The sequence below is a fragment of the Peromyscus eremicus genome, chromosome 5, assembly GCF_949786415.1.
Source record: "Peromyscus eremicus chromosome 5, PerEre_H2_v1, whole genome shotgun sequence".
NCBI lineage: Eukaryota > Metazoa > Chordata > Mammalia > Rodentia > Cricetidae > Peromyscus > Peromyscus eremicus.
In genome coordinates, this window is record NC_081420.1 from 78,279,360 (window position 1) to 78,567,717 (window position 288,358).

At 44.4% G+C, this 288,358-nt stretch overlaps 1 pseudogene; it reads left to right on the top strand.

The window, feature by feature from the left end:
• The first annotated feature begins 38,070 nt into the window (after positions 1-38,070).
• On the top strand, positions 38,071-38,545 carry LOC131910578 (large ribosomal subunit protein eL27-like; annotated as a pseudogene).
• The last annotated feature ends 249,813 nt before the right edge of the window (positions 38,546-288,358 follow it).

A 288,358-nucleotide genomic window follows, 5' to 3' on the forward strand; every position in this document is an offset into this window, starting at 1 on the left:
AGACAACCTGAGATCAATCCAATTGTCTTATCTTTCTATATTATCAATCTTCTCAAGCCTTATGAGGACAAGTGATCGATATAGCTGTCCCACCTATGGATGATCGCTAACAGTCACTCATTCTCACCTGTGAGTCTCTGCATTAGCCACTAGCCACAGCAATAAGAAGCTTCTGTGACCAAAGCCGAGAGAAGCATGGATCTATTGGTATAAACATAAATATCGAGAAGGCAGTTTGACAAAATGATCATTTAGTAAACCAACGACAGAAGGTGCCCCACATGTACACCTAGAGCTTATGACCTTCTAGTGTGTTTATTTATTTATTTATAACCCATTGTCTTCTGGGAATAGCATTGATCACCCATCCCAATACCTCTTTTCAAACTCCTCTTTGGTTGTGATTACATTTCTAATGACCTCATGAACTAATGGGGTTTCATCAGGTGTTTTCACATATCTTTAGTTTCCACTAACCTGCACCCTGCCCCTTCTTTTCCCATCTTGCTGAAGCCTTTAGCTCCAGCAAGAGTAAGGATGTTATTTAAATATAGTGGGTGGTTTTCATGGTCACCTAAGTTAGTCTCATTTTCATATCGACAAAGTATGAAAGTAGAGTGTTCTCTGTCAGAAGACTGGACTTGAACTCAAGCCTTGGAAGACAAGTTGTGGTTCAATCAGCAAATTCAAGTTACTTCTTTGCTACTTTGCATCACAATATTTATAAATGGAAAACAGGGGACTTAGGTGTGCAGACCAGCAGTATGCTAGCTGCTATTTTTGTTTACAGTGTCCTTTGCAGGAGTAAAGGCAGAGTGCATTACCTGGTGACACCTTGCCACCCAGCCTGTCACATGGGGGCATCCCACCACCCAGTATGTCACATAGTGACATCCTGACACCCAGAGCACTGGGATTTGTGGCTCTTACAATGAGCTTTTTTTTTTTCTTTTTCTTTTTTCTTTTTTTGCAGGCTATTTGCTTTCAGAGGTTTGTCTTCAAAGCCCATGTGGGTCTCCGCCCAAAATGAGAGCGCTTGCTTTGTGCTGCCCGCCCAAACAAAGCAGGAGGCTTCACCAGAGCACACGGTTCCCCACTCAGCTCAGCCTTGACTTTCTCCACAGCATGACTACAGAAGCCCGTATGCGCTGAAACAGTAACAGCAATCATTGGATAAAAAAGCCGTACGCCGTTTTAAGTGTTCTTTCACCGTCAGCATCTGTGAATGTCCTGAAGAATTTCCGTCAGTCAGTTTGGCAGTGCAGCGTTAGGAAAATGAACACAAAAACACTAAACATGTGAGTGTTTAATACAGGAAAAAAATCATAAATCTGAACTTCTGCTGCTTAGTTAAATTTAAAATTGAATGAAATGATTGCTTGACTAGGGAGATTACTTAGAGGGTAAGGGTATCGACTGCCAAATCTCAGCCCGAGTTTAATCCATGGGACCCACACAACACAAGGAGAGAGCCAACTGCCACATGTTACCCTTTGGCTCCCACATTTTCACTGTGGTAAGTGAATGCCTCACCCCACCTCCATACAATAAATAAATAAAAGTAATTTTTTTTCTTATTCTATATGCAAAACTTGATGATATTCTTTTATCATCTTGACTATTAACACCAATAGTAAGAAATTCTATGTCATCTTTATCAGAAATATATTTAGATTATTTGTTTATTTATTTATTAACTTATCTATTGAGGTATTAGGGGGTGAACCCAGGGCTTTGCACATGCTAGGCAATTCTCTACCACTGAGCTGCATACATCCCTAGCCTTCTTTTTTCTTTTTATTTTGAGGCAGAGTCTCAGTCGATTGCCCAAGTTGGCTTTGCACTCATTCTGTAGCCCAGGTTGGCCTTGAACTTGTGTTTCTCCCTCCTCAGATGCTCCAGCACTGGGATGACAGGTATACACCAGCAGTTTTTGCTCCAGAAATATAGTTTAAAATATCTAAATTATAGGAGCTGGAGAGACGGCTCAGTGGTTAAGAGCACTGGCTTCTCTTCTAGAGGACGCGGGTTCAATTCTCAGCACCCACATGGCGGGTCATTGTCATCTGTAGCTCTAGTCCAATGGGATCCGACATCCTCACACAGACATATATGCAGGCAAAATGCCAATGCACATAAAATAAAAATAAATTGTTTTAAAAATATCTAAATTGTAAGCAATTATAAGAGAAACAGAGAAAGTGCAAAATGAAAGATGTCCCATCAAAATGTTAGCATACAGCTGTTCACATGCTTTCCTTACACAGCATCACATTTAGACTATTACTAACAACACCTTCCTGACATGCTGTCATGCTGGAGGCCAGGCTGATTCACAAGACAAAAATCTCAGTTACCATCCCTGCAGGATTTACCCAGTGCAATGAGCATTATTTGTTTCATAAATGTAGCTATAACAGTTGGTTAGATAGGTGCCTGGGCAATAAATAGCCCTGTGTGCTGAGCCGGGGCATCTGCTGGCTGAGCCAGCCTTGAGTGAGAGTTAGGCAAGGCACCTCCTTTTTGCTCTCTGGGTTTCACATGCAAACGTGCAAGAGCCTCCTGCTCTAGCCCCACTTTTAACACAACCTCTTTCAGGAAAGCAGTAGGCATCTGCCATGCGTGTATATCCTTGTCTGGTTTGGGGGTGATGCCTGTAGGACTTTCTGGCTGTACTTCAGAGTGGGCTCTATGCAACCCCCCTAATGAAGCCTCTCACTTTATTTTTCAGTGCTCCCCCCTTGATAATGGTGCTCCCCACTTGGTAATGGTGCTCCCTGCTTAATAATGGTGCTCCTTAAGGGTGCTCCTATCACCCACCACCAGTGAGCAGGATCCTGCCACCAGCGCTTCATACTTCTTGAGTATCTTCCCTGAATATCTGCTACTCCCACCCATTCACTGACGTCAGGTTGTATACCAGGATCTTTATTTCCCTGGAGCCTCTCTTGAGATAGACAGGTAAAAATCAGAGCCCTGTTCAGCCATCAGGATAGCTGACTTTTGTGCTTTTAATCTTTTGCAAATTCTGGACCAGCCAGATGACTGGGCAGGTAGAGGTGCACACCACCAAGCCTCATGACTTGAGTCTAATCTCTGGATTTGTCATTGGTATATAAAGGAGCTACTGCCTTTTGGGTATTAATTTTGTGTTTTGCCACTTTGCTAAATGTGTTTGTTGTGGGGCGTGAAGGAAGCACTGAGTGAATGTGTGCTTTTGACAGGAGTGCCCTCATGTCAAGGACCCTCTAATGCCTTAGACACATGAAAAATGGCAAGTCCTTCCCTCCTGGTCCAACTGCAAATGTTGGTAGTGTGTGTGCAGGAAATATCCACTCAGCTTTCTTGCTCTGGATGTTATGGCCCAAAGACTGTCTCCCTACAGATATTTCTCCTATGAAGACTAGCTATACCTGCCTTCCTGATTCAGCTGCATCATAAACACTGCCTCCTGGTACAGCTGTATACAATAGCACCACCTCCTTGTTCAACTGTATATAATAAACAGCCTGAGCTAAGATGTTAAGCTTCTCTAACAAGAATCTAGTCCACTCCCCTCCGTGTGTGTGTGTGTGTGTGTGTTTATTTCCTTGCTGACTACTTCATCCTTTACCAGATTTTCTGTGTGTCTTTTCTTCATTCTCTCTCTGCACCAGTCAGCTCACTCCCTGAGGTCTTGAAAGGATGCTGCAAAGTGGCACCCAAACAGGGACTTGAATGTGAACACTGACTATGAGGAACTAACATCAGTCAGAAGAGGGAAAGCTCCTGAGAAAAGTGAACATATGCAGGTAAAGGAAAAAAAAAAAGTGGAAAGGAAGAGCCAAAAGCAAAGAAAGAAGAATAAAGGGGAGGAGGAAAAGGGAGTGAACACATTTCAATTAGTCAGGTATAAAACATTGGGACAAGTGAAAACTAGAGACAGGAAACTATATGTTAACAAGTAGGATCTAGGGACAGACAGTCATATTGGGAGAGATTCTGGGAATAAGTAAGTGGGTAGTTATGGGTTGGTACTTCAGAGGAGATTTGGGAAAACCTCAGAAGTGGGATAAGAGGCACAATAGCTTTGTTGGTTCTTGACCTGTGTTTGGGAAGTATGCCCTTGGTTTGAGGGAAGGGGTCAATGCATTTGGCTTAAAAATAGGAAAAAAAATTGAGGGATGGATACAGTGCTGAAGGACCAAAAATGTTCAAGATTTGGCTTTCGATTTAACTACTCCCATATTATATTATAAGCAAAGTGCAGTTGGCAGATGTGGGGTATTGGAGCTCTGGGTAGGTGGCAGGCCTCCCTGACTGGTCAGCTGAGTGATCAGAGAGAGAGATGCTCATCTTGTCAGAGCCTAGGCCCTCAGAGCATGGCTTGTACTACCTCAGTGCCACAGGACCTGCAGGGCCCTCGGGTTGAGCAGCAGAGCAAGAGCATGCAGATGGAGAAGGTGTGTAGCCAAGGGGGAAATCTTGATGTTTCTAAATACTACTTGGTTTTGGGAAAATCTGACTGACATAATAACCCAGTGGCTAAATTTCCAACATGTCTGGTAATTGTATCCATGTAGCTAAGAATGGTGGGGGAGATACCCACTGGGCCTATGCTTTTAATGTAGTCACTTGGTTGCACCCCACCACACTTGTTTATAATAATAAGACCCTCCTTTGGGGGGGTCATTTCTCTAACTACCTGGAGCTCTGTTCAACTATTCAGGGTGGGCTACAACCCAGAGACTTAGACAGGATAATTAAAAATTAACTGGAACCTACATCCTGGGTGTTTGAATCCACAATAATAATAGCACGGATGTGCCCAAATTACAACAGTACAACCCAAACCTAGAAAAGCAAGACTTATAATCAGATTTCTTTCTCTTGATAACATTGTAAAAATGATCCTTTATTAACTTTGAGGTTTCAATTCCTTAAACTTGTTAAGTACTCCTTCTGTGTTGGGCAAGGCACTGCAATGATCTTTCTTCTTGGCATTCTTATAGTCTGCTGTTAAGCACCACAGTGAACTGACCACAGACAAAACATGATGATCCATCCTGAACATCTAAGAAATAAGAAAGAGGAAGATTTGGGGAGCAGGGGAAGGCCTGAGTGAATGAAGTCCTGAGTGTACATGTGTTATTGACATGGGAAAGGCCATGTCAAGGACCCTGTGGTAGTTTGAATGTAATTGGCCCCATAAGCTCAGAGGGAGTGGTACTATTAGGAGGTGTGGCCTTGTTAGAGTAGGTGTGGCCTTAGTTGAGAAAATGTGTCACTGTGGGGGCAGGCTTTGAGGTTTCCTATGCGCAAGATATCTCCCAGTGTCTCATTTCTGTTGCCTTCTAATGAAGAGATAGCCAGCACTATGCCTGTCTGCACACCACATGCCCCCTACCATGATGATAATGGACTGAATCTCTGAACTATAAGCAAGCCACCCCAATTAAATGTCTTCCTTTATAAGAGCTGCCATGGTCATGGTTTCTTAAGAGTTATTTAAACTGTCAGGGGCTGGCTCAAGAGGTATCAGAAGAAAATATTAATATCTGGCCTAGAGACAGTTTTTATGTAGCTGAAGTTTTCCTGTGCCCTGCTGGTCCTCAGTCGCTCAGACCCGAGTAAACACACAGAGGCTTATATTAATTAAAACTGCTTGGCCATTAGCTCAGGTTTTCCACTGACTAGCTCTTACACTTAAACTCAGCCCATTTCTGTTAATCTATATGTTGCCATGTCTTCCATGGCTTTACCTGTGTGGCATTACATGCTGCTCACTGAACAGCAGGCTGGCATCTCTTGACTTCTCCTTGTCTGCTTATCCTGCTTATACTTCCTGCCTGGTTACTGGCCAATCAGCGTTTTATTTGTCAACCAATCAGAGCAACGCGTATTCATACAGAAAGACATCCACAGCATTCTTATCATATTTTGGTGAAAAATGTGGTTGCCTTTTGTCTTTGACTCAAGAGTCTGCCTGAGGCTAAAGTGAAGAGATTTAGATTAATTCCATTGGCAGAGGAAATCTCAAAACAATTTAGTATAGACTCTGTCATGTGGTTATTAGTATTAATTCTGATGAGGATTTCTAATGAAAAGGAGCAATCTGAGAAAAGAAAAATACAAAATGAACAATTTGAAGAGAAAAGGGGTACCAGGAAGTAGAATAGAGCTAAATCCTATGTTCAAGGAAATAAACAAATCAAGGAATGGAATAGAGGGAGTGATGATCTCAGGGCAAGACCCTGCCCAGCTAAGTTTCCAATGTGTGAAAAGTAACTAAAGAGAGGCTTAGAGCCAGATGTGGTGGTGCACAATTTTAATCCTAGCACTGGGAAGGCAGAAGCTGGTGGATCTCTGAATTTGAGGCCAGCCTGGTCTAGAGATGTAGTTTCAGGACAGCCAAGCTTAGGCAATGAAGGACAGAAAGCTGGTGAGAGGGCCTTCACCCCTAGTAAGCAGCAGAACTTGGCATCTATGGCCACATAGTTCTAGAGTTAAGGATAAAAGAAAGGAGCTATGGAATTTCCCCCCAAGACTAAGGAAAGCTGCTAAGGCTAGGTATGTGTTAAGAGTATCTCTGGATGGAGGCCTAGAAAGGCTTGAAGCTGTAAGTTGAAACCTAGATTGCCTTGGAACCCAAGATGTTAGAGATGCCAGAGTCATGGGATAACTGCTGAGGAGAGTGGCTAAAAGGGAGTGGAACCAGCCCAAGAGAAAGAAGTGTGTTGCAGTCAACAAAGCTAAAAAGAGTTGGAGTTTGCTGAACTGGTTTTCGGTTTTGTTTGGTCCAATATTTCCTCACTATGCTCCCTTCCCTATGTTTTGGAATGGTAATATATATCCTGTGCCATTATATATTGGAAGTATGTGATTTTTTTTATTTTGATTTTATAGAGGATTACAGTTAAGAGATTGCATGAATCTCAGAAGAGACTTTGAACTTTGGACTTTTAAATGTTGTTAAGACTGTGACAGAGTATGGGGGCTTTTAAATTTGGATTAAATGCATTTTTCATCTTGATGTTGTTAAAAGCTTATGGGGGCCAGGGAATAGAATGTGGTAGTTTGAATGTAATTGGCCCCCATATTCTCACAGGGAGTGGCACTATGAGGAAGTGTGGCTTTGTTGGAGTAAGTATGGTCTTGGAGGAAGTGTGTCACTGTGGGAGTGGGCTTTGAGGTTTCCTATGCTCAAGATACTGCCCAGTGTCTCAAGTCTATTTTCTGTTGCCTTCTAATCAAGATGTGGCCAGCACCACGTCTGTCTGCATGCTGCCATCCTCCCTGCCATGATGATAATGGACTGCACCCCTGAACTGTAAGAGCCACCTCAATTAAAATTTTTCTTTTGTAAGAGTTGTCATGGTCATGGTGTCTTTTCATAGCAATAGAAACCCTGACTAAGAGAGACCCTCAAAGTCTTAGACCCATGGGAAATGGCAAAGCCTTTATTCCCTCATCATAGAGTAAAGCAAGTTCCAGGAGCCATACAAGGACACAGCAGCTTATCAGCTCTAACAGTTCTTTATGGTGTCTTAAGGGTCTCTTTTGTATAGAATTATACCATCTGCTAATTGGGATACTTTGTAGTTACATTTTTAATCAGTTCTAGGATTTGTTTTCTTTCCTTATTGATTTCTTCAGTAACCCAACTCTCATGCCGTTGTGTGTTGTTTAGCCTTCATGATTTTGTGCACCCTCTTAGTATTTATTGGTGTTGTTATTCAGCCTTATTAATTGTTCTCCAATAAAATGTGGAGTGCTAATTCAGTTTTCTTCTATTTTGTTGAGACTTGTTTTATATCATAATATGTGATCAACTTTGGAGAAAGTCTCATAGGCAAAGTCGCTTTTCATATGGTGGCTTGCACACTAAAAGCTCTTCAAAAGGCTCAACTGAGACTCAGAAGAGGCTTCTTTAGATGGTATTCAAATGTCCATGATGCATAGCCCCAGCCACACTGCTGCACTCATCTGAAAGAAAGAGGTTACAAGTTTCATGTAAGTACTTCCTACCTGCACACCCCATCTTGGATAACTGATAAAAGAAATATTATAGAAACATCACATAAATATTTTAAGTATCTTAAAATTATGGTGGATTAACTTACATTGAAATGGATGTGAGTGATGTGTTCGGTCACAGGGAAATACAGCATTTCCTTGTGTGAATATTTTTAAAAAATACTTCGTTTGGGCTGAATAAGTAGCTCAGTCAGCAAAGTGCTTGCCTTGCAAGCAAAAGGACCTGAATTTGATCCCCAGAATCCACATTTTAAAAGCTGTCTATGGTAGATACAGGAAGATCCTGGGGCAGGAGAAGCCTGGCTAGATTAATAGAGTGGATGGGCCCCTGCTTAGTGAAAGACTCTGTCTCAAAATACACGGTCAATAACTTCTTAAAAGGGGGGGTGTTAACATCTGACTTCTATATGCTTATGCACAAAAATACAGCAGTGTACCCTCAACACTGATACACACACACATACACACACACACACACACACACACACACACACACACACACACACATACCAGCTATACTCACAACAGGCACACAGGGTCTAAATTGGAAGAACACATCTATGACTGCTTTTAGACAATTATTGTAGATCCCAGGTCCATCTGCATCTCCTTATGATTTTGGAGAAGTGCTGTACTCCCTGGACAGCATTCAGCATGCCTCCATCTGTTTATTCCAGTAGTCATTTTGTCTGTAGGACATAGGGTTTCTAGCCACCTAAGTATGTGATACAGTAACAGCAATCTAAAGTTTGTATGGAAAGCAGTGGAGCTGCTCACCACTCTGAGGAAATAAAAAGCCATAAAATACATGAGGCATGTGGTTTCAAGTACAGTGACTTTGAATCCATGAATCTGTATATACGAAGAAAAATGTACCATATGTTTTAATAATAAAGGTAAGTATAATGATTAATTTTCTGTATTTTCATTTTTCACTTACAAGACAATGTATTTTTATTGTTGTTGTTTTGAGTTTTTTTGAGAAAGAGTTTCTCTGTGTAGCCCGAGCTGTCCTGAAACTCGTTCTGTAGACCAGGCTGGATTTGAACTCACAGAGGTCTGCCTGCCTCAGCCTCCCAAGTGCTGGGATCAAGGGTATATGCCATCACTGCCCAGAATATTTTTTTTCTTTGAAAGATACAACAAATATCTGAGTAACCTTCTACAAGCAATCAACACACCCAGGAATTTATAATTTTTGTTTAATGATCTAGTATTTATACTTATTTCCCAAACAAAATAAGCTTATGCAAGCAGTGTTCAGCTCAAAAACTGGGTTCTCTAAATTAACCTCATCTGAAAAATCAGTTGTTTGGGACTGGGATATGCCTCAGTTGGTAGAAAGCTTGCCTAGCATACATTATGCCCGGGTTGTAAACCACAGAAAAAACTAGACATGCACAGTGCACACTAGCAATCCTGGCATTTGAAAGCAAGGTGGAGGCAGTTCAAGGTCATCCCTGGCTAAGAATGAGTTCTAGGCCAGAGTAGGCTACGCTAGGCTCTGTCTTTGACAGAGAATGGGAAAAATGGGAAGGGGAGAAAGAGGGGAGGGAAGGATCATTTGTTTGGATGGTAACCACTCTTCATACACATGGTCACCGGCCAGAAGACTTTCAGGGCCATCAATACAGGCCTTTTCTCTAATAAAGAAGTTAAAGTTCTCCACTTATGAAAAGTGGGATTAATCAGGAAGTTAACAGTGTGTCCCTTACTTTCTTGGGTGCACAGTCAGGAATGGCATGTTGCTGTCATCAGTAAATCCCGGAACTGGTCCAACACATCAGAGGTGTGCATCAGAGACCATGGTGGGTTCATAAGTAAATATCCACAGACAACCCACTCCGTATTTCTTACACTAATATATAGTATAAGGGCAAGAAAACAGATGATAGCCTTGACTAATTAAGTGACCTCCTCCAGCTCCTGCTTCATCCAGAGACGTCTGACTGCAACTGTGTCCAAGCTCTAACAGCTTGTTACCACCGTTACCTCTCACACTCTGCACCTTTGACCCTTCTACCCCAGCCTCATTGATCTGAGAAATGGCGGGTAAAATTAACCACAAGCATGGGTTTATAATGGGTGTTCCAATTGTTTGTTGCTTAACGAGAAATACCAGAAATAAACACCACCTGACATTATTCTAAGAACTATGAACCTAGTCCATTGTGTAAACAGGGAATCAGACTAGTACGTAATAATTGATATCAGTAGGACAGCCTAAAGGCATATCCAGAGAAGATGAAAATATGTTCATAGTCTCAAGAAAATAAGCAATACGTTGAAAAACTGAAAACAAAGGCAACTCTTGGCTTCATAACCACTTACTTATACTGATCCTCTGTCTCTCAGGACTGGAAGTGGGACGGCAGGGTGACACACTGCCAGCAAACAACACAGGAAGCAAGAGAAGAACTCTGAGAAGACAGGCTCAGAACAGAATCCTGGGATGCTTTTTGTTTCAGTGTGACATGATCTGGAGCCACCTAGGAGCAAGCCCCTGGAAACCCTTAAGAGATTATCAGAAGGTCATCCTCTGAGTCTGTTTCTGAAGGATTGCTTCCGGGTTAGCTGAGGTGGGAAGACCCACTTTGAATGCAGGCAGCACTAATCCATTGGTCTGGTTGGAGCCTAGACTGAAGAAAAAGAAAAAGAGAGGTGGGACTAGCATCCATCTTTCTCTGCTTCTTGGCTGTCCTTGCAATGGGACCAGACGCCTCCAGCTGGTGACAGTCTAACTTCCTCACCTCAGTGGTCTGTAACTCCTTTTACCACAAGCGGGAATAAACCCTCAAGTTGCTTCTCGTCAGGTATGTTGTCATTGCAAGGAGAACAATAACTAATAACTAATACTCACACAGCATGAAATGAGGATAAAAGCCTTCAGTGCAGCCCAACCACAAGAACTCAGGAGTGCACGGTGGGAAGCTCACACCATATTTCACAAGTGGTCAAACCCACTGTGGTGTGTGTGCTTCTGGAATCTTCTTAAAGGTACATGCTTCCTTTCAACACAGCTGATGTGTCTACTTTTATAATAAAAATTAAAGTGTTTCATGTTTTATCAAAAGAAAAAATTAAGATAAATTTATATGTAATAGCATCTTTTTGTCTGTCTTGTTGGTTTTTGTTTGTTTGTTTTTTTGTTTTAGTTTGGTTTGATTTGGGTTTGGGTTTTTGAGACCTGTCACTCTGTATAACTGGCTATTCTGGGACTCACTGTGTAGACCAGGTTAGCCATGAGCCCATAGAGATCTGACTGCCTTTGTCTCTGCCTCCTGAATACTAGAATTAAAGGTGTGGGCCACCACACCTGCCATTTAAAATATTTTATGTAGACTCTAATTTATTAGGAAAAACACCTATTTCAGAATATAGAAGTTAGAAAAGCAAGACAAATATCAGAGAAGCAATGTTCAAATTATATGCTCTTAATAGAACAAATCTGTACATAAAATTCCTTGACTTTAAAGAATCTTACATAATCTTAGTATCACCTTAGTCATGTTGTATAGAAAACTACACCTCAGACACATCTACCCACAAGCACACAGTGTCTTAGTTAGGGCTGCTATTGCTGTGAAGAAACACCATGACCACAGCAACTCCTATAAAGAAAAAACACTTAATTAGGGTGCCTTACGTTCTCAGAAGTTTAGTCCTTTATCATCATGGTGTGATATGGTGGCATGTAGGCAGACATGGTGCTAAAGAAGGAGCTGAGAGTCCCACATCTTGACTTGCAGACAGCAAGAAGTGATCTGTCTTGCTGGGTATGGCTTGAGCATATATGAGACCTTAATGGCCACCTCCACAGTGTACACTTCTTCCAACAAGACCATACCTACTCCAACAAGGCCACACCTCATAATAGTGCCACTCCCTCTGGGGGCCATTTCCTTTCAAACCACCACACACAGTAAGAGGGAAAGTTAATTTGGTCACCTGCCAGTATGGATATCCTTTTTTCAAGGGCTCTGCCTCCCCCTCCTCAGGGACTCTCCTGTGGATATTTTAGTGAGGAACAGGTCTCACCCAACCTCTCATGAACAATAGCCTCATTTCCTTTTCCTTGGGCTGACACTCTGCACCTGCTTGGGTGCGACAGGTGACCGGCTCATTGCTAAATCTCCCTGCCCTGATGATAAAGGTCCTCAATACACATGTAGCTGCTTCTTCCAGAAACCCATGGCATTTAGCCTTGGGCTGTCATTCTTACAAAGCCACATAGCTGAAAGACCTGATGGTTCTGCTGTCTGCCCTTCATTAAGAGAGCATCTCTGGTGAAAGGCCAAGAACATCCAGTGTGCTCTAACTGAATGTCACTCATCCCCCATCCCTGGCTATTTGCACCTCGTCAGAATGCAGATCCCCTAACCCAGAGTCTATGAGTTTGATGGGACAGAGGAGACGGCCTTCCTTCTCAAATCTGGTCATTACTTTCTCTTCCCGCACCCCACAGTCCCTTCTCATGTCATCTCAGAGGACTGGTCAAAAAAGCAAAGAGAGAAAGGTCCAGACACTGCATGCCCAGGATGAACTGGAGGCATGAGCTACTTCCCTGCTCACCTGTCCATAGCAATACAGCGTCTGCTTGTTGTGATGAGCAGCACTAACAATGGCTCAGGAGGCCGGAGACTTCACCTGCTACCCAGGGTCCATCTTCACAGCCCTCTTCCTGGCAGGATCTTCTGACATTTCCTCTAGAAAACACTTTTGAAAAGAAAAAGAAGGGATGTGATTGAGTTCAAAGCTTCGGCTGAAGTCAACACGGTGGCCCTTTGGGCAGGGCACCCGTTTTCTTTGCTGATTTTTTACTCCAGTTCTTCAAAATAGCTAACACTGAGGTTTGAGAAGGCAGCCTCAGCACCAGAAGTCAGACTGTGTCAAACTGCCCGTTAGGCTCCCTTCCCCAAGCCTGAGCTGACCATGGCGGGGGATGGGTGCCACAGAGCAGTCACTCACTTCCAAATTACAGTCGCCAGCTACTCTAGACTTGTGGAAGAGTCTAGTAGTCCGTGAAGAAGGCAGCTACAAACATTACACCACGGCCTGGCTGTTCAGGGTCCCTCCAAAACTCCTGTGTGGAATCTTGGTCCCCTAAGCACTAGTGTTCATGCTACTGAAGTTGTTAGGGTCCCTCAGTAGCTTGGAAAGACACAACAAACAACGCTAGTCTGCGGCACATGGAAGAGTGCTGGTCAAACAGTACAGGATGGGCTGATAGGAACAGAGATGCCTTGACTGGCCCTTTCTCCTTTCCTGCTGAAGCTGGAGAATCCCTAGCTGACATCGGAAGTAAGAGTTACACTGCTCCAAGCCGCAGGGCTAAGCAAACGTCCTTCATTAGGATAAACCATCATACTTCTGACCAGGTCTTCCCTAAGGAAAAGAGAAATTCACCATAGAGTGTGGTGGTATTGTGTTCCCCAAAATATTGTGTACTCTAATAAATTTATCTGGGGTCAGAGAACAGACAGCCACTAGATACAAAGGCTAGAAAATGGTGGCACTCACACCTTTAATCCTAGCACTCCAGAGGTAGAAATCCCTCTGGATCTCTGTGAGTTCAAGGCCACATTGGAAATGGCCAGGCATGGTGACACACGCCTTTAATCCCAGAAAGCAAGCCTTTAATCCCAGGAAGTGATGGCAGAAAGGAAAGATATATAAGGCGTGAAGACCAGAAACAAGAAGCATTTGGTTGGTTAAGCTTTTGGCTGGTTAAGCGTTCAGGATTTGGAGCACAGTTCAGCTGAGAGCCATTCGGATATGAGGACACAGAGGCTTCCAGTCTGAGGAAACAAGACCAGCTGAGAAGTTAGCCAGGTGAGGTGTTCTGTCTCTCTGACCATCCAGCATTTCACCTCAATAACTGGCCCAGGTTTGATTTTATTAATAAGACTTTCTAAGATTCATGCTACAATAGAGTCATCTACTACACCCTACAGAAAGAAAGACATTTCACACCTTAATCCAGCGCACACAGAGACACACAGGCATGCATTTACACACAGCCAAAAGATACGTTTCATGGAGAGAAGGTTGGTGGCTGGGAGGAGTTGGTGAGAAGATGTGGGTGTGGCTCTAAGGGCACAGCACAAGGACCTTGGCTGTGGTGGTGATTGTTACGAGGCTACACCCGTAATAGAATTGCTTAGATCTTTTAAGGCACGTTTAGACCAATGAGAGTGCACGTGCCCAGTAAGGTCTGAATAAGCCTACACCGTGTCAAATTTCTGGTTGGAAATGTACTCAAGCTGCCTGTGGTGGTAGCATTGTAGAAAACTGAGGGAGGGCTGGGTGTACGGGCCTCCATGCGTATTTCTTTTCAACATTTTCTAAATCTTACAGGGTGGGGATTCAAGTTCAGGTTCTCACACTGGTGTGGCAAGCACATTTTACCCTGGGCATGTCTCCTCAGACCCACTGTTCTTTGACTTGAGCATTTTCCACATCATTGGGTACTCTGGAACGTGCCTCGCAACTCCGCCGTCAGATACAGCACAGCTGTTCCAACTGAACATCTTGCTTCTTTCCCATTTCCACCACTTTAGATGCTGTCCTGTGACTGTCCTCAAAGATGCACTGTCACTTAAGGAAGAAAGGAAAGTCCTCCGCATGGTGGGATAACGACGTGTCATTTTGGTTAATGTCACAGGCAACTGTACAGTGCAGATATTAGTTGGTGTCAGCTGTCTGGGAATTGGTGTCTGGGTCTGCAGGCGCCAGAACGCTAGACTACTGACACAACTGACCCAGTCAGACCTCAGAGCAGCATGGAGAGGAGAGCGGAGTGACATATGGATCGACAGTGAAACACTGGAAAGTTAGCTCTCTCAACACGGTTAGTGAGAAAGTTCTCAAAATGACAACTATTAAGATAGGAAACGCCTCATTCTGAGTCATTCCAGTGCACACCCACGTAGTGAGGACACCTGAGTTTACTTCCGTTGTTTACTCTGTCCCCCTGCAGGTGGGTTCAGGCCAGTGAGTTTTAGTTGCAGGCTAACCACACTCCTATAAGTGTGGTCTAGAGCCTTGGGGACAACCAGGCAGGGACGGGACACGGGAGTATCCCTGTGCTTGGCCCCACCTGGCCTCTGTGGATGCCAGTGCTATCCTAGTGGTTGTACCTGCTGAAGGAGCCCAGGAGGCATCCCACCCCCTACCTTCCCACTGTCTTCATGGCCTTCTTCCTCCTCCTTCCAAGGTGTGCATGCATAGATACCCCTCCTTTCGGACACCCATCATTGAAACTGGAGGCCAGAATTCTAGTTCTGAGCTGCCGCTCTCCAATTACATGCGAACAAAGATGCCAGACTATCATTTCACAGTGACTTCCTGTGCCCCCAAATGATGATGTTCCGCCCGTGCGGACAGTGTGAGGCCTTCGAGGTGAGCCCAGTGTGGACCTTTCCTTTTGCAGCCATGGCATTGTCACAGAGGGAAACCCAGAACAATGTCCTGAAACACAGCTGCACACCCTGAGGCCTAAGCACCTCCCCTGAGCAGAACGCACATGTGAAGCAAGGCTGGGCACGGGAACAGATGTGAGCACTCACATCCCTCTTGTCCTGTGGACGGGCGCAGAGAGAGAAGCACACACTCACATCCCTCATGATCTGCGCTGCCCTGCACACGCCTTCTCTATGTGGTGCTGACTGTCATTGTGCTCAAAAGTAAAAATAGCTCCACTTTCAAGCTTCACCTCCATAAATTAGGACAAGGGTTAGAGGCCAAGGTTCTGGCAGAGGCATCCTTACTTGCAACAATGAGATGGCCCCTGGGACCATGGGGAGGTCAGTCCCAGGGGACAAGTGGCTCATTTGCCTGCACTCAGCTCGTCTGGTTGAGGGCACCACCCACCTGCAGGCTAGAGTAGTTCCTGCATAGTCAGTGAACTTTGAGAAATAAGCACGTTCTGCAGAATCTATTACTCTTTGTGGGGAAATGAATATAATTGCTGTCAGTGTTAAAAGACAGAATTTTTTTTTTAAACTTAGTAGCATGTGGTTAAGGCAAGGTGACATGGGGAGACACAGTCTTTTGTGGGTCCGGGGTAGAGCTCTTGCCAATGACATCAGGTAATTATGAAGAGACAGTAACCCTTCTTCAAGTCTGGTAGGAGCTCAAGGCCTCCTGTCCTCCTGGTCATGCCCACATGGAAGGACAGAATTGTTTGATAGACATGGGCAGAGTATGCATTATTCAAAGAGATCTCTTCAAAGGAATCCCATAAATTACAGGTTTCCCAAGATCACAAGTCTCAAAGTCTACAGTGGAGGCCAGGGGTGAGGAGCGGTCACCAGCAGAGGCATGGCTCCTGGCTCATTTGTTGCTTACAGTAGGTAGCATTTGATCTCCTGGGGAGAGGGCACTCTGTGCCTCCTCAGTACAGCCACTGCCCCTTCCCAGAGCCTAGGGGAGTCGCTGGCCCTTGACCTTGAGCCAAGGTCACAAGCCAGCACATCTGCCTTGATCTGAGGGAGCCTAGCCCGAGCGCTACTTTCATCTCCCCAGCATCTAAAATCAGTAACTACTCACTCCGATTCCTCAAGAGATTTTCATTTTATTTTATTTTATTTTTTTTAGACAGAGTCCTATGTAGCCCAGGCTGGCCTTGAACTCGTTATGTAGCTGAGGATGACCTTAAACTCCGGATTCTCCTGCCTCCACCTCCTAAGTGCTGTGATTACAGATGTTCACCACCACCATGCTAGGGTTGTGCAGTGTTTGGTACAAAGTTCAGGGTTCCGTGCACAGTGCAAGCACTCTGCAAACTGAGATAAGCCCCCAGGTTTTTCTGAAGCTGGCTGATGTTTTAAAGAGGAACCACAGTGATTGGCACATGTCTGACTCTCCAGAATTAAACTTATTTCATTCAGATTCCCAGGTCCTTGTGACCAACTTCATTCCCGGAAGACTTGTGATTATTAAGGGCACCTTTTAAAACTGAGATATGAGAATAAGTGTGGAGATGTATAGAGGTTAAAGAATCTTAAAAATTCACAAACTTGATCCCAATAATATTAGGATGGTTGAATTATATATGCTTTTTCTATTTCATTAATTTATATAAAGTGTTTTGTATCTTTTTTTCATAAGAGGAGTCATTAATCACTGTTGGTGGGAGTATAAACTGGTGTGGCCACTATGGAAATCAGTGTAGTGGTTTCTCAAAAAAAGCTAGAAATAGATCTATCATATGACTCAGCTATACCACCCCTGGGAATATTTGCAAAGGGCTGTATATTCCATTACTCCATATTTGCACATCCATGTTTATTGCTTCTGCATTAGTTATTTTTTGTTACTGTGACTAAAAGCAACTCATGGAAGAAAGAGTTTATTCCGGCTTGCTCTTCCCGAGGGAGAGTCCATAAGTGGTGGGGAGGCAGGGCAGCAGGTGGCTGTAGCAGGAAGCTGTGAGATGGACTGACAGTATGAAGCAAAGAGAACAATTGGAAGTAGAGTGAGGCAGTGAACTCTCAAAGCCCACCCCCAGTGACGTACTTCCACTGGTAGGGCTGCGCCACCTCCCCAAACAGCACCACCACCTGGGGACCAAGTGTTCAAAAGCCTGAGCCTATGGGGGACATTTTAACTTAGCCACCACACTGCCCTTTTAGAACAGCTAGGAAATGCAATCATCCTCTATGTCCACTGACAGTTGAGTGGATAAGGAACTTATGAGTGTATGTACGTGCATATGACTTTTACTCAGCTTTAAAAAAATGAAATTTGCAGGTAAATGGATGAAACCAGAAAATACTATGGTAAGCAGAAAAACCCAGGGCCATACAGACATGCTGTGTGTTGGCTCTTATATGGAGATCCTAGCCTCTAAACTGTTAATCTGACATCTGGGTGGAAATTGTTCCCTATGGAAATGACCTACAGCATCAGCCTCAGTGAGTTTATTAAGTTTATAGCAAGCAAAAACAAAATAATATCAAGAAGCAGATGGAAGACCCGGATAGATAGTGGAACATCCTAAGGCCCTGGCCACACCCTATGGAGACTAGAGGAGCCCTGCTGAGGCTATGCTAGAGTCTCTGAATGAGAGATTTCCAAGTGGGTAGGGTTCTCTCCTTGCGTGAACTTCGTCCAACTCATTCCCACTGCAGGCATTTTTACAAACGTGATAAACAATCATTTCTTTGTTAGAAATTATTCAGCATCTCCCTCCTCTCAAGGTGTAGCATTTCTAATACCCTTACCTTAGTTAGGGTTACTATTGCTATGACAAAACACCATAACCAAAGCAGCTTGGGGACGAAAGGTTTTGTTCCTCTTACACTTCTACATAACAGTTCATCACCGAATGAAGTTGGGACAGGAACTCAAACAGGACCGGAACCTGGAGGCAGCAGCTGATACAGAGGCCATGATGGGGTGCTGCTTACTGTGCTTACTGGCTTGCTCCTCATGGCTTGCTCAGCCTGCTTTCTTGTAGAACCCAGGACTGAGGGATGGCACCACCCACAGTGGGCTGGGATCTCCCTCACCAGTCACTAATTAAGAAAATGCCTCACAACTGGATCATATGGGGGCATTTTCTTAATTGAAATTCCTTCCTTTCAGATAACTCCAGCTGTGTCAGGTTGATGTAAGAACAGCCAGAACAATCCTTAAGCTGCTTGGTGTTTCTGTTTACAGTGAAGAAGGACCTGCCTGCCCAAGACAGGGAGCTTTGGAGAGAACTTGAAATCAATATGTCAGAGTCTGGGATGAGATGGCCATTTCCACTCCTAGAATCTACTTTCAACAAACACCAATAGCACTTGACAATTTACTAATACAGTTTACATTAGAGGGGCAGAAGACAGGGAAAAGGAGGTAAAGGTGCTTGTCACCAAGCCTGAGGTCTTGAGTTCAATACCTGGAACCACATGTGTGGTTCTGCCTGTGGCCTCCATACATGTGTGGTAGTGCATGCATTCCTACACCCATACATTCATAAATGAATAAAGAAAACATATTAATGTACACTGTAGGAGTGTATTGGTATAGAGGAAAAGAAACTTGAAAGGGTCTCATGGGAAGGGGGTGGAGTTATAAGGGAGGAAGAAAGAGAGGAGAATAGAATACATGCAGTATAAAAATTCTGGCAAAGGGGTGCAGTAGGGAAAGGGGGGCAGGGGATGGAAGGAATGAGGTGGTGAGAATCAGCCAAAATGGAGTATGTGTGAAAGCTGTTACTTTTTAGAATCTCTCTCTCTCTCTCTCTCTCTCTCTCTCTCTCTCTCTCTCTCTCTGTCTCTCTGGTATGTTGAGACAGAATTTCTCAGTGTAATAGTCCTAGTCCTAGCTGTCCTGGAACATGTTCTATAGACCAGGCTAGCCTGGAACTCACAGAGATCTGCCTGCCCCTGCCTCCCAATGCTGGAATTAAAGGTGTGTGCCACTACCACCCAGCTCCCATCATTCATTTCTTAACAGGGACATGGAACACACACACACACACACACACACACACACACACACACACACACACACCCCAGAACTCCTGATGAGTTAGAAAACACTCATGGCTTAATGTGTCAGGAATGCTTAATGTTTGAACGTCAGCTTGACTGGATCTCAGGGTGTTCAGATATTTAGCTATAAACACCTGGGGGTGTCTGACTGGATGTTTATAATTTTGTTGTGTGACTTTCTTGGGGAAAAATTAAAAACCTCTCTTCATCACTACAAGTAGAGAAGGACCAACAAATATCCCCATATCAAAATTATATATATTCTAAGTCCAGTTTTGTGAGTCACTGAGTTAATTTGGATTTCTTACAGAAGCATGCACAATTCTCAGGTAGCTAAGACACTCACAGGTCGCACCTCTTCAGGTTTTTGTTTTTGTTTTTGTTTTTCATAGCTTCTATAGCAGCTACTGGAATCTAAGGGCCTCTGCTGATGGGACCTCATGAGTCTTCTGGACCTCGGAACTTCATGAGGCTCTCTACCTCTCTAAATGTGTTAATTACTTGGCTAGTTAATGTAACAGAACACCTAAAAGGAAAGGCTTACTTAGGCTCCCAGTCCAAGGGTACAGCCCATCATGGCACCAAAGACATGGCGGCAGGAGGATGAAGCAGCTGGCCACATTGTCTCTGAAATCATGAAGTAACGAGATGAATGCTGGCCCTCGGGTAGCTGTTTCCTTCCCATTCAGTCTGAGCTCCAGATCATGGGATACTGCCACCTGCTTTTGGCATGGATTTCCCCATCTGATTAACCTAAAACTAGAAACACCCTCACAGACAAGACCAGAGATGTTTTCATGGTCAAGCTGACAATAAAGATTGACCGTCACACCTCCACAAGGAAACATAAGGGCTGGATCTCATGAGGATGTCCTCACAGTCGATCTACTGCTTCCACAGGATACAGCTCCATCACAGGGTATCTATCAATGCAAAGGTAGCCTACTACCCAAGGAGCATGCGCATCGCTTGACTCACACAAGAGAACAGCATAGACAGCCTTTTCTCTCTCACCCTCTTGGAACTAGACCATCAGGTTTCTATTCCCAGAGTCACAGTCTTGTGGCACTTCCCAGTCTCTGTAGTCAATTGGGTCAGTTCCTTATGATCAATACGTGTGTGTGTGTGTGTGTGTGTGTGTGTGTGTGTGTGTGTGTGTGTTCATGCACACACCCAGGATCCAGATTGTCTGCAAAGTCCCCACTCATACAATGTAGCTACAGTCCTGGAGTTCGAAGGTGCCTGACACAGACACCAATGAGCAGAAGGAGATGAAATCTTTAAAATGTGCTCAAAGCTGGCGTGAGAAAACAGCCATGTTACACCTTAACACTCTGCCTTCCATTTCATCTTTAGCCAGGAATTACACAGGGAGAAAGGGGCGGGGACAAAGGTGTCCAGTCGTTCTGGGGTTCAGCCTCGCCCCTCTAGTTAGGTGGTCAGCCATGTTTTTGTTGTTGCTGCTGCTTTTCATCCCTTTCTCCTCTCACTCTGGGTATATCTGCACTCAGGCATTTGTTGAAATGCAGTTTACTTAGCTTCTGCTGGTATCAGCCCTTGTAATCCTCCAGGGGTGTGTGGGCTGGGGAAAGGGATTACGACAGAATAAACAAACCGTAACAGTGTGGAGATGCTAAGCTGGTAATAACATGCACATGCTGGTTCCTCTCTGCGAGGTGGAGTACATGTTTGTCCTTATGATACAGAATATGAAAGTGTCCCTGTATGTTCCGACTGTCTCCTATTTTTATCAGATCATAGGAGTTCACAAAACCTTCTTTGAAGTCTGGAGAAGACTCTAAGTACACTGGTAAAGACAGAGGGAGATGGTAGTCCAGAACCCCTCCCAGTTTGCCCCCAAGAAGCCTGGCATGGCTCCCCATGTTGGTACACCCTCTTCTGTATTCTCGACACTTCAGGGAATCCACAGATTGCCTCACAGTAGCCTAAGTCACTGGTTACTGAGGGTGGGGTGAGGGTGGAGAAGCAGTACAGCACAAGGAGAGAAGTTATGTGTCTTGTTGTCTTGTTTCTATTGGGACCTGGCTTATCTATTATCAAACCAAAAGGCCCAAACTCAATAAATGTCCACTACGACATCCCCCGGTATATACACACAGGTATACCACCCCAACATACAGAGACGAGAATAGTGACAATTACATCTCTAAAAAAACACAGCACTGACCATAGGCAACCCACTGCAGCATCTTAAATGAATGAGAAGAAAACTGTGTTATGTTTCCAGAAAGTCAGTTGAGTAGGCTGAGCTCACCCCAGCCATACCTAGGGTGGCTGTCATAAGTAGTCATGCCATAACCTCACTGTTGCTCCAGGTCAATCTTAAATTCTTTTCTGCTAAAACAATTACTTATCCATTGATAGAGCGTGGGTACTCACAAGCATAAGATGAGAAGAACAGTGCTGGGGACATGTCTCAAAGGTAAAGTACTCACTCTGCAAGTTCCCTAACTCAGGACTCACAAAAATCCAGATGTGGCAGTACCATACTATAACACCAGTGCTGGGAGGCAGTAACAAGAGCATCCTGGGGGCATGCTAGCCTCACAATATAATGTGGAGCATGAGTGAAGCAGACACCAATATTGACCCCTGGCCACATGCATATGAGCAGGCCGGCAAGCCCCGCCCCCCATTTTATATACGCACATGTATACCACCCCAACATACAGAGATGAGAACAGTGCTGATTATATCTTTAAAAAAAATCCAGGGGGCAGGTCATATGGCTCAGCTGATAGACTGATTGCCAAGTATGCACAAAGCCTTGAGTTTGATCCTCAGAACCACATAAACCAGGTATGGTTTCTACAGTCCTATAATCCTAGCATTTCTGTGGGGGGAGAGTAGAGGTTGGAGGATCAGGAGTACAGGTCATCCTTGGTTACAGAAAGTTTGAGCCGAGCCTCAGATACATAAGAATCTGTGGGAAAGAGAGAAGGTGGGGGAAGGAAAGAAGGAAGGATGGGAAGGTAGGGAGGAGTCAACCACTCTCTGCCTACCTATAAACTTAACTTGGGTACTATACTCCTCCGCAGAGAAATAGAATCTAGTCATCTCTCTTCTTAATGCTCTAACTTGAAATCCCTGTCAAGTGCTAATTGCAGTGCTTGCCTCTCAGGCCTGTTGAGGGTTAGGTGAGACGGTGTGCTCAAGGTAATTAGCAAAGGCCTTATTCACATGCTCCTCTTACAGAATAACTATGGTGATTATCCATTGCGACCCGAACTTGATTCCCGACTGGCACACTGTTCGTCCCTTTAATACTCCTGGTTTCAGCCAGAGTAACAGGCAGCAGAAATGAGACCAGATTGCCATTTAAATAGATATTAAGTCTTGGAGGATTTTAGAGGATGAAATTTGCTATTAGGTGACTTGACAGTAGAAATATGGAGTTGGAATGTGACCTTACTTTTTTTTTTTTTTTTAATTTTCATTGATGTGTGAAATGATTCACAAACAATCCAATTCCCTTCAATGGAAAAATCACTCTCACTGCAGAGCTAAAACATAAGGGTAAAAGTCTGATCCCTTCCTTAGAAAATTATACTCAAGCAAGAAGAAAATCTTCCAGCTCTAGCTTAGAGCAAGGAGTGGGGAACATGGCTGCCAGCTCAGGAGGGATGTGAAAACTAATTGTATTAACAATGTGCTAAGGTTCTGGATGCTTCCAGAGTCTTCTGAGCTGATATTTGCTGCTAAAAAGGGAAATCTGAGTTGATGTGGTATTTTCTAAGCTGTTTGTTACTGCATTAGCTGGGGAAGGAGCTGAGTAGCCTTCAGTCTACCCCCAATTCAAGGTCAGAGTCTCGTCACTAGCTCTCTTACAGAAGGCTGAAATGTCTGTTAAGAACAGTTAAGAAGAGAGAAAGGCAGAACTTGTCACTCCCTGCTTGAGTCCAGCAAGGCTTGTGTTTCCAGGGGGAGCATCTGAAGCGGAATTCACATCAATCTGGAGCCAGAAGACTTGCCTTGGATGCTGCCCCAATCAATCAATCCCCCGGATGGAGGAACCAGCTAGTGTTCTTCATGAAACTGAAAATCCCTGACTTGAACTTGGACAACTATCAGGGCTAAAGAAATTAATCAGGCTCCAACTGAGGACCAGCTTCAAGATGTAATCTGCACAGAGGGTTGTAACTCTATAGCTCTCTGGCTAATGGAAAAAACAGACCCATAAGCGGTGTAGCTGAGCCTTACCAAGGGCCAGAGGTAATGTAGCTGCCCCGTAAACAGTGTAGCGGTGCTGGTACTCAAAGGGATGAAGATCCATCTCTCCCTCGAGAACAGGGAGAGTAAAATGTATCTTGTGAGACTGGTAGACAGAAGGAAGGATTTACTGGGGCTAAGAGGTGTTCAAAGTTAAGAGTCAGTGACCTCAGACTGAGCTATGTTCCGCTCTTAATTCCTCCTCTTTGAGATTTGGGGAAAAAAAATCAGACTGTGAGGGTGGGGTTGTAGCTCAGTTGGTAGTGTACATGAAATCCATGGGTTTCATCCCTACACTACACAAAGCTGCCCATGGTGGTTGCCTTAGGGTTTTATTGCTCTGAAGAAACACCATGACCAAGAAAACTCTTATCCAGGAAAAACATTTCATTGGAGTTGGCTTAAAGCTAAGAGGTTTATCCCATTATTGTCATGGTGTGCGGGTCAACATCGTCCAGGAGAGGTAGCTGAGAGTTCTACATCCGGATCGACAGGCAGCAGGAAAAGAGAGCAACACTGGGCCCCAGCTTGGACTTCTGAAACTCCAAAGCCCAGCCCTAGTGACACACTTCCTCCAAGGCCACACCTACTCCAACAAGGCCACGCCTCCCAGTAGTGCCACTCCCTATAACTCTATGGGGGCTATCTTCATTCAAACCACCACAGGGGTGCATACCTACCCTAGCAGCGCTTAGGAAAGAGAGACAGGAGGGTCAGAAGTTCAAGGTTATCCTCATCTATAGCTAACATTTGTAGTATTGGGCTAAGGTGGGAAGGCTGACCTGATAGATGCCTTCCCACAGCTTAAATAGGCAAACAGGCCTGGGAAAGCTACGCTGAGTAAGGCTAGTCATAGGAGGAACAAGAGAACTCTGCAGGGTGGATGGAAGTGACACTTTGAGGCTCACATAGGCCCCCACACACTGCCACCCCCCACCTCCCCACTCCCACTATCAGCTTACAATAGTTGCCGGAGGAAATGGCCCAAGGGTTGGATCACAGTCACTGCCACCTTCCTGTCCTGACTCCCCACGCGACCCTCCTTGTGGTGCCCTTTGTCAGTACCTCTGCGTCTGTCTCCAGGGTTGCAAAGCTCAGACTGCAGGAGGTGCCAGAAGCCACGTGCTCCCCTAGCCAGAGCTGTGTGGAGAAGTGCTCTCTTCAGACAGTCGAGGTTCACAGAGCAGTGGATTTGCCTCCTCAAGGTCTTTGTAAAAATAACTCACGTAGATTTGTACTGCTGTTGCGAACCAAGGCATATGAAAATTTCTAATTAGCATATCATGGGGGCTTCCACCTTGCTTCTTTTCCTCCCTCTGATCTCCTCCTAGCTGTAATTAAACCAACTGTGGCTATTTATACCTTTTCATGTTCCTTCCCCTCTTTCTGTCAGAACTATTCAAAAAATAAAAAAATAAAATAAAGTCTTAACATTACTTGGATGAATCACACCAGGGTCTTATTTGAGCCTATAATTAAAATCCAGTTTAATCCACAGTACATAATTAATCTAATCTAACAAGCCTGAGTCAGAAGCTACCATAGTAAATGTTCTTCCCCTACCTGACACAAAGGCCAAAATGCCGATCTTCCGCCAGCCACTGCCACCCCCAGCTTCAAATGACCCATCAAACATCAGAGCCAGAAAGAACCTTAGCAACCTCCATCTGATGATTAAAGTCAGAAGTAACCGGATACCCTGATAGAGAATGGCTCACATGCAGCCAGCCTGCACCAAACAAAGGCGCAACTTTGTCCCCTCCTACAGGAAGAGGGGTGTTTGGACTTAGGTGGAGGCAGGATTTGAACCCAAGTCTCCTGGGCTATCTGCTTCCTGTCCTATGCTGGTTATCTCAGGTCGCACCAGGTTAATGGCATTTATCTGTTATGCAGCCTCATGGCCTGGGATTTCCCAGCCTTTTTACAACAGTCCAGTCTGTTCTCCAGATCTGCGCTCAAGGAAGGGCAGGCTCTGAAGAATCGCCAAGGTGAAAAGAAGCCTGCCCACCCTGCTACCTCATTGGAATGATTCTTACAGACGACTTCGTTTCAAATCGTGCCAGTCAGAGTGACTCTGGTGCAACACCCCTTTAGAAGACAGCATCACTGCATGCAGTGACCTGCAGTGCGTCCCCTGTGCACACGCACACCTTATCTGCAATGCATCCCCTGTGCACATGCACGCCTTAGAGCCCGAAAATAAGCCATTCAGGTTGGAGTTTTCTGGGGGCCTTCTGTTTGTTTTGAGACATGGTCTTTTGATGTAGCCCTGACTGCCTGGAACTCACTGTGTAGACCAGACTAGCCTTGAACTCACAGAGATCTGCCTGCCTCTGCCTTAGGAGTACTGGGATTAAAGGTGTGCCCCACCATGCGCGGTTAGCCGTTGAGTTTTAGTCTTTGATTCGCTTTCAACATTTATCAGACCTACCTTGGAGCTCTTCCTGAACCTTTCACACAGCTCTACCTTCTCATCTGAACTCATGGGAGAATCCTGTCCTGTGAATGCACAGATGTACCAAGTTTTTCCCATTGCAAACAGCAATGCATCACAAGCAAACTACAGGAGGACTTTTAAGTCCTAATAAAAGCAAAGCTTGTCTTCCACAACATATCATTTTAAAATACAGTACTGATAGCATGACAACATCGAAATTACATTCTAAATTTCTCAAAATATAGAACAAATCCAAAAACAGGAAGTGTTTTCCATATAGGTAGCAGAGGAGAGATAGAACTGTGTTCCAAGATATATAAAGTGCTCCCAGAAATCAACATGAAAGGGAAGTGCTGTGTCTGAAGAGAAAAAAAACTAAGCCTTTTATGGTTGAATGTGATGTTTTCTTTAATTTATTTAATACAATTAGTCACCATAATATGGTTTCTAATGTTGATCCACTCTTGTATTTATAAGCTAAATACATCATGATCAAGTAAGATTGTACTTTTAATAAAACAAGATTTAATATCTTACTATGTGTTTACGACTGGTGCTTATAGATCAGTGCACAAGACTATCAGGCCTGGGGGTCTAGCCCAGTGGTTACAGTATACTTGTCTAGCATAAACAAGACTGTTGAGTTCTAACTTAGTGCTGCTGCTGCTACTACTACTACTACTACTACTACTACTACTACTACACACACACATACACACACACACACACACACACCAACAGAGGAATGTCATTTGCTTGACAGGAATACTATAATATTAGAGGTTTGTGGTGTTTCGATTGTTCTCTGGGAGCCCTATTTCCACTAGCAGAGTTGAACTCATTTACTTTATTTAAGATTAATGTTACATTTTAACTTCTGCATTGTAATGTTTTCTATTTATCCTTGACAGTTCTGTTTATTTCTACTTTTCAATATTTTTACTTTGTTTTATGTATATGAGTGTTTTGCCTACATGTATGTCTATACGCCATACGTGTTCCTACATGTATGTCTGTGCACCATGTGTGTTCCCGGTGCTGATGGGGACCAGAAGAAGGCATCAGAGCCCCTGGAATTGGCGTAATGGATGGTTATGAGCCACTATGTAGGTGCTGGGAATTGAACCTGGGACCTCTGGAAGAGCAGCCAGTGCTCTTAACCACTGAGCCACCTCTCCAGACCCTCTTCTTTTTTGTTTTTATATTCTTATGTTTAACTGCTTTGGGTCTCTTTCTTTTTTCCCCCATTTTTCTTTCTCTTTGGTCTTTGTTTTATTTTGAGGTAGGGTTTCACTCTGTAGGCTGACGTTGAACTCATACAATTCTTCTGCCTTAGCATTCCAAGTACAGGGTCCCCATTACAATTTTTTTTAATTCCTTAAATTTGTTAAAATTTAAAAAAAAACCTTGAATTTCTTAAGATTTAAAAATTAATTTTTCAAAAATCTTTAATGTTCATTTTACGATTGATACATGGAAACATAAACATTATACACACTGAAGGGTTACAGTAAAATGCTTGAGCACATATATGCATTGTATAATGTTTACATTGGGTTTAGCATGTCTATAGTCAAACAATCTTTACAGAGAAGACCTTCAAAATCCTTTTTAAAGTATGCAGCACACAGTTGTTATCTACAGTACATTGAAATATCTTTTCCTTAAAGATTTATTTATTTCTATTGTATATGTGTGAGTGTCTCATCTACCTGTATGTGTACCACATGGTCCCTGGAGGGACCAGAAGAGGCTGTGGATACCCTGAAACTGGAGTTACACACTTGTGAACCAACATGCTGGATACTGGGAACTGAACCCAGGTTCTCTATAGGAACAGTAAATATTCTTAACCACTGAGTCATCGCTCCAGCCCCGATAATGGGAATTCTTAGTCTTCCTTCACAGTAACTCAGTAACCCACTGACCTACTTCCTTTGTTCTTCTGGCCTCTCGCAGCCATGATTCTACTCTCAACTTCTGAGTAGCAACTGTGCATAGTGTCCACCAGTCCGTCTATGTTACCACAATGACAGGCCCCACCCTTCCCTATGGCTCAGCAGTATCCCATGGTCTAAAAGTATCATGGGTTTTCCATTCATTCTTCCACTAATGACTATTTTACACTTCCATTTCTTGTTTATTGTGCTAATTCTTCAACAAGCATGGGAAGGTAGATGTCTCCTCAGTATACTAATTCCATAGCCTTTCTAGATGAATCCCAGGAACGAGACATCACAAAGTAATTCTGTCTACAATTGTACTTGCGCACACATGAGCGTGTGTGTGTGTGTGTGTGTGTGTGTGTGTGTGTGTGTGTGAGAGAGAGAGAGAGAGAGAGAGAGAGAGAGAGAGAGAGAGAGAGAGAGAGAGAGCACATGTATGTGAACATGTTTGGAAGCCAGAGGACAAACTCTGGTCTTGTTCCTCAGGAACAATGTCCATCTCTTTTTGAGACAAGATCTCTCACTGATCTGGAAATCATCAAGTTAGCTAAACTGGTTGGCCAGAGAACCCCAGGATGATGCCGCCGCTGCCACCTCCTCAGCACTGTGATTATAAGGGTGGGCTACCACACCTGGCTTTTTTAATGTAGGTCCTGGGGATTGAGATCAGGCCTTCAGGTTTTCAAGGCAAGTTCATAAATTAAAACTTTATCTCCCCAGTCCCCGCTTTTCATCTTTGAGCAGCCTCCACACTGTCTCCATCGTGGTTGCCCTGCTGATACACCCACCTGTGCATGCAAGACACCCCTTGTCTCCTCAGCGGCACTTAGCTTTATCTTTGGTAGCAGGCTTTCTCACTAGGGTGGGGTGCTACTTTGGTGTAGTTTTTTTTTGTTCATACTGTTTTTGTAACGGTTGCTCTTAAAACACACACACACACACACACACACACACACACACAAGCTAAGTTTGTTGACATCCATATTCTCTCCAGAAACAAGAAGGAAGCTTTGTGTGTTACTGGGTTTGTCCACCCCACTGTACAGCTTGGGTCACCGGTGCCTACTTCCTTTATGTTCTGCATCAAAGATGGCCCGTTAAAGTAGGTAATCTAATAATGCTTTCAAATGGGGTCTGTTTCTTCCCAATAAATCAGATGCTATTTAACTGAATAAAGCTTGAGAATAATGCCCCATCTTTGGATGGGGGTGGGGTGGGATGATGTTGCTGAATCTGGATGCTCAGAAAACCAGTGTAAACATCTCTGAGCTGGACTTTGAGATCCTCGGTAATGGAGAGGGCCCTACCTTGCAGCCTCTCATTCTTTACCATATGAGCTTTCTCCCTGTGATTTCAGTTCATGTGAGCCTTGGTCTTCTGGGCTTGCAATATCCTTTCCTTCTTTTTATCTTTTAAGAGAGGGTCTCATGTATCTAGCCCAGCCTCTTACTCCCTATGTTGTCAACAATAACTTTGAACTTCTGAGCCTCCTGCCTCTACCTCCCAAGTGCAGGATTATAGGTGTGAACTGCCACACCCCATTTATACCTGGCTGGAGATAGAACCCAGGGTTTTGTGCATGCTGAGCAAGCCACACCTCCAGCCCCTGGCCCCCTTATTCTCCAGTGTAGTTAGGTGTTACATATTCCAGGGGAAGGTGTGGGATGCAAACACCTACTTTTTACCTTGTTCTCTACAGAACACCTCACACTTACAGAACTTTTAATTGCAGTGAAAGTATTCCTCAAACACTGAGTAAGAAATTAGCATGTCAGCACAGCAGTTGGAGACGGGATTATTACTAAGAATAGTAGCCCAGCTCCCCAGTTAACACCTCTCTCCGTTTAGAGCCGGGATAAAGAAATGGTTTCTGACAGAGCCTGGCACATTTTCATCAATTAACAGAAGAAACTCAAATCCTGACCTTGAATCGGAACACTTTTAATAGACTTTAACACTTTTTCCTCTAGACCCCGGGGGCAATGTGTGTGAGCATATGCAGTCCTGCTGATAACAAGTTGCCCTCTTGTAGCCTCCCGTAGGAGAATGGTAGTCAACCTTGGATTCTACACACGTGGCTGTTCCTTCCCATGGGAACAGACCAGAGGAATTTTCCTCCTTCCCTCCTTCCTTCCTTCCTTCCTTCCTTCCTTCCTTCCTTCCTTCCTTCCTTCTTTCCTTCCTCCCTTCCTCCCTTCCTTCCTTCCCTCCATCCTTTGTTCTTTCCTTCATTCCTTCCTTCTTTACTCTCTGTTTTTACAGAGCCTCATGTAGCCCAGGCTAGCTTCAGACTTTCTCTGTAGCTGGGGATAACCTTGGATGTCTTATCTTCCTTTCTGTATTTCCTGAACACGCAGATTACAGACATGCACCAATGCTTTTGGGGCTTTTGGACATGCTAAGCAAGTACTCCGCAACAAAGCCACTGTGTTGTTTTGAATAAGAAATGTCTCCTCCCATAGGCTTGTGCAATTGATCACCTGGTCACCAGTTAGAGTCACAGTTTGGGGAGGTAACGGAACCTTTAGGAGGTGGAGCCATGTTGGAGGAAGTATTTTACCAGGTGGGTGGAGAGAATGTATAGTCTTGCTCTCCTCCACTTGGCTTTCTCGGCTTCCTTGTCCGGCCCCGTCACCATGGCTCCTGTGCCATGATAGACTCGCCCTCTGGAACCATAAACTGAAATAAACTCTTTCTTCCTAAAGTCACTTTTGACCGTGGTGTTTCATCACAACAACAGAAAATAACTGACATAGCTACGTCTCCTCAGGATGTGACCTGGAGTCTTCTTGGATTCTGCCTGTCCCCTTGGTAGCTTCGTTAGTTTGTGGTGTTTCTCGTTCTCTCTTGCCCAGCCCTGGAAGCTTGCTTCCTGGACACTGAATCCCACCGTAATCCCTACGCCGCCAAAAGGGATCCTTTCAGTATACGCTGCTACTGTGGCTACAGAGGGAGATCTCAGAAGGACATCCCATGCAGCCTGGAAAGGCTGTCCCTGGAGTCCAGCTGGCAGTGGAAGTTTCACATTGCTGGGAACACTGTCCTCATTGTTCACACTGGTGAACAATCTTGGTTCTCACTAATCTGAAATTCCACCCAGTGCATATCCTGGAAAGCAATCTCAAACTCCACGAATTCAATATGGGTTTATGGACTACTCTTAGGCTCGGGAAAGGGACTCAGTCCGTTGACCTTTTTATTCCCAGAAACAAGAGACTAACATTTGTGATCTACACTGGGACAGGTCTGCAAATGAACGACTCCTATAAACAACTACATTGAGCCAACAGACACACAGTAGCATCTCAGGCAGAATGTGTCTGATATCAGGGCTACATGAATTACATGCAAAATCAAGTCCCGTGGAAATCATTTGGTGCCCTGCAAGTCCTGATCCAGAGGATTAATCAGTCCTATTTGCTTCTAAAAACATATGCTCTCCACCTCTCATGTTTCTCTGAAAGCCACTTGCAGGGGACACAGTGTCCTTCCATTCTTCTCTGTCCCCTGCCTCATTTAGCAACAGGGAACAGATACTGCTGGAACTTGGAACCGACTGTCCATCAAAGGCCCTTGTGTCAAAGGCTTGGTCCCCAGCTTGGTACTGGCCGGAATGTGGGAACTTTTAATGGCCAGCATGATGGACAGAATTGAGGAGCCATTGAAAATGGTCAGTAGGAGCCACGAAACTGAAGCCTCTTCCCATTTCTCTCATTTACCAGCCATGAGATGAGCAGACAGGTTCCACCACATGTTCACCTTAGGATGTGCTGCCATAGGCCCAGAGAAACAGGCCTCATCATAGAGCAAAACTCTGAAACTAATCCAAACTAAACTTTTTCTCTTCCCAAGCTGATTTCCTCGGGTAATTTGTCATAGTGATGGAAAGCTCTCACAGTGACCTTTTTAAGGAATGAGTTAGTAAAGGAAACTAATGTCCTTGAAGCTATTACCAAGCTGGTGTACTCCATTTCTTCTTGACCTACATTTAGGACCACTCCCACGGAGGCAGCATGTAGGGCATGAGAGATGTTGCTGAGGGATTACCTGCTTTGAACTCTGGTGAGGTGTGTGAGAAACCTTATCCTACCAATGACTGCGATCCTTCCTTGCATCATCAGGCGGGAAGCTGCTATTGGGTCTATTTGTTTTATCTTGTGACTCCTAAAATCAGTTGGCTCTGAACTTGAACAGGGAAGTAGTTGGTTACATGCTGACCTTTACGAGTCTCACCCTTATTTCCACTGCTGCCTGGAGACAGAGAGACAGAGTCCTCAGGGAAGCTGAAGGAAGAAAGTAAGCAAGGCAGGAGATGAACAAGCACCTCTCAGCTTTGGTAGTTTAGAAAAACGGTCATGCTTTACTTCAAAAGAATCTAAACATCTTTTAAAAGGTTCAACATCCTAATAACCTTTATACAGACACAAATCCTGCATAGATCCGGCCATTGACACTTTTCTTTCTTCCTCTCTAAGGATGGAAAATCTGGCAGAAGCATTGGAGAGATTTTTTAAGTGATCCTAAAGGTAGAAGATACCAGAAACACCAATACCATAAATGCTAACCTTCACAGACAGACTGGAAACTTCTCTCCTGTACTTACACTGTATACACACACAACACAGACACACACACACACACACACACACACACACACACACACACACAGCCTTCACACCGTGCAGAATGCACAAGCAGACAAGCTATAGCTCCCTTAGCCCCACCCCTTCACTGCCCCTACCCCTCAATCCCCTCAATGGCCTCTTCTGCTGTGGACTCGCCTCTGGATCAGTCATTGATGAGGTTAGTGCCTTTGTGGCCCAGACACTCTACAAACTGCCTCATTGGGGAACAGATCTTCAGTGCATGAGTCTTTGGGGGACTCTGAGCCCAGATTTCCCAGTGAGCTGCTGCCAGGAAAGATGGTAATCTCACATGATCAGACGGGCCATTTACTCACATTCGAGATCAGAACCCGCTTTGACCAGGATGCAGTCATTTCAAACAGTGGACCTAAATGTTGGCTTTCTTTCTAATGCATCTAAAAATTATTTTTCAATTGTTGTAGCCAGCCCAACCACCTTCTTCTAAAACTACTAATGACTGTTATGTCTTTCCATAATTTCATATTATCAATTTTAGTGTAAGATTATGTCAAAGGATACAAATGAAATATAAACAATTTTCGTTTCATTCCCCTCGATTCATCCTAATTCTTTGCTTTATAGTTTCTCAGGATTGGCAAGGGCAGATCTATCAGCAGCTGAGTGAAAGGGGCTCCTATTTCCTGATAAGCCCTGGCAGCTTGAGAACTAATATTGCAGCCCACCGTCTGTCCTACCAGTCTGACTAGGACAGCTTGAGTTAGCACTAAATACCAACATGCCCTCACTCGGACTTGCTCAAAGAAATTTGGTGTTTTAAGAAGTGCAAGTGTTAAGAGAACCACCAGCATTTCCTAGGTGGAAGGCTAACTGACTGTAGAATGAATGTGTGCAATCGCAGGGTACACAGCTTCTAGAATCTTCACATTCGTCCTAAAATAGTCACCCTTGTTGGTCTAATTATAGCCCCAGAGGAGAACAGATTATGGACAGCCAGTGGGAACTCAATGCATAAAAGTCACCCACATGGAGAGAAACAGGCAACTCTGACTCTTTGCCAGCTTCAGTCCTGAGCAGAAACACGCACCTAGCAAGCTTCATGGACCTAGTGAAGGCTTGAAAATTTTGCCATAAGTAGAACACATTTTTATCACATCTTGAGTAATTCCCCATGATAGAGAGATATTCTCACCCCGATTTAAAGTTTATAGCTCATAAAATACTAGAACTTTGTCAAAGGGTAAGATACCTAGCCCTGAATATGGGTCAGGAGGAAACTGCTGGATCCACAGAACTCTTCTGGAAATAAGAAGGCAGGATATACGGAAACCCCCAGCCTGACCTGAGCGCTCTCTGCCTGGCCTTGGGGATTTTCCATAACTTAGCAAAATGCAACATCTGCATGGAGGAACCAAACAACAACTGCCCTCTGGGTTCCCAAAGGTCATTTCGCAAGTTCATAGGCAATCACTCCGCTTACTGAGGCATCTCCCCACCCCTAAGAAATGAGCATTAAAAAACTAAATGAAGGACTGAACGCCACCTTCTCGGGATATTTGCCCTTGAGTGGCTGGACTCAGCAAATGACTCCAGGTAATTTATCTAAGGAAATTTCAGACTACAGGTAACACCCCTGGTCTGATGGCTTCAATGGACACTATTGACAATAACAGAAAATCCTTGTCTGGGTATAACTTTTGAGGCACTTTTTTGACAGTGATCAGTGCCTGGGCGGTACTGATCATAGGAACCCACAGCACTTAACTTACAACACCCCTCAAGAAGCCAAAAGAACACGCCTGCTGCCAAGGCAACTAATCGTGAGAGAAAATGAGCCCTGACACACCTTCGGGAAGTTTCCATACAATTGCAGTACCTATTTCTGCACGTGTAGAGGGGAGGACATAGTCCTGTAGCATAGTAGGAATTCTGTAGAGGGCAGGGCATAGTCCCATAGCATAGTTTGTTAGCACAAACCAGAGACACTTCAAGGTCGCCCTTGGAACAAAATGTCATGTCCCTAGAAATGTCAGAGAGAAGAACAGGCAGAGGCAACAGAAACTTGCATTTTCCTCTGTTGGAACAACTGCTTATTTAGGAGGAAAAGGAAGGACCAGATCCTCTGGGGCTATGCATCTTGGACAGGGGAAGGTCTTACTCTAAGGCAGAGGTAGGAGGGAGGGCTTCCTCCTGCCCTGCTTCCTAAGGAAGAAAGCACTACCAGAAAGCTAACAAAGACTGGTACTTCCTACAGTTAAAGGTGCCTTCAAACTCCCAAGGATGGAGCTTTAGTTGGCAAAGTGTTTGCCTACCCTTCACGAAGGACTACTGTATAAGGAGGATCCAAAGATCAAAGGAACAGGGTTTGAGGCCAGCCTGAAATATATAAAACCTTGTCTCAAAAAAAAAAAAAAAATCCTGAGGAAATATTCATGGGAGAGGTCACAACACAATTAGACCTGCTTTCAATAACACCATCAACACATAAGACACAGATGTCTTTTTTCTCCTTCTTTTAGAAATGTATGCATCAATTTGGTTTTGAAATTTCTAAAAATATCAACAAGGAAGGACCATTGCAACATTGGTATCTGGCATCTTTTAAAAGGTCCCTCATGTGTTCCTTGAATGTATGAGCTAACCAACAATGACTAAGAGTGATGGTGTGTTGAGAGCTGTATTTGAGGTGGTGAGTTACAGGAGCTCGGTGCAAACTGCAGGCTCATGTTTATTCCATGTAGACCCAGGAAAGGTCAATCAACAACACAGTTTACTGAAGATTCAATGTGGTATAGCCCTGCTCTAATGATTCTTAGGTATAAAGTCAGCAGCCCTCAAAATAACACTAGAACTAAATGTTACTGTTGGACATCTTTTGTAGCTCCTGAAGCTAACACATGGTGAACAACTTGCAGCAGGCTGGTGAGCAGAGAGCCGCAGCTGTGGGGTTTGAACTAAGAGTCTAACTGCAGAGACCTACTGGTCTTTGTTTGTTTGTTTGTTTGTTTTGTTTTTTCAAAACAGGGTTTCTCTATGTAGCTTTGTGCTTTTCCTGGAACTCGCTTTGGAGACCAGGAGACATCCACCTGCCTCTGCCTCCCGAGTGCTAGGATTAAAGGTGTGTGCCACCACCGTCCGGCCATGGTCTTTTTAAAATTTTAATATTCAAGCATGACCTCTGCTACTGATAAGACTTACCACTGCTTCTTGTTGTTTTTAATGTGAGTGCCTATGTGTGTCCATGCATGTAGAACCCAGAGGCCAACCATGGGTATCATTCTCAGGATGCTGTCCATTTCCTTTGAGACATGGTCTCTCATTGACCTGGAGCTCATCACTTATGCTAGGTTGGCTCACCAGCAAGCTCCAGGAATCATCTTGTCCATGTCTCTCCAGAGCTGTGACTATAAGCTATAAGCATGCACCGCCACATTCAACCATTATTTGTGGGTTCTGGGCACTCTAACTCAGATCCTAATGCATGATGGGGGGGGTGCTTTGCAACTGAACCATCTCCCCCAGGCCCAAAGTCTCCAGAATTACTATCCCCACTCTACTGCCTCTTAATCCAAGTTCGTTCACTCTCAATCTCTTCCAGTGAATGTGAGAATAATTTCTTAATCCAAGATAAAGAGCAACAATGGAAGATCAGAAATATGCCAGATGCCATGCTTGTTATTGGTACCTCAATGTGCAGAAATCCCTAGTCAAATCTACATTTTTCAGTGTAGAAGAGCATCGTTATCAGGAAGGAAGGACAGAAAGGATGAAAGAAGGAAGAGATTAAATGGATGGACAGGAAGCTCCCATGAATTCCACAGAGTCCAAGCAGGCAGAGCCAGAAAAACAATCGGGCACAAGACCCTGCGATGGGTAATAACATGGAGAATGTGCAAGATAAACCACTCAGATATGGGGAAGGAGCACATGGTACGCCCTGTCATGCTCACATGGGAGTGCTGGAAGGCAAGAGGACCACTTTGCTCCAGGCCATGAAAGACTAACAGGACCAAACTTACTCTCCTGCCTTAACCAATTAGAAAATCCAGCAGAAATGTATCAAACAAATTTTCAAACATCACGTAGCATAACACTCACATAACAGTAAGTGATCACTGAGAGGAGCAACACCTCACTGCCTAGAGAACTGTCAGGTATCAGGGAGAGAGGGAGGCACCATGCAGAAGAGAAACTTTCCTAATGGGAGAAAACAGTGCTTAGGATTTGGAGGGGACAGCAGGCAGAAATCATGGGGCCTAGTAACAAGGAAGGGGCTACCTAACACGAATGTGCAGTTCTGAAGGACTCGTCTCCTTGAGACTTTGGCCCAACCTTGATGCATATGTGCAAGTAGGGAAATGAAAGTTTAGGGAATAACTTCCTCGGTCTAAGGCAGAAAAACTCTGCAGCACACACGGCCAGGGAGTTGATCATTTGTGTCACTGGGAGCAGGGCATTATCACATTTTCAGGACATTGTGAAAGAGGTAAAGTTGCTCTGTGCCCACCTTTACAGGATGAAATGTATAATTCATGAGAGAATTCAGTTGATTCCTAGCAGTAAAGTCAGGTCCCAGAACAAAGCTCCCAAAATATGTAAAGAAAAAAAAATCAATTACCCAACAACATCAGCCCTAAACTAGCATATATACAAAAGAGTAGAAAAATAATCCACAAAAGACCAACACATACAGAAAGACCCAGAAAGGATACTTGTAGTAGTGTTGGCAGGCAAAGGTGTTAGCACAGCTGTTAAAAAATACCCTCCATGGGGATCATAAATTGGTGCAGCCACCGTGGACAGTGTTCAGCTTTCTAAAGAACTTTAAAACAGAATGTCTACAGGCTCAAGAGATGGCTTAGCGGTTAAGAGCACTTGCTGCTGTTGCAGAAGACCCAAGTTCAATTCCCAGCACCCACACGGTGGTAGTACACACTATCTATAACTCCAGTTTCAGGGAATCCAGCATGCTCTACTGGCCTCTGTGGGCACCAGGCATTCACATGTCACAAATATATACATGAAGGCAAACCACTCACACATTATTAAATAAATAACTAATAAATAGAATCTTTAAAAACAGTAGAGCTACCATATAGGAGGCTACAGAGATGGCTCAGCAGTTAATATTTCAGTTCTTTCAAAGGACCTTGAATTCTGTTCCAGCACCTACATCTGGTGGTTTACAATGGCCTGTAACTCCACTTTCAGGGAATCCAGCATCCTTTTCTGGATACCACAGGTCTGTGCAAGCGCACACTTATACATACATGCACACACAAATAAATAAATAAATAAACAAACAAACAAATAAATAAATAAAAGATAAAAGTAAAAAAATCTTGGCTCCGCAGGGTGAAAGGTTAGCGGAAGTGCCCTCCTTTCCTTTCTGCTGGGTACCGGCTCCTTGCTGTCGAAATGGGCAAGTTCATGAAACCCGGGAAAGTGGTGCTGGTCCTGGCTGGATGCTACTCCGGACACAAAGCCGTCATCGTGAAGCACATTGATGATGGCACCTCAGACCACCCTTACAGCCATGCCCTGGTGGCTGGAATTGACCTGAAAAGTGACAGCTGCCATGGGCAAGAAGAAAATCGCCAAGAGGTCAAAGATCAAGTCCTTTCTGAAAGTTTATAACTACAATCACCTCATGCCCACAAGGTACTCTGTGGACATCCCCTTGGACAAAACAGTTGTCAACAAGGATGTCTTTAGAGACCCAGGCCCGAAACGCAAGGCCAGGTGGGAGGCCAAGGTCAAGTTTGAGGAAAGATACAAGACAGGGAAGAACAAATGGTTTTTCCAGAAGCTTCGCTTTTAGGTATATTTTTGTTCCCATCATTAAAAAAAAAAAAATCTTTAATATAGATACAGCTTTTTAAAAGAAAGAATTTGGAGTAACCAATCACTTTTTGATTGAATTTAAGGCCTCCTCCATTAGACAGATCTCATGCCTGGCATTGCTAAAGTGGCCAAGACCCTGAGACTATATAGGTCATGAGCCTGAGGGAAAAACCTACTATGATCGTTCTGTTCAAGGAAAAGAGCAAAAAAATGAGTTCTAATGACATACTGCTATACCCAAAGAGTAATGCATGGCTCAGTTCTCACCATAGAAGGTTCTTCTTGTAGTAGATGGGAACTAACACAGAGACCCACAACTGGACAATGTGCAGAGTGAGAGACTTTGGAGCGCTCATCATTAAATGGGATGTTCATCAAACACCTCCTCTCAGGACTCAGGGATCTATAGACAAGAGGAGGTAGAAAGACTGTAAGAGCCATCGGCGGTGGATGACTCCCCCCGGAGACAGTGTATTGTTTCAGATACAATAGAGCCAATATACATATGAGCTTACAGAGACTGTAACAGCATGTACAGGACCTGCACAGGTTCAAACCGGACAAATTCTCTGCACGAGGAAGTGAACATAGGGTCCCACTTCTAACCAAGAAGCTCTTTGAAATTAATACTGGCTAAAAGAGGGAAAAACAGAATTTTTCCAGTGGAATACATCTTAGGCTCAAGAGCAGTTAGTCAACACAAAATGGACTTCATGATGTGTGTGTGTGTGTGTGTGTGTGTGTGTGTGTGTGTGTGTGTTTATTTTAGTATGATTTTTTTCTCTTTTTGTTTTTGTTTGTTGTTTGTAGCAGAAATTTTAAAAGGTCTTATTAATGAAAACAAACCCGGAGCCAGGTATTGGGGTGAACGCTGAAAGATCAGAGAAACAGAACAAGCCACAGCTAACCTCACCTTGCCAAATGCCTCAGCTGATCTTGTTTCCTCAGACTGGAAGCCTCTGTGTCCTTATCCGAATGGATCTCAGCTGAACTGCTGCTAAAAGCCTAAAAACTTAACCAGCTCTAGTTCCTGGCCTTCACACCTTATATACCTTCCTGCTTCCTGCCTTCATTTCCTGGGATTAAAGGCGTGTGTCACCATGCCTGGTTGTTTCCAGTGTGCCTTTGAACTCACAGAGATCCAGATGGATCTCTGCCTCCAGAATGCTAGGATTAAAGGTGTGTGTGCCACCATTTTCTGGCCTCTATATGTATGTAGTGGCTGTTCTGTTCTCTGACCCCAGATAAGTTTAGTAGTGTTCACAATATTTTGGGAAGCACAGTATCACCACAGTTGTTTGTTTTATTTGGGGTTTTATTTTTTTTTTATTTTTTTTTTTTTTTTGGTTTTTTCGAGACAGGGTTTCTCTGTGTAGCTTTGTGCCTTTCCTGGGACTCACTTGGTAGTCCAGGCTGGCCTTGAACTCACAGAGATCCGCCTGGCTCTGCCTCCCGAGTGCTGGGATTAAAGGCGTGCGCCACCACCGCCCGGCTTTGGGGTTTTATTTTTGAAAGAAAGAGAAGCAATAAGAAGGTGGATGGGTAGGGAGGTAGTGAGGGTTTAGGAGAACTTGTAGTGGGTAGCCATTCCTGCTTTGACCTGGAAGTACCATCCCCATTGAGGCTTCGGTAACTGTCATGCCTACAAGGCAGAGCTGAGACAGGACCCCTGAAGACCCGAGATCCAGATGGGCACTCTTGGTTCCTGAATCCTGGACGCTGGAGGTAGACCAAGCAGAGTTCTCCAGAGAACACCGGTGGACTGCGCTTCACCTTTCCCAGACCTTGTAAAGTATGCCTTCACTTGTAAGTTACCCCACAAAATAAACTTTCCTTTTAACTGCCTGGAGTTGCCTTAATATTTAAACCAATAAGAACTTGTTTGAAGGAGAAGAATATGACCAAAACATGTTGATGAAAAAAATTTAAAGCCATTAAATATCAAAACAGGGTTGGGGCAGAATTTATGGGGCTGGAGAGATGGTTCAGCAGTTAAGGGCACTGTGTTGAATTACCATGGTGACTCACAACTGCCTATAGCTCCAGTTCCAGGGGATTTATTGCCCTCTTCTGGCCTCCATTGGCACTAGCACACACGTGGTGCACATATATACATGTAGGCAAAACACCCACACACATAAAATATTTTTTTTTAATTAAAGGAGTTTGGGTGAAAGCATCCTGAATGTGTAGACCATGCTTCCCCCAGAATATGTGGGTTATTAAATAAAAATCTCATTGCTAGACATGGGTACATCCCTATGAGTTATTGGTCAGGGATGCTCCAGGAACACCCAAAACAACATAAGCTATTGCTATGCCTCTTGGTTGCCCACCATAACTAGATGATAAGATGCTATTGCTGAAAACATAATATACTTTTGCTGTAGGACATTGACAAATGAAGTTCGAGCTTATCTGGAAAGTTCCCTGTTGGCTAGTTTCCATCATGCCAAAAGGCACTATGCAGGCTGTTGGGGAAGGCACTTCATCAGTGGGGTTACCCAGGTTGGAATCTTATGAACTATAATACCACCCTGCCAGCCAAGAAGCGATCACAGGTTTAATTGAGTGTGTGGCTGCTAGAAGGTTGTTTGTACTCCATTGGATGTCTCCACAACTGTGTACCTGCAGGCAGCACTAATCATATACTTACAGCAAAAAATACATAAATAAAGGACATGAAGTGGGAGAAGCTGCATGTTCAGAAGTTTGGGGGAAGTGGGAGGGGAGAGCTGAGGGTGGATATGACCAAAATAAATTAAATGTGTTCATGAAATTCTCTCTTCCTTTTATTTCTAAAAGGATTTGTATTTACCATTTAAAAAGGAAAGATAGGAAGGAAGGAAGGAAGGAAGGAAGGAAGGAAGGAAGGAAGGAAGGAAGGAAGGAAGGAAGGAAGGGAGAGAGACATTGATTTGTACTTGGAAAGAAATAACTGAGTCAGAGAATAAATAGAGTATGAAGTTTTCATTGGCTACTTTGTCTCTAAGGCATTAGAGTCTAGGTCTAAACAACCATGACTTATCAGAAAATAAGAAACAGTACTTGGATTTCTAAAAATATGAGGCCAGGTCAGGATTTTTATTTTCTAATAGTCAGGAAACACAGAAGATACTTCCTTTAGAAGGGTGTAGTAAACAAAAGCCATCATATATTAACGAGAGTTTCAATTCACCAAAAAATGGGTTGTCAAAACTGCTATACACATAATCACACAACATACAAAGCGAAATATGCCAAAACCTCTAAGTAAAACAAGTAAAATCATCAACACAGTGAGAAATTTCAATTTTCAGTTAGATTGTCTTTGTCAGGGTTTCTATTGCTGTTATGAAACACCGTGATGAAAAGCAACTTTGGGAGGAAAGAGCTTATTTGCACTTTCAGCTCTCAGGTCACACTTCATCACTGAGGGAAGCAAGAATGAAAACTCAAGTTGGGAACCGCGAGGCAGGAACCTGGAGGCAGGAACGGAAGTAGAGGCCATGGAGGAGTGCTGCATACTGGCTTGCTCAGTTCACTTTCTTTCTTTTTTTTTTTTTTTTTTTTTTTTTGTTTTTTGTTTTGTTTTGTTTTGTTTTGTTTTTTGTTTTTTTTGAGACAGGGTTTCTCCGTGTAGCTTTGCACCTTTCCTGGAACTCACTTGGTAGCCCAGGCCGGCCTCAAACTCACAGAGATCTGCCTGGCTCTGCCTCCCGAGTGCTGGGATTAAAGGCGTGCACCACCACCGCCCAGCAGTTCACTTTCTTATAGCACCCAAAACTATCTGCCCAGGGATGGCATCACCCACAGTAGGCTGAATCCTTTCACATCAACCATCTATCAAAGAAATGCTTGCCTACAGGCCAATCTGATGGGGGCATTTTCTCAGCTGAGGTTCCCTCTTCTCAGATTACTCTATTTTGTATAGTTTGGCCAAACAAACAAACAAAAACTAAGTAGCACAAATTGAATTTCAAATTTCAAATTTTCTGCCAGAACTTAAGAAATTATGCAAAATAAACACATACATAAATAAAAAGAAAAGACATGGAACACGACTAATAAAATTATCATGCTTGTTTCCATGTGAATCTAAAAGAAAATTATCCTCAATAGGTAGAGTATGCATTCTTTCCATGTATCCATGGAAGACTTACAAAAGCTGGCTAGTACACCTAGAAAGGTCCCAAAATATTTCTAAGCAATAGCATCATATGAACATTCTCTGCTCCACAAAACGCTTAGGACAGAACTCATCATCTTTAAATAAATTAAAATAAAGTAAGATATTAATATGTGTATATATACACATTTAAGCAGTTCAAATTTTATAAACAACAAAATAATTTGAGTCAATAAAGCAAAATAATATAAATACTTAACACTGATCAATGATTAGATGGACTACTTAGCAACTCTAGAATGAATTTCAATTATATACAAATGCTATAGTCTTACATGCATATGCTTGCATAGAAGATAAACTAAATGTATCCAATATAAATTTAGAGGGGAAAAGACTGTTATAAGTAACACAAAGAGCGAAGCCTAGTGGTGCTGGCCCGGAATCCCAGCTACAAAGGGGACTGAGACAGAAGTGTCCCACGGTCTACCTGGGCTGCAGAGCAAGTCCAAAGCCTGGGACAGAAGTGTCCCACGGTCTACCTGGGCTGCAGAGCAAGTCCAAAGCATGGTTAAGCAACTTAGTGAGATCCTGTTTCAGAGAGGGTGTGGGTGAGGGAGTTTGGGAGACAGTGCAGAGGTTAAGAGCATGTGTTGCTCTTGCAGAAGACATGAGATTGTCTCCCAGCACCAATGTAGGGCTGTTCAGGACTGCCTTGTTACCCCAGGTGCAGAGGCATCTGATGCCTTGGGTGCCAGTACACTCCTGTGTATACCTGCACACAGATTCATACACAAGTCTTTTAAAAAAATTAAAAAAAGACTGTGGACACAGCTCAGTGGTTGATCCTTACCATAATCAAGGTCTTGGATTCAATCTCCATTAATACTAAATGAATGAATGAATAAATTCAAAGAAAGCAGAGAAAAAAAGAAGAAATACATGTAAAGGAATTTTTGGATAAATTTTGGCTCGTTGAATATAATAAGTGTGTATAGTTGTCAGCTCTGACAGATAAGTCAGGGACACATATGGGGAGATGGGAATAGACAAAGCTGGGAAGAGAGAAGGATTCCTTCTGGAGAAACAAAATAATTTGCCTACGAAGAGGCAGATCGTGGCTTTAAAATATTCTGAAGGTCGTTGGATGCCTGTTTGCTGCAAACAGTACTTAAACGCAATGTTCTCTTCGGAATGTGAGATTGCCTCTCCTGTGTGTAGGTGGGATCTTACTAAGTTAATACTCACACCTCATCTCCTGTAGTATGAGCAGAATGCACAGATGTAGACAGCCCTAGAGTGCTAGAGAGACCTGAGAAAGAAAGAGTCCAGAAGGAACGGAAAGAAAATCCAGAAGAAAGTGAAGGCGGGCAAGCAAGATGACCACACCTCTGATCTTAGCACTTCAGAGGGGAGCAGCATGACTGGTGTATGTGTGTGTGAGTGTGTGTGTGTGTGTGAGTGTGTATGTATGTATGAGTGTGTGTATGTCTATGTATATGTGTATGTGAGTGTGTGTATGTGTGTGTATATGAATATGAGTATATGTGTACATGTGTATGTGCATGAGTGTGTATGTGTGTGAGTGTGTTTGTGTGAGTGTGCATGTCTGTGTGCATGTGTGTATGTGCATGAGTGTGTACATGAATGTGAGTGTATGTATGCATGTGTATATGTGCATGAATGTGTGAGTGTGTGTGTGTGTGTGTGTGTGTGTGTGTGTGTGTGTGTGTGTAGTGCCTTAGCATGGCAGCTGAGTTTGAAGAGCTGAGTTCAGCCCCTGGAAGAGACCCATAGGAGGAAGGCGAGAACTGTCTCCTAAGCTGGCCACCTGGCTTCTACGGCTCATGAACTCTCCAAAATTAATTAATTAAATAAAAGTGAAAAGTTTTAATGTAAAAAAATTAATAAAAAGAGTGACTCATTTGCAAAAGGATCTCATGGTCTCTGTGGAGAGCTTTCCTTCCTGCTGTTTGGGGCCTGAGACCTGCTGTGGAGTGTACCTGCGGTAAAATTCCAGCACGGTGAAAGGACAGACTTTCTCTCTTACCAGGGGGACTTATCAGGGCAGAATCTTTTGCCTGAAGCCAGCAAAACTTCCAGCCTAGGCAGCAACAGTGTAATGAGCCTCGTTCATGAATGAAGGCATTTTTACCTGCTGAGGTCGTTCTCATTGTGTAGGCTCTCACTGTGCTAATCACGGTAGAGAAGCCAGACCACAGAAAACAAGATAAATTGGGAGGCCTGCATTTGCAGGGCATGAGTCTCTGTCAGACCCTTATCTTCCTGCATCTTTAGGCTGTGGGAACAGGTGTCATCACAGCCAGTTATGTGTTCATGCGCTTGTAAATTCTATGGCCCTCGCTGGGACAAGTCACAGGGATGGGAGAGAATAGGAGCGCTTAGCTTGGCTGGCTGTTAGGGGTTCAGAGTGTCACCATGATCATCCTCCGTGACTGTCTGCTTAGGCGACACAGACGCAAACAGGACACAATCCCCAGCCCTTACAGGTTTGCCCCCACACCCTGTCTGCAAGAGTGTCAGAAAGATCAGGGTAGGAAAAGTAAAGCACAGACCTAGCACCCCGAATCTCCACTGCAGAATCAGCCTGTGACCAGGACAGCAAAGAAGACATGTCAAAAGGACACCTGTGTTCCATCCCTTGGATATTAAACTATTGAGAAAACGAACCCCAGAAAATTGGTGTTGTTTCTCCCAAATGACTCATGCTGGGAGAAGAAAAAGCTGAAGCCTGGTGGCAGCCAGAGAGGGAAGTTTGTCTCGAGGAAGAGATTTCACTCACTTCTGACAAATTATCAGACCACCTTGCTGAGGGATTGATTGTAGCCCAGATAATGATGGGCTGGACCACATCTTTACCAGGACCACTTCACTATGGATACCTTTTCCAGTCCACTTAAGCTTAAACAAGTCTGGACCTGGAAGGTGGACTTGGGTGTCAGGGTCACTGGACCTCTTTATTCCTCTTCATAATTGTATAAATCTTTCTCTGCTTTTCACCATCATCTGTCTCTTTAATTGGTCTCTTGCAGATGGTTGGCAGGGCTGAGCCTCTGACCCTAGCAGCCACAGTAACAGACCTAGCTGTTAGGTTAGCAGAGATAAGACAACAACCAGTCAGATGGAGCAGAGTCACTTTCTCTCAGTAAAGTGCCTGGAGCATCAGCTTGCCGGACACACTCAAGTGTTGAGAGACTAAGAAAGGAAGGGTCAAGTGCTCCTGGGAAAGAAGACAGGACAGGTCATGGAGAGGACAAGACCCATGAGTGTCATGCTCTGAGGCACAGAGAGAATGCATTGTGGCTCTGCAGGTCCCCACTCTGAGAGCAGCTTAGGGAGCGAAGAAGGGATGCTCGTCTTCCCCTTGTACTTCACGCACTCTCCTGGCTTGACCTTTACACCACCATGCAGCTCCACATGCACTCATATCAACAAGCAAGAAAATTGAGAGACTGGTTTGCTGGTGGCTAAGAACACCCAAAGCAGAACCCAGAGCCATTGCGGGATCTGGGCTCATGTTTATTTCACTGTTTTTCTACAACTGGAGTAATCTTACGGGATAAATGAACATAGAGTGAGGAGCTTTATACAACCAATTTATTACCTCATTGTCCTAACAGCCAGAAATTCAAATTTAAAGTACTGATTGTGCCACACATCAATCAAAAGTTCTCAGGAAGGACCATGCCTTGCCTGGAAGACTCTACCTTCTCTGTGCTGTGTGTGTGTCCTCGTCCCTTACAAGGACAGGGGTCATTGAGTGTAACACACCCTCTCATCTGATTCAGTATGACTGTGTTTGTCACATGAACTTCACTGGGAAGAAGTGAATAAACACCTTCTCACTCTAGACAGGTACCAGTGATAGATCAGAGTGCAACTCTACCCACATCCACAACTTCGTGAACCAATGTGTCTATTGGTCTTACCTGCAGGTTCATGGGCAGGGTTACAGGAGTATGGGGGACCCCAAACAGAAACATCACAAATTCCTACCCTATAATGGATGGTGACCTCATGGAGCTGCATTATAGAATCTGCCTTTAATTGCTCTTTCCCTTCCTATATACTCTAGCATATCCCAAGATTCCTTGCAGATGGGAAAAGTTGGAATCCCAAGTGAGTTGTCCAGGGACCCTCCTATCACTCATCCTACTGGAGGTATTAGCAGCTTATTACTGTTACCACAGACCTAGTTGTCACTGTGGTATTCTGCTCACCCAGTTGTCATGAGAACCAGGCCAAGGACTCTCTACTCCAAGATGGCAATAGGAGAATCAATGCCTCAAAGACAAAGGCATCCTACAACAACATCTTTTTTTTTTTTTTTTTTTTTTTTTTTTTTTTTTTTTTTTTGGTTTTTCGAGACAGGGTTTCTCTGTGTAGCTTTGCGCCTTTCCTGGGACTCACTTGGTAGCCCAGGCTGGCCTCGAACTCACAGAGATCCGCCTGGCTCTGCCTCCCGAGTGCTGGGATTAAAGGCGTGCGCCACCACCGCCCGGCTTACAACAACATCTTAACTAGTCATATCGACAAAGAGTTTCTCCAAATTAGGACGCATTCTGTGGCTCTGGGACAATCCCATTGGAATGACATTCACAGTAATAGGGCGGCGTACATACCAACACTTACTGTGCTCTGGATCTGAGGTGCAGCTTGTGTGGGATATCATAAGCATGGAGTCCTGAGCCTACAATATTTCTTGGGAAGTAGAGTCTTAAACCAGTTTTGTGAAAGGAGTTGAGAGACAGAGAGGGGGAGACAGAGTGAGCATGTCACATGCTCCTGTTGAAATTGCTGCCAAAGGTAATTGAGACACATTCTGGGTCACTTGTCTCTCAGCACTGTACTTGGAACCAACGTAGCAAGGATCACTCTGGCTTCTATTTTCAGAAGAACATGGAAGGCATGAATAGCTCCATGTAAAATCAGCCTATTCTGCTCACTTCTGCTGGGAAAATCAGTGGGTATTTGGCAAGAGGAAGTATGAGGTCAAAGGCAAGGACAGGAAGAGCCAAAGGGGAATTCAAGTCTGAAAGACAGAGAGTGCTTTGGTGAGTGACAAGGGGAGATTTCTAGCAATTAGGTGCTGATGGGACAAGATTTAAAATGTAGTAAACCAAATCTCACATGGGGGCGAAGACCACAGAAGGCCAGAACCTGTGTATCTGCAGAGCATCTCACAGGAGGCCAGCAGGAGCAGCTACCGTTCCCTGCAGGGCCTCAGTCTTTGGTCTATTAGCCAGCAGGACCTGACTGCACCCCTCCAGGCCTGGGGAACATTCCATACTGATCGTGGTTCAACCTGGAAAGCTTAAAAAAAAATAACCACAACATGACATCAGCTCCATTATTGTTGTTATGTTTATCTCTTCTAAAACATTTTTTTTTTGTCATCTAAAACATTGACCCTCCTCAATTTAGGCCTGTGACAAAGGAAACATTTATGATTGTTCCCATACAAGTCTGTGTTCCATTAGAATGTTTTCCACAGAGGCTGGGGTGTAAATTGAGTGGTGGACTGCTTGTCTAATATGCAGGAGGCCCAAGGGCCCATGCTCAGTGCTGCGTAAAGCCTTGGCGATAGATTACAGGTGTCAATACAAATCCATAATCTCAACACTTGGGAGGTGGAACTGTGAGGATCAGAAATTCAAGGCCATCCTTGGATACATGGAAAGCTGAGCTTCAGGTAAGCCTGGGCTACCTAAGACCCTGTCTCAAAAACAGGAAAAAAAGAGTATCTCCCATAGAGAAGTGGCATCAGACTTACCTTTTTCAAATATCCAGACTTTGGTATTTGGGAGACACTTTACATTCTTATGAAGGTATTGAGAAAATGCAGAGTGGCCTGCCTTCTACCCACCTGCCCCTTACCAATACACCCTGCCAGAACCGATGACTCCCTACTGACACACGGTTCTCACTGAAAGTTCACAGTGAGCTGGGGGTTGACCCCTAGTGCTACACATCTTGGGTGCAGCACTAGAGCATCAGGTGACGGTTTCATTGCCCTCAAAAATTCGTGCTCTGCCATTCATGTGCCAACCAAATCCTGTCTACCTTTCCTAAAGTGCCATGTTCTTGAAATGAGACAGCCTTCAGGGTTTTCAGACTGGTTTTCTTCTACTTCATGATATGATTTTAAGTTCCCTCCCAGGATTTCTGTGGCAACTATATTCAGGGTGATGAATAATATTTTTGTCTGGCTGTTTCAGTTTATCCCTCTGTGAAGGTCATTTTTTATTCCTCCTAATTTGGGGCAATTATGGAAAAAGCTGTGATAAGTATCCGTGCACAAATTTTTGTATAGACAATAGTTTTGGCTCATTTGAGTAAATACCAAGGGCACTAATGAATCCTATTACAAGGAAGTTTGGGGGCTGGGAGATGGCTCACTCAGTAATGCACTTGACTCCCAAGCATGAGGACCTGAGTTCAATACCCTGAAACTTTGTGTTATATATATATATATGGAGAAAGAGAGAGAGAGAGAGAGAGAGAGAGAGAGAGAGAGAGAGAGAGAGAGAGAGAGAGAGAGAAAGAGAGAGACTTGTCATCCAGCACTGGGGCAGTGAAGACAGGACACCCTCTGGGCAGCCAGCCTGGCCTAATCAGTGAGTCCCAAGCAAATGAGAGACCCTGTCTCAAAAATCAATGTGAGCACATGAAGAATGATATTTGAGGTTGACCCCTGACCTTGACTTACACATACATATGATCACATGTGCACAAGTGCATGCACACTCATACACACACACACACACACACACACACACACACACACACACACAGATTTACTTTTGTGAGAAGCTTCCAACTGTCTTTCAAGTAGGCTGTGTCATCTTGCATACCCAGCAGCAACAAAGGAGAGCCCTGCTCTTCCACAGCCTCAGCAATGCTAGCCTTGTCCATGTTCTGGATCTTGGTAATTCTAAAAGGTAAGCAGGACTATCCTCAGTACTGAAACCTGTACCTTCTTAATGGCACAGCATGCCAAGTGCATCTCACATGCTCACTTGCCACCGGTGAACCTTATTTGGTGAGAAGTCTGTTTTGACTTTTTTGCCTTGTTTTTTTTCCTTTCTTCTTCTTCTTCTTCTTCTTCTTCTTCTTCTTCTTCTTCTTCTTCTTCTTCTTCTTCTTCTTCTTCTTCTTCTTTTTTGGTAGGATCTCACTATGTAGTCCTGGCTAGCTTGAAACTCATTATGTAGCCCCCAGTCTGGCCTGGAACTCCTCCCTCAGCCTCTGAGTACTTAGATATAGGGCTGAACATTACACTTGGCTCATTGTCCATCTTTTCTTAGTTTTCCTGTTATGAAGTTTCAAGGGCTAGGGACAAGCACGTTTTTGGCAAACATGCTCTCCATATCCTTGGCTTGCCTTCTCATTCTATTCACAGTGGTATCTAACAGTAGAAGTTTTCCTACGAACCCAGTTTGTCAATTCTTTTTTTCCATGGACCCTGCCTTGGGTGTCACAGCTAATAAATTGTCATTTCTATAACCTAGAGTTTCCCTGTTTGAACATTTATTGCTAGGTCCACTCTGAGTGACTGTGAAGAGAGAAAAGTACTTGTCTAGATCACCGTTGTTATTATTGCCACACAGATGTCCAGCTACTACAGGTTGTTTGCTGATGACATGGTCCTTAACAGAGGATTATTGCATGCCATATGCATGGCATGGCCGTCTCTGCATCTTGAATCTGTTCCATTGATCTGTTTGTGCATTGGCTTGATCTTGTGCAAGTCTTATGCAGGCAGCCTCAACTGCTGTAGTGTTTCACAGATGTAAAATGTAAGCAGAAACAAGCTTTTTGTCACTTGAGGTCAAATCGCCTATATCATAATTTCTATAGGAATAAATAATAATAATAATAGTAATACCAACTTTTATCAAAGTTCACATTGCTTTGGTGAGAACATGCTGTGTATGCCTTCTATCTTTGACACTCTTCTCTTACAACATCAAGAAAAGACCCATAGGCTTCGATAAAACCCAAAATTCTTGATACCATCTTATAAAAATATAGTTATTTCCAAAGCAGCATTTTTGATATGTGCTTAAAAGTAATACAGTTCTATTATTCTGTGCAAGAAAGGTACAAGAAAGTGAATCAAATATAGAAAATTTGGACAGTGTCTATCAATTTTATTTTTAAAAAGGTGGTGCTTGCAAAGCATTCTGGGAAATGCAAGTGCCAATACTATAAAGGGTTTGATCTAGTTGGGACATGAAAGGCGCTTCTGTAAATGTCACAGCTCAATTCCCCAGAACACAGGGACTTCATCAGAAAACAAGCACTTTTGTCAACTGTCAACATTTGCCAATACATGTTAAAAAGATTAACTCCGCGGAAAGGTCATTTCAGAAACCTATTCAGTGAGAGATGTGCATCACACAATCCCTATGCCTCACCTTCATCCGCAAGGTTCACACATCAGTGAAAATTGCAGGCATTTTGTCCATCCTCCCTCAGATCTGAGCAGTGTCCTCTTTAAATGTGCTCCAGGGAAAGCTTCAGAGCCAGTAAGATTTCTCCACTCCAAGGATTTTTTTTTTAAGGTTTTTCTCCCTGTTAGTGTTGGCTATTGAGCTCTTTCTAATACAAAAGTGTACATGTTCTAATTTTTTCCTAACAAATAGTGAATTATGATAACACTCCATGAGGAATCCACAAACAAGGGCATTAAAAATCAAACCTCATCTAGACTCATCCGTCCATCTATCTTTCTTTCTTTGCATATGTCTTTTGTATTTTTTAAATTAATTTTTAGGTTAGCATATCACCATGGCATCTTCATACAAAGTACACAGATTTATCATTGTCCTTTATGATCACTTGTTCCCTTCCCTCAGCCCTCCCTGGGCCCCTCCCCCTGCAGCTCAGCTGGCTCCTCTTCTCTCCCAGTTAGTCTCTGATTCTCTTCCCCCACCTCTCTCTGTTGAGTGTGTGTGTGTGTGTGTGTGTGTGTGTGTGTGTGTGTGTGTGTGCCTCATGTATGCAAAATAAGCACTCTACCAACAGAGCTATATCCCAAACCCACTTCTGCATTCTTACTAAATATATTCCCTTTATTCCATTGTTCTACTTCCTATCTCCCTTAAGAACTCTTCCTCCACTGTCCTTGTTTCCTTTCTAGTTTTGTGACATACAAATATATAGAAATGCATGCATGCACATATAAATACATCTATATACACATCTATACATAAAAGCACGTATACACATACAATATCATTTTAGTTCTGCATATGAGAAAAAAAGTATGTTAATTTTTTTGAGGCTAAATTGTTTGTGCTTAATGTATAATCTCCTCCAGTTGCATTCATTTTGCTGCAAATACCATGGCTTCCTTACAGCCTCATACTCTCCTGTGTGTCTGCACCACGTTGTCTTCATCCATCTTTCTGATGACGGACATCTACGCTGGTTCCGCTTCCTGGCTACTGTGCATAGTACCATCGTGCCGCTGTAAACACAGTGGTGCCGGTACATCTGTGGAATGAGGACTTAGGTTCCTCCAGGGACATCCCAGTAGAGCTGAGTCCTCTCAGGCCACTTCTCCTTATATTCTTTTCATTGTTGATCCTCCTCAAGGAGCCCTCTTAGACATCTTTTTCCTAATACATTCCTACCCACTCCATACCTGATTCAGACAGGAGAGATCTCTGCGAGAACTAGGCCCCCCGGAGGACTCTATTCGAAGGAATGCTTCGTTTTTCTGCCCACCCTTAGGGACCTTTCTCCCATTTGACATGTCAGCCTTGCTGAAATGCCTGCTCAGAGCACGAAGACTGCTTCACACCGTGCATGGTGGAACATGTTTAGAACAGGGCCTGTCTCTAGATTCTCTCCCCTTCAAGGACAAGCTCAGGCATCAGTACCACAGGGCAGTGAGCATGGCAGAGAGCCTGTCAGCATGCCCTTGTCCCTACCTTTGTAGTTAACTATCTGGGGAAATTGGGGAATAAGCCATCCTGTGAGAATTAAGCAAAGACTAGAGCAGCAGCAGAGAAAAGAGATCAGCTCTGAAACCGCATTCTGTGACCAGGTGGAACCAACCTCCTGTTGGAAGGTGTTGAGGCAGGACCTCAAGCCCAGACCCCAAGCTCACAAATACAAGCCTGAGATGACAAAGTACAGTGTACACACATGCAGCAAACATTTCATGTCAGGTGGCAGTTGATCTGGCACACTATTAAAATGGAAATGCCAAGGAAGAAAATGTACTGTTTTTCACACCCGACACCAACTCATTCATCTCGCCATACCACAAAGGCACTTCATGTATGCCTTGTTTGCAAAATTCTAATAACCTCAATGGTTTTACTATCACGCCCTCCATCATGCTGGCTCCAGTCAGAAAATGAGACCATGGCAGATTCTGCTACATCAAGAGCCCTGGGGTCAACTCTGACCTCACATAGTGAAGAGTCATTTGTCCCCAAGATATCTGGCTCCTTCCCCAAAGATCTGACGACTGCCATACCCCAAGCTGCGCTGCAGTGCAGAAATGTCACACTTGCTCTGAACTCCAAACAGGATGAGGAGATGGGTATAAAGGAGCAGCCTCTGCATTCCTAGGATCCCCAGTCAAAGAAAGAAATAGATTTTACCTGTTAAAGTGGGACACAGATGCAATGGGCCAGGTAAAAGTTATTAAGGAAATGAAATCAGTAAGATGCACTCACGACACAGAACAAAGAAGACACCTGCTAACCTGGTTGTCATTGTCCTGCCGTTCTGCCCAAGGGCGATGGGAATGAACTGTAAGCCATGCTTCTCCACCACTTGTTCCTGCTCCTACCACTCAAGAGAGAGCACGACGCGGTCCCTCTCCTCCATTCTTACTCTGTTGTGTACTCAGAGAAGACCACGCTGCACAGGGCTGGTCACCCCAAGTACCATTGGCTGAACGGATCGAGTCAGTGGCTCAAAAAAGCCACATTTAATATTTCACCACCCCTTTGCCCCTACCCCTGAATTCATTACTGTCCCATTGCTGTGACAAATACCTAACAATAGGAAGGAGGGTTTGTTTTGACTCATGTTCGAGGACACAATCCATCATGGTGGAGAAGTCACCATGGCAGGAATCTGAGGCACTGGTCACAGTGTAGTCATGATGGTAGGGACCTGGAGTGGCTGGTCACAGTGAAGTCACCATGGCAGGGACCTGAGGCACTGGTCACAGTGTAGTCACCATGACAGGGACCTGAGGTGGCTGGTAACAGTGTAGTCACCATGGCAGTAACCTGAGGTGGCTGGTCACAGTGTAGTCACCATGGCAGGGACTTGAGGTGGCTGGTCACAGTGTAGTCACCATGGCAGTAACCTGAGGTGGCTGGTCACAGTGTAGTCACCATGGCAGGGACCTGAGGTGGCTGGTCACAGTGCTTCCGCAGTTGAGAAACACAGAGTGACCAAAGGCTGGTGCTCAGCACCATTTCTCTTTTTTATGCAGTCAGGTCTCCAAAGATCATATTGTCCACATTTAGAATAGGTCACCCACTCTAGAAAAATTTTCACTGATGTATCCGAAAATGTTTTCTTGATGATTCTAGATCATGTCGAGTTAACAATAGAGAACAGCCGCACACTCCTGGTTACACCATAACTAGACGTCTAAGTTGTAACATTTAATCCAACTTTCATAGTGGCCTATTACAAAGCTACCCCAAGAATGGCTTCCGCTTCCTAGGGGTGAGTGTGTACCCCCATACTCCTTCTTGCTCCACCATGCCACTTTTAAAGTTCTAAAATCAAAGCAGCACAGCCACGTGCCCTGACCATCCAGTCCTGTCCTCAGCTGTTCCCTTCAGCCTCTCCCACTCTCTCAGAAGCTTCACCCATCTCTTAATCAGATGTTTTTATGATAATTAACTCGGCATCCAGAAAAACAGGAGAGTGGGAGAGTCCTGAGCAACTCACTTCTTAGGAAAACTAGGTGGGCTTCTCATCAAGGCAGAACATAGTCCTTAGACAGCAAAACTCTTACAGGCCCAGAATGAAAAGGCTGAATAAGTGATGTGGCAATTATAACGTGAACACTCCAAACTACATCTCAAGAGTTACTATACAGAGCTAGCACGGTCAAATAATATCATTGAGCTCTAATTGTAGTGTGTTTGGAACAGGGCCACGTATTTGTTCGACATAAATTTCCACATATGGGCAAATCACTTCTGTAATAGGATCCTGCCTCCTCTCTCTTCCAGCCTCCTGTGACCTTCTGTTGCAGGGATTCCCAATTAAACTGGGAAAGCGACGAAAATGAGCCAAAGGGTCAGAGGAAATGAGGGAGAGGTGAGACAGAAAAGGAAATCAGAATGAAAGAGCGAGCAGGCAGGAGAACGCTTGGAAACTTTACCCAGAGGGAATCTTTTGCCAGATGCGGACTTTTCTTCCAAGTAGCGTTCTCGGACTGGAGTCCTTGTCACACTCATACCCAGAGGGTTTCTTTTGGAACTCTGAGACACTTTGCTAGTGAAAAGGTTCATAGCTTTGCTGCAAACAGGAATGTGATATTTAGGATAAACACTTTAACAGATGCTCCAGGCTCTCAGTGATCCCCAGCAATAGAAAATGGTAGAGCTGGAGCTGTGATGAGCCTGTGATGAGCTGTGATGCCCTTGAGCCCTGCTTCCGGTCTGGGCTGATCAGCCAGTAGCAAAGGACCCTGTGTCTGCCAGTGACATAAACAGTCTTAGTGCAAATATCTTTTTACTTGGGCTTTGCTACTCTTCCTTGAACTAGAAGCTTCTTGAGGGCAGGAACTACATTTTATTCACTTACATATTCTCTGAAGACTCACGTAACTAATATTTCTAAATGGATAACTAGCACATCAATGTTGCCCAGAGTTCATCTCTAGCAAAGCGTGTCTGTCTATCTGTCTGTCTGTCTGTCTGTTTCTCTCTCTCTCTCTTCTCTCTCTCTCTCTCTCTCTCTCTCTCTCTCTCTCTCTCTCTCTCTCTCTCTGTGATATATGTATATGTGTGCATATGTGCATGTGTGTAGAGGCCAGAGGTCAGTGTCAGGGGTATTCTTCTATTGCTCTCCACTTTACTCTTGGAGACAGACTCCCTCCCTGAACCTGGAGCTTGTCTATGAGGCTAGACTGGCAGGCCAGTGAGTACCAGAGATCGTCTTGTCTCTTCCTTCCAGTGATGGACTTAGAGGAGCACAGTGCTGCCCGTGACATTTTAGTAAGTGCTGCTGAGCTGAACTGAGGTCCTTACACTTGCGGAGCAAGTGCTTTGCACTAAGTCATCCCTTAGCCTCAGAGCTAGGTACTACTCCTTGGTTAGCACACTGACATGCTGTGTTGATACAAGAGTGTATCAAATAATGACTACGGCCTCCCTGCCCCAAGCCTGAATAATAAGATGATTTGGGGAGAACATGAAGTGGGGAGATATTAATTTAAGGCCATTGTCAACCTCAGCACTGGCTTTTAAACACTGGGTCCTAACCATGCAGCAAGAAGATGAAGAAGATCTCCCTCTGGGCATTTAATCTCAGATTCATTGACTTCTGACTCTATTTACAAGTTAAGGAACTAAGGAACTTCTGCCCCAGCCATGAGCTCGTGTACAGCTGCCGGGAAGTCTCCTTTGCATCTTATTTTGGTACACCCCTTTTATACAGGTCAGAGAATAAGCATGCACATCTGAAAGTAGTTGGCCTTTTCTGTACTGCTCATGAAGGCCTTGTAGGAAATAACCCCAGTGGGCTCGGGTTCTGCTTAAAGATAGCACATTTGCCTCAAAATCTGGTAGCTTTTGTTTGTTTCTACTTCTTTGCAGGTTTGAATACCTGGGAGAGTATCCTTTTAGTTTCATGTTGCAAACCCGGCAGCCGCTGATTGAAGACTTAAAAGAGGCAGATCCTAGCAGTGCGTATACGGAGCTAGCTGGGGCCTATCTCCTGGGGCTTCCCGTGATGTTCACTCAGGGTTCCGAGAAGGTTTAGGCCACTGCTGGAGGCAGATTAGCACAATGATGTCTAAGAATTGAAACAACTGCCAGTATGGCTGTGTTTCCCCGTGTCTTTAAAGGCGTGGACGTTTATTCTCTTTTAAAGGCCCATCTACAAGCTCAGAGGCTATGGAAAGAGGTGATTCTTCTTTTCTTGTTTTAAATATGTCAACCAAAAAATATATATGTGTATCTTTTGATAATGCACATGGAGAGTTTTTTTTTTTTCCTTTCCTTTGCAAAGCAGGGGAAAGATAAAACAAAGGAAAATATCTGACATTTCATGTTTCTGTCCAGACATGGCCAGTGCTGCTCACATAACGACTTCTGGGGCCTGGGGAAGCCACCTTGAGTCTTGCTGAGGGACATCCCACAGCAGAGCCACACACCTCAAAGCCAGAGTCTCACAAATGGCATGCACTCAGGGCACAGAACCTCAGAGATGCCGCTGATCCCTACTCTATTGGACGGGTTCTTCTGCAGCATAAACTGAGCCTTAGGAAGGTTTGTGGAGATCTACCCTCAGAGGAGAGAGACACAAGCAAGAATTCCCCGGGTTTCCCAGCTTCCATGTTAGCAAGGCAAAGGGAGATAGAGGGGAAAAAGAATGTCCTCTAATCCCAACACTTAGGAGATGGAGGTAGGAGAAGCAGACGTTCAAGGTCATCCTCAACTACATAGTGAGTATAGGGCCAGCCTGAGCTACATGAGACCCTACCTCAAAAATACAAAATCAAACAAACAAAATCATGAAGCTCAGAACCTGGGCCATAGAGAAGGCTTGTATTTATTTCAGAAATCCTGAGCAGTTTGTCCCCAAGTGGTTCAGGAGATTATACTACAAATATCTCGATGGAGACCTGAACTGAGAAATCCTCCGAGGCATCAACTCATTTCCTAGGACACAATCACCTCATCAACTCCAGCACACCACACGTATTTGCAGACACTAGTTAGATGCCAGCAGCCAAAACTCTAATGATGGGGAATTGTCCAATCCAGAGGAAGAGGAAAACTAGTCAAATCTCTGAGCTAAAGAAGACCAACCATGCCTACAATGCAAAAGGGGTAAAGTTTATATGGATGCATACAACAGGGCCTCTGAAAAAATATAGTGAGAAATTTAATGGGCACATAGGTAATGAAGAATGAATTTTCTGATGAGATGGAGGAGCTGTCTCAATCAGAAGAGTACTTGCCTTACATTGTGAGGATCTGAGTTCATCTCCAGAACCCCCACAAAAAGCCAGGCGTAGTGGTACACTCTCGTAGCCCCTGCAAGGGGGAGGGAGAATCCCCAGGACTCGCTGGCCAACCAGTCCACCAATCCTTGGTGATTTCAAAGCTGATGAGAGACCCTGTGTCAAACAAGGTGATGGCTCCTGAGGATAGCACCTGAGGTTGAACTCTCATCTCCACAATTGTGTGTGTGTGGACCTGAACACACACACACACACACACACACACACACACACACACACACACTAAAAGAGGAAATGGTAAACTTTTGAAACTTCTGATAAAAGAGGCATTGGCATTTCTGTGTATTACTCAACTCTTCCCAAATTCTTCAACATTAGATCTCATGGCACATTAAAATAGATTCAGCCTATTAGACTGACCCCATAAATCTAGCTAATGACTACTACTTTAATAAAAGTCTTCTGCCAGAACCTCTCAGGATCATGTCTATGGTACCTTGAGTTAATTAACAATTTAGCTTGAATGGACAACATACTCACTTGGGATATTTATCTTGGAAAGGATAAGCACCAAGTCCTTTAGGATACCGTAGCTCATTCTCCAAAGAGAAGTGTCCTGAAGCAAACTTAACACCAGGAACGATTTTATAGAAGCAGAATTCAAATTTCACATTTTGTAGCTTGAAAATGCTTGATGGATTCTGACGGAGATCAGTCAAATATGCAGTGTGAACATGGACTACCCACAGAAGAGCCTTGAAAATGAGCATTCCCCAGTTTAGTTGCTCAGTGATCACTGATTGTCTTTTTATTAGCTCTTGAGAAAGTCATATCAAGCATTTTAAAAGAAAAGAGATCTAAGTGATTTTCCACGGATTTTGTGTCATCCGTACCAAGTGTTTACTCTCTTGGTGATTTCAGAACACAGCGACAATCACGGTTAACTACTGTTGTAGCCTGCAAAACAACAGCATGCATCACCTCCCCCGTGCCTGCACTGTGCATGTGGCTGTTCCTCACTCCTGTTTGGATTCCACCATTTGGCAAGGATAGGTGATGCCAGATGGCAGCCACCACCTCAGACATGTGAACAACCTCACAAGGCAATGACAGAAGGGCAGAAATACTGATGCATGGTTGTGGAGCTTGGCTCACCGACCCACCCCGTGTGTGTGTGTGTGTGTGTGTGTGTGTGTGTGTGTGTGTGTGTGTGTGTGTGTTTGTGTGTGTGTGTGTGTGTGTGTGTGTGTGTGTGATACTAGCTGTTTGTGTAAATGTGTACACTCCGAATGTATGGAGGCCGGGGTGTGACTTCAAATGTCTTTATGAATAATTTGCCTCCTTTCCCCGCTTTGGACAGGGTCTCCCATTAAGCCTGGAGTTCATCAATTGGCTACTGTGGCTATCCAAGGAATGGCGGAAATACACATTTCTCCACTTTCCCAATGCTGGGATTACAAATGAGTACCACAGCTGTGCCTGGCTTTCCATACAGGTCCTGGCTACCCTTTTATACGGGTGTTTCATGCTTGGGCATCAGGCACTTTAGTGAGTGAGCTATATCCCTGTCCCTTGATCCAGCTTTCTGTTTGCCCTGCTTCTATACCTGTGAAGTTAAGTAATCCCGGGGGGAAAAAAACTTCACACTACCATTCATGTCTGGACTACAAAAACCTAGGACATCACACCTCAATCCTTGGAGCACTTCCCGAATGGCCCCATCCCTTTTCCTGTGACAAACATTCACTGTCTCTGATAACCACTTCAATTTCTTCTGGTGTCCCTTAGGCCACCCTCAACCCCACTCCCAGACCCTTCATCTAGAGGTCCCTCTGGTTATTTTCTCCTAATGAGCGTGGAGATGCATCCGTCCCTGATCCAGCGTGGGAGAAACGTCTCAGTAACACACAGTCATCCCCCTGAGAAACTGAAACAACTCCAGGCCCTCACCTGCAGTCCTCTCGGGGTGTGAACGGGGAGTCCAAATCTGTAACCGATCCCTGCAGTTATTATGTTTTTCTGTCTTCCTGACTCCAAATGTCACGAAGAGGCTATGCTGGCAGTGTGGCTAACAAGGCATGTGAGTGTGGAAAGCCGTGTATGGTCACATACAGCAATCCCTAGGGAAGCTGTCTGTGTCTACTCCCAGCCCCACATGCTGACTTAATTGCAGTGAGGCAAGGCCCAAACATCTGTATGTGTAAGGGTTCCCCAGATGACTCTAACATGAAGCCAAGTTTAAGATCCGGTGATTTGGTGTAATGTCATATACATGCTGCCCCGGGGAGAAACACTGCAGGAAAGCTGGGGGTGCCATTAGAAGAAGCCAAACCACTCCTACATGCACCCCTCCCCCCAGGGCACACCTGTGTACAAGTACAATGAAGCCAATTTCCTTTCGAAAATGAGGACCAAATGGAGATTATGGGATTGCTCCTTCTATCCAAAGTCCTTCCAAGAATTTGTAGCATTGGCAGAAGGAAGGGGAAAGGAAAGGAAAGGAAAGGAAAGGAAAGGAAAGGAAAGGAAAGGAAAGGAAAGGAAAGGAAAGGAAAGGAAAGGAAAGGAAAGGAAAGGAGAGACAGGATATGGAGATCTATTGCAAGTGACTTATCAGACATGCCTTGGAGACACCCGAGATCATCATTTTATCATGACCCAAAACAAAAGCTGCTTCTCCTCAGAAAGTTTATCAAGAAAATAGGCTGTAGGAGCCTGGGAAGATGGCTCAGTGGTAATGCGCTTGCCTCACAAGCATGAGGACCTGAGACTGGATTTTCAGCACCCTGTAAAAAGCCAGGTGTGGTAGGTAGTGTGTGTGCCTGTAACCCAGTGCTGGGAGGCAGAGGCAGGTAGATCTGTCTGAATGGGGAAAGCCACACTATCTAAAATGGGAAGCCCCAGAATCAGTGAGAGACCCTGTCTTACAAAAAAAAATTAAAAAATGGGATAAAAAGTGATCAAGGACAACATCCTCACATCAACCTCTGACCTCCACATGTACCCTCCACAACACACGTGTGTACATACACATATACATTCCCACACAAAAGAAAACATGAAAAAGGAAAACATGGTTCACTGATATATTTATCTTCTGCAGCAGATCTAATTTTGCTACCAGCCTCTGTGCTAAAGACGGGGGTGGGAACAACAGATAGGAAGGATTTAGACAAAACACATGCATCCAAATGGATTCAGTATGGAGAATGGCCTTCCAGGAAAGCATCTTTTCTTCATGGTTATTTTTTTTTAATTTTTTTTTTGAGACTGGGTTTCTCTGTGTAATAGCCCCAACTGTCCTGGAACTTAGTCTGTAGACAAGGCTGGCCTCGAACTCACAGAGATCCACCTGCCTCTGCCTCCCAAGTGCTGAGATTAAAGGTAGGTATCACCATTGCCCAACTTCCTATGGTCATTTTTATTTTCAGTGTTCTCCAGATTGGAACAGTCCCTTGGGAGGGAGAAGGAAAGTTCCAGGCTCCTGAACCTTACAAGCTTCACCAGGATCTTCACTGGGGTTACGTAACCAGTGACAATTGCTGGAGAAGGTGCTGGGGGATGTCTTTCTGTACGCTGTGAATATGTGTGGCTCCCATTGGCTAATAAATAAAGCTGTTTTGGCCTATGGCAAGGCAGCTTAGAGGGAGGAGGGAAATCCAAGGAGAGACATGGAAAGAAAGGAGAGTGGGGAGAGACACCCAAGGAGCAGCAAGATGCCAGCAGACTGGTAATGCCATGGCCACGTGGCAAAACATAGATGAGTAGAAATGGATTAATTTAAGATGAAAGCGCTAGCTAGCAAGAATTCTTAGCCACAGACCATATAGTTTTTAATTAATATTAAGCCTCTGAGTGATTATTTTAAGAGTGGCTGCAGGACCGTGGGGCCGGGTGGGACTGGAGAAATTTACCGCTACAGGAAGGAGACCCTTCCGTGGAGCTGCCTGCAAGTGATGCAGAGACCTTCAGGGATTCAATGTTCATGAGTTGTTAGTTACTCGTGCTGGGATAGACATTCTAATGATGCAGCTGCCTTTGAGTAACCCAGGCTCCTCTAAGTGACCCCTCCCCCATACTCCTGTAATTGACCTATCACTTACACTCCTCTAAGTGACCCCTCCCCCATATTCCTATAATTGATCTATCACTTACACTCCTCTAAGTGACCCCTCCTTCATATTCCTGTAATTGACCTATCACTTACACTCCTCTAAGTGACCCCTCCTCCATATTCCTATAATTGATCTATCACTTACACTCCTCTAAGTGACCCCTCCTCTATATTCCTATAATTGATCTATCACTTACACTCCTCTAAGTGACCCCTCCTCTATATTCCTATAATTGATCTATCACTTACACTCCTCTAAGTGACCCCTCACCCATGCTCTGTAAGGGGCTCCTCACCCATGTGAGTGACCTCTCACCCGTGCTCTGTGAGTGGTTGCTCACTCATCCTCTGTGAGTGACCTCTCACTCATGCTCTGTAAGGGGCTCCTCACCCATTAGTGACACCTTACCCGTGCTCTGTGAGTGACCCCTCACCCCTTAGTGACCTCTCACCCATGCTCTGTGAGTGGTTGCTCACTCATACTCTGACAGTCAGCCCAATATACACAGAGCTTTGCCCATCTAGACACGGGTGGAATTCTTTGGTCTGTTGCTGCCTCTCTATCTGGTATGAATAGAAATGGATGCCCCAGGAAAAGCCACACATGTGTGCCACTCTGGGCTCACAAGGGTCTCAGGGTGGTAGGGAACGGGTGTTGCATAGACTATGTCTGTCCACTGGAGTCACGGTGGTCTCCTGACTTGTTTGGATACCAAACCTAATATTGCGAGTATTGATGTGACTCAGTACCCTCTGCCCTTGCAAACTGGCACTGTGAGTCTGGTCCATCTCCCAGCCCTCAGCCTCAATTCTATGTCACTCATATACATCATATACCCCAGAATGACGTCACCTCATATGACAACCCCTCTGAAGCTCAGCACCCTTCATGGTCCCATAGAGGTCTCTGAGTTCTCTGTACATTATGTGAATGCCAAGGGAAGCCAAGAGTACTGTGACACCCACACTTGAGTTGCAAGCTAGGTTGCTAGGTTCAACTCAAAAGCTGCAATGCTCCTGGGTGGCCCTCCACCTTCTCCATGCCACTCCCCAAATGTGGAACTCCAGAGCTCTTTCATACCTCTGTAAATACTTCTAAAGACACATCCCAATTTACTGTCCCCATGGCCCAGCACTCTCTGAAGTGATGGGGCTTCTCAGAGCTTCCTCTTCCTTGTTCCATCTCTCTATCTAATCCCTAGCTCATGGCTCATCCTTCATGGTAAATTTGGCACATGGAGAGAGGTTAGTTTAAGCCTCATGGAACATAAGTCATCAGACATCTTAAGATAATACTTCTGCCTGCTAGGAATTGATTTTGGGCCAGGAGATGGCTCAGACAGTAAAGTGCCTGCCACAAAAGAATGAAGACCTGTGTTCAATCCTGAGTTCATTTATGTACAACCTATTAGTTTGGAGCTATGTGCTTGTGATCCTGGAACAAGGGAAGCAGAGACAGGAGGATCCCTGGAGTTTGCTGGTCAGGCATTCTCACCAAATCAATGGAGCTGGAGGTTCAGTGAGAGACTTTCAAAATTAAGGCAGAAAGACATAAAGGAAGACACCTCATTGTCAACCTCTGGCTTACACATGTAGCCACACACATGCACATACATACTAACATGTTTGTGTATACACACACACACACACACACACACACACACACACACACACAAACCAATCATCTGAATTTTCATAGGAAAAAAAAAATGTGTGCACTACAGACATTGGCCAAATGTTGATTGCAACTCATTCTGGCTAAATGACCAGCGAGCCCCAGTCCAGGATGAATACGGGACCCTTCGTTCAGAGCACTGAAAAGTTTAAGACAATGAAGGAACTGAACAGAATGGCTCGTGCCTATAGTTCCAGCATGTATGAGACTGAGGCAGGAGGATGGCTTTGAGTTTATGGCCAGGGTGGGCTGCAGAAAGAATTTCCTGCCAGCCTGCGCTACAGAATGAGACAGCAAAGGAGAACATCCACCGAACTTCACTTCTCAGCCTTCGCAGGCGGCACATTCAGGAGGCTATCCCAGCGGCAGTCACGCAGGAGACAGGCAACCCTGCTCCAGGACAGCTGCTGACTTTAACCAGCAGAGTGAGCAAGCCGTGAAATTGCTCATGTGGTTCGTTTCCAGACACTAGGAAGCCAATCTCCAGACTGCAGCAGGCGCTTTCAGAAGGCAAGTCTTCAAAAGACAGTCTCTTGTGCCCTTGTGTTTACATGTGTGTTCATGTACATACACGCTCACGTGTGCTGGTCATCTGCCCATGTACACTCATGGGTGTGAAGGACAGAGTCATTCCTCGGGAGCCATCCAGGGGGCTAGGCTGGCTGGCTAGAGAGCTGCGGGGATCCTCCTGTCTCTGTCTCCCCAGCACTGGCTTTACAAGGGTGTGCCCCCACACCCAGTTTGTTGTTTGTTTGTTTTCTAACTTGAGTTCTGGGCTCACCTTCACATTCTTATACTTATTACCTAAGCTATCTCTCCAGCCTAGGGACAGTCATTTACAGTTCCTCCTGCCATGCGTGTTCTCCAGAGAAAGGTCCCTGGGCTGATCAAAACAAGGAGGAGCCCTTCCTCTCCCTCCCTTCTGCCCTCTCTTTGCAGCAGGATTTTGGGCTCAGCACATCTTTACTTATCGTCTGGTTAATTACTGGGCTGTGAGAGCTTCCTCATTCTGCAGAGTGCTATCTGGGCTAAGAAAACCCTCCAGTTAGAGAGCAAATAGCAGCCTGGTTGCAAATGGAAATCTTTTTTGTTTTATTTATTTTTATTTTTATTTTTTTGAACCATAATTTATAGCAGCTTCTTGGGATCTGTCTGTTCTTGTCTTATTTAGGATTCCTATTGCTGCAAACAGACACCATGACCTCGGCAACTCTTATAAAGGAAAACATTTAATTGGGTGGCTTACAGTTCAAAGGTTCAGTCCATTATCATCATGGTGGGACATGGTGGTGGGTCAGGCAGACAAGGTGCTGGAGAAGGAGCTGAGAGTTCTGTGTCTTGATCCTCAGGCCACAGGAAGTGAACTGGGACACTGGGCATGGCTTGAGCATATATGAGACTTCAAAGCCCACCCCAACAAGGCCATACCTATTGCAACAAAGTCACACCTCTTAATAGTGCCACTCCTTGTGAGCTTATGGAGGCCAACTACATTCAAACTACCACAGTTCACGTACCACCTCCTATACCCTGGGCATGGCAGTGCAGAGGGCTGAGTCCCCATTCATGCATTCCTACTGGTCTAAAACACCACTTCCACCCTTCCAACCAGGCTTCTTTTTGTGACCAGGTTGTTATAGTGACTGTTTGTTCTGAGAGTGTCTTCCAAGGCTATGGATGACTTGGCAGGTAAATGCACTTGTTGCCAAGCCTGATGAGACCCATATGGTGGAAGGAAAGAACTGACTCCCACAAATTGTCCTCTGACTGTCACTCGTACACCATGGTACATGTCCCCCAACAACAGCTATATATATATACATATATATGTATATATGTATAACAAAAACTATATATATATATATATATATATATATATATATATATATATATATTACAGGAAAACAGTATCTCCCAATCACAAGACCCAGAAGAAAAACTCAGTGGTGAGGATGTAACAACATTGGCCTTCCACTTGAAGGCCCCAGGTTCTAGTCTCACAACTGCAAAAAGAGGAGGTAGGTGAGGAGGGGGGAGCTATTCACTTCAATGACACAGAACACTAGTCGCTGTTTAGTTATATCAGGGGCAATTTGCGGACACTATCTGGCTGGAAGTGTATGTCTTCGTGTGCAGAGAGGCCAACAGGAACTTCATCAGAGGGCAGGCCTCAGTAAGTCCAGACTTACAATGGGTAATATTCAGATGGGGTAAAGCTGATGTGTTGACAATCTCAGCATGTATGAGGTAGTGGTAGAGACAGCGTGGTTATGTCTGAAATTCACCTTGTTTAACATCTGTATTTTGCTCAAAACAAATATTGTGGCCTCAAAAAATACTATTTAAATGTATAAACAGTGATAGACCAGAGGACTGACTTGAATTTGAACCGGAAGAGAATGCAACCATTAATATTATCTTTTACTCTTAAACAGTGCTGAGATTATAAATGTTTACGAAGTGTTTTCCAAATGTGACTCCTTCAAAACAACTTGGGCAATTAAAAAAAAAAAAAAGAAAGATCTGACTAGACGTTTTCTCCCTCTTATGGTTTTCTCATCTTAGGGTTTTTCCTACCGCAGCTACTTGCCAGCCTGCACACTGTCAAGTAGACACGAAGTCACATAAGCAAACTCAGGCAGCCCTCATTTTCTCAGTTAGAGGTGAAGCAAATCACCCTTAGAATTGGGGTCAGCTGCTCCACTGGGGACTTAAAGCGTGCCCAAGAACCATCCAACACAAAGCAATTAAACCTGACCAGTGATGATGGCCATTTAATGAGCTTCCAGGTGGCAGAAGGGAGTTCACTCCACCTGTCTCAAATAGGTTGTGATGTGCTGCAAAGCTAACGTGATAAATAATTTACGTGTTGGAATCCTGCAGCACAGACGGTTCTTGGTTACGCGGGAGTACCTGCCTGGTCTGTCACAAGGAGGACCTGGCTAGGAACCAGGCAGCCAATTGGGTAGCTAAGGGACAGGCACTGGTCTAGCAGCTATGTGTGTAAGAGAGTTAGAACACTGGCCAGGCGCTGAGGATGTGAATGCTAGCACTTAACATCATTTAACCAGCACAATGCACAGCCTGTCTCCTCTGTCAGGTGTGGGGACAGACCGGCCCCAAAACTGTGTTAATGTAAAGAAAGGGGATTGTTCTATAATCACATGTGATACCATATCTCTGCTATTTAGCCAGCAAAGCTGAGAATGTCTGTAGATGGTAAATTAACCCAGTGGGACTGGGAGAATATTTCCGTGCAGATTTCTTTATTCATGAGAATAATTGGCTATTGAGAAGCCATCGCGGATTGTATCTTGATTTGAAACTGTCAGCGGATCTGAGAGGCCTGGATCTGAAAGCCCCCTCCCTTGGTCCTGGGTGTCTTTGCTCAGCCAATTAGAGAACTGCCTCCTTGAAGTGATACTGGGAGCCTGGGGCCCAAGACAAGTCCCAAAGCACAGAGGTTGGGGCACACACCCTCGGGCTTGAGAAGCTGTCCTCACAATGTTGTCCACTGAGGTCATTAAGGTGACCTCAGGAAAAAAGGGCAGAATTTAGAGGGGAACAAAACACCAGGAAATAGCCCAGTTCATCTTGACGGTGGAAAGTGGGACCTGGCTGTGAAGTAGTCTACCAGGAAGGAGGAAGAATAGTGAACATCTCTGGCTTCTGCATGTTCCACACCTTCCCTTTCTACATCCGCAGTCCAAATACATCATTTAGAGAGAAAGCCCCAGAGCGGCACGTTGGAAGTTCTCGAGTTATGAGGTCATTGCATTAGCACATAGAGAAAGGGGAGTGTGCACGAAATCCTGATTGGCGTCCCTCCGTTTGAAAGGCATTATTTTCCGTACCTGAGCATGCCCAGAGGAGCTGTCTGCCAGCAGCTGCGGAACAGAGCCTTTTCACTTCGGGGTTAGCGCGGGAGCTCATTAGCACGGCTCTCCCCTCAGCTAAACGGCCTTGTTTGCATATTGAGGCAATAGAATGTGAAGGTGTTAAAAGGAAGAATTGCTGCCGCTACCCCTGACTGACAAGTCTATCTGGGCTCTTGTGTTTACAAGAGAATAAGGAAGCTGCCCCAAAGCCCCTACTGGGCCTGATTACCATGCCGAGGCTTCTTAGATTATGTATAATTGATATCCTTTTTCCCTCCAGCTAACCAGTAGCAGCTCTCAAGAGTGATGCTAATCCGTCCGCGTCTCACCACCCAAGCAAACACTGGCAATTGCTGTCTTTCTTTCGACTTAATAATTTTTAAAGACCCCCCCCCAAAAAAAAAGTGACATTTACATTTTTTAGAAGCACAAAAACTGCAGGGTTGGTGTAGATTTTACTGCTTAATAACAATCACGGAATCAAACAGTTGAGACATGGTTAGGACTTCCCCATCTCTCTCTCTCTCTCTCTCTCTCTCTCTCTCTCTCTCTCTCTCTCTCTCTCTCTCTCGTGTGTGTGTGTGTGTGTGTGTGTGTGTGTGTGTGTGTGTGTGTGTGTGTGTGTGTTAGGAAGACACTGAAGGAACCACAGGCACTCTTTAAGGCTGAGCATTACTTGTAAAAATTCCCTTCACTTGGGGGAGGGGGAGGGGCAAGTTCGGGCTGCTGAGGCCCCTGCACTGGAATCCCAGTTAACTTTTGAGACCCTTGAAATGGAGCCAGCGGCACTCCCCTCTCCCTGCCGTCCCTGTTACCTTCCGTGGGGGTGGTTTTTTGGATGCTTTGTATCCTGGCAGTTCCTTTCTGAAAGGAAACATGCCGATAGGGTCACAGCATTAGGAAAAGGGGAAACAGTTCAGAGAGAGTGTCTGATGTCTGTCTGCAGGCTGCTGGGGAAACAGAAAGGAGAAAGACAGATGGTTCCCTGAAGCTCTGGAGCTCCAGCCTCCAGAGAGCTCTCCCACCACTACAATCAAGCTTCCTAGCTTTTGCCAACTTGAGGATTCTGGTGCTACTGGAAGACTGGAGTATACACACACACTGGGGCATGCCCACCTGGAGATAGCAGGATAGCTACTGTCCCTGAAGAGCAGCCCCACAGGACCCGGGGGGCTGGACAAGCATCCTGGCAATGTCATACTTACAGGCTGATCACAACATTTAGGCACAGCCCTGGAAGCAGCTTCCTGCAGCATTCAAGAAAAGAAAAGTTTAGGTTCAAGTTGGAGTCATTCATTTACAAGTTTGCTATAACATACTAGTCATCCAGTTCTTCTGTTTGTTTTTTGAGGCAGGATCACTAGGAACTCAGATGGGTCTTGAACTTACTTTGTAGGCAAGGGTGACTTTGAACTTCTCCCCCCTACCCCCCACTGGTTTAGAAAAAGTTTTAATTGTTTTTTTAGGACTTTAGCCTGGCTGATATGTTCAGTATTACTGATCATATTAAAAATCAAAGAAGGCATTAATTTTCCTTTAAACAAATGGTATGGGATACTGTGTTAGATAATGAATTGGAAGTTAAAATACTTGCCTTCTGTTTTAAATTCATTCATTAGCTTCTTTAGGTCATTAGCTAAGATGTTTATTTCTCATTTGTCAGTCAAAGCCTTTAACTTCTGAATCTTCATGATAATATTTCAGGGGACATTATGTGGAAGGTAAGTGAATCATTCTATATATTTTCAATTATATTTTGGGGAAAATCAATGCTTATGTTTTAATATCAAGAATAGCATTGCACATGAGTCCAGGGGTGTTCCAATTTTCTCCTCTCTCTGATCTTCCTGCTTCTACCTCCCAAGTGCTAGGATTCTAGGCATGTGCCACCATGTTTAGTTAATTGGTGCTGGTAATCCAAGCCAGAGCTTTATGTATGTTGGACAAGTGCTACTCCTGCTGAGCTTTAGCCCAGCCCCCTGAAGTAAGTTATTAATAACGAAGACCAGGTTTCAGGGCTGGGAAGGTGATGACTCAGCAGTCAAGAGCAAGTACTACTCCAGCAGAGGTCCTGAGTTGAGTTCCTAGCACTCATGTAAGGTAGCTCACAAGTACCTATAACTCCAGCCCCAGTGGATTCAACACCATCCAGCCAAAAACAGTGACAGTGTGCCTGCTGAGAAATCCTGTGTGTGTGTGTGTGTGTGTGTGTGTGTGTGTGTGTGTGTGTATTCATGCGCACATGTACATGTGTGTTCACATGAGTACATGTGTATGGAGACTAGAGGACAACCTTGGGTGTCATTTCTCAGGACCACCCACCTTGTCTTCTGCTGTCCTGGAACTCCCCAAGTAATTTAGGCTGGCCTGCCTGTTTTGTTTTGTTCTGTTTTGAGATACGGTCTCCTGTAGCCCAGGCTGGTCTCCAATACTTGGTGTAGCAGAGTATGATCTTGAACTTCTGATCCTCCTGTTCTCACTTTCCAAATGCTAGGATTATAGCTATGGACCACCACACCTGCTCTACGTGTTTCTGAGGATAGAACCCGGGGTGTGGTACATGCTAGGCAATCCGTCTACCAACTAACCCATATCCCCAGCCTGAGAAGTCCTCATTTCAACTGGGGAAAATAGGCTAGCATCTGAACAGTTCTATATGTATGACATCAAATTCATTCTTCCTGGAGGACTTTCAATAGTCAAAAGGATCTAAAGTTACACATCATCTCATTCAAATTTCAACTTCCCTATAAAACAAGAAATTGTTTACCAATAATGAAAAAAAAATCTAGATATCACTAAGTAATCATCCAGGGAAAGCCACATATTGACAAAGCCAGAATAAAGAATAATCTGTGGTCTAGATCACACCCATGGTGATGAACCAGCCACAGCTGAGAAGGCTGTGCATGCATTTTTGGTCACCCCAAGTAACAGCCTCTTGCCTCCAAGGAACAGACTGACCCTAGCAACTGAAAGTCCCCCCAACACATCCTTATCTCTAGACAGTAAAACAATTGAATTCCTAGTTGATCAAACTCCAGTGAGTTGTGGAAATCTGTGCAAACGGAAGGACTGCTGTGGCTTGCAGTACTTCTATGCTATCTGTGGCTGGGTGACAAGCAGATGCTGTCCACTGTGAACTTACCATAGGTTCATGTGAACTCATCCATACTGGCATTCGACACTAGCTTGGAAGCATTCTCAAGAAAAAGAACTCAGTTCTGAGAACTGATATTCAAATTCAAGAATTTTGAAATCTATTGACTTAGATTTTTTTTTTTTATATAAAACTAAAGTTTCTAAAAATGTGGAGACAGTCACTCATCTGTTTTTCTGGAAATCATTCATCAGCCTGCAGTAACGACAAAGAACTAGAAGTCTTATTTACTCCATTTCTCCACTGATCTTATTTTACAAGAAACCCAAAGACACTCTAATATGAAATAATGTGTCCTTGGCATTGTTCAGTGTGAGCCCCCAAAATGAAAGATGAGGTAACTGTCTTGTTAAATAAGAAACACAGAGCCAATGCAGAGATGAAAGCCCAAGAGGTCAGAGCAATAGCTAAGAGCTAAAAAACCTTACCCTTCACTGCCGCTGCTGTCCTCCTCAGCAAGTGTGCTACTTCCTGTGTGTTTGTCCTTTTTATTGACTTTCTATTCTGCTTTCTCATTGGTTGTAAACCCAGTCACATGACTTCCTCGTCACTGACCATCTATACAGACCTCCAGGTCTTCTATGGTTGGTATTGAGATTAAAGGCATGTGTCTCCATGTTGGATGTATCCTTGAACACACAGAGATCCCCCAGCTCTGCCTCCCAAGTGCTGGGATTAAAGGCGTGCACCACCACTGCCTAGCTTCTGCTATGGCTTGCTATTAACTCTGACCCCCCAGGCAACTTTATTTATTAACATACAAATAAAATCACATTTCAGTACAAATAAAATATCACCATAGAGGGGGTCACAGAATAAGTGGATCATTTCATGATCCTGGGAAGCATCTGGGACTGTGTAGGATAAAGAGTCTTTGGAAGGAGTAAGGGGTGTTTCATGACTTTCTAGATAATTCTGTGTTTCCCAAACAGGAGTAAAGGAGCTAGGAGACAACTGCAATCACTGGGTGTGCCATCAGGACTTGAGGGAAGTTAGGAGGGCCTGGCAGTGGAATGACATCAGAGCCTTCTTCAGGAGGATGGAAGGGCATCTGATGCCAGCACTGGTGGACACCAATAACCTAAGGGATCAGTGGGCTGGAAAACACGATCTCACCCATGTACTGACATATCCAAGTCCTGTGACTTCTGTCACCTAGATTGACATAGGAGCCCAGAAAAGCCTTCAAAACAGACTACTAGAACATCAATTTGTATGAGGATTTAGACTTTGAACACTCCTCTAATGATTACTGTGAAAGCATATCTCCCTTTCATTCCTAAAGTGGGGTGCTGTGGGATGGTCTGTATGTCAAATTGCTCTGATTGGTCAATAAATAAAACACTGATTGGCCAGTGGCTAGGCAGGAAGTATAGGCGGGACTAACAGAGAGGAGAAAAGAAAGAACAGGAAGGCAGAAGGAGTCACTGCCAGCCGCCACCAGGACAAGCCGCATGTGAAGATGCTGGTAAGCCACCAGCCATGTGGCAAGGTATAGATTTATGGAAATGGATTAATTTAAGCTATAAGAACAGTTAGCAAGAAGCCTGCCACGACCATACAGTTTGTAAGCAATATAAGTCTCTGTGTTTACTTGGTTGGGTCTGAGCGGCTGTGGGACTGGCGGGTGACAAAGATTTGTCCTGACTGTGGGCAAGGCAGGAAAACTCTGGTTACAGTGGGGCATGAAATAAAACATTAAACAACAGGTTATCAATCATTAGCATCAATTCCCCTCTCCAAATCAAGATCTTTAATAACACACAGCTGGAAAGGTAGCTCAGTGACTGATTTGGACCTCCCCATGTCTTTATGATTGGTGGAGAATTGATAGACACGCTGAATTTTTATGATATATTTCTGTAGTGGGTCTCTCCTAAGATAGGACAATGACCAAAATAAAATTTGAATTTATTCTTTTCATATTAATCAAAGAACATGGGTCCCCCCCCCTGTTTCTTGATACCCAGTTCCCAGAAGAACAATTTCAGTGTTTTCTAAGTATGCTCAGTACCTCCCTTCTTTCTTGGAGATGGCATCTTGATATATTGCCAAAGCTGACTTGGAATTCCTGGACCCAAGAAATCCTCCTTCCTCAGCTTTCCTGGTGGCTGAGATGGCAGGTTCAGGACACCACACCTGCCTCTCAGTTAATTTACCCTTCTGCTTGGCGACTTCTAGAAGACCTCTTTATTACCAATTAAGGCAGGCTCCAGGAGCTGAAGTAACTTGTTCAGTGTCCCGAGTTACTGGGCAGTTGACCTTTGCTTTAAGCCCAGGGCTGTTGGCTAAACCACTGGGGACTTTTAATGCTACATAAAGTATTTTTAGCCTTTGTTTCCTCCCAGTCTTCAAGAAGCAGCAACAAGAGTTTATTAACGTAAGAAAAATCATTGATCTGTGAACTCTTGCTCCCCAAAGTCAAGCGGAAGATTTTCTCAGTTGTCTAGAGGCGGCTGTGGAGCCAGGCGCAATCATCAAGTGTCTGGAAGAATCCTTTTAATGACTCCCCACAGCTGTTCCTTCTTTCTTTTTTCTTTTCTGGTCTTTTTCTTTTTCCTCTCCTCCTGCTCCTCCTTCTCCTTCTTCTTTGGGCATTGGCTGCTTGTACTGAAACATGGAAAATGTAATACAATCTTGCAATGAGAAGAGAGAGAAGTCCTAACAGAAGCTGAATCCTTAACACACTGAGACATAATGATAGATAAAGGACATTGCCAGAGCTAAGCACTGGGACACGAGGACATGTGCCTGCTGAAGGGCCAAGCCTTGGAGACCAATGGGAGCATCACTGTGAGGCCCCCGTAGCCTTCCACGTCCTGCCCCTCCACTACTGTGAGGCCCCGTAGCCTTCCACGTCCTGGCCCTCCACTACTGTGAGGCCCCCGTAGCCTTCCACGTCCTGCCCCTCCACTACTGTGAGGCCCCGTAGCCTTCCACGTCCTGGCCCTCCACTACTGTGAGGCCCCCGTAGCCTTCCACGTCCTGGCCCTCCACTTCAGCACATGTACCAGGCCACCGTGTCAGCCGAGGATCAGGACCTAACATTTCAGAAGCACACTGCTTTAGAAATGAGTTGGAGATGAGGGAGGATCAGAGACCCAGCGTTCACTAGGCTTTCGGGGCCACTGAAATAATAGCACAAGCCAGGTGTGGGGGCATACACCTGTAATCCCAGCATTCAGAGGGCTAGGCAGAAGGATAAAGAGCTGAAAGCCAGGCTCTTCTACATAAGGAGTTTGAGGCCCTCCTGAGTTATATGAGCCCCATCTCAAAACTAATAATAAAAATATAACAGCATAGAGAGGCTAACAATACAGAGCAGGGCTTGGAAAGCATATCTGAACTATCCCAGCTCTGGAGAGTCTGTTACAGCCCCAGCTAGGTTTTTGTGAATCTGATTGTTACAACTCTGCATCTACAAAGCAAGTGTCCAGGCCCACGGGAGCAGCTGAAACATGGCTGTAAAATAAGCAGTGCTTCCTGTCTGTCCTTTCCTGCCAGTCCCTGTTTAGACAGGGTTTCCTGCCTACCAAAGATGTGCTGTGGCCAGTTTCAGGCTCCTCTCCACTCAGCCTCACTGATCTTTCCAGGATATGCAGAGAGTGGCACCTGTCCCATGGTGTAAAGCTCTAAGAACATAGTCTCTATTATTCCAAAATGCCATTGCTGTCTATCAACCATACACCAGTTATCCATTTCCATGTGACAATTCTCTGCAGAACTCACCATGTAAGAGGGCTAAGGAAGTGTCTGCCGAGCAAGCCTGAGGACCTGTGTGTGACACACACACCCGCCAGAACCCACATAAAAGCCCACAGTTGGTGGCACATGGTTGTAATTCCAGCACTGAGGAGGTGGAGGCAGGTAGATCTCCAGCCAGGCTAGCCTATATGGTGAGCCAGTAAGAGGCTAAGGTCTTTTTTTTTTTTTTTTTTTTTAAATTTTTTAATTTTTATTTTGCAATACAGTTCAGTTCTACACATCAGCCACGGATTCCCTTGTTCTCCCCCCTCCCGCCCCCCTCACCTTCCCCCCAGCCCACCCCCCATTCCCACCTCCTCCAGGGCAAAGCCTCCCCCGAGGACTGAGATCAACCTGGTAGACTCAGTCCAGGTAGGTCCAGTCCCCTCCTCCCAGGCCAAGCCAAGTGATCTTGCACAGGCCCCAGGTTTCAAACAGCCGACTCATGCAATGAGCACAGGACCCGGTCCCACTGCCTGGATGCCTCCCAAACAGATCAAGCCAATCAACTGTCTCACCCATTCAGAGGGCCTGATCCAGTTGGTGACCCCTGGGCTGGAGAGATGGCTCAGCCGTTAAAGGCTAGGCTCACAACCAAAAATATAAAATATGAGAGGCTAAGGTCTTAAAATAGAAGTAGAAAAGCCAACAAGGGGGATGACACCTGAGGAGCAATACCCACTTCTAGAGGGTGACTAGAAGTTAGATGCTAACTTCTAACTTCTACATATATGTGCACACATGTGCACATACATCCTTCACATACATGCATACACACTCTTACACATTGGTGGACTTTTTTATTTTTGCATTGGAGAGGATTGAACCCAGGGCCATGCATATGCCAGGCCAAGGGCTTTATCTTGAATTTCACCCTGGTGTGATTTATAGACATTTCAAATCCATCTCAGTGTGCTTACAACACCAGGTAATATCCCTTGCCGCATTAACCTTTCAATTTGTGATGCTGGATCTATTTGCTGATGGATGTAAATGACTGATAAGTCTACAGTCCAGTCCTGATTGAGGGCCATCTGTCCCATGTCCCTTGGTACTCCTCAGTCCTAGCCAGAATAGTACTCCAAACAGAAAAATATTCCTGCCATGGCAAAGAGCCCCCATAGCTCCTTCCTGGTTCCTAAGAGAAGTGAACCCAGACATTGAATGATCATCCATGCAGCAAGCATGGGCAAAGTTCTTGCTGTGTGTCCCCAGATACGTGAGAGTCTCCTGTCTTTTAGAAACACAGACATGCCCAGAGATAAACTATCCTGCAATATAATAATTATTGTGTTACAGAGATATAATCAAAGAGCTGGAGGCCACCAGGATCTGGGAGGAACTTTACTAAAGGGAGTGAATGGACTGTTGGAGATGAATACGGCTTTGCCTCTTGGTGGAGGCACAGAGTGGTTTGTGGTGAAAGAAACCAAAGCTACAGTAAGAGGACCTGAGCAGACTGTGAAGGAAGGGATGGAGATGAGGCTAGGAGGTGAGGTGGGCTGTGTTGTGTGAGAAACGATTAAGCTTTACTAGACTACTACTAAGTCCTCTGCATTTATCCTAAAGGCTGGAAGAAGCTGGCAGGTGTTTCTGACTTGGCTGCTCCTTGGAAGAGCCGGGACGTCAGCCCAAGAAGATGAGTCAGGAGAGCTTGGAGCCTGGGAGTCTGAGTTGAAGACTCCCCTGGTTCCTTTGATAACCAGCCATATTGGCAAGCAATGTCCTCACTAACATTAGAGTTTCCCAAACGGTTTAAATTAGGTGCCATGGTGAATTTCATTAGATGTTGGCAAAGCGGCCCCGGTAGCAGCACCAAGTTGGGTGACGAGATGTAGAAAAGAGAGCATGGCTGGGTGGTTGTGACTGAGGAAGAGAACTTTAAAGAGGGCCTCAAATAAACCAGTAGTGTGGTTCTGTGGGAGAAAGGTCAGAGTGCAGGGACATTGCAGTGGAAGAACTACCTCAGTTTTATGTGGGCCAAATGTTCCTGCAGGAAGAAGAGATTTGGACCCAGATAACATATGAGACAAGTCAACTACACAGAGATGCCAGAAGAAGACAGCCACCTCCAAGCCAAGGACAGAGGCCTCAGTAGAGACCAGTTTGCTTATGCAGTCAGTCATTATGGACCTCCAGCCTTCAGAAGTCTGAGGAAACATGTTTCTGTTGTTTATCCTCAAAGTCCACATACCTTGTTATGAAAGCACTAACAAACAATGACAGAAGCTAAACAGGAAGGCCAGAAACACAAATGAGAGGGTGACAATGGAGGCCAAAGTTCACTCGGTGCTAAAGCTTATGCTTAGCATGCACAAGGCCTTGGGTTTCATTCACAACATTAAAAACCAAAAAGCTCTGCTCAGCTGGTGCTTGCCCAGCATATATGAAGCCCTGGGTTCCATCCCTAGCATTATCTAAACTCAGTGTGGTGGTGCATGCCTGTAATTCCAGTATTAGGGAGGTAGAGATAAAAGGGCCAGAAGTTCAAGGTCATACTCAGTTATAATAATGAATTCCATGCCAGCTTTGGATAAGGAGAACCTGTTTAAGTAAGTAAATAAATTGATTGACTGAGGCATAAACACACTCCTGTGATCTCAACACACTGAAGAGATTAAGGCAAGAGGATCAGGAGTCCAAGATCATTCTGAGCTACATAGTTAGTTCCAGGCTAGCCTGAGATACATGAGAATGGGTCTCAAATAATAAGCCAACAAGCAAAATTTGTACAAATATTCGTAAAATAATGTATACAAAAAAGTTGAGGTGCAGGGGAGACCAAGTGTGATGGCATTCAAAAAGACTGCAATTGCTAAGTGACCTTGGCAAGGCCAGTGTCAGTGGAATGATAGTCAAGCAGCCCGTAGGTCAAAGGTTACCTTGAACACAGGATGTGTGAAGCACAGACTTCCCTTCCCTGACATGTGGTAGTTATGAAGGGAGCTTTGGAATAACGCTTTAAGGACAAGGCACATTTGAGGGGAACTGTGTTTAGAATGGAAAAGCTAAGTACATCTGAGGCCGAGAAAAAGAAACAGCAGATAATGTGGTGATATATTGTGTCCCCCAATATATTGTGCATCCTAATAATCTTATCTAGGGTCAGCAGACAGAACAGTCACTAGATAGACATAGAGGCCAGAAAATGGTGGCACATACCCTTAATCCTAGCATTCTGGAGGCAGAGATCCATCCAGCTATCCGTGAGTTCAAAGCCACCTTGGAAACAGCCAGACATGGTGACACACGCCTTTAATCCCAGGAAGTGATGGCAGAAAGCAGAAAGGTATATAAGGTGTGAGGACCAGGAACTAGAGCTGGTTAAGCTTTTAGGCTTCTAGCAGCGGTTCAGCTGAGATCCATTCGGATGAGGACTAAGAGTCTGAGGAAACAGGATCAGCTGAGGAATTGGCGAGGTGAGGTTAGCTGTGGCTGGTTCTGTTTCTCCGATCTTTCAGCGTTCACCCCAATACCTGGCTCCAGGTTTGTTTTTATTAATAAGACCTTCTAACAATTCGTGCTACAAGATAAGGTTATACTAAAGACGTAAGGAAAAGTATAATAATGTAAAGAACAATAGAGAGACGTGAAAGCAGCCAGAATGTGAGATCAGATAGAAAGGACAGAAGGGAGGGGGCAGGAAAAAATGGGGGAGGAGTAAGGAGGGGAAAGTGGGTGAGTGGAGCAGAGGGTGCACATTTTTTTCCTAACACCAGAGAAGAAATGTGGATGACACAATAAACCAGTTTTAGGTTAAGCAGGATAAGAGTTAACATTGTATGTGTGAAAATGGCTAGAAATAAGTGGACTTTTGTTTAGATCAGTGGTTTTCAGCCAGAATACTTCGGTACTTAAAGTCTGAGGATCTGAGACCTGAGATGGGAAGCTGAGACCCACCATGAGCTGTGGAGCCACTCGTGCTGCTGAGGACAGGTGTCCTATGTTCAGCTTAAAAACCCTCGCTGGGATTCCTGCACTGTCCCTACAGTCACTAGCAGTACCAGAGCAACCAGAAGTAAATGCAGTCCTTCCCTTGGCTTTATTCAGATCATAACTGAGTAAGAAAATGAAGCTTGTGTTTGTGCTGCGTGCTGCTCGGGAGGGAAAGAAGCGAGGCATGACTGTCAGGTAAGGCTAACAAGGTGTCCCAAGGTGAGTCGGGAAGACTCGACGGGAGCAATGTGTGACAGAAGGAAGCATCAGCACAGAGCAACAACACACATGACCTGCCCAAAGGACAGCAGGGGAGTGAAAGCCGAGGATGTAGGGACAGAGCTGAATGGGGAAAGGTACCCTGAAAGGCTGGACGGCATGAGGTAATCCAGGGCCTTTCTTTGCTGTGTAGAGGGCTCCAGCCTGATGGAGAAAGTAGGAGTGGCCACAGCCACAGTCACAGAAAAGGTAGCCTAGAACAATAGAGAGACCAGGGACAAAAGGGTTTGCGATCACAGTCCCAGAGATACCAACATCCAGACTCTGAGGAGAGATCAGACTGAAAGGGACGGAGCCTGGACGGGAGGCAATGGAGACCAGCCCCGAATTGAAGGTCGCAGCTGACAAGTGGGGAGAAGGTATTATAGAAAGGAAATGAGGAATTCAAGGAGTCCAGTGTCACTTAAAGGACAACGTAATCATTTTTTTGTTGTTGTTGTTATTATGATCAAATACCTGCCACGAAGCAACTCAATGTGAGTTTTGGCTCACAGTTTAAGAAAGAATACAGTCCACCATGGAGAGGAAGCCATCACCGCAGGATGGTGAGGTGGCTGGTCACACTCCATTTGCCGTCCAAAAGCAGAAAGCAGGAATTGGGGCTGGACTATAAATCCTCAAGGACCTCCTGCAGTGGCCCACTCCGTTCAGTAAGGCGACACCTCTTATAGATTCCACAACCTTCCAAAACAGTGTCACAAGCCAGGGATCAAGTGACCAGACACAGGAGCTTGTGGGCAACCCCTCTCATTCAAATCACAATAAAGATGACCACTGAAATTCTTCCACTAGATTTAGCAAATATAGCCAGCAGACCAAAGACCACCGAGGTCAGTTCCTGCAGAGCCTTTGAAGCCTTCTGTGGCATCGAGCTGTTTGCTGATATCAAAGGTACCATGTGTCCACGCACACTCTTTAACACAAAATAGTTGTGTTCTTAGCAGAGAACAGGCTGCCGCCGTTACCTTAGCATAAAACTGTATGCTCCATTCATCTCATGAAAGGGTGCTGCTTACTGTCTTGGTTCTCTTGCTTAGCTTGCTTTTTTATGTACATCCAGGACCACCTATCCTGGGGTGGGGGGTAGCATCACCCACTGTGAGCTTGACCCTCCTACATCATCAATCAAGGAAATGTATCACAGGCTTGCCCATAGGCCAATCTGGCTGACATTTTCTCAACTTAAGTTTCCTCTTCTTAATGACTCTATCGTGTCAAATTGACATAAAAGTAGCCAGCACAAGGGTCCTGTCTGAAGTATAGACACAGTTGGCTTCTGAATGAAGCTGAGGTTCTCTCCTAACGGCCAAACCCTTAGTGGATTTTTTTCTGTCTGGTCACACCATCTCCCAGCACCAGGGATAAGAGCTTCCCTGTGGGTTAGTCAGCTGTTTGCATTGGGGCCTCCTGAAAGGCTTACCAAAGCCTTCAAGACCCACCTACTGAATTCCTGAAAATGGAATTTCAGATCCTATGACAACTGGGTGCAATTTGGAAGAAACAGGTGTTGCCTTTTGCCTGTCAATCAATTTCTACCCATGACAGATCCGTCATGTGGCCAAAGAGAGCCAATGTTGGTTGCAATCGGACCACCCTGGTGTACTCAAGGATACACTGCTGTTTTCCCCTATCAGGGTGGCCGCATTTCCTTAATGCAAAAGGCACCCAGCCCTCACCCCAGCCCCCACCTGTAGTCAGCCCATCTACTTTTTGGCACTCAAAAGAACAAGCTGTTGAGTCGGCCAGCCTCACCCACCTGTTGTATGTCTCGCTCCCCAAACAGCTGGTGAAAACCAATATCAAGCTGAACGTCAGGCTTGGCCAGGGAATTAAACACACACATGTTCATGCAAGCTCCTCTCAAATTCATAAACACATCGTGACAAGTACCAGGGTTCTGAGCAGAACCCCAAAGCCTTTGGTTTTGATTACACGAAATGCCTCTGGTAAAAAGGAATTATTTCTTTCTTTCTTTCTTTCTTTTTTAGGAACATGCTTGATCTGATTCCAGATTTGGGGTGGAGCCCAACAGACCATGCCTTGTAGAATCTACGTGCCTCTGTCTCACACACTCTGAGCTGGATTCTGTCTGGGGTAGGCCAACCCTCCCATCGGTAGGGAGCTAGCATGGGAAGCTTTCCCAGACACATCCTAGTGCGGTAAGATTTTTTCCCAAGTACAAGAGAAAAAAAAAAAAGATGGCTCTCTCTTGCTATAAGCTCCCTTGTGAACACAACATGTGGAATAGCTGCATTCCTCCAATGTGAACAAATGCAGCCACTTGAACCTTCTAGATTGCATCTTTACTGTCTAGTATCAGGTATCACCTTCCATATCTCAGTACAACCCAGAGGACCTGTCTGTCAAACTGGCAGGCTGTCCCAGACGAAGAGCCTGGCAGAGCTAGAGCTACAGGCCTAGAGACACAAGTGTGGAAAGCAGTAAGAGCCTTTGTTTAGCCACCAAGATCTATGGGGCAACTCCAAAAGAGACAAGGAAATGTCAAAGGGCAGATATAGGGAAGGGTTTCGTCATCTCCAAGCCTGCCTTCCCCATTCTCCGGTATTATAGTCTCTTGTGTTGGACTGACTCACACACACACTCACTCTTTCTACACCCACATCACTCCTCCTGTTTTTGAGATTTACCTGGTGAACCTTAAGGAAGGGGATGGAAGGTGATCCTTGTTTCCACTACATTTTAAACCTAGTCTATGCTATTGACAGCAGTAAGGAAATGGATCCAGCCTGGCTGTCCATCAGCAGATACAGATAACGAAAAATGTGTTACACAGACACAGTGGAATTATATTCAGCTGTAAAGAAAAATTAAATAAAGAAGTTTGTGGTAGGAGAAACGTGTGGATCTGTAAAGTATTACTCTAAGTAACCCATATGGGAGGTGACCCATAACCGAGAAAGATAAGAATCAGTTGTTTTTTCCTCAATGTGGATTTTAATGTTTATATGTAAGTGTAGCTATAGGCTATGAAATTAGAAGGGATACCACCAGAGAGGGAAAAGAGGTCCTGAGGAAATGAAGAGGGGCAATAGAACACACAATGTGACGGCTAAAAGGTTATGGGGTTGCCAGGGTAGACAGAGACAGAGATGGAAAAGGAGAAACAACAAAATCAAATTTTGTTTGAAAATTCTGTCATGATACTTAGTACTTTTGTAGTCAAACTGAAATTAATTAACAAAAGATGGTCTCTACCAGGAGAGGGAGAGGAGAAGTTAGACCTTGTCTAGCTTCCCAGTGATGGCACTATTTTCCCTGAGGACCAACTCTGAGCTCTGGAGCATTCAGTTAAAAAGGATCAGAGCTTCTTAAATATTTTTTTTAATTTTTAAAGATTTATTTTTATTAGTTTCAATTATACGGATGTGTGGAATATACTCTGAGCTAGAGTTACAAGTGATTGTGAACCACCCGATGTGGGTGCTAGGAACTGAACTTGGGTTCTCTGCAAGAGTAGTATGCACCCTTAACTCCTGAGCCAACTCTCCAGTCCCATGCCTCTGAAATTTTTATAGTATAATTCTAATACATATCATATACCCTAATACCTAAAGGCATTTGTCAGCAGAGAAGATGGAAGACAAATTATATGTATTTGCTGAAGAGAAGGGCACAAACCAAGGAGATGCACGGGAGCAGGGGTGTGGCTCCTTGGTAGAGAGCTTGCCCAGCATGCATTAGGCTCCTTGGTAGAGAGCTTGTCCAGCATGCATTAGGCTCCTTGGTAGAGAGCTTGTCCAGCATGCATTAGGCTCTGAATTCAGCCCTAGTACTGCATGAACTGGACATGGTGGTGGACACTTTAATCCCACTACTTGAGAAGTAGAGGCAGGAGGATCAGAAACTCAAGTTTTTTCCTGGCTACATAGTGAATTAAAGACCAGCCTGAGCTGCATAGAGACCCTGCCTTAATAAATAAAGGACAGTGTCATTCCTCTGTGTGCCTATGGCTTCACTACAGAGGCAAATCAAACAGCTCAGCTCTAGGACTACATGACACCATAGTTGGAGGATATCCACATCCTGTGTACAATGGTACAGTGTTTGCATGTAACCCATGTGTGTACCCCCAGCCTTTAAACTAGCCCTACATTTCTTAGATAACTCCCCAAATTAAATAGCTACACATCACATTGCCAAGGGAATAATGGGAAGCCAACAGCAGGGTGGATCTAGACCTTGGCTGTGGAAGCTTCTTCCCTCCTCGTTTCTAGACTTATGATGCCCCAGCTACATCACTTGTTCCCCATCATTTGCTCCTATAGTCCCCACGTTGCACTCTCTGTATCTGATCATCCTGGTCTGGCTGGCTAGCTGCCCTAACTGCTCTCATTGCCTCCATGGCAAATGGCAGTCAACTTCTCTTTTTTCTCTTGTGCCTTGAGCAGTGCTTGGTTTGGCCATTAGTAAGCACTCAAAGAAATGATATTCTTCAATGAGTGAATGAATGAGCAAATGAAAAGGGCCAAAAGTAAGCTGTAGGGGCTGTGAGGGTGGATTTTAGTCCAGCAATGTCTAATGATAGCTAGTTTGTACTTTAAAATTAATATAACTTATTAAAGGGACTAACTCAAAATTCTACTTATGTAAGGTTTAAGTTTAGTTTACAATTCCTAAAGATTTTAAAAGATACATTATCTTCTGTATCTTAATTATTTAAATTATTTATAATCCAATAGGTTTAGTAATCATTTATAAGGGGCCTTGAACAAACTCAATACCCTAAGTTGCCACAGGCTGTATGCATAGAGTTATTATATTTAGTTTGTTTTACACACCTCACTCAGTCCTAAGAAGTAGGAGCCATTAAAAATATGTTCTTGTAGGTCACACATATTATCTGTACAAATTTGAGAAATCTGAGATTTTGTTAACATTTTAGCACTGTTGTGTGGTAAATGTCTCAAAACTTTTGGCTAGAAGCATACTACTGTAAGTCCCTTCTGAACTTGAATCTTGAGGCCTGTTTTTGGACATCCTGGGTTTGTAATTACTGAAAAGAGCAGTGGGAGTATGGGTAGACCTCAGTAGCAGGAAGGCTAGCAGGAGGCCCTGTGTTTAATGCCTGGGACTGCAAAGATGAATTAGTTAACTAAACTGCTCAAATGTGCACACAGGACTCTTAAATAGGATCCATGCTCACTTTGCTTCTTTGTTTCTATTCCTTCTCTCCTCATTCCTCCAGTTAAAAGATGTTTGTATTATCCAAAGCAAGTGGGACTTTCCAACTTCCTGTGACAAGGTTAAATATTAATGTGGAAAAATTGGGACCTAAGATGGAGGATTCAGTATTCTGGGATATTTGCATACTATGTGAAGATAAATTGCTGTGATTGGTCTAATAAAGAGCTGAATGGCCAACAGCTAGGCAAGAGGTGTGGGTGGGATTTCCAGGCAGAGAGAAGAAACAGGAGGAGATAATCTAATCGAGGCACAGAGGAGCCGCCAACAAGATGCAGAGGGATTCAGACATACGGAATGAAAGAAAGGTAAAGAGCTACATGGTAAAATGCAGATTAATAGAAATAAGTTAATTAAAGTTGTAAGAGCTAGTGCAACAAGCCTAAGCTAAGGCTGAGCTTTCATAATTAATAATAATTCTCCATGTTGTTGTTATTTATGAACTGGTGTCCCAAAGAAAAATCCGTCTACATACTGTGCCAAGGTTAAATATTAATGAAAAAAAATGGGATCTGAGGTGTAGGATTCAGTTCTTGCCCAAGAAAACTGATGGAACAAGTGGGCTCTCACCCAGCCATTGCCTCAGGCATCCATGATATCAGGGGAGCCTCTCAGCCACACCCTTAGATGGAGTTTCTGTATTTCTCAGGCCTCCCCTTAGACTGGAGCCCATCCTTGTATGTAACAGTTAATGTCCTTCTCTGGTTGCTGGGATTTTGTAGGATTTGTTTTGTTTTGTTGCCTTACCATGACCCTTTTTTATTTTTTGAGGCAAAGTCTCATATAACCTAGGATTGGCTTTAGCTTACTAAGTGTCAAGCATGTATCCAAAGATGCCCTTGAACTTCCAATCTTTCTTCCACCTCCTGGGAGGCAAAAGCTAGGTGTATACAGTGCTGGGTTGGAAGACAGGGCTTCCTATGTGTTAGAAGAGTACTCTACCAACTGAGCCACATGCCCAGCATCTCTCATGGCATTGGAATGCCTTTCTGTTCAACTTGTGGGTCATTTGGTATACTAGACTCCACCCTATTTCCTTTATACCCTGGTCATCCGATTTTGACAGACTGGATCCCAGCATAATTTTTCCCCAAAGCAGTAATTCTTAAAGGTAATAGCAGGACAGGCAGCTGAGTTCTGTGCATAAAACTGTTTTGGCTTTATGGAACTCTTTACTGACAATACTAAGCTCAGGTCAATGTCTACAGATCCATTGAAATACCATTCCACATGGTAACTCCTGTATACTTAAACTGGTCTTCTTCTAAGACTCCTGATTGGTCTTAACACCTGTTATAAGCTGCTGACTATGTCTTTTCCTCCAAACTAGAATATAAGGGCATGGATGATTTTTATGGGTAATACAGTTTTGCACCTAGAACAGTTTTTGGCAGACACTAATATCCCAGGGGAAAAAAGATGGGCCAATGCAGTGGATTGCTGGTAAAGTGTTTACTGCATAGCTGTGAGGACCAGAGATCAATCCAAGCACCTTTGTAAAATGTCACGTGGATGCACACTTGTAATCCCAGTACTGGGGAGGCAGAGGTAGGAGGATCCCTGGCCAGTCGATCTAGACAGATTGAAGAGCTTCGGTTTCAATGGTAGACCCTGCCTAAAAAAAATAAGGGACTATGATTGAGGAAGACATTTAGCATCAACTTCTGGCCTCCACATGCATACAAATATGCAACACACACACACACACACACACACACACACACACACACACACACACACACACACTTTAAAAAAACCACTGATTGAATGAGTAAATGAATATAAATGGGATTGGCTATTTAAGTTGTAAATAAATGCCCTTGTTCACAAATGTTAAGAACTCCAAAATGGTACAGGCCAGATATTAAACTAAGTGTGGGTCCTGTCTCAGTCCAGGACCCCATGCAAAGGTATTGGTCATGTACTCGTAAGACCAGTAAGCATACGTGTACATATGCTAAACCAGAGTGTGGTACATAGAGCTGTCTGAAAGAATGAGTGGACAGTGGACAGTCCCCATTTTAGCATTCCTGTAGTCTGTGATCCTCTGAAGGTCGGCAGAGTCAGTGAAGGTGTAGATGCCTGGGTTTCACACCTGAGTCAGGAATCTTTGGTCTGGCTCTGTTCTCAGAGCTCCCTGTTGTCATCAGTGTCTACTCACTCTTCTGGCCTCTCTATTCTGGAACAAGGACTGTGAGGTACTAGCTTCCAGCTGTGAAAAACAGACAATTCTGCACATCACATCCTGGGAACTTGGCATACTGACCACCCAGAGAAGGACAGAACCTCATCAGCTACCAAAGGACTTGTAGGAGTCCGCATGGTGCATTCATTCCCAGGAAATAAATTAGCAACTTAGGAAAACATGTTTTCATCAAAGAAGCTTTTTCTCTCTTTTTGAGATAGACCCCCATTCATACAGCCTAGGCTGGCCTCGAACTCACTATGCCACTGAGGGTGCCCTTGAATTTTCTGGTCCTCCTGCCTCTATTTCCCAAGTGCTGGTATTACAAGTGGGCACTACCACAACACACTTTATGTAGTGTTGGGGGTTGAACTATAGGCTGAGTGAATGCCAAGGAAGCACTGTACCACTTGAGCTACAGCCATAGTTCTTGAGTAAACATTTGTAAAAGGAAATGGGCATATGACACACAGTTAGGTTAAAAGATACTTTAGAACAATGGTTTTCATTGTAGGTCGTGACCCCCAAAGACCATCAGAAAACACAGATGTTCACATTATGATTCATAATAGTAGCAAAATTATAGTTAATGAAGTAGCAGTGAAAATAATTTTATGGACAGGGGTCACCACAACATGAGGAATTGTATTTAAAGGGTCGAAACTTTAGGAAGATTGAGAACCACTGCTTTAGAACAAGTCAGAGGGACAAAGTAATTATTAGTACTTAGTTTTGTTTTTTAAATGTTGACTGAGAAAGAAGTCTTTGAATTAAAACCCTCCCCTTTATATCTTGAAAGCAAACTGACTCATTGGTTTTGACAAGAAGTCATAAGGACAAACAGCACTATGGATGGAACCAGAAACACTGAGCACCACCATTTCCCCTGGTGGTAGAGAAGGGTCTTGCATCAAGGGTGTGCCTGGGTGACTGTGAGATCACCAGTTGGGGAGAGGAGATCACCTCCAGACAAAAACAGTAAGGAGGGGAGGCCTTCACAGACCGTGAGGCATAACTCACATCTTGGAAAATCCCAGCCTTCTGGGAGTCAGGCAGGGTGTAAATCAGACATGGAGGTGCCACTCAACCATTCACCTGGGGGCAACATTTCAGGAAATAGCGTGTCCGCACAGACCTTCCTCGTATATTCTAGAATATTCATTCTTCTATTCCTTACAAGCACATCTGCCTACTATCTGAGCAGGCAATGTGGGGGCTGCACCATTGGTCCAGTCACTAGAATGTCCCCAAGTTATAATAGAGCACAGTGGATGACAATCAGTCCTAATTCATATCTGTGGGATAGAAGTCTCCACCACGCCGGGCGGTGGTGGCGCACGCCTTTAATCCCAGCACTCGGGAGGCAGAGCCAGGCGGATCTCTGTGAGTTCGAGGCCAGCCTGGGCTACCAAGTGAGTTCCAGGAAAGGCGCAAAGCTACACAGAGAAACCCTGTCTCGAAAAACCAAAAAAAAAAAAAAAAAAAAAAAAAAAAAAAAAAGAAGTCTCCACCAGGAGCCTGGGAATGTTCCAGGACCCCCCCTCCTGCAGCAACCAGGGAGGATCACAGACCCAGAACTGCTGCAGAAGTTCTGCTGAGAAGGCCGGAAGGCACTTGCAGAAGTCAGGCTAAGGCAAAGACTGCCATCCCAGGAGCATCACCTAACAGGGATGTGCTGGGAGAAGAGCATCCATTCAGGCTAGCCACCTCTAAGAGCAAGCCAGCAGATGCCCCAGAGCCCGAGATTCCTCCCAGGTGGACTGGTAGTACTCTTTATGTCCTTTCCTACTTACTGGATGCAGTGGTTTGAATGTTGTGTTGTCTTCCTTTAAAAATAAAGTATTTTCCTGAAGAAAAGGTTGAAGCCAGAGGTGGAGTCTTAGTACCTCACGGATCAGCGTCCTCACTGAGTCTCTGCGGTTCATGTTCTTGTTTCTTCTTTGCTCCTTTTGTCCTTCATCAGATGCTTAATTTACCTTCACTGTGGGAACACACTGTTTTCATATCTATTACGTACATGGCAGGGAGGGCTTAGCATGTGAGTCAGTTGGTAGAGTGCTCGCCTGCTACACGCAAAGCCCGGCACTCAGGTGATTAAACAGCACATTCAATAAAATCCTGAAAAAACAAAACTTCTATATTCTTTCTAAAAATGACTTCTGAAGGAAAATAGAAATAAATACACAAAAGGAGTTCAGCTCATAGATGAAGGTAAGCAAGATTTGGGGAGAAAAATATCCAAAGACTCAATATAAGTCAGAGAAATATTATTGGCAAGCTGGGGGAAATGTTGAAGCATTTTGTCTCTCTGATAAACCAGGCCTCAGGCTAGATGTGAAATCCAGGAGTGACAAATGGGGGTAGCCCAGCATGTACTGTGTGTACACCCAGCATATGGATCAATTCCATATACAGTAGGCACAAATTACCCAGAAGGCAGTCCTTCAAAGACCAGTCAGAAAAAAAGACCCAAGTCCACTGGAAGCAGAAGAAGTACTATTTTAAAATTAAAGGAAAGGACAACAGATTAGATTGAGTAGTTCCTGTGCCCCACTCTGCATAACACCCCCCAATACACACACACACACACACACACACACACACACACACACACACACACACCCTGAAAATCTTCATTACTCTTTCTTCTAAATCCGTCAACCAAGACAGTGAAGGAGAAGGTAAGGGGCGCTCGCTCTTCACAGCCTGGGAAGAGAAACCTTGTCTGGATTCTCCAGCCCTATAAGTGTGCAGATCCCTAAACACTCCACCCACGGTATTTTGTCATGCCTACCACCTCCTCACAAAATGACGCCTCTCTCGTGCACTGGGTAAACAATTTCATGATCAAGAAAAAATAAGAGAACTTAAGTTAAAGCCAGCCTGCAGGTCTTAGGACCTGTAAAAGTTCTTTGGGGAATCATCACAATCACTCAGCTGCCAAAGTGTTTTCTATGAAGCCTGATAGTCTAAGTTTGATCCACAGAAAACAAGTAAAGGTAGAAGGAGAAAACCAACTCCACAAATTTGTTCTCCTACCTTGACACACATTCAGTGGCACATGTATGCACACCCACGCAAATTACACACAAATAATAGTAATTAATGAAATAAAAAATAAGTTCTTTTATCCACTTTAATATACTTTAGTTTTTTAATTTAAAAAATGTAGGAAAAGGCTTCATGTACCCCAGGCTGTCAATTGACTCTGTAGCTGAGGGTAGCCTTCTGATCCTCCTGCCTCCACCTCAAGATCACAGGGCCTTACAGGCCTGTGTCACCTCGGTTATGTGGTGCCGGGGATGGAACCAAGGACTTTATGTATAGTAAACAAACACTTCACCATTGTCACCACATGCCTAGCCAGCCCTCACTGTAATGTGCTTAATAGAAATAAAAGCAGTGTGTTCCCATGGTGAAGGTAAATTAATCATCTGATGAGGGACCAAACGAACCAAGAAGAAACAAGAATGTGGACCACAGAGACTCGGGAATGATGCTGACTCTGAGGTACTAAGACCCACCTCTGGCTTCAGGTGATCAGTTTTTCCCACTTCCCACAGCTCCAGCTATCAAGAATTTCTGGGCTCTGATGTCTACTTATCATAGAGAGATTGCCAAAAGATGCCCAAACCTATTGACTGTACTATCCTTAGGAAAACATGTCAAAATGAAAGAAAACCTGTGTTTAATCTGAGGCCATGTTGGGAATGGAGACCCTTGTGCCTGTCTTTTTTTTCTCAGGAAGAAGGAGGATATGGCTGAGGCACTGTGAACAGCTCTGTGTGCCTGCACCCTGTCTGACTCTCTGGCGAGGGCATTATAGGGAGCTGATTTACCATACTTCCTCAATTACTTCCTTCTTATTATCTCCCCTCTTTGTCCTGACCTGAGGAAGTCGTAAGCTTTCTGTCCTTTGCCTTAGGGAGGCTCTTTGGGGAGTACCTGTGACTTAGCGGCTCCTCGCACAGTCATTTTCTGACCTTCCAAGGCATTGGCAGTGCGGGACAACCCTTACATACACCTGCTGCTCTTTCTTGTGCTCCTCTGATTGCTTCCTGAGCCTTGCTTGCAGTGCAGAATTCATATCCATATGTCGGTCTGCTGAAGTGATATAGATTCATCCGTTTCCAACAGGAATATTCTGGGCTCTGGTCCATCATGTAGTATGTTGTTTCTCCCTAGCACAAAACCTGCAAGAAGTCCTAGTTTTCTAAGTTTCTGTGTCTCCAAAGCTCTGTGACAAAGCGCTTCCACATTTAATGATGAGTTGTAGCTCTAACTACATCAGACTTCTCTCCGACACAAAGTGGAGACATCCTTACATCAGATGGCCCATCAGCCTCGTCATTTCTCATTCATTCATTCATACACTCAAAATGTAAGAAGCACCTGTGCGGAAGGCACCTCCTTTTCTTTTGTTTATGTATGCGTAGTGTGTGCATATGTAAATATGTGTGTGTGTGCATGTTTATGTTGATGTAGGTACCTATGTATATGGATGTGGAGGCAGGGGAGAATACCGAGTATCTTCCTCTGTGCTGGTTAGTTTCTGTCAACTTGACACACACTAGAGTTGCCTGGGACACTCAGCTGAGGAATTACTTCCTTCAGATTGGCTTGTGGGTGTGTCTGAATGGCAGTTTCTTAATTGATGATTGATGTAGGAGGGCCAGCCCACTGTGAATGGTGAGACCCCTGGGCAAGTGAAAGAGCTCTGGGAGGAAGCTAATTATCAGCTTTCCTCCATGACTCTTGCCTCTGCTTCTGTTCAAGTTCCTTCCTGCATTTCCTTCAAATGGCCTGTGATCTGGAAAGATAAGTCAAATAAGCCTTTCCTTCCCGAGCTGCTTTGGTCATTACCAGCAACAAGAAGGAAGACTAAGACCTAAGATGTCCTCTGTCCAACTCCTCTGAACTTAGGTCCGTCCACTCCCCTTCAAGGATGAGACTTCAGGAGACTTGACAGCAGGGGGATGTCGGGAGCCTGAAGTCCCTTTTTCATTGCTCATTATGCTAATTGACCAGCTTCTTGATTTTCAGTTTTAATTTTCCCCCTTCTCCCTCATCCTCCCTAGCCAGTGAGTGCCTGGTTAGGAGTGGAGCTGCAGACTTTAAACCTTGAAACCCAGGGCTGGGGGACATGGCTCAGCTGAAACAACGCTTGACTGGCCTGCATGGCATCCTGAGCTCCATCCCCAGCTTCACACTAAAGCGGGCATTCGGGTGAATGACTATGATCCTGGGATGTGGGAGGCTGAACCAGGAGAATCAGAAGCTGTGGGCATTCAATTTTTTTCTCCTCTAAAGGAGACATGGAGACGAAACTAAGCAAAGGGGTTGTAGTCATTTCCAGGAGTACAAACACACAACACACTAAGAAATATTATGGATTTTGGATTGTAGAAATCATATCTGTATGGATGACAAGAAAGGAGACACAAAACTGAGGAAAGGGGGTTCTAATAGGAGAGGGTGGAAAGAAGAGGGCGGGGTATAGGGGAATATGTTTATAATGCATTACATACTTGAATAAGGCTTAAATCAAAATAATGATAATGTGAATGCATAAAGTATAGACAAGAAAAGATGGCCAAGGTGAGTACACAGCTGCATGTAACAGAGTAGGGAGAGGGATGGGCTCAACTAGGCTGAGTTCCACCACAGTCATAGCACCACTACTGGGGTTTCATTCTTCCAACTCGGATCTGTAAAATGGGTGCCCGAACACTCTATAATGACAGTCGTGGATCTAAATATTTCTCTTCTGTTGTCCAACACCAACCACTCTAAACCCCGTTAAACACTGATCCTCGTACTTCTTCAGTATCCACTATTGCAAGACCACTCTAACAGTTACAGCGTCGAGATGCTAGTGTGCTGACCAGCATGGGAGGGCTCCCATGTGCTGAAGATGGCTTATTGTCGCCAGGGACCATGTCTTAGTTAGGGTTTTCATTGCTGTGAAGAGACATCATGACCATAGCAACTCCTATAAAGAAAACATTTATTTGGGGTGGCTCACTTACAGTTTCAGAGGTTCAGTCTATTATCATCATGATGGGAAGCATGGTGGCATACAGGCAGATACAGATGTGGTGTGGGAGTGGAGAGTGCTACATCTTGCAGGCAACAGGAAGTCAACTCAGATCCTAGGCAGTATGAGATTACGGGGGCCAGTTATATTCAAACTACCACAGACTTCATCATCAACGGTGGCTAACAAGAAACTCCCAATGTGATTTCTATTTCTTCTATTTCTATTTTCTATTTTTCTGGGAAGAACTTATAATTAAAAAAAATGTTTTTATTGGCTTGAGCTGTGTGTAGCTCAGTTGATACAGTGCTTGTCTAGCATGCAGGAAGGCCCAGGTTCAATCTCCAGTACTTCAGTTTAAGTGGAGCACACCTATAATTCTAGCATTTAGTAGGGAAAAGCAGGAGAATCCTAAGTTCAAGGTCATCCTCAACTATAGGACAAGTTGTATGCCAACCTGGGATGTATGAAATACTGTTTCAATTCTTTTCACTGTTTCTATAAATGTAGCCCAAATTTATTCTAGTGGTCATTATTTCGCAGAAGTGTTTTTGCTATGTGGCTTCAGTATCCCTGTATTTCCTATCTTGTGTTTTATAAGGGTTAGGATATGCTCTGTTTTGATAGTTCATAATTTATCTGTTAGTTACCTAGTGCTTCCACACACAAAAACACAGGCACACCCTACACATGCCTCTTATGTGCCCATACATATAAGCACATAATGCACATGCCTCTTATGTGCCCGTACATACAGGAACATAGAGTTTATACAAAGGTATGGCTATGGAAGATGACTGAAGTTCGAGAATGAAGTGTTACAGGTTAGAAGCTAGGTGAGGAGATGTGTGCCTATCATCTCAAGACTGGGAGAAGGGGCAAGAAAGCAAGAAGATCATTCAAGTTAAAGACCACATGGGTGTACACAGTGAGTGCCAGACCAGCCAGGGCTGCATAGTGAAACCCTGTCTTAGAAAGACCTAGAAACAAAAAAGAACGACAGGTTGAAATTGCTGAGTTCATCTACCATGCCTGAGACCCCTGCACACAAATTAGCTTTCCAGTACTTTCCAGTTGGCCCTGGTTCAGTCTAGACATTATAAACACCAGCTTTGTTACTGCCCCAGTTTTTCCCACATGCTGAGATAGACAGGCAAGCATGCCCTGCTAGGTCATTGATGCTTGGATAAGAAACTTCCACTGTAGACACTACGGTCCTTCTGCTGCATCATGTCATTTTTCACAGTTTGAAAGAGACACAATTTCAGGAAAGTCTGAAAAGGGTGGATTGTTGTCCCTAGACGTGTACGCGGCTGTGAGCGCAGGGGCTGTCGCTTTCGAGTACTGCTTCTTTCAGCATGTCTCTGAGTGTCTGGAATATGCTTTAGGGATGTGTTTCTGCACTGTGTGTCTCTCAACTGGCTAAAGGCTGTGTGACTCAGGCTAACAAGCATGAGAGCCCAACAATCACAGAAGATTATTCTTCTGTAACTGGAGATTCCTGGAAGAAAAGCAGCACACAGTAGCTTGCATTTGCCTTAAATGCTTGAAGTTCTTTCAGAGCGTTGGTGTGAGAGGAGGCATTTCTCACGCTCCCTCTGGAAAGCCAGACACAGGAGTTGATTTCAGGGCCAGCCAGCGTGGGTTCAAACTCTGGGACCCACACTTGTTAGTGGTGAGTCTTTGGGCAAACTGTATCAAACCTAACTTTCCTCAGTTTAAAAATAAGGACGACACTCTGCAGGGCCCATTTAATAGTAATTGGTTCATGATAAACTCCGAAGGTAGGAGTTTATGAGTTTCAACTTTCATTTTACTCCTCACAGAATTTAAACAAGTAACTCAGGAAAAACAACAACTCATATAGACAAAGACTTTTTATGCACACACACACACACACACACACACACACACACACACACACACACCTGGTACGCATGCTTGTGTGCATGCGTATGTGTGTGTGTGTGTGTGTGTGTGTGTGTGTGTGTGTGCATGCACATGCATACAAATGAACATGTGTGTTTGCAGATACAGATGCATGCATGCACATGTGTCTTGGGGATCATTTGTCCAGCACTGTCCTTCCTCTGTCTTTTTTGAGACAGGGTCACTCTCTGTCTGTTGTGTTTCCCTCAAATCCGCTTGAAATTCCAGCCTTCCATGACAGGCTTTTATCAACCCAAGTGCTATCCATGCATACATGTGTGATTTCCAGAGTCACTCAGCCTCTGCGGCTGTAAACCTGAGCAAACACAACTTCCGTTCACTTGTGGATTCATCACAACAGATCAACTGGGGAAGGTGAATTTGGAAAGCTGAAGCCATTTGCAAAGATGAGCCAGAAAAAGTGGGTCTGGAAGAAGCATCTAGGCAGCAGCTGGTCACCCGCAATGCGCTGGTCCAAAGGAGCCACATCTATGAGTTTATTATCAGCCGTATCATTTAAACAAGAAGGAAGACCCAGGGCAGACCTGGAAACAATGATAGAACCAAGGAGCCTGGCAGATGGTGGGCCCTCCAAAGGCCAAACCAGACTCCGTGAGTAGACTCCAGGCCCCTGCTCCACCCTCAAGAAGCCCTATTTAAGACAAAATGGAAAGGCTTGGTAGTGATGCCCATCACCTGAAAGCTTAACTCCAGTGTGGAGTTCTCAACACTTTCGGAAAGACAAAGGCACAAACGTTGTTTACCCACTGAAGTTTTTGCTAACTTTTTCTTATTGCAGGAGCCCAGTTCACTCTGTGTTGAGTGAATCCATGAAGAGGAGGTGCTGAAATAAGGAAGCACTGAAGGATGAAACCCAAGTCCGAGTTTCCCCCTTAGGTCAGTAGAGTTGCCATGGAACCCATCATCCCTGCATCGCTGAGGGACCTCCAATCACAACTCTAGCAGTGTCTGCAGAAAGAATAAACATATGTTCTATGACTGTGGTATTATACCAATAGGAAAAATTGCATCATAGGCTCAGCTGGCCTATGCTGGGGGCATTTAGGGGGCAGGGTGTGGTGTGCTGGTGTAACGAGAAGTATGCATTTGATCTCTTCCCATGGTTTCTGGTACACCAGAGCTCTGGAAACTATTGTAGAGAACGGGGCTAGGAAAGTGTCTAGTTCTACTCCTTGTCTCTAACTTGTGTGTGTTTCCTGTCACAGAGTGATGAGACCCTTGGAATCTCTAGAGTGATCAGGGTCTACTCTACATATCCTAATTTTCTTTCTGTTGCTGTGATGAACACCATGACCAAAAAAAAAAAAAAAAAAAAAAAAAAGCAGTTTGGGGAGGAGAAAATGGTTTATATGGTTTATTTGAGCTTGCAAGTTACAGTCTGTTATCCAAGATGGCTAGTGTAGGATCCTGGAGACAGGAACTGAAGCAGAGGCCATGGAGTAAGGCCACTGCTTACTGACTTACTTTTCTTGACTTGCTCAGCCTGCTTTCTTATACAATCTAGGACCACCCACCTGCCCAGAGGTAGCATAGCCCACCATAGGGTGCTCCCTCTGACATTAACCATTCACCAAGAAAATACCTGACTGACATGTCTACAAGCCAATCTGATGAGGGCAGTTCTTCGGTTAAGCGTTCTAGGTAACTGTAGTTTGCCTCAACTTGACAAAAACAAGCTAACCAGGACAGTGCAGCCAGATGCTGATTGGTGCCGGTCAACGTCATTCCCTAGCCAGTTTTTTCCTAACTGGGGCTGCTCACCAGAGACATGGAAGCACTGGACTTTAGCTCCACACATTCTGACTTTCAAAGAGAAGGGAGAGGCTGAAGGTGAACCGGAATAGCAATGGCCAGTGCAAATACGAGGACTGAAGTTCAGATCGCCAGCCCTGACTACAAAGCTGGCTGGGAGGTCAGGGAGAGGACTAGGCAGGGCAAAGCTCGTGCTGTGCAAGTGTGAAGACCTATATTTGGATCTCAGCACCCATTTAAAGAGCCAGGCATGGTCACATGCACCTCCTCCCCCAGTGTTTTGGAAGTGGGACAGAAGGATTGTTGGTTCTTGCTAGACCCCAGCCTAGCTGGAAAATGACAAACTCTAGGTTCAGTGAGAAACCCTGTCTCATGGAAATAAGACAGAAAGTGAGAAAAGAGGACACACTCATTTCCCCCTTACATTTGCACACATGCACCTGCACACACGTTCATAAAACACACACACACACACACACACACACACACATACACACACACACACATCACATATCACATCACATAACATAAAAACTTTAAAAACTGTAACAGGACTGAATTAGAAGAGAATCTGGACTGCAAGCTCAGTTATAAGTTGGTAGAGTGGCATTCCCCAGCTCCACAGAAGACAGGTATGTCTCGGCTGAAGACCCTCCTGACTTTGGCTCATGCATTTCTTTCTGGATTCTCACTGACACCCTTTAGTTATCAAACTAGCAAACATGTGTAAAGCATTTTGCTGAGTTCTGTGAGATTTGGCAAATTAATCAAGGTTGAGATGGAGTCATGAGTACCTCCAGTTACAGCTCACTATCAGAAGTTCTGGATGCCCCGTCCCATGACTGATATTTGAGGTAGCCCAGTTGCATGGAACCATGCCCTTAACCCACAGGGGTTGACACTGGGTTTAGTAGATAGGCTCAGTACTGAAGGAAAACAGAGGATACCCACTGCAGTTCCTCAAGGACTGCTGAGGTGGTGAGTGGGGAACCAGGCCCAGAACACTGGTGCCAGCAGAATGCTGTATCTTAGTGTGGGACGTTGACTATGGTTTTGACTATCTAGATATAGGTGAAGAATGCATTTGTTGGCTTCAATCACCACCTAGGAAAGTTTCACAATAGCTCCTAAAACTTATGTTATAGTGTGTGTACGAATGTAAACACAAACACAAGTGAATGTGGAGTTCCAAGGTGAACCTCAGGTAGTCTTCTTCAGGTGCTCTTTACCTTGTTTGTTGAGTCATGGTCTCTCACTGGGACCTAGAATGAATCAGTTAGTCTAGACTGGCTGCCTGGTGGGCCTCAGGGATCACCTGTATCTCCCCTCTCAGCATTCAGATTACAAGCATGTGCTACCACGTACAAAACTTTACATGGTTCTGAGAATCAAACTCAGGTCCTCATGCTTACAAAGGCAGGCATGTTACCAACGAAGTCCTCACCCTAGTACATCACGCGATCTTCAGTGTGATGCCATCTCACCTCCTTCTTTTTTTATGATAAGGGCAGGAGCTGTTATGTCAATTTATTAGGTTTGATTAAAAGATTGATACACAAAAGAACAGTACACAAAGTCATGTTAAGAATGGAATTTAAAGTGTATCTGGAGCCTGGGAGACTTTCCAGCCCCTCAGTCCATTTCACTGGATGATTATCCACTCAGCCCATGGTGCAGTTGGCCCTGGTAAGTGCATGCATGAGTGTGTGTGTGTGTGTGGGGGTGTGTTCTTGACCCTCATCTAAAACTGATCTGAAAGAGAATCCTCTGGGACATTTGCTCATGTTTCAACATCGCTCATGTTTCCAAAGGAACTTTCTGTGACTGCTGTGCTCCGTCTTCCCCTCTGACTGTAAATCACAAACAGGATGAAATTAGCTGTAGTTTGATTTGTCAAAATTCTGTTATGTGAATAATCAAATTGGCTCAGCCCACTTTGGAGCAACAGCTAAGTCATGACATCGATTGACTCTGTAGCTTTGATAAATGCAATTCACAGTTTTTCAAAAAATAAAAACTAAATATTTCAATCATGTGGAAATTGGACAAATGCCTCTGAGTTACCTGGACTATGCCATCACTTGTTAACCTGCCCACACTTTGCCAACACAGTGGGACAAAGAAGATAAGATGTATTTTTAGCAGAATAATTTTTATATATGATAAGCAATGCAAAAAGAGTAGATTTTAAAAAACTCTAGACTGTAGATGCACTTCCCCAATACTAGCAAAAAAGAGACCATTTCTAAGTATTCCATCATTGCTGGGTGATACTTTACAGATCCCTCAGCCAGGTGGCCACATGCTGACGGGACATGTCTTGGTTTGTGGATGTGAAACATGAGGTTAAACACTAAATGCTAATTAAAGCCTGTGGTCCCTGAAAGAGCAAGCAGATGTCCTAGAAAGATTCTCAGGTACCTCAACGTTGCCCAGGGCCCTATGGGGTTCCATAGGAATGGTATGGCAGGAGGAGGATCTTTCTTCTCCCTTTTTCCCTGGGTTCTCTCAAACTGGAACTCACCCCAAACACTCAACGTTGAACATTCAAAGTGCCTTCAGTGACATGGTATTGTGTAAGACTTTATCTGAAGAGACAAGACACTGGCCATACCATGGTTGTGCTCAGTGGTTTTAGTATAAAGAATATCTGAGGAACTCAAAATGTTTCACAATACCTTCAGTCAAGAATAAAATTTATGCATCTAAGTAATTTCCCAATAAGATGTTAAATGTATTATCTTTATATACCTCTCACTCTGATCTCCCCAGTCTTTTTTTTCTAATGTATGTATATGTGCATATCTTGTGTGTGGACACATGTGCATGTGTGTGTGGAGGCTGTCAGGGACAACTTCAGATGTCATCCTCACCAACCATGTCCACTTCCTTAAGACAAAGTCTTTCATTGGCCTGGATCTCACTAATAGACTACATTGGCTGGCCACTGAGCCCCGGGAATCGTCCATGTCTGCACCTCCAGCCGCTGCTATTACAACCATACCCCACCAGGCCTAGCTTTTCACATGTGCTACTGGAGCTCACACTCAGGTCCTTGTACTCACAAAACAAACACCTTAGCCGTCCTCCCAGCACTTCCCTAGATCCTAGACCTGAAGGCAGCACAGTTGGGCTCAGTAATAGACGAAGATGGATCTTGGCTCCTGATTTTCTAGCTCCCCCTCTCTCATCCATTCCCCAGACCACTGCACATCACTACTCCATCATCTGCATCTCAATGTCTACGGTAGGCAGCACACTTGAAAACTTAATGAGTTTTATATTCACCAGCCTGTTCACTCTACCATAGTGAGGAGGATTCTGAAGCTCCCTTGTAAAAATCAGCGCTGGCCCTGTCTCTTGCACATCTGACTCCCCAAACCCCCAGCTACTATCTTCATTCCCTGAGTACAGAAGCATGGATGAGGGCCCCCCCTTTCCTGCCCAGCCAAGAGAAGCTGCATGTTACCTCCCTGAGCAGTCTGTTGCTTTGTCGGGAATACTTTCTCCGATTGTCAATCTGCTGGGTAGTGTCATGATTCTTTGTGCCTTTTGAATGAGGCCACAATCTCACGAGGAAACCACATTCCTGTATACAGACTGTAACCCCATTGTTGTCAATGGGATGTCCCATAAATATTAATGGGATGAACATGAACTTTGTATTACGAAGATGAATTTGCTGAACTTTTGATATTTTCACAGTCATTTGTAGGTCGCTGTTGTGACTCCATCATCTCAGGGAAATTCTTACTCAGCACACATAATACATTAAGCAGTGCTCTAACCTCTGGGGTTACAGTAATAACTATGTAGTGTATTTCAAGCCTCAGGGTCCAGAATAAGTTGGTTGTTGGATTTGATTATATAAATTCTGTTAGTCATACAGCTGGATTGAAAGAATCCACCACTAACCAACTTGGATGAACTTCCCAGACTTGCAGCTCTGGGTTCCTCATATTTAACATGAGCAGATTGGATGAGATGATCTCCAAGTTCTCTATTGTAACTCCATTCTCTCTTAGTAGTGTCGAAATAGTAAGCTTCTACAGTGTCTGAATGAGATACCTTCTTAAGTGGCTGCCATCCCACTGTATTTCACTAGAGCTTGATATACATGTACTTACCAGTTGCTGTTCTTGAGTCTTCAGAGGCCAGGGTATGGCCCTTGAGCCAAAAGTCTTTAAAACCCACTTCCCTAAAAACTAAGAAAGAGAAAGCTGCTTCTTTGTCCTAATAAATGACTTTTGGACTTCAAACGTTCAAGTCCATAATAATAAGTACAGATTTCTCCCTTCAACCAAATGTTAACACATATTATTGGGTAAGGAAAGAATTAATCATGAAAAATATTTAATCACTATGTTAGGAAACAGATAAAAATGTATAATAAAAGTGTAAAAAAAATGCAATGAAAGTAAAAAATGATATCCAACTGGTGTTACAGTATGGAAACAAGAGTTCAAGGTAGCGGGGGTTGGAGGTATTGTTCAAGGTCAAATGGCCTCAGGGACAGTGTCCTGGGTTTATTTCTCTTCTTGCGGGAGGGCACTGGACATGCAGGATTTCTAACTAGAGTGTGAACTTCCTTCATGTATTCTGCCAGAGACTCACTAATTCATTTGGCAAATTCTTTCGAGAAGGTGAAATTATACTAAGAACATTAAGTTTCCAGTAGAGTCCCGTGGGGTTGCTGAAGAGCAGCGTAAGAGACAAGGCTGTGAGAAGGGCTAGCTCACTGCAGCCAGCAGGAGAGCTGGATGAGGCATCTGACAAGTGCCGACTACTACGGACATCAACCGGTCTCCCTCACAGAGGTTTTGCTGAGTCCTCCACATGGATTCTCAAGTTCCGAGCGAACAGCTCCAGCCTTGGCCTAGCAGCTTGTTGAACAGGAGTGTTGTGGCTTTACCAAAGCAGAGCACCGGGTCTCAGCAACAATCTCAGAATTCCAGCACAGAGCCATCAATGGGGCAAGGAAGTCAGAGAAAGACCGAGTGAGGTAGATCACGTTGCATGTGTAGTCAGGGAGCAGAGACGCCAATGCTGGCTGGAGTTCGTCCTGCTTTCTATTTTCCATTTGGTCTGAGGTGTCAGTCCACAGAATGGCGCTGCCCTCATTCAAGGTGGGCCTTCCCTTCTCGTTAACCTAAACTGGAGATTTCCTCACAGGCATGCCTAGCAGTTTGTTTCTTTGGTGACTCTAAATTCCACCAATCTGACTGTATTAGCCATCATAAAGAGGTACCCATAAACAAGAATCAGATGACAGCCAGTGCCCACAGTTGATATCATATCTTATTGAAAGATAGGCTGTGAGGAAAATGTCTCTGTGGCCCCATGACTGTCCTCCAAGTTCCTGATCCCCAACTAATTATTAGAAAAATATCAGCAAATAGCAAGGGGCTTTTTACAATATACAATATCATCACTTTATTCTCTCCCAAAACAAGGCAGATCTGAGTAATGTCACAGCTATGAGGAAGGGATGATTGCAAAACAGAGTGGTCACTGAGTCCGAGTTCTGACACTCTTAATATTCAGCTCAGCTAATAAGGATATTTCAGTATTTGTTCATTGATTGCAACCAATCATATTAATATAAAATATAAGTAACAATGAAGTGTGTATGGGAAGCATATGGCAATTCCCTGTGCTATGTGTTCAATTTTCTTTAAATCTTAAATTGTTCTGGAGAGAGAGAGAGAGAGAGAGAATGACTCATAATAGCCCTGGATGGCCCCGAACTTCTGTGCTCAGCTGACTTTTCTGCCTCAGTCTCCCTCCAGAGTGTCTGGAACTACAGATGAATGCTACTGCATCTAACTACTGTCATATTCACTTTTTAATTAACAAAAATATCCTGCCAAAGAACTGAGGAGATGGTTCAGTCAGGAAAGTGTCTGCCAGGCAAGCATGAGGTTCGGATCCTCAATGCCAACATAAAAAGCCTATAATCCCAGTGCTGGGGAGGCAAGGACCGGTGAATCCCTGGAGCTTGCTGGTCAGCCAGCCTGTCTGAATTGCTGAATTGGTGAGTGCCCGAGAGAGATGCTGTCTCAAAACATACGACAGAGAGTGGCTGAGGAAGACACCACATATTGACCTCTGGTCTCCAATGCATGAAGATACATATGTATACACACACACACACACACACACACACACACACACACACACACATGGCAGCGAGAGGGGCTGTCCAACTTGGTGCATGTCTCAAACCTGTATCCCCTAAGCTTTTTGTATCTTCAGGAGTTGTCCAGGTACCAGCGGTTCTCAATTTTGGCTATATAGCTATTTATATCACTTAGTTCATCTTGCTAACAACTACTTATATCACCTAGTGCACTCTAATCAGCACAATCAAGCTTTCTGCTGATGAGCGCTGGTGTCAGCAACAGCCTGTCAACACTGCCATGAGTCCAGCGTTGCCAGCAGAAATTTCATGGGCATGAGTCACACAGCTGTGTCTTTTGCTGTTTGTATTGAATGCCTCTCTGTCCTGATAGAAAGCCAAGTTGCGACCATTCTCTCGCTCAAGCCCTTGTGATACTTTGAGAGCTCTAGCAACAGGAAGATGAGTAGTATAGTGACTATAATTGATTTACCAAATTTAAATCATTGTATTACTTAAAGCAGCAAAGTGAAGAATCTCATGTGTTACTTCAATTCATTTCCTTGGGAACCCATTTTTTAGGATACTGAAAATTATTACAATTGAAAAAGAAAAATGAGCTTAAATTATGGGCGATAAAAATGAAACCTTCTAATTTTAAAAAGAAAACTAAATGCACACTATCTGTTAAGACAGGCCCCCTGTTAAGTCTGGAGAAGTGATATCAAACCCTTCCCGGGGCATCAGGAGGCCAGTTCCAGGCCCAGTATAGAGGCTGCAAGGTGCTGGGCCTTCAGCTCATCATGCATCCCTGCTTAACAAGAAAGGTCTTGCTAAACTTGCCAGGATCAGAGGTCACCTCCATCTGCCTTTAAAAGATGCTATTTTAAGAAAAACTGCCCATTCCGGCTGTTCAACTAAAAAAAAGAAAAAAAAAATGTGTCAATGATGTGCTGACTAACTGAAGAGCCATGTGCTGTGAAAGCAGGAAGCTGCAAAGCACAGGGGTGCCGATCAGAGGGTGGAAGCAGGGTGGCATCTCCCCATCTACTCACTCAGCCTCATGACCAGCCTATCTGGAGAGCTCAGACAGGAAAGCCCCAGGGAGAGCAAGATCACTCAAAACCAGGCATCAACTGGGTGCTTTCAACATCAAGGGTGGGTAATTCTTCCTTAATGAAGGTGTTTCTGTGAACACACCATTGCCAAGCTAGACAAAGAAACCCACAGGACTTAACACAGTGAGTTAGTTCTTGGTCCCCAAGGACAGACACAGCCACGGGCCCTTTTGGCAACTTATCAAATTGACACTCTGGTCTGTGTGTCTGGAGTGGCCCGGTGGAAATCACGGGTCTTTTGTAATCAAATGACATAAATGGAGCAGCCAGCCTTCCCAAGTCAGTGGTCAGGCTGTTGGGACTTCTGTGCCTCCATTTTCTTGTGTGCAGAATAAAGCTAAGAACACGTTGTATGTACAAGGAAGGGATGCCTAAGACCATATAAAGAATATAGGGCTTCACAGGAGACATGGCTCCGTGGTCATGACATGAGAACTCTTACTACACAGGAGACATGGCTCCTTCCATAAGGACTAAAATGTTACATGTCTGTCTCAGTTACCAATGGGGCAATGGGGCAGAAGGGAGAGTATAAAGCCAGATGGACATTCATGTCAAAGTGGGATGTAGCAGAAGTGGTATTGTATATGAGCAGAGAAATAAAGTCCTCGTTGATCAATGTTGGGAAATTAGCTCATTCTAATGAAAAAAAAAAAAACACTCACACATCCTAACCTCACTCCATAAGCAAAAAAAATAAAAATAAAAATAAAAAAAAATAAAATCCAATGGATTGACAGCTCCAGTGGAGAAGAAGCTCTGTGAGTGGGGGTGGGAGAAAGGCTTGATCACCTTGGGTCAGGGAGGATGTCTTAAACAAGTCAGAAGAAGCAAAGAGAAAAGGAAGGAGCTGATAAAAATCCCTGCTCCAACATGCACAGCAGACAAGGTTAAAAGCCAGTGACGGACACAGGAGAGGCAAAATACCATCTCACTGCGTGCAGCCAAGGAAGGATTAGTGCCAGAAGATTGACGAAATGCCTGCAAATCAATACAAACAGGGAAAGGAACCCAGCTGGAAGATGCACAGAGGCTGTGATGGCTCAAATCACCAAAGGGAATGCTGGATGAGCGAGGGATGAAGAGGGGTTCTCACCGATGGGTAGTCAGAAAATCACAAACCACAGGCACCAACTTACAGATACATTGGAAATGAATAAATGTTCAGATGTTAGCCATTGTTAGTAATTATCTGGGGTGGGGAATAGGAACCGCCACAGTGGTGACTTTGGAAATGCTTGTATAGTCATTTTGGTGAGCCATCTAACACTGTGTGTAGAATTTGATGAGGACATACCCCACAGCACAGGAGTCTCGGGCAAAGCACAACAGAGGCCAGAATACGCACAGACGTGTATAAAAATGCTGGAATTGGGATGGAGAGATGGTTCAGCTGCTAGGCGCATGGACTGCTTGCTCTTCCAGAGGACCTGAGTTTGGTTCCCAGGACCCATGTCTGGTGCTCACAACTGCCTGTAATTCCAGCTCTGACTCCTCTGGCCTCTGCAGGCAGGTTCATGCATATACTTACACTCAGACACACATTCAGAAAATATAATTAAAAATAGTGAATAGAAATGCTAGAGCAGGGCCTGGGGAGCTGCCTCAGCTGGTAACCTTCTTCTCTCACAGGCATGAATACCTGGGTTTGGTCCCCCAAACTTACAGTTTAAAAATAAAAGCCATAGTGGTTTTTGTAGTTCCAGGCCAGAGGGGAGAGGGAGAGATAGGAGGATCCCCAGGGTTTACTGGGCAGCCAGCCTCGCCTATTTGATAGGTTTCAGGTTGAGAGAAAGAAGGCTCAGAGGGCAAAAGCACTTGCTGTCAATCCTAATGACCTGGGTTCACTTCCTTGGAACCAGCACAGTAGAAAAAGAGAATCAACTCCCACAAGCTATCCTCCAACACACATGCACACAGGATGACCTGTGTGTAAACTTTTGATCCCCAGAATCCAAATGATGGAAGGAGAGAAGTGACTCCCACAAGTTGTCATATGACCTCACATGTACATTGTGACATTTCATTTAAACCTGCACACACCCAAACACATACTAAATGGGGTGGAGGTAGGGGGTGCAGGGCCCGAAGAACACCACTCAAAATTGTCCTCTTGTCTCCACACACCTGTGCACAAGTACTCCACACCCCCATGAATACTTGTGCACATACCTGAATATATTTACACACATACATATGCATAAATGCCAGATACTAAGTGTTGTTTTAAAAATGGTAAGTAGTGCTGGTTACCGTGTGGAAAGGTCATGAGGCACAAGCCATAAAAAAAACCCAGTATCAGAGCTTTATTGGGGGGGAGGCACAAAAGAACCAGGCCTGGGAAGAAGCACATGCAGAGAGCAGAGAGAGGGAAAGGGAGGTAGTAGGGGCAGGAGAGAACTGAGCAGAGGGGAGGTAGAGTCTGTGTCAGGCTCTTTAAGGATTCCCACGCACATGCGCAGGTGGGCTTATGGAGCTACACCATGTATGTGCTGATTGCATGACCACGCCAAGTGCACGCAATCACCAGTGCACACTGATGACATAAGATGCAAGACCCCTTGCTTAGCTCCTGAACTGCACGTGTGAGGTGGTGCAGCTGGAGTGGGGGCAGAATTCTAAGAGCAAAGAGAAAACAGTTTAATGTTTTGGTGATGTGGAATGTTTTGGTGATGTGGAGCTCAAAGAAGATGAATTAATTACCATGGACAGATGATGAAACACAATGACAAAACAAATCATTAAGAAAAAAAATCTGTTCGATGCTTGGCCCTGTGTACTATACGGTGATATTTACATCTGAGAACATACAGGAAGCACTGTGGGTTTCTCACAGGTGCCGTGGGTAGAAGGTGGATGTCCACCAAGTGCTAAAGAAGTGCCTGTGTGCAGTCAGGAAGTTGGTGAGGCTGATAAACAAAGAGAAGGAAACGTGGGTTCCAGGGCCGGGATTGTTCTCTTTAACGTAGCACAAACCAGACGTCAGAACTAGTCACATCCATATGATTTTCTGCACTTAAAGACCCAAACAGTTACAAATAATAAAGAGAACATTCTAGAACTGAGATGAGGGGGGTAAAAGTCAATTACCTATCTTTAATTTGTAGGGAGAGAAAGAGGCTAAGATAAACCTCGCTGACGTCAGCCATTTCTTCAGATAAGTGGCTGGCCCCTTGGACGGCCCTTTCACAGTCAAGGGGTAATTGAATGTTAATTCCACTGACCTTATTTGCCACAGCTCCTCCATCCCCCAGCACCCCTGGCTGTCAGGCAGCATGCCTTACATAGCTGTCGACTTAATGTTTTCCTTTTGACTGAATTTTTTACCTGAGGCATTTCAGTCCTGTAACTTCAGCAATCAATTTCGGCCCAAAGCAGCTCAGGCCTCAGTTCCCTGGAAGCAAGTATTTGCATGCAAGCTAACAGCTTAAGCACCAGGGAAATGAGCTCCGTCCAAACAGATGGAAGGGAGGCTTTATGCTAAATCACTCCACAGATAATTTGCCCATCCTAGAGTTGGGCTTTGTGTGTGTGTGTGTATGTGTTAGTGTGTTTGTGTATGTCTGTGTGTGTCTATGTATGTGTGTTCACGTGTGTCTGAATATCTGAGTGTATGGTATGTGTGTGTGTGTGTGTGTGTGTGTCTTAGTGTGTTTGTGTATGTCTGTGTGTTCATGTGTGTCTGAATGTCTGAGTGTATGGTGTGTGTGTGTGTGTGTGTGTGTGTGTGTGTTGTCTGCATGGTGCAGCTAATATTAGCTATATTTTTGTACCATCTTTTACAAGTAGTAAGCTATTTCTAAAGCTGTTTGCATTAGTAATCTTAAGCTAATGCTTTAAGAATTAATCATGAATTTCCAATAGCTAGAGATGTCGTAAAAGGAGAGATGGTTTGAAATGTAATTTAAATTGAACTAGACTGAGATTGTTAGTATTTTGTGTTTTAATTTTTAGACAACCCAATTTCTTCCTAAGAGAGACATGTATTATGAAGAATCAGCATTGCTATTTGCCCTGGGAACTTGTCATTACATTTTTTTTTTTTAATTCCTAACTTCTAACAATGACATAGCAGCCATTTCTCTTTGCAAGGACACAGGGTGAAACATTTGCTGGGATCTCCAGCACGGGCCATCAAATTCATTTACCAATTCTGGATTTTTAACTGAGAGAAAAATGGACACATCTGTTGCCCTGGCTGTGTAAGAAATATCCAGGGTTCCTCTTGGACTTTTTCTGTATCCTCCTACAGAATAAAGCTAATCGAGCCTAAATGTGACTGGCATATAAAACATCTCCTCTCCAGATATCCGCGGGTGTTTGGAGGAAGAACAAACAGTTCACCTCTCAGCTGTGCCAGGGAGGAGAGGGGAATTTAGGCAGCTGGCCCCAGGGAATGGTATTCAATATTCTAACTCCACCTGACATAGGCCAGGAAGCCATCCCCACTGCCTAATGGTGAAAATAAAAGCATTTCACCTCCCCCACAGGCCTGCAGGTCGATGAAAAGGACAGATCCCTTAGTAAATGACAACATACCCACTTACGTAAAGCAAGAAGCATCTAGAAGACTCTTGGGGGAAAATGCACAAAGAATATTGCCAAGGAACTATACCCTGGCAGGTCTCAGCCCCACCACTGGCAGGAGTTACAGAAGACACTGAGAAGCAAGGGTACCAAGCCTGGGTACCTTTATGGGCATTTTCCTGAAACAGAATCCTCTGACTCCATAGTCAAGGTTAGCCTGGAACTCAGGCCCTTCCTGTCTTGGTCTTCCGGGTGCAGCAGTTTTAGGTCTGGGCTGCTGTGCTTTGCTGGAGTGACGCTCTCAGCAGGGAAGAACGTGACACCCACTGCAGTAGGACTGCTTTGCTCAAGATGCTGAGCACTGACCTGAGCAGCCACAGCTCACCTGCCGGCCTAGGTATGCCTAGATTTGCTCTCTCTAGCTCCCCAAAGCCACGAGTGTCCGCCTCATCTCTACCTGCACGCTCTACCTCCACCCAGACACCAAACCATTTCTTCCTCCCTGTTCTCACTGCTGCATATCAGGTTCCCTCTCTTCTCTCTGAATGACACCACTCCATCTCCCCCCACTTTCAGAGTTGTCCCGTCTCCCCCCACTCCCACTGCAGTTCAAATCCTCAATCTTAGAGTTGGTCTATGTCATTTCCATGTTAAAATTCCTCCCACTGGACATGGCTTCCTACTCTTCAAGGAGGAGAATAAAACCTTTTGGGGTGTTACTTACTTTTTTTTTGTCATGAGATACCCAACAGAAAGCAACCAGAGAGGGTTTATCTGATATCAAGAGGAAAGACACCTATTCCGCCCCTTTGGCTATCAGACAGCAGACACCAAGGAACTGGAATTTCCCCCCAGGAATCTCTTCCTGGGAGAACAGAAAGGACTGAGGCGTGAACGTGATGCCAGCTAGAGGGGGAGCTTGTCTCCCAAGAAGAGATTTCTCACAGACTGACAGTTCGCTAGGCCACCTTGTAGGAGCTGAGACGATGATTTTTTAGTGATGGGCAAGATCCCTTGACTAGGCCTGGGTAGATATGCACACCTCTTGCCCTCTGTTTAAACCTAAACCTCGTGTCGGTACCAAAAAGATAGGAGTGTGAGTCACTGGGGCCCCTGATTTGTTCTTCTTCCCAAAGCGGCCATACTGAATAAATCTTCCTCTTCTTTCTGCTGTGGCTTGTCTAATTGTCCCATTGAGACTGAGGGGCCAACCCTCGCTTGTTAGAGCTGCCAGGGCCCAGACCCTGACCCTAACAATTCCAGTAACAGGGCAGAAGTTCAATTTGGCTTAGGTTCAGAAAGTGCAATCCATCACGGCTGGGAATGTGTGGTGATTGGAAAGGTTTGGACTGTGGTGACAGGAGGCAGCATCTTACATGTTTGGTGAATCAAACAGCAGAGAGGGAAAGGAAGCAGGACCAAGTGAAAACCCTCAGTGGCTCACCCCAGAGACTCAGTGACTCAACTCTAAGATAAGCCATCCCTCCAGAAGACTTTACAACCTCCCGTAACAGCACCACCCCGGGGGTCCAGGTGTTCACATGAGCAGGCCACGTGTGTTTCAGTGGGCCACAAGAATTTACCTAAGTAAAAGTTGTTGGATATCATTGATTTGTGTGGATGACTGGTCCTGTGGCTGGTGAAGGCTTTTTAGCCTGAGTGTGATGGAACTGCAAGAGCAGCTTGGGGAGAGAGTTCCACAGAATGAGTCAGTGTGAGAAGGAAAAGTCAAAATCAAGAAGAGGTAAAGGACCTTCAAGATCATAGTAAAAGTTTAAGAAAACTAGGCAAGAGGTGGGCACAGAAGGCTGAGAAGCTGTGGGCTCGTCATGAAGAAACAGCCAATCAGCTTGACATTGGGGGACAGATTGATATGTAGCAACACTATCAGGGACATGGAAGCCAACCAGAAAGCCCTTGAAATGACTGTCCAAGAAAACCATTTGCTTGACATTCTCTTCTCCCATAGCATGCCCTGTGTCTCAGTTCTTCTAAAATGTCCTTCCTTGCCTCTCCCATCTGGGATGGCACTCTGCAGTCTGGAGCTCTCTTGACCTGGGTCCCCTTGGGTTGGAGACCACATCCTAGGAAGCAGCACTTCCTGGCGGTTCCCAGCTGGATGGGTGGGCTCATCTCATCACCCTGACAGCTGCTTCCTGATGTTCCTGGGAGTCCTTAGTGTGAGCTGTTTATTTTTGCTCTTTGGCTCACTACATGGTATCATTAGTTCACTGGTGCTTGACAAGTTTTATCCTAAAGTGAGTGGTACAAGTGAAGACACGCTGAAACTCCCTGAAGTAGAAGCATTCCTGGTCTCTGGAAGAGATGAGATGTAATACCAATTATACGGTGCTTTCATCTTCAAAGCCCCGTGCAAACATTGTCTAATTAACCCTCCTCGCTATATACCCAGAAGGCAGGGAAGCATCATTAAGCCCGGGCTTCATGAGGAAGATACTGGAAACTACAAGGCAAATGACAAGTCCTCCACCAGAATGGCTTTAGCGCCGGTGCCAAAACCAGCAAAGAAGAACTCCTGACCCTCACTCCTAAGCCGGGGCCATGGAGGGAATCAACACTGAAACTTAGATTTATTGCAAAGGTCATGCCCAATATCTCGTCTTAAAGCTTATCAGAGAATAGGGAAATAAATCGTGCTGCTGCAGGGAGGCAGCCTTTGGGGTCCTGGGGCTGAGTTTGTACTGCCTAGTCCCATGACCTCACCATACTTTGAATTCCTCATCTGCCAAAGGGGCCCTGTGAGCCTGCGATTGCCAGCTCACCCCAGTGCCGAAACAGCTGCTGAGGTCTCAGAATATGAACTTGAATGACGTCCTACGACACGGATCACGTTATCCTCTGGGACAACTGTAAGAGAGATGAGCCTCCAGCCTCCCCCTCCTTACCTCTCCTCTTGTATCCTCAGGGTCCCTCCTCCAGCGGAGTCATCTCAGAAACAGCCTCCAAGTCCCTGATTCGAGACAGACAAAGCAGGTTAAAAGCTGCACTCGCACCAAGAGGCTTTGCAGTTTTGCAGTGACTAGAAGCCATGGTAAGCCAGGAGGAGATCCTGAATGGGATTCTGCCCTCATTGCAGAAAAGCCACATAGGTTGTCAGAACCCCAGCATCCCGCCTCCCCACACCACCAACTCCCATAGTGACAGGTGGTGAGTTTGGACTATTTACTCAGAGCCAAGCTCTATTCTGAAAGGAAGTTAGGTGTTACAGGAAAAAGGATGAACGCTGCTTTTTCTACTGCTGTGACATAATTTCACCTGTCTGGGCCTCGCTTTATTCACTGCTAAAGGTAACTAGGTATACCCGCTAGGGTGACCACGATGATTAAATGAACCAATGCCCATTGGGGAACAGCACAGCGTCAGCTACGTGTCACAATGAACCGACTACTGTCACAGGTACTGGCTTGTACAAGGGACACCTGTGGGACCAGGTTGGTGGCTTTCGTCCCAGCTAAAGTGAAGAGGCTGAGACCCATGAATAAATGCCCCTTTTTCCAGTAAAACAGCTAAGTAGTGGTAGATTTGGGTCTCCTATGGGGCAGCCCTTGCTACCAGATTACACTTTAGAGGATTCACTGCTTCCCATTCCTTCCAGGGAGGATCACTGGGCTGCCAGCTCCCAGCCTGGGCTCAGGTCTCAACTTGTGTTAACTAAACACAAAATTCTCTGTTTATCTTGGTTTGTTCATATTTATTTATTCATCTGTCTAATTAAAGACAGGGTTTCATATATCTTAGGTTGGACTCAAACTCATTATGTAGCTGAGAATGGCCTCTCTCCACTTCCTGAATGCTGGAATTACAGGCATGCTCCACTGACACCCAGTTTAACCAGTGCTGGGGATTGAGCCAGGAAGGTTTTTTTGTTTGTTTGTTTGTTTTTTTCATGCTAAGCAAGCAATCTACTAACTGAGCTATATCCCCAGCCATATTTGTTTATCTTTAATATATACACAAAAACATCCACCACAAAAGTTTGGCCACAAACCCCCAAAAGAATGTGAAAGGTTTAGAAAATTCTAGAAGGCTCTCTCTTCAAATGTGCAGGGTTTTCAGTGCCTGCCACAGGCTGAGCTGAACTCTGGTTCTATAAACAAGTGGATGGGGGGGACCAGGCTTTGAGGGTTTTAGGTTATCTGCACTTCATGGCTCCTCCCCTCGTGGGGATGATTGACAATAAGACATTGGACTGGAGATAGTTTCACAGGGTTCAGAGTCAGAAGCCTGGCAGAGCAGGGAACCTGGAAGAGATCTCATGTGGTCATGAGGTAACAAAACTCCACTCATTTCCTAAACCAGAAAGCCCATCCTCTTTGGGATACCATGTGTTCTTGCTGCTTGCTACCTCCTAAAGTCCCTCCAAGGAAGGCCACTTATTAGAGGGAGGGGTCCGTGGGACTGCAGAGTCCTTTTAGGAGTACAGAAGGAATGGGGTCTTGGCACAGTCTTTAGAATACTGTGGTTCTTTCTTTACCACAGGAATTTCGCCAGCCATAGCTGATCCTGATTGCCAGCTTGACTGGATCAGAAGCCAACTAAGAACACACCTCTGGATGAGTCTGTTAGCACATTTCCAGGAAACATTAACTGAAGTGGGTGGCTCCTCCCCCAGAGTGGGTGGCGCCTTCCTTTGGAGGCCCCCACACAAAGAAGTCTAAAAGAAAAGCCTGCCTGCCTGCCTGCCTGCCTGCCTGCATCCCCTGCAGGTCAGTGCATCGGCCTTGTTGCTGCTGCTGCTGTCCTTCACAGACATCACAGTCTACATTCTCCAGCTTCCAGTGTGGGTCAACGGCTCTGGAGGAATCCTCCAGGCCTTCAGTGCCAGAGTGTGGCTGCAGAGACATCCAGCCTCATGGACTGAACAGATGCAGGGTTCTCAGCCTTTCCAATGTGAAGACAGACATTGTCGGACCACCTCGACCATACCCAGTTGAGTATCTTCCCTTTGTGACATATATCATTCTATCAATTTTGTTCCTCTAGAGAAGACACCAGCCCTCCTGGTGTGATCTTGTTGGTTGTTTGTCTTTCCTGTCTAGTGGCAAACTATCCTGAAGTCACCAAAGACAGTGGGCTATTTCTGGTCAGGACCTGCTTAGGCCTGGGAATAACACACAGTGGACCTTGGGGATATCCACTCTCAGTGGCTGTGGATTTGTCCCGCTGTACTGCCTCCTCTGTTCCCCAGGACACACGCCCCTATGCCTTAGGCAGAGGATGCAGATGTGCATCCTTCCTTCTCCACAGCAGCACGGCAGCAGAGCTGCTCTCAGAACTGATCTCTCAAACCACAGCACCATCCCATCCTGCCTTGTGGTTTGGCTAGCAGGAGCCAACCCCACCTGCACCCCGGAATGAGAACAAGCAGACATCACAGTGCAGCTTCGAAAGGCACAATCCAGCTGGTTATCCCCTTGCACCGTCCACCTGCAGCAGCAGCCCCCATGCCACTCTGGCCCAGGGGATGAAGTCCAAGGACAATAATTACGCTGGCAGCACCCAGCTGCCTGTGGAACGTGTCGCGCGCTGTAAGGCTGGGCTGAGCATTGTTCCCTGTTCTCCCAGCAGGATTGTGCTACGATTTGTACATACATACTTCACCCTCATGAATAATGTTCCCGTTCAAATCTGTCATGGCAGACAGTGTATTCTGGAAGCCACTTCATGGCAAAGGTGAGTGGTTTGCCAAGCGCACATGTGTTTTCAGATGCCTGCTTCCCACTGGTTGTGCAAATGGCACCCGTGGTGCCCAGTCTCTGCCTCATTGTCACCGCGTTATCCCTTTAACAGGCATGGCGGGTGCTCCCTGCGCCCAGCATGCCAGAGAATGAATAGAAACAGAATGTTTCTGCCAAGTTGGGTTTTCATTTGAGCAGAGTGAGCAGGAGAAGAAACAAACGGTAGGGAAGATGTACAACTCACACTGAGGTGAGACCGTGGCGAAACTGGGCCAGATGTCTTTGTTGTGAGGCCTTCTGATACCTCCCACAGACAGCGGCCGCACGGAGGGAGGCCATTGTGGGGTGAACTTGAAGGACTTTCCCCCCCTGTAATAAGGCTAGCACTCTATTTGGGACATGCCTCCTAAAACAGGACACTGGTCCTGCTCCACGCCGCCTGGCTCGTCTATCACGACCCTAACCTCCAACCTCGGCTCCCTCCAGTCTGCTGCACAAGTCCTATCATTAAACCAGAAGAGCTCTTTATGCCCCTGCGGGGAATATTTATCACACCTTTTTTGTGAGAGCAGACTTTTGTATGTCTGGGTCCCTACCTCCAAAAGTGAGCTGGTGCTGCCTTCTGGCATTTTCCTCCTTAATTGGCAATTAGGCACACTGGCGTGCTCAGCTGTACTGATTTTTATTTTAAAGCGAGTATTGATTACAATTCTCTAATAAGTGTAATAAAGCAGTGGGTGGGGAAGCGTCTCTAACAGGTATGATCTCACAAGAATAAGGGGTTGACCCAGCAGTTTTAAGAATGGTGTAGAGGGCAATGCTGTGTGCAATGGCTTGGAATCCCAAGGCACAAGAAGGCTGCCTGAGCTTTCCCCCCACAAGGTCAGAACCAGACTCAACGTCAGAACACCAGCTTCAGAGCTTTCTGGAATTTTAACCTGAGCCCAGTTGTCCTACCTGAGTCGCTGACTCGGGGTTTTCAAGTTGCTCTCTGATATGACTCAGTGGTGTTTCTTGTGTGGTCAAGCATCTTACCTGAACACGAGAAATGAGTATTCACAAGGCAGGCATGCTGGGCCCAGGGGTCTGCACGAAATAAGCAGATTCCCACTGGTGTATCACCGCTGATGATCTTAATGGAACAACCCCCACCCACGGGATGGGCAGCTGGGCCCTGGGAGAGCCGTCTTTGTGTGGTTAACTTCCTCTCTGTACTCCGCAGGGCTGAGTGGATACCCTGTAAGGAGAAGCAAGTACTTCCTAAGCTTGATGAGTGTGCTTGCTACCCTGCAGCTCTTCCTTGGACCCTTGGCCTTAATGCTAATGGCCAGGTATTTAGGCCTGATTCCCCTTGAAGCTGTGCTCACCTCTCCCCAGAACTCAAACCCCAGCGAGTCATCAAGAACTGAGTGTGTATAGCTATGATAGTCAGCCTTAGAGTTTGTAAACACAACAACCCAGGAAAGACAGGCTTGCTTTTTTAGCTGCATTTAAGAGATGAGAGAGAGAGAGAGAGAGAGAGAGAGAGAGAGAGAGAGAGAGAGAGAGAGAGAACAAGGCTTTAAAAGTATAGAAATGTTTCCAGAACTTGTCCAGCTAGCAACACGTGAAGACCAGAGCAGGGCCCAGTCCACCCGACTCTCAGATCCCAGATTGGACCATCTGACAGCTGCAGTGACTAGGAGACACAGGCTTCCTCTGCCAGAGAGGGACCAGTCTGTTTAAGATGAAAACCACCAGGACTAGAGACACTGTTCTGCTGGTAGAGTGCTGGCCTAGCTGGTGTAAAGCACTGCTTTGTAACTGAGCTATCTCCCGAGCCTCGAGCAGGGGGCCATAGCCTCCTTTGGGGATGGGATGCAGCCAGCCTCGCCCTCCAGCAGAGTCCCAGCTGTTCATCAGTTCCACTGCTGGGTCCATCCGCAATTTGACTGTGCAGTTACTTCTCACCTTACATTTCGATTTTTAAAGAAAAGACAATGAGGCCTGGGCAGACGGTGCAGTTAGGAAAAGTGCTCGTTGTGTGAGCGTGAGGCCTCTGGTCGGATGGCCTGCAGTCCGGCTTGCAATTCCAGTGCTGGGAAGATGCAGAGAGGACAATTCCTATGCTCATGGTCCAGCCAGACCAGACTAATCAATGAGTCCTGGATCCCAGTGGAGGTTATGTCAGAAAACAAAGGGCCCTGTGCCTGGGGAATCACACATAAGGTTGACCTCTGCCTGCCATATGTACACCACAATGGAGCACAGGAAGACATATATACTCACACACACACACACACACACACACACACACACACACACACACACACCACATAAAGATGTTCCAGCTCATCTTCAGCTACATAGTGAGACAGCCTGGTTAAGAGGACCTTGTCTCAGACAAAACAACAACAACCACAAAAAGGAGATGGCGGGGGATGGTGAAGGTAATTCCCATTCAGGCGACTTCCTCGGTTCCGTCTGAGCCAATACTGACATTACTGCAATGCTCCTCAGTCATCAAGGCTGCTTCCTTTCCCTGCTGTGTATTTGCCTGATCTCCTGTTTTTCTCTCGAACACTAATACAAATCATGTCCTTCCATTACTAAATTATTTGATTAACAAAACCAAGAACCTTTACTGACCACGCAGAACATGCTCTGCCAATCACACGACTATATTCATTTTGTTCCTCACTGCGACTAAAACACCCATCACAGACAGTTTAACAGAATAGGGGTTTTTTTGGTAGCTCAGGGTTTCAAAGAGTTCAGTCCATCACAGTGGGGTATGAATAGCGCATTTCAGAGCAAGGTAGCTCACATCATGGTGTGGCCAGGGAGCAGAGAGGCAGAAAAGCCAGCACTGAGCTGGCTTTCTCTTCTTCTCTCTTCATTCCATCCAGGCCCCCAACCGATGGGACGATACCACTCACACTCAGGGTGGATCCTCCCTCCTCAGTTAATGCTCCCTAAAATCACTCTCAGAGACACTAAGAGATGCCCCTCCATCTTCTAAATTCTAAATCCAGTCAAATTGGCAATGGAGATTGACCATGACAGAGCCTAAGGAAGACCCCAAACCCACCATTTTCAGCACCAGTGCCCTATGAACGCTGCTCACAAGTGTGTTGTTCATATATCATCACATTTCCTCTGGCTAAAGCTCCATGATAGTCTGGGTCACGATCATTCTGAACACTCTCACAGTCATATTCATGTTTGGATCAACCAAGTCCACTTTTCTTTGCCGTATTGAGGGCAACTTAGATTTGCCATGTGTTTAATCAATCACACAGCCTGAGGAAAAAGCAGATGTGCTGATAGAACACTATGGTAGACTGTAATGTGCTTTATGTAACATATATGCACTAAAAGAAATCAACAACCTCATGAAGGATCGGTTAAAAGCCTCATCATCCCTTAATTCACCCCCCCCCAAAAAAAAACCATTTTATGGTGATTATTTGGGTCTCTAATTACTTCTTAGAAATATAAATTCTTCCAAGATGCCCTTTTGTAATGGTGGTAAGTTTTATTTGTTTGTTTGATCAATTGAATTTCGACTGTGTTTGGAGTTTGTTTGGTTTTTGAGAGTCTCACTATGTATTACTATCATCCTTCCTCAGACCCTAGAGGGCTGGGATTGTACATGTCCACCAACACAGTCAGTTTAACATACTGTCTAAACTGAGAAAAGAGGACACACAATACTATCCAGAAAAAGAGTAAGAATTCTAAAGGTAAAGTAAATATGTATGTAAAACTTTAAGATCTTTATCCAAATTTGAAGTACTTCTTGCTCACCTTTCTTGTCCAGAGCCCACAAATGCCTGTTCAGTTGATCAAGAGGTCATTCCCCTTTGCGCCGCACATGAGCCCAGCACATCTGCACTCATTACTTCTCTCCTTGCTGAGACCAAATACCTGACATGCAGAAACTTGAGGAAGAATTCATGCTGGCTCAGCATTTGAAGTGACACTGTTTATAATGACAGGAAAGGTATGGCAGTGTCGGCATGGTAGCCGCAGTCCCACCACATCCAAGAAGTGCAGCCTGGATAAAACCTCAAGGCCAGCCCCTGTGACTCGGCCCTCCAGCAAGCATCACCTCCAAAAGGTTCGCAACCTTCCCAAATAGCACCGCTATCTAGCTAGGGACTGAGTGCTCCAACATGTGAGCCTACGGGAACATTTCATATTCAAGCAGCATTGTACCATGAGAACCAGGAAAATATCCAGAGTGATCATGAGTTCCTAGCCACCTTCTCCAAGGAGTTGGTTCAAAAACCTACCTATCACCTGAACCACAAGAGAGGAAGATGACCCTGGCTAGGTCCATAGCTATCCCTAACAGCAGGTCAACACTCCAGTAGAGGTAGCTGTGTAAATACCTGTCTTCCAGAGAGTAAAAGACCATGATCATCGTGGCAGGAGGTATGGCAGCAGGCAGACAGGCATGGCATGGGCATAGTTGCTGAGGTCTCCATCACAAGTACAAAGTAGAAAGAAAGAAAGCTAACAATGATGTAGGCTTCTGAAACCACAAAGTCCACCCCCAGTGACATACCTCCTCCAACAAGACCACACCTCCTCATCCTTCCCAAACAGTTCCACCAACTGGAGAACAAGCATTTAAATATATGAGCTTATGGGGACTATTCCCATTAAAACCACCACAACACGTTCCTTGGGAATCACCATAGTAATACTTAATTTTTCTTGCATGAATGGAAAATTTTCTCATATGTTCTTACTTATTTGAAACAAAAAGAATTGACAGGGCATAAATTTAAAAAGTAATTATTGTGGGGTTGCAATGTGGCTCATTTGGTAGAATGTTTGCCTAGCATAAAGAAGTCCTGGCATGATGGCACAGGCATGTATCCCTAGTACTTGGTGTGGAACATCAGTATCAGAAGTTCAAGCTAATCCTTGGCAATATATAGGGAGTTTGAGGCCAGCCTGCGGGACACAGTGCCCTGTTTAAAGACAATGTCATTGGTCTTTGATGTCAGAGCCTGATTTTGACTAACTAAAAACTCTTATGATTACACATAACTTTTACCCCCCACCCTTTTATTTTCCTGGCTATCTGCCTAACTGCCCAGAATCCTTTACTAACTGAATCCTTTACTTCAAGGTGGCCTTACTCTCCAGGAGCCAAGCAACAACGTTCCTCTTTCCTCCACTTATCCTGAAGTGGAAAGGGAACAAGCCTAACATGAGCACCCTGACCACTTGTTACCTGTGATTGGTTCTCCTCTAGAACAGACCAGAAGTCGAAACAATGCTGCTTCTAGCACACTTCTGGAATCTTCTAGAAATAGCTCCTTACCTCTTTGGCAGAGTCTGTTTAATGAGTCAGCTTAGAAATTTTGAGTGTAACTTTTTATGTCAGATTTGACACCTAAGCTCAGATAATCATCTTTCGTTTCTAAAAGCAGTCAAGAGGAAGACTACGTGGCGTCCACTTATATATTGTCTCACTTTTCTTATGTGACCTATATTTGAAAGGGAGGGAAAAAGTAGTGCTTCTCCAGGGTGGCTGTAATGCTCATTATCTCTGTCATCAGAAAGCACTCATTAACTCCTATTTGGGCAGGTGCTCAGTTAGATGGTCCCTGGAATTTCAAGCTATAGTGAGCTGAGAGCGGAACCCATGATGGAAGACACTGGAGTTTGCAGAGGGTTTCACTTCACACCTTTGAAAGTATGTTCAGTCCCAAGGGATTTGTTCTGTGTGAGTCTCCAGATAGCAAGACATAAGATGAGTGGGAAAGGGAGGGATGGTGCGCATGCCTGCTGCAAACAGAGTCTAGAGTCTCTCCCTGAAATATAGATATGCACATATCTACATTCCCCAAAATAAGCCCCTGTAATGAAGGCATCTCCCCCTAGAGACCTGTATATTTAATTAGAATGGATTTCTGTACCGCTTGGCTCACCAGGATAGCCTCAAGAGATGAACGTCTTGTTATGGGAAAACCCAAGAGATTTAGCAGCCAATCTTCCTCCAGCATACTTGGTACAGAGAGTGTGGGAAGCCCAGGATACTCTGCTTGTGATAAAGACACAGAATGGAGTCCCTGCCTTCTGACCGTTTTCAAGAACCCAAGTGTCCCATTGTTTGCTGCCGCGGACACCTCTGCATCTGTGGGTCAGAGCTGAAACCTTCAGAACTTAGCCTTGACCCTCAACCATGACAGTTGAGCAAGAATCTCCTGGCCACCCATGTTCATGCCATGATGGTTCTCATACACAGTGCACTTATGGCATAAAAAATGTAATGCTTTTAAGTAGATGATATTTTGAATAATTTCACTTTTTGAAGCTAAAACACAAATAATAGGTACTGAAATTTTTTATACAGCCCAAAATACAAATTAATGCATATTAGGATATCTTATGTTTACACTGGTCCTTTCAGTTGACAAAATATGAATGAATCTTTAAAACAATTCTTTAAGGGAGGCCAAGACCAACACTTACATCCAAATAGCAAAGTTTGCTGTCCTCTACTAAATTCAAAGCTGTGAAAAACTTGTAAGTTTATCTCTGAAAACCTTCAACTTACATTGGAGGGTGTGTTAAAATATGCCTGAAAGTGCCACCGATGCACACACACACGCCAGTGTAACCACGCTGATCATTTCTGTCGGGTAACTAGAAATTTCTTCTCAAAAACGTATCTATTTGGGTCTGATTAAAAATGACCAGGTGTCCCATGGAAGCTGTATCAACCTGGGTTCCTGAGTCAGAGCTTTGGTCCAGCACGTAGAAGCTGCATGGTAGAACATTTTCTGTCACTGTGTGGAACAACTTGAAATGATCGACAGTGAAAAGTTTCACTTTGTCTCTTGTTGCAGGTTACACTCCACAGTCACTTGTCCCTATGTCCTTGTTTCTTTGAGGGTGTGGTTACACAGCACATCATGGTAAGAACATGTAGCAAAAGGGAAACTATTCATTTCATGGACAACACAGATAGAAAGGATGGGCACATACACACAGAAACACACACACACACACACACACACACACACACACACACGAGAGAGAGAGAGAGAGAGAGAGAGAGAGAGAGAGAGAGAGAGAGAGAGAGAGAGAGAGAGATCTGAGGATCAGGTCTATCCAATGACCTAACTTCCTCCCAGTAGACTGCACCTCCCAAAGGTTCCAATGCCTTCCAATAGCACCGCAGGCGAGGATACTGAAGGTCCAAACTATACCTGTGATTGGTGACACTTTCAAGTATTTCTATTAAGGAAAGTGTGTCAGAAGTACTTCTGCCTCAGTGTGCATATACCCCAGACTACCCAGGTGGTCACTAGTTCTTACAGTAAGCCTTTAGAAAAGTGCTGTGTCAGGATGCTTACCAAACAAACAACACATTCTCAAAAACAAATCCAAAAGGCATTTCCCAGGACCTAGCAAATGAACAAAGAATAAAGTAAAGACCAGGCCCACTCTAGAGCAGGAAGTCGTCAATGCTGAGCTGCTGGGAGTCAAGTTAATTTTTAAATGCTTTGAGGTGATTAGGAAACCAGCGTCACTCTAAATGTAAATAACTCCCCCATTCATTTCCTCCAAGCTGGCTCTGATCCGGGCAGTCTCCCTCTACTGAACCCACTGATGGACTGAAGCTCTGCAGCCTAGTCCATAATTAACCCCGCCTCCCTCTGAAACCTAGGCTTAGCAACCACACTTGCAAACACAAGAACACCCAGGACCTCTCTCCTGACAGGTTCACTGGGGAGAAAGTTGGTTTGTCACCAGAAGCCTTATTAAGATCTCAGAGCCACTCTGTGTTGCTGATGGATTGCTGACCAAATATTTGGCTGAAGGTGGTGTCATTTCCTTCGACCAACAAATCGGAGAAGTAATTTAAAAGAACATCCCAGCAATTGAATTTTTGGTCCTTTTTCCGATAACAGTATTTCTGTCCCTTCAACTCCTGGCTTCTGGAAAGAGCCGGATGAATTATTTATTTCCCACTAGCTCGCTCCAGCTCTCTCCCTGGGCAGGCGCTGTTCATTCCTCTATCTTATCGTAAGGGGCCAGGTCAGCCCAGAGCCGAACTAAATCACGACGGCTCGGTGTTGCTGGCTTTATGGGTCTGGATGGCCTACTTTATGATGTTTGTACTTCCCTGCAGTTGGTGTGCTAGTCTAAGATTGTGTAACTGCTTTACCCCAGGAACCCTCATAAAAATGAGAGAGCCAGCTCATAAAACTACCCCACTGTGCAAAACTGTAAATAGCCTCCCCAGGAGCAAGATGGACCCAAGTCTTCTTCGAAAAGTGCCAGGGATGCTCCCACAGGCTGGGGGGATCCTGTTTGTCCTGGGAATGGCAAAGCCGATTGTTCTATCCGTGTTTTGCAACCAACACCATTTCCTCTCTCCTGTTTCCCTCTGTTTCCACCCTGCCACTGTTTGCAGGCACAGGAAGAGCCCGGAGGGCTCAGATGAGGACAAGGTCTCTGCAGGAGCAGTCATGTTGACAGGCCTGGTGACTATCCAGCCTTCTCCTAGCTGTGTGTACATGAGTGATTAAATAAATAAACATTCCCTGTACAGCTGCTGTTTTTGCTATCTGTTTTCAAGATTGAGGGATGTGTTCTAGAACAACCTACTGGGAGCCTAATATATTGAGACGACGTGGGCTGGGGGATTATTTAGAGCTCCAAATTGCTTATAACACTCCTATTGCTAACGCGCTAAAACATGCCATTTATCTTCCTCCACCGGCCACTAAAAGCAGTGTGCCTTAGTCCAAAACAGAGCAAAACGGTTAGGAAAAAAGAGCTCAGCCAGTCAAGTGTTTGCTGTGCAAACACAAGGACCTGAGTTTACGCCCCAGAAACCCACACATAAATCTGTGTGTGGTGTGCGTGCTTGCAATCTCAATGCTGGAAAGGCAGAGACAAGCAGATCCCTGCGGCCCCCTGGCCAACTCACCCAGCCTACTTGGTCAGTTCCAAACCAGAGGAAGATGCTGTCTCAAGACAAAAGGTGGATGCGTTCTGAGGAACCATACTTGAGCTTTATCCCTTGTCTCCACACAAATGTGCACCTATGCAAGTGGCCCACCACAGCCCAACACACAAGCAGCCTTTCAGGTGGTGGTGGTGGTGGTGGTGGTGGTGGTGGTGGTGGTGGTGGGTTAGGGCCTAGAGAAACTGCAGATGACATCACAGCTGTGCATTCAGTAGGGGAAAGCCTAGCCTGTGAAGCCCTGGCTGGAGAGGCAGCTCTTCCACCTGTTGGCAGTATGAAGTTGAGCCGGAATTAGCTGCAAGGTAATGTATGTGTGACCATTCCGTAAGTAAAGAGACTGGAAGGAGACTGCGCAAGGGATGGCAGCCTACAGCTGTGGTTCTCGAAGGTGGCGTCATATCAACATCACCAGGAAATCTGACAAAACTCAAGTTCTCAAGCTTGTGATGCAGAAAATTTGAGAGTGAGGCATGGGAACCCTCCCCAGGAAAGTGTGATGCCACTGAAGTTAGAGGACCACTCCTAGGAAGAATGAACACAGAGCCAGGCAGGAATCTATCACATACAAATTTTTAGGAAAGGATGGGAGCCGACATCAGCTGCTTTGACAGAGGCCATGAGCACCCATTTCTCCAAGAACTCTAGAGCTGTGCCATCCTTTGACTTTGAGGGGCTTACGCTTTTGTCTCCTCCCTTCTCTCTTCAGTTTAAGGCAACTTTTTTCTGATGGTTTCCCTTACTGCTGAAGTTTTCTGGTAAGGAGAGCTTGAATTAGAAAGCAAAAGTGTTCTGTACCACCACGTGCAGAACAAAGAATGGTGAGGCCAGGACTGTTAGTGGGAAGCTCAGATAGAATCAGCTCATGGGACCATAGATTATGTCAGAAATCGTGAGGAACCAGAGGGCTCATCTCATTGGGAGGCCACAAAGGACTAGCAGGGACATCCCATTGTGAGACCATGGGCTCCAGAAGGGCATCCCACGATGGATCAATAGATGGCTAAGAAGGGACATCCCATCACAGTATGATAGGAGACATCCCATAATGGGACCATAGGAGACCAGAAAGCATATCATTCCATCATTAGGTCATAGGCATCAAAAGAGGCTTCCATTATGGGTCTGTAAGGAACAGAAAGGTTATCCTGTTGTGGAAACATAGGAACCACAGGGAACATCCATCCTGAGGTCATCAGAAGTGTCTGCTCATGGGAATACAAAAGGTATTCACTCAAACACTCATAAAATAAGGTAGCCACCCTTGGTTAGAAATTAGATCAGATGAGGACTGTCTGAAAGTCTCTATATAACACCGAAGCTTTCTCTGGGAAGAATCTTCAGAGACAATTAAATTGAGAACGGGTTTTGTTTTGTTTTGTTTCATTGACAAGAGGCATAAAGCATCTATCAAACCCAAACCCTGATCAAGGGAGAACATAGCTCTTAACTTCTAAGTCTGTGGGTGTTTTCTATAGTTCAAAAGCAAGAGGCAGCTACTGAAGGTGGGCAGGATCACTGCAGTGAGTGCACTGGGCACAGGGCACTGGGCACTGGGCACTCCCTGAATCAAGCTCACCCAACAGAGGAAATCAGTTGCAATTCAATAATTTACCCCTAGTTGTAATACATAAATCCTTCTTGGAAGCCAGAAGCCTTGCACTCTGAAGGAAAATAGATAGGCTTGACCCAAGTTTGGAGGCAACAGTTAAATTCGCAGTTGTGTCTTGTGGGGTCACACCTGCACCCCACCATCTTGAACATGCCCTACCCTGACTGGAATTCTTCTTCCAGTGATGCTCCATACCAGACATGATCAGAGTTGGTCGGATTCCTCCCTGCAAGTCTGGAACTCAATGCTCATGTTATAGACTTGGGGTTCTCACTGATTCTACCTGCTCACCACTGTCATTTTCTAGGGTCAGAAACTATCTGATTGAACAGCACCTCTTGGTACGAGGGATTTCTGCTGTTCTGAGAGTCATTTTTGCTCATCTGGCCCCAAGGAGCAATTTATATCCCTTCACTCACCCTGCCCTCCACTCAAAACTATTTCCCCACTGAGGTTGAAACTCTAAGTGAGAACATTCTTAACTCAAAGAATGCTATAGTGTTTAATCAGTCATTGATTACTGGTTGGCAGATTGGTTGACTGGCACCCAGAGCATAAATCACTTCGACTGAACGAATTATTCATACCATCAACCATCCTGTGTGCGGTCTTCGGTCTTCTCAGTGCAGAATCTAGTTAAGAAGAAAATCAGATTGATTATCCACAGAAGCTATCAGTCCCAGGGCAAGCATAATGGGAGAAGCAACCAGTTTCTCTTTAATAGTTACTAATAGCAAGAGACCAGAACACTAAAGCCCCCCCCCAAAAAAAAAAAACAAGTGAATAAACACATAGTAATAACATCAATGTAGATGGGTAGCTAGCTATGACAGAAACTTTCCCCAGGTTTGCCCATGTAACACATGTTGATTGTTTCATTTGGTTTTGAGATATAGTTTAACAGATACATTCTAGCATGTATGTATCTATACACTTATTTATTTTTTGAGACAAAGTCTCAGACTGTAGCCCAGCCTGGTCTGGAATTTATTGTGTAGCCCAAGCTGGTTTGAAATTCTCTGTCACCTTGAACTCTTAAATTCTCTGTCTTGAGCTCCTGAGTGTTGTGGAGCACCATGTCCAATTTCCTACACTTTATTTGCCCTTCTCTCCTCCTTTCAGAAGACCAAAGAGAGCAGAAAGTACACATCACCCTCTGCCCTAAAGTGGGAGTCCTGTAAGTGATCAATTCATTCACCACAGACGTTGATTTATGGTGAGAATCCTATCCACACTACTGGCGGGAGCTGGTAGTTATACCCAAGCCTTGTGGTGGTTCCCAAGGAGGCGGGGCTGAGCTTGCTGACCTGTCTCTCCTGCTCAGGCCTTTTGAGAAGCTACTGTTCAGTGTCTGTTGCAAGTACAGTCAAGCCTAAGGTTCCCACCTCTGAGAAATGCCTCCCTCTGCCCTTGCTGTTGTTACTAAAACAAGCTGCCGCGACTTGCAGTAACCACCTTGAGAAAGACAAAGATCATGCTTACCCTCCACTGCGCTTTCTAGGTTTCCTAGACACATAAAATCATAAGGGTGCAGACGGAACAAAGCAAACTGGGCAGCAAATGGGACTAACTGGGGAGAAGTGTAAAGTTGGAGGGACAGTGATCTCCGTGTGTGGGGGGGTACACTCAGAGTACATTGTACACTTGCATGAAAATGGCCTTATGTAACCCTATGTACTAAGATTAAACTAAATAAATAGATAAATAAAAAACAAAACAGAGCAGGGTGGGGGAGACCAACCTAGTAAGTATCCTACTGATTTACCGCTTTCTCAGTTTTGAATGTAAGGTGGGATGTATTTACAAAAACGACCTGAACAGAGCCAACTTATTCAAATCCATGTTCCTGACTAAACTACATTCTCTTCTTACCATACTATTTTCTACATTTATGCAAATATGAAGTTCTTTCTGATGTCAAAACTAATTTTAGGTTGTTTAGGCTCATTATCTTGCTGTGTTTTGAGACAGGGTCTCACTCTATAGCTCAGGCTTGCTTAGAACTCACTATGTAGCTCAGGCTGGCCTTGAGCTTACAACAATACCCCTGCCTCAGCCTCTCAAGTGTTGAGATTATAGGTGTAAGCTACCATGCCCAGCTTTTAATGTTTGTTTGTATGTATGTATGTATGTATGTATGTATGTGTGTGTGTGTATTTATTTATTTGCATTAATATTTGCGTGTGTGTGTGTGTGTGTACATGCAAGTGCACACATTGCCACAATACATGTGAGGAGTTCAGAGGATAGCTTTGTGGATTTGGTCCTCTCTTTCCATCACGTGAGTTCCCAGGATCAAACTCAGGTCATTAGGCTTGGCAGCAAACGCCTTTATCTACTGAGTCATCGCAATTCCTAAAGTTATTTTTATTGCTAACATGGAGTTAGCCCCCTGGAGCATCAGCATACTATATTCATAATGCCCGTGGACCAGGCATTATAGTTTTAGGTTTGCCAAGTGAGAAAACCAGTTAGTCACCAAGGGCCGATGAGAGGTCAGGGCTGGTCAGTGGCAAGAAATCAATGAAAACTAAGTCTGAGCTCTTGGTCTAGCTGCCTTGGCTAACCCAGGTAACACTTCAGAAAGTAGAGTAGACTAGATGGAGTCAACTCTCTTGTCTAGTCAGCCTGCTGGAGTAACTTTCCAAAATGAACGGATTCCAAGCTGCTGGAGTGCTCACAGCAAGCCATTTCAAGAGCATCTCTTCTTCCCATGCCCTTGCTTTCTGTTTGTTGGCTTGGTTTGTTTTCAGTGATAAAGAGCACACCCAGGACCTGCCAATGAGTGAGCTTTAAAGGACATTTTATGGTCACAGGGAGGAGAAGCTTAGCTGCTGCGTAACAAACAGGGTAGCTTAAGAATTGTCTTAACCTAAGAGTTAAGGGAGGCTGCGGTGAGTCCCACCAGGAGCGAGGGTAGCCCAGCTCACTTGGAGCCACTTGAAATGGAGAAGCTGCTGGGACAGCAGGACTAGCTATTGGCCTCCCATCCTCTCAGCTGAACCCCTGACACCCTACCTGAAAACATTTCCAGACAGTAGCAGGCCAATTCTTCACTGCCCAGGGCCCAGGGACAGGAGATCTTCCACGCTGCGGGAGTGCTCATAATTATGTAACTAGCAAATGCAAGTGTGGAGGAAAATCACCAGGAAAGCTTTCATTTCGAGGTATCTCTAATTTGTGCAATTATGTAAATGCACTGTGCAGCTCTCTGCAGATTTATTACTGCACTGGGACCACAGATACTAAAACTGCCCATCATTGCACACTTGGAATATTTATGTATATGCACGGAGGGAGAGTGGAGGAGCAGGGGAATGGCCTCGTTTAAATATGTCAGAGTTGGAACCACTTGCTCTTGACCCATGTTCTCAACCTTACTCTGAAATGGGACAGGACTTCTGAACTAACTAACCAGTTTCACCCTGAATGGGATGACTGGCGAACCCTAAACAGAATGCAGTCTTTATTTGTCCCATCACCATGACAGGGTACCAGACAAAAGCAATTAAAGAAGCCAGGGTTAATTTGGGCCTAGAGTTCCAGGGCATTCCACGGCGGCAGAGAAAGCACCGTGGCGAGAGTGTGAGGCAGCTGGACCACTGTGTTCAGAGAGAGCTCAGTCTCTCTCTCTCTCTCTCTCTCTCTCTCTCTCTCTCTCTCTCTCTCTCTCTCTCTCTCTCCTTTTTATTCAGTTTGGTACCCCAGCCCATGGGATGACGCTGTCAACCTTCAGGATGGATCTGCCCACCTCAATGAACCCATTCTAGAAACTTCTCCATAAATGTGCTCAGAGGTTTGTTTCCATGGTGATTATAATCACATCAAGTTAGCAATCAAAATTAATCATCAGAGAATTATCTCGATGCACAAAGCAAGAACAAAGACGGCACGTGAGTGATTGGAGTCAGGAAAGGAGAACACACAAGCACTGTGGGAAAGATGGCGGAGAGGAAGACTGGTGACGCAACCACGTGGAAGCCTGGTTGGCTCCTCTGAGCCACTGTGAAGGGCAGAACTGATTCAGTCTTTGCTGTGCTTTGACTAACCATCCTCGAAGGCCTCAGGCACTATCGGGAGCCAGGGAAACACCCAGAGAGTAGAGACTAGTAGTTGTTCACTGGGATGTGGCCCAGGAGAGGATGATGGGACCCAACGACCTTTCTCTTTCTTTGCTTCCCCACTGCCCAGGAGGTGAGTAGTTCTACCCCAGTAGAGCCAACCAACCACAGACTGAAACTGAATTTTAAAACAGGCCTTTCCATGTTATACAATATTTATGTCAAGGGTTTGGTTGAAATGGAAGTGGCCAACTCCCCTTTTCACTTCTCAGGGGAGGGCAGCAGGCGTCAAGTTGAAGTTAACACCAAGGCTAACCGTGTTCTCCGCCACCACTCTGTAGCAGCAGTGGCTGGTGTCTTCACTTGCATCTCGTTTGTCTTTGCTATTCAAAAGTGTCATGACTAGATTCTGATGTCCAAGTAAAATTACATCTCACCTTTTGTTTTGTATACTACTACTCAACACTCTTTTAGGATTTATTTCCTGGAAGTGTGAGCTTGCATACAGTTCAGCACCACTGTCCCCAGCATGTGGTAAGCCTCAGATTCTGCGTTGGAGGGCTTCCCACAGTACTGGGAGGTAGCTTTACCTTCTCTCTCTCTCTCTCTCTCTCTCTCTCTCTCTCTCTCTCTCTCTCTCTCTCTCTCTGTCTCTCTCTCTCTCTCTCTCTCTCTCTCTCTCTCTCCCTCTCTCTCTCTCTCTCTCTCTCACACACACACACACACACACACACACACACACACACACGACTCGGTTAATTTGCCTGTCCCACAGTCATTTGTCCCTTTATCTAATTCATCTGGAACTGAGATGCCATCTGGTTCTTGTAGAAACTCTGTCCTGCCCCCTCCCAGTTCCAAAGGGCACTCCAGATTAGCCCAAGCCAATAAACATTCTTTTGACAAGGCCCTTCATTCTGGGACTGATGAAAGCTTAATTGGAGCAATGAGCCTGGACTAAAGGGTGCACATTCTGTGCTCTCTGTCCTCTCCTCTCTCTTCCTCCCTTTCTTTTTCTGAGATGTAGATCCGCTGCCGCGGCTCTCCGAGGAAGGTAGTCTTTAGAAGAGCAGAAGGAAGGACTAGGCATGCCCGGGTTCTTCATGTCAACCCTTAGCTACTCATCTCCTTGCAGGATTTCTACCTTCAGACTGTTATTTGACAGTCTCAGCATCCAATGCTTGTTTCAAAAGTAGCACAGGAAGCAATCTCTTCATCCTGCTATCTTCATACACACATCATGTGCTTTGCTCATATTCACTCTGTTACCACCTCTTGCTCCCTCCTCCCCATCCTCTACCATCTCCGCTCCTTATCCACAATTCACCTTTAATAATACACACACACACACACACACACACACACACACACACATATGTAAAACATGTAATGTCTGTCTTTCTGAATCCAGCTTGTTCCATTTATCATGATGATCTCTAGCTCATCCACTTTCTTGAAATGGACACAATTTCAGTCTTCATTAGAATAGAATTCTATTGTGTACACGTGCCATATTTTCTTTATACATTCATCTGTTGATGGACATCTAGGCTGGTTCTGTATCTTAGCTGTTGTGACTAGTGTTGCATTAAGATCTCTGTGGTATGTCCACTCATGTTTCTTTGGGTAAGTAACGGGAATATAAAAGTTTGGTCATATGGCAGTTCAGCCTCAGTTTTCAGAGAAACCTCAACCTTGTTTTCCATAGGGTTGCAACTAATTTATGTTTTCACCACCAATATATAAGTGTTTCTCTTCCCCTGTATCCTCACCAACATTTGTTGTTAGCTGTTTTCTGCTAGTATATTCATTCTAAGAACTCAAAAAAGTATCATAAAAAATTATTGCCCCCAAACCCATCCAATCAAAACTATGGGAAATGAATTGAGTGTACAGCTTTCAGAAGAAGCACAGATCGTCAACAAATGCATGAAACAGTGCTCAATATCCTCAACCATCAGGAAATACTGTGTTCTTTTTTATTTTAATTTTTTAAAAAATTCTTTGAGAATACCAGACATGCCTGTAATGTATTTTGCTTATATTCACTGATATTCACTACCTTATATTCACTACCACTTATATCCACTACTATCCCTCCCCCAACCCACCTCAGAACTACCCCCACATCACCTCTGTTTCATAACTTCAAGTCCAATTTGTATTGCCCACATACTCATGGGTGTGCATGTGCACTCATGGGTATACAGGGGCACTCATGGGATGCAGCCACCCATTGGAACGTGGTCAACCTGTCAGAAACCACATGTTTAAACAAAGCTGACTCCCACTCATTCAGAAGCCATGAGCTGTCAATAGCCCCTCAGTTAGGGGTGGAAGCTCATGAGGTTCTCCCCATTCCATGTTGGAATGTTGATTGGCTTGACCATGTGTATGTCTTGTGCAAACAACCATAGCTGTTGTGAGTGCATCCCTGTCACGCTCAGAAGACATTGTTTTCCCCCTACTCCTCTGCAATCTCTGGATGTCACACTGACCTCCTCATTCCTCAATGGTCCCTGAGCCTTGGAGAGACGTGGGATGCTGTAGCTGGCCTATCTGTGACTCAGCATTCTACTGGCACTTGGACTATCTGTGAATTTCTGTTTAGTGGCTGTCCACTGAACAAAGAAGTGGCTGTCCTCTTATAAGGTCTGAGAGCTTCACTAGCTTGGGCATATGGGACAGTTGAATACTATGTCAGTTTAGCAAAATAACAGGATCAGGTTCACTCCCAGGGCCTGTGGGCTCCCAAACCGTAGGTTCTTGGCCAGATTTACAGTATCAGGCATGTGTTTCCTTCTGCAGAGTACAACTAAAATCCAATCAGAAGCAGTTAGTCACCCCCGTAACCTTCAACTCCATCCACTACTGCCGCATCAGTCAGTATCATAGCTCACAGTGTTTCCAGTTGGGTAAGACTGTTGATGACCACCATACCTCTGCAGCCTGCACAGCACCGTCTAAAGTCTGAAAGTAGGGAGGAAACTTCCTAGTCACTACCAACCTGATTCCTCCATTTTCTGTGACCCAAGTATGTGGTGTCTTCAGCAATCGGATCGTATCATTAAATTCTGATGGGCAGCCAAAAGCAATGGCAAGAGGCTGTATGGTTTGAGGGGATCTCCTGGACACTCCTTACCAACAACTCAAGCGGCAGTATCCCTCACTCAGCAATGGCCTTTTTAACTGACAACCTATGGCTTTTGGGAAGAGCATTATCCCTGGGTAGGATAACTTCAACTTAACTCTTTTTATAAAATAGTAGGTTTCCATATAGCTTTTCCAAACATCCTTGGTGTTAGTGATTCCCCTCTACTCTAACCTCTCATCTGTCTCTCCATGTAGATTTCCCTCCCCATAGGTCTCCTTTCCCCTTCGTACCACCTGGGTCCCTTTGGGAGGAAAAACCGCATCTGTGTGCGTGTGAGCATATGTGTGGGTGTCTATGTGCATGCAAGTGCACATTATGTGTGGGAAGGTGCTTGTGGAGGCTGGAAGTCAACCTCAGGTGTTATCCCTCAGGTTCCATAAACCTTGTTTTATTTTCTCAAACAAAATCTTTCATTGGACCCAGTCGTCTCTGACTTTGTAGACTGCTGGCTGGCAGGGCCCAGGAACCCACCTGTTTCTACCTCCTCACTGCTGGGATTACAAGTACACACCACCACACCTGGCTTCTTCACATGGGTTCTGGGGTTTGAACTCAGGTCCTCACACTTACAAAGCCAGCACTTTGGTAAGGGAACACTGTCCTCTGCCCCTGGGAATGCTCTGTGTTTTAAATCAGCTTGGGAAAGCCTTCTTGTCACTCATGGCCAAAACCGTTCCCTGACTAAGAAGGGGGAAGGGAGCAGCAGATACATTCATCCAAGCCGTAGAAGGAAACAACAAAGGAGAAGGCGAGAGGAGGACCTGACCCAGGGCAAGAGTTAGTGACGACGAGAAAGGAAAAAAGACAGGACGCACTGTTGTGGGGATTTATCACGGCAACTCCACGGAGTTCAAAAGGAGGTTTATTTGGGGGTAACTTACAGCCAGTAAAGGGGTTGGTTACAGGATCCAGGAGAGGTGAGGTGCAGTCCAGTAGGGTCCTCTGAAGAACTCTGACTAGGTCTGCCATCCAGCATCCAAGATCACCAGGAACCAAAAAGGGCAGGTGTGTCCGGATCTCTGGTCTTAAGGGCTCCTGTCCTGGCCATGCCCCAGGGGCAGTTACCAGAAGCTTCACTATTGGTAGTACTTCTGGGTCAAAGCTGGAACAGCTACCCACTACAACGCACAGCACACATTTTTCCATGGTTCATGAAAGGCAAGAGCAGATGCTACACTAAGAGTTCAGGTGTAGACTGAAGCCGTATGTAGAAATCATGGTGTCCTGATGCCCTGGGGACACTGCTGTAGACGTCTTTGGAGGTCAGATGAGAACACGCTGCACACAGTAGAACTAGCCATTTCCGGGGGCTTATCATGCCAGGTCATTCTCAAACACTCTTTTGGTTTATGTGAAGAGACCAAGTTTAGCTGGTTTGGAAACCCTGCCCTTGTCCAATTTGTGAGGGAGGCTGCCCTCATCATCACAGGCACTTACTGGTTCTGTCCGCCTCTGTGTCTGCCTCCCAGACCCACAGAGCCCCCAGGAGGGTCCCCTGTTCTCCCCTGTTTTGATCTCTATGTCTCCTTCTCCTTCGTCCCCCTGTGCTATGATTTTTACTTGGATGGAACATTGGCAAAGAGTGAAGCTGTGGATATGTTTGCCTGATTTTAGAAGAACTAAATCTTGGAAGAGTATTTGGTACTACAGAACACAAAGAATCTTCAAAATTTCTCAGGGTTGATCAATATTTTGATTTTAAAACCATTAATGCTTGGAACTTCAACTGTACATAAATGTGTACAGCAAAATAGATGCATATTTAGGGCTGCTTCAGAAATTGTAGGAAATTTTATTTTAAAACCAAGCCAAGATTCATTGAACGATTAAATAAGTAAATAAAAACTAATTTAAAAATCATTCTAACATACTAAAATCCAAAGGTATATTAAGTTGATACTTAAATGCTGAGGAATGGTTGTAGGAAAATATTAAAAGTCTTTGTTTCTGTAATTAAACTATCTTGTTTCTGTAACAGTAGAAAATTGTGTATCTAATACAAAGACTCCCACACGCGGTATCACCAATCACGGGCACTATGTGAAGTGACTGTGTGAAGTGTGTGACGCTCATACTGTAAGTTCAGAACCAAGGCTGAAGTGACGTCACAAGGGAAGACATAGGTGAGCCCTGTCAGAGACAATTTGGATTTCTTACACATTGGATCTTGAGTTAATGTTTGGTCATTCTGCTGGGTAGAAGCCCTTTACTGTCGTCGAATTTGTACAGCTTCCATATTCAGCTACACTACTTCATGTGAAGTCACACTTCATAGCCAAGGGAGCTACGGGCTAGACAACACTGCGGCCTGACCACAAAGACACAGAGGAGGTAGTGATGTGTCTCTGTGTCTCTTTGAACTTGAGTGTTCATTTCTTGATACTAAACTGTTTGCTCAGATTTCATGTAAAGAAAAATTGGAACTGCTGTCACTCATCCAATACTCCCAAATGTAGCTTATCTAAGTCTGTCTAAAACATGAGATCCATCAGCGAGACACTGGGGAGCAGAGGGGACACACATACACAACTGACACACATACTCACATTCATACACACTACTCTCACACACACTCACACACTCACACACACTCATACACACACACTCTTATACATACTCATATTCACTCTCACACATAACACACATTCACACACACTCACACACCTATACACACACTCACACACATACACATTCACACACATATACACTAGTTCTGTGACTCTGCATCCTTCACTAAGCCATATAGTCTCAAGTTCTTAGAAACGAAATGTCGGCACGTGCCCTTGCTTCCTTCTGAGGGTCCTCTGGCAATTCCAGGCAACAGCACATAAAAAGACTTGGTAAATAGATACTGCTACTTGACTAAGTGTTACCTAGTCTATTTAAATCTGGTAAAAGTTTGGGACATCATAATAAGTTAGGCTATACACTATAATTCCAATTTTCTCCAAAACTTTTTTCCTGAACTTAATTCATCCTCTGGGGATCTATAGGCGGGTGAGGATAGTCTGGGTCCAATGCTCAGGTTAATCCTACTCCAGAACACCTATCTCCTCATTGTTCTGCTCCCAACATGAATCAGTTGCATTTGCTTTGAAGTCCCTGAGTTGAGATGGAGTTCTTACCCCGTACACTCCTTGACTGGAATATTTGGAGAGGAAGTCATGTTTTGGATTAAAAGAGGAAGATATCATCATCCATTACAGACATCCCAAAGGAGACCCTCTGGCTCCAGTAAGCATAAGGTTTTTAAAAGGAGCCCAGGAAGTTTCTGTTCTCCGCCTTTTAGTTACCCCGACTTCCATCAGCAGCTGAGAAGGTCATTTGGCTTCAGACAGCAAAGAAGTGGGGGGGGGCTGGGAGAGAAGACTTTCTAAGCCCCTGTGACATTAGGAGATTGGACACAGTTGCTCCAGAGACCCTCCCCACAATGACCTTGTCCAATATGATATTGTCCGGATGAGCTCCTATACACACACCTAGGGCTCCAATGGCATCGGACAGCTGCTGATAGGAATATTAGCAAAGAGGAAGAATGGAGGAGGGATATTTAGAGTTAATGAGTGAAGAGCTAGGGCTAAGGCTCAGAGTGTTTGCCTAGTGCACATAAAGCCCTAACTTTGATCTCCGCCATGCCATAACCGAGCCATATGTTGTACACCTCTGATGCCAAAAATTAGGAAATAGAATTGGTAGGATCAGAAGTTCAAGATCATCTTCAGATACCTAGTGATTCCAAGGCCAGCATGAACTACACGAGACCTTGTCTCAACAAACAAAGAGGAAATCCTGCAAGAAGCCAAGTAATATGAGCACATGAAAAGTAGAACACCCAGGACAGTGGTGGTGTGGTAGGAGTGTGTCAAGCCAGTGTGTGGAAGATAGACCCCACCTCATTCTCACATGACAGACCCCCAACATTCCTAGAAGCAACATACAAGTTGTGTCAGCAAGCTGTTGTGATTTGCACCAGCTTTAATTGCAGGTAAAAAACCACTGAACCAATAACTAATGACCTGCTCCAAAGAGGAATGTCTGGGTTAGACAAAGAGAAAGCCTTTTACACACATACTCTTATCACTATCCCTCCCTGATGGAGATTAGCTAGTGGTGGTCTTAGGTTTTTATTGATGCAGTAAAACACCATGACCAAACCCTTCTGGGAAGAAAGGGTTTTTTACCTTATACTTTGAGGTCACAATCCACTATGAAAGAAGTCAGAGCAGGAACCAAATGAAACAGAAGCCATGGCGGAATGCTGCTTACTGCCTTGCTCCCTATGGCTTGCTCAGCTTGCTTTCTTACATAACCCTGCCCAGGGGTGGCTACACTCCCAGTGGGCTGGGCCCTCCCACATCAGTCATTATTCAAAAAAGAAAGGACTCCATGGACTTGCCTACAGACAGTCTCATTTTCTGAGGAGGTATTTCCTCAACTGTGGTTCTTCTTCCTAAATAACTGGGGCTCGGGTTAAGTTGACAGGAAGTCTAACAGTGGCCACACCATCTCCAGTCCGAATAGAGAGCAAAGCCAGATAAAGCAGACAAAACACCAAAGGCATAATGAGGTTCGAACCCCTCCACAAGCCAGAAGTGGAATGTACACCTAGCCGATGGCCCTGCCGGAGCTGGGGGCCTCCCGGGTGCGGGTCCTGGAAGAGTGCTGTGGCTGGCTATAGCTTGAGTACCATGAGGCAAAGCAGAGAATAAAAACTACTGCTGCTTCGATCTAGGGAGCTAGATCAGCTGATAAGGTGCTTGTCGTGCAAACACGAAGACATGAGTTCAATCCCCAGGACCCAGCCAAAAATAGACAGGTATGGTGCAGTGAATTTATAATCTCCTAACAGAGGAGGTGGAGACAGGAGGATTGATGAGCTTCTCACTGGCAAGCTGGTCTAACATGATTACTTAGCTCCAGGCCAGGGAGGGACCCTGTCTCAGAAAACAAGGCTGATAGGAGTCCTGAGGAACAATAAAGTTGTTCTCTGCCTTTTATGTGTACACACACATACACACACACACACACACACACACACACACACACACACACACCTACCTACCCTCACTTCAACACTGTAGCTGGGGCCAGATCCACTGCCCGTCTCTGGTCCCCAATTCTAATACTCAACTATACATGAAAATTCAAATCATAGCTAACCATCCTCAGGGACGGGGCTTCAGCAAGCTACAGGACCAGAAGGGAGACAGAAGAAAGGTGGTCTCCTGTCAAGGGAGGACGGAGCTAGTATGTCCCTGTGAAACCTGAGTCTGCTGGCCAGCAAGTTAAAGGCGGGGAGGTGTCCTGAGGAGCTGGACAGAGGTGACCAGAAACCACGGGCCTAGAGTAGCTGAACATAGGAGGAAACAGAGAGCAAAAAAACAAGAACAAAAGGAGCCCCCTCAAAGTAAACCTGCGAAGCAAAAGAAATCTAACAGCAAAGAAGGCAGCCAACAAAATTCAATATCTGAATACACCCTGAGGAAATGGAGCTGCGGAGTTGTCTCGAAAGACCTTTTTGAAAGGCTGTGTCTGGTTGCCCAAGAGATATAAGAACAACTTCCACTTTAAGGTGTGAGAGATTCTTAAATAACAACAGCTATAAATGAAAATATACAAAGATACTGAGTTTAAAAGCAGAAGAGAGCTGGGGATGGCCCAGTCTCTAAAACACCTGCTTTGCAAGCAAGAAGACTCAAGTTTGAGCCCAGAACCCATGGTAAAATGCTCGATGTGGCAGTGACCAGACTAGCCTTACTGGTGAATGCCAGGCCAATGAAAACTCCTACCTTAAAGTGGTCCAGATGGATGGCCTTCCTGAGGAATCACACATGAGGTTGGCCTCTGTGCACACACATGCACACAAGCACACTCAACAGTCAAATCCCCTTATAATTGATGTCATCCACCCAGACATGACACAGCAGGGTGAGGGCTATGCAGAAGCTGGCTGGGTAGTCTGCCTTCCTTCATGTTAAATAGATTTTGTTTTGGACCCAAGTTCAGTTCCAAGACACACACACACACACACACACACACACACACACACACACACACACTTCATTAAAACTAAATAATAGTTTTTCTTTAAGAAAGAAAGAAAGAAAGAAAAAAGAAAGACAGAGAGAGAGAAAGGAAGAAAGAAAGAAAGAAAGAAAGAAAGAAAGAAAGAAAGAAAGAAAGAAAGAAAGAAAGAAGGAAGGAAGGAAGGAAGGAAGGAAGGAAAGAAAGAAAGAAAGAAAGAAAGAAAGAAAGAAAGAAAGAAAGAAAGAAAGAACCGACCAAAGAGCTAGTGAGATGGCTCATGGTGCTTGCTATACAAACCTGACAATTTCAGTTTCATTCCTGGAACCTACATAAAGGTGGAAAGATGGAATCAACTCCACAAAGTTGTCCTCTGACCTCTACATGCACGTGCACACATGCGTGCACACACACAGACATAAACACACACACACACACACACACACACACACACACATACACACAAGCATGCACATATGCGTGCAAATACTCCATAAAATAAAGTTTAAGACTAAGTGATGGGATCAAATGGAAGGAAATACAGTGTGAAGCTTCTGTGTCATGAATGAGGAAAGTCCCTCACAGGCTCATGTGTTTAAACACTTGGTCTCCAGCTGGTGGCGCTGTTGTGGAAGACTGTGGACCCTTTAGTAAGTGGAACTTTGTTGGGGTAAATTAGACACTGAAGTGGACCTTGAGGTTTTATCTTCATGCTCCACTTCCTGTCTGCTCTCTGTTTCCTGACTAGTCTCCCACTCACGTGCCTTCCCCACTAAGGCAGACTAGGTCTCCTGAGGGGTGTCCTGGAATAAGTCCTTTCACCATTAAGTTGTTGCCGCTTGTCAAGTATTTGGTTACAACAGAAAAGTAACTAATACTGCTTCCCGATCACTAAAGACCAGAAAGACTGTCCACAGAGCTGTTGCAATTCAACCTAGAACAGAAGAAACTCAGGTAAAGTGGGTAGTATATAGAAAAATTCAAATTATCTGTAGATAATTATAAATGGATTTACCCTTTTATTAAAATAAGAAGTTATTTTGTAAGTAAAAGTTCCCCATTGGGGTTAGGGAGATGGCTCATTTGGTAAAGGGCTTGCCTTGCCAGCACACGCACCTGTGTTCCATCCTTAGTACCGTGTCAGAAGCCAGTGTGGTGAGCTGCATTTGTGATTTCAGCGCTGAGGAGGCAGAGACAAGAGAACCCTTGAAGCTCAACACCCAGCCAACTTGGCCTGATCAGATGAACCCAGGTCCCAATCAAAGAGCCTGTCTCAAAAATCAAAGTGGATAGTTTGTCAGGACTAACACCTAAGGTTGTCCTCTGGCTTCCTCCTGTACACCTGTGTATGTGTACACAGACAGACACACACATATGTGCACATACACACACCTCAACCTCTTTAAAATCACTCCTATATACTACTGATAGGAGAAAAATCAAGAGTAGTACAAGATTGGGAATTTTAATTGAAAGAATATGCATTTATATATAATATACTGTTTATATAAATATATATCACATACTGTTTTATATATAAAATATACAGTGTGTATATATATATATATATATATAAACTTACTACAGAAAGTTTAATATGAGGCAAAACAATATAAGAAAATGGATAAGAAAGAATGAAACGACATGCACAAAAATAAATTCTAGCCCAAAGACCTAAACATGAAGTCAGACTTTTAAAATTTTAGAAATCAATATGGGAAAATATTCTAAAACTTTTTCACAGGTAATGAATACTTAAGTTTGACAGTACACTATAATTGGAATATATAGAATATCTTAACTCAATTAATATTTAAAATTACTCTTGATCAAAAACATGAAAATAAAACAACTCAACATCATAAATAGGTGTGAACCCAGTGACCATGGTTGGTCTAGAGAAGTTATTGTTCCTATGTGTACAGATGATAAAGTGAGCATGTGCAGAAAACCATACCTTAGTAAGTGGACATGAGACAAAGAGCAGGAAAAATCAAATCTTTGTCAAGCCAATCTTTTAATTCCTGTGGAAGACTACTTTAAAAAGCAAACCATAGAATTATTAAAAATTATCACTGAGTTATGGTGCTTGTTGTATATTAATGAGATTAACAAATGGATAGAGGAAGGCAATTTGCTAGAAACTGTGCATCTCATTGAACCTTGCAATTTTCCTTCATGGAATATTGCCTAGAATGCTCCTGCTGATTGGTACAAGAAAATTCCTACAGGGCCAGGGTATAGTGCCATGGTAGAGTGTGTGCTCATCATATGGGCAGCCCTATGTTTAATCCTTAGTACCAGAAAGTTTCAAAACAGAATTTTCATAGGAGCATTGTCTAGATCAGAAAAAATCTTTGGGTCTATTAGTGGGAACTGTCTAAATAACCTAGTGTATTTGTGCTATATTCATACAGATAAATATTATAAAAGTTTGGGCTAACGACGTAGAGTTGCATAGCTGTATAGCATGTATGGAGCTTAGATTCACTTTCTAGACACACAGTATGTGTGTGTGTGTGTGTGTGTGTGTGTGTGTGTGTGTGTGTACAAATTCAATGTATGTGTCAAAAACAAATAGCCTGACTCAGATATCAGATATGGTGGTCCACGTATCTACTTGAGAGGCTAAGGCAGGAGGTTCACTAGGCTACATAGTGAGAGCTTGTCTAAAACCATTATACATACTTTATCTACCTACCTACCTGTCAAGTTATGTATGTATACAAATAATCTGATATATCAAAATTTATAAAATCTCAAAAACAAAGTTTTGTTAGAAAAGCAAGTTGCAAAGTCACAGAGTATGCAATAATTATATAAAGTTTTAAACTTTGCAAAACAGTATTGTATGTGGCTTATGGCTTCATAAAGTTGGGTGGGAATTTCAGAGAGAGCCTAAATGTAGAGGTGGGTATCAGTCTTTTGGATAGCTGTCGAAGATGTGGACAGAGCTCCAAGGGAAGCTGTACTGTGGTGTTGACTTTAAGAAAGCAACCAATGCAGTGTCCAAATAATTCAAATTCCATCAAACCATGTGGAGCTGAGAAAGAAAGAAGTCCCTACCTTGGCCACCATCAGCTCCTCTCGCCACTTTCTGTGACCTGGTCCCTTCACTTGTCTCCTCAGGGCTTTTCTGTAATCTATGTTTTCTTTGATAATAAGCCCCTCCACCCCATTACCCAACTGCCCCCTCTTCCACTCCAAGCTCAAACATCAAACTGAAGGTGCCATTTTTCTTTCTAAGCCATCAGAAAAAAAAGGAAAAAAAAGTCTAGATTCCCTGATACCAACTCTCATAGCCAATAAACTTCTCCTTCATTGACCTTATAAATATTAACATCAGTTACCTGGTAGTTTTTAAAATTTTGCTCAGGAAATCTCATGAAAGCAAAGAAAATGTTCTATTCACAACTTAATCTAAAGCGAGACTGGACACACAATGTGTGCCCAATTGTTGGACTAACAGAAGGAGAAAGACAAGGGAGGAGCTGGGGGTTGGGGGGAGATGGAGGGATCCACCTAACCCTTAGGAATTGCTAGGTAGGGCTAATGAGGTTGGAGCGCCAGGCCTAGAGAAGAGAAGGAGAAAAAGCAAAGCACATTTCCACCTCAGGTAACACTGGTCCCTTCAAACTCAAAGTGAAAGGACCTGGCCACTGGCTCCCACTGCCCTGTGCTCCATCTCCACCATTTTGTCATCTGTAATGATGGGTCTGTGGCATATACTTTCAACAGGAGCTCAGTTTCAGGAAGTGATGGAGAGCTCCTGATAATCTGGCCTCTTGGGGGTATGTGTGATTTTCATGTTACTGTAACACCACGTTGAACAGTGTGTCCGTGTAGTAAAAGGGGAGAAGGAGCTCTATGATGCTAACTCCAGGCACTACTTCAGCAAGGGGAACGAAGTGGGTCAAGCAGAGTTTCCTCAACATGGATCAAGAAAACACCCACCAGATCTACTGGACAGTGCACCTCCAGCCCTAACATCCATGCCATGTGTCTATGAGTGCCATCGCCTCATACTAACTCTGTAAATACCTATCAGAAGGACGATATTCCTGAAGGACTACAATCTGTTGTAGAACCCTGGGTGGGTGACTTACATCTATAATGGCAATACTCAGGAGACTCCTCAGAGTTCAAAGCCAGTCAGGAAGTTTAGCTGCATAGAAAGCTCCAGGGCAGTTTGAGCTACAGAGTGAGACCCTGTTTCAAGCCCAGAAAAGAAAAAAAAAGGAAACTCTATTTTATGTTTTGAAATTAAGAAACGTAACAGTGGATGTCAAGAGTAACATTTAGTGGCCTCAGCTACAAGGCAAGCATAAGGCCAAATACTTCACATGCAGTAATTCACTCCCTGAATCCTTACAAGACCTGTGAGGTAGGAGAAGATTATCAGTCCATTTCACAGGTTAGAAAAGTGAGGCACTCCTCACAATAGTTATGGAATCTAAAAGCTTATGTGCCCCGTCATTTCCCTGACCACATCATTCAGTTACCCGCTCCCTTCCAAACTATGTCACACGTGTGCCATCTGCAGCCCCACAGATTCACCTGAAAATCCATTTTCACAACTCTATTGTGGAAGCTGGGTATGAAACACTTGTATTCAGATGCTTGAAAAATCAAGGCCACCCCGAGAGAGTAGACCTGCCTGCTGAGGCCTCAGAGGAGTTCTCAGACTGTAGGTCTCCTCAGGGTAGGTGTCCTCTAATTTCCCCTCCAGATTTTAATTCTGAACAGAGGGCCACACAAAATTTTAGCAGTTTGGTTAGTATCCACTATCCACAGGATTCAAGTCAGACAGTTGTCGGAGTGTAAACACTGCCAGTCCACAGCACAACCCAGACAGAGCTCTATGAAACTAGGAGCAAATCACGCCCCGTGCAGTCGATTTGTTCATTTTAACACAAGCAGAGTCTAGTTTTCACGGCAATAACACGCTCAATGACATCTTTTCAGTCGCAGTCACCACGTGATCGTTAAACATAAATGGAGGGCTTTGGGTGCAGCTTGGGTTAGCAGAGTGATTGCCAAGCACGCAAGAAGCCCTTGGCTGAGAGCCCCAACACTGAATGAAAAAACTGTGGTGGCACATGGCTGTAACCTCAGCCTTCAGGACGTGCATGCAGGAAGTTCAAGGTCGTTCCTAGCTGCAGAGTGAGTCAGAGGACAGCCTGAGGTATGTAAGACTGTGTTAAAAAAGAAGTAAGAAAATAGAGATAGGTCATTCAGAAGGAAGATGAATCTTAGACATTGTTTTCTGAGCATGGAGGTGTCATAGAGAAGGAAACATCTCATTTTCTAGCACTGGAGAAAAGAGTTCAGTGACCCTCACAGAGGGTTTCATCTTCATGTCCAAGATTTTCAGTCTTCACAGCTGAAAGCAAGAAATAAATGAAAGAGGGGTGGGGGGAAAGAATAATCCAAAGAAAGTCATCATGGGCTCAGACTTTAAAAACAAGGCAGGTATCTATGCTTCCATACCAAAACAGAATTTTGTGAGTGAAAGTCAATCCTCTTTTCTTCTGAAGTAGAATTGTAGGCACCACCCCACGATGATATGAACTTACAAAGAAAAAAAACTCAATTAAATGAAAATGAGATTAAACTATCCCATGAGTTTTCAAGCACAGCTTTCCTCCCATTAGCAGAAAAAGCTACTTACTCCAAAAGGATGCCAAGGAGGAGCTACAGTCATCATTGTAAGTTCTCAACTACCTTGACAAGACTTCTAGGCCAGAGTGCAATGGCCCCACAAGATTCTCACCTCTTCTGAAAGCTCTTATGCTCCAGCTGACACTGCAATAGAGTCTGCTGTAATAAGACAGGAAACCTTATGGGCAGACTTAGATTTGTCTGATTTATTTTCTCTCTTGTTAACTGCATGATCTTGGACAAGCTATTTGGTCAGGATCTTAGCTTCTTTGGGTACACAACAAGGGGGTACAGCTCACTCATGACTTAGGCTGACTCTAAGAAGCACATGGCCCATTGTCATGTGCAGAGTAGCTCACAAGACTTCATTACAGCCAAGAAAACTACCATCAGAGAATCTTAGGATAAGGAGGAAAGTTGTGACAGCTCCTCTGTTTTATCATAGAGGAAATAAAAATCCCAGTACAAATCTCTTAGGAACCTTTCATACTTCGCCAGTGTCTTAGTTTGGGACTTTATTGCTGTGAAGAGACACCATGACCACAACAACTCTTATAAAGAAAACATTTCATTGGGGTAGCTTGCTTACTATTTCAGAGGTCCGGCCCATTTTCATCATGATGGGGAGCATGGCAGCATGCAGGCAGATGTAGTACTGGACCTGAGAGTGCTACGTCTTGACCAGAAGGTAGCAGGAAGTCAACTGACTGTCACACTGAGTGAAGCTTGAGAAGAGACCTCAAAGCCCGCCCCCCACAACAACACACTTCCTCCAACAAGGCCACACCTACTCCAACAAGGCCACACCTCCTAACAGTGCCACTCCCTTTGGGGGCTATTTTCTTTTAAATTAACCATACCAGGTGCTAAGAAGACTTAAACTGATGAACCTAAGTAGACTAGTCCTAAAAGATGGTCCCAAGACACAGGGAAAGAAGGTACCAGTGGAGAAGGCCAAGCAAGAGTTTGGTACTTAGAGGAATGATGTCATACAAAGACTCTGCCAATACAAACTCTGCAGCTCCCAGTTTCTCAAGAGAATTTAAGGTCAGCCCATTGTTTTTTAACTTAGGCATGTGGCCACTTGGCCCTAAGAGAGGGGTTATTTTGTGGTGGCTTGGGTCCAAATCTTTCTTGTCAGGGTCCCAGTTTATTATAACTCTGCACGAATAAGAAAGTTACTTATTCCCAGTACCTAATTTTATTCTTTTTAAGTTCCTCCTTCTAAGAAGTTAAGAGAATGATGAAAGACAACTGCCCTTCATTTTTCTTCCTACACAAGGCGCACCATTAGTCATGGATGTTCATAATCTACACATTGGGCCTTATCCCAGCCTCGCAGTAATTAAAGCATGAAATATATGGTTCTCCCAGCACAAAACTACTCTAGGGTCAGACAAAGACATCCAGTCTACTTTCAAGATAGCACTATTTTCTTCCTTTTGTTTTTGTTTTTGATTTTGAAACAAGGTCTCATGGTGCTCAGGCTTGCTCAAAGCTTGCCACAGAGCTGAGAATGACCTTGAACTTCTCACCCACCATACACCTCCTTCTGATCATCTCCCGAGTGTTGGGATTGGCTGTGCTACCACACTCGGTGTTATGTAGTTCTGGACATTGAACCCAAGGACCTACGTATTCTAGGTCATCATTCCATTAGCTGAGCCACATTCCCAGCCTCTGATAGCTCCATTTTCATTGAATGATTTATTCTTCCTCCTAACATTGCCCTTCCTTAAGCTTCTCCCTTTGGATCCTAGTTTTTCTCCTGGAACTACAGATTGTGTCCTGATATCTTACTCACACACACACACATACACACACACACACACACACACACACACACACACACACACACAGAGAAGGGGGTGGGGGTGGGGCGAGAACCAGATCTATTACCATACTCACTACTATGATGATAGTAACAGCATCGTGCCTGAAACATGAAGTGCTTCTGTGTTGAGCACTTCTGCACATTGTTCCAGTAAGGCCCATTGTAGGTGTGCTACTTACACAGTCCCACCTCCTAGGTAGGGAGGTGGAGGTCCCTGCAGATGATTGTCACTCACTAATACAAATTTAAATTAAAGCGGGCTGGATTCAGGGAATATCCTTTCATTGCACCTTAGTTTGCCTCTACATATCTCTCCCAGCTAAACTGTGCGAACCCGTGATCTGTTTATGTTCTCAGCCCAGCCTCTGAACTGTGAGTGTGCAGACATTTGTTTTTATTGGACTCCGTGTGGAATCCTGATAGTAGCATCAATTGTATTGTCTGTCTTCCTGGACCTGTGCAGGTACCTTCTTTCTCTTCAAACAACCATTGACAAATACATTGAAATGCAAGAGGCTCTGTGGCTTTCTCCCAAGATGTTCTCTTCTTTGTGGCGACACACACACTCCTGGGATGTACGGCTGTGCATGCGCTGTACAAGTCTCCAACCACATCCCTCTCAGCATCCCTTCCTACAGACAGCAAGGGCTTCCCAAGTATCTACCAGAAAAGGATATTTTAAGTGGCTTTTAGAATTATGATTACATCAAGTTTATAGTCCTCTACTACTCTAACAGGAATCACATTCAAAAGCAAATAAATTTTAAAAAGAATAGAGTTTGTTTCCTTTTCTTAATCCATTAATTCAGGCTCATGGAGATAAGCTATTCTCTTTTCTCTGGTGCATTTAATAATAATAGCTTCAGTTTAATATCAGTTATTATGGATCTCATAAAACAGCACATTATTCTAGCGCTTTATATTCCAATGATGTTTTACAATTTAAAAACCTTTCAGAAATCTGAGGAACCCCAAACTTCATGCTTGAGGGGGTCAGCTTTAAATGTCATAGTGAATGTAGTTGCTGAACTTGAACGCTTCATTTCTGTATCTAGAGCCCATTACATATACACACCGTGGCAGGAGGAGCCAGAGTCCCGTTCATTGGGTGGCATCTTAGAGGCTCATAGATGCTGTTGTCAGTAGTCAGAAGTGATGTGCAGAGGCCAAGCAGCTGTCAACTCACCTTTCTATATTCTCATTTGTTCTGTCCTTCCAAAGGCAAAGGTCAACTCTCCTTGGCACAAAAGATAAAAGCAGTCAAATGCATATATTTGTGTGTGTAAGACTTTCATGTGCCTTCAAAACCTCTTTTTCTTTTTTGACATGTAACTTTTAAACTAGAAAAATCTTTTCCAGAAGATGACTTTTAACTGTAGCATGTAATAACATGGGAATATTGCAGAAAGCCTCCCAAGAGCTCTCCAAAGCAGGATCTGGACCACTCGGTGTATGGAGAAGACAGTGTCTGCAAGCCTTACCAGGGAGCTAGGCACAGCAGCCCCTGGCCTTTTCTCACAGGCACAGTTCAAAGCCCTTCTTCCTTCCTGTGTGCCCCAAACCTGTTTACAAGTATCATTCTCTTCCATAGTACTTGCCACAGGTACTTAAGTGTGAATAATGACAACCAAAACCAGAAATGAAACTAAATTCCCACTACTAAAGAAAGACTGGAGTTAGCCCTCTGGGGTGAGAGGCACAGAGGATTAATTATATTGTAGGAGTTGATATCTTTCTTCATTTCCCTTTCCAGGCTTTTGGCAAATACATTTTTTTCCACAGTTTTAAAGAAATGTAAGAACTCCCAAGTTCCACGGCCAGAAAACCCTGACAAGCCCCTGATAGCTGAATAATGGATGAAGCTCTGCTGTTTACTTAGCAAGGGTAGAAAAAAAAAGAAGAGCGATAGAGAGTTCCAGATACAGAGCAGAGATCTGACATCCTTCAAGCTGAACAATAGTGAGGAGAATAGACTGCCTCCTTGCATTTTTTTTTTTTGGTCCGTGCACAAAATGTGTCTGGAAATAACAGCTCAATGTGTCATCATCCCAAGCTGAATCCAGCCATTCTCCTGTGTCCCCTCAGAACAGGATAAGACCTGACCCCCAAGTATCAAGTATTTCCAACCCCACAGCCTCTGTCACATAGTCACTCAGAAGATAGGGCAAAATTTTCCCAGCATGGAAACACTACCAATATTCCCACATAGCCATTGACAGTGGGTAAAGCTATAAAAATGTGAAGTTGGAATCGGCAGAGGTTAGGATTTTCCCTGTTTCAATGCTGATTAATTCACACTCCTAAGCTGAGGATGAGCCTCCCATACCAAGGCAGCGGAGCTGAAGGCTGTCCTGGTGCTTGTCTTCTGAGAGAACCCTCCTCATAAAGTCCCCCACAATACCTGTCACTGGTACCTAGACTTTCACCATTAGAGATTCATTCTTTTGGTTCTGGGGCATTTTAATCCCTGGGGGTCCTATTAAAATGCAAAAAGCCTGAGAATAACTGCATTGAAAGGTATTATTAACTGACAGCAATGAGGCCCTGGGGAATTGGACACAGGCTAGAGCCTGAGGAACTGAACAGGAAATCAGGACGGGCAGAGAGAGGAGGCAGGTGGCAGCAAAAAGAAACTTCCTTCCAATTGTTCAGGGGCAAGGTGACCCACTTCTGGTGTTCCCTGTAGAAGGGAACTGCCTTTCCAAGCAGCTGGATGGGCACAGGGCACACAAATTGCTTCAGTTCCGCTAAAGGAGAAAGTCAGTGCTAGAATACAGTTCACAGACACTAGGAGTGTTTCTGTTGAAAACCTAGAAGGAACATAAACTAACCAGGCAATATGGATAGGAAAGAAGTGGGGACCTGTATGGGCTTCAGCAGGGTGGTCTGTCTCAACCAGAAGATGCTGGCCCACATCTTCAGGAAGCAGCCCCAAAGCCTGGTCTATGCCCCATGGTGACATTCCTCCCTTGACAGGATGATGATGGACACCACCAATTTCCTGCTGCTGGAGAAGATGAAACCTCCATGTTATTGTTATGTGATAGCTGGCAGGTGTAGGGGTGTGTGTGTGTGTGTGTGTGTGTGTGTGTGTGTGTGTGTGTGTATACATGTGTGTCTGTGAATGTGCCTTTGTGTCTACATATACTTTATGTGAATTTATTTGCATGCATATGTTTGCATGCATTTCTCTGTACACACGTGGCTTATGTGTATGTGCATGTGTATTTATTCACATGTGTGTTTATGTATACGGTAAGTGTATGATGCTATGTGTTTGTGTGGGGAGATGTCTGTGTTTATACAGGTGTATTTGTGTGTGTGTGTGTGTGTGTGTGTGTGTGTGTGTGTGTGGTTTTGTGGATGTGTGTTTCTATGTGGCAATGTTTATTTGTGTGCGTGATTGTGTATTTTATGGGGGAGGAATGTATGTTCGTGTAAATGTGTTAAAAGATGTACATATATAGTGAGCAAAATGATAGCAGATTTGACTTTCCCCAGAAGCTGCTATGCTTGTAGAGGACAGGACAGGTGGAGATGGCTGTCTATGCACCTTCCATATACCTGGAGCGAAGTTATACGAGTACTGTTTTGTTTTCTCCCTGTCCCTGTTGTTGCAGCCACTTCATGGTGGGCAGGTATCTGTTTTCGGCCTGAGCTGGGCTCCTACAGAGAACTATAATGCACAGTCTGGGCCACTCTGTAAATCATGTCAGACTCAGCTCTAGCACCCAGATGACAAGGATCTTATGATTTCATAAAAGGAGAATGACTTAACCAAGAAATTCCCGAGAAACTTGGAGATTTGAGAATAAGTTTACTTATTTACTCTGTGTGTGTGTGTGTGTGTGCGCGCGCGTGTGCGCGCGCGTGCACGCGCAGGCACATGTGTGTGCATGTGCAAGAGAGAGAATCAGTATGTATTCCTAGGAGGCCAGAACTGGCTATGTAGATCAGGCTGGCCTAGAACTCAGAGATCCACATGTCTCTGCCCCAATTCTTTGAGTTTCTGGCAAGGAGGGCACACGCATGTGTGAAGAGAAGAGCCTGTGGCAGAGCAAAGCTACTCATGAGGAGGGAACAAGAGAACAAGAGCCACCTCCCCTTTGAGGCACATCTACAGCCTCTAAGGTTCTCAACAAGGCTCCAACTCTTAGGGACTCCACTGCCTCTGGTAGTACCACCCTAGGAGGCAAGCCTTCCCATGTAGTCATTGGGGAGACCAATGTCCAGGTACAACAGAAGGTTCAGAGGTGCCAGGGATGGACCCTGGAGACACTGGCCACAGCTATGAAGCTCCAGTTACACAGAGGGAACGCCCTGTTGAGACCAACTGCACCGATCATGATACAGCTCAACAAGAAATGTTGTGTCTACTAGGAATTTGCTTTAGAGTGATGTCACACTCCCTCACCAACGTAAAATGACAAGTATGTGAGGTGATGGATGCTTTTGCTGGCTCCATTTAACCTCTGCATAAAATTCAGATGGGCCACAACATCACACTGCACCTTCTAAGTGCACACAACTAGCATTTGTTAATTAATGGCAAGTTAAACCTAACATTCACAAACGGTTAGAGCTGAGGTGTAAACCCACCTCAGCCCAGTTGTGGCCAGGCTCTCATTCATTCTCCATGAGTTCCAGTTCCTTGATGCAATCTGTCTTCTTTATCTTGGGAAAGGCTGTAATTCATTGCCCCCAAGTCTTCGGGAACCTGTCTTTGAAAATTATACTTGCTGTCTGTAGGGCATATTTTTTAACCTATTTAAAATGGATACCGTAAATCCCCAAAGAGGTGTTTCTTTCTGGTCCCTCAAAAATGAAACCATCTCAAGCAACTAAAATAAAAGGCAAACTTCAGCAAATTATCTCAGTGGGGAGATGTGGAGGGAAATGTTTTGAGGTCAGCTAGGAGGTCGTTGTCTTTGTCAGGGGCCAAAGCACACTTCCCTCGGGAGGCTTTAGGACAAGCATAAATAATGCAGCCCGTAGAAAGGTCATCTCTGAGGCTGGAGTCAGGCTTCAGAGCGACAGCCCCCAAATCCGGGGCTCTGAAGAAATCCAGCTAGTCAGTCTAAGCACTGTGTGGAGAGGGGCAATGAAGCCCTCTGTGAGAAGCGCCAACCTTGAACCTAACCGTGGCTCTGGAAGTCTTAGCAGGCACCTCACTGTAGTCCCTGCAGCAAGGGTAACAGAGGTGCAGGCCAACACATCCTGAGGGACAGGAAGCACAGGCCACGGGGCACTCAGAGAGGTCACACGACCATGGAGCAGCAGGCAGGAATCAATAGCACTCTGCAGAGTGGGGAAGGATCAGTGACCTCTAGACTTTGTGGCAGTTTAGCCAAGTTGATTAACAGCACACCAGGGACTGTCCCTGAGCTGTGCAGGCAGCCACAGACAGCTACTTCCAGAGAAGGGGAATGCACTGAGCTAACCCAGGCAAGAGGAGCAGAAGGCAGAGCTCCTAAGCAGAACACTGGACAGGTGGGCACTTGCCTCGTCTGTAAAGGCTTTTAGGGGGCTTAGGAATCATTCTTCCCTGGCACCTCAAAAATCTGAACTTGTTTCCCCCTCTCTCTGAACCTCTTTTCAACTGTTTTATCATGAAAAAAAAAAAACTATGAAAAAATCAGTGAGGTTGGTTAAATAAATTCCCATAGATTTGTCACCCTAATTCATCTACTAGCTCATGGCCAAATGTATTTATGTGTGACTGTCCCTGCCCCAGCTACACTAGGTTAACACGGGGCAAGTGCTAGACATAATAATATGATTTCATTTGTAAATCCTCCTGTTTGAATCTCTAAACAACTCCTTTGTGGAACACCCTGCACTAATATCACATGAAAACTTAACTAAACAAGACACTTATTCGTGCACTAGACTTGGCTGAGGACAGTCTCTAAACTTGAGGTTCTGACAATTGAAATTCCTAAAACCTAAAAACAAAGAGAAGATACTGAAAAGGACAGACAGAATACACAAGGATCATGTAAGAGGGTCAAAAGGCGCACGGTAAGAAAAGGGCAGGAAGAGAAAAGGGAGAGAAGTCGGCAAAACCATACTGAGCAAGAATCTAGAATCTCTCTTGATTGATCTCACACACTCAATGCAGATCCAGGAAGCTCAGAGAATAGCAATTAATAGAATATTGGGGGGCAGGTACTATGGAGGCATATGAAATTCAAACTTCAGAAAACCATAGAAAATTAATAGCAAATTTTGAAAAAAATTAGAAGGAGGCAATAAGATCTTTCTGTAGAAGCCCAGAGCTAAGAACTGTAGCCAGTTCATGAAAAAAAACAAACCTCATGGAGAGAGGAGAATGGAGCAAAGTGTTCAGAGAGATTAAGAACAACAAACACCTACTCAGAACTCTGTTCCTCCTGAAACTCACCTTTCAAAGTGAAAAAGAAATGAGGGTCTTTTTCATACAAACAAAAAAAATTAAGGAACTTGGTGGCCCGTAGCCTTGCCTTGTAAAAACTGGCAAATTCCTCACATTTTTATCCCTTGTTACTCCCAAGTCACAAGACAACTGTGGTGGTATTGTGTTCCCCAAAATATTGTACACCCTAATAAACTTATCTGGGGTCAGAGAACAGAACAGCCACTAGATACAGAGGCTAGAAAATGGTGGCACTCACACCTTTAATCCTAGCATAACAGAGGCAGAAATCTCTCTGAATCTCTGTGAGTTCAAGGCCACATTGGAAACAGCCAGGCATGGTGACACACACCTTTAATCCCAAGAAGTGAGCCTTTAATCCCAGGGAGTGATGGCAGATAGCAGAAAGATATATAAGGTGTGAAGACCAGAAACTAGAAGCTTTTGGCTGGTTAAGCATTCAGGCCTTTGAGCAGCAGTTCAGATGAGAGCCATTGGGATGAGGACACAGAAGCTTCCAGTCTGAGGAATCAGGATCAGCTGAGGAATTGGCGAGCTGAGGAAGCTGTGGCTTCTTCTGTTTCTCTGATCTTCCAGCGTTCACCCCAATACCTGGCTCAGGTTGTTCTTATTAATAAGACCATTTAAGATTCCTGCTACAGATAATTATGGATCTTTTTATTTTAAAGTTTAGTTTGTCATCAATAGTAAGCATTTACTGTAAGTTGAACACACACAAAAAAAACAAAGAGAAAATTAAGTTCAAACTAAAAGAAGAAACAATTTAAAAATGGATCACAAATCAAGGAAGTCCAAAGTAACAGACCAATGGGAAAAATCCACAAAAACTAAAGCTGGTCATTGAAAAAGACTAATAAAATCAACAATTCTCTGTCCAGATTAAACAAGAAAAACAGAGAAAATCCAAATTAACAGTGCTATGAAGGGAAGAAGTGGTAGAAATACAGACCACACAGACATGAAATGTTTAGAAGAGTAGACACTGAAACGCTCTATGCTCCCAGGTTTGATAACCAAGGCAAAAATGGATCGATTCCTTCAAAGATAAATCTATCAAAATCTACACAAGGGGAAATAGACAATTTAAACAGGAGCATGTCTACTAACTAAATCGAGTCAGTAAATGAATGCCACTATAAAACCGAAAGTACCAGGTCCAGATAGGCTCACTGGTGAACTCTACCAAATATTGAAGAAATAAATTATACTATTCCTCCACAGCCTCTTCCAGAAGCAGAGAAAATAATTTCTAACTTATTTTACAAGATCAGAATTACTCTGGAAGTGTCCCAAATCAAACAAATACATTGTAAGATAAGAGAGTAAGAAACGTTTTTGTTTTTGTTTGTTTGTTTTTACATCCCAAACAAAGTTTCTCCTCCCTCCTCTCCTCCCAGTTTCCCCCCACCCCACCCCATCCCCTCTTCCTCTGTTTCTCTTCAGATACAGGGACAGACTTCCCACCTATATCAGCCATCTATCCAATGTCAGGTTGCATTGAGACTAGCTACCTCCTCTTCTATTAAGGCTGGATGAGGCAATCCAGAAGGAGGAAAGGGTCCCAAAAGCAGGTAACAGAGTCAGAGACAACCCCTGCTGTCACTGTTAGGAGTCTTATAAGAAGATCAAGCTACACAATTATAACATATATGCAGAGTGCCAAGGTCAGTCTGAGGAAGACTCCCTGGTTGTTGGTTCAGTCTCTGTGGGTCCCAGTGAACCCAGGTTAGTTGGTTCTGTGGGTTTTCTTGTGGTGCCCTTGATCCCACTGGCTCCTACAATTCTTCCTCCCCGCTTCCACAGGATTCCTCGACCCCACCTAATGTTTGGCTGTGTTTCTCCGCTTTTGTTTCTATTGGTTGCTGGGTGAAGCCTCTTTGATGACAGCTGGGCTAGTCACCTATCTGTGAGTATAGCCGAATATCATTAGGAATCATTTCACTGCCTGGTTTTTGTTCTTGTTTTTGTTTTTGCCAGTCATGTTTGGTTCTATCCCAGGTCTCTGGGGTATCCCACCTCTGAGTCCTGGCCTTCAGGGATGAGCTCCTTTTCAAAGAGATCCATGAGTCTCCAACTGGGACAGTCATCAGTTGATCACACTCACAAGTTCTGTATCATCTTTACCCCAGCACATCTTGTAGGCAGGACAAATTGTAGGTTGAAGGGTTTGTGGCTGGGTTGGTGTCCCAGTCCATCCAATGGAAATCTGGCCTGGTTACAGGAGATGGCTGGTCAGGCTCCATATCCCCTATTGCTAGGAGTCTTAGCTAGGGTTACCCACATTTGGAAATCAATATGTCAGTTTCTTAGAAGGTTGGGAATCAACCTACCTCAAGACCCAGCTATATCACTGCTGAGCATATATCCAAAGGATGGTCCACCATATCACAAGAACACCTGCTCAACTATGTTCACAACAGTATTATTCACAATAGTCAGAAGCTAGAAACCACCTAGATGTCCCTCAACTGAAGAATGGATAAAGAAAATGTGGTACGTTTACACAATGGAGCATTACTCAGCTGTTAAAAGCAATAACATCATGAAATTTGCTGACAAATGGATGGGACCAGAAAAGGTCATCCTGAGTGAGGTAACCAAAACTCAGAAAGACAAGCATGGGTATGTACTCACTCATAAGTGAATATTAGCCATAAAAAGGGAGAACCATGCTACAATCCACAGACCCAGAGAAGCTAAGTAACAAGAAAGGTTCCAGGAGGTGTGTGTGTGTGTGTGTGTGTGTGTGTGTGTGTGTGTGTGTGTGTGTGTATGTGTGTGTGTGTTGGGGGGATGCATGAATCTCACTGTGAGGGGAAGTAGAGTTGACATTGCCAGTGGACAGGGTGGAGGGGTGTGGAAGTGAGTGGGTATGGGAACAGGAGGGGTCAGATGAGGGGAGGATGGAGGGAGAGAGTACTGGGAGAGACAACTAGAATCTGGGGACACCTCTGGGATGAGCTAGAAACCTAGAGCAGTGGAAACTCCCAGCTAAATAACATTTTTTTTATAAGCTTAGATGTGAAAACTACTACCAGATATTAGCAAATTAAATCCAGCAAGTATAAAAGAACTACATATCACAAATGTAGTATTTATTCTCAGTATTTAAGATTATTCAATATTTTAAAATAGATTAACATAATCTACCACAATGAGCTAAATAAGGAATGATCATATCACAAATTCAGAGCATTTTACAAAAGTCAACATCCATTCATAAAAATGATCCTCAAGAAATTAGCAACAGAGGGGAACTTCCACTTTATAGAAAAGAATGTCTACCAAAAAAAAACGCTACAGCTAATATGAAACTTAACAGTAAATAACTAAAAGCTTTCCTGTTATGATCAGAAATGAGGAATGGTGGTCTCCTTCACTACTGACATCTAACTGGAAGTCCTAGAAAATGCAATAAGGCAAGAAAAAGAAATGAAAACTATAGCTTATAAATAAAGAAATAAAACTAGCCTGGTATGGTGGAAATGCCTATAACCCTTGTACCCAGGAGGCTGAGGTACAAGGATTGCCATGAGTTCAAGACCAGCTTGATCTATATAGCAAGTACTAGACTAGCTAAAGCCACATAGCAGTACTGTGTCTCAAAAAGCCAAAATAGAAAGAAAGAAGGAAGGGAGGGAAGAAAAGAGAAAGGGAGGGAGGGAGAGAAGGAAGGAAGGAAGGAAGGAAGGAAGGAAGGAAGGAAGGAAGGAAGGAAGGAAAGACGGTCTCTGTAGAGTATCTTAAAGAATTGACAAAGGAATTTTGGAACTCACAAGTGATTATAGACAGGTTGCTAGATACAAGGGTAAAATACAAAAGTCAGTAATTTTTCTATATATCAGCAATGAACAAATAGAATCAGAAATTTAAAATACAATACTATTTCTATCAACATCCTGTGAATCTAAATATTCCAATATAAATCCAACAGCAATGTTTTTTATCGAAGATATAAAGAACTACACAGAAGAATACACAGATAGGAAGGCTCTGTGAATGCCAGCTCTTCTGGGCTGAGGATTCCACACAAGCACCACGAAAATGCCACGGTTAGTTTACAGAAAACAACAGATTGATTCTAAGGTTCACATGAGAATCAGAAGACATAAAATAATCAAGTCAGTATTATCAAAGAACAAAGTTAGAGAGCTGACGCTATTTAGCTTCAAGAACTATTATAAAATGTCAGTAATCAATATAGTTTGTAATAGTCAAATTGGTAAATTAAACAGAATAGAGAGACTTGAAATAGCTCCATGTAAGTGCAGTCAACTGGTTCTTGACAAAAGAATAGAAGAAATAGCCTAGAGCAAAAATAGTCTTTTCAACAAATGGTACTGAGACAGCTAGGCAACTGTATGCAAATACACACACACACACACACACACACACACACACACACACACACACACAGGTCTTACATCCTCCACAAGAACTAAGTCAAAATGAATCAGCCTTAAAATACAAAACTCAAAACTCCTAAACACCAGGAAAAATTTATATAAGTGCAAATGCAGAGAAATGTTTTGGGTACAAAACCAAGGTCATGATCCATAAAAGAAATAATTGATAAACTGCATGTCATTAAAATTATAAATTTCCCTGCAAAAGATGAGGTCAAAGAGTGACAAGACATGCCCTAGACTAGAGAAAATGCTAACAGAGGCACACCTGAGGAAGGGCTGTTATTCATAATGTAAAAAGAACTCCAACTCAACAAGAGAAAAAAATCCAATTAAAAAAACAGACAAAATAGCCAACGGATCACATCACTAAAGCTATCAGAATTAACAAAATCCAAACCACTGAGAACACCAAATCCAGACACAGCTGGAGAAGTAAGGAATGGAAATCTAATTCATAGTTGGTGGGAATACAGAATGGCATAGCCACTTCAAGAAAGAGCTTGGCAGGGTCTAGCGAAGGTGGTGGTATTCTCACTGTGCAAACCAGAAACCCTCCTCCTTTGTATATACTTAAAGAGCACACAAGGTGTTTCTAACAGCTTCATCCACAGTTGCCAAGACTTAGAAGCAACCAAGATGTAGATGAACAGGTAAACTGTGGCAGGTCAAGATAATGAAATATCATTTAATTTTATAAAAATGATGTATCAAACTATTCAAAGACATGGAAGAAATTTAAATGTATATAGTTAAGTGAAAGAAGCTAACCTGGAAAGGCTATATGTTATAAAAATCTCCCACTAAATGACATTATGGATTAGGCAAGCTAATGGGTACAATAAAAATAAAAATATTTGACACGTGTCAAGGGAGAAAGAATGATAAGAAGAAACAGAGGGATTCTATGATAATGCTATTCTGTAGGATATGCCAATGAAAAACATCTACCATTAAATGCTTGTCAAGCCCCAAACACAGAACAACACAGACAGTGAAATAATGTGACCCATAGACTCTGGTGGTGATGGGGCATCACCACAGGTTCATAACTGCAACAAAGGTACCTGGGTACCTGGGTTTAGTACTAGGGGGATAGTTTACATGTGTTGGGTGTGGAAATCCTGTGTGCTTCCTGCTATTTTTTTAACTTTACAATTTTATTTCATTTTTTAACATTTTATTTTTCTTATGTATGTGTATGCCAAGGTATTGCATGTGGTAGTCAGAAGCCAACTTGCTTCTGAGCTGGTTCTCTCCCTCTACCATGTGGGTTCCAGGGATCAAACACAAATCGCTGGGCTGGGTAGCAAGTGTTTTTATTAGAGAGCCAACCTTTGAACCCTTCAGCCTGTTTCATTGTTAATCTAATACTTCTAAGCAGTGAAGTTTATTACTATAAAATTTGTACAATTCCTTGGCGTTACCAAAGATACTGTGTTCAAACTTCTCCTGTTACCAAATTACATTTTTTTGGTGATTCTTAGGAATCACAATTTAAACAAGGAACATCCTTGACATGTTTGATGTGTCCCTGCCTTAATTTTTAAATCTATATATTTGACACTCCCTTTTTAATTTTTATTTGCAATGCTTTCATTGAAAAGCAACCTTGTGTTCTATAAAATGTCTCAAATTCCAGATTTCACTGATTTCACCTTTACGGTGCTGTTGTATTTCATAAAACAGGCAATAAGTCTTAGATACTTGACAAAGCTCAGGTTCTATTTCCGGGCCTCTCTCTCCACAAGTATCCTCCCTTCCAGGGGTAGAGTGGGGGAGGGGTGCAGGTATCCATTTCCTTTCCGTCTGCTTCACATTGGCTTCCTGTTGTTGTGTGAATCTAGATGCTGTGTTCTCTCACTTGATTGCCTACCGTCTCATAAATTTAGTTCAGTATCCGAAGAGTTGTCCTCTGTGGTGTGTCTGTGGGGAGACCACAGCTGGCAGACCAAGTTCAGCCACCATCTTACTCCACCCCGCCTCTCTTTTGAAATTATCTCTCACACCTTCTCAGGAAATGAACAGAGCCCACCTCTGCTCTAGCTGATGTCACTGCAGCCCTGGACCAGCAGCACAGGAACTACCAACACCGTGGAGACTCCAGGCAGTACAGGAAGCACTTTCCAGAGTCTGGGGAAACGTCACACCTTTTCATGATGCATGAACAGATGACCCTGTCTAGAGACTTGAAACACCTCTCTTCTATGGTTAAACACTGGTCTCGTCTATGGTTAAACTCACTTGTTTACTCTGCTTGTCTTTCTTCTTTTCTATTCAGCAACGGCTTCATTTAAGTGTGTTACATTATTTGGCAAAAGATAATTTCTAATTGCAATTACAAAGCAAAGTCATTAGGGAAGTTGAGCTTTGTTGTCTATCTCCTTCATTCCACCCGTCCCCCCGTGCTGTGGAAGAATTTTGTTAGGTCTTGGTTTATTATATATAGTTGTGCATATTTATTACATGTGTAAATATGCATTGTATGCATTTTATGTAATGCATGCATATCTATATTCTTACATAAATAGCACATGTAAGTTATACTACATATACATGCATACTTTTGTAGTATTCTCTCAAGATCAAAAGGTAGTTTCTTTATTGATTACTTTTGTTGTTTTAATATATTTTTATTTATTCTTTAAGAATTACGTATATACACACATATGTATATAAAATGTATTTCTATTATATTCTCCCTCCATTCTCTCTCTCTCAACTTCTCCCAGTATTTCCTGCCAAATGCTGCTTAAGGTAGATTTCTTTTTTAATCTTACTATTTTTACTAAACATCCTCAGAGTTAATTCCTGATAGTGTGTAAAGATACTTCTTGTTCCTTTTTCATGACTGTAATATTATTTGTTAGATGGAGATATTACATATCATGTCAGATGGTCCCACCTCTGCTGTTGGACACTTGAAATGTTAACGTTTTACTATTGCTAACATACCAATGATCAGAACAAATTTGTTCTCTCTTTCTCTCTCTCTCTCTCTCTCCCTCCCTCCCTCCCTCCCTCCCTCCCTCCCTCATTTTCTCCCTGCTCCCTCTCATCCCTCTTCTTTTTTCTTTCTTGTATATGTGCATGTATTTGTTCCTCTGTGAGTACACATGTAAAGATATACTGTTCACGCTGCTCTTGTGGACAGTCCCTAGGATCCTCCTAACTTTTGTTTGAGACAAGATTTCTCATTGGCTTGAGATTTTGCCATGTAGGCCAGGCTAGCTGACCCATGAATTTATCTCCACCTCCCTTTCTGCCATTGCTGGAATTACAGACCTGCGCCATACGCTCAGCTTTTTTACCTGGGTTCTCGGGAACTGAACTCAGTACTCATACCTATGTGGCAAGAGCTTCAGCAACTGAGCCATCTTCCCAACTCCCGTTTCCTTGTTTGTTATTATCATTGCTACACTCTTTGTAGAGTACAACCAATGCTCTGGCAGATCAACTCACTGCTGGATGAGTTGGTTGGTCACATGACTCAGAACACAAATTCAACAACTTATTGAAATCATCCATGAATCCTCATTCTCTGTATAGACAGATTTAGGCAGGATTGGAACACGGGACACAGACGACATTGAAATTGGAGGTGGAGGGGGCAGAGCTCACAGAGGAGGTGAAAGGGGTATGCAACCTGCCTCTTTTGGAATTCTGTCTTGCTGGAGATTAAGGAACTAAAATGCCTGGTATGTGATTAGGTCATTCTGGAGTGCAGTGGAGTTCACCGAGTTCACTCTCCTTGTGAGTAGGCAGCAATCAAATCCCTGATCCTTCTGGTGCTCACTGCTGTAGGGAGTGGCTCTGATCCTCACAGGGGCCAGGCACTGAGTCTGATGCTGAGATGCTGGACATGATCTACTCCTCAGTAGCTGCTGGGAGTCTCAGCATCCGTTGGTGCCACATCTTCCTCTCCACCAGAGTGGCAGGTAACAACAGTTGCACAGGGAACACAGCAGATAGGAGAATACGGGTGTGTCCCTCCCCACTTCTTTAAAGAACTCACCCCACAGCCCCACATTCCTAAATAGAACCACTCAGGCAAAAAATACTTGAAAAGCAAGCCACTGGCTTTTATGAATGAATGACAGAGAAAATAAACAGGATTTTCAGTGATTAGAAAGGGATAATTATAGTTAATTATTTTTTCTTTAGTCTATGTTTCACCTTCAAGGTTCAAATACACCTTTCCTAAGAGAAGCACAGATAAGGACAAAGACTCAGGAGGTCCAGTTACCCCTCTCTGTCTCCGCTGGAGATTAGAGGAGACTTGGAAATTCATCAGGACTGGATTTCATCCAGGAAGAATTGTGTGGTGATCAGCCAATAGAAAGAAAGGAATATGCACACTGTATATAAGGCAGTGCACATAAGGTAGTGTATATAAAGAGAACAGAGTCAAGGCTGCAAGCCAGATGTGGTGGGGGACACCTGCAATCTTGGTACTTAGGAAGCAGAAACAGTTTGAGGCCAGCCTTGGCTACATAGAACGTTCCAGGTCCACCTAGGCTATACAAGAGGCTGCCTTACAAAACAGATACAACACAGGGGAAAGACTTCAAGTGAGAGACAGAACAGAGCAAGGCTTACCTTTCAGTGAGAGCATCCACCAAGTCAGATGTCAGGTCTCTGTCCTCCGAGAAAGCTGGCCTTTGGTTCCCTGCTCTCTGTATTATCTGATTGGGACTTCTCTCTGCTCCTGATTCTGCAAGTGTATGGGCATTCTGAACCACAGCCCTTTCTGGAACAGCTAGCTTTAAATTCTATGGGTTATTTCTCTTATGCAGTTGTCATGGCGACCTTTGCATTATAAACCTGGACTCAAAGGAAGGATTAGTTACATTTGAAAGGTGAAGCACAGTCAAGTAGAGAAGTTCAGTATTCCAGACAGAGCAGATTGCTGGCCGAGGGATGAGAGAGGTGAAGGGATTAGAGAAAGTGAGCACAACTACTCAGTTCCTCTAAGAGACACGTGTTTGCATTTCTTCTTTCCAGGAAACCCTCCTCCAGGCACTGACACACTTCTGCACTGGCCATCTCCCTGCCTCCAAGCAGACACACTTCTGCACTGGCCATCTCCCTGTCTCCAAGCACTGATGCATCTCTACACTGGCCATCTCCCCGTCTCCAAGCACTGATGCATCTCTACACTGGCCATCTCCCTGTCTCCAAGCAGACACACTTCTGCACTGGCCATCTCCCCATCTCCAAGCACTGATGCATCTCTGCATTGGCCATCTCATGGAACCCAAGCTCCTCAGTGCACTTTCAGATGCCCTGCCCTCTGCGTTCCATATCACCCATTTTACCGGAGCCATTGATTTTCAGTGTCACAGAATCACTCTGCTGTAGTGAGGACAAATGCAGAGGCCCCCAAACAGATATTATGCAGCACCTTGAAACACACAGCTCTAAATGAGGTGTCTCCATCAAATGCCTCCCCTCAGAGCTCAGGGAATCCTGAAGAAGAGAAGACAGAGGAACGGGGGAGGTAGGGATGAAGGACACCAGGAGAACAGGCCCTCTAAAACAACTGGGGCTCGTATGAACTCATGGAGATGGAAGCAGCAAGCACAGAGCCTACACAGATCTGCACCAGGTCCTCGGCATCTATACTGTGGCTTTCAGTTTAGTACTTTTATGGGTCTTCTGAATGTGAAAATGAGTGAGTCTCTGATTCTTGGGCCTTCTCTTGGGACTCTTATTTTTCTGTTGGCTTATCTTGTCCAGCCTCAAAGTGATGTTTTTTGTTTTATCTTACTACATTTTATTTTGTTATGTTTTATTGTTACCTCTTAGAAGCCTGTTCTTTTCAAATGAAAGACAGAAAGGGAGTGGATCTGGATTGGAGAGGAGGTGGGGAGGAACTGGGAAGAGTAGAGAGACGGGAAACTGTAATCAGGATATACTATATCGGGAAAGAATCTATGTTTAATAAAAGGGATAAAAACAAAAACAAACAAATCCCCCTGCCTCAGCTGCATTCATCAGGCTTTGTTTGATGGATTTTTCCAGCCAGATTCCACCTAAGTTACTTCTTCAGTTCCTCCCTGTCCTTTGCTTTTGCTACTAAAATTCCTTCTCTTGGAGAGATAAACAACCTATTCACTCTTCCTAGGGTCCCAATGACAAACTGAGGTACATTCCACAAAGGTTTACCCAAGGAACCACTGCACTTACTGGGCTTCCTCACAGAGCAATTCCTGAGAGATTATGATCAAGAACCTAGGTGACTTTACAACAGCCTCGGTGGAAGGCCTGCACCCAGCAGGGATGCTGGTTCCCTGTGATTGCCCAAATGGAAGACCTCCCATCATCTTCCTCCATCTGTATTCTCCAGCACCACCCAGAGACCCAGAGACTGTGTGCAATTAGGGAAGACCTGCACACAATTAGTTGGAAGTGATGGTTGGATTCTCAGGTGAGGGTCCATGACCCTCTCTAACTGCTCCTTCTCTGAGGAAACAACAGACCCACATGTGCCGACGTTTTGTGAGCAGGCCTCAGCAGAACTCCTGAAGATGGCGACGGTTTGGCTCCAAGGGTAGTCCTGTACAAGAGCTTTCTAAACGAGCAGTCCTGTCAGGAAGCAAACACAGGCGGTTGTGGTACAAGAGTCTCCACATAACAGGGTGGGGACTGTGGATGAACCTGTTACTCAACAGATCCCCTTCCATTCCTTCTTCACTTTCCCAGGCAGGACGGGAGCTACAGTCTGGATCTGAGCTCCTAAGATGTGAGAGCCGCTGCTCAGAGAGGACTAGACTACCTCAGGTGTATCTTCACGAACAGATTTAAGGAAAGCTTGTCTCAGTTAATAAAACATTCACCTCCGAGGTCTCTCTCTCCACTGACACAGATCACCCACATGCCTGCTGACCCCTGCTGCTGCTGCACCATCCAGGCCAGGTCCAGAGTATGGCTTCATGACTTCTTCATTGTCTCTCTGCTGGAGGGGAGATCTCAAGCAGGAGCATCTGCCCCATGTTTAACTTGCGGGGGATCCTTTCCAATCAGAAAGTACCTGTTGGTGAATCAGTGAACTCACACTCAGGCAAAGCAGTTGTGGCTTTTTTTAAATCATCCACTGCCACCTCGGCAGTCAGAACTGATACAGTGGGAAGTCTGTGTCTCCTTTGCACAGTATCGCTCTAGTACCACTATGACGGTGAGGACCAAGGCAGAATGTTCTCTGAGCTCCTGTCCTCCCTCCACCCTTCCACAGCACCACCTCATACAGAGTACCCAAGGAATAAACATCAAAAGCAAATTACAGCCAGGTTCAGAATGGATTTTGTTCATTTATTTGTTTCTCATGACGTAGCCCAGCATGGCTTTGAACTCAATATGTAACCAGGACTGCTTCTGAATCCCTGATCCTCCTGTTTCGAACTCCCAAGTGCTAAGATTACAAGAGTATGCCACCACATCCTACTGGGTTCCAAATATTGAGTGGCTGTTTTGGGTCACTGAAGGGTACAGAGTTCTTTGTGAGGCATCATCATGTAGTTTTAACTCAATGCCCCTGGCTTTCCTATGAAGAAGCAGTAGTCTCTTTCATGTGCAAAATGGAATGCAGGTAAGAGGGTTTATATGCACATGCCAAACCAGTAGGAAGAAGTGAGATCCATATTCTAACCTGAGCCTGTTGTTTCCATAGGAATCATAAATGTATCCATATCTGCTGACATTCATTTCCAACAGCAAGCCACATGTCCAGTCCAGACTGAGAGCTGGAAGATCTTTCTTCCTGCAATGCGCAGCCTGTGACCTCCACAGTAGTCTTCCAGCTGTACAGTGATGACAGAAAAGGGCTGGGGACTGGGGCTGTTGTAGGGAGATGGCTCAGGCAGTAGAGGGCTTGCTTTGTTGGCATGAGGGCCAAATCCAATACTCAGAATGCACACTAAAAGACCTTGGAACAACAGCCTGCACCTATAGTGGCAGCACTAGAGAGATAGGAACATAGAAAGGAGTGGATCCCCGGGGCATGCTGATCAGCTAGCCTAGCCTAATCAGTGAACCCCAAGTTTCCTGAGACACTAACTCAAAAACAAGACAGATAACTCCTGAAGAAAGATACCCAAGGTTGATCTCTGGCCCCCACGCACATGTGTAAACACATTAATGTGCTCCTGTCCACACATACACATGAATGCACACATGGTTGGGAATGCATCTCAGTGGGAAAGGGCTTGACTGGCATGATTGGAGCCCTGGGTTCCGTCCATCCCTGGAAGAAACTGTCAGAATAATGAAAACACTCACTGCCCCTGTGACATGCTGTGGTGGCTACAATGAGCATGGCAGTGCACAGTACTGCACAAATCATGACATTCCAGAGCTGTGCACAGTACTGCACACATCATGACATTCCAGAGCTGTGCACAGTACTGCACAAATCATGACATTCCAGAGCTGTGCACAATACTGCACAAATCATGACACCCAGAGCAGTGCACAGTACTGCACAAATCATGACATTCCAGAGCAGTGCACAGTATTTTATAAATCATGACATCCAGAGCAGTGCACAGTACTGCACAAATCATGATATCCAGAGCAGTGCACAGTGCACAGTACTGCACAAATCATGACATCCAGTGTGTGCACAGTACTGTACAAATCACGACATCCAGAGCAGTGCACAGTACTGCACAAATCACGACACCCAGAGCAGTGCACAGTACTGCACAAATCATGACATCCAGAGTGTGCACAGTACTGCACAAATCATGACATCCAGAGCAGTGCACAGTGCACAGTACTGCACAAATCATGACATCCAGAGTGTGCAGAGTGCACAGTACTGCACAAATCATGACATTCCAGAGCAGTGCACAGTACTGTACAAATCATGACACCCAGAGCAGTGCACAGTACTGTACAGATCATGATATTCCAGAGCAGTGCACAGTACTGCACAAATCATGACATCCAGAGCAGTGTACAGTGCACAGTACTGCACAAATCATGGCATTCCAGAGCAGTGCACAGTACTGCACAAATCATGACACCCAGAGCAGTGCACAGTACTGCACAAATCATGACATCCAGAGTGTGCACAGTACTGTACAAATCATGACATTCCAGAGCAGTGCACAGTACTGCACAAATCATGACATCCAGAGCAGTGCACAGTACTGCACAAATCATCACATCCAGAGCAGTGCACAGTACTGCACAAATCATGACATCCAGAGCAGTGTACAGTGCACAGTACTGCACAAATCATGGCATTCCAGAGCAGTGCACAGTACTGCACAAATCATGACACCCAGAGCAGTGCACAGTACTGCACAAATCATGACATCCAGAGTGTGCACAGTACTGTACAAATCATGACATTCCAGAGCAGTGCACAGTACTGCACAAATCATGACATCCAGAGCAGTGCACAGTACTGCACAAATCATCACATCCAGAGCAGTGCACAGTACTGCACAAATCATCACATCCAGAGTGTGCACAGTACTGCACAAATCACGACATCTAGAGCAGTGCACAGTACTGCACAAATCATGACATTTCAGAGGCCTTCTGACTTGATTGATGGCCCTGTTGCCAGCTTTGTTCCATTTGCTGAAGGGAGGGAGGGGGGAGTTGCAGGTAAGAAACTCAGACTCCCAGATGTGGCAGGGCCAGATGTGCCCACATGCTATAGTTTAGATATAAAATCCAACCCCAAAGGTTATGTGTTGAAAGTTTGGTTGCCAGCTATGGGGCATCAGAGAAGTGAGAGAGCCTGTTAAAAGTAAATCCCAGATGATGGAAATGGGGTTCTTGAAGGCTTGCCTTTGAAGGGGATGTGGCTCCAACCTCCTCCTCCCAGATCTTCCCAGCTGCCATGAGGGGATCAGGCCCTCTCTGCTACACAGTGCAGTCATCATGTCCTATACCACCACTGGCCAAAGCAATGAGGCCATCTGATGAGGAACTGAAAGGTCAGAAACCATGAGTTAAGGTAGACCTTTCCTCCTTTGATAGTTGATTATCTCAGGTATTTCATCACAGCAGTAGAATGTTCTCTAGCACACCAGGTCCCATTGCAACTTGAGGCAGCTCCCAGCTTCCTCAGTCAGGCCTAGAGATGGTTTTCTGCTGTTGTGTGTTTGGTCGGTCGGTTGGTTGGTTGGTTGTTGGTTGGTTGGCTGGTTGTTGGTTGGTTGGTTGTTGGTTGGTTGGTTGGTTAGCTGGTTGTTGATTGGTTGGTTGGTTGGTAGATGGTTGGTTGGTTGTTGGTTGGTTGTTTGGCTGGTTGTTGGTTGGTTGTTGGTTGGTTGGTGGTCGGTTGGTTGGTGGTTGGTTGGTTGGTTGTTGGTTGGTTGTTGGTTGTTGGTTGTTGGTTGTTGGTTGGTTGGTTGGTTGGTTGGCTGGTTGTTGGTTGGTTGGTTGTTGGTTGGTTGTTGGTTGGTTGGTTGGTTGGTGGTTTGTTGGTCGGTTGGTTGGTTGATGGTTGGTTGGTTGGTGGTTGGTTGGTTGGTTGGCTGGTTGTTGGTTGGTTGGTTGGTTGGTTGGTTGGTGGTTGGTTGGTGGTTTGTTGGTTCGTTGGTTGGTTGGTTGATGGTTGGTTGGTTGGTTGGTGGTTTGTTGGTCGGTTGGTTGGTTGGTTGGTTGGTTGTTGGTTGGTTGGTGGTTTGTTGGTTCGTTGGTTGGTTGGTTGATGGTTGGTTGGTTGGTTGGTGGTTTGTTGGTCGGTTGGTTGGTTGTTGGTTGGTTAGTTGGTTGTTGGTTGGTTGGTTGGTTTGGTTTGATGCAGTTGTTGTTTTGTTTTTGCACTGAGAATAGCAGTTTAAGATAGCACACTAGAGCCAAAACATTTCCTAAATTTTGGCACAGCTAAATATTATACAACAGAATTGGGATTAGAATTGGGATTCCATGTCTGAGACAACACTCTACACAGCAAACTGCTGGGGGTCGTTCAGTCAGGCAGCCGGCTGTCATGCAGGATTCAACTCTGACAGGTGGAATGAGGTCGAGTTATCCCTTGTCCATGGAACTTGCAGAACAACCCACTCTCCACAAACCTCCAGAAGATTACAGCCAAACTAAAGCAATGAGAAAAAAGTTCTCAACCTCATTTTGTCAAATCAAAAACTTTTGTTATAACCTAGATACGGTTCTCTTCCATACATTTTCCTTTTCTTTTGACCCCAAACACTGTTAAAATAAGGTCTTATTATCCTATCGTGAAAGGGCCTAGACAAATATAAAATTTTGACTTTTGAGTTATTTCACCTGAAGGAAGTGGCAATCTTCTCAGATCTGTCAAATGCTCCAGAAAATTCTCACCACTACTAATAGTCAGGTCCTGTTTTCTCATTATTTACACAAGGGCTTCTTTGATTTTCTGAGTGTGACATGTTAGAACACAAACCTGGTGGCTGTATTAATTAAAGAAAATGATGAACTGCCTTCCCCACCCCCCTGTGCAGAAACACCTAACCAATATCCCTGCATGCAGACCCCATGTGGCCCTGAGCCTGCCCAGCAGGCTGGGTTCAAGTATCTACCACTTGATACAATCGAGCTCAGCCACTGGCAACATACCCTGGTTAATTGAGACTAACGAGCCATTCCACTTCAATCAGCCATTTCAAAATTGCAAAAGAAAAAAGCTTTTCTGCCTGCCTTCCAGTCCTCTGCTCTTCTCTCCTTCCTCCAATCAAATCACACGACCACATTTAAAGAAATAGGATCCTGGACCCGGGGATAATATAATCTGCATACAAATCACAAGTCAGGTACCGTCCTGAGCTCGGGAGACAGCTCAGTTGGGAAGTGTTTGCCTTGCAAGCATGAAGACCTAGGTTTGATGCCCATTACCCACATTCAGCAGCCGGGAGAGGTGGTGTGTGCATGTAATCCCTACAGCTGGGGAGACAGAGACAGCTCCTGGGACTCTCTGGCCAGACAGTCTAGGCTAATTGGTAAGCCCCACTCCAATGAGAGACTCTGTCTCAAAAACAAAACAAAAACAAACAAACAAACAAACCCAAGATACATGGCTCCTAAGGAATTAACTTCCGGCCTCTACAGAGATGTGTACATGCATGCACAGGTACATATATACACACAAAGCTCCATTTTTCCTTTTAACAAAAACACACATACCACCAAAGGATAGTATCTGTGTAGAAAAGGTATATATATGGGCTTCCCCATGCCATCTTATTCTATTTGAGCCACACAAACACTAGTGAAGTTACTGGGGGGGATAGTGTGTGTTTATTTAGTACATGTTCTTACTATGTAACCATCAAACTCAAAATCCTCCTGCCTCAGCTTCTGAGTGCTGGCATTTCAAAGGATGCCAATAGGAGCCTCACAGTGCAAAGACTGAAAAAGCAGTACGTTTGTTCAGGGTTGTCTTGTAGGACAAAGACAAGATGCTGTACCCGGTACCAGGTCTCCCTTCCACTCTTTCCTATCCCTTGACTTTTTCAAGTGAGTAACTAGCATGAAGCAAAAGAAAATAAGAAACTATGCAAGCTAGATGTGGGTAGTACAAGAGCTTCCTATTCTGTTTTAAAATCCAGGATGCCACATAGCTGAGAGTTCCAAGTGCTGAGATCTGAGTATAATTACTGTGGGGCGGGGGGAGAGCTGTGACCTTACACTCTCATTCTGCACAAGGCTGGCCCCTCAGAGTTCTTGGGAATGTATAGCCCAGAGAAGCCAGCAATCAGCAGTACTCCATGGCGGGGACCACACATTGAGGCAGCAAACACAAATTCTTCACCATCAATAACTTAACTAAACATCTTGGGCTGGGGAAATAGCTCAGTGAGTAAAGCAATTGCCTTGAAAGTATGAGGACCAGAGTTTAGATACTTATCCGCGTGCCTGTGCACACACACACACACACACACACACACACACACACACACACACACAGAGTTGGGCAGAAGTGGAGCGTATCTGTAATCCAGCTCTCTAAAAGGCTGTGGAATGGGTTGCCTGGTCTACATAGTGAAGTTCTAGGCCAGTGAGAGACCAGGTCACAAACAAAGGTGAAAGGCACCTGAAAAATAATATTTGCAGGTAATGAATGCATGCACACACCCACATTCATATGTGCACCCTCACAGACAAGTACATATACATAAACACACACTTAATATTTTGTATAATAGTACTATGGCTTTTTAAATAATTAAAAATAAATTAGCACATAATTCTGCAATCCAAATTCCAACTGTACATCCTAAATAATTTAAGGGTGGATCTTGGAAGGACATTTTAACATTTGTGTGTTGTAGTGTTGCTTACAAAGGGTGGAAGGCACCTGTGTACGCCCAAGGATGAATAAAGTATATATGTGCAATTGAACATGTTCCCATCTGGGGAAAGTGAAAAATTCTGATACATGCCGTGATGTTCAGGAACCTTGAGGACTTCATGCAAAGTGAATCAGGTCACAACAAGACAAATGTATGGTTCCACCTTTAAAGCAGCCCAGTTCCTACAGGTAAGATGGTCACCAGAAGCTCAGGAGAGGAAAACTTGGGGAATTGGTATTCCACGGGCACAATGCTTGTACTGTGAGAGATGAAGAGCATTTTGGAAATAGGTGGTGGTGATGCTCACACACAGTGTATACATAATCCATCTAACTAAATGCCTAAGATAGTTATGATGCTAAATGGAGTGAACTTTGCCACAATTTAAAAAATCATAACAATGCTAAGTGATGGCGGTGCTCTCCTTTACTCCAGCCCTTAGGAGGCAGAGGCAGGCTGATCTCTGTGAGTTTGAGGCCAGCCTGGTCTACAGAGCAAGCTCCAGGACAGCTAGGGCTACACAGAGAAACCCTCTGTCAAAAAAAAAAAAAAAAAAAAAAACAAAATAAAAATCATAACAAAATTGGCATTCTGCAAATATATATATATATATAGTATCTGGTGGTTTGAATGATAAATGCCCCCCCGCATAGTCTCAGATCTTTGAATGTTTGGTCCCCAGTTGGTGGCACTATTGAGGGAGGCTTAGAACATGTAGTCTTTTCTGGAGGAATTATGTCACCAGGGGAGGTATGGGATGGACTTGGAGTTCTCTAAAACCTTACACCATTTCTGGTTTGATCTCTGCTTCCTGCTTGCAGTTTAAAATGTGAGATCTCAATTCATTACTCCAACACCACTCATACCTGCAACCATGCTTCCCTACCATGATAGTGATGGACTCTTGACCCTCTGGAACCATCAGCCCAAATAAACCTTTGCTCTATAAGTTGTCTTAGCCATGTTATTTTTTATCACAGCAATAGAAACCTCACTAATACTGTGCCAAAAATCATTTCCATTGGTGAAACCATGCACATGTACCTGTGAGTGGTTGCATATGGAGTCCAGAGGTCAACCTCAGGCATTGTTCCTCAGGTGCCCTCTCTCCTGCTTGTTTGAGGCAGGGTCTCTCACTGGTCTGGGACTCACCAAGAGGGCTAGGTTGGGTAGCCTGAGAGCTCCAAGGATCTACTTCTCTCTGCCTTCCCAGTGCTGGGATTACAAGCAACTGAGCTATCTCTTAAGGCCCCAAACTACTGAGTTTTAAGTAATATAAATATTTGAAAGTCTTTTCATGGTGAAATTAAAGGTACTCAGAACATGCAGCTTTACTAAAATTGCTTAGCGCATTCCTAGCTTCAAATGAACTGGACGTGAGCGAGCATTGGACCAGTACTGAGAGCCAGTAGGGTAACTGGCCTGACCCTGGTCAGGGCAGGGTACACTGGGACTTCAGAATCCCACCCCACGGCGCCATGGGACGTACTGAGGAAGAGCTCAGGGAACAAGACCTTCTAACAGGCCAGGAGTGGGCTTCCCTTGCTTGAGAAGCACATAAAACTGCTGCGCGTGGTGGATGTGCGGTTCCTAATGACTGTGTTTACTATGGTATTATTATATGGTATACTGTATATCTCCGTGGTAGAGAAAGCATAATGGAAGTAACAACAGGCAGCTCCCCCAGCTTCAAACATCTACCAAAGTTCAGGTAAAAACTGTGGAGAAACAGATTCAGCTATGAAATTTTTTTTTTCAAAATCCCTCATTCCTGGGACCTCTCTTCTTGAGCTCTAAATCTGACTTCCCAGGCAGAACTTGGCAGCCATTTTCTTCACATTAAGTACATTTTCAGGTCAAACAATCCTTTCCGGGACCCCTGGCTTAAGAATGGCTTCTCCTTGGCCAGTTCCCACACACATTATCTGGAAGCAGGAATTGGAGTGTGTTTTCTCCTCCCTTCCTTGCTTCCTCTTCTGGACCCCAAGGACCATTTTCCCTCCACATTCCAGGAAAGGATTAGGAGAAAACAGGACCGGAGTTCCAGACAAGGCCCTCTCCCCAGGGTTTGCTAGACTTAATGTCCAGACATGCCTGTGTAAGGGAAGAGGAAGACAAAGGGCCACATGGAAGGATCTTGAAATACCCAGAGAGACAATACCAAACCTTCTGCCACCAAGACAGAGTGTAGAGAAGGGACACAAAGGAGGTGCTATAGAAATATAGAAGCCCCAGCCATCTGACAACTAAGTGATCTGTCCCAACCCAGCTGCTGCTTTTAAAGCTGTGTGGCTTTACCTTCCTGGAGACCATTGACTTTACTTATAAAATAATCACTTGTCTTTGATTGCACTGAGAATTAAATCTTCTATAACGTGCCTCACAGGTACCCACAATGCACACTCTCTGTGTCAAGTTTACAATGCACCAAGACAGATGTGGAGGTATCTACTTGTGATCCAGGCACTTGGAAGAGCTCAGCAAGAAGACTGCAAGTTCAAGGACAACCTCAGCTATTTAGTGAGCCCCTGTCTAAATAAAAATGAAAAGCGTTCCCTGAGCTTTTCCCAGAGGTCACTAACATCCCAGTTCCTCCTTCTGCTGTTTTGACACCCACATGTGTCTCACACTGGCATCACAACCTGGGAACTACGCCTCACAAGCACATATGGGACAAGGGATGTAACATGAGAGACAAGGCCACGGAGTGCCTTTGACCTGGGATCGGTTATGATCACTCTGTAGCCACCCCAGTCAACAGCTATATGAGCTCGGAGGAAACCCAGCAGCGTTTCTGTTTAGCCTGGCCAGCCACAGCTGCAGGGTTAGCAGCGATGCCTTCATGACCATGGCTGAGGGCAAATGGCTAGTCTGCTTTCCTCTTTTGTAAGAATGTGTTTTGTGTTTTCTGCCGATTCCCTGGAGCCTCATAAAGCTGTGTGTTTCCATCCCTGGTCCCCAAATCTGCACTCTAAACTCAAGGGAAAGTTTAGCAGCCTGAGTCAAACTCTAAGAGGCCTGGGAACAAGCATCCTTGCAGGCTCACATTGGTGTTCCTCCCCAGGCAGGATGATCTTTGCTCTCTGATCACCTCTCTGAAGTGATCTTTGTCTCATCAGACATGCCCAGAGCATCCATGCTGAAGAGGAAAGGTATCTGTCTGACGGCCCCTCTCCTGTCCTTGTGATGCCCCCTGTTCAGGCAACGAGGAGCTTGGATGGAGAACACACATAGAATTGGGGTCCATTTTTATTTTTTGTTTGTTTATTTAAACCTCATCCATCATTGACTGATTCTACTTCAACAATCAGCCAAGGAAATAAAAATAACATCGGGCAGTTCTCTGCCACAGGTAGCACTCTCAAGGACTGAAGGGTTCTTTTTCCAACCAGGTGAAGTTGAGACAGGAAGCTGTGAGCTCCCGAGACATGGCCCCTGTTCTGTGCAGATGCCTGTCACCAGCCTTGGTAAGTGGCAAGAGTGATCTCACTTCCTTTCCCTAAAGGTAACTATCCTCATTACTCTCATTACTGAGCTGAGTGAACCTTGGGTGCATAATAGAATTTTATTTAAATATTCATCATCTGACAGCTGATATTTCAGCCATATTTCACTTGAGGACCACATTGGAAAGGAAGCTGAGCAGCGGGACTCAATTAATGGGGTATTTTCCTTACCTTCAGAAGGGACTTTTCAAATCCAAGTCATTAAAAATCCATGACACATATTAGTCTCCAGTCATCTCTTTGCACAGGACAGAGGTAGCCCTGGGTGCACATGAAGCCTTCCCTAAACCCCAACCAGCAGCCTGAGGAAGGGGCTTGGCCCACCATCCTCCATCACCTTCCTATTTCCAAGACTACATTGCCAAGTGCAGAAAGCATCCAGAACTCTTGCTGGCCCCCACATGGGCCTTCTGGGTGGAAAGCCCAGCTTTGCTGTGGTTTTCAGATAAGAAGAGTTAGCTCACAGGAACACATCTGGGAGCAAGGCAAGTGGGGAAGCCTGAGGACAGACATTAGCACTCGGGTCACAGACTGCCATTTCTGTCTCAGGAACCTCAGTTTCCGCTTCTGTGAAACACACGCAGAGCAATAGTGGCCAGGGTAGGGAACTGCGGGGAGATGGATTTGACAACACCCGTCATCTCTCCCCTGCTCTCAGCAGCACCAGAGACCCCAAGCATTAGGGGTTCAGCTTGTCAGTTCCCTTCTTCCCCTCAAATACTATAAGCACCCTAAGAACAAGACCCATGTGAGAACCACCTCTGTCCCCAGTGCTCAATGCGAATCTGATGCACAAGTGGTACTGAAGAAAAATTTGATGCAGTATTTCTGATTACACTACATTCAATTATTTTAATCACTGATTAATTTGTATGATAGTTATTTCAAGTATGATGATTGGTAACCCTAAACCATTATAGCTTTTGAATGTATAAGAAACACGGGTTGGATCTGTCCCAGTCAGTGAAGTGCTGATTGCAAGCATGAGGACCTTATAAAAGGGTGGGCAGGCTGGTGCATGTCTATAACCCCATTGCTAGCCATACAGGAGGATTCCTGGGGGCTCCCTGGCCAGCCAGACTAGCCTAATGGGCAAAGTCTGTGCCAATGTAGAGCTTTTGTATGAAAAAACAAGGTGGATGGCACCATGAAGAACAATACCCAAGCTCGATCTCTGTTCCCACATGTACCCCACATGTGTGCTCTCCCACACAAGTACAAAAGAAGGATGCTTTCCATAGCACAGCTACTGAAAGCCTGGGTCAGCATTTTTAAGTAGCATTTTAACAGGAAACTGACAAAAATAAGTTGTTCTAATTGCTACTGCTGACAGACCCAGGCAGGTAGGAATTGTACTTCAGAGGAGAATAAGGAAAGACAAAAACTGTGCCTCTAGACTGAGGCTAAAAACAAAACAGAAAAACAAGCCTGGGAATCACATCCTGGCTGCCTGGACTTCTGCCCACGCCTCCAAAGCCATCCCATAATTTGAAAATCTTGGGTTTGTTTGTCATTTCTCAGTTTGCTGAGGTTTAGTTTTGCCTCTGCATCCAAACATCCAGAATCTCCTTCAACCTGGTCCAAAACCACTATGGTCTAGAAATAGGCCTTGAACTGAAGCCAGCCTCAGTTTTAGGCAATGTTTCCCGCACTCTGGCTTTCAAAACATGGTGATAGAAAGAAAACAGTAGACAGGACTGACTGTGTCGTTCCAGAACTTTCCCAGTTCAGCCTGGACGTTTTGGTCTTCTTCAGACAATTATTGTAAGATACAACTACAAAAAATAAAATCAACAGGACTTAACCTGTGTTTTGCATTATGAGGTATATATGTAAACCCATGTTTAGCATTGTAAGGTATGAATATGGACCTGTGTTGAGCAATATAAGGTATGTATCTACTTTAGTTCCTGTGTGTCTGTTGCCTATTTGTGAAAGACAAATGCCGTTATTGCCTACCTAGGTACATGCTGTACTAGTCGAATTAAGACGTGGGTCATATTGGGAATCAGGGATGAAATTCAATATGTAAAGTGCATGGACAAGTTTGGGGATCAGTGTTTGATCCCAATCACCTACAAATAAACAACAGAAACAAAAACTGATGGCCACTGGTTAGCCTAATTGGCAAGCCCAGGGTCTCAATGAGAGACCCTGCCCTATAAAAATACGGTGTGTGACTACTGAGAAACAAGACTCAAGGTTGACTTTTGGCCTTCACACATACACATATGTACATGCACACAAAAATATGTACAGTCCTCAACTTAGCACATGGTAAGCACATGGCAAGCAAAAAGTCAAGCTTTAATGTGATCACTAACCCCTCACCCTCCAATTGTTCAATCACCCCCCTCCTGCTGCACAGCATGGACAGATAGTAAGTAGCTCTGGAGGTCATTTATGCGTATTTTGTATACACAGTGAAACCCTATTCCCCGGACTCCAGGGCAGCTTGGACCTCACAGTGCCCAGTAAAATGGATAAATCACATGGGTGATTAAGATATGCTTATGAGGGTTTGGGAGATAGCTCAGTTGGCAAAATACTTGATTTGTAAGTATGAGGAACTGTGCCTTATCCCAAGAACCACTGTTTTGCTTTGTTTTGTTTTTGAGACAGGGTCTCTCTACTTAGCCCTGGCTGTCCTGGAACTATGTAGATAAGGCTAGCCTTGAACTCACAGAGATCTGCCTGCCACTGCTTCCCATGTGGTGGGATTAAAGGCGTTAGCTATCACACTTGGCCCAAGAACGCACATTTTTAAAATGGGGGGCACGGTGGAGCTCACTTGCAATCCCAGCACTGTGGAGATAGAAACAGAGAGATCTCAGGGGCTCACTGGCCAGCCACCCTTGCCTAATTGCAACTGAGAGACTCCAGCTCAAAAAACTGGTAGGTAGCAAGAAATGATAACCAAAGGCTGACCTCTGACCTCTGACCTCTGACCTCCACAGCCACGCACATGTGTGTGTACATGTACTTTCACCTGCACACACATGAAGTAGTAATCCCAGCGCTGGAATTAGAGGCATGAGCTTGGACTTCTCTGTCTTCCATCTTTACTGGCTTTAGCCTAAATTGTTGCTCAAAATAGTAAATCTGGCCCCACATTTCTATGGTCCCTCACTCTCTCCTTGACAGTATATGAACTGTGGGAAGTCAAAGGCATGGCCACTCTTGCTAACCATTTTAACTAGCATGTGACATGTACCACATACTCAATGTATTTGTTATCTGCCATCATGCAGAAAACCACTCCCTAAACTTAGCTGCTAAAACCAAAAATAATCACAAATCACAGGAACTGAGAACAGTCTGTGTGATGGTTCTGGCACTGGCTCTCTCTTGAGTGGCAGCAGATGCCAGCTGGAGCCACCAGGAATCTGAAAAAGCCACCGGGCTGGAGGAGCCACTTCCTTGGGACCTCACACACCACACTGGCAAGATCCTGCTGACTGCTGGTTAGGCCTCCCTGGAGGACTGCTAGAACATTCTTCCACAGAAAACTGGCTCTCTCCTTCCAAAAAGGGAGTCCAGAGGACCAAGAGAGAAGTTGCAATGCTATTTATGATCGGTTAGAGGGAAGCCTAAACAGTGTCTAGGAGTATGGCTTTCACAGTCGGTAGATAATCATTTCTCAGTTAACTGTCATCTTCAGGGCTATATTGGGGGCAGGAAGGTGAATGTGCACAGGCTCTTTGTTCACGTAGAGGTCAGAAGACACCCTCAGATGCCGATACAAATTGGTCTTCAGGTACTGTCCGCCTTTTATTTGAGACAGTGGCTTGGAATATTACCACCCAGAGCAGGCGAGCCAGCCTGTGAGCTTCCAGAAATCTCTGTCTCAGCTTTCTATTCTTCTATGATTAGCATTACAGGTGTATGCCACCACACATGGCTTTTTGCACACATTCTGAGGATTGAGCTCAGGTCCTCATGTTGGTGAGGCAAGCATTTTCCTGACTGGGACATATCCCCGGTCTGTTGTCATGGGTTTATGTGCTAAAAAGATGGCCTACCCTGCTTTTAGGACTTATAGTCTCCTAGATCTTCCCACACACACACACACACATAAATGTATGTACATGCACACATATACACACACCTGCATGCACATACTCATACATATACACACATACCCCCCACACACACACACATACACACTCTCACATACACATTCACATCCCCACACACATATACAGGGCTGGAGCAAGCTGGCCTTGAGCTCACAGTTTTTCCCTCTCAACCTATCCAGTGCTGAGGTTATATATGTGCACTACCACATATGGCCAAATATTGTCAATGTATCTGTGATCAGCCAGTTCACAGTTTAGATTTTAAGTTTTCATCAAATGATTGTTTTATTCACATGAATAAATTTGGAGGAAATAAATTTTGGGGAGTCCTTGTCTCTAAAATTCTTTAAACAAGTTGGAAAGGCTGATGGATCCCACCAGGAACAAGAAGATAACCTCCCCTCTTTCTTGCTCAGAACACTTGGTAATTTTCTTATTTAAGTGTTATGTCTCCACGTCTGAGGTTTCCATCTGCTTTTGTTGGCATAAACTCACTGCTGCTAGACCACCAGTACTCCAATAGACCTAAATTAATTGCTAGTTTTATAGTTTTATATGTCTGAATGATAGGGATGCCAGACAGCTTCAAAATGAAAACATGTCCAAATTTAATGAAGTTCAAAGGCAGAAATGTTTATTTATGGATTAAAGTATAAAGCGACCCGATGCTTGTAGTTCTTCAAATTGTGACAGCTCATCCTAGCAGGAGTTGGGGAAATGAGTAATTGGGGGGTGGGAGGCGGTCCTCTATGTTCCTAAGGGTGAACTGGCCATCCAGACAGACAGACACACGGCCCCTGGTCTTCTGGCACCAGCTGGGAACCCAGAGGATGCTCAGGCAAAGTCTGAGCAGGGAGGGGCTCTGGGAAGAGGGCAGGGGTTTTAACTATCCGCTCTTCACACGTCCACACAGTGGTCACCCTGTCAGGGCATCTTGGGGAAAAGAGCACACTGTCCCTTTGTGACACTGTCCTTTTGTGGCACAGCTGGCTGGTTGCTGAACTTCAATGATGTCACCAAACATCTCCAGAATTGTTGGCATGGAGGGCACAGAGAGTTTAAACGAAAGCCATCAAATAGACTTCTTTCCATATGTTTGACGACCCCTGCATTCCCTGGAGACCCAGTCCCTGGGCACCATGTTTTCTGAGCAGAAGTCTTGAACAGCTTCTGAAAAAGCACTTCTTAGAGCCAAGCACCCAAGGCTCTCTTTCTTTTATCCTTGGGTAAAAAATACGATTTTTTTGTTTGTTTGACACATGGTCTTACTAAGAAGTACAAACTGACCCTCAGATTCACCATCGTCCTACCCCAGCCTCACAAGTGCAAGGATAATTTTTTTAAAATTCCCTTATTTTTGTTGACACATAGTGACTGTAAGTACTATACGATACAGTGTGGTATTTCAAAACATGCATATGATATGTAACAATCAGGAGTGACTAAAAGGTATATCTGTCACTTTAGGCATTTTTATCTTTGTGTTGGGAACATTCAGGATTTTTCACAGCAGCTTAAAGATTCCCCCCACACAAATTAGATCAATGTCTACTTACATTTATTTCACTCAGAAGGCTCCTTCAGTTGTATTCCCTCTAAATTCAAGCTGATTCTGCAGTCTGTGAATGTTGCATAATGACCAGCAATTTAACACTTAGGTGAGTGTTTTCCATTCATTTACTTTTAAATTCATTCAAAATTTCCCTCAGCTTTTTGAAATGAGTTCCATCTCCAACGCCTAAAAAGAGAACTCAATCTGGAGGCAGAAATCCACGTCTAAATTTCAGGTTTCCTGCTTACTTCCCACATGTTCATGACTAAACCACGGAAGTTCTCAGTTCCTACTCTGTGATCATCGGTGAGTGACCCTGTCAAAGACGACCCTGGGCCCACTCGACTCTACAGCTGCCGAGAGATTCAAGTGTACGCGTGATGCCCCCTCTTCAACAGGAGATGTTTGCAGGAAGGAGGTCTGCAAGTGAGTTTCTCTTGTGCATGCAATATTCAAGGGCCGCATTCCAGCCCGTGTGCCCTCTCTCACCTTTTACCGCAGCAGCAGCAGCAGCAGCAGCAGCAGCAGCAGCAGCAGCACAATGCTAAGTTGTCACGATAGCTGGTCCATGGTAAGTTTTGACTTCATAGGTAGGAGCTGTCAACAGGTCGGAGTATACACCCTGACATGGAGTCTCGGCTTTTGATGTCCCCGCACAGCTTGGTCATAATATGCTGCTCGTCTAGTGATCTGAGTCGGCGGCAGTGATTTTCTAACACATTCAGTCGTAACCTCGATGGTGGGAGATGACACCGCTCTTCTCTAGCCTCCTTCTCCCTCTATTTATAAATAATATTTATTGCTTATTTGGTGTGATGGTGGTGGTGGTGGTGGTGGTGGTGGTGGTGTGTGTGTGTGTGTGGGTGTGTGTGGGTATGTGTGTGTGTCTATGTGTGTGTGTGTGTACCTATCTGTGCATGTGGAGGTCAGAGGTGGAATCCAGATATCTTTCTCTATTGCTCTCACCTTACATTTTTAAGACAGGGCCTCCCATTGAACCTAAAGCTTGCTGCTTTGGCTAGGCTGGCTGGCCAAGGCATACTGGCTCTGACTATCTCGAACCCACCCATTGGGTTTATAAGCATGCGTCATCACACCAGACTTCTACAGGGTGTAGACCAGCTGAACTCAGGTCCTCGTATTTGTTTGTGCAGTGAGCACTTTGCCCACTTAGCCCTCTCCCCAGCCCCAGTTTCTGAACAATTTAATACAGATTTTAGATGGATTATAAATGTGCTTTTACTACAGCGAACATGAAATGGTTTGAAGGAAAGCACTAGTCCTTACCTCTAATTACCATGAAAAGAACAGCCTACTGAAAACCATGAACACACCATCTCCATACTCCTCCCTAGAGGCTGCTTTTGTTGTGTGCTGGTGCACAGTGTAGCTAAGGCCAGTGTAGTAAGGTGTGAGCACTCAAAACCAAGTGTACGGCAAGAATCCTGGCATGGTTTTCCCATACCGAACCTGGCCAGCTGGTGAATACCTGCTGTCCACATTTCCCAGACAAGACACCTCCTCTATGCTCCACAGCATGGATCAGTGATCTTTAATTACAGAATCAGAGCTAAAGAACCCCTAGCCAAGTCCAGTCTGGGACTACAATGACATCCCCAGCCAAGAAGTGTAGCTGGAGAGTTTCTCTCCAGCTCCCACCAAGCTCCGGCAGTCCCGTAGCCCACTTATAAAATAAACACACAGACACTTATATTATTTAAACTATTTGGCCTAATGGCTCAGGATTCTTGCTATCTAGTTCCTATGTCTCAAATTAACCCATATCTATTAGTCTATAAGTTGCCATGTGGCTCGTGGCTTACTGGTACCTTACATCTCGCTTGTCATGGCAGCGGCTGGCAGCATCTCTCTGCCTCAGCCTTTCACTTCCCAGACTTCTCCTCTCTCTTTGTCCTGCCTATACTTCCTGCCTGGCTACTGGCCAATCAGCGTTTTATTTATCAATCAATAATCCCCAGTCAAGAAGTATTCAGCTAAAGCTCCTTGGCCCTCACAAGGAAGGTCTAGCTTTGCTATCCAGATATCTGATGTATGACAAACTATGAAGTCTCTCAGTCAACCACAGAAACCATGACATGCTCATCTTGCCAAAAACCATCTTGCCAGGCTTGAAGTGCCCACTATTGGTCAAAGGTCACAGAACCAGCCATGATTCAGAAAGTACCCACAGCAAACCCTTCAAAGAGCAGTCCACACATACATTCACTATCAAGAAATCTGTTTCTCTCTGTGAAATTCTTCATTTTATTTTGTTAGGCCAAAAGGTTATAAACACCTCTCTGTTGGCTATTTAAAGGTAAATTTAGTAATGAAATACAAAGCAAACAAACAACTAGATTACCTATAATTTTAACTCTATTCGTCCTTCTCAGTCTACAGTGGTTAGTTGTCATTCAAATGAAATTTTCCTAGTGGATAGCAATGCAGACATGCAACACATGAATGTACAGCACAGTCATCAAGTCAAGCATTACCTGCAAGTAGAAAAAACACCAATTAGATATAAGCATACCTTGTTAACATTTTTTTCTAGTTTCATTTCTGTTGCTATGATAAAATATCCTGATAAGAAGCAACTTAGGGGAAAAGGGGGAACTTAGAGAGAGGGCCTTTATTTCATCTTAAAACTCCAGGTTCCACCCATCATTGTCAGAAAGCCAAGGTGGGAACTTGAGACAGCTAGTCACACCACGTCCACAACCAAGAGCAAAGAGAAATGAATGAACACATCTATACTCACCACCTCCTTGTTTATACTCAGCTTGGTGTCTCCAGCCTTATGCAGTTCAGGACCCCCTGCCTTAGGGAATGGTGCCACCCACAATGAGCTGGATCTTCCCACATCAGTTAATGTAATTAAAAGCTCCCCCATAGAAACACCCACAGACCAACCCAAGTAGACAATCCCTTGATAAGATTCTTTTTCTAGGTGATTCTGGTTGTTAAGACCAACTTGACAATTAAAGCTACCCATCCCACTTAATCAACTTGGGGCCTTTAATAAACATGGCATAGTAAGATTGGTAAGCATGAGAACAATGACTGTAATTTAAGAGTCTCCCTAAATCAAAGCCCAATCCTCATCTGATCCCTACTTACTACTTAGATAATCCTCTAGAGTTATCATGTCCAAGAAACTTTGCTGCTTTGGAGTTGGGGAGATGGCTCAGTTTCTACACAAGCCTGAGGACCCGAGTTCCATCTTCAGGTTAAAGAGCCAAGTATGGTGAGATAGACTTGCAAGCACAGTATGGTGGGATGGAAACGCCATTGACTGGCCAAGCTAAATTGGTGAGCTTCAGGCCAGTGAAAGACCCTTTCTCAGAAATCAAGATTGTGGCTACCAAAGAATGACATCTGAGATTTACCTCTGACACATGCATGCATATGCACACAACCTCATGCACACATGCATGTGCTCGAGTTCACACACACACACACACACACACACACACACATGCACACATGAACACACACATGCACTCACATTTTTAAAGGTAAGAAAGGGAAACACTGCAGCTAACTCCCTAGACTCCCAGCTAAGCTGTCACTCCTGTGCTGTCTCCAGCAGACTACCATAACCCTGAGCTCTCCCTGCTGAGACCGGCGAGCTTGCTGAGGTCAGAGGCCAGTCTCTTCTCTGAAAATCCATCCTCGAGCATAGGGCCTTGCACAGAATAATGATGCAGAAGGTTGACAGGATAAACATGGACATACTTGCAGCCCTTCTATGAATAGTAAGAACCTACTTTGTGAAGATTATAGATCAGAAACTGAAAATCTGCTTTTAGGACTTAAACCATTAAGTTAATACACACAGAAATAAACAAGCCTTTTATAAGGTGTTAACATACCAGTCAGGAGACTTGGCCTGAATATTAAGCAGTACACAGATGACCACAGTGCTGTCCCCATCCACACAATCTGAAAAAGACAACATAAGAGCCCTCTAAGTAGAATATGCCTGGTTTTTTTTTTTTTTTACAGGATGTTTAGAAAGTGTTATGAAAATGGAAATGGGGAAGTAGTGCAGTTGGTAGAGTGCTTGCCCAGCACTGAATTGACTGAGCTTGGGAGTGCACACCTGTAATCCCAGCACTCAAGAAATACAAACAGGAAGATCTGGAGTTCAAGGTCATCTTCAGCTACTCTATGAGTTAGAGGCCGGCTGAGCTAGCCTGTCTCTAAATAAATAAATAAATAAATAAATAAATAAATAAATAAATAAATAAATAAATAAATAAATAGCACTTCTTCACAAATTAATGGGAATACTCCTGAATACTCCTGATGGATCCTTTGAGACTGAATGAACCCACTTTAGTGAGAGCTTTAAGATATCTCACATTGGCCAACTTTATTCTGAAGGCCAATGTAAGATTACCCACAAACACCTCAACATTAACTAGCTTATCAAGGGGAACTTCAACACAAGGCTTCAGGGAAAGAGTGAAGTGTGTTTTGGACATTGCCACATGACTGTGACAGAAAGAGTTGACAACCTCCACAGGTAGGACCAAAGCCTCTGTAAAAGGAGAGTCCAGCCCTCACATAGTTTTTCTTTTTAATACTATTTTTATTCTTTGAAAATGTTATTCATATTTATAATATAAATTGATCATGTCCATCTACCACTACCTTCCTCCAACTCCTCCTAGTCCCCCCCTCCCCCTAGTCCCCCCCTCCCCATATCCCGCCTAACTTCACCTTTTCTTTGTCTGTTATTATAGAAACCTCCCGAATCCACTAAGTGCTGCCCACATGTCCATGAGTGTGTAGCTTTCCATTCAGGCTTGAACAACATACCAGAGTCCAAGTCCCCAAAGGCTAGTGACTCTCTTCCCTCTATAGCCATCAACTGCCGATATAGCTCCTCCAGCTGTCACAAGATCCCATCCATGCTGGGAGTTTGAATGGCATTGTCTTGCACAGGTCTTGTGTAGGTGACCACAACTGCAGTGATTCATGGCAGCCATGTCGTTTGACAGAATGGCCACTTAGCAAACACCAGTAGTAGGTCCTCACCCCACCCCAGGGCCTATTAACTTCCCAGTCATAGCTTTTAAACAGGTTACAGTACTGAGCATAAAATACCTTGTGTAAAGCAGGTTCCCAAATACTATAAAAGATCTGTTAGTTATAACAGTTCTCCCTCTATTGCATCAATAGGCACATCTAGTCTGTAGGTGAGTATTAAATAATTGGTAAGACTACCATTGCCTTTTCTACCTGCCATATCCTTTACAGCACCTTCTGGGGCCATATTAGCCAGGTAGCATGGAGGGGATTTCCTGGAAAGCTGGAAGTTGATTCTTCAACCCTGCATCCAAAGTGAGGTTGTCTGTAGTAACAGAGTCTAGCCATCTAGTTGTAGTGGGCAACCAAAAGCCATGGCAATTGCTTGTATTGTTTTGGGTGCCAGCATTTTGGGACGGGCATTGTCTACCTATACACAGTTCAAATTTATTTTTATTTTTATATATTCTATGTATTTTAATTAGCTTACTAGCTAATGGACTTCCCTTAGGCTTCTTCATGCATCCTTAGTTTTAGCTAACCTGCCCACTAGCACCCCCTTCTCCCAAACCCCTATCTCCAGTTAATCATTAACCTCAAGAATTCCATCACTCACCTTTCATGTCACTTGTCTTCTATTATACATTATAATGGAAATCGTTCTTGGGTTGGAAGGTTTCCACATAGCTTATCTTCACTTTGGTTACACCTCTACCAACACCTCACTTCCCCATCCCACCCCCTTTCCGCTCTTATTCTCTACCCTTCGCCCTCTGTCACGTGAGGGTGCAGCCTTTCTCCATACTGGAAAACAAAGGCACAGTGGTCAGGAGCCATCCTGGGGGGAAACAGGCAGCAGACCTTCCAGTACTTTGAACTTCCCAGACTTCAGATCCCCCAGCAAATAAACTTCGGTTACTTACAAATCACTCCATCTTGGGTATGGGGTGTGTTGTTACAGCAACAAGGACACTCTGAAGTTCTAGGTCACAAAATAGGTGATTGAAATGTTAGGATTCTGCTTATTACCCAGACTTTTGAAACTGGAAGACAGGATTTCAACAGAAACACACAAACACACACATAAATACACACACATAAATACACACAATTCAAAAGGATGACCTGCCCACCCACGTACACACCCACTGCCCTCTGTTGCTTTGTTGAGATCCCACAACTACAAGGCTCCGGAGGGGTTCAAGTCCACAAATCCACAATGATTCTGTCACCTCGCTGACTGCATGTCATTGGCGGGCTGCTGCATTTGCTCCCAGGAACAAACTGGGAGAGTCATATGTCACTAATGAAGAGCAAGGGGAAGTGGTAACCAGAAGGAGGTGAGCATTTTACACCCACAGAGCCTAGCTGAGGTCCAAGTACATGTTCATTTAGATATTTTACATGAGTGTACCCAGAATTGCACTCACCTAGATACATCTCCGTGTACATGTGAACAGGGGCATCTTAACACAACAGGCTTCTTGAACTGAACTGAGTAGAAGAGCAGCTGGTACTGGGGGAGGGGGAGCGGGGAGAAGGAGCGGGAGAAGGAGTTTGTGTGACATTTAGTCCAGCATTGGGTATTTTAAAGCTCCCACTGAGGTTTAATCAGCTTCAAAGAAAATATAATTTTAATCAAATTTCCTAAATTAAAAGAACATTCTGTGAAAAATTGTTTTCTACTTAGAAGGCCCTTAGCTTTCCTGTTTCACCAGTGCAGACGGGAACGGTGCTGTGATCAGCTTAACAGAATTTTAAGACTATGCTGCATTGGCATCCTCTCACTTCTCTCCTCCTTCCTCTCCTCCTAAATTTAAACTTGGCTCTAAAGAAAAAAGGGAAGCACAGTGGTACCCCTGCACGTTGTTACTGTGAGTGTGAACTTTTGTCTTGTATTTATCTCTCTACCCTTGTGTCCTCTCAGACCACATCCAAGCTCACACATTTTACCAGAGTGACCTTTTTTTTCTTTATAAATCCAGAGTGTTCTGTAAGCAGCACACATCTGCCAGGGGAAAAAGCTGCAACGCTTCAGAGAATACACCTAGAAGAAACAGATTGCAGAGTATGTACCTGTGTGTGTGCATGTATGTGTGCATATTTGTGCACTGTGTATGTGCCTATGTGCATGAGTGTGCACTTATACATGTGTGCATGCATGCATCTGTGTGTGTGTTGGTGTATGCCTGCATGTTATGTGCATGTGCTGGGGGCAGAAAGAGAAAAGAGGTGGGAAAAAGAGGGAATAATAAAAAGCCATCTATAGTCATACCTAAGCAATTAGGGACCCAAATGGAATCATAGCTTTTAATAAGCCACTGCCCAAACAAAAGCAAAGGCAATTGGGGATAAGGGAATGCTTTCCTATCTGTGAAGGGATGGGAAGAATAAAACAAAAGATAAGCCTGCTAGAAAAAATAGATCTCTACCTTAATATTTTTTTTCTTTTTTGCCAAATCCAAAATGTGCTGCCTATAACATTGGCGGTTTACAATGGCAATTAACATCAATCCCAGGGTCTAATTAACCTCAATCAACAAGTCTAAGTAGGTTAATTAAATAGGATTTGGCTAAGCACTAAGTACAAAAATACAGCTGTCTCATTTAAATATGATTTACGAAGGAAAGTCACTATTTACCAAAGGTTTTCAGTTCCTTTCCTGCAGCAGGGCATTTGAGGGCACAGGGGCTGTTGGAGGAGCTGGAGGGGGGGTCACAGGGACTGCCCTTTGTGGATTTCTTTTTAATCCTCAGGCACAAGAAACTGACATGCCACCACAGCAGCAGGCACAGCCTCACCTCACCCCTGCTTGTTTACTTGGTACCCCTCCACCACCTGCTCCACCCCCACACTACAAACTCCTTCAATGTACAGGCCCATCCCATCCAGCAGGCCCCTGGAACTCATCAAGCACGGTGTTGTGTGAGTAAGCGCCCAGTTAATTGTTCCTTTAATTGGATTTTCATCAAAATGCAATCTTTTTTTCTCACCATCTCCCCAGTCGTTTTTGGATTCCTGGGTTCAGGATGGAAGTGTCCTGTGCCTCTGTGGGAAGGCAGCAGCCCAAGCTGTAGCTCCTTCATTTCCTTTGTTGGAGTCTTCTTTACCAGGCCGCATCACTCCACCTATGTCCTTGTCATCCACCACGGTGTCTTCCCAGCCCGTCCAGCCAACAGCTGTGTCACAGTCCTGACTGTACTGAAGCCAAATGCCTTCTTCAGTCTCCAAACTGGGAGTTCCATGTCTGGCCAAGACGAAGACTTTACTTCTTAAGAGAGAGAGAGAGAGAGAGAGTGTGTGTGTGTGTGTGTGTGTGTAAGGTGTACCTACGTGTGCACATGCATACATGTGGAGGCCAGAGGATAACCTCAGGTTTCATTCTTCAAGCGCTGTCCATCTTACTTTTTGAGACATCACTTGGCTTGGAGATAACCAAGTAGGTTGTTCTGGCGCACTGGTGAGTGCCAAGGATCCTCCTGTCTTTGCCTCCCCAGTGCTAGGGTTAGAAGCACACTGCCATGACTGCCCCTTTTTGTGGGTTCTGGAGATCTAATTCAAAATTTCATGCTTACACAGCAGGCAGTTTACCCACTGAGCCATCTCCCCAGCTCCACGATCTTTATTTATTTGGTACAGTTCAAGGTATAATCAGCATGGCTCCTGTTTCTCAGACACAACTCTAAGGTTGACTGTTGTTGTTGTTGTTGTTGTTTTTCTCTCTTTTGGCTCTTTGTTCTTTTGGGGGGGGCCTGCCACCAGCTCCCAAATAAATCATACACAGAGGCTTATTCTTACTTATGAATGCCTGACCTTAGCTTGGCTTGTTTCTTGCCAGCTTTTCTTAACTTAAATTATCCTGTTTATCTTTTACCTTTGGGCTTTTTCCTTTTCTTACTTCTACAATCTTACTTTCACTCTTACTCCATGGCTGGCTGGGTGGCTGGGTGGCTGGCCTCTAGCGTCCTCCTCTCCTTGTTCTTGCTCCTTGATATTTTTTCTTCCAGATTCTCCTATTTATTCTCTCTGCTTGCCAGCCCTGCCTATCCTTTCTCCTGCCTCACTATTAGCCATTCCGCTCTTTATTATACCATCAGGTGTTTTAGACAGGTAAAGTAACACAGCTTCACAGAGTTAAACAAAGGCAACATAAAGGAATGCAACACATCTTTGCATCATTAAACAAATATTCCACAGCATAAACAAATGTAACACATCTTAAAATAATATTCCACAACAGTTGACAATCTAGTTGCTGATCTTCTAAAAGGGGACAGGAGAGCATTCCTGGGCCTGAGTGTTTGCATCTCAGCCTCTAGATGGAAAAGACCATAGAGTCAGGGCAGCCTTCTCAGCTCATAGATGGGAAAGGAGCAGGTAAGCAGATCACCTTACCGGGGTCATAGAAGCCATGCTCACTGGCTCTAGGTCACTATCCCTGGCTCACTGGCCTCAGCTCACAGCCACCTCTCTATCTCTACTGCTCTCCTGATTGGAAAGAGAATGCATCTCATGCTGCTGGACACAGATACACTTGGTGTGGTGTCAAGCCACGTTATCAGCTGCTCCTTGGGAATCAATACATGCTTAAGAAAAGCCACCAGGTAGGGGCTACCCTTGGCACAAGGGGTGGTGTGGGGGCCCTTAGGGACATGCCTAACGAGAACTCAAAAATATCATTTTAATTATGACTTTCAGCTTTCATCACTAAGCATTTTCTAAAAACAAAAGGACACTAAACAGTTCAAATCCCACATGCATTAACACTGGAAAACAAAGTATGTCAGGCTAAAGATGACACAGGTAACCCTAATGCTTCTCTAGCCCAAAGGGAGCAGATTATCCAGACAAAATGGCTCCCCTCTTCTTTCCCACTGGTCTCTTCACTTTGCTTCCTCTCCCTCTCTTTCCCCTCTGTCTCTTCTCTCCTCTCCCTTCCTATGGAATCCCACCCTCTCTTTGTGTCCCTCCCATCTTTTCCTATCTCTCCATCTTGCACCCTCTCATCTTCTACAGTCTACTATATGTCACTGAACTCTCTTTACTTTATTTGCTTTGCCAAGTTGCTGTTTTTGTTAGTGTATGTGTATTCTTTGCACAAGATGATAGGGCTCATTGTGGTATTTTCACATGTCTGTATCATATCATTTGCTCACTGCCCTCCCCTCCCCCATACACTCAGGCACTCTTCTTCTGCCCAAGCAGTTCTTATTCTATTTTCATGCCTTTTAAAAAATAATCTAGATTCCACATATCAGAGAAATCATGTTCTATTCATCTTTCTGAATCTGGCTTATTTTACTTAACATGATGCTCTCTGGTACCATCCTTTTTCCTGTGAATGACCCAGTTTTTCTCTTCTCTGTGGTTGAATAAAACCCCATTGTATACGTAGACCACAATTTCTTTTTCCATTCATAGTCCAATGGACAAGAGCTTAATATATAGACTAGCCAGCCCCAAACTCTCTCTCCTCATGCCTTGGCATCCTGAGACCTGAGATTACAGACATGTGCCACTAGACCTGACTTTCCTTTGTTTTTAAACAGAACCTCCCTAAAACCATTCTTTCTTTGTGTTGTGTGACTTTTCCTGCACAGGTATGAACATTATCTATCTATCTATCGATCTATCGATCTATCGATCTATCCATCCATCCATCCATCCATCCATCCATCCATCTATCTATCTATCTATCTATCTATCTATCTATCTATCTATCTATCTATCTATCTGTCTGTCTGTCTATGTATCTATCTAACATTTCAGATAGGGCACTAAAGACATATCAAAGAAACAAAGTCACCCAAGTCTAACTTAATGAGCCAGTGAATTTATTAGGGTTATTTATAAATGGACAAGTGAGGGGTTTCCTACAGCAGCATAGATGACTCAAAAGCAGCTGCGCCCCTGGAAAGCCTACTGAGCATGGGTGAAAACTGCATCCCTGGGGCTCCTGCACAGCTTTCAGGCAACACTGTCTCACCTAGCCTTCAGTCTCCTCTGCCCAGTCATTGCTACTGCATACATAACCTTGCGGAAGGGGCTGTGGATCTTGTAAGTTTCAGGAGATGCCTAAGATTTGCAAATTTTGTTTCTTCTTGAGTCTTAGGAAGAAATAGCAACACAACCTCTGTCCTAGTTTTCGTGTGAAGTATCCTGTTGTTTGAATCTTAAATGGTCTTTTAATAAAAAACCCAAAGTGCCAGGTGGCTGTGGCACATGCCTTTAATCCCAGCACTTGGGAGGCGGAGCCAGGCAGATCTCTGTGAGTTCGAGGCCAGCCGGGTCAATAGAGTGAGATCCAGGATAGGCACCAAAACTACACAGAGAAACCCTGTCTCAATCACTCACTCACTCACTCACTCATTCAATCAATCAATCAATCAATAAATACCCAAAGCCAGATATTGAAGTAAAAGCTGAAAGATCAGAGAAGCAGAGCAAGCCACAACCAACCTCACCTTGCCAACTCCTCAGCTAATCCTGTTTCCTCAGGCTGAAAGCCTCTGAGTCCTTACCGGAAAGGGTCTCAGCTGAACTGCTTTAGTTCCTGTTTCCTCAGGCCTTATATACCTTTCTTTGCCCAGCCATCACTTCCTGGCATTAAAGGCTTGTTTGCTTCCCAGTACTGGGATTAAAGGTGTGTACCACCACTGCCTGGTTCTGTTTCCAGTGTGGTCTTGAACTCACAGAGATCCAGACGGGGATGGATCTCTGCCTCCAGAGTGATAGGATTAAGGGTGTGTGCCATCATTTTCTGGCCTCTATGTCTAATCTAGTGGCTGGCTCTGTTCTCTGATCCTCAGGCAAGTTTATTAGAGTACACAATGTATCACCACAGTAACCTCCCCTGGCTCATGTGTAGAATGGGGGGCTTCTAGCTAGTGGTACTGTTGAAAAGTTCAGAAACCAGTAGGGTTCAGGAGGTGGAGCCTAGCTAGAAGAAGTAGGTGACTAAAGAGCTTGTTCTTAGATTATACCTGATCCTCTCTTCTCTTTCTCTCTCCTCTCTCCTTTCTCCCTCCTTCATCCTTCCTGCACAGGGTGAAGATACTTCCCTCCCACAGGCTCCTACCACCATGCTCAATTCTGCCCAAGTGCTGTGGCCGAGCAACCACTGACTGAGACGTCTGAGATCATGAAGCAAAGCAAAGCCCTCTTGTCACAACAGTGACAATGTAACACATCTTCTTAACCTGTCTAAGGTGACTTCCTCCTCTGCCCCCTTAAGATAGAGCTCAGAGTGGTCATCAACTGTTCTTTCTTCCTACTACCATCTTTGGAAGTGACTGCCCATCCTTCCTACTACCCAAACTATCTACATCCCCACAGCCTCTGCTTTGGCAAAGCTCCCTCACCAAGGCTCTCATCTGTTTCCCCGAACCCAGACCGAGACTAGCTTATTCATTTTAAAGAAAGATTTCAGCCTAAATAGCACCATCTAAGCCAGCAATATCCAGAACTTTCTATAGTGATACAGTTCTGTGTCTGCAGTTCCCGTATGGCAACCATCATCCCATGGGGCTCATGAGAACTTGAAATGCAGCTGGCATAACTAAGGAACTGCACGCATTTTTGCTATTGTGTCTGACTTGACTTTAATGGATAGTTGGTTGCCACTATACTGTATAACGCAGGTATCGGCATAGGATTCTGTTAGTGGAGTGTGGCTTCCTCCTTCTCCATCCTCACCTTCCATAAAACCAGGAAAATGGCTGCTTTATTCGCCGCTGTACGTGCCTATCCCTACAGGAAGGTTTGGAATATGGTATGCACTCAAAGGATATTTTGTAGTGAAGTAAAACTCCATCTGCCCCAACTGACTCCTATTGTTCAAGAACTGCTAAAGCCTACATTTGCAAAAGGCTATAGCATATGATAGCACATAACACTCGCACATGAGCTAAACAAAACCCTCCTGAGAGTATATTGTCCTGTGCTTTGCTTTCTGTTTCTCGTATAAAGCAGATTGCATGGCTTTTGGATTTCACAGCACAGCACGCCAGTTATCACCTCTAGCAGGTGCTTGGCTACAGTGGGCTTGATGGGAACCTGAAGTATCCCCAAAATGCAGGTCATGGGGTTACAGAGATTTCTCAGCAGTTAATGGCAGTGACTGCTCTTATAGAGGATCCAAGTTTAGTTCCCAGCACCCAAATGATCTCTTACAACCACGTATGACTCTGGTTCCAATGACTCTTCTGACCTACTTGGGCTTCTGCATACACATGGGAGACGTGCATACACAGGTGCACACACATACACACACACAAAAAAAAAAACAAACAAAGGTTTTTTAAAGGCAAGTCATATCAACAGACTTGCTTTCCTGGAAGATTCATCTAGGACCCCTGTGGAGAGTGGATTGCAAGAGAACAAGAACACATAGGAGCCTCATGAAGGACAAGTTGGCAAAGAAAATAAAGTAAATAGGCACACTCAAGTGCTACCTGACAAGCAGGATATTATGGGACAGTGGTTAAGAGCACAAGTTGCTCTTACAGAGGACCCTGGTTCAATTCCTGGCACCTACACAATGGTTCAAAACCATCCTTAACTCCAGTTCCAGGGAATCTAATGCCCTCTTCTTAGCTCCATGAGCACTAGGCACACACTTGGGTACCAGTCACATACATGGTATACATATATACATGCAGGTGAAACACTCATACACACAAAATAAATAAATGGAAAAATTAAAGAGCTGTCTAGTAGGACAAACTGCAAGACTCCTGCGTTGATTGTCTGTTAGTGGAAGGGAAAGAGGTAATAACAAGCACAACAGGCACACAATTATTTATATGACACCTACCATGTGTCAAGTCACTTGGCAGTATTTATCATAAAGGCTAAGTTATGTGTCTCCCTCTGACAGCCGAAGGTGCCGAGGGTCAAAGCATCATTTTCTCAAATGCTAGAAGTAGTGACTGGAGGAGCCAACATTTCAAGCCACACAGTCAGGCTCCAGAGTCCATGTTGACTCAACTTCAACATAGCATAGCCCCTCCTATCAAAGATGAACCCTGGCACTCACTCCCTACTGCTAGTCACAAGGACAGGAATGTTATTTGGAGACCAGCCTCCTGCCAAGGTTCTGAACAAGAAGCAGCCACAAGTGGGCCCTGAGTCTTTAATGTTTGCAAATATTAAAGCCCTGTGTGGAGGCACCAGTCTATGGAACAGAAAAATGCTATCATGCAGAACTGAAGCCAGGAGCTAAAAAGAGAAGTCAGAAAACTCTGTCCTGCCAGCCCAAGCCAGCCTCTGTGTTTTTAAAATAAAGTTTTATGGAAACACAGCCAAAAATCACTCATTTTCACGCCACCCACTGCTGTCTTCTTGTCGCTGTGACAAAGATGAGTGGTGGGAACAGGAAGCACATAGCCCGCACCACTTAAATATTAGCTATCTAGCCATTGCCAGGAAAGATCGAACAGCCCTGGTTTAGATAAAGTCATCTCAAGACAGATTTGGGAAAAGTTGACCACTGTGGTAAAGGCAAGAAAGAGAAGAAATACTAGAAAGAGGACATCAGACAAGCACCCAGAGAAGGAAAAGGGGAAATAAAGGTGGAGGGAAGGAAGAAGGACAGATGACGTCACGGGAAGAGAAGGAGCAAAGTTCTGAGAAGAAGAGGAGATTTGTTGTGCTCAAACATACCCAGTGAACACACAAGTGTCTCCTAGGTTGGATGCTAGAGAGATAAACCCCATGCTGTGTGAAGGTTGGAAGGCAGGCCAGGAATTGGGGGGAGAAAGAGGAAAGGACTGAAGGATCGGGATCACAGCGTCACCAACAGTTCACAGAACCGAAAGCAGAGGGAGCCAGCAAGGCCATTGCTAAGGAGATGAGTGTCTCCAGAAAGAGCCCAAGGCTGCTGATGGTGCAAAGAGAAGGCCTGGGTAAACCATCAAAATAGACGCGTGGAAGGGAACCTCTGGGGAATGTAGTTGTGAACGTTACAGTGTGAAATTCTTTAAACAACAATATGACCATAAAGTTCCAGTCATAATCCACATGGGGCATCCAAAGACAGATCCGATCAGAAGAACCAGCCCATCAAAAATAAAAAAAATCTGAATTCTATGAGTCATAAGACAGGAAGCTGAGAATAATCTATGTTCCACCTATGATGTAGTCCTTGCGGTGCTATAGCAAAAAGACGGGCATGGATATAGAATAACTTCTAGACATATTGATCAATGGAAAAGATAACACTGCAGAATCATCACAGAATGTAAACACAGCATGGCATTAGTTATATTGAAAAGGTCAAAGACATGATTGGAAGCATTTTTATCTACAAGGAGTGTGTGATTAGCACAAACATCTCCTAAGCACCTACGTGATGAAGGTAATGAAGGCTAGACCCCCAGCCTATGGTACTTTGGAAAATGGTGGAAATTTCAAGAGGTGATCTTACCAGAAGAAATGAAGACACCTGGAGACATGTCTTTAGAGCTCTCCCTTCCCAGAACCCATGCTGTGAACACACCTGCTGTGCACACCCCGTCATGATGTTCTCCCTCAGCAAAGCCCAATGGCACCAGGGCCAGTAACCACGGAGTGAGGGCTTTCGGATGTGTTGCCGCAGTAACAGAGGACTGGACGTCAGTAAGTGGACCTCTGAAGAAGACAAGACCAAATACAAAGTTGTTTTGTCTGGGGAGGGGAACCAGGACGTGGGAGACAGTGGAAAAAGGACTTCATTGAAATTTTGACCCAGTCGGGTTCATTAATTCACGAAAACATGGATGACATTTTTCTGAGACATGGCCACAAGTATCCCAGGCTGGTCTCAACCCCACTTTATAGCTGTGTGTGAGCTGAAACTTCGGCTCCTTCTGCCTCCACCTCCCCAGCGCCACGATTACAGGTGGGTGTTACCATGCCCAGCTTATGCATCACTGGCAATGCTAGGCAGGTTTCCGGCATGCTAGACAAGTACTCCACTGACGGACCTACATCTCCAGCCTCTGATTTAAGTTTTGTTTTTTTTTTTAAGTTAATACCTGTGCTTTAGTTTTTCAGTATTTAGAGGCTAAATACAGTTACAGTCAGAGAATCTTAACATGTCTTCAGAGTTTTTACAAATTCTCTGCTGTCTCAAAAACACCTACATAATCCTGTGTAGGTTATCTAGATCACTTTCCACTTCGTGACTAAAACTTTGGTTCACAAAACTATACGTGGAAAAAAAACTTAAAAGCAAACCTTGACTTCACTACAAGGGTTTCACTACTGGTTGCACACTTCTCTCTTAACATTGCCTTAATTTAAAGACACAGCCTCATAGTCATAATTGGTCAGCAACTTTTGTTTATTCATTACTCTTCAAAACACTCACATGAGTTAGTATATTGGAGAAGTGAAAACAGGTATTGAAAAGTAAGTGAATTCTCCATTAAAATGACTATGGAACACATCATTAGGATCTGAAGGTTTGGTTTCCCATCAATAGCATTAAATTGAGAGTCGGGATCACGAGCAGAGCTTTCTATATATCAGGCTCCTGGCAAACGCTCGTTAAGCATCTCCTGTGTGGTGAGGCACCCAGGAGAAGCGGGTTTGCAGTGTGCCTTCTCATTCCCAAAGATAAATGTCTGCTGGGAGAAACGAGACATGTGCAGCCATAGATACCCTCACGTAGGCTACAGCTCCAGGCAATTAGCTTCAAGTGAATAGTATGGTCAAAAATGTAAAGAAAATGAGATATTTCTAGTTGCAGTATTTAGACAAGCCTTAGATGGGAGACTCAAGCCACTATGAGCAAGTAGAGGGGATATTTTTATCAAACAGATGGTTCAAGCTACCAACTAACTTCCGGTAGGAAACCATGTGCCAGAGCTCATCTTGACCGTGTTGTTTCCTGCCTAAAAACCAAACTACATCCTTTGTCATCCACCCAAGAGCCATTCCAGCAGCCTCCTCCCCTCCAGTCCTGCATTCTCTCCCCACTTCCATTCCCTGGCCCATAGAAAGTCACCAACACAAGCCCCACCCTCCCACCCCCCATTCCCCCATGTCACTTGTCAAAATTCCTCTGGTACCCACCAATCCTAAAGGCACCACTGAGAGGAAGCCTTTAGTGGCATCCCGATCCCAAGCAGGACCTCCCGAATTCCTCGGGCCTTTCAAAGACCTTTGGTCCTCTACTTGCTGCTCTAGTCCTCCGCCTCGCTTCCCAGAGTGAAAATTCCATTCAGTTTTGTTCAGACTGGTTACTTCCAGTCTCAAGGATAGTTTCCTATGATGCACACCTGTGCTAAATCAGACTCGGGGGCTGTTTTATTCCAACTCAAGTCCTGTCAACTGACCACCAGCTGTCTGTCATTCGTATGTTGGAAAAAACTGACTAGGGATCGCATGACCCCGCGCGCGCCCTGGAAGAGAAGTGACTCCCAAGTCTTTCCTGGTGCGTTAGGTACTCTCCTTATTTACATGACTAAACACCTGACAAGAAGCAATCTGGAGAAGGGTTTATTTTGGCTTCGAGTTCAAGGGAAACAGTCCATGGTGGAGGGGAAGCCACCATAGCAGAAGCAGGGGACAGTTTTTCTCGTTGCATCCGCACTCAGGAAGCAGAGAGTCAATGGGGAGTGGGGTTGTAAAAGGCCCACTCCCAAGGCCCACTTCCTCTGATGAGGCTCCACAGGCTAAAGTTCCCACACCCACCGCAAACAGCACCACTATCGGGAGCCATGGGTTCAAATACACGAGCCTGTAGGGGACATCTCACACTCAGACCACACCCCTGGATATACCAATCTGCCTTTGGCTAATGCTGAAGATGCCACTTGTAAAGGTTCTCAGTCCTGTGGCCCTCTGCCTGCTTCAACAGTGCCACAGGCTCTCAGGGTTGGTAGGACTAGAAATTTGTTCCAGGGAAAAATGCACCTGGATTCCTCCTGGTCCATTGTTTGTTTGTTTGTTTTTATTGGTTTTTTGATACAGGGTTTCTCTGTGTTGCCCTGGCTGTCCTGGAACTTGCTCTATAGACCAGGCTGGCCTCAAACTCAGAGATCCATCTGCCTCTATCTACAGAGTCCTAGGATATAAGGTGTGCATGCACCACCACCTGCCTGGCAGCCCTGGTCCATTTTAATGGCTGTGCTCTAAGAAGGAGCTCTATCCAAGGGCAATTCGTGGCCATCTGGATCTGAATCCACACCCAAGGCTGGGACTGTACCCAGCCTAGAGCACTCAGCTTAGGCTTGGAGGATCTGTCTTTTCCTCCAACTGAGCATGGACTCCTGGAGCATTCCACAACACCCAATCCCACTACAGAGAAATGGAAGGAGAGACAGAGACTAATGTCCTCATAGAAAGAGGCCTTTGGAAGCACAGTGACCTTGTCTACCTCTGAGCAGGTAATCAGGGAGTTGGAATGCGACCAATGCACGTATGACCTCTAAATGCAGAACAAGCACATGGGACTGAGGAGACATGGGGCTTTCCTTTGTAAACTTTAACTACTTCATGGTACAGGCCATGGATGAGTCTTGTTTCTGCCCCTAAACTCACAAACTTGAGAGCAAGAAGAAACAGCTTTTCAAAATGTCTGAACTTTAGGGCCTTCCTGATCCCAGTTTTTCATACGGTGTCCCACTGCATTGCCAAGAGCCTGGGTCTCTCCTTTGGGTCCGTCTCCCACCTGGTGTGTCTACTGCAGTATAGGATCCTAGAACTGTTTTGTCTTGAGCTGACGGTGACAAATAAAGCCTAGTCACTTCGTCACCAGGCTCTTCTAAGCAGTAGGAGCTTGGTAGGTGTACAAAGCCCCGACTCTTCCAGTTCTTGTGGGACCTGGAACTGGGAATCTACGGTCACCTTCAGGAAACAAAAGAATGGGAGAAAGATTCATGCACTAACAGCTTGAGGTCTGTCTGAATGTAAGTATTACAACAACAAGCAGGTCTAGACAAGAATGAAAGCTCCTCTCCACCCCCCACCCCCGCCTCCATCAAAGTCAGCAGGTGCTAGGAAGATGGACTGCTGTAGGCGGAGATCATTGCTCTACTTCCGGTTCCTCTACATTAATTAATTAATTAGCTAATCCAGCTCAGGCGGTGTGGTCCTGGAGCCCCCATCCCCATCTGCAGGTGAAGACTGGACGGTCTAAGCCACCTTCATCTTCACAGATTAACTAAGTAAGCTTGGAGAAATGAAGATGCCAGCGGAAAGTATGGTGACTTGTACGTTTTAACGTTTATAAAGGTCATGGGGTGAACAATCGACTACCAGAATTGAAACTGCCTCCTTCATCATTTTACTCATATAAAGTGAAAAAAAATTCAGAATCTAAGCTAGGTAATTTTGTTGGAATAATTTTTCAGTTTATCTTCTCTCTTGAGGTTTTTTTTTTTGTGTGGTTTTGTTTTGTTTTGTTTGTTTGTTTGGGAAATAGGAAAACTAAGTGGCCGAAAACTGAGCAGTTACCCGAAGTCTCACCTGAGCCACAGAGCTTCGTAAAGTACATGCAGATTAACTTGTACCTTTGCTGGAGTTACTGAATACGCTCAGTCTACTCTATTCATGTGGAGGAACATGCACTTGACAAATGTACAAGGTGGACTCAGAGTTTATTCTGGAAAAAAGGGAAAATGCCCTTTCCAGTATCATACCAGCAGATGATAATAAGTTATATTTACTCCTAATGAATTATAGGCTTGGGGTTTCAAAGCACAGCAAAAGTATCTATCTTCCTTAGGGGAGAGAGAGAGAGAGAGAGAGAGAGAGAGAGAGAGAGAGAGTATATATATGCCCTAAATACGGTGCAGTCAAGTCATCATCAGGTGGTGAGTGAGATGTAGTAGGAGTCAACAAGTTTTGCTTGCAGCTGCTGGAGCCACTGACTTTGACATCTGTGACACATTTCCATCATTGCTGCGGGGGAAAAACCGAGAGGAACCATCCACAGAGACTCTGGGATGTGGAACGTGACAGCAGGGGGAACAAACACTGTCACTTCAGACCCTGAGAGGCAGCAAGCTCTGCAGGGCGGAAGAGTTCCAGCAAGTTCCCCGCCTTTCAGTGGCACAGAGCTGTTTCTCAGAGGCCTCGCACTATTAGGAATCGACTCATTCCCGCTGCTGCCTCACTCCTTCAGGCCACAACAGTGTTGGGAGATTATTTTTAATTCATCAGCGAGCTCTGTAGAAGTGAATATGTAAGAGACAGTCACTTTCTCCAAAGCCTGCAGAACGAAGGAGAAACATGGAGAGCGGGTGCAAGGCTACTGCAGGGAACGTACAGACCAACAGTACAGAGCTGGTTAGTCAGGCCTGACTCTGATTAGAGGAGAAGAGAAGGAGGGGCTTAGGTGAGGTGGGCCGTGGGAGGTGGCCGGGCCCCTTCAACAGAAGGTCTGTAGGCCGGTAGGAGTGTAACCCAAAAGAGTCTTGAGCACCTCAAATGTAAGAAAACATAGCTGTGACTTAGCCACAGGTTCAACGTTTTTAAATGACACAGAGAACCTTGATATGGTGGAGAAAACACAAGTTTTCTGCACTTTAGCAGACCTATGCTCAAATCCTCTCTCCAATCTTGGGCAGATCGATGTTTCCATGTATGGGCACAGGCATGGGGAGGCCTGAGATCAGCCTCGGGTGTTGTTCCTCAGCTGCTGTCCACTTTGCTCTTTGAGACAGGGACTCACACTGGCCCAGAACTCACCAAGTAGAATAGGCTAGCCGGTGAGCAAGCCCCAGGGGTTTTCCTGTCTCTGCCTCCCCAGGGCTGGGACTATAAGACATCATGCTTGGTGTCTTTCTGTAGGTTCTGAGGAGTGAATCCAGGTCTTCCTCCTTGCGTGGAAAGCATCTTACCCACTGAGCTACCTCTGCAGCCCAGAAATTAAAGCTCGTATGCTTTCTGAGCCAGTGTGCGCGTGTCTATCATGACGGTCATAAGCCGTCTTTCAGGTCTGGTGGACATTGAAGAGAAGGACTCCCTCAGCCCAGAGCAGCGATTGCTCTCTATTGGCTCAATCACAGGTTGGTTATATAGCCTCCATGAAGCTGGTGGTATTTTCCTCGAAGGAAGCTCCTGGTAACATGAGCAGGTTTCCTATTTGAATAAAGGAGCCAGTACCTGCTGGCGTCAAGCACCACCAAGGGCCATGTGTCTAGGCAACTCTCTCCCTTCCCCCCAATTCAGTATTTGCCCTGTACAATACACGTAACTGAGTCTCATTGCCTTCATGGTGAGCCACGGTAACACAAGATCAGAGAGAAAACAGCACACAACAGAAATTATTAGCCTCATTCTTTTCCTTCTGTGAAGGGGCTAAAAGCCAGGTAATGTGGACCACATGTAGACCATTCATACTGAATGTCATTTACAGGCTGACCACCCTCTGGCAAACTGGACCAGCACAGGGAACCACCCAGATTGGCCTAGGATATTCTGATGATCTGAACTAGACCTTTGAATGAGTGTGGCAAGGTGTTGCTCTCTGGGGAAGGGAGCCTTTGTGGAGTCTGGGCCATTGGCCTGAGGCATTCTTCCACTGTATCCAGTGTTTGTCTCTTGGGTCTCCTCTATCCATGTGCAAGCTGCCTTGGTGAGATCAGAGCCTGCCCAGACTGGCTAGGTGACAAGCAGACCTTCTCTGAAAAGCCACTCACCTCAGCAGTGTTGTGTTCTGGTTTGCTTTCCATTGCTGTGCTAAACACCATGACCTGAAGCAACTTACAAGGAAATGGTATATTTGGTTTCCATTCCTGGGAACAGTGACAGCCCAGAGAAGTCAGGGCAGGAACTCAAAGCAGGAACCTGGAGCATGACGGAAGGCTGTTTATTCATTGGCTCATTCTCTCTGGCTTGCTCAGCTAGCTTTCTTACATAGCCCAGGACCACCTACCTAAAGATGGTGTGCCCACTGTGGGCTGGGCCCTCCTTTATCAATTAGCAATTAAGAAAATGCCCACAGGCCAATTTCATTGAGGCAATTCTCCAATTGAGATCCCCCCTTCCCCAGTGACTCTGGGTTGTATCAAGTTGACAGCTGAAGCTAACTAGGATACCTTGGGTCATGCTTGAAGCTGAAAACAGATCTTCTCCCTCCACTGAAAAGGACCTCTGTCTAGTCTAGAAGAAGCAAAGAACAGCAGCCGTGAAAGCAAGCAGAGTTTGCTTCCAAACAATCCTTCCTACAACATTCAGAGTCCCCAAGCACAGCGCCTTCCAGGGACTGAGGGGCCCACACCTCGTGCAGGAGGTGACTGACCAGACTCTAGACCCGACTCTGTTGTCTGCTGTCCTCCTGCTGAGGGTGGTCTGGACAGGCTTTGTCCTGCGTGCAATCACCTAGACTGGTGGCTAACAGGGCATTTTCCAGATCCATAAAGCTGTCCAGTCCCAATAGCCACCAGCCTCTCTGTTTCAGACAGGACATGTAGGGGTCCACCACCTACACCTGTCACCACCTCCTCATCCTCATCAGGAATGTTTTGTCCTGAGCACCCAGATGAGTTGATTCACAGTCTGTCTTCTTCAAAGCTCTCTCTCATCCCTGCCACCACCACAATGTGTCTTGGTGTATGAGACCTAAAGAACCCTTTTTTTTTTTAAACCTTTGGGTCCCTTGTATACCCTGAGTTCAAATGTGAAACTTACTGAGAAACCAGAAATAGAGGTACACATCTGCAATCCATCACTCGGGAGGCAGAGGCAATAGGACTATCTCTCAAGTTCTAAACCAGCCAGGGATACTTACTGAGACCAATTTGTTTCAAATAAATGAAGCCAAACCTTATTATCTAACACATAATTGATATTTTATGTTCAAAACATCAAATTCTTGGGATAATTCTAGAATGTCATCACATTTTATATCTCAAGAAGATGCACAGACACTTATGTAAGAGCACTTTGCCACCCCTAAGTGATCTAGGAAGAGAATAACTGCACAGAGAAGACACTCAGTAAACGGATTTTAATTTGAAGAATGGAAACACAGATGTGTTGAAATGCTGCCCACTACCACATAGCCTGAATTTCAGTTGGTATACACTGTCTTGATTTGAAGGAACAAGAAGAAGAAGAAGAAGAAGAAGAAGAAGAAGAAGAAGAAGAAGAAGAAGAAGAAGAAGGAAAGAAAGAGAAAGAAAGAAAGAAAGAAAGAAAGAAAGAAAGAAAGAAAGAAAGAAAGAAAGAAAGAAAAGAAAAACAGAAAGGGCCTGCTCAGAGTGGTTACACTATGACTTTTTCATCATGCCAAATAGAAGAACGTGCTTTGGAACTAAGGAACAACTCCTACCCCACAGTGAAATGAAAAGAGTTGGAACAATTGTCAATTAAAGCTAAGGAAAAAAAATTTACCCAACAAGATTAATCACTGAAAAGAGATACAATGTTTGTAGTCTCCATCTCTCAAGACTGTCCATGCAGAGGACAGAGAAGCCACCTCTCCTGGGTGGGTCAGTCATGGAGCAAGTTGCCTGGTGTCAGTAGGGCTTCTGGGAAACAGCCTCTTAGAGAGTCACCTGTTGCAAAATATTTGTTTACACTGTGAAGATGTGTCTTTGCCAAGATGCCTTCTGATTGGTTTAATATAGAGCTAAATGGCCAATAGCTAGGTAGGAAAAGTTTAAGCGGGACTTCTGGGGACAGAGAGGACTCTGGGAAGAAGAAAGGCAAAGATCCAGGAGAAACAGGGCAAGCAGAATGTGCAGGAGGACAGGCAACAGCCAAGAGCCATATGGCAGAATGTAGATTAATATAAATAGGTTAATTTTAGTTGTAAGAGCTGGTTAGGAACAAGCCTAAGCTATAGGCTGAGCTTTCATAATTAATAAGAAATCTCCATGTCATTCTTTGGGAGCTGGTGGGACAGAGAAAGACTTGTTACAGTCACCCAATCCTCGTTCTCACTGGTGCCCAACCTGAAGCCACAGACCTCTCATTTGAAGATTGGGCTTTTTGTTATTGTGTAGTACTTTCCTCTGAATTGAAAAGTTCTCTCCTTCCAAGACTCGTAAAACCCCTCACCAACTGTGGGGAGAAGAACCTGTCCACCAACGCAGCTGCCTGCCACTCACAAAGAACCCCAGGTGTGTCGCTTTTGCGAGCCATTGCCCATGCTGGGGTTGGCTTTCCAGTGACACAGCACCCTTGGGTCATCCCTGCTCATGGTTTCACTGAGCCCAGCTTTGGTGGGATCATTACTTTGGTCTGTCATTTGTTCGCTATCGGAGATGCATAAACATGTTTTCACATCTCTCCAAGAAGAGTTGCAGAACACTCACGAGTGTGCAAGTTTCCGGCTGGCATTGCAGGACGCACTGCAGAGAATGCTCAGTTGTCATCATTGGTTCACACAAACTTGAGAGTACCATTGGGAGTTCACCTTGAGCTGTTGACCTGTACTTTCTTCCCAGGCCTGTTTGTAGGCTCCCACTTACCCCCTTCCCTCATTCCTTCCTTTCATGGAATTTGACATTCCAAGCAGCTTTTGCTTTGTTTGTAGACTTATGTGTTGTGGAATATTCCTTTACACTGTGTGAAGATGTGTCACTATGATTGGTTTAATAAAGAGCTGAGTGTCCAATAGCTAGACAGCAAGAGATTAGGCAGGACTTCTGAGGATAGAGAGATCTTGGGGAAGAAAAGAGGTGGAGTCACCAGTCAGCCACAGAGGGAGCAAGACATGCAAGAGGAGAGGTAAAAGCCACAAGCCATGTGGCAGCACATAGATGAATAGAAACAGGTTAAGTTATAAGAACTAGTTAGAAACAAGCCTAAGCTATAGGCTGAACTTTCATAATTAATAAGTCTTTGTGTCATTGTTTGTGAGTTGGCGGCCCAAAGAAAAATCCAGCTATACTTATGAGGTATGGATTTTGCCACAGTATCTCTTATTAAGTATCTATCTTCTGGATCCCTTTGAGACTTGCAGCCACCAGGAAGAATTCCCTTAACAACCAGCCTTGCCTGTGACTTGGCATCCTACTGTGGACACATCCTTGACCCTTCTGATCATTTGGAGTTGGTTTCTATATACAGGGCAACGGCAGTTTCATTCCTCACACACAGACACTGAGGTCTTTTTGCCACTCTCTAGAAAAAAAAAAAGGACATGCTCCCTGGAAATAACTCCATTTTTCAAGGCCATTGTCACCCATGTAATCTTAGCTGTTTGGGAGAGTGTCTTGCAGGAGCTCTTGTTGGACCCAGTAACTAGATTTATCAAAGGATACACAGAAGACATCAGGAGTTCTTATCCTGCATGGAGACCCTGGTTAAGCACCATTACAGAAGTAGGGAGTTTGAGTCTGATCTGGTGAGCTTTGCATTTCCCACTGTGAAGTGAACAGAGCTCAGAATGAGCAGCTTTGCTGCCAAAGTGATAAAGGGAAGGCAGTGTCCCACTCACCCTGGTGATAAACGTGTTTACTCACATGGTGCAGGACCTCACTGGAATAGAAATCAGAGTGGGTTACGAACAGTCTTCCCATGAGCAGTGTTTTCACAGGCAGTGATAGAAAATCCCCAGAGTGTCTCTGGCCTCTTGTGTTCTTCCATCCCCTTCCATGGGGTTTGATGACCACCAGCAATCCCAGAATCCAGAAAAGTGGAGATCCAGCCCACTCTGTGGCAGTTGGTTAGTCACATGCTTCTTCCCCCAGTTCATCTTCAGGGTTCTAGCATCTTATGAGGGGAAACCCCAACTAAGATAAGTTTAATTATTTATAGCTCATGTTGGATTCAGTGTTTACAAGACTTGAGCTTATGAATAAGTGAGTAAGAAACCATCCAGATGAATATAACTGAATCAAGCTTATATTGTAGTTTAGAAAGAAAAGAGTTCCAAATTTAACCAAAGCCCACCAACTGCTTGTGCTACCACGTCCTCCGTATGTCCATCCTCCCAGGACAGCTTCAACATGATGTGGACCAGGACTAGGAAAGCATTTGGCGGATGCCCGAGGGAATGCAAAGTGCAGAATTAAACTGAGCAGGACGAGGATACCCTCAAGTTACAATGGCTGCCTGAGATGGTGAAAGTGACTTTCAGCTCCACAGATCTGCACATCCCTTTCCATTTGTGAACATACTGAAAAATACAGGGGAGAAAAAAAGGAGCTTTGCAGCTGCCAGGGGTCAGTCAATGCTCCTTATTGGTCATTCTAAATATGCTGCTGTGGTAGTTTCGATAAGAATGACCCCAATAGTCTCATGTATTTGAGTGGCACTACTTTATAGAGATTGGGAGGTATGGCCTTGTTGGAGGACATGTGTCCCTTGGAGAGTGGGCTTTGAGGTCTCATATGCTCAAGGTATGCCCAGTGTGGGACATAGTTCACTTTCTGTTGCCTATGGATCAAGATGTAGAACTCTCAGCTCCTTCTCCAGCACTATGTCTGCCTGATGCTATGCTTCTCACAATGATGATAATGAACTAAACCTCTGAAACTGTAAGCCATGACAATTAAATGGTTTCCTTTATAACAGTTGCTGTGGTCATGGTGTCTCTTCACAGCAATGAAACTTTAACTAAGGCACTAGTGGCGGGCTCTGGGGTTTCAAAAGCTCAAACCAGGCCCAGTGTCCTTCTCTTTCTGCTGCCTGCCAATCCAGATGTAGAACGCTCAGCTACCTCTCCAGCATCATATCTGCCTATGTGCCACCATGCCTCCTGCCATGACAATAATGGACTAAACCTCTGAAACTGTAAGCAAGCCCCAATTAAATGCTTCCCTTTATAAGAGTTTCCATGGTCATGTTATCTCTTCATAGCAATAGAACTACGACAGCTGACTAAGATAGCTTCTGTTCCCAAAATCAACTTGCTAAGAAAGAGAAACATCACTATCCTGAAAGTTCTACCTGAAAAATGACAGGGAAGCCTAGCATGATGGTTCATGGCCGTGATCTCAGCACTCAGGAGAACGAGACAAGAGGGCCACTGTGAATTTAAGGTCAGTCTGGTCTGTATAGTAAGATCCTGTGTCAAAGGGGCCAAGGGACTGGGAGGATGGATCAGCTGGTAAGTGATTGCTATAAAAGTATGAGCATCTCTGTAAAAACCCAGGCTTGTGTCTGTGATACCAGCCCCGGGACTATGGAAGAAGGTAGGTCCCTGGGGCTTGTTACACAGTTGTATAACCTAACAGATGAGCTAATGCCAAAGGAAAGATGATTGCCCTGAAGCATCCTGTGTCTGGCCATGCAGTGGATAAGCCAAGGGCAAAAGATGTGGTACCAGTGCTGTGGATGATTGATTGATAAATAAAACACTGATTGGCCAGTAGCCAGGCAGGAAGTATAGGCAAGACTAGCAGAAAGGAGAATTGGGAGAACAAGAAGGCAGAGGAGAGGAGACGCTAGCCTGCCATCCAAGGAGCAGCATATAAAGGCAGCAGGTAAAGCCACGGAACACATGGTGACATATAGATTAACAGAAATGGGTTGATTTAAGATATAAGAACTAGATAACAAGAAGCCTGCCACTGGCATACAGTTTGTAAGCAATATAAGTCTCTGTGTGTTTACTCAGTTGGGTCTGAGCAGCTGCGGGACTGGCGGGTGAGAGAGAGTTGTCCTGACCATGGGCCAGGCAGGACTAGAGAAAACTTCAGCTACATTATCAGTCTCTATAGTATTATTACATGTGATCCCTGACACTTGAGTCTTGACCCTAAACACCAGGAGCAGATTTTGCTAGGCTGCCAAAAAGGAATGGATGCTATGAACTCCAAATTCAGCTAGCCATTGAAAAACCTATCACTAATGCATTATATTAGGAAGTGGAACTTGGGGAGGAAATCTGTTCATGAGGGTGGTACCTTTAAGAAAGGGATTGGTGCCTTTACGATAGAGCCACTTCATTCCTTGTCACTTACAAAGACTCAGAAGGCATGGGATAAATTATCTGCCTAGAATTCTGAGTTTGCTCAACTCTAGAACTACAAGCCACCAGATTCGTGATCATTCCTGATGGCAGCACACTGGAGTAAAACAAGTGGAGACTGGGCTGACAGCATGGCCAGGGCAGACTCCATCAGATGAGACAAGAAGGAGGTATGCAGTGTCGATGGATGCCACTTGAGTAGGGGCAGAGGATAGGGTAACTTGAGGCCCAGGAAGAGGGGCAGACCTGGCGACATGTCAACTCCTACAGTGTGACAGGAAGTGAAGCTTTTGTTCTTCCTCACAATTCACGAGTCCTCTTGGGCCAACAGAGAAACAAGCTTCCTGCTTGGAAAGAAGAAGAAATGAAGACTACAGTCTTCATTTGTTCAATTGTTCTTCAGTTCATTCAAGATTAAACTTCTAGCCAGATATAGTGGTGGGTGATATATTGTTATACCCTAATAAAATTTGCCTGAAGATCAGAGAGACAAAGGAGCAAGCCACTGCCACGTCTCACCTCACCAACTCCACAAATCCTCTGACTGAAATCCTCCGAGTCCTCACCGGAAAGGCTCCAGCTGAAAAAGCCTCTAGCTGAAAGGGACATTTCTGCCAAAAAGCCTTTAGTCCCTGTCTCCTCAGGCCTTATATACCTTTCTCCACCCAGCCATCACTTCCTGGAATTAAAGGTGTGTGTGCTTCCCAGTACTGGGATTACAGATGTGTGCCACCACTGCCTGGCTCTGTTTTCTCTCCTAGACTGGGTCAATCTCATGTAGTTCAGGGTGGCTTTGAACTCACAGAGATCCAAATGGATCTCTGCCTCCCAGTTGCTAGGATTAAAGGAGTGTGCCACCACTGCCTGGCCTCTATGTTTAATCTAGTGTTTTATTCTTTCTCTGGTCTTCAGGCAAATTTTATTAGAGTACACATGGTGGCACCTATCTTGTGATCCTAGCAGTCAGAGGACTGAGGCAGGAGCTCATCCAGGACTACAAAGACAGCCCTTGTCAAAAAATAAATAGTAAGACCCATTTCCCTATTGGTACTGGTCATGATTTTCTCTTGTGGACAACACCATCCCTTTGGATAAAAGTCCAGCCATTTAACTCTCCAAGGCTGGGTCTGCACAGGAGATAGAGGTGTTAAAACCCACACATTCTACAGCACCTGTGCTGCCTCTGCTGGGATGTGGCTCAGCAGGTCTCATCCTTAGGCCCACCTGGTTTCCAAGACATCCTACTGCCTGGGCCTCAAGAGTCTACCAGTTGCTTATTCTAACAGGAGGAAAGATGTAGTATGCCAACGATTATATAGGCCGGTAGGAGACAAGGCAAAACCACTATGGAGTCACATACTTCCTGTTGCCTTTACTTTCTCAGTGACGTATGACACAAGGTCACCAAATGGAGAGGGTCCCTGTAGGAAGAAAGAAAAGGGGCCATGAGCAAGAGCCAGGAGGATTCAATGAAAAAGAGAAATGTATTCCAACCACACCCTAAATGCACGCAATGAAATTTCATATGAGATTACATAAATACAGGAAATTACCATGTCAAATAAAAGTTTTAAAAATAGAAAAAGGAAATATAGACCTCTACCTTTGAATACTATGGCCAAAAACCAGTGCAGGCCCAGCCAGGCTCAGCCAGGCCCATGGCTTTCTCTGGTGATACAATGCAAGCACGGAGTAGAGGGTGGACTTTACCAGCGTTCAGTTTTGCAAGCTAAGTTGAATGAAGAGAGGTGGGGGAAGGAATGGAACACGACTCAAGGACATGGTGATAAGGTGACAGTGGGGCTTAGGAGATGGCTCAGCTGGTAAAGAACTTCCCTTACAGCCCTCACAGGTTGGGTGTGAACCCCAGGGTCTGTGTGAAAAGATGGGCATGGCAGTGTGCAGCTGTAATCCCAGCCCTGGGGAGGCAGAGGCTGAAGGACCTCTAGGACTAACCAGTCTAGCTGAATAGGTGATCCCAGGTTTAGTGAGAGAGCCAGTCTCAAAAACAAGATAGAAAATGAAGAAGACACTCAATATGGACCCATGGCCTCTATACACACACATTCAAGTATGAACATATATATACGTGCATATGTAAATTTGAAAAACTTTAAAGCTGGACTCCAGGCTGAGTATAGAGGTAAGAAAGACAGAGAATGAGACAGCAAAGGGGCAGTAGAGCGAAGATGCTGTTGGGCCTCAGTACCGTTGAGGGCAGGGTAGCCGAGGATGTGAGCAGCCAGGAACTGAGGCCAGCACAGGAGGCAGGCATGCTTGTTGTGGGCCCAACCATGCGACTGTTATAGGCTGTGACCGTGGGAGGAAAGGCTAAGAACGAATCTAGAAGGAGATCTTCGGAGAATTCAAGAACTGAGAGATTAGTCCACATCTGTGTTAGCAGTGAGGTGGAAAGACCAGAGAGGGAGCCAGCCCACCTGGGCAGAGTGCAACTAAGAAAAGGCTGTGAACAGCTGGACGGGCATGACATTCAGAACCAGGAGTTCTGGAAGAGCAGAAGGGGAAAGAAGTGTGTGTGTGTGTGTGTGTGTGTGTGTGTGTGTGTGTGTGTGTTGGGGGTGGGGGAGGGGTGTGGAAAAGACAAGAGAAGGAAGAGTAGAGCACACGGCATCCATAGGCACACCTAGAGGAGGCGAGTAGTGTATAAAAGCTGTGTTTGAGGAGGCGGCGGCGGCGGGAGACATGATGTATTCCGCAGTGCACCAAGAAACTTGGTCCCATTTGACACATCGCTACCCACTCAGCAGACTGCTTTATTCACTATTTGTAAGGATATGAAAAGAAGCCAGGCAAAAAGACATGACATGTTAACTATCGGCTCTATGGAGAGGGCCTCTACCCTGGCTCAGGGCTGATGTGAGACTCCATTAATATGAAACTGTGCCTACTGTATTCAGCCGGGGAGGCTAGAAATCCAGAGCGATGGGCCTGCGGCTCACATTACCACTTGCTCTTGCCTTTGTTCCTAGGAAACGTAATAGGCAGCTTGGAACAGTGTGCCATTGTTCACATGATATGGGTGGGAGGATTAAGCCCTTAATTAATCAGGGAATGGGTAATTGATCATTGTTAAGTCCCTGCAAGTAGTCACGATTACATATGGGCCCATGAAACTGATCATTGTCTTTTTCACTGCAAATGGCCGCGGTTGCTCATGAGTCATTTTGCAATGAATGCTGATTCATTGTTTGCTGCCCTGGGAATGGAGATTAGGGGCTTGGTGGAGCCCGAAGTATACTGTGTAGAAGCCTTCCCTCTCTTCACCTCAGCCCCTGAGAAGGGGGAGAGCTCCAGATTTAAATACACCTGGAAGAATAAAGGAGCAAGGGAAGAGAAAGGCTCACTTCCCAAACGTTTCCAACAAAGGTGGCTTGAATTTACCAACCAAGAAAGCCTGCATGCAAAGTTAGGTTAAGGAGAATTCTGAACTGCAGTATTAAACCTTGATCTTGACCTCCCCCCCCCACCAAATCTGGCACCCTCTTTGTGGGGGCAAAGGAAAAGAAGGAGAGGAAGGGAAGGAATTATAAGAATTATAGAGTGGCAGCCAGCAAAACTTTTAAATTCACCTCCGTTTCCTGGCTTTAATGGTCTCAAGTTAAAGATTAGCAATCAACGCCTTCAAGCTATTCTCTGCCCCACCCCCGCCAAAAAAAAAAAAATACCCTTTCTCGGCAATGTTGAGTCAAAGAAAGAATCAAGGGGGTTCTTTCAAGCCACAGCATCTGCCCGTGTCTTCCACCAGACCTGCTGTTACTGAAGCAGGAGAGCATCCAGTGAGGAAACAGGAATGGATACAGACCTGTCCCTGCCCTGTGCACAATGCAGTGTCTCCAGTGGCATCAGCAAGTGAGATGGGAAACAAAGTCCCTTAAGAATCTTCCCCAGAGTTTATGTAAACGGTCAGGCCTGGGATGGGGTAGGTGGCACAGGGTGCCCACCAGCTCTGTACCTCTGTTGGGATGGGGTAGGTGGCACAGGGTGTCTCACCAGCTCTGTACCTCTGTTGGGATGGGGTAGGTGGCACAGGGTGTCCCACCAGCTCTGTACCTCTGTTGGGATGGGGTAGGTGGCACAGAGTGTCCCACCAGCTCTGTACCTCTGTTGGGATGGGGTAGGTGGCACAGGGTGCCCCTCCAGCTCTGTACCTCTGTACGTGCATTTTCACACAGAAGCGGGGTAGATGATTTCTTCTGCCTGCTGCACTCGCTTATTTGGTCGGGCAGGCGGCAGTTCTCTGTGATTAGTTAAGAAACCAGAGAGCAGGTCAGCCTTCTTTGACCTGCTTAAGTTACCACACCCAGCACGTCCACAACAGTCCTGGGCACTCCCGGGAGCCAATCAATGCAGGTGGCAGGTGTGCTGGGTGAAGGCACCGGAGTTAAAGGCAGATGTGGAGCTACACAGTAATATGGGGGGGCGGGAGGGAGGTTGTTTGCTTGGACTGGGCTAGGGCTCAGCTGATCAAGTGCTCACCTTAGCATTCTTGAAGCCCTTAATCCGTCCCCAGCACTGCATAAACCTGGTGTGGTGGTACATGTCTACAATCCTACCATCCAGGAGAATCAGGGGTTCAAAGTCATCCTCAACCATATAATGAATTTGGGACTTGCCTGAAATAAAGGAAACCATCTCAGAACAAAACAAAAAACAAAACAAAACAAAAAACAAAACAAACAAAAGCATAGGGTGCTCATCTGACATTTCCTTAAGTCAGAATATCTCTTAAGGAATTTTTTAAATAAGCTTTTATTGAGTTTTTATTGACTAGTGCACAAATCAAAGCATCGTTGAGGATAAGAACCATACCCCACAGCAAGCAGATCAGGAAAATTCAGTTAAAACACAGAGTTTCCTCTTTGTTTCTCCTTTCTGAGTGTTTTGAGAATTCCTTTCCTGGGGGAGACGTGAATAATGTCTACCCCACTTCTTCAGGTCCTAATGACAGAGTGAAATATGATTCTACCACAGCTCCCACTAGAGAACCAATGCATTTATTGGGCTTGCTTACACCACGTGGATGAGGGGGTGCTGGCAGAAGCCTGGGGGAGCTCAAGGCAGCTGTGTCAAGAAGTCTTGACTCAGCATTGACTCCCTCATAGCCACATGGATGGAGCCTCTTTCCTCAGTTTTCCCGACATGTATACTCTAGACCTTCCCCAACACCCAGAGGACAGAACCTCATGCAAATTTGCACACAGAATTGCAGACGGATTAGGGGATTCAAGAATGCTAAGGTGAGCACTTGATCAGCTGAGCCCTAGCCCAGTCCACAAGGCAGAAGTGCATACAAATGGTTAGAAGGAGTGGCCATATTCTCTGGTGAGGGTCCAAGGACCCTCCTGTCCATTCCTTCTAGGAGAGAATGTCAACAATCTGAAGGTTTGAGTTTAAGGTACGTTCATGCATAGGCACAGCAGATCTTGTGAAGAGAGTAGCAGTTTGCCTGGGATGCTAACACCTTTCGATATTGAGAACCCTGAAGAATTCTTTATTCCTGAGGTACTGGACCGGTTAAGACCATGTAAGCTTTGCACACGAGCTTCTTGCAGCAAACGTTTCAAAAGGCAGCCCATCTGTCTTAGGGCTCAACCACTCACCTCTAGCTCCTCTCTTGTCACTCTCCCTCATCAGCTTTCACACTCCTGATGCCGCGATCAACCTCCACCCACCTCCATCCTTCCTCTAAGACCCACACTCTTTGTCAAAGAGTACTCATCAGCTGTTTGAGTCACCTTTCAAAAGCATCTGTGCTTAGGTACTGATGGATGATAATTTTCATAGCATTATGTACTGTGTTTGCATTTAAATCTGACTTCAAGTCGAAGGACTAGAAACTCAAATCCTCCAATGTAGGTGTCTTCTCTCTTTCTGCTGCTGAACAGAATGAGACAGTCTTCTCAAGAACCTGACAGGATGTTCCTCATGCATGGACTGGAGCCACTGGGCACGTTTGATGGTCATAAGCTATGATGCTATGACTCTTGGTTCTACCGACGTTCACTCAGCATTGACAGAAAAAGATTTCAGTTGTTTATTTTCAACTTTGTGACTCTGACTCAAATCAATAAAGGTAAATTCTGTGGCAAAGAGTCATCCCATGACCCTACTTCCCCAGATTCCCAAGCCCTCTATTAGGACAGGGCGTTAGTTCAGGACAATGGCAGACGGACAGGACAGGGCATTTAAAATGTTTGTAAGGGATGGTGGATGAAGAGCTTTCCAGTACAGTTGTGCAGGATCTGATGACGGTGGTTCCAAGTGGGAGAAAGGAGATGTGAGAGGTGTGGGAGGACCGAGTTCCACTACAGGTCCCAGTGAGACAGCCACCAGAAGGCATTCTCTAGAAGACCTCTAACACTGGGAAATGGGGACTGACTTCAAGCCACCTGGACACAAGGAGGAACTAACAGCACAGACATGCAGGACAGTCCATAGACACAGACTATCACATCAGAGGCACTTGAGAGTCATGGTTGTGCAGGAGGAATAAGAAAGGTTTCAAGATCCAGAACATTCTGTAAAGCATAGGACCCAGGGCTAGCCAGAGTCTCAGTATCTCACCACAGTGATCACCCTTGGGAACTCTGCTGGACCACTGCAATCATCAGAGGAGCATTATATTCTCCGTTCTCCAGAACCAGGAATTGTAAATCAAAATCTACAGCATCTCTACACACAGGAGGAAGATAAAATGAAGTCCTAATCCTGAGACCCTCATAATGTGGCTCTGTTTGGAAATGGTCTATGTATAAGTCATTCAGATGGAATCATAAGGATGGCCTTTGGTCCAAAGGAGGGGAAAGAAAATGAAAGTGGTCACATACACAAAAGAATGGAGAGAAGGTTTGTGGCACCAGAAGCAGAAACTTGAGAGATGTGGCTGCATGCCCCCAAGTGATGGCTGTCAACAGAACCACAGAAATACCCAGAAAGAGTCACCTTTAAGGTGTTAAAAGATAGGACCCTGTCTGCAGCTTGAGACCAGGAGGCCTCAAACATAGTGGGACAGCAAATGTCTGTCAGACATCTCCAACGTGTGGGCCTCATGAATGGCAGAAAACATAGTGGGACAGCAAATGTCTGTCAGACATCTCCAACGTGTGGGCCTCATGAATGGCAGAATAGCTAAGGATGCAACCCAACACAAATTTGTAAACTTAAAGTATGAGATTCTTTGAAGAACTATTTGGTTTTATTTAATTTTTAATTGAGAATTGCATAATTTGTTTTGATCAAATCTATCCCTTATTCCCTCCACCACTATTCCCACCCAACTTCATGTGATTGTTCTTTCTTTTTAAACCCAGAGTCCATTCAGTGCTTCCTGTAGATGCATGGGTGTAGGATCATCTACTGGAGTATGGGAAGCCTCTAAGGCCTGCATCCCTGAAGAAAACTGACTCTCCTTCCCTCAGCAACTATCAGTTATCAATAGTTCCTGGGATAGGGGTGGGACTTCATGAACCCTATCCCATCCATACTAGGATTTGGGCTGGTATGCTCTTGTGTTGACCTTGTGTGTGCAGTCATAGACACTACAAGTTCACGTGTGCAAAGACCCTGTCATGCCCAGCAAATAACTCTTTGCTGCAGATGTCCACTATCTCTGGCTCTTAATCTTTCTGTTCTCTCTTCCACAATGATCCCCAGGTTTTGCAGGAGAAGCATGTGATATAGATGTTCCATTTAAATGAGACTGGACACGTTTAGGGTGGTATGGCTACAGATTAAGATGTCCCATTCACTGTTGAACCCTCTTTGATTTCTTATTCTCTATGTTTTGACCAGTATTAATCACCACCTGCTACAAAAAGAAGCTTCCCTGATGAGGCATGAGAGACGCATTAATCTGTGTGTGTATTTGTAGAGGGGATAATAGTATTGGGTTCTTGCTGAGGACCTATGACCTAATCAGTCACAGGGTTTTGGCCCAGTTAATAGTACCAGGCATGAAGTCCATCTTGTGGAGTGGGCTTTAATCCAATCAGAAAGTGCTTGGTTATTCTCATAATATCCATGCTACTACTATACCAGTGAGCTTATCTTGCCAGGCTATTCGTTATTATACCTCACAGGTTTGCATTTGGGTAAGAGTGTTGAGTATTTTTCTCCTTTAGTATTATAAATAGAACTTTCCAGCACTATGAAAGCGAGCAAGATGCAAAGCCATAAGGGTTTTTTTTCTCTTCATATATTTTTTCTACAAGAGCACACGTGCGCACACACACACACACACACACACACACACACACACACACACACACAACTTGATTGCATGGTTCTTGAGTATAAACTTTGTAGATAACAATGTTGTGTTGCAGGGACAAAGGGTTTGAACATGCCTGCTAATCACCCAGTGTGCACCTTATTTTTGTCATCTTAAAAACAAACAACAACAACAACAAGAAAGCCAACACTATCACTTCAAGGACCCTCCCGGCCACTGCTGCCCTGGGAGTAGGTAGTTGACCTTCCTCTGGCTTCAATACTGTAAAGCTACTAAACTATCAAACCTCAAGTCTGCTGTTTTTAACCTGATATTCTGCCCTTCATCTGCTCTTCTAGTTAAAAAAAAAAAAAAGCATCTAGTTCTTTCTATCCTCAGGGCAACATTTACTGAACACCCTCCTGAAACACCATCTCACACAGCTAACAAGAGAGTACCACAGATCTCCTTGCTATGAAAAAAAAAATCTCTTTGGGGATAAAAATTATCTTTTCCAGAACTGGATACATTTCATCATGGAATTTCCAATATTTTCCCAACATTGCTAAATGAAAAATTGAAAAAGAATTAAATGTACTGAAGTCAAGAGACTGTTGAAATTAAGAGTGATGGACTGTCATGTTTGGTGAAGTTGGAGATTATTAGCCTCAAGATGGCAAGAACTGGGGGTTTCAATACTAAGGGTGAAGCTAGAGGCTGGCATCCTATTTCATGGAGGCTTTGCTCTACCACAAACTCCAACCAAGGAATGCAGCCTAACTATAGGTTCAGAAGCTTCAGGACCAGCCAGTGGTGAACTAAAACCCATGAAACTATGAGCAAAAACAAACCTTTCTGTAGTGGGTAGCTGTTCCAGCTTTGACCTGGAAGCACTACCCCCAGTGAGGCTTCCAGTAACTGTCACGCCTACCTATGGCCTGCCTCTGAGGCTGGCCAAGACAGGAGCCCTTAAGACCTGAGGTTCGGATGTGCCTGGTCTCTTGGTTCCTGGTAATCCTGGATGTTGGATGGTAGACTGACCAGAGTTCTCCAGAGAACACCGCTGGACTGCACTTCACCTCTCCAGGATCCTGTAAACTATCCCTTTACCTCTTGTAAGTAAAACCCCCAAATAAACCTCCCTTTTAACTATGTGCAGTTGCCTTAATACTTCCACCAATATCTTTTCCTCATTGCAAATTGATAATCTTACATATTTTAGTGTAGCAACAAAAAGCTGATGGGCGCAGTCCCCCAAAGAGCTAAGCTCAGAGTTCATGGTTTGTTGTTTGTTTGTTTGTTTTTGTCTTTGTTTTGAGATAGTCTCATGTGCCCTAGCCAGGCTTCTAACTCCATAGATAGTCCAAGATTACCTTGGACTTCTGACCCTCCTGCCTCTGCCTCCCCAGTGCTGAGATGACAGATGTACACTACTCTGTTGAGTTTTTTGAGGTGCTGAGGATCAAGCCCAGGGATTCGTGCATGCTAGGCAGGCACTCTACACCTGAGCTGACATCACATTGTCATCTTTGAAGTTCAGTTATCTCACTGGCACACTAAAGTGTCAATAGTGAAATGTTGGCATAACTCCCCTGAAAGGTTTTTATGTCTATCCCCCAAGTGGTTTATCTGTAAATGACCATTTCTCGGAGCTTCCTGAAGCCTCAGAGGTGTGTGAAGGGGATCGATCTGTTCCACGCCATGCCAAAACAACAAAGTATGGACATTCATGGAGAGACCGTGGGAACCCATGTACTCACCTGGGAAACTGGAATTCAAAAGTAGCATTGCTCTCTTAGACCTTGTTAGGAAACTTGGTGAAACAGAACCTCGAGCTATTCCCAGTGGACTGCTACCTATCCCCACAACTGGCTGGAGAAGCAGAGTTGTCCACAGTTTCCACCTGGCTGCATATGGATGTATGAGTGCCTGGAGAGTTCACTCCCCTCTCAAAGCCACCTTCTACCAACAGAACTTTTCAGGAGCATCTAGGTAGGCACAGAAGATACACAGCCCTGCATACATACTCCCATCCCAAGAGCAGAAGACACCTGTCATCATACCTCCCTCTCAGAAGCATTCCTAATTCATTTTTTTTCAGAGCTGAGGACTGAACCCAGGGCTTTGCGCTTGCTAGGCAAGCGCTCTACCACTGAGCTAAATCCCCAACCCGCACTCCTAATTCATATGCCAGCCAAGAACATGTCTTTTTGGTATTGAATACCTCTGCTTTTAAAAAGAACAGTCTCACCGAGTCTGGTAGCACAGGTCTGCAATGCCAGCAACTCTGGAGACTGAGGCAGGAGGACTGGAAGTTTAGAGTCTGACTGGGTTACAGAGTGAGTCCAGCCAGAGCAACTCAGTAAGATACTGTCTTAAAGTTAAAAGCAAAAGAGGGGACTGGAGAAATAGCTCAGTAAAATGCTCGCTGTACAGGCATGAGGACCTGGGTTTCCTCTCCAGAACTTACGTGGTGGGATGGTCTGGAAATAAGCAGATCTTTGGGGATTGCTGGCAAGCCTGCCTAGCTAAATCAGAGGTTCTGGGTAACAACTGAGAGACACTACCCATCCTCCTCCCACAAAAAATAAAACCCACATTGGGTGGTGTTTTGAAGAGTGGCACTCCAGGCTGACCTCTGTTTTCCACACCCATGTGCATGTGTTCCTGTAGACACACATGCAGAGGCCCATAAGCATCTACAAATGAAATCAAGAGAGCTACAAAGTGGTAGAGAGCTTAAGTAGCATATTCAAAACTCTGGGTTCTGTACCCAGGAAGGAAGGAAGAGGTGGGTGAAGAGGAGGGGACGGAAGGGAAACAACTATTTGTTCTATTGTTTGGGAGTGTTTAATCTTGTGAGAGAGAACATGCATGTGTAATGAGTGAAGAAGTTGATCTTCCATCACTGCTTACAGCCAGTTTTGGAGAAACAAAGGCTACCTACTGATCTTGTGACCAGAGAGCCCTTCAGCTGCCAGCTGCCTCCATGCAGAGCCTATGGTACATGATGGCTCATCTTCAAACGGACCAAGCAAAGACATAGGAGACACATGCTAAATCCAGACACCTCTGGGCTTGATCAGCCCCTGCCATCTATGAACTGTTTGCTCTGACATCGAAGCTTTCTGGCTTTCAATTTATTCATGCATAGAATACAAATCATAATATGCACCTCTAGGAAATATTCTGAACTTAAACAATGTGTGTGTCATCCACCTACCCTTTTGTGAGCCTGAAATGTAGCACTCACTCATCCAGAGTCAATTGGTTTTGTCTATTTGACACAAATCTGGATGTATCTGGGACGGGAAAATCTCAACTGAGGAACAGTCTCCATCAAATTGGCCTGAGAGCACGTCTGCAGGTCATCTTCTTAACTGTCAATTAATGTAGAAGGGCCCAGCCCACTGAGCATGATGCCATCTCTGGCCAGGTAGGTCTGGACTGTATGAGAAAAGTGACTGAGCAGGCCAGAGGTGCAAGCCAGTTAGCAGCATCCTTCATGGTCTCTGCTTCAGTTCCTACATCCACGTTCCTGCCTTGGCCTCCCTGTAAGGTGAATGAACCCTTTCCTCCCTGAGTTAGATTTGGTCAGGGTTTTATCAGGGCAACAGAAAAGCAAACTAGGACAGCCAGGTCATAGCATACTGGGAGAATGAGCCAGCATGCGGGGTGGTGACAAGGATGATGATAACGATGATGATAGAGGTTTCTGTATGCTTACATTTATGGCATGCCAGGCCCTATTCTAAACATGCAATGTGGATTATTTCACACCATCTCTGTATCCACAGAGATCTGGTGAGGTGTTCTACAGATAATGAAATCCAGGCAGAGGGAGGTAGGGCTGGGTGGATAAAATGTAGCTTTGCAAGCACAGCGAATTGAGTTGCAGCCCCAGAACCCATTTAAAAAAAAAAAGCTGGGTGTAGAACTGCATACTTGTGATCCTGGTGATGGCAAGATGGGAGGTGGACCTTTGGGCTCTTTGGCCAGCCACCTGAACCACCTGAACCTGCTGAGTTCCAGGTTCTTTCTCAAAACACAAGGTAAGCTGTACCTGAGGAATGAAATCCAAGGTCGTCTTGTCTACAGGCTTTATCTCTGCACTTGTTTTGTGCTTCATGATAGGCACTGACACCTTACTACCAGATTCCCTTTAAACAAAGTATTTGACTTTGGAATTGTGCGACATCCTCGCAAACTTCTCCTCACTCACGCCATTGTCCCATGGACTTGGAAAAGTCTTCATAAAGTTCCTGGATACACAGAAGGTGTCCTTCCCCTTTGGGATTGCCGTTCTTTTGCCATTCAAAATATAACCCAACAAACCATTGCTCTGGAAATGAAGACTGGAAAGGGTGAGGTGGCACTGCACACCTACCAACAGGGCCCAAGTCCAATGTGCTGACATCATTGATGCTGAGGGCAGGGGGTGGGTGCTAAAACAACGAGCAGCATGTCTACCAGCATGGCCAAGGCTCAACTCACCACCACCACCGATGTTGGTGAGAAACAATGATGTGGTACTGTACACTTAACAGCATAGTCTGGTCCAGCATGTTGACATCACCAACACTGGCAAGGGTGTGAAGCAAGAGGAACTCTCATCACAGCTGGTGGAAACAGTAAACAGTACATTACAAAATTAAGCATGATCTAACACACCACCCAGCAATCTCATTACTTTTTATTTACATAGTTTAAAACTATGTCCCCATAAGCCTGCATATGGATTTTTATGGAGATGTGTGTGTGTGTGTGTGTGTGTGTGTGTGTGTGTGTGTGTGTGTGTGTGTGTGGTGTGTGTGTGTCAAACTTACAGGCAATCAACATGACCTCCAGTCAGTAAAGGGTAGACTTTACTAGTGTGTCAATCAGCTCCCCAGCAACTGGGCACAAAGAAAGGCTCACTGTTTCAGCAATTTAGGTCCACGATGAATTAACACTGTAGGGCAGGACACTGTGGCATGATAGCCTGGGTATGTGATAGAGCAAAGCACATACTGTAGAGATTTCACTGTGACTTTCATGGCCCCATCTGCAGGCGTGTTCCATGACAAGGTGTCTGGCCTCAGATTAGACACATACACAAAAAAGTAATCACCACACAAAAACACATGCACACATACCAGCAAATACAAGCACACACACACATACACACACACACAGAAACACATACTCATACACAAATTCATAAACATGCATGTTCAGACACAAACACAGCAAATCCTTGTCAAGACCTCACTACTTCTTTAGCACGGGAAGGCTTCCTGGCCTTTTAAAATACTCCATGAAGGTCTTAAGCCTTATCAGTTCCTAGCTTGGTTATCAACCAACGCCTTAGGTGACAGTCAGCTGAGAGTGTCAGCCATCCAGGAATGCACCAGTGGAAGTGCTAGGCCTGGGGGAGGGGAAGAGGGACCCAGGACAGCCTGGGGACTGGATACCGCTAGCCCTGCTATTCCGTAGAGGCACCTCAAACTTAGTTTATAAGACCTCAGCTTCCTAAGGAGAAGGGGACAGGAAGAAAGGCTTCCTTACCTTCCTCGGCTCCTCTGGAGGATGGAGGTTACAGTCCAGAGAAGCACCACAAACTTGAGGCATAGTGGCTACTTATCAGATACGGCTATGAAGAACCTCATCCACACGGCAGTGCTCCAGTCTCTACCACCACCATAAACTACCCCGGGGCACATAACCCACGGGTCTCACACGCTTTTCTGAGTGGGCACACACACCCTCTCATCTGACCCTCCCTGTGACCGTGTGAGCAGGTGACACACTGCACTTCTGTCTTCTGTGGATGAGGAATCAGTTGGGAGAAGCAAAGTAGGGGTGTGTGTTGAGATCCCAGCCCACAGCGCGCCATGAGAAGAAGGCCTTAGGTTAGGGGCCAACCTGGACTACAGAGCAAGACCCTGTCAGAGCCCAAGGGAGAAGGAAAGGGGCAGGGAGCAAGTTAGGTAAAAGGGAGAGGAAGAGTCTAGGGGGGAGAGAGGGTGGGAAACAATGGTCTGAAGCAGAGTTATCTGCTAAACAGGGTTCACACTGGCCTCTAATTGCAGAAGGTAGGACTTGAAATAATTTCTTTGTCTTTATAGTTATGAAGTGCTTCTTTTGAAACCCATTATTTTACTTTCATTTTAGGAAAGAAAAAGCAAAGAGATAGTTAATGGCCTCGGTCTTACCTGTCAGAGAGCAGAGTCAGAAACAGGCCCATTAGGAGCTCTACAGGAGAAGGTCCCCTCTTTCTTTCTGTTTCTTTCTTTCAATAATGCAGGCTGTATTTTTATTTCTCTGTTTTATTTTTGTATCTATTACATAGCCCATCACAATCACACATTGAAAACATGCCTTTGGAGAGAATCTTGCCTCATCAAAACTGGATCCAACTGGGCATAGCAGTGCAAGTCTGTCCCAGCATTCAGGGGGATGATTATGAGTTTGAGACCATTCTGGGCTATGTTGTGGGACACTGTTATCATTTGTTTGTTTGTTTTAATAAAAAGGAAAGAAATGAGGCTGGAGGTAAGGCAGTTAAGAGCACTTTCTATTCTTCCAGAAGACCACAGTTCTGTTTCCAGCACCCACATCAAGAAGTTCAAAACCATCTGCAACCCCAGCTTCAGGGATTCTAATAGCTTCTTCTAGCCTCCACGGGCATGAGCACACACATGCTTGAACACAGACAGACAGACAGACAGACACACACACACACACACACACACACACACACACACATATTTGTAAAAGGGAATGGAGAGATTGATTTGTACCTTTAGCAAAAAGGTAAAAAGACTTTTTCGGTTCAGTCCAGTCATAGCCCTATTTCTGATTTACATCATAGCATTCTAAACGGTGCAAACAGCCTATGCAAATGGTTCCCCTGAACGTTCCTGAGAAATGTTCCTTATGATCAGGTAGGTTCAGAACAGTACCCTGGAAGAAATGAAATAGAGGACCCGCAACCTACTTCCCAAAAGCCTTACACAAGGTTTAACGAGCAGTTTTAATTTTATTGACTGAAAGGGAAGTTCTAATAAAACTGGAGGTGAGTCAAAGGTTTATTTCTGCGTCTATGGATTGCCTCTCATGCACGTTTCCTGTTAATAGGCTCTATTTTGCTAGTGTGTAATTATACCACAAACCCACCATTAACCATTCAGAATACTAAAGTCTATTTCCTGATAAATTTGAGAAAGGTCAGAGGTTAACTGGTTAGCCATGCCTAGTTAAAAATGTTACAGGTTTAGAATGGAGCTGCTCTCCTCCAGGCAGGACCTCACAGCACTGTCAGAACCAGGGAGGGTTCCATGCTTGGGAAAGGTAGACACACAGGACTATGGTGATATTTTATTTGTATTAAAATGTTATTTGTATGTTAATAAATAAAGTTGCCCAGGGGTCAGAGCTATTAGCAAGCCATAGGAAAGCAGGGCAGTGGTGGCATACGCTTGTAATCCCAGCACTTGGTAGGCAGAGCTGGGTAAGCCTCTGTGTGTTCAGGGATACAGCCATTATTGGATACACATGCCTTTAATCTCAATACCAATCATGGAAAACCTGGAGACCTATACAGACAGGCCATGACGTGGCGGTCATGTGGTTGGGTTTACAACCAATGAGAAGGCAGAACAGGAACTCTATATAAAGACTTTAACACAGGGGTAGCTCTGATTCGGAGAGGTAGGACCACTGCAGTAGGAAGGGTAAGGTTTTAGCTCTTAGCTCTGACCTCTTGGCTTTCTTCTTTGCATTGGTTCTGTGTTTCTTATTTAATAAGAAAGTTGGTTACATCTACACAGGACTGACTTAGTTACACAGCAATCAGTCTTAACTGCCATGCTAAGTAAAGCTGCCACAGCTTCCTGAAACCTCAGGAAACACAAAGGCTCTTAGTATAGATTCTGACCGTCTGATCCTCCCTGGAATGACCACACTTCCTTGCCCTTACTATAGGAGAGCAGAAGCAGCTGAAATGCAAACCCCTCATCAATCACACAGAATCGCATTTGTCACCAGGCTGCAAATGAATCACCTTCGGAAAAGGAATCGTATATATTAACAAAATGGCCCAAAGGGACTGTGGCGGGCAGGGAACTCCAGGAAAACTCACAGAAGGCCCCGTGTGTGACCCCAGAAGAAAGCTGTAACCCAAACTCAGCCTTGATGCTTGGGAAGCTCGTCTGAGGCATCTCTAGTCAATGTTTCTCCGAAACACGGTTATTGAGTTCTATTTAGGATTCCAGTGAGCCTCTGTTGGGGATCACCAGTAACGGGTAGTAAGAGACGACGGGACTACTCAACCTCTGCAGGTTCTTTCCCAAACTTCCTGATGCCCAGGCTGAATGGGAAAGTGACTATGGGCCTGGGGTGTTTATGCATGAAAAGCAACCAGTAAACTCACACAATGGCTACACAGACTTTGAATTGCATTTCTGTTTCAACTAATTGCATGCATTCTTTTTTTAAATTCCTTCACTGATTAATTTTGTTATTTGAGTATTTCAGACATGTGTGCAGTGCATTCTGGTTCTGCCCCCCTTCTCTTCTCTCCCTCATCTCTACCAACACCCCCCCCCCACTCCTTCCTCTCTTTCATTCCCTTTCCCAGGTTCATGACTTTAGGTTTGGTTTTTGTGACCTACTTAGGGCCACCTGTGTGAGCATTGGATTGGAACTCTTCCTGGAGCCTGGTGGAGTCATTAATAAGTACACAACTAAAAGCAATGGTTTCCCCCACCTCCTCCACTCCCGGAATCAATCAGCAGCGGATAATTGAGCAGTGGGGGCCTCCTGAGCATAGCACCCTGCACACCAATTCATCCTTGACTGTTGAAGGGTCCATTCTTGTGCAGACTCTCAACTAATTACTGAAGTTCTTTATTTTTGCTATAATTAAAAACAAACATAAAGCTTTCCCCAAAGCACTTGAGTGCTGAAAATTCACCAACCTCCCCGGGGTCAGCTCAGCATATTGCTGAGATAGATGCGCATTCCCAGACAAGAGAAGAATGTGTCAACAGAAGGGTTGTGAGCTAACTTCTCCCAGGGACAAGCTAATGAAATGTCTAACTGAGGCACCCCTCAGCTGAAGAGAGACTTGCTACATTTCTGCCACATTTCCTTACCAAGGCTTTGGAGACAATCTTTCAAACCTCTGGCTCCTTTACTGAAAGAAAGGCCAATATTTTCAGTCCTTTGAATCATCTAGTCTTAAAAAGGACTCTGGCTTGACTAGACAGGTTCACAAACGCTTTATTTCAGAGAGGAAGGGGGTAAGTGCTGACAGTTTTCATACTTGAGAAAATAACCCAAAAGGTAAACACCAAATTTTCTTGATCTATATCTTTACATGTTTTTATTCTATTTTTTGTTGCTGTTTTTCATTTTTTAATTGAAAATAGGTCCTTCTCTCATATAATACATCCCAACCACAGTTCCCTCTCCTCCACTCCTCCTACCTGCCCTCCCCACTCCCACATATTTTTATTCTAAGGGCATGCATTTCTGACTCTGAAGGGCAGGCTAGTGCTTTTTAATTTTTTTTTTTTTAACTAAGCCTAAAAGATAATGGGTTTGTGGATATTGTTGTACTTTGCTTATGTACTTACCTCCCCTCTGTGACCCCTCCTGCTGGCCCATGTCTTTGCCCCAAGTAGTCCGCTCCCCCTTTCTTTTCTCATGCCGTGTGCATATTTAAACCTGGGTTCTGCTTAAGAGAGAGGACATACCGTATTTATTTTTCCCCTCCTTCTATTACCCTCTCTTGTTCCTCCCTTTCTTTCCATACTTTCCTCTAACCAGGATGGTGCCACCAAGCCTGATAGCCTGAATTCAGTCCCTGGCACACTCCTAGTAGACAGAAAGAATCAACTTCCACAGGCTTTCCTCCAACCTCCACAAGTTTGCCATGGCACATGTGTACCCAGACATGCACAAAGTAAATAAATAAATGAAAATTTAAAATTTAAAAAGAGTAAGTGAACTAATAAAGATGAACCACATATTTCTTCTCAAAACAAAGTGCTGCTACTCCTAAGAATAAGAATAGGAAGAGCTGTCTTTCTGTCTCTCATAAAATATCTCTATAAATAAAAACGCATTAAGCTGGGCAGCGGTGGCACATGCCTTTAATCCCAGCACTCAGGAGGCAAAGCCAGGCAGATCTCTTTGAGTTTGAGGCCAGCCTGGTCTACAGAGCGAGATCTAGGACAGGCATCAAAACTATACAGAGAAACCCTGTCTCGAAAAAAAATCAAATAAATACATAAATAAATAAGAATGCATTGAAGCAAAAACAAAAAGTAGCCTATGTCCACTAGTTTAAACATATATATATATATATATATATATATATATATATATATATATATATGTATGTATCACAAACTAAAAAAAAATACAATGAAAACTGAAGTAAATAAGAAAAAATATGCCAAAACATTATCAAGTAACTATTCCAGGAATGGGCAGTTTTTCTGTCTTACCTCTTTTCTCCAACTCTCAGCTTTTGCACAATAAATAGTCTAGTTTGAGAACCCCTGAAGCATGAGCAGGAAAATAAATTCAGAACATCTAGTGAGGATGCCCTTGTAAACCTGACTTGAAAACATCTTCTGCTCTTTATATATGCAGCAAGCACAGGCAAACATTTTAGAAAGAGAAAGAGAGTAAAACACAACATATTTAAAGAATGCAAGAGTATAAGGTACAGTGATGCTGGTCACTAATCCCAGCACTTGAGAGGTTGAAGCAGGAGGATCGTGGGTTCAGTGAGAGTCTAGGCTATGTAGAGACCTTAAGTCAAAACAAAGAAAGGAGAGAAAGGTGAGGAGAGATTAAAAAAAAGTATAAGAAAAAGGGGAGGGAGGGAAGAAGAGAAAGGAGGAAAGAGGAAGGAAGAAGGGAAAGAGGGGAGAGAAACAGGAAAATATAAAAAGGAAGGCAAGGAAAGAAAAGAAAGGTGAAAGAAAAAGAAGCAAAGTTGGTATAAAGACTCATGCTACAGAGCAACAGAGGAACTCCACGCTACAGAGCAATAGATGAACTCACACTACAGAGCAATAGATGAACTCACACTACAGAGCAATAGATGAACTCACACTACAGAGAAATAGATGAACTCACACTACAGAGAAATAGATGAACTCACACTACAGAGCAATAGATGAACTCACGCTACAGAGCAATAAATGAACTCACACTACAGAGCAATAGATGAACTCACGCTACAGAGCAATAAATGAACTCACACTACAGAGCAATAGATGAACTCACACTACAGAGCAATAGATGAACTCACACTACAGAGAAATAGATGAACTCACACTACAGAGCAACAGATGAACTCACACTACAGAGCAACAGAGGAACTCACGCTACAGAGCAATAGATGAACTCACGCTACAGAGCAATAGATGAACTCATGCTACAGAGCAATAGATGAACTCATGCTACAGAGCAATAGATGAACTCACGCTACAGAGCAATAGATGAACTCATGCTACAGAGCAATAGATGAACTCACGCTACAGAGCAATAGATGAACTCACTACAAAGCAATAGATGAACTTGCAAAAGAGTTTATAAAAAAATGCATCAACACTAATACTGAGGTAACTGTAGACTGAAATAAGGTGCCATTTCCTATCCATGACATTAAGAAAGCTGTATACTAGTAGGATGCTACGTGGGGAGATAGAAACAGCCTAATGTCAAAAGATAACTGTGTCGGTGACCCTCTTTGAAAATAAATTTGTGGCATCCAGGAAAGGACATTTAGGTAGTTCCAGGACTCAGGAAAATGGTGGCAAAGCACAGAGGCATGGACCACAGCCTTTCCATCAGCAGTATGAAACGTGAGCCAAGTGGAAACAACCCAAAGTCTGTCAGTAAAAGGAAGAATCAAAGTATCTCATAAAGTCCATTGAGAAAAATTAAAATAACATAGTTATATGGATATAGATAAATGTTGCAGCATTAATTTGAATGAGAAACATAAATTACATAACAATGCACTATTAGTACATCATTGTGGAATTTTCCTTTGACATAAGTCCATTGCTATTTGTAGGGTTTTATTTGTTTGAGATAGGGTCTCATGTAGCCTAGGATGCTCTCAAACTTGCTATATAACTGAAGTGGTCCAAATGAGAAATGTCCCCCACAAGCTCATACATTAAAACACTTGGTTTCTAGGTGGTGATGTTGTTTGGGGAGGTGGAGCCTTGCTGAAGGAAGCCTGCCAGTGCGGGAGGGCTTAGAGAGTTTTTAGTCTCACCATACTTCCAGTGCACTCTCTCTGCTTCCTGTGTGTGCTTGACATGTAGTCTCTCAGCTTCCTGTTCCCAACACCATGCCTTCCCTGACAATATGGATGTCTAGCCTTCTAGAACTGTAAACCAAAGTAAACTCTTCATTACATTGCTTTCGGTCATGATTTTTTATCACAGCAACAGAAAAGCAGCCATAGATAACCTTGAACTTCTGATCTTCCTCTCTACCTTCTCGCCCTACCAAGAGCTGAGGTGACAGGCATGGGTCACAATGCCCAACTTTTTGTGAATTTTCAAAGCACATAGGAAAATGACACATACTGAATAAATGCCAACTTCAAAACAGCCCATTAAGCAACTTTATATATTATGAAAAATGCAGAATTTTTATTTCTGGCTGTGAGGCATATGGAAGTATACCTTATTGTTATCTGTATTTTTTTAAGTCCTGATACGCTTCATAATTTAGTAAACTGTTCACGTGACTTGTCATTTAAGAGTTTGAGCTACTTTAGCCAGAATAAGCTCTAGATAGGGATGAGCCCCCTCTGGACATAGCTAGATTGAGGGTAATGGTTGGTAGGTAGTACAGCAGAGTGAGTTGAGGACAGACACAGGAGGTCAATGGGGCTCAGGAGACAGAAGGGATGGGTGGGAAGGGAGCAATAATTGATCTGGAACCTCTGAAGGAGAACTAGACTCTGAGGTCAGCCAGGAGACAAGATTCCAGATGTAACTCAGTGGAAATGATTAAGGGCGAAGGGTTGCTAAACTGGGAAGTAAAGGGCTCAAGGTCACAGGATATCTTAAAACATGACCAAAAAGACTAAGATACTGGGAGAAGTGGTTCAGTTGGTAAAGTGCTCGCTACACGAACACAAAGACCTGATTTCTCCGCCCCTGTGTAAAAAGCTAGTCATGGTGGTATTCTCTTCTAATCCCAGGCCTGCTGAGGCAAAGACAGATGGGTCCCTGGGGTTCCGTGGGCAGACAGCCTAGGTCCCAGTGAGAGACTTTGTCTCAAGAATGATGGACAGCTTCCCTGGAACAACAGCTTATGTGGACCTCTAGTCTTCACAGGCATGCACACACACACACACACACACACACACACACACACACACACACAGAAGAAACAAACTATGGTAGGCTAAAAGGAGAAATGCAAGAAACTGTGGTCAGATTCCAGAAGTCATAAAATAATGATAGCTGGATCCAGAGAATCAGAAACAATCTGGAAAATAAAAACAAAGCCACACATTAAGTGTGCATCTCACATGAGGTTTCCTCCAGCAGTCTGTGAGGGAAGACCCACCTGGAAGTCCTCAGCATTGAGCTGAGAGAGGTAGACAGGGAAATTATTTGGTTTAAAAGTCAAACGCTTTGTTAGCTGGGAAGGAGCAGGACACGACCTTCCAGTGTCTGACTTTACTTTTGCCTTAAGAAGAAAAAGAGTCAATTAAAAAAGCAAATGTCTAGCAGAGGCGACTTGGTTCCAGGAAGATACTCGTGGCGCACTCAGTCTCGAAGGCACAAACTCTTGTGTAGCCTGCAGAAGAAAGGTGTTTTGACTGCTGCCATTGATGGAGGCTCTGTCTTTCCCACTCCAACTTCCTCTACTGTTGGGCAGACTTTCAGGGGCCCCAGACGTTTATGGAATCTAAGGAGACGAGCTGAGTGTGCATTTTTGTTTGAGTTCAGAAAAACATGTTTACACAGCATGGAGTCATTTCCACGTACGGTTATTGCTGGCCATAGACCGGTGGGAGGGGCTTCCAGGAATAATCTTACTGTCCATCCTGGCCAACTCACTTGGCATCATGATAGAAGATTCCAGGCCAGGAGAATGAGTCTTGTGGAGCGAAACGTTAGGAGAGTCAATGTTTACAATAGAAGGAGTCAGAATAAGCTAGACTGTAGGGAATCATCCAAAGTGTCTAATATGAAAATGTATAAATCAAGGAAATACAGGGAAAAGTTTAGCGGTGTACAGATGGTCTAAAAGGGTGCTGTGGCTTCTGCATGGTCATGTCTGGGGAGTTTGTCAGCATTTGTGAATCTTTGCTGCTTCCTTTTCACTCTCTGTAAACCCTGTTTCATATTTAGTTATACTTTAAAGAGACCCTCCAAACTTGCACCAGCTTCAGGCCCCTCAAAACTTAAATCCATTTCTACTTGTTAAAAATTCAATTCATAACAGTATGAATGATTAGAAATTCATGTCTTCTTTTCCCTAAAGAATACAAATTGCAATGTAGCCAAGCATCATTTATTTTGTTAAAATTTATGTAATCACTGTTTTCCTAAATTTAATCCCAAGACCAAGGAATGGGGCCAAAATTGTGAATACAGCCATTCTTGCCAAATTTAATGACCTCTTAATGGTATGAGAGTTTCCATGAATTTTTATTCCTAATTTCTTTTTTTCATTACTATTTGAACAAAACTGGAAAAAAATGACTGATAATCACAGCCTTTTTAAAAAATGAAAATGCCAGAAGTCTACCTACTGTATTAAGACTGAAACAATTCTGAAAAGCTGCTTGGAAAGTCACAAGATCTCAGAGTCCACTGAGACTGGATGTGGAGGGAATTCCATCCAAAAATAAAATAAAAAAATAAACGGCTGCAGACCCACAGTGGAAACCCACTTGATTTGACCTAAGAGGAAAGCCAGCTTGGTGAACCCCGCCACTGCCGACTCCCGCTAGACAGCCAGCCTCTGAGCACTTGCGTTGACTTCTACCAAGCCACTTAGTGGCCTCTTTCCGTCCTACAGGTGGCCCTTGGTGCTTCCCAGGAACCTGTGCAGACCCTTGGCCCCTCTTCTAAAACTTCCTTCTCTTCTGTCTGGTTTTGTTTAAGAGGAAGTAAGGACTTGTCTGCTTAAGAAAGGCTCTTCCTGACTCTCTCCCCTCAGTTCTGACACCCCATGGAAAACATGAACACAGAAAGGCACCCAGACTTCCCAGTCCTCTCTCCCCAGTACCCTCAAGCCCCAGGATGCCATGGCCTCCATCCAGCATCTACTCCAGGGCAGAGCACATTGGGAAGATAGCTTAGGAGGAGTATCTTTTGTTACAGTTCACCAACAGTATGTAAAATTTTTTATCAATTATACTTTCTGAGGTGAGGTCTCATGTGCCGTAGGCTAGGCCTCAAACTTAGTAGTAGCCAAGGATAATATTTAACTTCTAATTCTCCTGCCTCCACAAATGCTGAGATTATAAGTTTATACCATCATACTCAGTTTATGCGGTGCTGGGGATCAAACCCAGGGCTTAGTGCATGCAAGGTAAGTACTCTACACACTGAGCCACACCTCAGCGCTATCATAAGCAATTCTGTTTTGTTTGGGCTCACTTGCAGGTTCTTTACTTTGTTCTTTCTTCCTTTTCTTTTCTCTTTTTTCTTCTCTCATTTCTCTTTTTCTTTTTTTTTCCAGAAAAGAAAAAACAAAAATCAGTAACTTTGACTTGTCAAACTATAAAGCACTGGGTTAGAGAGGTGCTCAGTAGCTAACAGCACTAACTGCTCTTGCAGAGGACCAGGGTTCACTTGCCAGCACCGATGGCAACTCAAAACCACATGTAACTCGAGTTCCAAGGGACCCAATGTCCTCTTCTGACCTCCCGAGTCTCCTGTAAGCAAATGGTACAGATACATACCTGCAGGCCCGACACCCGTACACATACACATAAAATTAAAGTAAAAAAATAATTTAAAAAATTTTTTAAACGTGCCACCTGTGAGATCAACAACCACATCACCCAGGACAATTAACAGCTCTCAGGGATGGAGGGGACCCAAGACAGTAACTATTCCTTACTGTTTTTCTTCCCCAGGAAAGGGGATCACTATAAATTTGCTGATAGCCTTGAATTCTACAACCTCCAATCTCCAATTTTATCTTTAATAAGCTACCTAGTAGGCTAAAATGAAAATTAGTAACCGTGTAGGTTAAAGGGAAATCACATCTCCCTTTTAGCTTGTGTTTTGTTCTGTTTTGCATGGCATGCTAACAAGATGAACTAGATCACTGTATTCCCACTACCATCTTGCCCTCCCATAGAGCCTCTACAGTGTCCAGGGGCTTGCTCTACAGCTACAGGCACTGGAAGGGTTTCTGCTCTGTGGGCTTCCTCTCTTGATGCCCCCTCATCTCCCCTGTGAGACAGACACACCCACCACCCTCCCAACATCATCTCAGCTGATCCTGGCCTCAGGGCTGGGATGGTGTTCACAGTGTCCAGAACCCAGGTCTCCTGGGTTCCTCTGAGCAGTGGTTCCTTAACAAAGCATCCATAACACCATGTGGAAATGTTGACTGCCACTTTCTGCTTATTATTATTATTATTATTATTATTAGCAGGCACTAATTGTATAAAGGTGTAGTTTTATGATGATGCTTTCAAATATATATAAAGGATTTTAACCATATTCACTGGACGGGAGTATAGATGGTTGTAAGTTGTCATGTGGGTGCTGGGAGTCAAACCTATCTGGAAGAGCAGTCAGTGCTCTTAGCCACTGGGCCCTTTTTTCCAACCTCTGTATCTTATTTCTTGACTAGATTGGAAGACTTTTAGAGGAAGTCCTTTTTGACATAACTCTCTAAACTTCCTAGAAAAAATATTTCCTTGTGTATATGATGTATTTAATAAATATTAACTAACTATCCTAGTTTGTAGGCTAGATAAATGGGTGGAGACTACCCATCATCCAGAAGATAATGTTTGTTTCTCATTATCTACACCCAGCCAAGGAAAGTCACACAAAGAACAATCAGTATACTTAGCATGTGCCAGAAACCAGCAGCAGGGTAGGATTCTGATGCCCAGTGAGTCCACACTACTCCACAAAAGGGATGAGGTGAACCTTACCTATTCTTACAGTCATTCGGTCTTCCGATTTGTTGGAGACATAGGCACTGTGCAAACTAAACAAAGCACAGGCAGACCCTGCAAGACAGACCCTGCATGACAGAACACTGGAAAAAAGACTCATGCTAACAGACTGAAGGAAATCCAGGCTGAGGGATGCCCATATAAAGAGCAGAAGGAGGGAGTTTGTCCTTCCTGCAAAGAACAGGACTGCCTTCCAAAAGGACATGGAGTTTTGAGCAAAATTCTGTTGAACTTAGTGTGCGAGAATGAAAACGGAGAGAGCATTTGAGAAAAGACAGCAGACACACGCATCAGAAGAATGGAGAGAGCCTGAGGCAACCAGGAAGAAATTCAGCTTGTTTCCCCTAAATGAATAAAACAATAAGGGGTGTCAGGACTGGCTATCATGGACACATAACAGTAACCTTCAAATATTTTGGAAGCTGACAAGCTTTCTCTCTCTCTCTCTCTCTCTCTCTCTCTCTCTCTCTCTCTCTCTCTCTCTCTGTGTGTGTGTGTGTGTGTGTGTGTGTGTGTGTGTGTGTGTAAGGCAAACTCGGTGAAAGGAAAACACACTATAAAAATAACAACAAGAAGGCTGACTCTAAGGAAGGTGGACTTACACATACACTTCCGTTACTTGAGCTCCCCAGAAATGGCTCAGGTTAATTTAAATGTTTCCAGGAACCAGCTTGGCTTTACTGAAGCCCAAAGGGAAACTGTTGGCAGGCTCATGGAGCTGCAGCTTCAGGCTGAGACTGAGGCAGAAGCAGGATGCCTGCCTAGGTCAGGGGTGCACGCCTGCTTTGCAGGTTCATCTTATCCCCATACAATCACTGAGAAAAGGTATGCAGGTCACTAAGGTCGGCTGCATGGTTCATTTTATCATAGTACTCCAAATTTAAATCCCAATGTGGGAACTCACATTCCTCAGCCAAAAGAAGGCAGTATTCCAGATAGACTGCCCTAGTCAGTGAGGCACGATTTCCCCCAAAAGAACTCAGTCTAGGATCAATGAGAGAAGGCCAGAAACAGTCTCAAAAGCAAAATGTCCACTGCAGTAAGCAATACCCCGGGAGGGGAACCTGGCATGGGAGGATGAAGAAAATATTAAGAGGATAAAGAGAGCTCCCAGGTGCACAATTGTAGTTCACGGGTGGCCAGGAGCCTGGAGGAAGCATGGGACCCAGACATCCTGGCAGAGTGCTCCTGCTGTGCTGGAGCTGGTTCTGCCCACACAGAGAAGTACACACAGCTCTTGTTCTTGCTGCAACTAGAGAAACTGCCCAATCTGAGCTGAACTTAAGTGAGGCAAAATGAAGGCGTCCCTGCCCATTTCTTGGGTGCTCCATGGCCACAGCTAGAGCAGACAGCATTAAGTTATTCTTTGTGCGTGATGTATTCTGGCCCCTCTCATCCTCCCTACCTTCTGTTATCTCTTCTCCTCCCATCGACTCCCACGCTGATGCTTTTTGTTGTTGTATTGTAACCTACTGGGTTGAAGCAGGCCTGCACTCTTAGGTGTGAGCGTGGAGCCATATCCACTGGAGCGAGGATAACTCATCGGTGGCTGCATCACTGAAAACAATGACTTCCTCTCCTCCAGCATCCGGAGACGGATAAGCCCCTCCCCAGTCTATGGCTCCATGCTTGCTGGCCGTGTCTTGTGCAGGCCTTATGCAGGCAACTGTAACTGCTGAGCGTTCACAGCGCCCTGGCCTTGTTATTCCCATAAAACAGGGTTTCGTGTCCTTCTCCCCATCATCTGGCTCTTACCTTCTTTCTATCCCCTTTTCCGTGATGGCCTCTGAGCACTGGAAGTGGTGATATGAGTGTCCTGTTCAATGATAAGCCCATAACAGTTACTTGTTCTCCGCACCTAGGCCAGCCGCAAAACCCTGCATTAACTCCAGAGTTCATTAACAGGCACTTTGACAACATATTCCTCTAGCAAAAGGAAAGTGACGGGTTCATCACTGGTACTTATGAACTCCCCAGCCACAAGCCTTGGACCAGGTCCACAGTCCCAGGTGTGAAACTCCCTCCCGAGGAGCAGGCCTCGGATCCAACAGGAAATCAGGTAGTAATAGTCATGTCATTATCATATCTATAAGGACTTCTTTCCTGGCAAGATCTGAAGCTGAAAAAGACCATTGCTGACTCTCCCCCCCCCCCCAGCTGCCTGCACAGTGGCTTCTGGCACTGTGAAACTACCCAGTAGGAAAGACGCTGCCATCCTGGGTCAAAGGCGGTTCTTTTTGGCCTTAGTCTCCAGCTGAGCCTGAAGCTCCCTGACTCTGCTGGGCTGGCTGGCCAGCAAACCTCTGGGTTTTCCAATCTTCACCTCCCCAGCACAGAACTTACAAGCACACACCTCCACACGGTGGTTTTTTATGTGAATCTTAAACTCTGGTCCTCATGCAAGCCACGCACACTACCAACTAAGTCATCTCCCTCGCCAGCCTACTCTGAACTTTTTTAAGTTTCCAAACAGCCTCTCTAAATTATTACCTCACTACACACCAGAAGGTCCTGCACCTCTTCCTTCTACATCAATAGAGGCTTTAAGAGAACTCACCCTTGAAGTGCAAAGCACAACCTAGGCCATTTTGCTGAAACCAGAAACCAAAACTGCAGCAGGGCAGAGTGCATGCCAAGCCCCTGTGTCTGCCTGACCTTGTATTGTGTGGCTATGAATTCGGGAGTGTGCCAAAGTGCCCCAAGCCATCCATCTGATTTACCCTTAAGATTCACTTTATGAATGCAACTATCAAGTATACATCAACTTAACACTAAGTGCTGGGACTCAATTACGACGTTTAGATGTGACATGTGCACCAGGCAGGGTAGAAGGAAGGGCTCAGGAGAAGAATCGGTAACGCAGAGCATAAAGGCAGAAGAGCCAGGATCAAGGGAAGGCAATGCAGATATTCCTTAAAAATGCTGACCTCTGACCCTTTGCTATTCTCTTTCTGCTATGGAACACTACACTAAGCCGATTGCTTATGAAATTTTTTTTTCTATTTCATTGTATCCTCTAGTCATCCAAAATAATTTTTAGTTATATGATGATATCATGGGAGATTGAGGAATGTGCAGTCATGAGACACTGGCTATGACTTTGTCCTTATATTGTCAGGGTCACAGAGGTGTCAGAGCCTCACAAGGACAGGGGTGGACTCAGTAGAATGAGAGGGCTATAAAGCGGACACATTGCTCCTGAGGGGAGAGACTATAGTGATAAAGAGCATGCATGAGTGACATGCTTTCTGCCCCCAAACTCACTACACCAAGCAAGGCCTTGATGCAATGATGCCAGACAAGGCTTGTAGACTCCTGAAAGTATTATTCATATGCAAGAATGATAAAAACCCAACACACATACACACAAACAATTTCAAAGGCTGGCATCTAAAAAGATGCATAAAATAATGCAAGTCAAGATTAGAAAAACTTGTAGCAAAAAAACATGGACAAACATAAAATACCTTGTGAATGGAAATGCTGGTTGAAGAGATGGCTTAGTGGGATAAAGCACTTGTCATACACCTGGGCCTGGAGTTTTTATCCCCAGAACACATAAGTAAAAGTCAAATAGTCATGGCAGGTGACTACGATCCTAGCAGTCTGGAGGGAGAAATGTGCTTGAATCAAGAGACTCTGCCTCAAAGAATAAAATGGAGAACAAGAAAATGAGATATCCAATGTCACCTTCAGGCTTACACTCACACACACACACACCCACACACACACATTGTGCTAGCACAGAGGGAAAAAAAAGAATGAACTTCTGTAAAAGACACAAAAGTGAATTTCAAGTGTGGCTTATATGGTCAGAGAATGCAAGATTCAACAGTAATTCCTGAAACTAAGTGCATGATGTTCAAGTAATAATCACCTGCTCCCAGAATTCTGATTTGTCAAAGAGAACCAGAAAAGAGGAAAGAGGAATAATCTCCTTCAGCTTGTCCTTGAGTGTGGAAGAAATACTTCTTTCATGGGATTGATGAGTAGAGAAAAAAATGCCTTCAAATAGGGTTTCTAAATTTAACATCAACAAAAGGGAAAGTAGATCTAAAAGCTATTAAGTTACTTGAGAGAAAAAAAACTACAAGGAAGCAATCTTAATAGTAAATATCCTAAGTTTAAAAATCACAAACATCTAGTTGTATTCAGTGTTTTTCATTCACAGTGTGTTCACATCTGTTAGGATGTGCAGGGCTTGCTTTTATGAACTCTGCCATCTTTGTTCTTTTCCCAAAACTTAGGATGGGGTGCTAACGGTCTTTCCATATTCCATAGAGTACTTTTCCTAAACTAGAAGCAAATGAACTGAACTTTCAGTCACAGATTGAAAAGATCACCATCAAGGCAGGACAGTGGGCTGGCTGGGAAGATAGCTCAGTCCATAAAGCACTTGCCTCAAAAGAAGGAGGACCTGAGTTTGGTCCCCAGAACTCAGGTTTAAAAGCCAGCTCTGAGGATAAGTTTTGACTATCAACTTGACACAACCTGCAATCGTTTGGGAAGAGAGTATTGATTGAGGAATTATCTAGATCAGTTGGCTGGTGAGCATGTCTGTGAGGGATTGTCTTGACTGTTAACTGACCTGGGAAGACGAAGGCCACTTCGGGCATTACCATTCCCTAGAAAGGGGACCCAGAACTGTAGAAGAGAGGAGCAAGCAAGCAGGCTTGCATGTCTCTGTTCTTGACTGTGGGTATGATGTGATTATCTGTGTGAAGTTCCTTCCCTTGACTTCCACACAATGACTGTGATATGGAATTATTGTGATGTGAAATAAACCCCTTTCTCTCCTAAGTTACTTTTTAATCAGAGTACTTTATTACAATAACAAAAAAATGAAACAGAATACCGGTGCAGTGGAAAATGCCCATAGTCCCAGCTTTGGGGAGGCAGAGACAAATGGATTCCAGGAACTTGCTGGTCACCCAGCCCACTCTAATTGGTATGCCCCACGCCTCAGTGCCAGAGCTTGTCTCAAAAGAATAAGGTGGTTGGCTCCCGAGGACTGACACCCAAGGTTGACCTCTGACCACCACACACATTCAAGCACCCATATATGCATGCAGGGGCACTTGCAAAGACATGAACATACACAAGGACAGAAAAGGGGGTCTATGAATTCCTTTCCCCCAATAATAAGGTGACTCAACTTTGTATTTTCTGATTTATATATTTTTTCCCTTTCTAATCCATCACTGAGACTAGGAATTCTAAGTTTTCTTGCTCTTTAAAAAGAAACATGGATTTGGTGGGGGGTTTTTTTTGCCTATATCTTTCATTCTGTGAAATAAGAACTATATGAAATTACACAAAAATCCCTAATGTCAGTTAATCAAAGTATCTTTTCATAACTATTAGCTCACAGACTCATACCAAGGGCGGGGGTATAGCTATGGTGCCTGACTGGGGTTTCTTCATTACCTGTTTGAGTTAGTTTCTGTGTCAGCTTGACACAAGCTAGAGTCATCTCAGAAGAGGGAACCTCAGTTAAGAAAGTGCCCCCATTAGACTGGCATGTTGGCAAGCCTGTAGGGCATTTTTTATCACTAATTGATGTATAAGGGCCCAGCTCACTGTGAGCAGTGCCATGACTGGACAGGTGGTCCTGGGGTTTATAAAAAAGCAAACTGAGCAAGTCAGGAGGAACAACCCAGTAAACAGCATTCCTCCATGGCCTCTGCTTCAATTCTGCAGTTCATCCCTCCAGATTTCTGCCTTCGGTTCCTGCCTCGACTTACCTGTGATAGACTGTGATCAGAACACACAAACCAGACCCTTTCTCCCCTAGTCACTTCTGATGGTGGTGCTTTCTCACAGCCATAGAAACCTAAGACAGTGTTGAATAGGAATAGCTAGACACTAATTCCACATTTCCGATTTTTGCAAACTGACTTATGGGCTAAGAGCCTTGACTCTGGAGCCTTGGGAACCCCTACAGAGGAACCTGCATGGCTCTGTGAAGTGGCACTCATTAGAAACAGCACGATAATACATCCAAACCTTGAATCAGAACAAGAATTCTAAAGTTTCTATTGTCCCTCTCAACAGGAAAATTTCTAACTAAAGCTGAGAACATTCTTAACACTCTAAACATGTCAGATGAAAAGCATTTCTAAACTAGCAGAAATATCTTTTGAATTAAGAAAGTTTAAATGCACTTCTATTTTGACAGTGATTGATGTAGGTTTTTTTTTAATTGTGTTTGTGTGCACATGGTAATCTGCATGCATACTCATATGTGTGAGCCTAAGTGTATGTGGGGGGCGGTGCACATAAAAATTTTACTAATGATTTTTACTTGTTAGGTAAGTTCAAATTCAGAAAAAAAAAGTCCAAAATTAGGTAAAAAAAAAAAAAAATTATACATCATGACAAATTATCCAAGAAAGAGCTATCCTGATTTGCTTTAAGTCCTATCCCTCATTGGAACCATTTTTTATTGCTGCTTTGGATATAAAAGAACCACAGGGCTAAAGGTAATAGGAGCCACAGCAATGGGTCTACAAAGTTCACCTCCCCTCACCCCAGCATTTAGAAACTTACTCCCTTCTATCTCTGGAGGTCAGTTACTCCGTTGTTTTGGTTGGAGTTAGCAGTGATTTACTGCACGGGATTTGGACTCTGGATGCCCTAATCTGTCATTCTGGGTCTGCAGGTGCATGTCCCAAAGCTGGTCAGATTCAGACCCAGCCACATGACCTGCTCTCATCCGTCAGGATTATTGGCACATGTTGCCGGAGTGACAGATGTTGCCAGTGCCTTAGAGATAAGAGCAATGGAAGCTGAAGAGTTCATTGTGTGTGGTGCTGTGGGATCTGGTTTGAGTCTTGTAGGATTTTGAAAGTGAGGTAATTTGGGCATGGCCTGGAGGAGTAGAGAAAGAATGTAACTTCTCATAAAATAAATGCCTTTCGGGTACTTGAGTTCCTGGGCTTCTAATTAACATGACTATTCTGTTCCTACACTCCTTCTTCTCTCTGGGGATGACAGTATCATTAACTGAGTACCTACTGTCGGAGGGATGCTTCTGAGAACCTGACTGTGGTCATCATGCCTTTATGCTCTTTCCTTCCTAGATCTGTCATTTCTTGGAGTTTCCCTATTTGCATTCCTCGGTCATTTTCACTGTTATACTAGTGTTGTCCCCACAGGGAGTGTAGGGGCTGAAGAGCTGGTTCCACGCGCTTACTGTGCCAGCATGAGATCCCCAGCACCCACAGCAGCACTCCCATAACCCCAGTGCTGGGTAGGGGGCGGAGACAGGCAGGTCTCTGGTCTTACTGGCCAGTCACTCTAGCCAGATTTATGAAGTCTAGATTGAGTGAAAGACTGCATCACTGAAGCATTTACTTATATGGTTCTATTATTAAATAAAACTCGGGAGTCAGATATTGGGGTAAAAACCTGATTGATCAGAGAAGCGGTGGAGGATCGACCAGTGGCCTCCTCTCTCTCTCCTCCTCTGATCCCAAAGGGCCCATGAATCTTTCTAAGCCCCTCCCTACTACTTCCTGTGTCTCTCTATACCCCAGGTCCTCCCAAACCTCTGTGACTAATTGTGGTCAGCCAATCGCTGATTCCGCCCTCTGATTCAAGGTAAACTTTATTGTCAATCTCAGAGTGTCAATGAGAACAATATCCCACAACACCCTCCCCACGAAGAGCGGGACCTCGTGTAAGAAGGACACCAAATGTCAGTCCTCTAAAGTGTGTGTACATACAAACACACACATGCCACACACACCCAAAACAGTAAAAAATAAAAAGGGAGAAAAAAGAATCTCGGCTGAGTTGTCAGATGAGTTTACTGCTCATTTATCAGCAACTCGGATATGAAGAGCCAGGCCAACCAGGTCTGAGCGGGAAGAGTTGAAACTCGGCTTCAGAACCAGCTGCCACTGGGGCCCGAGAGGAGGACAGCTCACCCGCAGTGGAGCTGGCGTCCACAGAAAGGGGGGACAGCCAAGATCGAGGTGGAGATTGCAGTGAGCCTCCATTAGAACTGGATTCCACACATTGTGAGCGAAGTTCAGGTTCAGATTCTGCCAAGGAACAATCATATATGTCCCTTGGGAGGTGCTGCAATTAGAGAAACTGGCTGGGCTGTTTCCTGAGACCACTGGTTTCCCTTACAGCAGAGGCAGCCAGCGTGCACAGCAGCAGGGAGCGACCGAAAGTCCCTCTCAACCAAGCAACTTTAACTTTTATTCAAACTGTGATTACTGGAGAGTCCAAATGAAAACAGAAGGAGCCAGTCTGGAGCCTGTATGAGAGAGACTGAAGCTCTGTGTGGAGGGCCGCAGACAGGGCATGCCGGTGCCCACTCAGCCTTCCTGAACTGAAGAACCGGACTCCAGGGGAGCTGGAAAATGCTATAGCACAAAGGGACAGTACCAGGCACCACTGGGGGATTTGTTTTTGTTTTGTGTATGACATGTGCGTGTGTCTGTGTGTGTGCATGTGTGTGCAGGTATATACATATGTACCTTTGTGGGGCATGGAAGCCTGAGGACAACATCATGTGTCATCTTCAAAAATGTTGTCTACCACATTATGAAAAGAAAGTTCTTTCTTTCTCTCTGAGCCTGATGGGGTGCAGATTGGGTCAGGCTGGTGAGGAAGCCCAGATATCTTCTCTTGCCCCTGTTACCCAGCATTGGTATTACAAGCATCCACCACCAGGCCCAGCTTTTTGATGTGGGTATGAGGATTGAACTCGGGTCCTCATGGTCCTCATGTTTTCAAGGAAAGCACTTTACTGACTAAACTATCTCTCCAGCCTCTAGGCACAGGATTTGCACTAAGATTTTGTTTCATTAAAATCGCATGCTAATCCAAAATTAAGTTAGATTTAAAAGTCTGGATCTGAGTTAAAAAGGTAACTTGCATTTCTGTATTTAAGAAGACTATGAGAGACTGCAGAAGGAAGGAAGGAAAGGAGGAGGGAAAGGGGAGGAGAGATTTTGGGCCCTAGGCTCACATGTAAACCCTGTATGAAGCCTTTGTCAATTTCCAATGATGCCTGTATGGGAGAATACTCCAAGACTTGATGTGACCAATAGCTTTTTGGAAAAGACTCCCACTACATAGATTAGCACAGCAAAAACAGGCAAATGGGACTAAATGATGTTTTCACACAGCAAAGGAGACAGCAGACAGAACAGACAATCTACAGAATAGAGAGAGATACCTGCAAACTATTAACCTGACAAAAAACCAATATCCAGAATATATAAAGAACTCAGGCAGCATGATGGGAATAAAAGAATCCAGTTAAAAGTGGCAACCAACCTGAGTAGGCATACTCACAACATAGGCAACAGGCAGGTGACAACATCTGGGAAACCAGCAAATGCAAATCAACCCACATTAGGAAGGAGATTAGTGGTGAGTGGGGGCTGGGGAGGGCGGAAGGAGAGAAGAGAGGAGAGAGAGAGAGAGCCTGGACACTGGGTACTGAAATACTAAATTCAAGAATTTCATGGTCCAGTGGGGTGCCCACTATTTACATCAATTTATTTTATGTTTATATATTTTAATTTAGTTAGGGAGCTTGAGGATTCCCAGCACAAAACTACAATAAATCCTTGAGTTGGTGCAAATTTTAATTACACATTGCTGGAATGTGAGATATGGTCGTATGATCCCCACACCCACCATTCCAATAGGAATCACTGTTCTGTTTTCAATACATACATATACACTGCATTTTGATATCCCATCCCCTTTTCACTTTTTATTTGAACCAGTGTCCTACTAAGCTACCCAGGCTGGCTTTGAAATAATAGTCCTCCCACCCTGCTCTCCCAAATAGTTAGGATTACTAGCCTATGCCACTGGCCTAAGGTAAAAGGAAAATATGTAACTGTTGTTAAATTTGGCAGTCAGAAACCATAGAATCTAATGATGACCCTTGAGCATGCTACAGGGAAAGAGAACCAGGAGACTAGAACACTGGGAAGCCAGGACAGTGGTCCAGAAACCTAGGAACACTGGATTTTGAACATGGAATTTAATACACTGATCTAATTTTAAAAAAATGACTGTAAAGGTAGAAGAAACAAAAACAATAAAATTAAATCACACAGAAAATGGTAACTTACGAAGCCATTGGGCATCCTTCTTACAGCAATGTCTGCTGTGGGATGTATGGCAAATGTGTTGCTAATTAATCAATAAAACACTGATTGGCCGTTGGCTAGGCAGGAAGTATAGGCGGGGCAAGGAGGAGAATAAAGCTGGGAAGTGGAAGGCTGAGTCAGAGAGACACTGCCAGCCGCCACGATGAGAAACAGCTTGTGAAGATGCCGGTAAGCCACGAGCCATGTGGCAAGGCATAGATTAATGTAAATGGATTAATTTAAGCTGTAAGAACAGTTAGCAAGAAGCCTGCCACGGCCATACAGTTTGAAAGCAACATAAGTCTCTGTGTTTACTTGGTCGGGTCTGAGAGGCTGTGGGACTGGCAGGTGAAAGAGATATATCCTGACTGTGGGCCAGGCAGGAAAACTCTAGCTACAAATGGCGTCCAACGTGGTGGCAAGAGTTTCCACCTAAAAACTGAGAAAAAAGATTCTAAAACGGAGCTAAAAACAGCTTCCTAATTGTCTCTTTCAAATGAGTGGCAGCTGCCAGTTTGAGCTACTGGTGGGTTCCTAGCGTGTGTGCTCGACCTGCAGTATGGTGGGAATGAGGCCTCTGCAAGTGGCACATTAAGCTGCATGGTGGATTTAGACTTTGCTAATACAAAACAAAAAAAAAAAACAAAAAAAAAAGAGGTTTCTGGGCTACACGCTGCTTGGATAAAAGCATAGACCCATGATAGCTCCCAGAGCTGGTGGTAAATGTAGCCATGTTGGGAAGCTGAGGTGGGCAGAGCCAGCAGCCACAGCTGCTGCAGTTTAAGGCAAGAGATTCACAATAAGACAGATTCAGATGTAATAGTTTACAATGTGTGTAAAAAATACGTAGGCTTGAAAGAGACAAAAAAGGTGGTATATACAGTTATATAAAGAAATACATAGTTTTAAAAAATAAAGTCATTAAAGAGACAGTAAAGGTAGTATAAAAAATAAGCCACGTAAAAATGGATATTACACAGAGAATCTGGATTGTGTTGTCTTTGGGATTCTTAACTGCAGAGAGATATTTGATTGCAAAGGAAGCTGAGTTAAACCAATATGTATACTTTAAAGATACCTTGACTTCAAAATTTGGATATAAGGATATGTTGCTTTGGAAAAGAGTTTCTTTTGTTTCCACAGAAAGCCAGAGGCTATGGATTTGTTCAAGATTAAGATACATCAGGTTTGACCAGCCAAGACCCCCTGAAGGTCTCTGATGACACCATGGCCCAGATGATCCAACATCCAGAATGGTTTGAAGGCATCTGGCTCAGACGATACAGCCTCATGGACTATTCCATAATTCTAAAATTTTCTTTGTTTCCCCATAAGATACAGCGCCCCCCTCCAGCAGGAAGTAGTAAGAGAAGCTACGCCCAAATTCCCAAATTATATGTAATTTTACTTTGTTAAGGTTAAAACCTTCCTTTTTGAAAAAAAAAAAGGGGGGGGGAGTGCTGTGGGATGTATGGCAAATGTGTTGCTAATTAATCAATAAAACACTGATTGGCCGTTGGCTAGGCAGGAAGTATAGGCGGGGCAAGGAGGAGAATAAAGCTGGGAAGTGGAAGGCTGAGTCAGAGAGACACTGCCAGCCGCCACGATGAGAAACAGCTTGTGAAGATGCCGGTAAGCCACGAGCCATGTGGCAAGGCATAGATTAATGTAAATGGATTAATTTAAGCTGTAAGAACAGTTAGCAAGAAGCCTGCCACGGCCATACAGTTTGAAAGCAACATAAGTCTCTGTGTTTACTTGGTCGGGTCTGAGAGGCTGTGGGACTGGCAGGTGAAAGAGATTTGCCCTGACTGTGGGCCAGGCAGGAAAACTCTAGCTACAAATGTCTTTGAATGCCAACCCCTGGGCTCATTGACAAAGCCAAAGTTCTCTGTCATCTTGGGGCCATGTCCAAGGTTAGTGTCTTAGTAATCTTTCTATTGCTGTTCTTAAACATCGTGACCAAGGCTACTTATACATGAAACAGTCTGTGGAGTGTGTGGTAGTTTGAATGTAATTGGCCCCATAAGCTCATAGGAAGTGGCACTATTAGGAGGTGTGGCTTTGTTGGAGTAGGTATGACCTTGTTGGAGGATGTGGATGGGCTTTGAGGTCTTACATATATGCCCAAGCCATGCTCAGTGCATCAGTCTATTTCCTGTTGTCTACATATCAACATGTAGCTGCTCCTTCTCCAGCACCATGTCTGCCTGCATGCCACCATATCCCACCATAATGATAATGGACCAAACCTCTGAACTGTAAGCAAATTACCACAATTAAAAGTTTTCCTTTATAAGAGTTGTCATGGTCTTGGTGTCTCTTCACAGCAATAGAAACCCTAACTAAAACAGAGGGCTTTATAGTTTCGGAAGGTGAGCCCATGATCATCATGGTGAGGAGCATGGCAGCAGGAAGGCAGGCATGGTACTAGAGCAGTAGCTGAGAGCTTACATCCTTACCTGCAAGTAAGAGAGAGAGAAAAAGAGAGACAGAGAGATTGGAAATGAAACCTCAAAACCCAACCCCCAGTGACATACCCCCTTCAACAAGGCACACCTAATCCTTTCCAAATAATTCTACCAACTAGGCACCAAGTATTCAAATATCTGAGCCACTATGGGGCCACTAAGATTCAAACCACATTTAGCACATACAGTGTGACAACATGAGAGGCCAAGACAAAAAGAATGTGGTCAGGCCACATGACATGATGTTCCTCTGTGAGAAAAGACAGTGGCTAAAGAGACAGTCATCCATAGTCAAGTTTGTTCATATTTGCATAAATCTAAAATTTTGGTGTCACCAACTAGAAGACACCAGAACGGAAAAGTGAAGAATGATGAGACCACTCTGTAACATGAGAAAACATCAGGGAAAGGCAGCTTTCAGGAGACCTCAGTGAGATACTACTGAAATACTTACAAAACAAACAATGGATGTTGGCAAAAAAACCCTTACATATGGCTGGTGGTAGGATAAACTGGTCTAGCCACTATGAACTTGTCTCAAAAACTAACCATGGATCTTCCACGTAACCCAACTCTCCCAGTCCTGTCTATTTAGCTAAAAGAACCAAACTCACCATACCAGTGGTACGTGTACATGTACATTTTGGAAACACTGTTCACAGTGGCTAAGTCACGAGACCAGCCTAGGTGTCCAACAATAGAGGAAGGGATAACATGATGAACATACACAATGGAATTCTTATTACTTTATTCAATTTGTTCTTTGAAAATGTATGTATGTATGTAGCGCATTCTGATAACTCCCACTCCTACTCCTTAACATCCCCACATCGTTTTCACATCCCTACTCCTTTATACAAGTCCTGTTCACACATTTATGCCTCTTTGTTTTATTTTGTGACTCACTGAGTTGAACCAGGTCTCTCTGTGTGACCATAGGTTTGGAACCATCCACTGGAGCCTGGTGGGCTTCTAAGTGCCCTCCTGAATGAAGAATGGCTGCTTCTCCCCTGGAATCCATCTGCAGTCAATAGTTTAACAGGGGAGGGGTAAGGCTCCATGAGCCCCTTCCTGATCCATGATCAACTGTTGACTGGCCCAGTCCTGTGCTGGCGGTCCCATTGCAGGCAGCTGTCACTGCTGTGAGGTCATGATGGCACTGACTGGGTCATGTCCAAATTACAGCATTTCACAGCCTTTTCCCCCAACTTCTGGCTCTTACAGTCTTCTGTGATGATTCCTAAGACTTCTAGGGAATGGTATAAATGCCTTAAGCACTCAACTGTCACTTATTCTCAGCACCTTAATAATCATGTGTCTCTCTATTCACACAGTGTTTGTCAGGAGAATGAAGGTGTGTTATTTCTGGACAAATGGGGGCAACTGGAGACAATGTTAAACACATCAAGCCAGTCTCAAAAAGGGTAATATTATGTTTTCTCTCATTTGTGGTTCCTAGATTTTATGTAACCAAATGAAATCACACATATATATGCCATAAAAGTAGACAGATGACAATGTCCAGCAAAGGGGACTGAGTTGGGAGGGAAAGGGTGGGTATGCTCAATATATAACACATACCTCTAAAATATTTTAGAATAAATAATAAGCCTGGGGAACAGCAGAAATAGGGTACAGGGGTGGGGGGAGGCTGGACACCCTACAAAGCTCATCAAGGGAATAGAGGGAACAGAATGGAGGTACAGCCCTTAGTGATTTTTCCTGGAAAAGGTAATACTTTAGTCAGTGTTCTATTCTGGGAAGAGACACCATGGCCACGGCAACTCTTTTTTTTTTTTTAACTTTTATTGATTCTTTGTGGATTTCACATCATGCATTCCGATTCCACTTATCTCCCCACCCCCTTGCATCTGCCCTTTGCCCTTGCAACCACCCACACACACAAAAAAAAAAAAAAATGCAAAAGAAAAAAACAAAAAACTAAAGAAAAGAATCTGTTCATGGAAGCTGTAGTGTGACCCATTGAGACACACAGTTTACCCTTTAGTCCATTTTCCTTTACTTGCAAGTGTTCATTGCCACGAGTCATTGGTCTGGCTCGAGGCTCTGGCTTCTGCTACACCACTGTTAATGGGATCCTCTCGGATAACCTGTTGTTAACCTGTGTCATGAGATCCTACTGTTTGGGTCTGTAGGTCCGTCCCTTCACATGCTCCAACAGTTCATAGGTGAGGTGGGCTAACTCATAGCCCTGTTTGGGGCCTAGGTGGTAGCTGGGTTGGTCAGCTCCCCAGCTTGCCCTCATCATCACTACCCAGGTGAGCTCTCCAGCACTGCCTTGGCTAGCCCACCCAGTGCAGCCTGCAGTGAGGGGTAGGGGCAGTTCTCCTTCTCTCAGGTTCTCAGATCTAGCTCACTCACACTACCAGGGCCTATCTACTGTTTTGCCCAGGTGAGGTAAAGGGCCCTCTCTCTCCATTGCTGTAGGGGCATATGGGGGGCGGTCAGCTCTCCTGCTTTCCTGCCCTCAAGGTCGGCTCACCTGTATCCCTAACCACAAGGTCAGCTCTGGTGTGCTGTCCAGGTGAGGTGTATGCCTGTGGTGAGGTATGGGGCCATCTTTCCCAAGTGCAGGGACCAGCTCTCCCCTGAGGGGCAGGACCAGCTCTCTTGCTGCAGTATCAAGAGAGGGGCAGGGCCAGCCATTCCAGTGAAGGGTGGGGGCTGGCTCAGCACACCATGGTTCCAATGACCCCTAACGCAGGCTATGGGCATCATCACAGACCCCAGCTGCAACAGGACCATAGACCCAGACATGGCCCTCAGCAGCAGCTTGGGCCCAGACGCCACCATGGCCCCAGTGGCGGCACAAGCCACCCAGATCAGTATGGCCCTGATAGCACCATAGCCCTGGGACATCAACATGGTCTCAGGTGACTGGCCAGAGCCTGGGCATCTGCAGAGCTCTCTGTGGTAACAGGAGTCATGAACATCACCCCAGGCCCCAGTCGCTGCAGGACAATGAACCCAGACATGGTCCTAGGCAGTGGCAAGTCTTATGAAGGAAAGCATTTAATTAGGGCTTGCTTACATTTTCAGAAGTTTAGTCCATTGTCACCATGGTGGGAAGCATGACAGCAGGCAGGTGGACATGGTGCTGGAGAAGGAGCTGAGAGGTTATATCCAGATCCACAGGCAGCGGGAAGAAAGACTGGGTTGGCTTGAGGATTTGAAACCCCAAAGCCCACCCCCAGTGACAGGTGTCCTCCAACAAGGCGATATCTCCTAATCCTGGCCAAGCAGCACCACTTCCTAATGATCAAACATTCAAAGCCTGTGGGGGTCATGACTATTCCAACCACCACCGGTAGCAACCAGATGCTTCAGCATGGTGGGAAAGTCACTGCAGCAAGAGCACCAGGCAGCCATCACACTGCATACACAGTCAGGAAGTAGAGAGCAATGAAAGCTGGCAATCGGTTGGCTTTCTCCTTCATATCCAATCCAAGACCCCCAGTCCTGGGGTGCTGCTGCCCACATTTAGAATGGATCTTCTCACCTCAATTAACTTTTTCTAGGAACTCTCTCACAGACATGCCCAGAGGTTTGTTGCCATGGTGATTCCAAATCAAATCAAGCTGCCAATCAAGATTTACCATCACACCGTGACTTTTCAAAGGGCAGGACTACATGGTAAGATTTATAGTGCTTCAGGCATACTTAACAACATCCCTGAAAGTGCAGCACTTGATTGGCTGACAGTCAACGTCTATCAATTTTTCTTGTTCTAAAGATGCCCTGGATTGCAGTAAAACAGGATTTGAGCAGACTCAGCCTCTCTATTTTATTTGAAACCTTAAAGTTCTAAGGCATTGTGATGCTTAGTACTGACTATCGAATTGCTTGGACAGAGAAATACCCAGGACATTAGTAACTGGGTATGTCTGTGATACTTAAGTCTTTCTGTTCATACCTAATCAACGAGTTAGCCCTTGATTAATAATGATGGTATTATTTCAAGGTATTAAAAAGGGGGGCAATACAGCCTAGATGGAGGATATAGGTTACTAAAGCTGGGATACCTTGCCTGGCCCCTTTCTGAAGTATTTTTCTGTGTCTCCTGGCAGAATCTCTCTGTTCTGCTATACTCTTGCTGCCAAGATGGAATGAAAGCCCTGAATCAGTAAGTCAAAACAAAACTTTCTGCTTCTAAATTGGTACCGTCAAGTAATTGTCATAGCTACATAAAAATAATTAATATAGATGTGAAAATCAAACAAGTTGATATTAAAACCAGTTGGCCATAGTCTGACAGTTCCTTAAGAAATAGAAAAAACTAAAGACTTTGGTTGTGTCACCCAGATTGTTTCATAGCAAATAACTGAGGTCTGTGCTTTTTGTACTTTACTTCACACTCTGAGCCAATTAAAAACCATATATTTGGACTGGGGAGATGTTTAAAGCATTTGTCATAGAAGCATAGGGACCTAGATCCAATCTCTAGAATCTATAATTTAAAAAAAAAAATGCAGATATGGTGGCCCTTGTTAGTAATCCCAGCACCAAGGAGGTAGAGACAGCCAGATCCCTGAGACTCAAGGCCTACCTGAGGTCAGGCCTACCACTCTCCCTAACCTGAGGAATGACCTGAAGTTGGAACACACACACACACACACACACACACACACACACACACACACACACATATGCACGCACGCACGCACATAGAAAAGCCTAAATCTAACAGTTTAAAGCAGTACTAAGGGAAGAAAGGAAAGAGACAAATGTCTTTTTTTTTTCGTTTTTATTTATTTATTTATTTTTCTATTATCAGCTTTATACAATACAAATTCTTATCCTAATAGTGAAATGTTTCACTGAAGCTTGCCCAGTGATTGAGTAAACCCAAAACTTATTAGAAGCCACAGTCATCCTAGGGTCCCCCCTGCTATGTAGACTCCCTGGTTCTGTGGGTTACAGTCTGATTGTTCTTTGCTTTACATCTAGTATCCACTTATGAGTGAGTACATACCATGTTTGTCCTTCTGGGTTTGGGTTACCTCACTCAAGATGATATTTTCTTTTTTTCTTTTTTTTTTTTTTTTTGGTTTTTCGAGACAGGGTTTCTCTGTGTAGCTTTGCGCCTTTCCTGGGACTCACTTGGTAGCCCAGGCTGGCCTCGAACTCACAGAGATCCACCTGGCTCTGCCTCCCGAGTGCTGGGATTAAAGGTGTGTGCCACCACCGCCCGGCTTAAGATGATATTTTCTAGTTCCATCCATTTGCCTGCAAATTTCATGCTGTCATTGTTTTTCTCTGCTGAGTAGTACTCCATTGTGTATATGTACCACATTTTCTTAATCCATTCTTCAGTTGACGGGCATCTAGTTTGTTTCCAGGTTCTGGCTATTACAAATAGTGCTGCTATGAACATAGTTGAGCATGTATCTTTGTGGTATGATTGAGCATTCCTTGGATATATGCCCGAGAGTGGTATGGCTGGATCTTGAGGTAGATTGATTCCTAATTTTCTGAGAAACTGCCATACTGATTTCCACAGTGGTTGTACAAGTTTGCATTCCCACCAACAGTGGGAATCTTCCCTTTGCTCCGCATCCTCTCCAACATAGACTGTCATTAGTGTTTTTGATCATAGCCATTCTGACAGATGTAAGGTGGTATCTCACAGTCGTTTTGATTTGCATTTCTCTGATGACTAAAGATGTTGAGCATTTCTTTAAATGTCTTTCAGCCATTTGAGATTCTTTTGAGAATTCTCTGTTTAGCTCTTTAGCCCATTTTTTTTAAATTGTATTGTTCAGTATTTTGATGTCTGGTTTTTTGAGTTCTTTATATACTTTGGAGAACAGTCCTCTGTCAGATGTGGAGTGGGTGAAGATCTTTTCCCATTCTGTAGGCTGTCTTTTTGTCTTATTGACCATGTCTTTTGTCCTACAAAAGCTTCTCAGTTTCAAGAGGTCCCATTTATTAATTGTTGTTCTCAGTGTCTGTGCTGCTGGTGTTATATTCAGGAAGTGATCTGTCTTAAGTGAGTAACCAGTCTTCTGCTGTGGGTACTGTGAAATCAGTTCCCTAACTACATATATAATAAATCACTTTCCTCTCAGCAAGAAGCTAGTTAACAAGCCAAGCACAGGCAGACCATTACCACTGCTCACAGACACCGAGGTTGCGGTGGGAGGGGATATAGCCATCAGGATACCAGCAGAGGTTGTTGTCAGCAGGAACAAGTTCCAGTTCCTTCCATTTCCAGGTGTCCTGCTCTAGGGAATAGCTGCTCTTCGGAAAGCTAGAATTCTGCAGAATAAGTGTGTCCTGTAGCCTAGAAATCTAAGTACAGTTACGGACTCTAGAGCTGTGAGTGGGCAAGCCCTTGTCTCTGCATGCTCTCTACTTAGCAATGTCTCTCTAGACCCAGGATCTTTTGTAGATGTTTCCACAACTGACACTGGAGATGTGCCCTTAGGAGGAAGTCAGAGATCCAGACCCAGTGTGAGTCAGAGAGACCCGATAGGCTCTGTGCTTTCAGAAATGACTCCCAATCAAAACCGCGTCAGCTATTGGGAACACCTCCTTTAATTTCAATGACGAAAATGTTTGCCCAGGGTCTTCAGTGTTCTCGAGAGGCTCGGTAACTCCTGATTCCTTCCCACTCCAGGTCCCCCTGCCTGACCACGGCCTCACTGCTGTCTGTCCTCTACTCCCACCTTCTCCCCAGAAGTCACTGTGCCACTCAGCCACAGGTCCAACTCTGGCCCCAAATGAGCCCTTTTCTCTCTCTCTCTCTCTCTCTCTCTCTCTCTCTCTCTCTCTCTCTCTCTTTCTCTCCCCCCCCCCACTGGTCTAGGCTATAGCATTGCTTGTTATTTTCTGAGGTCTGGGCTCCTCACCTGCAAACTCCCAGCAGGTAGGTATCATGTGTCACCTGGTTCTTCAGATACCTTGATTTAAAAAAAAAAAAAAAAAAAGGTAGCCCCATCCTTTTCAATGATCCGGCTCTACTCTTAGCTTGATAAGCCTCAGGAAGGAGGTGGCTGGGCACAGGGCCATGAAACACTTGCCACACTGGGTGTGAGGAGTCCAAGTCCAGCCGGAGGTCAGCCCTGTGTGCTCCTCACTGCTCCAGCAAGCCAGCCTTTCTCCATTTGTTCCCCGACACAAGGGAATGTATCCATTACCCTTTATCCTAACTCAACTTTCTAACTTTTAAAGAGTACAAAAGCATCCTACTAAGAACACTCATTTCACTCTTTCCATTTTGGCCAAAACGATGTAGGTTGAAGTATCTGGATCTACATCTATAGATCACCAGAAGAAATAATAGGACATCGAAGGGTTGAATTTTTTTTCTATTGATAACACTCTTGTTCTGAATTCACACTTCAAAGTATCCTCTCTTTTTCAAAAACAGAACAATGGTAAATAAAATATATAAGTTATATTGGTCCACTTCCTATTGCTATAACAAAAACACCTGGGGGTGCAGTGTAAAAAAAAAAAAAAAGGTTCAAACAGCACGTAGTTTGGCAGATGGAAAGTCCCAGGTCAGGTGGCTTGGAAACTGAGAAATTAGATGGTGAGACAGAGAGATTCTGGGTCCAAACTTTCTCTTTATAACTCACACTCACGCTGGCGGAAAATGTACTGCCGCCATGTTGGGAAGCTGAAATGGGCGGAGCCAACAGCCATAATGCCAGCGCCATTTCAGGCTTAAAAGGCTGCAATTTAAAGCAATAGGCTCAAGCTAATATAAAAAAATAAGCCACGTAAAGATGGCTACCACACAGAGAATCTGGATTATGTTCTCTTTGATATTTGTAACTAAAGAAAAACATTTGATTACAAAAGCTGTTGAGTTATGCCAAAATGTATATTTTAAAGGTACCTTGACTTCAAAATTTGGATGTAAGGTTATGTTGCTTTGGAAAGGAGGCTCTGATTTTGTTTCCACAGAAAGCCAGAGGCTATGGATTTATTCAAGATTAAGATACATCAGGTTTGACCAGCCAAGACCCCCTGAAAGGTCTCCGATGACACCATGGCCCTGATGATCCAACATCCAGAATGGTTTCAAGGCAACTGGCTCAGACGACATACCCTCATGGACTATTCCATAATTCTAAAATTTTCTTTGTATCCCCATAAGATACAGCGCCCCCCTCCAGCAGGAAGTAGTAAGAAAAACTACGCCCAAATTCCCAAATATACCAAGCTGACTTTAGAGATATGTAAAGATTAAAACCTTCCTTTTTAAGAAAAGAAAAGGGGAAATGCTGTGGGATGGTCTGTATGTCAAGTGTGTTGCTGATTGGTCAATAAATAAATCACTGATTGGCCATTGGCTAGGCAGGAAGTATAGGCGGGACAAGGAGAAGAATTCTGGGAAATGGAAGGCTGAGAGGGAGACACTGCCAGCCGCCACCATGACAAGCCGCATGGGAAGATCCCGGTAAGCCACGAGCCATGTGGCAAGGTATAGATTAATGGAAATGGATTAATTTAAGATATAAGAACAGTTAGCAAGAAGCCTGCCACGGCCATACAGTTTGTAACCAATATAAGTCTCTGTGTTTACTTGGTCGGGTCTGAGAAGCTGTGGGACTGGCGGGTGAGAGAGATTTGCCCTGACTGTAGGCCAGGCAGGAAAACTCTAGCTACACACAGGAATTAACCAGGATCTCTCAAGAACTACATTCATTTCTTGCAAGGACCCAATCACCATGAGGCCCCATCTCAAAAAGGCTCTAACTCAGTATCCCAGCATCCAGCACCTGGACTTCAACACACAAACACATCCATACCGCATCAGACATTAGAAATAAAATGCATTGGGCTTTAGAAAGAAGAGTGAACGCCACTGGAAAGAGACCAAACAGTGAGTCTAAGTTAAACCACATGGCCGCAGGTGACGGGAACTGGGGGCTGGTCCACAGGAGTTCAATGGAACAACGCTCTGTGTCACGTGGTTGACCTGAGTTAGGCTTGAGGCCTGAGACATGGGGGTGCATTGTATGGAAGAGGACAACTCTGAGCTTCCCCTGAACTCACGGGGATCTGAGCCAGCCATAGGCTGAGAAAGCACAAAAACTGAGCCACAGATGAATGACTAGAAATTAAGCAAGCCACCTGCGGATCCAAGGCCCTCAGATGCAACATCCTTAATGTGGATGTGGAAGGGAATTCCCAGGGCAGCATATACACTACAGCCTGGCCTGGACTAGAGCCCAGAAAGCCCAGAAGAAAACACTGGAGGAGACATGCACGAAGAGAAGACAGAGAACAGAACAAGAATGGGGGAGGGATGAACCTAAAATTTAGCACTTAACATGAACTGGAAAAAAAAAATCTAAATTTGAAAAATTATCTCTAAAAATCAAACATAAATAATAAGTTGTCCATATTTTTCAGTGGAGATGTGACATACCAAATGTGTTTTCTAAATTTTGGGTGTTGAAATTCACAGTGTGATGATATTTGCAGATGGGGGTCCTTTGAGAATAGTTATAAAAATCTTTATAAAATCTCATAAGCCTAATCAAGGAAACTTCAGGAAGAAAACTCAGGCTGGCATGGGTCAGTGGGTAAGAGTGCTTCCTGTCCGATGATGTCAGCCTGAAGACCCGAGTTCCATCTCTGGAAGCCAGGGAAAGGAAGAAAGAAAGAATCAACTCCAGATAGTTGTCATCTGACCTCCACATTCGTGCTGTCACACACACACACACACACACACACACACACACACACACACACACACCAGTAATACACAAATTTAAAAAGAAAGAAAAGTAACTAGAGAACAGATACTAAGTGAAAGAAGTCAGAATGCAGCGCTGAGGAAGGGCCTAGACCACAGTGTGAGGAGACAGAGGGCGTCTGGGGCAAGCAGGTGTCCTTGGCTGTCGGCTGGAGCGCTAGGACTTACGGTAGTGTCTCCTGTGCTAAGCAAGCACTTCTTCCTCTGGGCTCCAGCTCCAGCTCATTCTTTTCATTTTGAGACAGGGTCTCTGGAATCTGAGGCAACAGGCTATGAGTTCCAGGCCAGTCTGCTAAATACAGTGAGACCTTGACTCAAAAGAAAAAAAAAAGAAAAAGAAAAAACAAGGAAAGGAAGAGAAGAGGAGGGAAGGGCCAAAAGAATAAAGACAGATGGGGGAAATAAACGAAGAAAGAGAAGAAAAAAGGAAGAGAGGAAATAAGGGGAAGAGAAGGAGGAAGGGAAGAGAAAGGATGAGAGGGATGGAGGAAGAGAGGAAGAAATATTGTTTTAGACAATATCTGAAAAAAATCAGGGCTAAGAGTAAAATTCAGTAGTAGAGTGCTCTCTCTCTCTCTCTCTCTCTCTCTCTCTCTCTCTCTCTCTCGTGTGTGTGTGAGTGTGTGTGTGTGTGTGTACACGCGCACACACGTGCGCGAGCGCATATATAAAACTGTGGCATCTGAGTATGGCTTTTGGATGAGGGCAGCAGCTGGGCACTGTTGGCATGTTGGACAAAGTGCTTCTCTGTGTCAGGAGCTGCCCTGGGCTCCTGGGATTTTCGTCAGCATCCATGACCTTTCCTCTCTGGATATCAGTAGCATCTTCTAGTTGTCAGAACCAAAGATGATGTTTGTAGACTTTGCCCAGTATCACCTGGTGAGTAACCCTGTCCCCTGCTAAGCGTGTGTTCTAGCACACACTCAAGGACAAGTACAGAGAGAAAAGGGAACACCGGGGAATGAGAGACGAAAACCTCCCAGAAAGGAATACTACAATCAAACGTGTGTCTCACACACTTAACAGGATGAAATAAGGAAACTGGACACAGAGATACATTTTAGTGAACAATGGTAATGAAAAATTAAAGTTCACAGACAAGAAAGGGCAAATCACGTTGAGGAAAAATAACTAGACACCAGGTCAACTTCAAAGGACAGCTGAGCAAAGGAGCTGATGAAAAGAACCCTAATCTGGTAGAATTTTCTGCCAAACAGTCCCTCAAATCCAAGCACAGTTCTTCCCAGACATTCAGGAAAATTGGTGTCATTTAGTGTGTGTATCTGTACGTGTGTGTGTGCGTGTGTGTGTGTGTGTGTGTGTGTGTGTGTGTGTTTGGGTATCATCTCTCTCTCTCTCTGACTCTCTGTCTGTGTGTGTGTGTGGTGTGTGTGTGTGTGTGTGTGTGTATGTGTGTGTGTGTGCGTGCATATATCTATGTGTCTGTGTGTGTGTGTGTGTGCAAATATCTGTTTGTGTGTCTGTGTGTATCTACACACAGATGCGTGTGTTACATGGAGGCCGGAGGAGAACCCCAAGTATTGCTCCTCAGGTTTGTACCACCCTTTGTTTGAACAAAGTCTCTCACTAGTCTAGATCTCCCCCAGTTAGGGCAGCCTGGCTTGCCATCAAACCCCAGGGATCTTTCTGGTCTTGAACTCACAGAGACATGCCTGCCTCTGCAGTGCAGGGATTAAATGTGTTCTCCACAATGCCAAGCACGCCCATCTCTTCTTTTATGTGAATTCTGTGGACAGAACAGACGTCCTCATGCTTGGAATGCTATTCCATCTGAACCATCTTCCCAGCCCTTCATCTGTTTGTTCAATAACCTAATGAACATTTAAAAGCTTCAAGAAGTTAAGGTGAGCACAGCAAATAATGAAAGCATATTGGTTGATCTGATTAAAATTTGCTTTAGAAGTTTCAATTACTTTTGTTTTAAAAGTTCACATATAAGGAAACAGAGAAGTGTTTCTCGAGGGGAAATGTCAGTCAATGGAAACATCCATTCCTGCTGTCAGATGATAGACTCAGTAGACAAAGACTTCACAGCAGCTGTTGTAAATATATGCATGGACTAGGGACATGTTTAAAGAGTAAAGGAAAGTATAATAACAATGACTGAGCAAATAAGAATGTGTGGAAATTGAGAATATTTTAAGAAAAGAACCAAGAGGAAACTCTAAAAATGAAAATTACAGCAACTGATACAGGCATCCACAGAGCAACGCTGTGACAGATTTGCCTCTGGTGGGGCTGGGATGTAACTCGGTTGGTCAAGTGCTTGTCAAACATTCCGGACTCCCTGAGTTCCATCCCCAGCACTGCATAACCAATCATAGCGGCACACATCTGTACTCTCAGCCTATGGGAGGTGGAGCTAGGAGGCTCCGAAGCTCAAGGCTTCTGATACACACCAAGTTTGAAGCCAGCCTGGCATACATAGGCCCTGTGTCCTAAAACACACTGGTAACTTAAAGAGAGATTATTAGAGATTATCCAGTCTAATCAAAGGAGAGAACAAAAGTGGAAAGAAGCCATCACACCCTGTGAGTCCACGGGTTATCATTGAGAGAATGTGGATACTGGTAACTAGCTCAGAAAAAAAAGGAGAAAAAAAAATTTGAAGGGATAGTCTAAGTTTCTAAATTTGATGAAAATGGAAACCTACAGACCAAGAAGCTCAACAAGCCACACTGGACAAACAAGGAAAAGGTCACTTGCAGTCACTTCCTGCCCAGCTGACCAACAGAGTCACTACAGCCCCTGCTGAAGGCCCCACCCCCAGTGCTCCAGTCCTTTTGGAGAATTTGACTATCCCTCCTAATATGTGCCTGGAAACACTGAGAGGTCCAGGACCATTGCAATGTTGAGAAAGGGTAATTTGGAAGATGGGCACCACCCAGTTTCCAAACTCAGTACAAAATCACAATCACGAAGTTGTTTTGATATTGGCCTAGGATAGGCAGAGATCAAAGAAATGGAATTTGGGATTCAGAGCTGAAGAGATAGTTATGTCAGTAAAGTACTTGCCTGGCAGATACAAGGACCTGAGTTTGATCCCCAAAACCCACATTAAAAAAAACCACATATATATGTATGTATGTATATGTGTGTGTGTGTGTTTGTGTAAGTACTAATCAGTATTAAGCACTAACAGTATTAAGCACTATTATCTTTATATCTTTGTAACCAGAGTAAGTAAAGGATTCTTAAACACAAGTTACTAAAAACACTCAATTGGGCTGCATTAAAACTAAAAAAGGCTTCATTTATAAAGATCAAAGTGACTGAAAAGACGAGCTACAGACTGGAGGAAAGTCTTCTAAAATCATAGGTGTTGACTGACCAACATGAGCTGTACACATTTGGAAACATCAAGCTGACCCTCATTAAAATATAACTAATAATGACTAATCACAAATAAAAAACTCCTAGAACTTTGTCTAGAAATAATAATAAAAAAAAACCCTAACCCAGTGTAGAACTATCTGAAATGGCCAAGTCTTGAGTGAAGATCTCACCAGAAGACATGACTGACTGACAAGAATATGAAAAAGTCATCCACAGCAGGAAGTTCTGGGGAACACAGAGAGTCCCTGGGACAAGAGTTCCTGAGGACACAGTAAACACCTCAGTCAATGACATGAGGACGGACAGTCACACGAACACTCAGGGAGACTGTACAGAAATGTATAGAAACTGATTACTAATCACTGTATCATTTAGCAATTCCACTAAGAAATCCAGAAAATTGCCGGGTGGTGGTGGTGCATGCCTTTAATCCCAGCATTCGGGGAGGCAAAGCCAGGTGGATCTCTATGAGTTCAAGGCCAGCCTGGTCTACAGAGTGAGTCCAAGGACAGGCTCCAAAGCTACACAGAGAAACCCTGTCTCGAAAAAAAACAAAACAAAACAAAAAAACAAAAAACAAAAAACAAAAAACAAAAAAAACAGAAATCCAGAAAAAAATAACCGACATAAATAAAAACACGCTTATACAAAGTCCTATTTGTCCATGCTCACAGCAGCCTAATTAAGCCGAAGACTAGGAAATACTCCAAATGACCATCATGTAACACAGGGAAAAAAAAAAAAACACCATTTATCTGCACAATGATTTTTAAAAAGAAGGTTGGAGAGACGCTCAGCAGTTAAGAGAATTTGCGGCTCATACATAGGGCCTGGATTCAATTCTTAGAAGCTCACCACTGTCTATAACTCCAGTTCCTCTTCTGAACTCCTTGGATTCCTACACACACAGTACACATACATACACCGGGCACACGCATATGCATGTTAAATAAAATAAATGAATATTTTCAAAAGAAAATTGAAAGGAACATAATATCAATACCTGTATAATATAGATGAATTGCAAAAACATGCTAAAAAGGAAATCAGAAACTCAAAAGTAATATATTGATTGATACAATGGTGCAGTGTCTAGAACAGGCAAGTCTATGGGACATAGCACATACATCAACAGCTCTGCGGACTGTGGGGCAGGCACAGGGACAGCAGGAGAGATGCTGGAGGGACAGTGGAATGACAGAAAGGGTCTAAGGCGATGACAGCCCAACTCTGCAAAGTCTCCCAAATTTTGCACTGCACACGTCACAATCGTGAATTTTATGGTCCGTAAGTTAAAACTCAGCTACAATTTTAAAAATTAAGGATAAAGGCAACTATTAAAAGACTACAGAAGAGAGAGAGAGAGAGAGAGAGAGAGAGAGAGAGAGAGAGAGAGAGAGAGAGAGAGAGAGAGAGAGAGAGGAGGAGGAGGAGGAGGAGGAGGAGGAGGAGGAGGAGGAGAAGAAGAAGAAGAAGAAGAAGAAGAAGAAGAAGAAGAAGAAGAAGAAGAAGAAGAAGAAGAAGAAGAAGAAGAAGAAGGAGAAGATCATACAGACCCAGATAGAAATCTATTTTTAAAATGAAAACCAACGGGAGTCTTAGGGGAAACTTCCAAAACAATAAACCATCGCATTCACTGACTCGTGGCCCACAGATGACACAGTTCCCTCCTAAGCCTCAGCCTGTGAAGAGAGCTGACACACATGTGAATGCTCAGCTGTGAGGTCGACACCTGGGAAAGGTGTTCTGAGATGGGCTCTGAGAAGGACCAAACCTCACAAAACAGACCTGCCAAGTGCACACAGGAGGGGAAAGCTGTGGGAAAGCAGGGCCAGGCTCAGGGTTCAGAGACAAGGAGAATAAGATTGGAGTGTGGATGGGGAGGGGGTCGAGGGAGTGGTGGGGGTGGCAAGCCTTGGGAGCAGAAGAATTTGAAGAGCAAGCAGGAAAGGTCTCTGCAAGTTGAGTGTCAGCCAAAGGGTCCCCAGGGGGACACAACATCCGTGCCTGGAGTGGAAATTCTGGTGGGGTCTTGTGGGGGGGGCTTCTGCAATGATTTTGGCAGGTGGGGCCTGGCCCCAACAGAACAGTGAGCACACAGAGTGAGCCAACCTGGACGCTACAGAGACAAATTCCTCTGAGAACCATCCAAATCATGGCTTCTCAAGGAGCCATTTTTGTCTATTTAGATAAAAAATTTCTGGCAATCAAAAGCTTCTGGAAGATGGCTCCATCAGTAAACACACACATATACACAAATGCACACATACACACAGATATACACACACATTAACACATATACACACACATACATATGAACTCACACACATGCAAATGCAAGCATAAAACACATACACGTACAAACACACATAGAAACACATACATGCTCACAAACATACACAATCATGCTCACATATATACATATGCATATGGACACATACAAACACACACAAACATACACATATATCTTAACCTAATAGCCCTTCTTTCAAGACATAAAAGAATGACACCAGATTTTCTTTCTCTCAGGTAGAGTTGTCCATTCTAGAGGTGCAAATCCCTCCAAATTTAAGAGCAGCATTTGCTTTAAATAAACCCGCACTGTATCACAGAACAAAGATGTTTTACACAAAATCTCTGGGCTTCAGAATTCAAGCCCAAGACAAGAAATCATCCTCCGAAGTTCTCAACTGGTGTTTGGATACCAGAGCCCAGTGTGAAACAGAAGCAGCAGGTGTAAGCTCTCAAAGCTCACATTGTGCCTGAATTCAAAAGTGGACAAATCCCTCCCTCCACCCCATTTCCTCAGGTCAGTGTTCTGTTTCCTAGTGTGCAGGAGGGGGCCTCCAACATCATCATAAAGGTGCTCCTGGCAAGAACAGCAATGCCCTGTGGCTGTCATTCAGACTCACCAGGGTGCAAGATTTATTAAGACACTCACATTGAGCACAATTGGAGTATCTCTGGTATTGGCATTTTCTAATTCTTTCTGTTGTTTCTCTCATGGGGACCTGTCAAAAAGGGGTCCTAAACTGTACCCTATTTTATAATAGGAACCATTTTGCATAATGAGGCATAGCACCTGCTTTCTGTTCACAGAGAGTCTGACAGTCCTTTAGGAAGCATAGAATTCATGTCAGCATAGTGCTGTAGACGGACGTCCTCCTACATCCTGCCCTGGCAAACTCATCTGTCACAGTCCTCACCCTCAGGAACTCAGGATGCAACAGTATTAAGAAATGTGATCTTTAAGAAGATGATGGTGGTACGATGAGGTCCTAAGTGGGCCTCACCCAACTTGACCAGTATCTTTATAGAAAGAGAAAATCCAAACTGGGCACAGTGACATGTACTGGTATAATCCCAGGTAGTTCAAGGTCATCCTTGTCTGAATAGCAAATCACTAAAACCAACAACAACAAAACTAACTAGCTAAATAACTAACTGGGCTCAAGAAACAAACTAAATAAATAAGGATATTTGAGCTTGAATAAGCAGACAGTCAAGATTACATGAATCAGAAGGAGAAAGTGGCCTCACACAAGCCAGACAAGGCTCAGAGAGAAGCAGCCCGTTGACAGCCTGGCATAGGTAAACTTCTCTGGAACTGTGAGAACGTGAATGTCTATAGTGCAAGCCACCAAGTCTAAAACTTCGTCATGGCAGCCCTACAAAACATCTACACATACATGCACACATACACATATACACATTATCTGTGCTGTAGTCTACACATCCATGATACATACATTGTTACAGTACATATAAAACACAGCTATTATAAGATTATCATAAGTTGCATAACCTATTACTTTTAAATATTGTACGATATGCCCATTGGTAAATTCTTTATGTTTATATATGTAAGCAAATTCATCTGCATGTGATTTTACGGTGTGTGTCAATAGACCTTACAGAGAGAGTTTGGTGAAATGAAAATAAAGCAGTGAGTGTTTAATCATGTATCCCCCAGCTTTGAAGGAACGTTAAGCTGGACCTTGGTTCCATCTCTGCCAGCTTTGTGATCTTAGAGAAATCGCTTAACTTCTCTGAGGTTCTAGTCTCTTTTGGGTCAACTAAGAACCTGTCAGCCAAGCCAACTTTTCAGACTGTTGAACACAGTCCTAGGATTCTGGAAATGCCCAAGGAGCTGCCTGGAGTTGCTGCACAGGTGGACCACACCTCTTCGTTCTTTGTGGTTTTGCATAAGAATTTAGAATTTGACTTTGAGGAGAAAGCTTGAGAAGGATGGATGCCCATAACCCTGGGAGCCCCTAAGCCCTGGTGCAGAATTTGGTTGCCCAGCAGGGACATCTCCACTGCCTCTGTCAAGTGCCTGGCATTCCTAACGAAGGTGCTAGCTACAGACACCAACCGGTCTTGGGAGTTGTGTGATGTCACATCGCTTTCTCAGCATTGGCACCACTGAACACTTCCTGCCCAGTGCCCTGGCACTGGGGCTGCCTGGAGGACCCTACAGACCCTGCTTGTACCTCCTACATGTCAGCAGCACCATCAGCACCTGCCTCCCACTCCTGACACCCAAGCATCTCTCCTCTAATCATGGAGTCTCACCTTGTCTCTAATCCCTTCCTTAGGTCCACTGCCAGCTCACACACACCTTTCCAAAGGTGACCAGATAGAGCTCTTTTCGGCCATAAAATCTTCCCATGGCTCTTCCTTGAGGCCACCCTCACTGACTCTTTTCACATCTCAGTCCTTTTTGCTCTGGTCTGGACTAGACCATCATCAATGAGGAGCACAGACTTTCCTTTATTTAGATCCTTCCTACCCAGTTCTTTCTATGTATATGTATATGTGTGTGGGAAGAGGTGCATGTTCCTGTGTGTGAGGGTGTAAGTGTGTGGGAGACATGCACGCATGTGTGTGAGCATGCCTGTGCAGGCCAGAGGGCCCCTCGTATGTCACTCCTTAGATGTCATCCCTTCATGTTTTGATACAAACTCTGCCATTGGCCTGGCCCTGGCTTTATAGGTACTACACACCCAGCTTCTTGATGTGAATTCTAGGGATCAAACTCCAATCCCCATGCCTACATGAAGCACTTTAGCCACTGGTCATCTCCCCAGTCCATGGCCCTACTCTTAGTGGATTTCTTTTGGAAACCGTCATTTCTCTAGATATTCCTAGATGGTTAACTTAATTCTGTTTTCCTGGGAATCGTAGTGAATTAGGCTGATTTTTTTTTCAGATGCACCTTCCCTGTAGGTACCAACCACACACTCTGTGATTCCAGATCATGCCTGCTTTTGTCCCTTGAGGAACTTAGCAGGGCATCTGGGGCATTGCAGGCCATCAACAAATATTGATTGATTGATTGATTGATTGATTGATTGATTGATTGATTAAATAAACAAACACGTGAATGTGTCAATCAATGAGTGGATGAGTGGACCCCACCTTCCAGGATTTAATTTTACTGTTCAGAAAATTCCTTAGCATAAACATCCTGAGAAAAGAAGCAGGCAAAAGTCAATGCACAGAACTGTTCTTATCTTTGATTCAATCAAAGGAACAATGGTAAAGCCAAAAATGTGAGGCATTTATTTATTTCCTTACACTGAAGGAGAAAACCTTAAAAAATAAATCCTGTAGATGCTGTAATATTTTGCTAAATTCAGAAAACACACTAGTAACCCAGCTACCCCAGATAAGACGAACATTTGTGAATCCTAGTGACTTCTACCATGACAGTGTTTGTTGGGAATCCTAGTGACTTCTGCTATGACAGTGTTTATAATGTAGTTTCTTGGAAATAGTTGGGCTCCTGCAGCTGACTTAACTGACTTTTTTCTCCAACACTGTGCTCTGAGTACTGAAAAGGCCCGGTAAACTGCCATGTCATTAAGTACTGTGAGGAAACGGCTACAGAAAAGAACCACACCAAGTTCTGACTTAGACTAGACCCCCTTGTAGAGTGCCACAAACATTTCTTTATAGGTTGGTAATGACCACCGTAGTTTTTACTTCAGTGATTTTCCAGATGGTGATGCATGAATTCAAAGCTTTCTCATCGTTATTAAAGTAACTGCTTTGGTTCATGTAGCCATCGGCCAATGCTAAATTCATTCTGAAAGCAACTTCCCATGGACCTCCAAGGTCACTGCCCACTTTACAAAGAAAGTTGGCAAGTGCTGGAAGATAGCTAGCTCAGTTGGCTGTTTACTGTGCAAGCATAAAGACCCGAGTTTGATCCCAGAACTCAAATGAAAAATCTGGGTATGGCAATCTGCACTTCTAACACCAGTACTGGCAGACCTCCATGGCTGATTGGCCAGAAAGCATAGCCTATTTGGTGAGCTCAGGATCTAGTGGGTGGCACCTGTCTTAGTCTTAGTTGGGGTGTTATTGCTGTGAAGAAACACCATGACCATGGCAACTTTTATAAAGGAAAACATTTAATTTGGGCTGGCTTACAGGTTCAGAGGTTTAGCCCATTATCATGTGGCAGGAAGCCTGGTGGAGTACAGGCAGACTTGGTGCTGGAGAAGGAACCAAGAGTTCTGCATCTGGATCGGCAGGCAGCAAGAAGAGAGAGTGACACTGGGCCTGGCTTGCATTTCTGAAACTCCAAAGCCAACCCCCCATGACACACTTCCTTCAACAACTCCACACCTAATCCAACAAGGTCACACCTCCCAATAGCATTTGAGCCACCACAGTTCTCAAGAAATAAGGGAGGCCTGAAATTGACCTCTGCCTACACACACATACACACACACTAAAACACACACACACACACACACACACACACACATACACACACACTAAAACACATACACACACACATACACATACACACACACTAAAACACACACACACACACACACACACACACACACACACACACCCTAGATATATAAGAAATACAACAAAAGCAATGAGGTATGACACTGTCCAAGTTCATCAACAATCAGAACAAGACTGCCCTGACATTGCTCATGGAATTCCAGAGGCAAACATCTGCTCCCAGGAGATGTATGTGTTCCAAACATACGGTAAATTCAGATATCCAGTTCCAGCACACACAACAACTCCCAGCAGAGTAGGAACAGGGAAAAGGGGAACTGGACTAAATTTATCTCAAAAAAAAAAATTCCAAAGGTAAAAAAATGTGCCAAAATATCTCATTCTGGTCAAGCAGCAACTTCAAGGATAAAGTAGCTGCTGGAGTGCTGCAGCCAGCAGCCTGCTCAGAGCGGTTGAATTTCAAACAAGCAACAGGCACATAGCCAGCAATTTCCAGTAAGAGACATTTAAATCTTGCTAATTTAGATTATTTATTTTATTTTTATGTGTGTGAGTGTTTTGCCTGCGTGTATGTATATGTGCTTTGCACACAGCTTGTGTATGTGGAGGTCAGGTAATGAAGTCAGATCTCCTGGAATTGGGGTTGTGGATAGTTGTGAGCCACCATGTGCATGCTGGGAACTAAACCTTTCCAGGACCGCAGCAAAAGGAAAAAGTCCTCTTAACCACTGAACCATCTCTCCAATCCCAGAAGACATTTTTGAAAACTGTCAAAAGTCCTAAGTCATTTCAGCTCCATTTCCAATATGTATTTGCTTTTCTTTCTTTTTCTTTCTTTCTTTTTTCTTTTTTCTTTATTTATTTTTTTGTGTGTGGGGGTGGTGGTGGTGTTCAAGGCAGGGTTTCTTTGTGTAGTCTTGGCTGTCCCAGAACAAGCTCTGTGGACCAGGTTGGCCTCGAACTCACGGAGATCTGTCTGCCTCTGCCTCCTGAGTGCTGGAATTAAAAGCGTGTGCTACCACTGCCAGCCATCAATATGTATTTTCTTATCATTCATATTTGAGGTTGGAGGATGCCAGACAGAATGGTGCATGACTGTCATCCCAGTACTCAGGAAATGAGGGCAGGAAGAACAGGGACTCAAGGTTATTCTATGATACATACCAAATTTGAAGCAAGCCTGGTGTATGTGCAATCCTGTCTTAAAAAAGCAAAGGAAATGGGGGTGAGGAAAAGTCAGTAGTAAACTAAAAGAATGAAGTTGAATACAGATCTCAAAATACACAAAACACTTGCTCATGGGAACTAGAAGTAAGGGCTTCTGAAAACATGAGTGTTCCCAATGGTTTCCTCCTCCGAATAGCTCAGCTAAATGGGCTAGATATTCATGGAAACAGAAAACGTCACCTTCCTTGTGACTGATCCACTGAGCTCAGCCCATGTAGCAACTGCAAACAAAAATTGTTTAATTAAATGTCACTTATAGTTCATCGTTATGAAGAAACAGTTTGCACACACAGATCAGGAGTTTTTTATGGAAAGTAATAGAAAACTGATACAAAGTAGCTATAAACAATAAAATTGCTCCATTAATTTTTATGTTCAAAAAGGCATTTAGAAATAAGGAGCCTTCAAATGAACTCAATAGCCGATAAGATGCTGGAAACAGGGCTCCTTTACAAACCTCCTTTGTCCATGCTCAGTACTGGTTATAACTGGTTGTAGTTCCCAGCACATCACAAACATGAGGAAGATATCCAGAAAGAGCCCCTCCCTTCAAGCTTTCTCAGGAAAACCTTTTCCAGAGACCCCTCCCAGATTTGCTTTCAGGTCTCAGAGCCTATGCTGGTTCACAGGACTTCTTCAACCTAGAAAAAATCAATCCGATCCACTCCAGTGTTCTTATGGCAATGAACAACCAGCCACTCCAGGTAAGATATGGCTTCTTAGCCAGCATCTCAGTGCAGCCTTGGGCTGTAAATTCCACCACAAAACAGAGTACTTGGACTCCTGAATCACCATGTAGTGTGAATGCCCCAGCCAGCCAAACACCTCATTGGCCCATGCTGTGAGTAGGTACCTGTATGTTTACCTGCTGGATCTTGGATCTGTTGCAGCAGCTACTGGTAGGTATATGAAAGCATTTTTTAGGAAAGTCAAACTTGTTGAAAATCACTGGACTCATATTCAGGAACCTAGGCAGGATGAAGTGTATTTCATGGGGCTGGGGATATGATTAACTTGGTATCATACTTGCCTAAAATGTGCTGGGTTTCATCCCCAATACCACATAAACTGGGTGTGGTGTGAAGGTCTGAACTTCTAGCATGAGGGAGGTAGAGACATGAGGATCAGAAGTTCAAGATCATCCTTGGTCATAACAAGTTCAAGGCCACTGTGGGCTACATCAGATCTTACAGCATAAAATGTAAAAATAAAAGTCTATGACAATTATGACCAGGACACCCAAAAGGATTTATATCAGCCTCTATTTCTCCTCAGAAAAGAGCCTGTGATATCTCTCTAGGTATCCAAGGGCAAGTTCTACATCTTGTAGGCTCTTCGGAAAGTCTAATTCTTGATCTAAGGAGCCTAGTATTTGATACTGGGCTATATGTGTGCTTGTGTGTTGATTGTTGACTTCTGTATATGGATTTCTTCTTTCCTTCCACCCTTCCTTTCTCCCTCCCTCCTTCCCTCCCTCCCTCCTTCCCTCCCTCCCTTCTTTTCTACCTTCCTCTCTCTCTCTCTCTCTCTCTCTCTCTCTCTCTCTCTCTCTCTCTCTCGATATATATATCTTCTTCCTTTCTTTTTCAGTACTATGGTTGGACTCCAGGGCCTCATGCCTACTAGGCAAGCACTCTACCACTGAACTACATCCCAACCCTTGAGCGTGGGTTTCTATAAAATTCTTCTCTTTCCTCTAATAATCTTGCAGAATTCTAGCCATGGACCCATATTGTATACGTGACATCTCTACCAGAGGTCTGCAACATAAAAACCTGCATTTCCTTTAGAACCAGATTCTGCCTGTGGTGAATGGGAAGGGGTTAGAGCTGGGGATGGGGAACCAGCAGGTGGATTCACAGTTGTACAGAAACTATTTGCTTCCTGCTTGAGGTAGAAAACTAGAAATGGTCTCCAGTTTTTGCAGCAAGGCTGCTTAATAGCATCAAACATTTCCATGCTGAAAGCATTTGAGGTGGGTATTCCCTATTCACACCTGCTGAGCATTGCCTAGTTTATGATTGCTTGAAAAGTTGAATCATTTTTTATTCTACAGGATATATGTACATTAAGGGTAGACTGGGAACATAGCTCAGTCGGTAGGGTGCTTGCCTAACATGCATGAAGCCTTGGGTTCAATCCACAACACCTCATAAGCCATGTGTGGTAGTGCATACTTATAATCCCACTACTTGGGGAATGCATTCTGAGGTTAAGGTCAACCTCTGCAACATAATGAGCTCAAAGCCAGCCTGGACATGAGACCCTATCTCAACAAACAAACAAACAAATAGGGTTAAGAGTAGATCAGGGGTAAATTTTTATGGAAAAATGGCTTTTTAAAGTCAAATTAAAAAACCAAAGAGATTTTTCCCAATTTTAAAGACTATATTCTGAAAACAAATTAGCATAAACATGTTTTTTCCCTATGATTTCTTTTAGCTCCAACCTCAATAGCCAGCCAGACCATACACATTCTTCAGCAGAGTCTATCTAGGTGTATCCCTGTAACGTCAGATACACACACACAAACACACACACACACACACACACACACACACACACACACACACACACACTAATCCCACAAACCATTCAGTGCCCTGGCCTAGTCTGGATGTTCCTGTTGGCACTGCCCCCAACCTCTAGGCTTCTACAAGACCCTCTCTGCCTGTCCACCACTCAGAGGCCATGCCTACACCTTATCCAACATTTCTTTCTAGCCAGATTCTGCACATCTTTCACCAGGATCTAATCAGGTGAGTTGGCCTCATCTGTCTGCCCCTCCCCCATACATATCCTCCCCAAACTCCCAGAACTACTCCTGGCCCCACATCCAGTGCCCTGCACACCTAGTCTGACCACTCTTGCTTGTACAGTCCCCAGCCAATAGATTTCCACAAGGATCTTCCCAGCCTGCCAGCTACCTACAGGCCCCTCCAATGCCACCTCCAACCTTTCCACTCACCCAAATTCTGAACAGATTCTGGTGTGATGAGTCTGCCCGATTCTGCCCTCCACATACCCTAGATCTCTGGATCTAACCATGAACTCCAGACATAGACAAGGATACACATCCTGTCCACCAGTCCAGTCCCTTCTACTCACCTTACTTCATTCCACCTAATCCGTAGCCAACCTTTAGTCCTAACCCTGCCCACACAGCCTGTGTTCTATCTCTAATAGACACAACTAACTTAAGAAATTCTCAGAACCAGATCTTATCACAAAAACGCAAACAATACAAGAGATCAAGGGAGTATCCCCCCCAAAAAAAAAACCCCACCAGTCCTATAGAAATGTTCACCAATGAAATTTACATAGAAAAACCCCAGGACACAGCATTTTAAATAACAGTCATAAACTTCATCAATTCAAGACGTTTAAAGAAGACATGAAGAAACAACTCAATGAAATTAAAGAGAAAAAAGGTCTGAGTGATTCTCAAGAAAACACTAACATAAGGCTGATAGCAATCATGACGATAATCTAGGATTTGAAGGAAAATGCATCAGACTAACAGCTGATCTCTTGGTGGAAGCATTTAAGCCACAGAGCCTGGAGCAGTGCGTTCCAATGACAACCAACCTCAACTAATGTATCCAGCAAAACTATCTGCCATGGCTTAAGGAGAAAAGAAAACTTCCCGTGATACAAACAGCCTAAAAGATTTATAGCCAACAGACCAAATCTAAGCATAACATAAGACGTGGTATTTCAGGCTAACCAGACAAATGAACATAGAAAAGAGAATGCAGAAAGAAAAACAAAGCTATAATTACTGAAACACAAACTATTACTGAGAATACAAACACTACCTAAACTCAACAACATGCACCCTTTAATAATAACTTTCAGTATTAACAGTTTCCATTTCCTATCAAAAGACAGCAGCTGGCTGAGTGACCAATGAACAAAATCCTCTTTGATTTTGGAGTACCATGGTGGCCAAAGAATCAAGTCAGTCCTGAAGGGTGTTTATTTAAGTCCTGATCTGGTTTATTTAAGGTTTTCTGGGAGCTGGTCTTCACCAGACAGATTAATTGATGCAAAGAGACCATTCTGAGTCCTGAAGAAATGCCCAAAGGGGCAAGAAGATTTAGATGACCCAATAGCTAGGCAAACTGTATCAGTGTTGAGGAAAAACCAAAAGGCTAAGACAGTTGTACGAGCAGACAGATGGCAGCAGAGTTAGGTTTGAATAGGGAAAGAGATTAGTTATTTGCCTAGATCTTAGAAATTAGGTCCCTAGTAATTCTGAGGACCAGAAGAAGACTCAGAAAAATTGAAGGTGGGAAGGCCAATGAGGCAGATATTTCCAGAAGGGTGTTATCTGGTCTTGTGGAGCAAAGGTGGTGATGGTGAGGTGGCCTTGGTAAGATTGTGGGTAACCAGTGGAATGGGCACAGGGAAGGTGGTGATAGTGAGGTTGCCTTGGTAAGATTGTGGGTAACCAGTGGAATGGGCACAGGGAAGGTGGTGATGGTGAGGTGGCCTTGGTAAGATTGTGGGTAACCAGTGGAATGGGCACAGGGAAGGTGGTGATAGTGAGGTTGCCTTGGTAAGATTATGGGTAATCAGTGGAATGGACACAGGGAAGGTGGTGATGGTGAGGTTGCCTTGGTAAGATTGTAGGTAACCAGCAGGAATGGACACAAGGAAGGTGGTGATGGTGAGGTTGCCTTGGTAAGATTGTAGGTAACCAGCAGGAATGGACACAGGGAAGGTGGTGATGGTGAGGTTGCCTTGGTAGGATTGTAGGTAACCAGCAGGAATGGACACAGGGAAGGTAGTGATGGTGAGGTTGCCTTGGTAAGATTGTGGATAACCAGTGGAATGGACACAGGGAAGGTAGTGATGGTGAGGGGGCATTAGTAAGATTGTAGGTACTAGAAACTAGCCAATGACCCGTGGCTAGTGAAGTCATGAATCTTGAAGGAGAATCTACAACCACCACTTTACTAAACTAGCATAATTCCTAACTACATTCTAAATGTATGTCCTTATACCCAGATAAGTGTAGTTCTTACTCTTCATCAAAGAAATTTCTCTTTGCAACAGATGAAGACTATTATGGAAAACCACAACCAATCAAAAACCTGGAAGAAGAAACTGTATGGTGTCCAGTCCCAGCTCCATAATCTACAACACTGTTGCAGCCTATTTGATCACACCATGAAACTTCGAGACTGTGTTAGTAAAATTAACCTTTGATCAGGGGGTGGAGCCAGTGAGTGACTAGTTGACAGGAATTAGCCATAGAGAGGATGAAGAAGCCAGGAATACTGATAGAGAGATGCACAGGAAGGAGTAGGGAGGGACTTAGAAATTTACCACCTTTATGGTTTAGGATGAATAGAGAGACACTTCTCTTGCTTGGTCTCCAGCCAAAAAGGAAGGTCAGTAGGTTGCTTCTCAGCTTCTCTGATCTAGCAGGTTTTCACCCCAACATCTGACTCCCAGGTCTTTACTGGTAAATAGAATGATAGAGACTCAGTTAAAACCTACATTTGGTGGCTGTGGCCATGGCCAAGCTGGTGCCAGTGGGACTGGAAATCCTGCCAGACTTCAGTCTGAGCAACTAGGTGCTGACTACGGGGACCTTGGGACTTAGACAGTAATTAAAATATCAATAGAAGATTCAGGTGTATCTACTAAGCCGACAGAAAAACAACACAACAGTTTTTTTTACCTAAGGCTCAGGGATCATTGTAGAAGAGGGGGTGGAAAGATTACAAGAGTTAGAAGAACAGGAAGCTTGCAGTGAGATTGTGCCTTTTAGAAACATCAAAGAGTCTGTTTCCATGAAATCTCATCAACATGGCTGCCTAAACAAGACCAGCACAATGATGACTTCAATAGACATGCTAATGTGAAAGGGAGAAATCTCTCAGGGGTATCTACCCTAGATAAAGACAGGTAACTGGAGAATTCTGAGATGAGAAAACCGTCCTTCCTCAGGGAAGAGCGCTCCCCTCAATTGGTTATCCAATACCAAGAGATCAGCTCTGAGATCATATGCATTCAGGTAACATTATATGGATGAAGCAAGTTATATTTACGTATTTCAGGGTGTGTGTGTGTGTGTGTGTGTGTGTGCGTGTAACAACAGTTAAAGAAAAAGAGGCTATAAATTTGAGAGAGAGAAAGGCAGGTAGGTCATGGGAGGGGTTGGAGGCAGGATAAGAAAGATAGGAAATGATGTAATTATATTGTTATAACTCTTGATATTAAAATAAAATAAAAGGTCTCTTAATTTATGTGTATGTTTGTGGGTAGGTATGTGTGTTTGTGCAGACGCCTATAAAAGCCAGCAAGAGGACATCAGATCCTCTAGAGTTACAGACAGTTGTGAGCTTCCTAACTTGGGTGCTGAGTAGAGAACTCAGGTCCCTTGGAAGAGAAACCAGTTCTCTTAACCACTGAGTGAACTCTCCAGCTGCAAAAACCTGCTTTTTTAACCCTTGAGAAGCACTGGGGTAAGGGAAACTCCTCACCCACTATTGCATTTCTGTATCAGATTTGAAGTTGAAGGAAAGGGATTTGGAGGTGCCAATCCTCAACTATTTTCTTGGGAGAGCTTTTGAAATAGATTGAGTTTTCAGGGCTTAGAGAATGACATGGAAACATCAACAACAACAAAAAGCAAAAACAAACAAACAACAACAAAACAAAAACAAAAACAACACTGAGCTCTCCAAGGCTGAAGGGAGTGAAATGTCCTGACCTGGGCAAAGCTCAGAGATAAAAACCAACAAATAAACAGAGAAGTCAATTTCGTTTTCTCTCAGTTGGATTCAGAACTAAACACAAACACCTTTGTTTGAGTCTGCAAACTCTATTTCATGCCAAAGTCCTGACCTTTACCACAGTTTGCCACAAACTATTTCTCTCTTTAGCAACAAGCTGTAGTACCCAGAACATCAGAGTGGCCTGGGTTTTCTACTAACCTGTCAGTGTTCATCCAGGTCATACTTCTCCTCTAAGATTGAAGCAGAAGATGGCAGTTACAGACACTTGTGAGAATTTCAAGGACATGTTTCTGAAAGAAACTCTGACAACGGAAGAAACTAATTCATAGTAAAAGTGTAGGTTCTCCCAGGAACAAAAATCATCATCTACTATATCTTCCTCCTGTGGAAGCTCCAATCTGCCATGATCAGCCCACCTAAGGGGTGATCATGGGATGTCAGAAGACTCTGCTCCAGGCTGCTACAAGCCCTTGATCTTTCAAGTAAGGAACCAAGGGTCCAGACCCAGACTGCATTTCCTAAGAGTAAATCAGAGACTCCAGAGCATCTGAGCCAACCTGTGACTCAGGTCTTCCAACCCCAGTGACCTTGGTTTGAGCCCATAGATGACCCCCAAGCAGAACACGTGCCCAACTGATATCCACAGGACACTTCTAAACCAACAGAGTTTAACCCAAACAGAAGCAGCTTTACCCAATAAATCTACCTGGGAAAGCACTGCGGTTCGTTTAAGCAAAATAAGTACAAATGTGAAGCAAAGTTCATTTTTATCCTATTAACCAAACCATATTGGTATCTTTCACGGGAATTCATGAGGTTGTGACCACTTCCTGCCGAAGTTACAGTGCAGCCGACGCTCAACACTTAACTCTGTTATTTTACTGATTCCTCCAATAACTTCACGTGTGCAAACTCTGCCATCCATGGCTTAAAGTTTGCCTTTGATGCTCTGCCTTTGCCTCACAACTTGCCCGGCTAAGCAGTAAATGAAGGGGGTATAAATGTGTGCTGAGGAATTCTGGGGACGAAAAGAGGAGGGACGTTTTGTCCTGATGGCTTCTGCATGTTGGAATTGTGGTTCCTGAACAAATATTTATGAAAATCTAATCCAAACCCTTTCAATCTTCGTGCTTCCTCTTAAGCATTCTCATCCAAGGTCTTAATAAGCTTAGTATTACATTCATTTTTCCAGCTCGGTTCCCGTTTAACAGCCATACAATCAGACATAAAACAAAATCAGATTCTTAGTTTTGATTGTTTTTATATATATTTTGAGTTGTTTTTAACAATCATTTCAAGAAAAACTGGAAGATTTGGACACTTTCTATGATTTAATTATGGAAATGTAAAACAACCCAAATAAACTCTGGGCAAATTATTCAGATTGTTATTGTACAAAAGATCTACCGTTGAGTCCAGAAGTTGACACACATTAAGATAACGAAAGATAAATATTAAGAGAAGCAAGAATCTTCTATCTCCTTCTAATCCAGAAAATATTTCTGGATTAATAACAGATCTGTAATGACAGGGAGACATCATGGTTTTGTTAGTTTTCAGCACAAATCCTTCCCAACTTCTGTCAGAAGTCTTTTCCTTGCCCCTATATATACACTTCCCAGCTCTGCCATTTGACTTCCTCTGTGTCCTTACTAAAAGGGAGAGAAGGGATTGGAGAAATAGCTGAGTTAGTAAAGGTTTGCCACTCAAACACAAGGACCTGAGATGAGACTCAGAATTCTCCCACGCACAGTGGTTCATACTCATGGTGCCAGCACTGGGTGCCGGAAGAGGGATGGAAGAGACAGCCGAATGTCAGGAGCCCAGTGGACAGTCAGTCTAGCAGAATGGGTAAGCTCCAGAGAGCATTGTAAGACATGACCTCAAGGAATGAAACAACAACATACTCCTGAGGACTGTCACTCGAGGTTGTCCTGTAGCCTGCCCACATGTGCATGTAAATGATGGGCCATCACTCCCATGCTTACAAACACATGTGCACACACATGCATGAACTTATACACACACATTCACATCCATTTAAAAACAAAAAAAAAAGGAAGAAGAAATGAATGGAACCTGAGCATGACAGAGAGGAAATCACAGGAGGGAAATTTCTAGAATAAGTGACTGTATAGTCAGCCTTCAAGCTGACTATCTCAGCTATTATGACAGCAAAATATCCCACGTGGTCCCCTAAAACTGTGATGATCCTAGGACTAGATGATTTGATTGACCATGCACATTGCCCTAGGGGGAAATGTCCAGTGAGCTAAGGAACTTTGAGCTTACATGCTTAGGAGCCCACATGGAATACCCAGTTTCTCTTGGCAATATTAAATGGAAAAATAACCTTATTAAGATAGTCAATCATTGAACAACTGAATGCTTCGAATTTTGACTTTACTTGGCAATCACTTAACTCATTCTTTCCCTTCACAGATACAGAAATTTTATCCAAAATGAGTTTGGAGCTATTCCATCAGTGAGTACTTTCCATGCAAACACGAAAACTTGAATTTGATCCCTGGCACCCACATAAAAGGCAGGCAAGGTGCACATCTGTAACCCCAGCACTGAGGAGGCAGACAGGAGGATCTGGAACTTGCTGGCCAGACAGTCTAGCTGAAACAAAGAGCTCCAGGTTCACTGAGAGATTCCCCCGCCCCGCCCCCGCAAAGTTAAGGTGATAAAGCCAGGCATGATGGTGTGAGCTTTTAATCCCAGCATTCTGGAGGCAGAGGTTGGTGGTTCTCTGTGAGTTTGAGACTAGCCAAGGTTACACAGCAAGACGTCATCTAGAAGAAAAAAAATGGTGAAGAGCAATCAAAGAAGATATCTAATGTTGACTTCTGTCCTAGATGGGGGTGAGGGACAGACAGACAGACAGAAGTCAGCTGGCCCTTGGGGACATTGCCCCTTGAAGGGTATTTTGGTACCAGCTGTACCCATAGAACAAGTTCCTCTCAAAGATTCATTGTTCTATCTAGAGAGAGTAGTTGGGTTGTTCCTGAGCTGTTGTATGTTTCAGTGAAATTTTTATAGTGATCATTGTAATGATTTAATGTAGATCATTAAATGCATCTATAAAGGAAAAATATAACGTAATTCTTGTCTTTCCTCAGTTTCTCCAAGTGCTAACATTTTGCAAAATTTATAGCATATTACACCCAGGATACACTCCACCAACCTTATTCCAGGGCCAAAGCTTTGTGTCTGCATGTATGCACATATGCACTCTACACAATTCTATCACATGTGGATACAATCCACCAACTTTACTTGGATGACCCAGCCATTTGTATCTGCATGTGTACATGTATATGCACTCTACACAATTCTATCATTTGTGGATCTGCATAAACACAACCACAATCCAAATACTGACCCGCTCCAACCAAGCAAGAATGCCTGTTGATTCCCTCTATAATCATACCCATCTCCAGAACGTTCTGTGTAATTTCATGTGTCAACGTGAGGGATCACAGAACCCCCAGGCATCTGGTTACCTTTCATTTGTGTGTTGTGGGGAGCTGACATTGGAATAGATGAACCAAGCAAGCTGGGTGGTCATCATCCACTCCTCAGAGTGACCGAGGAGGCAAAAATGTGGACAGTATGCCCTCCCTCCTTTCATAACTGCTGGACCTGGGAAATGAATTGTCTCCCAACTTTTGTGTCTCTAGTTCACAGGCCTTCAGTTCTGTGCCAGAATCTCTACCATCTCTATGATAAGTGGAAGGTGGGGCAGGGGCTGATGGGTGGGTATGAGAGTACATCTCCCCCTGGATTTGTTTCTCTAGTGGTTCTCAACCTGTAGGTTTCGACCCCTTTGGGGGGTGGAATGATCCTTTCACAGGGTTGCCTAAGACCATCAGAAAACATGGATATTTGCATTATAATTCATAATAGTAGCAAAATTATAATTATGGAGTAGCAATGAAAATAGTATGGTTGAGGGTCACCACAATGTGAGGAATGGTATTAAAGGACTGTAGCATTAGGAAGGTTGAGAACCACTGCTCTAGAGACTCCTGATTAATTAACATTAATGAATGAATGTACACGCTCCCTAATTGACACCACTAATTGGTTCTCCATTTCTAAAATTTCCATATTGAAAAAGTTTTGCATTAGTAAAACCTTAAAAATGTGAGGAATAAGCTATCTATCACTGAGCATAATTCCCCAAAGAATGATCCAAGCTGCAGTGTATACAAATACCTTGTCCTTTTTATTGCTGAGCAATATTCTCTTGTATGGACATACCACCATCCATTTAACCATTTGCCTATTAAAGTGCACCAGAACTGTTTCTAGCTATTTGGGCCTCTAACAAAGCTGCTGTGGACATTGGTATATATGTTTTTATATAAACATACACGTTTGTTTTGGAATCACATCTTTAGATTTTCAAGAACTGCCGGGATGTTTTCCAGAATGTCTGTGGATCACTTTACACCCCACAGCAACTTCCACAGCAATGCAGACACTCAGCGCCATCACTGTTTTGTTTTATCCATTTTGGAGAGATTATTACTGCTCTGGGTTCACTGTTTCCATGACAAATACCCCAATAAAAAGCAACTTACAAGAGAACATATCTGACTTACAGTTCCAGGTTCCAGTTACATTGGGGAGAAATCAAGGCAGGAACTCAAGAAAAAGCTAGTCATCACATTCAGGAGCAGAGAGAACAAAAGCATCTTTGCTTGCTGACTGGCTGATTGTCACTCAGGCAGCTTTCCCTATTGTTGGAGTGTTTCAGTCCAAGCAGGTACTGGGATGCTATAGCAAGGTTCTGTGTGCTGACAGGCAGAAGTATCATTCCCTTACATGAAACAGTCACACACACACACACACACACACACACACACACACACACACACACACACCAGCCCTCATCTTAAAGGAAATAAGAGATAGTTTATTCTGGAGCCATTTTAAATGACCATGGCCCAAAAATATGAATTTAGGTTACCCCAAATTCCATGTTCCAGCATGAAAGCAGTTTAATGACATTTCATAGTTTTACAGAACAAAGAAAGTCATGAATCAAGTTTAAAATACATTAGTGGATTATAATACATCAGAGAGGCAGGTTCAGCAAGATGGGGGAAGCTGTTTTACAGACCCAAGATGCTATCTGATGACATTCTTAGTGTGGGGTTTGGTGGAAGCCAGTAGATGTGCTAAGTTAAAAATTCCAAAAGTGTTATGTATTAATCACAGGGTGTCAATTCTGACACAGAGTAACAGCATGGAAAGGCTGTTCTGGAGGGCTGGAACTAGCCTGAGATGAGGTAATTAGCCTCTGGACGTGTAACATCCCAATCTCTCTACTGTACTGCAATTCTAACCAGTCAGTCCCTGCAGACACAGCTCCTTCCCAGAAGTCCTCCTTAACAGGGACAACCAGAACATGCTAGGAAGCACCATGGCACAATCACCCAAGGGCACAGGTCCCTTTAATGAGCAGCACTATCACACCCTCAGGTACAGCCTCCTCTACATGGTACAGCCTCCTCTATGTGGTACGGCTGACTTACCACACTGAGTCCATGTTCCAACCTCAGTGAAGGAAGGAAAGCCTCATCCCAAGTAGCTTCATCTCTGGGGAGAGATTTGAAATTGCTCTTGTTAGACCCCTCCCCAGGCCTGCACATTGTCAGATGGCTTCCCTGACGGATGCACAGGGCTGTGAAATGTGACCTCCACTGAGAGGTTGTGTCCCACTGTAGCCAACGGAAAAGTGGGAGAGGGCATGCTGGGGACAGGGAGTAGTCTCTGTCCTCCTCACCTCTCAGTGTTCTCTGCAGAGGCCAAGAGCTCCTCAGGTATCATATTTTTTAAGGAACATCTGGTGCTCTACCAACTTTCCTTCCTACGAACACGTGAATTTTTTCATCTTTAACAAAGTGTTCAGTGGGATCTCTAGGAAGGTCTCCCTTCATTAATTTTACTGAAATGATTTCAATTGAACTTACATTAGCAATCAGAATCGAACCCAGTACTTTGTGCACGCTAAGCCCATGTGTGTAGCTAGAGTTTTCCTGCCTGGCCCACAGTCAGGACAAATCTCTCTCACCTGCCAGTCCCACAGCCTCAGACCCGACCAAGTAAACACAGAGACTTATATCGGTTACAAACTGTATGGCCGTGGCAGGCTTCTTGCTAACTGTTCTTACAGCTTAAATTAATCCATTTCTATAAATCTATACCTTGCCACGTGGCTCGTGGCTTACCAGGATCTTCACATGCGGCTTGTCATGGTGGTGGCTGGCAGTGTCTCCCTCACCCAGCTTCCTGTTCTCTCAATTCTTCTCTCTGTTAGTCCCGCCTATACTTCCTGCCTGGCCACTGGCCAATCAGTGATTTATTTATTGACCAATCAGCAACACATTTGACATACAGACCATCCCACAGCACATGTGCTCTACATCCCCTGCTTGAACATTTTTTGTTGGAGATTTCCTTTAAGCCAAGAATGTTTTCTTTAACATTGGGCCTGTCAATGTTCCACCATGAAATGAGGAGAGACCCAAGAGGCCCACCCTTCCCTGGGGATTAATAGTTGCTGGGAAGAGACATTTTCTCTAGTGGAGTAGCCACTGGGAAGGTGCCCATGCTCCTGACATAAACTGTCACCCATGTTCTTGTAAGTGACCCTAATGAAACTTCACCAAAAAAAAAAAAAAAAAAAAAAAAAAAAACAGGGGCAGGAAAATGGGAAGAAACTTGCCAAGAAGAAAAAGGGGATAAACAAGTGAAGGTGGGTAACTATGGGCAAAATGCATTATATACATATGAAAATGTCATAATGAAACTCATTATTTATGCCTAACAAATGCTAATTTTAAATTAAAAAAAAAAACAAAATCTTTTCTTCAAAAAAATTCTGAATGTTTTCAACCTACAGAAGTGGTAAATGTCGTCCTAGTTAGCTTTAATTGTCAACTTGCTACAGCTGGAGGTCATCTGAAAAGTGAATCTCAACAGAGAAATTGCTTAGATCAGATTGGCCTGTAGGCATGTCCATGGGCAACTGTCTTGATGGTTGCTGATGCAACAGGGCCTGGCCCACTGTGAGTGGCACCACCCCTGGGCAGGTGTGCCTGGGCTGTATCAGAAAGCTGGTTGAGCAAGTGAGAGAGCGTGAGCCAGAAAGCAGCCTTCTCCATGGTTTCTGCTACAGGTTCCTGCCTTGAGTTCCTGCCCTGACCTCTCTGTATGATGACTGTGACCTGCAAGTGTAAGCCAACTAAACCCTTTCCTCCTCTGAGTGGCTTTTAGTCAGAGTGTTTTAAACAGTTAACAGCAAGAAAACTAGGGAATATGCCTATCATGATTTGGACACCGAGATACAGATGTGCTAGAACATCACAATTCTGCATAAATATGGCAACCTAATCTGTCAAGTAAAAGATTGTAAAAGGAGCATTGTGTTTGTTGCTGCCACTGTTTTTAATCTTGGTTAAACTGTCTCAGCAGTGAGCTGCCACTCTCTCGCTGACTGCATGCAGGGTGAAGGTGCCTAATACCATCTCTATTTGTATTCCTTTATCGTTTCCCTTTTTTTTCCCCACAGATTCTTCAGGTGGGCTATGTGCTTGGCTGCTGGCTTGATTCTCTTCAGTTACAGTCCTGTGACTCCATGACTCCACTCACTATGCTCTTTCTTTTCTTTCTTTGATTTTTTGAGACAGGGTTTCTCTGTGTAGCTTTGGAGCCTTTCCTGGAACTCACTCCATAGACCAGGCTGGCCTCAAATTCACAGAGATCTGCCTGGCTCTGCCTTCCGAGTGCTGGGATTAAAGGGGTATGCCACCACCAGCCAGCCACTGTGCTGTTTCTTAAATTAACTTTTTCTTTTAATGAATGCAACCATTTTACATGTTATTGTTTTTAATGCATGACTATAGGCTTTTTCACGTTACCTCCATTCATAGGGCCACCGTACTGAGTAGTATTATCCAATAGGTTGCAAGCTTGCCTCTGCCTCAGATTCCCAAAGGAGAAGAAAGAAGACATGAGCTGGTACAAACTGGCTTTTTATGGGTTGCTGTTTGGTTGTTGGTTGTTGCTGCTGTTGCTGCTGCAATTTTGGTGACAGAACCAGACGCTCATCCCCCTACCAACTGGTTTTGCTTGAGGCAGATCATGGCTCCTTCACTTTCTCCTTTGTCTTCAGCTGTGGTTCAGAAGATGGGTGTCTCCTGTTTCCCCCGCCGAGACCTGGCAAGGCTCGCTGTGGACTATGAACTGCTGACACCCTAACTGCAGGAAGACCCCCTCCCTACATCCAGGTCAAGAAAAGACCACAGCGGGACCAAGCAAGAACACCCAACTACTGCTGGCTCACAGGAGACAGGAAAAGCCCAAGTCCCACTAACCCATCGCCACATGCTTCCTGGTATCTGAATGCAGACCTTCATGGGTGTGCCTTTCAGGGCCAGGGGTTGTCTGTCAGCTGGGGTACATAGTTCCCTCAAGATTGTTATCATGATTTTGCTCTTTTTTTAATGTGGTTTGATTTTATTTTGTTCTAATCTTATTGGCAGATATTTGGCTGAAGTTTCTCAAAGCCTTTAGCATGTAGATGAATCACAGATTGAGAAAAAGAGAAAGAGGAAGTTCAGAGGGAGGGGAGGAGGGAGGGGAAAGAAAAGAGGTGATTTTGGTTTGTCTGTCTTTCTCTCTCTCCCTTTTCTCTCTTTCTTTCTTGTCTTCCTCCCTACCCCCAAATCCTGCAAGACTTGCTCAAATCCACAACGTAGTTGATGGTTTTGAACTTCCGGTCTTCTTGCCATTACCTCCCAATGCTGAGCTCACAGACATGTACCACCCACCACCTGTTTATACAGTGCTGGAGGCTGAAGCAACGGCTCCTGATTGTTACCTTAGCACTCTGCCAATGGAGCTACATTGGTATTTTACATAGTTATTTTAGAAAGTATTTCTAGGTAAGGGAGTAACATCTGTGTTCCTATACTCCCAATTCGCCCAAGTGTCCTGTCCTGCCCTGCTTATAAAATGCCCAGGTGTCCCTAAGAGTGCAGTATACAAATGGCCATCTAGAGCTCCATCAACCATTGCCATTTCAATTTCACCCCATGGCTCTCTTCCCTTCACCCCCCACTTTATTTTGTAGTTCCCAGTCCCCATGACTCCAAAACCTACAACATGTGTGCCCTGGAAGCACATGCAGTGTGGCTCACAGTTAGCCGCTACTGTCCCCCAGGCTCAGCCTGAGTTGGGCTATGGGCACTCCAGACTGCAATCTGACACCTTGTCTGGCTCCTACGTAGCAGATGTGGTGTGGTTTTTCTCTTTAATGGCAAAACCAGGTTCAGAAATGGTCCAAAGTAAGCAATTTGCCATCATTAGCTATTTCCCTCATACCACAGAAAAGTGTTCACACGGCAGACCTGCAGTCAGGAATCCTGAAACACGGCTCTTTCCACACAAACCACCAGCTGCTCTTACACTCACTCAGCACCTTCAGGTCACACTCCGGTGTCCTCAGTTATTTGGAAATTGAACTTCCTTCAGACCCAAGGCCCTATTAGAGCACAGAGCCAAGCATTGTGTTTCCACTGCAAAAATTAATCACAGCAATTAGGCGGGAAAGGGAAGTGTCCAGCTCAGGCTAGCCTGAGGCTTCCGGGAGCAGAGCTGGGTTACCACACATATGCATGGCACCCAGCAGAGTGAAGGCAAAAATGAGACGTTTGGATGCTCACAGTTTTATTCAGGAGGTTTTCTAAGCCCTGGGCCGCTGTTCTCTAAATAGCAAAATACCGTCTGAATGTGCATTTAGGACACCTAGACCCCCTCTATGCTGCATTTGTTGATGAAGACAGCCTTGCACTGGTCATTTTCAGTTATGCAAAATACACACTGGACTCCAAATAACCCAGTCCCCAGTGTCCTTAATCCCATAACAATGCGCAGAAGGCTTTTGCCTGAGCTCACTCTCTTCTTTCACATCTACAAAGGCGCAAGCTGTGTGACCAGGTGCTAAACTATTCAGGAAGTGCAAGAGAAGTTCAGCGAAGGAAGAGGTCCCCAGGGTAGAAAGGCTTTATGAAGAGTTCAGGCCCTGAGTGAGACTCTGGAAAATCAGTGGGAAAATGAGAGGGCTGGGGAAAGTCCAACAGAGGGAGAAACGATACATGTGAAGGATGAGAATTGAGCAATCACATAAAATAGACACAAAGCATTGCTCTGGGCTCTGTGGAGTAAACAGTAAAATATGGCTCTGAGGAGTACGGGATGTAGTTGATAAATAGACACAAGTCAGCCAGCAGCATGCAGCAGAATGTGGAGCAGTCAGGAAAGGCATTAACGATGGTAAGACAGGGTGGCTGGAACCAGAGGTGTGGCTGCAAGAGGGACTGAAGCCAGAGAGGTTCTCACACAGTCTGGTGAGAAACAGAATGGAAGAGGAAGGTTAAGACTGAGCTCAAGGAACCAGGGGTCAGTCAGCACGTGGTGGGAAGAGAAACAATGATGGAGCAGCACACACTCTTCATGTTCTTGGTCCAAGACTCTCCATCAGGGAGGCAGAGCCAACTACTACACTGTACCGGGTGCAGACAATGACCTCATCTCTGTATTCTCGTTGGCTCCCTACAACCACACTGTAAAGAAGGGAGCACAGATATTAAAATGACTTAAAGCTAGGGAAATCAAGACACAGGGCACAGCAACTGGTCTAGGGAGATGGCTTGGTCAGTGAATGACATAAGTACTTGTCTTGCAAGCACAGGGACCTGAATTCCATCCCATCGCCCACGTGAGAAGGTCATGTGTGGTGGCACACACTCAGAATCCCAGCGCTAAGGAGGCAAATTCAGACAAACCCCTGGGGTTCTGTGGCCAGACAACCTAGCCTACAGGGTGAGCTTCAGGCCAGTGAGAGGTCCTATCTCAACATAACAAGTTGGATGACGCCTGGCCAGCAAGGCTGTCCTCTGGCCTCCAGATGTACGTTCACTCACATGTGTGCACACACAGGTGCGCCCTCACACATATGAACACACTCCACACACGAGAATACAGCCTCTGTTCTTTTGACTTCAGGTCCAACCTCCTTTCCATTCTTACTTGCTTCTTTGAGGCCGAATTAGATACACTTAGCTTTTAGCCATCTAACTGGCTCGCATCTGTGAATTACTTAGCGCTCCAAAGGCACGTGGAAGTATATTGAGAAGTGATGCAAGGAGATGCTGTGGTGAGGGGGCCACAGAAGAAAGGCTGGTGGGGAGAAGGATTCCCACAGCAGAGGAGTCAACAACTGCAGGGTGACCGGTCACGGGGGGCTTGGCATCTCTACCTTCACACGTCCCTTCATCCATACACAGAAAGAAGAGAGACATGTTGCCCACCATTATTACCATGTTGCTATTAATGCAGCTATATTAATGTTTTACATCCAAAAAAAGATGTAAAGTTTTTCCTTCCTATTTCAGAAGAAATTAAAACATGTTCTTGGGCTGCTGAAATTACACAAGCCCCAGGCACTGTTCTTGCTGTACCCAGTAGCTAAATCATCCCAAACTGAGAGGCTAGAAGAAAGATAAGAATTTTAAATGATTGCAACACTCCCTGCCAGAACCTGGAAGGATGACATGACTTCTGAAAGGATGACGGAAGTTAAGACGAGACATCAATTTGAAGAAGTAGATAAGTCTGACTGTGAACCTGGGAAACTTGGCGTAATTTTTTTTAAAAGACCCAGGTAAAGAAGGCCAGTACATCATTTGCAATGTAGCACCAAGATTTAGGCCATCTGGAAGTCAATAGCGTAAACATGTTATTGAAACCATAGGACCTGGGTAGCAGCTGAGGTAGGGTGGTTACATAACATTGGTGACTCCTGGGATTCTGTTCCCTACAATGTCAAGAGAATAAGAAAACCATGAGAGTAAGTGACCTTGTCTGAATTCTGGAAAGAGGCCCTGCACATTGTTGTCCAGGCTTATCAGATGGCCAGAGGTCAGGAGAGAAGAGACGGTCACAGCCCCTCCAGAGATAGTAGTCCCCTGGGCTCCTGAGCAGGATTGAAGATGGCAAGATCAGATTGTGTCTGAGTTTTCAGTGTCTGCAAAATCCAAAAGACACAGCCCCACTCTCCAACACTCGCAGCCAAACGCATTGGCTGAATAAAGACGTGCAGATTTGACTGAAGGAAATACCCAAGCGACTCAGCGACCTGAGTCAAGCACAGCAACTCCACAAAGCAAAGACTACAGAAACTATGTTTCTGCTCGGCATGAGCGGTGGGAAGTGTGGGGTCTACCAAGTTGTCCTCTGGCCTTTGCACACATGCGCTGTAGCATACACACACACACACACACACACACACACACACACACACACACACACACGATAATAATTAATACATACATTTTTAATTTATTTAAAATTTTTATTTCACTATTTTCAATTTTTAATCTTCAGGCAAACGCCTGGTTCCAGCACATGCAGTTGAAACAGCCACAAAAGCATTGTCACTGTTTTCGCTGAGGGAGGAATAGAAATAGCGATCACATTGCAGCTGGTTGTGAAAACCTTGTTTTCTGTCCTGACATTTCCTGAGAGAAAATTACCACTGATGAGGATTGCAGCATGCTCCCTGTGAGACTGGCCACTGGGTATTTTGAGGCAATTGTAGTTACCTTCGTGGAAACAGATGGGTCTGTGGATGAACAGGGAGGTGTCGCTGAAAGTCAGTCATGTGGATCGTGTCCTGAGAGTTCTGAGGAGCTGCACAGGCTGGAGGGATCTGGGCTAGCGTTCACATGCCTGGATACTGAAGTAAGAACAGCTGTGTGTGTTTCCACATTCCCAGCCTCACACATGTACTCATGCCAGAGAAACTCACAGATTTCAGTGGAAGGAAGAAATCACAAGATCACAAGACACAGAGCCGAAAAAAAGTGAATCTCCTAGAAAATTAACCCTGTCCCTGAGATCCACGTGAATAAATGACTCTGATGGAGCAAAGAGAAGAACGGGAGACAGTACAAGTGATGGAGGAGAACATGGGACAGTCTGCCCGGGGGTCTCACCGGAGTCTAGGAAGGAGTGATGCACAGAGAGCAGGAGATACGTAAGTGGTTTTCTAGAATTCAAGTCACGAATCTATAAGCAAAAGAAAGACAGTATAGCGAGCAGGTAAAAAGGAGGGAGACAATAACTTTTCATTCTGAAATTAAGGAACAATGTTAGTTAGAATGAGAAAGACCTTAGAAGCACCAGCTGAGAAAATCTAGAGCACCGGCCAGAGAGCCGTCAGACAGCAGATTCTGTGTGGTAGTGGAAGGAAGAGCGGGTCGTCTTCACACAGTGGGACATTTTCTATTACTCTAGAGCACACTATTGAGAAAACCCTCCGGAAATGAAATGATAATCAAAGCACTCTTAAACTAGGCATGGAGGTACATGCTTACAATCAAGAAAGAAAGGTGTGGATACAGCAACTAAATAAAATAATAGATGAAATTCAAAGTGTGATGAACAACAGTTAAGACACGAAATGTTCACACTGTCTTCAGACAGGTTCTGATCACGGGGTGGGCAGGGGGGGGATTGGAAACACTTCAGGTGGAGTGACCCTTGTATAAAATGCATGAGCTCAGAAACGTCTCTGATGCCTAGTGCTTGCAAATGCCTTACTGTTTGCATATAATGAGATGTCTTGGGGAATGAGAACCAAATCTAAACATGAAACTCATATATGTTTCCTATTCATCTGCGTACACATCCCGATAGTAATTCCAAGCAGTATTTTTGGTGTGTCTGCGTTTTGGCTGTGACGGTCAGGTGAGATCAGGTGTGGAACTTTCCACTTGTGGCACCATGTCAGTGTTCCAAAATTGTCACATACTGAAGCATTTTAGGTTACCAACTTAGAAAGGCTCGGTCTGCTTTGCTGAAAATGAAAACACACATCTCTATGCAGAGGGTAAATCTGTGCAGAGGGGAAGGGAGGGGAGGCAGGGTGGTGAGAAACTGTATGCAGAGGGGAAGTGTGCTGATCAGTTTTTGTCAACTTGACACATACCTAGACATATCTAGGAAGAGGGAATATTAGTTGAGGAATTGCCTCTAACAGATTGGCCTGTAGGTAAGTAGGGGAGGGGTGCATTTTCTTGATTAATAATTGACGTGGAGGGCTCAACCCACTGTGGGCAGTGAAGTCCCCGGGAAGTGGTCCTGGGTGGTATACAAAAGCAAACCAAGTAAGACATGAGGAGCAAGCCAGCAAGTAGCATCTGAATCAATTCCTACCTCTAGGCAGCTTCCCCGACTTCTCTTCATGGTGGACTCTGTGCTGGAGTAAACCCTGTCTTCCTCAGTTTGTTTTTGGTTAATGTATTTGTCAGAGCAATAGAAAACAAACTAATACAGGAGGGAAGGCCGGGTAATGCTGTGGCAGGAGATGCAGCCTGGGCTGAAAAGTCATGTTCTACTCTGTACTCCATGACCTTAGGCCAAGAGTTCGCCTAAACATTATTTTCTACAGCAATCCCGTTGAGACAATAGCAGCAGGGAGTGTGGAGACGGCTCGGTCAGCACAGTGCCTGCCCTGCAAGCATGAAGTCCTGAGTTCGCATCCCCAGCTTCCCTGTAAGAGCTGGGCATTGCTACACAGGTCTGCAACACTAGCATTGTGGTAGTGAAGAGAGGCGGGTTCTTGGACCTCACTGGCCACCCAGCCAGCTAGCTGAGTCCGTGAGTTCCAGGTTTATCAAAAGACCTGGTCTCAAAATATCGGATGGAAGAGATGGGGGAAGACACCCAACACCTTTATCTGTCCTCTGCACTCATGTATATACACATGTACACATACCCAAATGAATACGTACATACACATACCACACACACAACTGAGAGATCAAGAGAATAATAGTAATAATCACACCTCTTTTGTAGCCTCATGAGATCTCTTGAGAAAACACAGGCAAAGTGCTTGATACACAGGCTTTGTACTCTACTGGACCAGAGAAACTGTGTAGACTTTTGCACAGGGATTGTGCACAGATTTTATCTAGAGAAAGCCCCTAAATTTGAAGAGTCATGGGAATTGTGGCTGGGGGGCATAAAATATTACAAAAGACAGAAAATAAAGACCCATGACCTGAGGACAAGAGACAAAGCCATGCAAATGATGTGTGATTGGCCTAGGACTGGACAGGGGCAGGCTGACTAGGGACAGTTCCTGCTTCCTTAGTATCCCATTTCCTCTTCACCCCTTGTCTCTCCAGGATGTCTAGCTGGAAGTCGATGGCTACCAAGAGAAAACACCTGTACCTTAAAACAGCTGTGTGCGCATTCATCTCGTTAAAAGTTCTTTCTCAGGGTTTGGATATTAATGCTGTGTTCCCAGCAGTGACATGAGGAATCAGGAAAGAAAAATACAGCCCGTGCAGTCAGGAGCCCCAGGCTACAGAGCTTCTACTTTTCAGCAAGATCAGGGAAGCTCAGTCTGTTGTCAGAGAAGCTATGTGTATGCACAAATACCATGCACACATATGCATCCATGCATGCAGGCCTAGGCCCAATGCATACAGATGTGCATACACATATACAATCCTCTCTACACCCACATAGGACACACTCATTACAAGCACAGTTTGCATACACATACACACACATACACACAACTGTGTGCATATACATGAACAAGAACACCTCCTAACAAGATAATTATGTGAGGATTAAAATTAATAACAAGTAAATGGCCTGTCTCTTGCTTTGTTTAGATTCTATACTTACATTCCTTGCATTATTCTCAAAATTTGAAAAATGAAAACAATCCCTATCAATACTAAACTTATTTTAGGATTAATTAAATATATCCTTAAGGGCTTGCATTATTCAAGTAGTATTCTGTGCTTGTATCTGCCCCGAGTAATGAATTTATTTTTATACCTTGAGACTAGAAGGGGGTTTGTAATTTAATAGCTATAAAATTCTCTCTAAATGGACAGTAAAATGTTCTATTACATTACTATATTATGTTCATGGTCAAATTATAGCTATATAATAGAAAACATATTTCTGTGTAGACTATGGATTCAATACTATTAAATTTGAGCAGGAAATCTTCAGCACAGAAGAATCCAGCACTAATAGAACACACCACAACATTCTGAGTTTCTGCTTCTCTCTATGTTAATATACAATTCTCTGTCTTTTCTAGAATTTTCTCACCTCAAGTATGAATCTAAAATATCTGAACATACCACCCATTTCCTTTGGTAGCACAGTAGAAAGCAAAGCTACTTGAGATTTGTAAGTAATTGCCTCCCAAACTTTGGGGGGTACTTGTTCAACTTGTGTGTGTGCACATGTGTGTCTCTGTATGAACTGAGGAGCATGTGCATAGTGTGTATATTTAAATATTGGAATGTTTCATGTAGATATACATTGGGGTGTAGGTGCATGTTGGTGTATGTCTTGGTGCTGTGGGATGTTCTGTATGTCAAATGTGTTGCTGATTAGTCAATAAATAAAACACTGATTGGCCATTGGCTAGGCAGGAAGTGTAGGCGAGACAAGGAGGAGAATAAAGCTGGGAAGTGGAAGGCTAAGTCAGAGAGACACTGCCAGCCGCCAGATGACAAACAGCATGTGAAGATGCCGGTAAGCCACAAGCCATGTGGCAAGGTATAGATTAATGGAAATGGATTAATTTAAGCTGTAAGAACAGTTAGCAAGAAGCCTGCCATGGCCATACAGTTTGTAACCAATATAA